The 280,419-nt window shown below is 45.7% G+C and overlaps 3 protein-coding genes and 1 long non-coding RNA gene across 6 annotated transcripts; 2 read left to right on the top strand and 2 right to left on the bottom strand.

The window, feature by feature from the left end:
- Positions 1 to 11,406: 11,406 nt before the first annotated feature.
- Positions 11,407 to 79,307, bottom strand: ZCCHC24 (zinc finger CCHC-type containing 24). Of its 2 annotated transcripts, XM_007539401.3 has the most exons (4): positions 78,869 to 79,307; positions 64,577 to 64,777; positions 21,880 to 22,044; positions 11,407 to 12,663 (listed from the first exon to the last, which is right to left on the bottom strand). In XM_007539401.3, the coding sequence occupies exons 1-4, from the start codon at positions 79,112 to 79,114 to the stop codon at positions 12,550 to 12,552; spliced, it is 726 nt and encodes a 241-aa protein (XP_007539463.1). In that variant the 5' UTR covers positions 79,115 to 79,307; the 3' UTR covers positions 11,407 to 12,549. The 2 variants fall into 2 exon arrangements, with proteins under 2 accessions (XP_007539463.1, XP_060061057.1); XM_060205074.1 differs by lacking the exons at positions 11,407 to 12,663; positions 21,880 to 22,044 and adding an exon at positions 42,885 to 43,097.
- Positions 79,308 to 108,553: 29,246 nt separating this feature from the next.
- LOC132542387 (uncharacterized) lies at positions 108,554 to 199,645 on the top strand. Of its 2 annotated transcripts, XR_009553445.1 has the most exons (5): positions 108,554 to 108,733; positions 135,532 to 135,665; positions 138,535 to 138,636; positions 143,940 to 144,126; positions 198,189 to 199,645. It is a non-coding gene; the product is annotated as an uncharacterized LOC132542387 (long non-coding RNA). The 2 variants fall into 2 exon arrangements; XR_009553444.1 differs by lacking the exon at positions 198,189 to 199,645 and having other exon boundaries at positions 143,940 to 145,745.
- A 1,773-nt stretch (positions 199,646 to 201,418) lies between these two features.
- Positions 201,419 to 253,459, top strand: ANXA11 (annexin A11). Its single transcript, XM_007539402.3, has 15 exons — positions 201,419 to 201,575; positions 231,919 to 231,981; positions 232,571 to 232,683; positions 233,848 to 234,240; positions 235,491 to 235,578; positions 235,838 to 235,932; positions 236,698 to 236,811; positions 240,293 to 240,383; positions 240,831 to 240,910; positions 241,048 to 241,104; positions 246,156 to 246,249; positions 248,750 to 248,845; positions 250,084 to 250,142; positions 250,322 to 250,444; positions 252,702 to 253,459. The coding sequence occupies exons 2-15, from the start codon at positions 231,927 to 231,929 to the stop codon at positions 252,759 to 252,761; spliced, it is 1,518 nt and encodes a 505-aa protein (XP_007539464.1). The 5' UTR covers positions 201,419 to 201,575; positions 231,919 to 231,926; the 3' UTR covers positions 252,762 to 253,459.
- A 514-nt stretch (positions 253,460 to 253,973) lies between these two features.
- On the bottom strand, positions 253,974 to 271,093 carry PLAC9 (placenta associated 9). Its single transcript, XM_016195325.2, has 4 exons — positions 270,879 to 271,093; positions 257,030 to 257,115; positions 254,840 to 254,976; positions 253,974 to 254,539 (listed from the first exon to the last, which is right to left on the bottom strand). The coding sequence occupies exons 1-4, from the start codon at positions 270,940 to 270,942 to the stop codon at positions 254,494 to 254,496; spliced, it is 333 nt and encodes a 110-aa protein (XP_016050811.1). The 5' UTR covers positions 270,943 to 271,093; the 3' UTR covers positions 253,974 to 254,493.
- Positions 271,094 to 280,419: the final 9,326 nt, after the last annotated feature.

Here is a 280,419-nt window from a genome sequence, read left to right as displayed (position 1 = left end):
GGTATTGTTTGGAAATATACCACTCTTATCCTATAGTCATGTCAATATTTCCATTTTATAAAGTAAAAAAAAAAAAAAGAAAGAAAGAAAGAAAGAAAGAAAAGAATTCCTAGCATCCCTTAGATAGTTTGAAAACAATCACCTTTGCTTACACTGGAGGCTTCACATATGCAAAACCCATGCTTTACCAACTGATCCACTTCCCTAGCAACTGTTAGCCCTCTTACCTTTTCATTCATTTTAACTTCTTTGACCAGAAGAACTCCTGTCTTTAAACTTCTAAGTTTTACTCGTGTCTTGATATATATATTTAAAATTTTTTATTTATAAAAAGGAAACACTGACAAAAACCATAGGATAAGAAGCCCCACTAGGGACCGAGAGAGACAGGATGGGAGTATGGATCGTCTCTTGATATTTAAGGTTGTGTCTTATAAATGATTGGACCCAGTTTATCATTTAATTTTTAAAAAATATTTATTTACTTATTTTCCCTTTCATTGCCCTTGTTTTTTATTGTTGTTGTAGTTATTATTGTTGTTGTTGATGTTGTCATTGTTAGATAGGACAGAGAGAAATGGAGAGGGGAGGGGAAGACAGAGGGGGAGAAAAAAAGAGACCTGCTTCACAACTTGCGAAGTGATTCCCCTTAAGGTGGGGAGCTGGGGACTCGAACCGAGATCCTTCCGCCGGTCCTTGCGCTTTGCGCCAGCTGCGTTTAACCCGCTGCGCTACCACCTGACTCCCCCAGTTTATCATTTTTAAATGATAAAACATACTAAACCAGCCGAAGCTTTATATTGTGTTTTTCCTTTCTGTTCTTGTTTCTTTCAATATATATATTAAGTAAATATTAGTATTCTAATATATCACTAAATAATAAATTAATATACACACATATTTATTTATTTTTGGTTATAACTGGGGCTCCACGTTGGCTGTACAAATCCATCACTCCTGGTGGCCATATTTTTCCTTCCCCTCCCTCCTGCTTTCTATTTTATTTAATAGGATAGAGAGAAACTGAGAGAGAAGGGGAGATTGAGAGGGAAAGAGAAAGAGACCTCCTTCACCATTTGTGAGACAACCTCCCTGTCGGTGGGAAGTGGCGGTTTGAACCTAGGTCCTTGTACGTGGTACTGTGTGCGCTCAACTGGGTGCGCCACCGTCTGGTAAAGAGACGGTGGAAGGTTACAGCTCTGCCTTGACGATGGAATTTCTGGAGGTGATTGGGTTAAAGAGAATATGCACCTCCTATTTTTCTGAGTTGCTTTTATTTCATATTGCACATCATTCTTATTTTTATTTATTTATTTATTTATTTATTTATTTATTTATTGCCTTCAGGGTTATCACTGGGGCTCGGTGCCTGCACTACAAATCCACTGCTCCTGGAGGCTGTTTTTTTTCCTTTTGTTGCCCTCGTTTATTGTTGTTGTTATTGTTGTTGTTATCACTGTCGTCGTTGTTGGATAGGCCAGAGAGAAATCGAGAGAGGAGGGGAAGGCAGAAGGGGAAAGATAGACACCTGCAGACCTGCGTGATTCACCGCTTGTGAAGCGACCCCCCTGCACATGGGGAGCTCCGGCTTGACCAGGATCCTCACGCCGGTTCTTGTGCTTACATGATAATTTTTTATTAGCGACTCACCAACTTATAATAGGGGTATAATTCCACACCACTCCCACAACCAAAATTCTGTGCCCTGCTCCCCTAATGCTAACCATTATGAGCTGACTTTTTTTTTTTTTTTCTTTTCCCTGAAGTTCTTTGGTTCAGTTCTCTAGATTCCATATATGACCGAAACCATCCTGGATTTGTCCTTCACTTCCTTACTTCACTGAGCATAACCTCCAGTGCCATCAGTTTTGTCCCACAGGACGTGATTTATCCTTCTTAACTGCTGAGTAGTTCTCCATTGAGTACATGTCCTATAGCTTCTTTATCCAGTCAGTGGGCATTTAGGTTGCTTCCACTCTTTGGCTATTTTGTATATGCAGCTATGAACATGGAGTGCACAGCATTGTTTTTATAATAAACAGCAGGGACAGATATCACAGCTTTACTCAAGCACAGGTGCTGAGCTGGGGAAGCCTGGGACACAGAGTGGGGGTTCCCTTTGGTTCCGCGCCCAGGTGTTTTGTCAACAGGAAGTTGCAGTTCTTAGTTTCAGCCACATGGGGGCAGCAGAAGACCATCCAATGCCTGTAAACTGGGCAAGGAAGGGAAGGATGAGTCAGTATTCAGAGAAAAGCATGGATGGGTGCCTGGTCTCCTTCATTTCTGGGGCCTGTGGAGGCAGGAACAGGCTCCCTGGGAACTCTGCAAAGACAAAGGTGGAGGGCAGGTGGGGCTTTGTGAGAGATCTGGGCCTGGATTCTGGCACCCACATAGGCCTGCACTCAACACCAGGGGGCCTAAACTAGCTGGTTATGTGCTCTAAGCCACTGTAGACAGGCTAGCAGGTGGGGCTGGGCAAGTGTGAGGACCAGGACAGGCTGGCCCAAGCTCCTGGCTCTGGGGCAGGGCAACGTGGCCTCAGGAAACAGAGATTGGACTCTGCCCCTCATCTACCCCTGGGCATTGCAAGGCAAACTGAGAAGTGACTGGGTGGGGGGGCAGACAAGGAGGCTCTGTTTTTACTCGCTGTGTGCTGTGTCACAAGTCACTCAGACCCTGTGAACTTTAGCTTCCTCATCTGTAAAATGGAACTCAGGCTAGTTCTTATCCTCCTCAGGTCATTACAAGGATCAAAAATAAGGACATGCAGCTGGAGAAATGGTTCAGTGGGCAGAGCACAGGACTTGCATGAGTGAAGCTCCAAGATCAATTCCCACCTTAAAGGTTTTTTGTTTGTTTTTTAACCAAAGAAATACTCAACTCTGGCTTATGGTGGTGCAGGGGACTGAACCTGGGACTTTGGAGCCTCAGGCACAAGAGTCTCTTTGCATAACCATTATGCTATCTATCCCCACATCAAGATTGAGTCCTAGGACTGCATAGGCTAGAGCTCTGTTCTCTTTCATGAAATAAATAAAGTCTTGTTTCTAATCAGGCTGCATGTAAGTCACAGAGCATGTAGCATTGGCATGGGGGGCTTGGTGGATGTGTCAAGCCAGATTTTAAAATATATATATTTTATTTATTTATGAGAAAGATAGGAGGCGAGAGAAAGAACCAGACGTCACTCTGGCACATGTGCTGCTAGGGATCGAACTCGGGACCTCATGCTTGAGAGTCCAAAGCTTCACCACTGCACCACCTCCCAGACCACTGTCAGCCAGATCTTAATAACTGATTCCACACTTACCCTGCCACATGCCAGGCCACACTGGCACTGAAGATGCAGAAATAAAGTCGGAACAGTGTAGGGGTGCTGGGTATGAGTCAGCATGTCTGGGGGACCCCCCACTTTGTTCTGCTGTACTTCTTTGCCATGATGCTCCTTGAGGCTAATATGCTACTCAGGAGGGAAACATTAAAAAGGCAGATTCTGACATCCTCTCATCCTGCTTATCCTCCATCTTGTCAGTCCCCCAGGCCCTCAGATTCTGGACTATTAGAAAACAAAGTACAGGTGTGGTCTCATTTTTGCCTATAAACACTGCAGTGTCTAATAGAGGAGGGTACTTTTAATATGACCTCAATGCTATTGCCAGACCTGACGAAACACGAATTCTGCGAACTGTTTGAGGTATAAGTGAAGACTTACACTCACTGGGTGGGGCATGGCTGGGGGTGTGGCTTCTCGTGCCCAGCTCAGGGTTCTGGGATCTGGGCTCCGTTTGTGGTGATGGACTCGTGGGGAATGCAAGTGGCAGGTTTACCAGAACTCCACTACCCACAGAGCCAGTGTTTCCCTCTTCCTAAAAGTAAACTTTGCCATGGGGACACTGACTGCAGTAGCACTATTCTACCTGAAGAGGGCACCCAAGGACTCCTCTCCACAGCGGGACTCTGAAGGGGCTGCAGCCCTGGGCTGTGTGTGGGTACATGGGTGACGTACATGTGTGAACGAACATGTGTAGGATTGAGTATGCTGTGTGTGAATGTTGACAAGTGAGCGTGCTAGGTGTGGGGGCACATTTTAATCTGTTCAAATGTGTATAAGAAGGTGAGCGAACTGCGTATGTGCATGTGTGTGCCCCACTGAATGTGCTGGGGAGGAGGGGCAGAGCAAGTGTGGGGCCTTTAACACCCCCAGAGAAGTAGTGGGTGCTGTTTAGAGGAGCCATTGTGCAGGGGACAGGCTGTTCCTGGCTCCTGCCAGAACTCTGGGAACAACTAATGCCTGACTGGGGAGGGAGGGAGGAAGGGAGGGAGAACTCTCCCCCACCTCATGTCCCCTCCCTTTCAGCACCTCCCAACTGGACTGGCCTCCCCTAAAATGCCCTGGGGAGCCTGAGAACATTTAGATTGCTGTCTGGGCATCAGAGCTGGAACTTCTTAGGCTGAAAGGAACTGGGGTCAGAGCATCTAAAGGTCAAGAAGGGACCTGATGTTCCATCTCATGGTGGGCTCAGCCCCCACCCCCCAGCATGGAAACCACCTTAGTGGGCCACTGATCACCACACAGGCTGGCATAAATCCACTTGGAGTCTCTTTTCAGGACCAGAAACAGGACAAACTGTGGGGGCTGGGGGTGGGCTTGGAGAACCCTACAGTTCGTCTTGGGCATCCCTTTCTCCTATGGCCGTATTAGCATAGCAGTCCCAGCTCTGGCTCCTACCAAGCACACAAGAGGCCACTGAGCCAGGAAGACTGGAGTCAATGCCCAAAACCCACCTCACAAGGCCTCACAGCCTGGGCCAGCCATGTGAGGTGGCTCAGCACTGGGCGGGGAGAGGTGCTGGTCAGAAGAGAAGCAGCCAGCTCTGAGTTTCTGCTGCCTCAGGATCTGCCCCCACGAGGGTATGGAGGTTCCGTGTCACACCTTCTGGAGAAGCAGATGGCCGCAGGAATCTTGTCCCGGTCCCACCACTGGCCCTCAGCTCCCAGAAATAATGCACCTGAGGCTGGTTGACTGACTTACTACTGAGGGACTCAGTGGACACAGAGGGGATGACTGACGCCAAGGCCTTGCTGGGTTGGAGTGACTGATCTCCAGAAACGATCTCAGCTCCCAAGGCCTTCAGTTCTTGCCCCACCTTTGAAACTTTGGGCATAGATGGGTCTTAAGAGCCCCCCTGCACTGGGAGGTAAGGACTCCTCTTGCCTCCTTGCAAATTCTGACTCTGCCACCTGCTCATTGAGTGACCTCGGTGAGCCCATGCCCTCCCATAGTCTCATACTGGCCCAGAAAATAATGGGGGCCAGCAGGCCTAGGCATCTGCTTGGAAGGGAAGCAGGGGCGGGCCCAAAGCAGGTCATCCTTTCTGAGTCCTGTGACACCCCTTCCCATGGTGGGTGGACTCTGGTCTCTCCCAGCCCTCAGTGGCCTCAGGACATGGACATTAAGTCTAACCGGAAATCCTTCCTGTCCAAGGGAATTACTGGTTTCCACAGCTTTGGGAGATGTCGCAATGCAGGCTGTGTTTGCCTTGGGTTTGTTTTCTCTCCACACAAAACAAAAAACAAGCAGACTCAGGCACAGTGACCCAGAAGGGCTGATGATGGGCTGTCAGCCTTGAGGCCTCAGCCTCAGCACATAGTAGGTGCTCTGTGGGTGCCCACCAGGCAAGAAAGTGACTCTCCTTTCATGTCTCTGATCTGTGGCACTTTCTCCGGAGCCACAGACAATAGGAACAAGAGCCCACACCCCCTAGCTCCCCAGGCGCCAAGCTCTGGCCAGTGGCACTTGGGATATTACGATAGTCACCTACTACCATACGAAGCCCAGAGCTGGGCGGGGCATAGTCCCAGGGGAGGCAAGGCTGGCCTGGAAGTAGCGGTGCTGTGTGGGTACTTTTAAACATTTTTAAAATTTTATTTATTATTATTGGGTAGAGACAGAAACTGAGAGGGGAGGAGAAAACAGAGAGAGACAGATACCAACAGCTTTCCCCCTGCAGGTGGGGACTTGCACCTGGGTCCTTGTGCACTGTGATGTGTGCGCTTAACCAGGTGCGCCACCTGGCTCTGGGGTGCTCTGAGTGGGGAGTAGGGCTATTATTAGACAGACTTGGTGTTGGGTTTGACTTTAGACCTATCTGGGTAGGGCAACTCCCCTTCCTGGTCTGCTGGCTGGAGGGCCTGCCTGGAGTGGGACCCCCACCCCTCACCCCATCACTAATCCTACCTCTGTCGATCCTTTCTGGACTGGAGCCCTCTCCTCACCTGCCTCGGGCCCTGCTTGCAATCATACAGTACCCAGAGGATGGGCACCGGAGATGGAGTCTGTCTGAGCGTCAATCACAAGGCAAGGGCCTGGTGGGCTCAGAGTCATTGCACCCCCAGGGCAACAAGAGCAGGGGTCCTGCCGATGGCTGGGGGTCTCTTTTCCTGTCTGCCCTGCCTCTTCCCCATCTGTGGTTCCTGGTCTCAAGCAGTCACGTTTTGCTTTCTCCATCTTAGAGGCAGAGATCGGGAGGCAGGGCCTGCTCCACAGACATCTAACATCCAGGTAGAGCTACAAACTCTTTGTAAGCCTGGTGGTCAAGGATGTAGCTCAGCAGGTAGAGCACAGGACTTGCACTGTGAGGTCCTAGGTGCCAATATGCTGGAGCACCTAATATGCTGGAGCATATGTCCTCTCTCTCAATAAGCACGTGTTGTTGTTTTTTTAAATAATAATGCACATAGAACTATACTTTGTAATCTTATAATCTTGTAAACGAAAAGAGTTAAGTCACTTGATTCAAGAAAAAAAAAGTAGTATGGGGGGGCGGGTGGTGGCACACCTGGTTGAACGCACGTGTTACAATGCACAAGGACCCAGGTTCAAGCCCCCAGTCCCCACTTGCAGGGTTGGGGGATGCTTCACAAGTGGTGAAGCGCCCAAGGAGGCAAGTCTCTCTTTTTCCCTCCCTCTCAATTTCTGGTTGTCTCTATCCAATAAATAAAGATGTAAAAAAGGGGCTGAGTGGTGGTGCATCTGGTTGAACGCACAAGTTATAGTATGCAAGGACCCGGGTTCGAGCCCCCAGTCCCCACCTGCAGGGGGAAAGCTTTGCAAGTGGTGAAGCAGGACTGCAGGTGTCTCTCTGTCTCTCTCCCTCTCTATCTCCCCCTTTCCTCTTGATTTCTGGCTGTGTCTATCCAACAAATAAGTAAAGATATAATAAAAAAATAAAGATGATAATAAAAATATTTTTAAAAGATTTAAAAATATATCATATTTATTTCTTTATTTATGATAAAGACAGAGAGAGACTGAGAGGGGGTGAGGAGATAGAGAGGGAGAGAGACAGAAAGACACCTAAAGCGTTGCTTCACCACTCGTGAAGCTTTCCCCCGCAGGTGGGGACCAGGGGCTTGGACCTGGGTCCTTGTACACTGTAATGTGAGCACTTAACCTGGTGCGCCACCACCTGGTCCCTTGAAGATTTTTTTGAAAAGGTTAAAAATCAAAAGTTATACAAATATAGCAAATGGACCACCAAAATCTTAAAGAATTAGCGAAATACACAGAACATTTTGACTTCCTAGTTTTTGACCCCCTCCCCACAGCATATTCAGAGCTGGCAACAACTGCCTGACCTGAGGGTGGGATGCTTCTCTGCTGGGGCTAGACCCCCTCCTCCTGGTCCACCCCCCCCCCCAGCTCCCTCATTGGCATCACCAGCAGTCCCACCGGACTACAGAGGACTGTTTCAAAGGCTGGTGCTCCTCAGCTTTGCACATCAAGCTGATGTGGGGGCTTTAAAAGCCCAAGGTCACACACAGGTCACCCTCCCAAGTGTCTCTGGCACCAGGCCTTTGGCATATTTGGTGACCTGGTGAGCTGCAAGCTTGGGGAACACTATAGCCCGGGGCTCTTCGTGCAAGCTGCTTCCCTGTGGGTCCCAGTCTGTGGTCCTCAGTAAGAGCCCTGGCCACAGCCCAGCTCAGTGGTTCGAGAAGGAGCCCCCTGGTCCCTTTCCTGGGACTTCCCAGAAGGCCCTGGGCACTTCCATCTGCTCACAGTGCAATGCCCAGTGTCGGAGGTCGAAACCCTGATCTTGGCAAGAGAACCAAGAGAGAGCAGCATCCATGAGGCCCAGGGTTGTGGTTCCAGGGAAGATTCACTCCTATATATGGTCACCCAGGAGTGCCACTGCTGAGCTCATTTGTGACCTCATGTACTGACAATCCTGCCAGTCTGCGGCCCAACTTGGGGAGGGCCCTCTCCTGTCCCCTTTGGAGAGGGCGTCCGCTTGGGGGTGAGTGGCTGGGAGGAGGTAAATCAGTGGCATAGAGACAGGTGCAGGACATGATGACCCGGACACAGGAGATGCAGAAGGCAGCCCAAGTCCTTCCCATCGTCCTGGGCTCACGTATCTGCAGACACAGTCCAGCTCCTGACAGATGCTCCGTGTAAACAAGCCACACCGTGAGCCTCCCTTGCTTTTAAAAGTCCTTTTAATACAGCATGAAAAGGCTATATTTCTATAGGCAAGCCGCATACAGATTTTCCAGGAATAAGGCACACAACGGAATGCCATCCCAGGGGCCGCTCTCTGGAAGGCTGGAAACTTCTCCATGCTCCTCTGAGCTGGGCCCAAGGGTTCTGTTTGTCTTTTTAGCTGAAAACACACACACACACACACACACACACACACACATACACACACACATTAACAGACACAGAGTCAGCACAGGGCAGTAGAGGAGGTTAAACAGTGAGGCTGGCAGCAGAGAATGGGAGTCTGATGCCCCCAGTCTTCCCTTAGGCAGGGTTGAGGGGGACTGCTTGGCCACCTTCCCCCAAGGCCAGAACACATCCCAGATTTCAGGGTTAGTTGTTGCACTGGGCTACAATGTAGTAACATTGAGTTCATTATTCTTTTAGAATAGATTCAAGTCTATTAGAAGTTGGAAGGCAGGTGGAAGGAAGGGTGCTGATGGATAAATCCAAGTTCAAAGGCATGGGGCCCCGAGGCATGGCTCAGATGGCAAAGCTTTAGAGGGGTGTGAAGTCTGTCTCCTGCTTCATTGCCTCCGTGGGCCCTGCTGACAGGCATCCTCGATGGCCAAGGAGCTCACTTTTGGAGCAGGCAGACCCTGGAGGGCTAGTGACATGTCTCCTAAGTCCCCTGGTCCACTCCCTGCCTCCTACAAAATCAATAACCAAAATAATAACAAGAGGATAATAAGGTGCAAGAGAATGGATTACACTGCTGTGGTTGTTATTCTCAACTGAAGAGGCTCAAAGGGGTCCCCATTCCCTTTTCTCCCCCTATCTAACAATAGCTTCCCTTAAAAAAGGCAATATTTTCCAAAATGCACATACATATAAATACAGATTAAGAACATATTAATAAGTCTAAGCACTTGAATAATATGCTGCCTACTTAATACTGATATTTTCATCCAAGGAAAACAACACAGAACAACAACAATATGGCTTAAAGAATTGCAAAGGTTTTTTTTTTTCTCATCAGAATTATGTACCAACTTCATATAATATTCTATGTAGACACTATTTCCTTCTTAGTGTAGTTCAGTTGCATACTTTTTACAGACCAAAGTAAAAAAAAAAAATCAAACCAACAAAAAGTCAACAACAGGAAAAAGAAAAAAGTTCTCATCATAAATATTTTCTTACAGCTTAATCAGAAGGGCTACAAAATGCTTCCAGAAATCTTTGTTTAATATTTTACTGCCCTCCTGAAAACTCTGAAGTTTTAAAAATGCCTCTTTGTGTTTATTTTTATTATTTCAAAAAAGCAAGAGATTCTATTTTTCTTTTCTTTTTCTCTTTTTTAAAAAAGGCCCTCAAATATATACAGACAAAGATCACCATGAAGATTTTGGAGGAGGAGGGTGGGGGGGGGGGGTGGCACAGACGATAACAAATTCAGTGTTGTGAGAAAAATTGGTAACCACGCAGAAATTTTAACATCTATGAAAGATTATTTCCAAAATACACACATAGTCTTTTTTCTTTAAAAAAAAAAAAAGGAAGTTTGTATCAAGTATAACTCAAAATAAATACAAATTCACAAGCAGAACTACTGAATACTTCATATGGGGTAAACACTGTCATCTCCCACCTAAATAACCAGTCCTACTAACTGCAAACGATTGTCCCTTTTAACATACCAAAACCACATGCTTTCTTGTCCCCTGGGCTCTCAGGCCCTCTGAGCACTTCTCACAGCACCTGACTGGGGCAGCTGTGGCTTTTGCTGACCATAGAGAGCTCCCAAACCCCAGAGCAGGGCAGGAGCCAGGGGACACTGGGCAGGGGGCTGCCTCCGACAGGAGGGCCCGCCCGTGGTGACCAGCTCTGCACAGAGGACAGGGTAGCTGCCAGCCAGACAAGCCCACTGAGATGTCACTCTGGGGGTAACATGCCATTCCTGTTGGCCCGTGGAAGGCTCAGACCTCCAGCAGCTCCAGTTTGGCTTCTTTCCAGGTATGGGCTTTCCCTACTTCTGCTGCACCGTTGGCAGGCCTGGGGTATCTTGAGGCCTCCAGTGAGGCCAGGCTCCTGGAAGGATTGAGACCTGGTCTTCACAGCAAAGACAAGTGCACTGCCCGCTGAGGTGAACTGGATCCTCAGCAGTGGTGAGGGTGACTGACTGTGGCAGCTGCTTCCAGGGGACAGAGAGCCATGAGCCAGGCAACTCCAGAGACTCACTCACTTGGTGGAGGGGAGGGAGCAGCTGGGCAGATTCCTCAGTGGTGGCCTTGGTGGTTGGCAGTGGGGCCCCACAGTAGGGCTCAGGCTGGAGCAAATCCACTCTAAGTGCTCAGAGGGCGTGGACCCCTCACATCTACACCTGCAGCCTCTGGCTGCAGCTCACACACTCACTGTCTGTCTCTTTGCCTCACTCCCTAGGACTCCTGGATAACACTTCACTGTAACTCCTCAGTTGTACAAAGCATTTTCATTTGAAAACAAAAGGCCACCAGGCACCACTGGTATCCTGGAGCCACAGTAAACACTGAATTTCAGGCCCATTTCCTGGTCTGATTTTTTTTTTCCCACAGAGGCAATAATACTGGGGCATAGTGAGCGACCCGGCCCTGACAGCTGGCGCTCCCTCACTTCCCCCGAAGAAAGCAAGAGCAACAGGACCACAGATGCTGAGCTTCTCACTGCGGAGAGAGGAGAGAGGAGAAGGACTCTTCACCCCCGCCAGGACAAGGGGTTCCCTGATGGGTCAGGTGTCAGGGGGCCTCCCTGCCCCACTAGGAAGGTAATAATTCGTTGTCTCTACCCTACAAATGTGAGGTTCGCTAGCTTGTTTGGGGGTGCCCCAGGTGAGGAACAGGCCTGCCTCCTTCATTTTTGTGGGAATAGGAGGACAGACAACAGGTGGGGCAGGGGTTGCAGGGAGAAACTCCCCCCTCCCCACACATACACACAGACACCAGCCTCAGCTTACCCAGTGGGAAAACACTGGGGAGGGAACAGGGTTGCAATTCAGGACCTGGTGAAACTCTCCAAGGACAGTCTCCCTCTCCAGGGGGAAGCAGCCAGACAGACTGAGTCACAGAACTGCTGAATCCAAACGGGCCTTGCTGCTGTCTAGTGTCATTCTCTCACCCAGCTAAGTGAAGAAAGCAAGGCTGGCCCGGGAGTGGGTGGGGTGGGGGCGCATCATTCTTGGGGTTTATGTAGTGTGTCAGTGGCAGGGCCAGCATTTAACCCCAGGTCTTTAGACCACCAGCCCCATGTCTTTCCTACACCAGTGTGAGCGGAAGGTGGAAGAGAAAGTAGGGGAATGGGGTAGACAAAGCCCAAACAAGTGGGAAATGTGAGTGGGGTGGGGTGGGGAGGGCTTTGTCTGACGAGACATATACACTGGGACACTGTTCAGGGACTCTGTCCCTGACCTCTGAGTCTGTGGGGGGTGGGGGGGGTGGGAGGGTGTAATGCCACTGATATCAGAGGCGAGCGGGTTTGGGGCTCAAAGCAAGAAGGAGCAGGAATGCCCATTCCCTGGCAGCTGCTAGAACAGATGCCAGGTCCCCATGACAGCTGATTTGAAGAGAAAAGAAATACAGGGCTTTCAGAGAGGCTTTGCACCCAGGGCAGATTAAGAGGTTCTAGGTGAGAGAAGGCTGCCTGGCTGATCTTGGGGGAGATGGTCCCCTGCAAGCATTTGGGTTCACAGTAAATTTAGTGCACTTGTGGCCAATACAAGGCTGCTTACCCTGGAGGGAATCATCAGAGTTGAGCGTGTGGGGGACAGTGAGGGCTCTGTGGGGTCCTGTGCACTGATCCCTGCTCACGGCTGCTCTAATCACACAGACCCCAGAGACTCAGCCTTCTGTGAAGCAGTTATGTCAGCACACAAGAGGGACTAGAGCCCAAGAGCCTCCCCTGGCTGGCTAGACCTACAGGCCTGCTGGGGCACTCTCACGTGGATGGGGACACGCAGCGACACGGAGAAACGCAGGGGAGGCGTGTTGTCTGCTGTGGCCGCGGCAGGCTGGCTGGCACAGAGGGTGGGGCGGTCATTGCACACGGCGGCAGTAGTAGCCCAGGACTTTGCACTTCTCACATAGGTGCTGGGGGTGCTCCTTGCTCTGGTCCGACACGTCCAAGCCATCAGGCTTCTCCAGGGGTCTCTGCAGAGAATAAGGAAGAAAACAGGCCGGGGTTGGGGGGGCATGTTAGAGAAAGAAAGACCGAGAGGCAGATGCAGAGATACACTGGAGAAAAGTGATAACACAGGAGGAGAGCCCAGACACGAGGTGGGGTGCCTGCTATCACAGAGTCTGCCATCTGAGGTGCCCGCATTCTTCCTGCCTCTGGCCTATGCATAGGGCTGAGTCCCTGAAAGCCATGGGGAGGCTCAGGGCAGGCTCAGGGATATGTGAGGGGATGGAGATACCATTTGAGCAGCCATAGCCTGAAGGCACCCAAAAGCTAAGAGAGGCGGGCCTGGGACTGGAAGACAGTAGCCACAAGAGGAAACCGAAGCCCAAAGCATCCCTGCTCAGCATTTTTCTCTCTCATTTATTTATTTGTTTGTTTGTTTGTTTGTTTATTTTCCCTTTTGTAGCCCTTGTTTTTTTATTGTTGTAGTTATTATTGCTGTTGTTGTCTATTGTTGTAGTTATTATTGCTGTTGTTGTCATCGTTGGATAGGACAGAGTTAGAAATAGAGAGAGGAGAGGAAGACAGAGAGGAGGAGAGAAAGATAGACACCTGCAGACCTGCTTCACCACTTGTGAAGCGACTCCCCTGCAAGTGGGGAGCCAGGGGCTCGAACTGGGATCCTTATGCTGGTCCTTGCGCTTTGCGCCATGTGCGCTTAACCTACTGCGCTACCGCCCAACTCACTCCTGCTCAGCATTTCTACCATGATCACCTGTCACCCTGTGCCTGCTCCTCGACCTCACGACATTGACCCTGGACGCAGTCATGGCCCCTCAGGTCTGGGGTGAGCTGCCACTAGCTCTGTGGGGATTGCAGTTGGTGCCGGGTGCATCCTTCACCCTCAGGGGCCAGACAGCACCTGTGTCATTCAGTAAGTGGCTAGATGAGCAGAATGTCAGTTTCCTAACAGGGAAACTGGGGTCTCAGCAGAGCAGTGGCTTTTCAGACCTCTGGGGCACTGTCACAGTGTGACCACACAGAGCCTCAGTGGGCTGTAGTGGTGACAGGCATTCACTTGCCACTGGGAGAGGTCACCAGTTGTCCAGAGATTGTGACCTGAGCGCTACCAGGTGTGTCCAGGCACACTTGTGCAGTGTGTTGCCTCCCCAGTCTCTGGCTCCCTTTGCTCCTGGCTTCCAAAGCCAGTCAAGGCTAGATTCTCTGGGAAATTCATGGAGTCCATTAGGCACACCTTTCAAGCTAGCCGTTCCGGGTGCCTACAGATCGGTCCCCTGCATGGAAATGAGAGGACACAAAGGAAGCTGAGTGAGGCCAGGGGGAACCGCATGCTGAGGAGAGGAAGCAGGGACTACAGGTCCGTGTGGGGCAAGGGCGGTTCAGTGCTGTGACCATGGTGGCCCTGGAGGGCTGCTGGACATTGCCCAGAAGCATCAAGAGGACTTTGCTCTCAGTCATGCAGAGCCTGTCTCCACGGTGACACTCAGCAGTTTAGGCAAGGAAGAATCAGAGGGCTCTGGAAGGTGTGTAGAGGGGTAACGGGGGTGGGGGGCTGGTTCTGATGCACGGTTATGAACTTCATTCCTGTGCTTCAGGTCTGAAGCCACAGTGGGAAGGGCTGGAAAGGACAGTAGTTCCACCCATGGAATACTGCTCTGCAATCACGAAAGGTGACATTGTGTTCTTTGGGACAAAATGGATGGAATCAGAGGTGATGACGCTTAGCACAATAAGTAAAGAGGTAAAAGACAACTACCAGATGGTTTCACTCATGTGTGGATTCTCGAGATCTGATTTGATTCTTGAGATTTATCTGAACTTGTCCCCCACCCCCCAAAAAAAAAAAAACTCCAAACAAAACAAAAACAAAATGTAAGACCTGTAAGAACTTTGGTGTGTGTGTGTGTGGGGGGGGTTGGGCAGTTAGAGCAGCAGGTTAAGTGCACATGGTGCAAAGTGCAAGGACCAGCATTAAGGATCCCAGTTCCAGTCCCCAGCTCCCCACCTGTTGGGGGGTTGGTTCACAGGCAGTGAAACAGGTCTGCAGGTGTCTGTCTCTCCCCCTCTCTATCTTTTCCTCCTCTCTCAATTTCTCTCTGTCCTATCCAACAATAACAACAATAACAAAATGGAGAAAATGGCCTCCAGGAACAGTGGAGTCATAGTGAAGGCACTGAGCCTCAGCAATAACTGTGGAGGCCAAAAAATAAAACCAACTATGGTGTTTATCTTTGGGAGGTGACGTGAAAGGGTGGGGGACAGAACTTTGACAGTGGGTGTGATGTATGCATTGTAATCGTACAATCTTGTAACATGCTATTAATAACATAAAATTATTTTCAAAAACAAGGACAGTAGCTTCAGGCTAGAGAGGTAGCCCATTGGGTAGAGCATGCACCTTGCCATGTCTGTGGCCCAGGTTCAAGCCCCAGCACTACATGGGAGGTGCTATGGCACCAAAGAGGGCTTTGGTGTTATGGTATCTCTCCACTGTCTCTATTTGAATGAAAACAAGGTCTGGGGAGATAGCATAATGGTTTATGGAAAAAGACCTTCATGCTTGAGGTTCCCAGGTTTAATCCTCAATGCCACCATAAGCCAGAGCTGAGCAGTGCTCTGGAAAAAGAAAGAAAGAGGGAGAGAGGGAGAACAAAAGAAGGAAGGAGAGAGAAAGGGAAGAAAGAAGAAGGAAAGGAAGGAAGGAAGGGAGGAAGGAAAGAAAGAAGAGAGAGAGGGAGGGAGGGGAGGGAGGGAGGGAGGGAGGGATGGAGGGATGGAGAAAGGAAGAAATCTGGTGTCATTAAGGATGCACAAGGCCTGAAAAAAGAAAACCAACAGGAGCCTCAATCTTTTTTCAAAGGGCTTTCTGATGACCAGCTTTCCTGGCTCGGGGAGAAAAGATAGTTTGTCTTCATATCAGATCTGGGCTCAAAGGCTTCTTAGGACTGGTAGTGGCTCACCTGGAAGGGTGTGTTTGCTATCATTTGAGAAGGTCTGCAAAAAAAAAAAAAAAAGAAGGTCTGCGTTGAGGCCCCCCAGCCCCACCTGCGGGGAGAAGCGTCACAAGCAGTGGAGCAGTGTTGCAAGTCTTTCTCCTTCCTATTAAAAAAGGTTTTAAAGAAATGGCTGCCAGGAGTGGTGGAGTGGTCACGTAGGCACTGAGACCCAGCAATATCTCTAGTGGCAACAAAACAAAGCAAAACATCAACAAAAAAAGGAAAGAAAATTAACTCAGTCACCTATGGGTTATGTGACCTTGGGCAAGACACCTGACCTCTGACTCTCCATTTCTACATCTATAGGGAGTGTTGGTTCCATTTTTTTTTTCATGAGGTTGTTGTCACAACTCAATAAAAATCACAAAGAGAAAGAGTACAGCATATAGAAGCCACTGGAGATCACAACTCTTAGGACTGACACTGATCAGAGGGGAAGACCAGCACATGGAAAATTGAAATTGAACTGTATATATTGTAATCTTACAATCTTCTAACCTATGATTAGTCACACACAAAAAAATTAAAAACAGAATTGTTATGCCACCTTCAGTTTCATCTCTCTGGGCCTCAGCTTTCTCCTCAGAGAATATGGGAGAGTGCTTCCAAGGTGAAGCTGTTTTGATGAGCGAAGCTAAGTTAATCAAATGCAAAGCTATTAGCACAGTGCCTGGCCAAGAGTCGGCCACTATTAATCTCCTGTATCATCCCTATGATCATTATGCAAGGCTAGGGGCAGGCTGGGAATGAAGAAGCCAGCTGAGTCCCCCTGGAAACATCCCAGCAATATAACCCTACCATCCCCCCTTCCTTGGCTTATCTATGCCACACCCCCTCCTGGCTGGACCTTGCTGCTGCCCCTTCCCTCCCTAGGTCCCGGCTCAGTGCTGGGGGAAGCTGTCAAGAAGACTCCCCTCTGTGTAAGGAAAACATTCAGCAGCTGGGATTGATTGGCCCAGAGCCACGTCCCCTCCTCCCCTCTCCAGCAGTGAGGCAAAAAGCCCATTAGAGTTTTCTTCTCCTGGGGGGGGGGGGGCACACCAGGGGAGGAGGCCACAGCTGGAGCCTGACAGGAAACAGATGTGGCAGGGGAGGGAGGAGGGGGAGAGGAGAAGGGTTCTCAGGAGATGGATGGGGCACAGGTCAGAGCACAGGGGGCAGGAGAAACAAACCAGTCCCTTTCCACCATGGAGGTTGGGGGTGCCAAGAGCATCCGATCAACTCTTCAAAGGCTGCTGGGGAGACAGGCAGGGCACCACCTCTTCAACCCCCTGTGCACCCCCAGTCTGGTCTGTGACCTCCCTGAGGAAGAAGGGCAGTGTGAAAGAAGCCCAGGAGCCCAGGACTGGAGATTAGGGGTTGGGGGGGGGGAGCAGGAGACTTGGGTCTTAGGTCCCCATGACCCTGGCTGGCAGAGTGGCCTTGCTCAAATCCCACTTCCTCCTCCTCCTCCTCCTCCTCCTCCTCCTCCTCCTCCTCCTCCCTGACTCTCAGTCTCCCTGCTGCACATAGCAGACACTCAGTGAACAAGGGCTGAGTGAATGGGAGGAAGAAAAGCAGAGTCAAGAGCTTGAGCACTGGTCCTGGGAGGTGGGAACAGGCTAGGTGAGGAGGTTGTATGTGGAGAGGGTTTGGCAGAATGGAGATGAAAAGGCAGATGAGGCCATGGTCAGCCTGGGGGTGGTGACACAATCCAGGAACCACCATCCTGGCATTGTAGAAGGTGCACAGCAAGAGGCCCCACCCTGTGGATGCCAGTGCAATGTAGTGGGCAGGGCTGAGGAAGCTGGAGCCACCGGGCAGCCCATCGGCCCCCAACGTGGACCAGGCCCTGCCTCTCTGCACAGGCCAGAGGGTGTCAGGCCCCAGCAGATGCCCCAGCGTTCAGCTCCCTTTATTGACTGCTCTCCCAACCTGCAAGTGTGATCTCCCTTCTCTTATCCCCTTCTCCCCTGCCTGGCCACCCACACAACTGCCACTCAAGCCTCCGCACCTGACCTGTGTGTTCACGAAGCCTAGCCTCTCCACTGACCTCAGGCAAGTCACTTCCACCCCTTGCCCCAGTAGCTTCTCTAACCTGGGAAAACAACCAGGCTGACCTCATGAGGTGGCTGGAAGAGCAACAAGGATGAAATGGAACCTCCACATGCTGCTGTCTTCATTTGTCTAGCTGTCTAGCTCCTGCCCTCTCTGTCACTAAGACCCACTGGTCTGCAGGGAGCCCTATGTGGCCTCAGGGCGGGCCTCTAAGCAGGTGCAAGTCCTGCCCCAAGCTGCCACTCCCACCGTGGGAAGCCATGTGATTCATCAGCTCTGTGCCCCCACTTGGGAGAATGGACATGAAGAGAACACCCTGTTGGAGGGCAGAGGATGGGACAAGGATGTGGAGGGGCTCAGTGACACCCAGAGAGTGATCACACCTGTGACTGGGGTCAGGGGCTCCCTGACTGAGAACCAACTATACCCTCCTTGGCCTTCCTGGCTCCATATTTTCTCTCTGGCCACAGGATGCTGGGACGGGGTCGGGGGGAGCTCCCCTCTGCACTCTGTCTACACTCTGCTGGCAGTCTCACTGGTTTCTGTCTCTGGCTGAGGGGCACCTGGAAGGCTTTGCAGACCCTGACCTTTGTCTTCCTTTAGTGCCTGCACACGGAGGGCCTGAGAGCCCTCCCAGTCATGTGTGTCCACTTGTTCTGAATGATACCAGCATCCCCTCCACTGAGACCCACCAAGGCCAACTGTGTGGGTGACAGGAGCTGTGCAAACCCTCAGGAGCAGGGGTGGAGAGAGCCTATTCACAGCAGAGGAGGGAAGGCAGCACTACGGTCACACATACAAAATCTCTCAGCCTCAAGAGTCCTCTGGGATCCTTCCCATTCACTCCTGGTAGGATAGAGACTAAAATTCCCTGCCATGGCCCAAGTCAGTCTGACAGCCCAGCCTTTTCCTCCATACCTGCACCCCTTCCACCCTATGCTCTTCAGTGCCCAGCCCTCCCTCCCCATGTTTCACATTCTGTTTTTGCTGGAGGTGCACCCTCATCTCCCCATCCCAGCTTTTTTTGTCTACAGGCCCTCCGCTCCCTCACCAGAGCTGGGGTTTGCATCCCTGTCTCAGAAACTCCCCCAATGCACCACCCCACCCTGCCTCATCTCCCTTTCTCTCCCTACACCCCCCTGCCACCTTGCTCCTGCCACCTTCTTGGGGGTGCAGCTTCAGCGAGAACAGGACACCCCCACTCAGTCCTCACTCTGGGCCTTCAGAGTCTTCAATCCTTGGTTGTCATTTGGAAAGTTCCCCATGTGAGGTCCCAGGACACTGGGGAACCACCTCCTAGTACCAAACCTCAAGGTCACCTCTCCATGGCCAGTGAACCTGAATTCTTAGAACCAACTGTTGGTATGCATGAGACCCCTTCTCTTTCATTTGTTTTAAATCCCCCCTGCTTAACACTATTCTATTTACATAACCACTGCATTCTATCTACATAACCACTGTTAACAAGCACCACCCTCCCTCCAGGGCATTGGTGGTTCAGTGATAGGATTCTCGACTGCTCCGCCCCCTCCTTGTCACACCCTGATCCTCTCCTTGTCACACTCTGATTGTCACCAGTCACTTTTCTCTCCACCCTCTCTATGTCACATCCTGTTTCCACCCTACTTGGCAAGTATATATAAAGACAGCATTGTGAGTTTTACAGTACCTTGAGTTTAGCTTAGCTCGTCTTAGATTGTGCTGCGTCCTGCATGAATAAAGAGATACTGCGTACAACCCAGCCATGAGTCCCTGGTCGTCTGTTACCCGCCCGTGAAGCCAGCCCGGTGAAAACAACAACCAACTACACCCTCCTTGGCCTTCCTGCTTCCCCGTCTCTTCCTGGCTCCATATTTTCTCTCTGGCCACAGGATGCTGGGACGGGGTGGGGGTGGGGGAGGTCCCCTCTGCACTCTGTCTACACTCTGCTGGCAGTCTCACTGGTTTCTGAAGTCAGCAGGCCAATGATACCAAGGATGTAGAAGACCCTTTCACTTTTCCTGTGACCTTCAGAAGTCCATTCACTGCCTTTCTGACATCTCAGTGTGGATTGATGGGAATATCTCAAATGTAATGTGGCTCAGAGAATTCCATGCCCCTCCTTGCCCTGCCCTCACCAACGTTCACCTCCATTTCCTTCCATCTTTCCTTTCTTCTTTCCTTCCTCCCTGCCTCCCTTCCTTCACTCTTTCTTTCTTTTTAAAATTTATTATTTATTATTATTTAAATTCATTATTATTATTTTAATATTTATTTTCCCTTTTGTTTCCCTTGTTGTTTTTCATTATTGTTGTAGTTATTATTGTTGTTACTGATGTCATTGTTGTTAGATAGGACAGAGAGACATGGAAAGAGGAGGGGAAGACAGAGAGGGGGAGAGAAAGACAGACACCTGCAGACCTGCTTCACCACCTGTGAAGTGACTCCCCTGCAGGTGGAGAGCTGGGGGCTCAAACCAGGATCCTTACGCTGGTCCTTGCACTTTGCACCATGTGCACTTAACCCGCTGCACTACCGCCCGACTCCCATCATTATTATTTTTACCAGAACACTGCTTAGCTCTGGCTTATGGTGTGCAGGGGATTGAACCTGGGACTTCGGAGCCTCACGCATGAGAGTCTCTTTACATAACCATTATGCTATCTCCCCTTCATTCTCTTTCTTTCCTCCCCCCCCTTCCCTTTTACCAGAGTACTGCTCAGCTCTGGCTAATGCTGGTGTGAAGGATTAAACCAGGGACTTAAGAGCCTCAAGCATGAGGGTCTCTTGGCATAACCATTATGCTGTCTCCTCTGCTCACCTCCATCTAATTCTGCAGCCACCAGGGCATTCAAGTACAGAGTGTGTGTCTGTTCTGGTTTCCCTGACTTCCACAAACAATCCAGTGACATTTTGTGTGAGACTCCATCCAGCACCAAGTACCTCAGAATGGACCTCTTTCCAGTTCACTAAGACTGTGGCCAGAACCTTCCCACCAATCTTCTCACAACCTCCCAGCTCTTGAGATGAGACTCTTACACGTGACCAGAGTCAGCGCTTGCGAATGGAGCTGAGAGCTCTGTTGCTAAGGGATTCCTCTGCATGCCCCCTGAAGACTCTGGTGAGACCCCTTTTGCTTTTGTGCCTCTTCACTAGGCTTTGGACAGTGAGCACCCCAAGCCCTTATATCTCCAGGGGATTTGTACTTGCTCAGACTTCTCCTTAGCATGGTCATCCCTTCCAACTTGGTCAGGTCTAGTTTCCATCCTTCCTTCAGCTCCCAGAGTAGCTATGTCTTCTCTTTGCAGCCCGCAGTGAGTAGACACTCACTAATGAGCCACCTCAGCCCCTGTCCCACCGTGGCAGATGTTGGTCTGCTTCTAATTCTGCTTTTAAGACCTTCTGCTTTGATCATCACGTTAGGGTCGCTTGTATTGCTTAACGCTGTGGTCTATTTACATAATCATTGTTTTAATCCCCACTGGTTCATGCTCTTTTTCCACTCCGCCCCTTCTCCTATTCATACCCTATTTTCCACCATTTAATCCCCATTGGTTTACACTCTCTTTTCACTCCATCCTCTCTTCGTCACATTTACACCCTACCACTTCCTTCCTGGAGAGTATAAATGCAGATGAATAAAGCCAGCAGTGCATTGCATTGCATTGCATCCCAGCTCAGCCATGAGTCCCTGGTCGTCTCTCTCCCTTCCGCAAAGCTAGCCTGGCATCTGGCGTCTGAACAGGGACCGGCAGGCAGAGTCATACACCTTGGCCACCAGCACTGTATGTAACCTGGCACACAGAGGCAGCTGGATAAGTGAGCCAACAGAGGATGCTCATTCTGCAGCACGTTATGCCCTCCCGTCCCTCCATGCCTCACGACAGCTCCTCCAGTTCATGAACTTGAATGTCCACCTGGAGTCTGTGGTCTCAGGGCCTTGGCACACTTGCCTTATCCCCTCCTGCCCTCTCTGGGGAAAGGGTCTCACCTGCATCTTCTGGTGAAGATGGTGAAGAAATAGCCAAGTCTTGAATGAAATAGGATTCAGACGCTCTGCATTTTCCCCAGAGAGATCTGGGGTCTCCTTCCTCTCCTGCCCCATGAAGGGGTAAGAGAAGCCAGGTAAGGGGAAAAGCCACCCGCCCTGGGCTTCCAGGTGAGCCTCCCCTCACCCCCAGAGCTGCCCTGCCCCTCCCCACCCCAGCTCACCTGCTTGTGTGGGTACACATTGATGTGACACTTGATGCACTCCTGACCCATGTTGGCCCAGGAGTTCCCACTCATCCATTTTCTCTTGCACTTGGGACATTTGTATTCGCCGAAGCAGCGCTTTTTGCCCTGGTATGGGGTCAGCCCCTCGCCTTTGGGGCGCGCCTAGAAGACAGAAGGCAAACACAAGAAGTTGGAGCCCACCAGGCCAAAGTCCTGCCCCATGGGGTACCCATAGTCTCCTTCTGCAATCTCTATACTCCGTGACCCCTTGCACTGGGGACCTTTTGTCCCCCATCCAGAGAACATCAGAGTCAGACGCTGAGCACATACAGGGATCCTGAGATCCTGTGATACCTGCAGCCCCACAATGGAGGCAATATTGATTTCCTCCTTTTTAGCCCATCCCAAAGATAGGCTTGCATTGCAGATACATACAAAAAAGGAAAAAATATATATATATACACACACATTCTTCCTTTTACTCTCATATGGAAACCAATTATACATTTGGTTCTGCCCCTTCCCTTTTTATCTTGGACATATTGTTATTATAAGGTGCCTATAATAACACATCTTTGCCTATATGATAAGTCATCTGTGAATAACAGAATCACTGCATTCTGTTGAACAGCTGCATAGTCTACACTTCATGGCAGGTTTGCCAGTCTCAGTTACAGATTATCTAGCTGTATCAGTGTGGTAATATTTCTACATGCAGTTCCCCATTTTCAAATCTAAAGTCAACATATTTAATGCTATTTATAAATGGAACCAAAAGGTCTGCACAGCCACATCCCAGGATGAGCCTGGCTAGTGACAGCCCCCTACTCTCAAATCCGCCTTTCAATTAAGTTTCAATCCCTATCCTTGGTCTAAAATATAGATACCTTTTAGAATGGGGTCTTGGGAGGGCCAGGGAGATAGCATAATGGTTATGCAAAAAACTCATGCCTGAGTCTCTGAGGTCTCAGGTTCAATCCCCAGCACCACCATAGGCCAGGCTCACACACAGACTCACAGCAACACTGTTTCTAATAGCAAAAACAATTCAAATGCCTGTCATCTGACGATTGTCTAAAACAAGCATGACATGTCCATATGGTGGGATATGTTTGGCAGCATAAAACAATGAAGTACTAAAGCATGTGACAAATGGATGAAGTGTAAACATCAAACTGAAGTCAAGAAGCCAGATACAAGCGGGAAAACAATGCAGGTTCCACTTATATGAAAGAACCTAGAACAGGGAGAACTATAGAAGCAGCAAGAGGATTTGTGGTTTTACTTTGTGAAAAGGCAGGGTAAGGAGTGAGGGTAGGGTGGGAGTAACTCTTAGTAGATAGTTTCTTTTGGGAGGTGACAAAAACAGTCCAGAATTCAACTGTAGTGAGGCTTGTGTAAAGCCCTGGAGTTGTACACCTTATGTGATACAGCATAGGGGAAATGAAGAGTATATGAATCATATTTCAAAAAAAAAACCTTATCTGAAAAATAAAACATGCAGGAGAGGTATAGTCTCTTTAATATATAAAGCGCTGCAGTGTCCAGATCAATTCCAAAACCAAACAAGGAAAAAAAAAAAAAAAGTGACTACATACCAGCAGGTCACTAAAGAGTCACAAGTGATTCTTAGATGCCTGAGAACATTCTCTGGTGCTTGTATTACAAGATACAAAAGTCCAAAAAGTTCTACCTCATGGACTGGCAATGAAGAAAATGGATGGTGAGAGCACGCCCCGTCCCCGTAGCAGTGCTTCCCTGGAAGTAGCAGGGGGCATTGGAAAGTAGCGCATGATGCTCAAGGGCTCAGTAGCTCTGTGACCTTGGGCCAGTCACTTCACAAGGTTCATGGTGGCAACTAGCATCGAAGACCGTTGTGAGGGCTAAATGAGGCAACAGAGTGCCACACTTAGAGCCACGCCTGGCACATAAACATCAGGTGGGAGCAGTCGATACTGGTTACTTATTCGCATATAAAAGTAGTGGTGTGTCTATTATCAATTTCTTCCTTTGGTAATTGTGCCTCTACTTCCTAGGAGCCATTAGCGCCACTTGGTGACAGCTTACTCGTCATCTTCTCTTTTTCTTTTATTTCTTTCTTTTTTTTTTTTTTGTCACTTACTTACCCTTCTCACAAAACAGTTATAAAGATCTTTTTTTAATTAATTTTTAATTTTTTTATTGGGGAATTAATGTTTTACATTCAACAGTAAGTACAATAGTTTGTACATGCATAACACTCCCCAGTTTTCCATATAACAATACAAGCCCCACTAGGTCCTCTGAATCCTTCTTGGACCTGTATTCTCCCCACCCACCCACCCCAGAGTCTTTTACTTTGGTGCGATACACCAATTCCAGTTAAGGTTCTACTTGTGTTTTCTTTTCTGATCTTGTTTTTCAACTTCTGCCTGAGAGTGAGGTCATCTCATATTCATACTTGTGTTTCTGACTTACTTCACTCAACATGATTTTTTCAAGGTCCATCCAAGATCGGCTGAAAATGGTGAAGTCACCATTTTTAATAGCTGAGTAGTATTCCATTGTGTATATATACCATGACTTGCTCAGCCACTCATCTGTTGTTGGACACCTGGGTTGCTTCCAGGTTTTGGCTATTACAAATTGTGCTGCCAAGAACATATGTGTACACAGATCTTTTTGGATGGATATGTTGGGTTCCTTAGGATATATTCCCAGGAGAGGAATTGCAGGGTCATAGGGTAGGTCCATTTTTAGCCTTCTGAGAGTTCTCCAGACTGTTCTCCACAGAGGTTGGACCAATTGACATTCCCACCAGCAGTGTAGGAGGGTTCCTTTGACCCCACACCCTCTCCAGCATTTGCTGCTCTTACCTTTTCTGATGTATGACATTCTCACAGGAGTGAAGTGGTATCTCGTTGTTGTCTTTATCTACATTTCTCTGACAATCAGAGACTTGGAGCATTTTTTCATGTGTTTCTCAGCCTTTTGGATCTCTTCTGTGGTGAATATTCTGTCCATGTCCTCCCCCCATTTTTGGATGGGGTTATTTGTTGTCTTGTTGTTGAGTTTGGCAAGCTCTTTATATATGTTGGTTATTAAACTCTTGTCTGATGTATGGCATGTAAAGATCTTCTCCCATTCTGTGAGGTGTCTCTTGGTTTGGGTAGTGGTTTCTTTTGCTGTGAAGAAGCTTTTTAATTTGATGTAGTCCCATAGGTTTATACTTGCCTTAGTCTTCTTTGTAACTGGATTCATTTCACTGAAGATGTCTTTAAAATTTATGCGGAAAAGAGTTCTGCCAATATTTTCCTCTAAGTATCTGGTAGTTTCTGGTCTAACATCCAAGTCCTTGATCCACTTGGAACTTATTTTTGTATTTGGTGAAATACAGTAGTTCAGTTTCATTCTTCTGCATGTTTCAACCCATTGTTTCCAACACCATTTGTTGAAGAGACTCTGCTTTCCCCATGTAATAGTCTGGGCCCCTTTGTCAAAGATTAGATGTCCATAGGTGTGGGGCATCTTCTCTTTTTCTAAGCACAGGACTACAATGGGACACAGGTGAGTGACCTAAACTTAGCAAGTGGGGTCGGGCAGCGGGTTAAGCACACATGGCACAAAGCACAAGGACTGTGTAAGGATCCAGTTCGAACCCCCGGCTCCCCACCTGCAGGGGGGTCGCTTCACAAGCAATAAAGCAGGTCTGCAGGTGTCTGTCTTTCTCTCCCCCTCTCTGTCTTCCCCTCCTTTCTCGATCTCTCTGTCCTATCTAATAACAATGACCGCAATAACAACAATAATAATAACCACAACAATGATAAAACAACAAGGGCAATGGGGGGGGGCTTCCAAGAGCAGTGGATTCATGGTTCAGGCACCAAGCTCCAGCAATAACCCTGGAGTCAAAAAACAAACAAACAAGCAAACAAAAACATCAACTTAGCAAGTGAGGATATTTCCATTTTGGGCCCTCTGCCTAATATCTTGTGTATCTTCACTGACCTTCCTGACAGCTGGAATATCATGGGGAGAGCACAGTGTTCGCCCTGGGACTGGTCAGGTCTGTGAGAGGGACCATTATACAGAGGGGAACAGGGAGCATGCAGTCCAGGTCCAGGGCCCTGTCAGCTGCAGATGAAGGGTAAACTTTGGCCTTTGAAAGCACTTCCAGATCTGTTGGTTTCAAGTTAAACCAAGTCCATCCCGCCCCGGAGCCCCTTCCGATGTCACCTTTTCTACCTGGGGCTTGGTTCCCCCAGCTTCCAAGACCTTCCTTTTTCAGTAACCCCGAAGAAACCAGCTACTGGATGAACTCAGTCCCCATATCCCAGTTCTATTTTTATTTTCTTATTATTTTTCTCCAGTGCACTATTCAGGTTTGGCTTAGGGTGGATGAGAGTCATCTGCATAACCATTGTGCTATCTCTCCAGCTCTCCCAAGTCCCCATTCTAAAAGACATCTACATTTCAGACCACTGAAATAGAGTCTGGGCACGCTATCATTAGCCAGGCTCATCCTGGGATGTAGTTCTGCAGACCTCTTGCCTTAGAGAGCTGACAGGATCTGGCATCTGACTTCACACAGCTGGGTCAAAGGGCAGAGGTCAAGGCACCCCCAGGGAACTCAGTAGAGTAAAGGGGAGAAACTGAGACAGGACCACAAATTGGTTTCCAAAGAATCTCTGCTTCAGAAATGAGGCCTACACAAATTGAGGGGACAGAGTGTGGGTCACCAGAGTAAGGAGTGTGTGTGTGTGTGCGCGCGCGCACGCGCTGCAATGGGAAGTGTCATGCTAGTGTGTAATTAGGAAAGCAGCTGTTCTGGAGCTGTTCCTCAAGGAGTGTGAACTCCCGGGCAGGGCTTCAGTACTGGGGTGCCTGCATCCTGCAGGGTGGAAGGCCATAGCATGCCATTCCTATCCTGCCATCAGACCAGAGACTAGGGGGCGTCCAGCTTTAATTCCCCATAGTTCAGGACATGACTCAGATGGTGGACTCCAGGCCAGATGTCTGTGAGCATATTCTGCCTCTGTCTGTAACTAAAGAGGCCCCACACATCACTCAGCTTTTCTCTACAGCTTCTCCCTTCTTCCTGCCTCCGTATCCCCATTTGCAGAATCAGGGCTTTCAAGAGATCAGCTCAGTCATGCGTGCAGAGGTCAGAGCTCAGTGCCTGGGCATGGCAAACGCCTGTAACCATAGGATGCTTTCCTGGTGACACAGAAGCCAGGGACTGAGACCAATGGATATTGGAAAGTAACATGTGAGAAGCAGAGTCAGCGGGCAGGGTGGTGGCGCACCTGGTTGAGTGCACATGTTACAATAAGCAAGGACCCAGGTTCAAGCCCCCACTCCCCATTTACAGGGGGGAAGCTTCACGAGTAGTGATGCAGATCTGCAGGTGTCTCTCTGTCTCTTTTCCTCTCTATCTTCTCTCTTTCCTCTTGATTGCTGGATGTCTCTAGTCGATAAATAAATAAAGGTAATAAAAAATGTAAAACAAATGAAAAAACAAGCAGAGACAACAGGCTTTTTCAAAAAGCCACACTTGGCTTACTTTTTTCTGTCACCCCCAAGTGTGGCCCCAGAGTGAGGCTAGGTGGTAGCAGGAAGAAATACCCCAAAACCTGGTGCCTCCAATCATGCCAGTCCAGGGTCAGGTCTTGGTTTGCCCTCCTGCAGGTCAGAGGGCAGAAGCAGCCTGCTGTCAGGGGTGATCTGGCAATGGATGGCGCGAAGGCCAGTGTGTGTGGGGGGGTGGGCAGGGAGCCACTTCCTGGAAGGGCTCAGTCCCGCCATTGTTCATGCTAACAGACAGGGACAGGCCCAAAGGGATAAGGAATTTTTGACAGAACAAAGACATCTCTTCCCTCACTGTGCTCCACCCAGAAAGGGTCGGCCTCTTCTCATAAACTTGAGGGTGAAACAGGCAGTGACTGCAGGGGCAACCCGAAATGGAAGGCAGGCCTGCCCAGGCTGCCCTGACCCTGGTCTCTGCCACATAGCCCTCTGGGGAATCTTATCTGGCAGGAGCTGGGGCAAAGCTCACTGAGGCTAGAAGCCACTCCTTGCAGCACAGGTAGGGGACCAGAAAGGCAAGGGGACTTGCTCAAGGGCACACAGCACATCAGGTACAGAGTTGGGACAAGGGGTGGGACGCCTGACCTCCAGATCAGGGCCAGAAGTGGGAGGTGGTAACTGGCGGGAGGCCCTGTGCCAAGGAGCAGAGCTAGGCAGGGGAGTCAGAGTGGCTAGCCAGACAAATAGGTAGCTTGTGGGAGGGAAGCAGACGGTGGCAACACCATCTAGAAGCAACTTCAGAATGTTCAATGAGGTGCACCACCAGTTTGTAAGATTTTTTTTTTCTTTGTGGTTGATGGGGAGGTTGAGGGCTCCCTGTCACTTGAAGATGGAAACAGAGGCTGGGTGACTACTCTGTGACGCTGCCAATGAGCACCTTTAGCACTGCTCCACTGTGTGTGAAGCTTCTTCCTGAAAATGGGGCCTGGGCTTAGAGAGGTCCTCTGGGTGAGTCACCCCCACCCTACACACACACACACACACACACACACACATTTCTACAGTGCAGTTTGGCAATAAGTCATCACACTTATCAAAATAACAAAAATGGATATTCCCTCCTTTTGGAAAATCTATTTTTAGGCTTCGGTCCTAAAGACATTATCAGAGCTATGGAGGAGAAGCATGTTCAAGGTTGTTCACCATAGCTCTGTTACTGATCGTGAAAAGCTGGAAAAAGCCAAACATCTGACACCGATGCTCTGGTTCCTTGAAAGATGTCATGCTCGTGATGAGGCAATTAAAATATTCATAGGAGGTTGTCTTTTTTAAACATCTGTGAAAAGGCTTATAAAGAAAACAAGCTAGGCTGTTAAATGTAGACTGTTTCCAGTGTAAACATGCAGAAAACAGAAAGGAAAGGCAAGGAAAATGTGCAAGGGAAGGGCAAAGGAGCCTGGGGAGCTCCGAGGTGTCTGCTTTTTGTGTGTTGCTCTAACTAACCACCTTTCACATGAACAGATATGACATTGATGGAGGCGAAGATGGTGCTGGGTCATCGACCTGCTCCCCAGCCTGCAGGCCCTTCCTGCCCACAAGAGGGCACCATGTACTTCCCCAAGGTTTGGGGCACCCACTTTAGAAGGTGGTTCCATACCTGCGGGGGTTCCCTTTGTCCCTGAAGGTGAGTACATGGGGACTTGGGGACCCAGCACTAGCTGACCTCTGGCCACTGGTTCTGTTGGACCGTGTTCATGTCTACACTGCTGCCCTGACCCCCAGACACAGTGGATTTCTACCTCCCAGGTCCTATCTGTTCAGAGTCAGAAGTTTCCACACCTGTGTAAGACAAGTGGGCCTCCCTGCCTGGGCCTCCCTGCCTGGGCCTCTTGACGTCCTCTTAGTGTTACCCCTTAGAGTGAAGTTTGTCTCCTCCTAGCCCCTCTTAGATAGTGAGTGCCTTATGGTAGATGACATGGTGTGACCTTTGACAGAACTACCTTAGGAGACTAAGGCCTGGGGTGGGCTACTGGGGTGGAGAGCCATTCATATTGTGACTCCAAGACCCAGGGTGCATGGCCTCTGTTCCCCGGATGCAGGACTCCTGGCCATGCCACCTATGCCCTGCTGAGTTCTGGCAGGTAATGGCCACTCTAATGAGGTGTCTACTCAGGACTGAGTCCTCCATATTCTTTGTTTTTTAAAAATATTTATTTATTCCATTTTTTTGCCCTTGTTTTTATTGTTGTAGTTACTATTGTCATTGTTATTAATGTCGTCGATGTTGAATAGGACAGAGAGAAATGGAGAGAGGAGGGGAGACGGGGGTGGGGTGGGGAGAAAGAATAGATACCTGCAGACCTGCTTCACCGCTTGTGAAGCAACTCCTCTGCAGGTGGGGATCCCGGGGGTTGGTCCTTGCGCTTTGCTCCACGTGCGCTTAGCCTGTTGTGCTACTGCCCGACTCCCAGTCCTCCACAGCCTAACACTACCTAATTGTCAGCTCAGTATGACCCGCCCCAGTTGTGATGGTTCTGATGGTGACACTGAAGCAGAAGGAGGTGAAGGAACTTGCCCAAGGCTAGACCACCAGTGAGGGGAGAAGCCTAGCACAAGTCACTCATACCCTCCAGTGTGCCAGGGTCACTCAATGATGAGAAAGAAACCCACCAAGCCAGGATGCGACAGGCAAGGGTGTGGCTGCCGTGAGTCCTGACATGCTGGGTGGCCCTGGGGATGACCCTTGCCCTCCCTGGGCCTCAGCTGTCCCTTTTCAAGAATGAGGGTGGGACTGACCACCGGGCGTGATCACTTTTCTTCCTTGAAGCCCATAGCTCACGTGAGCTCATATCCACACAGCCCTGCGGCGGTGGGCTGCCCTGCAGTGTGTGCAGCCAAGTGGCCATGGTTGGAGACAGGGGAAGCAAGAGGAAATAAAGAGCAGATGGTCTCCCCGCCGGCCCTGACCTCCAGGTCTGTGGGCTGCTGGGGTGCTCCTGGCCTCAAGGAGAGAGAAGATGACCCCGGCATCTGAGGCATGAGGTGAAGACAGGGCAACTGAGGGGGGCAGGGGCAGCTGCTAGAGGGTCAGAGGGCTCACCTGCAGCCTCACAGCCCCAGCCTGGGACTCTGTCCATCTGGCTGGCCCTTCCTAGACAGCTCCAGGCTTTGGATGCCCTTCTTGGAGAGGGCAGTGCTCCCCTCCCATATGCCTCCTCTCCAGAGTTTCCTTCCTTGGGTCCCTGGGGGCTTCTTTGCTTTCTGTTGTCTCTTCTCAACCCAGGGCTCATGGGGAACAAAAGGGGGCTGACCTGGAGGATCTGTTATTTATTTTATTTGCAATTATTTGCTGAGAGACAGAAGAAAGAAGTCAGAGCATCGCTCTGGCATATATTTATGGTACTGCAGATTCAAGCTTGCAAGTCCAGCTCTCTACCACTGCACAACTTCCCAGGTTGAAATACTGATATTTAATGAATCACTTCAGGGCTCTTTCATTTCACAGGAGAGCAAACTAAGGACCAGAAAAGTCAAGTAACCTGTGTAGGCCCCTCAGCAGTGCAGCAAAAACTTGAACCCCCACCAACTGGCTCCAAAGCCATACCTCCTACCTCATACTCAACTGCCCCAAGAAATAGTTGTGGGGAGTCGGGCAGTAGCACAATGGATTAAGCGCATGTGGCACAAAGCACAAGGACCGGCTTAAGGATCCTGGTTCCAGCCCCCGGCTGGACTCCAGCTTCCCACTTGCAGGGGAGTCGCTACACAGGTGGTGAAGCAGGTCTGCAGGTGTCTATTTTTCTTCCCCTCTGTCTTCCCCTCTTCTCTCCATTTCTCTCTGTCCTAACAACAACATCAACAACAACAATAACTACAACAATAAAACAAGAGCGACAAAAGGGATAATAAATAAATAAATAAATATTAAAAAAATAAATAGTTGTGAAAAAAAGTGAAAAGTCAGAGACCAAGGACCCACCAGTGAGACAGCTCACCTGGGAAGGTGCCTGCTTTGCCATGCACACAGCCGGGGCTCGAGCCCAGCTTCTACACACTGGGGGAAGCTTTGGTGCTGTGTTGTCTTCCCCTCTCTCCTTTCCTCCCTCTGTCACCATCATCTTTTCTTTTTTTTTTAACTAGTTGTTTTTCATTACTTTGCATTTTAGAACTTCACTTTAAAAAAATTTACTTATTATTAGATAGAGACTGAGAGAAATCAAGAGGGGATAGGGAGATAGGGAGGGAAAGAGACAGAGACACCTACAGCCCTGCTTCACCACTCGTGAAGCTTCTAGCCTGAAGATGGGGACTAGAGGCTTGAACCTGGTACTTACGCACTGTAATGTGTGTGCTTAACCAGGTGCACCACCGCCCGCCCCCCCATCATGTTTTCTATCTGAAAAAGCCAGCACAGAGAACCTTGAAGATGATAAAAATAAATAACATCAGAGAAGAAGGCTGCTTCTTGGGATGTGACCCTACCTCTGACCTCTGACACCTGACCCCTGGCTACTGCCTTAATTTCATTCAGCTGACATTTACTGAGCACTTATTCTGCACTAGGCTCTGTGAAACCTTCCAGGAATATGAAATTAAATAAGACATTAAAGGAAGGCTCTCACAACCTAGAGTCTACCAATGGAGTCGCCCTGACAGGCCTTCCCCAACACCAGTCACACACTCTGAGCCACAGGCTTCCAGGCTCAAGTTCAAGCCAGATTCAAATCTACAGAAGCATCTGTGGACCCACACACTTAGGGAGAGGGCACCCTTTATCCAGGCCTTCTAGGCAGCAGGCCCAGGACCAGCAGCTGGCCTGTGAGACCCTCTCTAATGACTATAACAGCCCATGGCCTCCAGGCTCTTCACCCTAAGGTGGTGAGGAAAAACACAGCCTAGGACAGGACCAGTCAGTCACATGATTAACAGGTGATGGGGTTGAGATCTGAGCTCAAGTCTGTCCAATGGCTAAACCCATGTTTCCCCTTCTTCCAGACTCTGTGATACCCCCTCCCTCGCCACTCCCCATGTCCCCATTCATATGCCCATACTCAGAGACTCTAGAGCTGGTGGGAGGGCTGCCCCAGCCTCTGTGGCCTCCTCCAAGCAGCTGTAGGCTCCATGGAGACCTCAGAGGCAGCAGCAGCGACAGCAGCAGAGAGACAGGTGGGTTGGGCTGTGTGGTCAGCAGGCAGCTTGAGGGAGGGAGGACACAGCAAGAGGCCACCCTGGGCTTCCTCAGGAGCCTCAAGGGCCTCCTTGTCTGAGTCCTGCCTTCTCCCCAAGGCCCCCTCCTCTTTTCTGGGTTCCTGCCACAGCCCAGCATGGGCCCAGAAAGCCAGGCTTCCTCAGTACCCCTCCCTCTGTGTTCCCAGCCCCAAGCCACCACAAAAATGCCATCTTGATTCCACAACACTGGGGTTTGTCAGAGTACAGGGGAACAATGGAGGCTTTCACAGGGCCAGGAAAAGGTCTCAGGAAAACCCTGGGGAGGGGGCCCACAGTGGGGGCATGGAGATAGAGAGGAGAAGACGGGGGGAGACAGAGAGGCAGAGATATGGGGGACTAAGGATGGTGGCGGGTGGGGTTGGGGTGAGAGCCAAGAGTGTGAGTAAGATAGTGGAGTGAGGGTGGGGTGGGGGTGGCCATGAGGGGTTTGGTGAGAGGGAAGGTAGAGAAATAAACCAAAAGGGAAAGAGAAAACAGACACACAGGGATATGTCCTGTCAAGCCAAGGAGGCTTCTCTAGGATACAAGGGCTCCCCATCACCCCACATGCCCCCTGTGCCCCCAGTCCTGAGAAGTCCTGCACCTCCACTTACACCCCCAAAGCCCATTCCAAGGCCAGGCTATTCGAAGTGCTCTCAAGCAGAACTTTTTGGAAAGCGAGGACTTTTTAATCACATGAATAGCCACTCCCTGAGTTATCTGTTTCCTGCTTCTGGCTTTCCTCCACTAGCAAACCGCATGGAGCGGTGCTGAGGGGCGGGAAGGGAAGAGAAGGCCAGTCCAGAAGGGTGGAAAACATCCGAATCCGAGCGATTGCAAAAGACTCGGGTTTCCCTCCCCTCCTGTGACTGCAGAGATTGCGCCCTCCGCCCTAGAGGGGCTGGACGTCAGAGCTGCAACCACCCTGCGTTTCCGGCAGCTGGACGCCACTCTGAAGACCATGTGTGCTCCTGAGTGGGTTTCCAGGTCTCTCTCTCTCTCTCTGTCTGGGGGACCTATTTGATGAGCCAGCCTTTTCTTTTGCACCCTTTCTCCTGGCCCAGACAGGTAGGCTCTCCCCCCAGGTACTCAGATAGCCGCTGCTTTTAGGCTTGGGGGCCCCACCACCTGCAGGACTGAGACAAAACACTCAAGGCGTTTGGGGGTCCTTCCCTGTCTGGCCCAGCTGACCGTCTAGCCCCAGTTATAGCATTTCCTCCTGCACAGCTGACAATCAAGCAAACAAAATTCTATTTTCTACAAATGACACAATGACACATCCCCCCTCCACATACACATGCTCCTGCTCTTCCCTAGGCCCCAACCATTTCTCTACCTGGTGAATGCCCAAGACCAAGCTAAAAGACCTTTTGGCTGCCCCATCATGGCCAGGGTTGGCTGCTCTCCTGGGGAGCTCACTCCACAGGCTGAGTCCCAGGCGAGCAGGCTTGTAGAGAGGCCTCCTCCAGGGAAGGGCTGGGCTCCTAGGGAACCTTGTGGTCTGCACCAATCGCTTGGCTCTGGGTCATGTCCTGCCCTGACCCAGCCCTCCAGCACGCCAGAGATGGGACCTGAATTTAAAGAACCTTTGAAAACAACCACGTCTACGTTCCTTTTCCCACTAGCCATGAAATGGGCTGTAGTCTGGGGCTCATCCATGCCGATGTCTTTCCTGGGAACCCCATTATGAGCTGGGGCTTAGAACACACCGAGATGGGGACAAGGTGCATGGACAGGATCCAGGCCATGCAGGCAGGGTGGCAGTGCCCAAACTCGTCCTGGTATGGTGTTTGATGCCACCCTGGTTGCCCCTCCTGATCTGTGTTGGCCCCTCCAGAGACCCATTTTCACAGGTGGGCTGCCTGGCTTTGCATCTGTGGCTGCAACCAGTGGGGGCCAGCCAGACCTGACCTGCCTAGAAACTGCCCTGGGCAGCCCAGCTCCACCTAGCTGGAAGGAAGGGTCACACTAATCCCGGGGACAGGGCAAGAGCAGGACTGTGCTGGGGCAAGAGGTGCTGGCTTCAGCCTGGAGTGAAGCTCTGGGTGTGAGGGCCATGGCTCTGGGAGGAGGGGACAATGGGGGAGCTGGGCTGAAAATAGCTATGGGGGAAGGGTGGGAGTGCCAGACAAGAAATCTGATCTGTTCTGGCCTGTGAGATGTTGAAGTCAGCAGTTTGGGCCTTGAGACTAGGGCTCTCATGGCTCCCTGGTAAGAAGCTGCAGGCCCTGCTTCCAACGGCCTTGGCTGTCTTTCCATCAATTCCTCCTTTCTCCAGGTCTGGATCTGCTTATCTGAAAACTCCAGAGGCAGAAAGAGAAGCCAGCTTCTCAGTCTCTCAGGTCTCTAACCAAGAAAGTGTTGGGGCCCAAAGTGTTCAGAAAGAGCAGACTGTGCTGTGTCCACTGGTGGACTGGAACCAGCCGTGTACCTGATGAGGGGGAACAGCTCTGTGTCCGTCTCCAGATGAGGCCTAGTGAGGCTAAGTCATCTATCCAGGGTCACAGAGCAAGCAAGTGGCAGTTCTTGAAGCCCAATCTTTTTTTCCTATTGTCCAAAACTCCCTATTGTCGAGGCCACAGTGGGTTTAAGATCACTGAGGCCATGGCAAAAATGACTAAAGTCATGGGCCACATGGAACTTACCTAAAATACACTCCCTAGCTCCTTTTCACATAAAGACCCCTAGTTACATTTGCTCTACTCCTACCTTTGGATTCCTGTTTATTGAACAGTTTGTTTTATGTCTTACCACCTTTCAGCCACCAAGTTGCAGATACTACCATGATGCCATCCTGATTTCCCTGGGTAGACAACCTCACCAGTGTGTCCTGAAGTATTACTTCTCCAGAGCTCTAGCCCACTAGGGAAAGATAGAAATTCTGGTGGTGGAAACTGTTATCTTACAGTCTTGTTAATCTTTATTAAATCACTAATAAAAAATTTAAAAAATAAATTAATATTAAATTTTAAAAAAATCACCGTGGCTGTAATAATTGGGCAGGGCTGGGTATAACAGGCTCCCAGGGGGGAAGCCTGGGCCTCTGCCAACTCTTACCATAGTCCCATGGCATTGATGGTGTTAGAAATCTGGGGATGGCCACGGGGAGGAGAGCATGTACTTGTGAATGCATGTCAGTGTGTTCACAAGTGTGTGTAGGCCCCTCGTGGTCACTGAAGGGCCTCAGACATTGGCACAGAGCTCCAGATACTCTCCTTCAGAGTAGGAGACTAGCAGCAAGAGAGCTTCTGTGTATGATTTCTTCTCCAGGGTTACAGGGAGGAAGAAGCCTGCCATTTCCCACCCACAGCTCAGGATGCAGCTGATCTTGCTTCTCCCCCTAGGGGCTGGACAAGTCTGCACCATCAACCAATTCCCATCATCCTCCAGGGGCAGGGTGCTCGGGCCCAGTGCAGTGTGGCTCTGCAGGGAGCAGGGTGATGGAACTGTGCTGTGTGCCTCAGATACCCCACTCCCCTCTCTGGGCCCCAGGTTCCCATTCTCCTAACCAGGAGACTAAGGCTCAATTCCAAAGTCACACAGAGCTCCTAGGTATGTATTCTACCTTTCTGATGCTTGAGATGCCCAAGCTGTTAACCTAGAGCATACGCTGGTTCTCACACTTGAGCACACCACAGAACCATCTGGGCCACACCTCTGAACACAAGCTGTTGGTCCCCTCCATGAAGGTTCTGAATCAATAGGTTTGGGGTGGGGCTGAGAATCAAGAGCTCTAAAGGCTAAGAGATTCCCAGGCCATGCTGACACTCTAGACACATTTGGGAAACTACTGCTCTGAATAATACTGGTAACAGTCTGATAAAGGAGGGCTGTCAATGAGACCTACCCGCCCCCCTCACTGTGCCTCTATATATCCATGCTCTGGCCCAGGAAACAGAAGCACAGAAAAGGCAAATGACCAGCCCCAGCCAGAGAGGAAGCAAGGGTAGAAGTGGGAACAAATCCACACAGCTCCTTTCCCAGCATAACAGACCACCTGCAGTGGGAGGAAGGGCATCTCCTTGGCAAACATAGGGCTTAGTGGTGGAGGTGGCCGCAGGGTGCTGGGGGAGGGTTGGCTCAGCTCTCCTGGCCCAGCCCCAAACCTGTGTGTGACTCTGCAACATCTGGAAACCATCACAAAGAACAATGAAGGAGCAGGGGGCCTGGCTGCTGGGGGTGGGGGTTCTCTGGCCTCTCTGTCCAGGAGAGCAAAGGAACTCAGGGCCTGCAAGCATGCCTGGAAATGCCCACCACTGCTATTGGCCTTGGCGTGGGTACACACAGTGCACCAGGGGCCCAGATAGCCCTGGGGGCATTTGGGGATTATTGGCCATATTGGGTGCTCTGCAGTCTAACCAGTCAGAAGAACCCAGCCAGCTCAGATCCCTGTTCCTGGTTCACAACTGAGGCTCCCTGGGCCTCAATTTCCCCAAAGGAAGCTCAGGCACAAACACACTCTCTCCTCCTCCTTCTCCCTCTCTCTCTCTCTCTCTCTCTCTCTCTCTCCTGGGCTGACTGTTGACCATGAGCTGGCACATATGTGGCCAGTTTCTGCTATAGCCCAAGCTGCCCCCAGGGGTACCACTTGTTCTCTGAAGGCGTGTGTGTGTGTGTGTGTGTGTGTGTGTGTGTGTGTGTTTGGGGGCAGCTGGGGTTCAGGGGGTGACAATTAGCTGTAAAGCAGGGAAAGGACAGAGTAGCATTCACCGGAACCGAGCAAGACTGAGCGTACACATTACCATGTGCAAGGACCTGAGTTTAAGCCACCAGTCCTCACCTGCAAGGGGGAAGCTTCATGAGCTCTGAAGCAGGTCTACAAATACCTCTCATTGTTCCTGTCTGTCTCCCCCTTCCTTCTCGATTCCTCTGTCTCTACATAAACAAATAAATAAAATATTTAAAAAGAAGAAGAAGAAGCATAGTCACCACAGATACTCCAGGCCCTCATGCCCTCAATATATTTACACTGAGTTCCTGCTGTCTGGGTACTGGAGCAGGGTGGTTCATCAGACAGACATCACCTGGTCCCCATGAACTCACAGTCAGGTGGAAAGGAAAGAAAACAGGCATCTCATTCCAATAGTTGAAGTTGGGCTAGGAGCTATGAAGGAAGAGGGTGTGACAACAACACCACTGGAATCCCTTCTTCAGAGTGGGACAAAGCCACTGGCAGGGTCTGCCCCAGCTTCTTAAGTTTCACAGCCTGAACTGATTTCAGGTGGCTGTCACTTAGCACTACTGCCCTGCCCCTGCCCCAAGCCCAGATACACTGCAGCCAACACAGATGCTCTGTGCTCTGGGGCACATTCTTCCCTGTCTTGCTCTCGGTTTTCCTGTCTGTCAGCAAGGGGATGGCACAGAGCCAGTTACTTCATCTCCTGTGTCCACTCCAATCACTTGTCACTCGAGCACCTTGCTAAAGACTCTGCAGCTCCATCTTGGCTCAGCAGGCAACAGGGGAGTGATTTAGGTGATGTCCACCTCGCCACGGCTATGGGTTATTGTTGCTGGTGGTGTTGGGAGTGATGGCAGGCACACATGACTCACTTTGGTATTTCTGGCCTACGTGAAACCTAAAAATCTTTGTGGTACAAGCATTCCGCAGGTCATCAGCACACAGAGAAGCCTGCGTCCTAGCAATGGCTCCAGCTTGCCCTGAGACAGGTCGCTCACTGCTTCCTACCCCCAGGCCTATAACAGACACCAGCCTTGCCCTGCTGGTGCCACATGGCGGTTGTGTCTGCAAGACATGACCCTGGCTGCAGAAGCACTTCAGAGCTGTGAGTCTTCCTCCAGGAAGTCTTCCCAGCCATCCCTCCCAGGAGACACAGACCCACCCCCAAGCTCCTTGTCCTTTGCACATCCCTGTAGGTGGCACTTAGACAGTGTCCCCAACCTCTTTCCATGGGATAGAGGCCATATAGGATTTCTCTTTCATCCTCGGGTCCAGTTTGGGTCTGGCATAGAGTGGGGAGCCGCAGGGAGGAAGGCAAAGACAAAGTGACCACTGGGGCTATGCCTATGGTCCAACAAGCCAGGAGCTAGAGCAAGTCGGGGGATGGGGGTGGGGAGGGCAGCAGCCTGGAGACTTCCTGGACAAGCAGGCCTGTGATGTTCCTGGTCCTCTGTGTGGCTATTGTCCCTACCAATGCAGAGAGGACTCTCAATAGGGCCTCTGTCCCCCTCTGGGCAGGCTGGCCGCCTCAGTAGCATCCACCCCGGGCAGCTGGGAGGCGAGCACCAACACTTCCTGTCCCCACTGTGTGTGCTGGAGGGCGAGGGAGGGGGCCCTCCAGACAAGTGTCCATCTATGTCCCCCAGAGGAGGGCTGCACAGCTGGGGGAGGCGGAAAGTCCAACTTAGAAACAGTCAGGCCATATCAATTCATGCCCCCAAGGAAGGTCCAAAGCTTTCCCATTGTTCTTGGAGAGGTGACAGGTCTATAGAGTGGGCAGGGCTGAGCTGGCATCCAGAGGGGAAGGTGGCCAGGCCTAGATAGTCAGCCCAGACCACACAGCCTGAGACAGGGCAGAGCTCAGGCCTCCTGCATGTAAAGCCGACAAGGAGAGGAAGGAGGGCCCAGGACACTCCCAACAGCTCTCCCAGCTCCTCCAGGAGTCATCAGTGCCTGGGAGGGGCTTCTCATCCCAGTGACTCCACCATATTCCCTGAGGGAGTCTATCAAGCCCATGGGATGGACATCAAGCCACAGAAGAGGGCATATAGCTGGAGGGCACATCCTCCTCTTCAGCACCAACACTGAGGCAGTACTTGGTCCTGGGCAAAAACACAAGTCTCTTTTGGCTCTGAAGACATTTTCATAGTTCCTGAAGACAACCTTTCCCCCAACCCCTGACACACATAGTTCTTGCCTCTCCTGGAAGCCAAGACTCTCAGGAAAGGACGGAACTGACTACCTGGGAGATCCTGGCATGTGCACATGTACACACCCTGCAACAAAGCCTTGCTGCTCTACCCATAAAGAGGCACTGGGCCTAGGCACTGAGCTGGGCCTGGAGAGAATGGCCATTGACCTGCACATGCGCACACCTACCCATACACACTCTGGGAACAAACAGCTTAGCCAGATGGGGCAGTAAGTGGTCAGGAAGGCAGCAGCAGCTTTAGACCCAGCCTGGAGCCCCAGGGGAGGCAGGCTTGCCAAGCTTCCTTGCAGCCTCCCCAGAGTCTTAGTAGCAGTTTGGAGCAGCAGAGCCTCAATTGTGCAGAGCCCTCTGTCCTCTGCTGATTGCCACAAGCTTTGGTGGTGGTGGTGGTGGTGTGGGAGGTGGGGGGGGGGGCAGATCCAGAACTGATGAGCCATACACAGCTCTGGATTTCTCTAGTGGGTAAGGGTAGCCATGTGGGAAATGGGAAGACTAGATCTAGAGGAAGGGAAAATTGCAATCACTCCTCTCTTCTGGAAAATGTCTTTGTACTCCCGAGCTGTGTGAGGAGGTGACTGTCACTAATAACCTGAATCCTTAGTCTGCCAAATGCAGAACTGACAGAGAACTCTGGGGCAGCAAGATACCTTGCCTGGATAGTGGGCCTGCTTTGCCACATGTAGACCCAGGTTGGAGCCTGGCCCCCCACTGCACTGGAGGAATCTTTGGTGCTGTGTTCTCTTCCCTCACCCTCACTCCCATCTCTATTCCTATCTGAAAAGAAAAGAAAAGAAGAGAAGAGAAAAGAAAAGAAGAGAAGGTAAAAGGAAAGAAAAGAAAAGGAAGGAAAAGGAAAGGAAAGGGAAGGGAAGGGAAGGGAAGGGAAGGGAAGGGAAGGGAAGGGAAGGGAAGGGAAGGGAAGGAAAGGAAAGGAAAGGAAAGGAAAGGAAAGGAAAGGAAAGGAAAGGAAAGGAAAGGAAAGGAAAGGAAAGGAAAGGAAAGTCCACTTGGAGCAGTGAAGCCCCAGTAACAAATGAAACAGGGAAGGAAGGAGGGAGAGAGGGAGCTCTGGTTTTATGGCTCTAGGCCTGGGTTCGAATCCTCACTGCCCATCACCAGCAGCAAGAGCTTAGGGAAGTGTGGGAACCTTTCAAAGCCTCGGTGTCCCCGTCACTCAGGTGGGAACAATAATATCAACTGGGTGAGAATGAGACGGCTAAGCAAGCTCACAAAGGCAAGAGTGCTTGGTGCACAGCTGGGACTCAGTACTAAGTAGGCATCATGGCAAACACACCTAAAAGCTCAGCTAGCCAAGGCCTCCAAGTCTCTTTTCTTCTTTCCTTGCCAATCTTTAAAAATCCCAGAAGCCTCTGAAATCCAAAATTCCACTGTCTGAGGATAGAAGTAAGCTAACTCAGTTTCCTTCAACAAACTGGAGGAGGTGCTGGCGCAGCAGGGTTTCTGGGTGTCTGGAGCTTTATGGGGGTGAGGACAACCTGTCTCCATTCTCTGACATGGGGGGCTTCCCTCCCCTCCCAAACACACACACTCCTCTCTTCCTCATGGGGCCCTGTGAGTGCAGATCCACCAGCACCCAGCTCACAGAGGGACTGAACAGCTCAGAGAGAAGCTCTAAGCCTACACCCAACTGTGCCTCCTGGTGTCTGAGCATGATGGGCATTGGTGCGTGGCAGCATGGCTCCTGGGAAAGTGAAGCAGAAGATGGTGTGGCCTGTAGTTAGGAAATGGACAGGGGAGGTCACTTGGGGGCAAGTAGAGGGTCTCCATGGCCTGGGGAGACCCTGCAGGCTATAGGCTGTAAGTAAATACTGAGTCACTGCTGGTCCCTTTCACTTCAGGGAGCAGCCAAAAGTCAACTGGGTCTAGAGAAGGTGGTTACAGGCAAAAAGCAAAGCCTGAGAAGGATGGAGTGGAAGGTACTGGGCAGTTGCTGGATAGAAGTAGCAGGGGCCAGTCACTTCCTCCTGTGCTTGTCTTCCCACCTGGAGGGAGGGAGGGAGAGAGAGAGAGAGAGAGAGAGAGAGAGAGACTGTGTGTGGTTAGGGAAGGTGATTTGGTTGCAGTAGATCTAATCTGGGGACTGACAACTCTGCTGTGAGACAGGCTCTGGGGGTGTAGTTTCACACCTACATATGTAAATGAGCAACTCACCACACTCAATACCACCGCAGTCCCTATAGCCCCCACCCCATTCCCTAGAATAACAAGCACGCTGAGTATGACAGACACATTCAACCTGGTGCCTCCCTACTCAGGTCAAACGTGGCCCTCACATCCAGTCCACCTTTCTCTCTTCTATTGCCAGCGACACAGCGAGAGCCAGAGCCTGAGCACAGCGAGTTCTGTGGGGGTCTCTGCTTCCCATCCCCACTTCATCCCCTGAAGAGAGACTGTTCAGGCCAAGCAGGGGAGGGGGCACACATCCAAGCTTACACAATCACCAGCTTGTCCCAGGGAGACAAAGGCCAGGCTCTGGGCCTTGGTGGCCAACTGCCTGGATAGAATGACAGATCACAGGTGGCTGGGTTTAGAATTCTAAAAAAATGTGAGCACCACAATAGCTTGAAGTTCTAGGCCCTCTAAAGTTCAAAATAATGATGCAGTCAGATCATAGTGGTAAGGAATCTGCATCTCAGAGAATGAAAGTAACAGCACATTGAAATACAGAAAAATAGAGTTCAGGTTCATACTGTTCAGAAAAGGAAAAACCTCAGATGCATAAGAGGCTCAAATTCAGAACTGTTAAGCATCTGGAACATTCAGTGTCAGAACCTCAGCTTCCCAGGATACTAACACTTTGTAATCACACAACCTGGGACATCTGGAATGAAACACCTTTCTATTTTTTGTCTTTTATTATTAGTGAGTTAACATTGGTTTACAGGATTGTAAGATTTCAGAGTTTTGTTCCACACCTATATATGTGAGTGGATAACTCACTGCACACCCAGAACCATCAGAGTAACCTGTAACTACCTAATGCCTTGCATAACCATAATTCTCAGTCTAACAGACAGCTTGGTTACTACTTCGTTTGCTTGCTTTAGTTATATACATACATGTTGCTTCCAGGGTTCTTGCTGGGACTCTGTGCCAGCACTAGGAATCCTCTGCTCCTGGTGGCCTTTTTTTTTTTTTTTTTTAAGTTGGGAAAGACAGAGTAAAATGGAGAGAGGAGGGGGGGATAGAGAGGGAGAAACACAGACACCTGCAGACCTGTTTTGCCACTGACGAAGCGCCCCCTCTGCAGGTGGGGAGTCAGGAGCTCAAACCTGGTTTCTTGAGCAGATTCCTGCACTTCGTACTATGTGCACTTAACTGAGTGGACCACCACCCAGCCCCCAGCTGTCTATATTTCACATGAGTGAGACCATCTGGTAGTTATCTTCCGCCTCAGCTCATTTCACTTGGTATCATCACTGCTGGTCCATGGGCTCTTTCCTTTCCTTTCTTCTTTTTCTTTTCTTTTCTCTTCTTTTCTTTCCTTTTTGTCATCTCAGAGTCTTTACTACTCTGGGATGACTTTTTTTCAAACAGAATGAGAGAGATACCACGAAGCTCCCTCCGGTGCAGTGGGGGCTGGGTCTGAGTCTAAGGGAGAAAATCGAAGTGAATTTTCCTGCAGCCCATGACAACCATCTCAATGCTGTTAGAGGCCCCCGCTCCCCCATACCCATTTCTCCTGGGGCCTTGTAATCTTGCCTTCCCAGGACTTGGGAGACAGTAGCAGTTGGGCTCACCTACTGAGGTCCTCCCCACAGCTGGTGAGTGCATACCACTTCAAACCTGGGCAGAGGATGCTCAGGCCTGGCTACACAACAGAATCCCCTACAGAGCTGAAAAAAATATATATATATACATATACATATACATATACATACCAGGGCCAGACCCACTCCAGATTTGCTGAATTAGAACTTTCAACACAAACTTAAAAAAAAATTTTTTTTCTGCTGCTACTTTTCACTTGAAGCTCAAGTTGAGAATCACTGTCCTGGTAAACCTTTCTTCCTACTAACAGATGAATAGACAGACAGCCTGCCAGTTACTAGCTCCAAGATACATGTGTTTGTAGCCCCTCCACCTAGGTTAGGTCCTCTTCCTCCTCTTGGACCTTTTTGGTTCTAGAGGCCCTGTTTGGGGACCAGGCGGTAGCTCAGTGGGTTAAGTGCACATGGCGAGGCTCTGTTCCCAACGTACTCCACTGGCCTCAGAGCCTCCTTGATCCATGGGTGCTCCTTGGGTCCTTGGGGTCCCAAGAACAGAACAGAGTGAAAATCTGGAGGGTCACAAAGCCAGTCCCTCCATGGCCCTCCTCCCTACAAAGCACTCCAGGTGATTTCAGAGAGGAGGAGGGGTAGGAGAAAGTCATCAAGGTTAATTCCCAGCCTCCTAGGAGGCCCACGATGAACACTGTCCTGGCCTGAGTCACAGGGGACTCTCTGTGTAGCCTTTGATAAAATCACCTGGGCCTCATTGGGGAGTCCTGAGATTCCCAAACAGATTTGATGGGCCTAGACCTCGAATAAATCCCTCTCTCCATTGTTACCAGTCATCTCTATCAGGAACAACAAATAGACCCCTTTGTGGGCCCCCATAGGACCTTGCCCTCAACTTGGATCAACAATGGTAGAGAATGTTCCATCCTCCGAAGGGAGGCCGGACTATATACTCTATGCTACACCTGAGGAAGATATTGGGGCAGCATAGAATGTTCCTACTCATGACCACAGAATGTGAGCTCAGATCTAGAGGGATGCAGAGATCACATAGGCTCCTAAGCTGATTATGGGCCCCAGATCACATCAAATCGATGGGGGTTATAGTCAACAATATTTATACCCATTTCCCATATTAGAAAGCTACTCTTTTCCCTGATCCAGCTTTCTAGTCCTTTTTCCATCTATGACATCATCTCCCCAGACAATAACTTGGATCCACCGGCATATTAGATTTCAGGCTCAGGGGCAAAAAGAAAAAGGACAAAAAACAAAAACAACAACAAAAAACTAGCATAGCCACAGGTCCTTTGGAATTTAACTAAAATATGGTTACTAGCTATCTACAAAATGGAGGACCCCCCAACTCTTCATCTGCACTATTCCATCCCTTAGGTTCATGATTGGTCAACAATTTGTTTGGCTTGCATGTTAACTGTCTTGTCAACCACCAGGTTCCAGATGCCAGCATGATGCCAACCAGACTCCCCTGGACAGACAACCCCACCAATGTGTCCTGGAGCTGTGCTTCCCCAGAGCCCTGCCCCACTAAGGAAAGTGAGAGACAGGCTGGGAGTATGGACCGACCAGTCAATGCCCATGTTCAGCAGGGAAGCAATTACAGAAGCCAGACCTTCCACCTTCTGCATCCCACAATGACTTTGGGTCTATACTCCCAGAGGGTAAAGAATAGGGAGGGGACAGGATACAGAGTTCTGGTGGTGGGAATTGTGCGAAGTTGTACCCCTTTTATCCTATGGTTTTGTCAATGTTTCCTTTTTATAAATAAAAAAAAATCACCTGGACCTCTTGAGATCAAACTGATCTCATGGCATAAACTGGACAGAAACAGAACCTCAGGGAAACCATTTCAGCTCTGCCTCTTGACCTCACACAATATGGTACACATTTTCTTTTTCTTTTTTTTAAAATTTATTTATTTATTTTAAAAAGGAGACATTAACAAAACAGTAGGATAGAAGGGGTACAACTCCACACAATTCCCACCACCAGGTCTCTATAACCCATCCCCTCCCCGGATAGCTTTCCTATTCTTTATCCCTCTGGGAGTATGGACCCAAGGTCTTTGTGGGTTGCAGAAGGTGGGAGGTCTGGCTTCTGTAATTGCTTCCCCAATGAACATGGGCGTTGACTGGTCGGTCCATATACTCCCAGTCTGCCTCTCTCTTTCCCTAGTAGGGTGGGTCTCTGGGGAATATGAGCTCCAGGACACATTGGTGGGGTTGTCTGTCCCGGGAAGTCTGGTCGGCATCATGCTGGCATCTGGAACCTGGTGGCTGAAAAGAGAGTTAACATACAAAGCCAAACAAATTGTTGAACATGGTACACATTTTCTTATCCTTTTTAAAGAAGATGTATTTGTTTATACAGGAGTGAGAGAGAGGATATTTAAGAATCACTTCAGCACATTACGTGCTAGCAAGAGAACTCAGGCATTCATGCTTGTTACTTTCAATACTCTAGCCACTGCACCACCTCCTAGGCTGCAAGTTTTCTTTTCTTGACATTTTATTTATTTTGTTTTGAGGCAACCTTGGCCTGCTGGATTACGAAATGTATTACGAAAAGAACAATCTCATAACACAGCACACACAATATGGTTCACTGTCCCCCAGGTAAGTGACATTGAAAGTTCTCCTTCTTCCTCTTCTGCTGCTGTTGCTATAGTCATTTTAGATCTATTTTAAGCAGGGGAAGACAGATAAAGACCAGAGCATTCCTCAGCTCTGGTTTACAGTGGTACTTGAGATCAAACTTGGGACCTCTTGGGTTTCAGGCATGAGAATCTGATGCACAAGCAGTGTGCTATCTCCCTGGCCTGGAGGTTCCTTTTGCGTCTAGCCTGCAACATTCCAACTGCAGTTCCAGCCCTTTGCCTTCCTGTGTGAAGACAGATTGCTGGGCTGGGGCACAAAGGTTCTTTTCTCTCTCTTTTTTTAATTAATTAATTAATTTCCTTTTGTTGCCCTTGTTATTTTATTGTTGTAGTTATTATTGATGTTGTTGTTGTTGGATAGGACAGAGAGAAATGGAGAGAAGAGGGGAAGACAGAGACGGGGAGAGAAAGATAGACACCTGCAGACCTGCTTCACCGCCTGTGAAGCGAGTCCCCTGCAGGTCTGGGGAGCCAGAGGCTTGAACCAGGATCCTTATGCTGGTCCTTGTGCTTAGTGCCACCTGCGCTTAACCTGATGCGCTTAACCCGCTGCGCTACCGCCCAACTCCCCCGACACAAAGGTTCTTTACTTGCTTTGGGGTGTTCCTAGCCTTCTTGTATTCTGCCCCAGGATGCCTCTGCACCCCTAGTTGTGTTGAAGATCTGGCTTGTCTTTGGTGAGATCTGCAGTTCCAAACAGTTGGGGATGGCCTCATCAGAAGCTGCCAGAGTGACCAAGACCTCAGAGCTCTGCTCCACGCCAGTTTCAATCTGACTGTGTTCATACATGCTAACCTGAGCAGTTCAGCACGGCAGGGTTCCCCTGTGCTTCCTCAAAAAGATGGGAATTTCTGGCCAAAGAGCCCCCAAGCAGGCTGTGGAAAGAAGGCCCAAGAAGCAGCCTCCAGGAATGGGGAAGTGAAAGCCCAGAGACTCCTATATCCAGTGTTTCCCTCATTCCGTTGTGCTCAGATCCCCTGGGGAACTGGTGAAAATGCCCATTCTGACTTAGCAGGTGGGACCCAAGTGTGTGCACTTCTAATAAATCCCTGCTGGTGGTGTAGGCGCAACTGGTCTCTAGACCACACAGAGAAACAAGGCTTTAGATGCATACAAATAAGGCTGTTTCAGCTCTAGGAACTCCATCACCATCACCATCATTATTATTTTTTTGCCATGAAGATTATCCCTGGGACTCTGTAAACCCACCACTCTGGGGAATATATATATATATATATATATATATATATATATAAAATATATTTATATATATTATATATTTATATGTATTATATATTTATATATTATATATAAATTATTATATATATTATATATTTCCCTTTTTTGATAGAAACAGAAGATGAGAGGGAAAGGGTAGAGGAAGAGAGAAACACATATCTGCAACACTGACTGTGAAGCTTCATTTTTGTAGGAGTGGAGCTTGAACCTGGGTCCTTGCACATGGTGACATGTGTGCTCTACCAGATGTGTCACCCACAATGATGGTGATTATTTTATTATTATTATTATTATTATTATTATTTTCCAGCTTGGCTTACAATTCATTCCCTGCTCTGCTGGCTCATGTAATTCACACAGGAACTCCAAGGAGCAGACAGGATGCATATTGCTGGGTCCAGGAAGGGGCAACTGAGATGTTTGCAGCAAGGTTCAAGGCCGCCCATCTGTCCACACCCCTTTCTCTAAACTCTTCCTCTGGCTGGTTAGCACCATACCCCTCAGCAATGAATGGCCTCCCCACACTCAGCAATGCCCTCTCCTGCCTGGAGGAAGGGGTGCTGTGGAGAAAGGCCAGCTCCTCTGCTGGGCCCTCCTATGGGCTCCAGGAGGCCTCACTAGATTGTGCTGGCTGCTGGTCTAACTCCCAGGGGGCTGAGTTGGTGGGCTGGAGAGTTAAAAAGCAGAGCCTGGGAGGCTGGGGAGACAGCATAATGGTTATGCAAAAGACTTTCATATCTGCGGTTCTGAGGTCACAGGTTCAGTTCCCAGCACCACCATAAGCCATCGCTGAGCAGTGTTCTGATGTCTCTGTCTCTCTCTCATCAAAAAGTAACAAAGTATGTAAAAAGAATAAGAATCTGGCTCATCAGACTCAAATCCCAGCTGTTGCCTGGGCTGCTATGTGACTACAGGGGAATTCCTTGCAGGACAAAGACTCAGCACCACCCCAGTATACTGAGGGAACTCAGTCAGTGTTAGCTCCCTGCCTTCTTTCCCTTCCCCACATCCCAATGGAACCTTGTTTATTTCTACTTGCCTCATAAGATCATGACAGCATGGCCTCTCAAAGAAAGATTGCCTGGGATTGGATCTGAGCTGTGTGGTCTTGGATAAGTCACTTGCCCTCTCTGTGCCTCATTGTCCTCCTTGGTGCAATGGGGATAGGAAGAGAGCACAGAGGGCTATGATGAGGCTTACAGGAGTCCACATAGGGGAAGTACTCAGAGCATTGCCTGGGACACAGCACTGCTACAAGCACCAGCTACCCTGACCACCAGCTACCCTGACGGCAACAGTACCTCCCTTTGCTGGCCCACCTGTGGGGGGTGTCATGCAGGCCCTGGGGTGCAGTCCTGAGAAGCAGCTGTGGCTCACACTTGCAGAGCACTGATTATGTGCCAGGTGTTTCGCTAGTGATTCTGTGGCCCCAAGCCACTCCCACTCCCAGATCACAGGCAACAGGGACGATGGAAATACTATGCTGGGGCATGGAGATAGCTCGTCCCATAGTGTGCATGCCTCGTTGTGCAGGAGAGCCTGGGTTCAAGTCCTGACACCACCTGGGAATGTATGAACAGCACAGGGAGAGCTCTGTGTGGGGATGGTGCCACAGTTGCTCTCCCTCTATCTCTGTTTCACCCTCTCTCAGTAAAATAAAATAAAAATAAAATAAAATAAAATAAAGTAAAATAATGGAAAACTGGACTACAGCAGTCACTCAGCAATGTCACACATGCACGAAGCCCTGCCTTCATTCCCCAGTGTAACATAAGAACAAAATTCGAGGATGGGAGAGATAGCATAATGGTTACACAAACAGACTCTAATGCCTGAAGTTCTGAGGTTCTAGGTTTGATCCCCCATACCACCAAAAGTTAGAACGGAGCAGTTAATTCTCTAGTAGAAAAGGAAGGGGGGAAAAAGCAAAAAAAAAAAAAAAAAAGAAAGAAAGAAAGAAAAAGAAGAAGAAGAACAAGAAAACACTTAAGTTGGCTGTGTGAGGATTCTTTGGGAACACAGAGGAGGAAGTGATGGATAGACGGGAACAGCTCAAAAAAGCCTGTGAGAAGAAGGTACTCATGGCCTGCTTGAGCCTCACAGTCCCCAGCAAGAATCAGAGGCGAGCAGGCACCTATGGGCGTTTACTAGCATGGAGGACCTCATTCACAGACTTGGGGAGCCTGGACATTCGAAGGCAGGGTCTGCTTGCCCGAAGCTGAGCCGCTACTGAGCAGCAGACCTGGGTAAGAGCTCTGGTCTTCTGATCCCCAATCCGATGTCCTCTGGCCAGCCAAGCAAACACAGCCCTGTCTGGGACAGACCCTCAGGGTGCAGGAGACAGGGTTCTACCAGATCAGCCACTGCCATGAGGGCTGGGCAAGACAGGTCAGGAGCAAGTCTGGAAGCACAGAGGTGCACGGGGAGATGGACTGGACTCATACAAGGCCTGTGCTTAGGGGAACTGATGGATAAAGAGAGCTATGAATCACCAGCCACAGCATAACAAAAGTCTGGGAATGTGAGAAGACTCAGCGGAACACAAAGGGCAAACAGCTGGGACCACCTCCTGGGAGCTAGACTGGGGTCACAGCCAGAGCCAGGGCAGGGCAGAGCTGCAGAGGGGGAGGAGTGACCATGTCCTCCAGAGAGTGGAGGAGGAAGCAGGGCAGGTGACAAGGTACTCAAGGCTATGAGGCAAGTCCTGGGATGGGTGCAGCTGATGAAAAGCTGGGCTCAGAGAGGGGGAACCTAAGGGTCTGGGATGACTAGGGATGATGCCATGGGGGACAGTCTTTTTTTAAAATTGCCACCAGGGTTATATTGCCAGGGCTCGTTCTATGCGCAATGAATCCACCACAGCTACTAGTGGCCTTTTTGTTGTTGTTTGTTTGTTTCTTTTGTTTGGTAGTACCAAGAGACATTAAAAGTAGAGGGGGAGCCAGAAATTGAGAAAGAGAGATACCTGCAACCCTGCTTCACCACTTGTGAAGCAACCCTCCTGCAGGTGGGGACCAGGGGTTGAGCCTGGGTTCCTGTGCACTGTAACGTGTGCACTCAACCAAGTGCACCACTGCCCGGTCCAGGGAGCAGGGTTTTAAACTGAGCTCTGAAAGGAGGTTTGGAGAAAATAGATTCAGGTTTCAGGAAGGGGAACAGCATGAGCAAGGGCACAGAGGGTGGAGATCGGAGAAGGGAGAGGAGAGGTGGGGAGGGGAGAGGGCAGCCTGGTAGGTGCATGTAGCACCTGGGCATGTGGTTAAGCAGTCTGGCTGGGGTGGAGCAAGGGAAAGGGAAGAGGAGGAGGACTGGTGGCAGCCCAGGTAGCTTCTCATCTATCTTCACCAAGCCCGCAAAGCCAAGCTTAGGAGCCTGTTTACAAATGAGGGCAGATAAGGCTCCTGGAGGCTCAGCAGGCTGGAGTATTAACAAGAGCTGCCTTTGGCCAAGTGCTTGTGAAGGGCCCAGCACTGGCTCTGTCACTCCATCCACACATTTTCCATAAATGGCTGATACGGTAAGTGAGCCCAGTTTACAGCTGTCTGGGTGAAGCTGTGTAATGTGCGCAAAGACACAGTCAGGAAGGAGCAGAACCAAGCCTGAATCTAACTTGTTGAGATTCTGCTGCCTTATACCTTCCTGTCCATAATGAGGTTGTGGAGAGTCTCAGCTAGAAGCTTCCTTAGGACCTGCAGAACTACCCTGAGCTACTCCAAGAGGAAAGCAAGAAGCAGAAGAGGTGTAGCACACAGAAGGCCCCAGGCAGGCAAGGAATCTATGTACAAGTAACTGACTGAATACTTCCTACCAGTGTTCAGAACAAGGCAAGCTCCAGTGAGCTTTAAGAACAGGGAAAATCAACGAAGGCTGCCTCGAGTAGGTGGCACTGGGGGAATTCTGCAGCCTAAGGATACAACTGCTCCTCTCACCTCTCCATCCATCGGGTCTTGCAAATGGTTCAATGACTAGAGACTGGTCCTGTCCCTTGGGTCCAGAAGATGGAGACAGGGTGAGATTCCTGGGGATTCCAAGCCACTATCTGTGGTCCCTTTAAAAAGAGAACTGGCAGCTGAGGATGTGAAACTGGCTCTCTCACACTCTTTCCTGCCAGGCTCACAGCAGCAGGAAGGATATAAAAGTGGCTGTTCCCTAAGCCTCACACCCTGTGCCCCGCCCTCCGCACCCCTGCAGCTGCTCCCACTCATCTGTGTCAGGGTGAGCACTTGGCAGGGCCACACCTCTGTCTGGCCAGCGGGGGACTGACGGCCTGCAGGTGGTATGGCTTTGTGCACCTTCCAGCCACATCCTCTTATGCCTCCTGGAGTGCCCTCACCATCACCGTGAGCAGAGTGGAGGCTCTGGGACCCAGGCCTTCCCTTCTTGCCTTTTGAGCCAACAGGAGTGAAAGTCATCAAGCCAGCCCCCTGCCCTGGGCTCCTGAGGAGGCAGTCTCCTGGGATGGTCATCTCAAAATCACTCTGATACACCCCCTGTGTCCCCCCCAAATACCTCCTCAGATCTCGGGGACTTCTGGTCCAATTGGTTTGGAAAGCTGAGCTGAGGAGCAGCAATTCCCAGAGTCCTAACAGCTAATACCTACAGCAACCAGGAAGCGCCAGGCTTTCTGTTAAGTACTTCAGATAAAATAACTTGTTACGCATGTACAAACTATTGTATTTACTGTCGACTGTAAAACATTAATCCCCCAATAAAGAAATTTTAAAAATTTAAAAATACACTACAATAGGAAAAATAAAAAACTCACTGATACTCTTAATAGCTCATGGATATTATCATCACTTTACAGAGAAGGAAACCAAGGCCAAAGAGCTAAATTAATTTCCCCAAAGGTACTGAGGACTTTGTTCTTTCACAGTAGTTACACAGTCAGACTTTCACACCTGAGGCTCCGAGGTCCCAGGTTCAATCCCAGAATGACCATAAGCCAGAAGTAAGCAATGTTTTGATAAAGGGGGGGGGGATGAAAGAGTGCAAGAAAGAAAAGAAATCATGTGAACAATTTCCCCAAAGGCATGCTTGGTAAGAGGCAGTAATACTCCCAGGTGGACTAACTTGGACTAATCCTTGTGTTTGGATCCACCGCGTGCAAGGACTTGGAGAAGAGGGAGGAAGACCCAAGGCCACATAGCACTGAGTACGGAAGGGAGAATTCCCCAACATTAGCACCTACCCACACTGCAGGCACCACACAACCCATCGATTCCCATCCCAGCAGACAATCTCTCCGTGCTAAAGAAATTTGGGGGTGCCATACCAAGCACTGGAGCATCAAAACCTGAGCCCCAAGGATACCTGGTCAGCCCATGGTCTAGAAAACCAGGCCTAGTGAGGGGGTCAGGGCCAGAATGTGGTGGGGGTGGAGGGGGTACAAACCCCAGGCAGGCGTCCAACATGGGCCCATGGCCTTAACCCTCCCTGAAGGCCTTGGATGTCCCACAGGGACCAGCCTGCTTGGGCCTGGGCCAGGCTCTGCTTTTCCCCTTGTCTCCTGCCCCTCCCCCTACATCCCGCCTCTAAGGTTTCAGCTGCTTTAGGCTTGATTCTTTCCCTGCTTTATTTTTCTTGTTCTTTTGCAATCTCCAAGAAACCGGAGCTGCCAGAAGGGTGGGGGTGATGATTGTTTTCTGTCTGACATCTGGATTTCATTAGCTGCCTCAGCATGCTGACTCAGGCATGGCAGCTCCCCTGGACTCAGGCCCTCCTCAGGCCCCTCACAGAGAGGGACAAAGAAGGCACAGGTAATGACACCCCTCAGGCTGTCCTCAGAGGAGGAACCAGTCCCCCAAGAATGTCCTAGGAGTGGTGAGGACTGCTGAGGCCTTGGAGCCCTTCTGATACTAGTGTATCTGATGAGTAGGTGTCGGCCAGGCAGAGCTTGGCTGGGCCTGACTGCTGTACAGGGGGGCAGAGGGCTCAGGAAAGGATGCACTGCCCCTTCAGCACCTCAGTCACCAATCCTAGAGGTGCTAGGGTGGGTCCTCAAGGCAGGGAGCCCTGTACCAGTCCAATATTGGAGACAGACTTGGAGATGAGAAAGAGATGGTCCAGAGAGGTTAAGTGATGTGTCCAAGGCTGCACAGTTGCTGGGTGGGAAAGTTACAACTTGAACTCTAGGGAAGTTGGGCAGTAGCGCAGCGGGTTAAGTGGTGTGAAGCACAAGGACGGGCATAAGGATCCCAGTTCAATCCCCTGGCTCCCCACCTGCAGGGGAGTCCCTTCACAAGCAGTGAAGCAAGTCTACAGGTGTCTATCTTTCTATCCCCGTTTTCCCCTCCTCTCTCTATTTCTCACTGTCCTATCTAACATCAGTAACAACAACAATAATAACTACAACAACAATGAAAAACAAGGGCAACAAAAGGGAAAATAAATAAATAAACAACTTGAACTCTCGGTTTAATAAGAGTTCCTTCACTAATGCCAGGGTCCCTGGAGGCATATGGACATAAGTCCTATCTAAGCTCCAAGGAAAGGGAGTGCTGGGAGTTTTGGCGCCCTATCATTAGAAAGTGTTGCTGCAACCACCCAATCCACAGCAGCCCCCAGACACTCCCAGGGCCACCGTGTGACTTCGGTGGGCCTCTCCCTCCACTAACAGACATTATTAAAATGATCTTTTAGGACTGTACTAATATAGAGACAAGTGCTATTCCGGCTGGGCCCATTATTACAAAGTGAACGTCATTAATATTAATTTTCATTTTCTATTAAATTTCATTTTCAGCACACCCAGCTGAGCATACACATTGAGGCATACAAGGACTTGGGTTCAAGCCCCTGGGGCCCCACCTGCAGGGGGAAGCTTCACGAGTGGAGAGATAGTGTTGCAGGTGTCTCTTTTTCTCTCCCTATTGCTTCCTCCCCTGTCAATTTCTCTCTATCAAATAAATAAATACTATAGAGATTAATTATAAAAATAAATCAACAAGAGGGTTGGAGAAATAGTTCACTTGAATAGTGCGTTGCTTTGCGCCTAGCCCCCAGGGCACTAAAGGAAACTTCAGTGCTGTACTCTCTTTCACTGTATTTCAATCTAAAAACAAAGAAGTGTGAAAGAATGTGGGTGCATAAAGGAATCAGGGCTCCTGTTCCCCCTGGAGCAATCAGCCTGGTTATCTTTTTTTTTTTTTTTAAGAAGTTCACAGCTGGTCACAGAGTAAGGCATTTGTCTCTCCTACTCTGCCTCCTCTCAATTTTTTATTTTATTTAATTACTTAATTTTTAATATTTTATTTATTTATTTTCCCTTTTGTTGCCCTTGTTGTTTTTTATTGTTGTTGTAGCTATTATTGTTGTTATTGATGTCGTCATTGTTAGATAGGACAGAAAGAAATGGGGAGAGGAGGGGAAGGCAGAGAGGGGGAGAAAAGATAGACATCTGCAGACCTGCTTTACTGACTGTGAAGCAACTCCCCTGCAGGTGGGGAGCCAGGGTCTTGAACTGGGATTCTTACGCCAGTCCTTGCTTTGCACCACCTGCGCTTTACCTGCTGCGCTACCACCCCACCCCGCTTGGCTTGGCTTTTTATCAAAGCGTCCTCACCTTCTTAGAGTACTTCTTGCTATCTAAGATGGCCTGATTTCCTTACTAATTTAGGCTTATTGTCTCACTTCAGTGGCAAAACATGATTTCTTAAAAAAAAAAAAAAAAGAGAGAGAGAGACAGAGAGAGTTTCACATGAAACAGAGAGAAAGAGAGAGAAGTCAGAGCACCACTCTGGTACACTGAGGATTGAACCAGGAGCCTCGGGCATGCATGTCCAATGTCCAACCATTTGAGCCATTTCCTTTGCCTCGAAACATAAGTTCTAAACCATGCTGGTGTTCTCAAATGACTACTAAACGCTTGGCACATAGGAGGCATCCAGAGAGGAGTTCCTGAATGAGTAAATGAAGGGAAGCCCATCCTTTTCAAGCAAGTAGGTTTGTGTTCCATGCCGTGACAGACATTCTTACCTGGATGGCCACCTCAACCATTCAGTCACCTTCATGTCCCTTTCCTTCCCTGTCTGCTGACAGGCCCCAAAGCTGCTGCTTTCTCATACTGTTCTGAAGTTTTCCCTTCCCTCCACTGTTGGCCAGCCTGAGTCCTGTATCTGTCCTCATCTCTCCGTGTTCCTAGACTGCTTTCTTTCAGAGTCTTGCTTGCCTCCTCTAGCCCAGCCTGCAACCTGCCACCACAATGATCATTTAAAACAACAATCCCCTTTTTGGATGTCTTCTCCCCATCATTCAGATGACATCCAACTTTGTGCAGCCTGGCACATGTGCCCTTCACCACCTGCTTCTCCCTGCGGGTGCCCAGAGCACTACTATTGCCAAGGCTCGTGGTTCCCGGAAAGCCTACTCCTGTTATTTACATGGGTTCTTGGAAGTCCTCCCCATCCCATGGCCAGACTCCTCCTCTCTGAGGCTTCCCATGAAGCCCCAGGCAGAGCTCACCCTCACTGAAAACCTCAATTGTAGTCCTGGTCACCCCTACAGTGTTCTATCTACCCCACTGAGGAGGAAGGGCTTGTCTAGCACAGACTTGGCACACAGTGGGGGCTTGGTGATTCCAGTGTGTCTTGGGCCTGTTCTGTCCTGCACAGACATCCTGGACACAAATGTGAGTGGCACCAAAACAAGACCCCACTACAAATGCGCACATGCATGCAGGCTAGTGCAGCCAGCTCACAAGATGCTGCTGCCACTTGGGTCTTTCCCGTCCTGTTACAGTGAGTGTGCAGAGGCTGACATGAGATGCCCAGGTGACTCTAGCCAGATGCCTTCCCTAAAATCAGCTGTGTTTAGAGTCCACAGCCCAAAATCCTTTTTTTTTTTTTTTTTTTTTTTACCAGAGTACTGCTCAGCTCTGGTTTATGGTAGTGCAGGGAACTGAATCTGGGCTTTGTGGAGTCTCAGGCATGACAGTCTCTTAGCATAACCATTATGCTATCTACTCTCTACCCCAATAGCCCAAACTCTTCACTGGCTTTTCTGACTGCACTGGGCAGCAGACCATCAGGCAGTGGACTTTACCAGACACACTGACTCTGCCTGACCAGGGTGGGAATGGGTTCTGCCTATATGATCCTTGTTCTTTATTTCCAGCAAACCATCCTTTACAAGTAGCCCAGCCTTTAAAGAATAACAGTAGACATCAAAACCTGGATGCTAAAGTGTGTAGTAGAATCAAATGTATTTGGTTTTAGGTAAACTTTGGGACTTACCACTCCCAGCTGACTTATTTGCATAGGAGAATGAGAGAGGAAGAGAAAAAGAGACTAACAGCACTGAAATTTCCTTCAGTGTGTGGAGGGCTGGGCTTATGCCTGAGTTGTGTACATGACAAAGCAGTACACTCTCCAAGTGGGTTATTTTGCCAGCCCAGTAGAATCCATTTTTTAAACACACAGGCTCTGGAATCAAGAAGGCCTGAGTTCCATCTCCTGCTTTGCTGTTCACTAGCTGTGTGATCTTAATTTAATTTTAACTTCTCTGAACTTCAGTTTTGCCATATCGTAGCTGATCTGATAGCTTGTTGGAGAGACTTAAATATTACCTATTATACATTAAACTCGAGAGTAAATTGAGTGCTTATGGAATATTTTTACTATTGTTAAAAGAAATGTTACCCTTGAACTGCAGATCTAACACACTCTGTGAAGACAGTAGTAGAAGCAAGGTTTTTTTTAAATATTTTATTTATTTATTCCCTTTTGCTGTCTTTGTTGCTTTATTGTTGTAGTTATTATTGTTGTTGTTACTGCTATTGTTGTTAGGACAGAGAGAAATGGAAACAAGAGGGGAAGACAGAGGGGAGAGAGAAAGATAGACACCTGCAGACCTGCTTCACCACCTGTGAAGCGACTCTGCTGCAGGTGGGGAGCTGGGTGCTTGAACCGGGATCCTTACACCAGTCCTTGCGCTTTGCACCACCTGTGTTAACCCATTGTGCTACCACCCGACTCCCAGAAGCAAGGTTTTTAAGAACAGAATGATAAACATTCTTGACTCCTACACCTTCTTGGGCCTATGCTGACACTAACTGGCAACTAAACCTGACCCAGACTCAACCTCATTCTCAGAGAGACTGAGCACTAAAAAGCACTAAAAATGGGTTTCTAAAACCTTCTACTTCTGCTTTGGGGGTTCCCTAAAGTTCCAAATCTGCCTCTTACTGTACCTGGGGCTGGCTGAGATGCCCCAAAAATGTAAAGAGCTACTTCTGGACACATCTACCCTGCCCTATTTCCACCCCCTGGCTCCTAGCAGCGAACAGCTTACTTTTACTGCTCCATCTTCTGAACCTGAGACTCCACACACAGCCTACAGAGCATGGGAATGCCTGGCCTAGAGTTTTCACATTCCACCTCTATTGGTCTTGAAAAAAAAAATTTATGATTTTACTTTATTTTTTAAATTATTTTTTTATATTTCAAATATACTACTTACTTATTTAGTGGATAAAAAGTTAAATCAAGAAGGAAGGAGAAGAGAGAGAGACCAGCAGCACTCTTCATCATTCACAAAGCTTTCCCTCTGCAGGTGGCATTTAAGTTTCTTTTTGAAATGTAGACTATTTAAAAATCATTTCTCAGAAATAGAGGAAAGAAAGGAGCAGAAAAAAACATTTAAATAAATAATTGCTGTAAGCTTTCCAAGTCTGAAGAAAAACTTTAATCAATATACCCAACAGCCCCCAAGTAAGATAAACACAAAGACATGCATGAGTAAATGTATCATACTAGAACTGATGAATGTACAATAAAGAGAACATCTTGAAAGCAGCAAGAGAAAAATGACACGTCATTTATAATAAAATTTCCACAATATTAACAGTTGACTTTTCACCAGAAATGATGCAAGCCAGAGGGCAACATGTTTAAAGGAAATAAAAATTTGTGAGATGAGAATTCTATAGCCAGTAAAGGTATCTTTGAAAAATTAAATGTAATGAAGCCATCCCCAGATAAACAAACACAGAGAATTCATTGCTAGCAAATCAATATTTTAAGAAATAGTAAGGAAAGTTCTTCAGGCTAAAAGCAAGTGACTCCAGACAGCAATGCAAATATGCATGAACAAAATAAGGAACACTGGTCAGGTGGTCATGCAATAAAAAAATATAGTACGTATGTATATTTCCCTTTTCTTCTATTGGCTGATTATTTCCTATGTCATGCAATACTTATAAAGCAATAATATATAACTATATGCATGTAACTGTATTATTTGCCTTTTACCATATAGAAACACATACCAATAATAGAATGAAAGAGGATAAAATATGTCTTGAGCTAGGAAAATGACTCCAGTGGGAGATTTGAATCCATAAGAACAAAGAGATCAAAAATGGAAAATATGAAGGCTAGTATAACAAAAGTGATGAACTTATAATTGCTTTGCTTTATTCTTTTAACTTCTGTGCAACACAAGAAACTATAAAATTACCGCAGCCATCACTAAATTTGTAGTGTGTGTGTGTGTGTGTGTGTGTGTGTGTGTGTGTGTATTCATAAAAAAGGGACAAGAGTTACATAGGAGTAACATTCTTATAGCTCACTGGAGTGAAGTTAGTATAAATAAAAGTAGAATCTGGGGAGTAGGGTGGTAGTGCCCAGGTTAAGCGCAGGTGGCACAAAGTGCAAGGACCAGCAGTAAGGATCCCAGTTCAAGCCCCTGGCTCCCCACCTGCAGGGGAGTCGCTTCACAAGCAGTGAAGCAGGTCTGCATGTGTCTATCTTTCTCTCGCCCTCTCTGTCTTCCATTCTCTCTCCGTTTCTCTCTGTCTTATCCAATAATAACAACAATAATAACTACAACAATAAAATAACAAGGGCAACAAAAGGGAATAAATAAATAAATAAATGTTTAAAAAAATAAAAATAAAAGTGGAATCTGATAAATTAAGATATACAAACTAGTCCCATATATGACTACTAAGGAAACAACTAAAATATACTGGAAAAGTCATTAAAGAAATTAAAATGTCACATTAGAATATTATCACTTAATACAAAAGGAAGCAGTAAAGGATGAAAAGAGGAACAAAAAGATATGGGTAGTTTACAAAACAAACACTAAAACTGTATTCCTAAATGCAACTATATCAATAACAGTATACACCCAAATAACATCAATAACAGCATTATCAATAAGCAAGCAGAGTGAGCATTCCAAGCAAAAGGTAGGTATTTACAAATTGAATAATAAGAGTAAACCAAGGCCAAACTACGTGCTACAGTATCAAAGCTATGAACAGGTTAGGAGTAAAAGGCTGGGGCAATTATCTATCATATAGGCAACAGTTATAACAAAGAGAGATATCTTAACACCTGGGAAAATAAACTTTAACCCCAAAAGCATAACTAGAGATAAAAGGGGATGCTTAGTAATAACAAAAGATCAATCCACCAAGAATGATACAATTATCAGCATAGAGTTCTATGCTAATGACAGAATACCAAATAGATGCAGCAAAAATTAATGGATGTGAGGGGAAAAGATAGACAATTCACAATAACAGCTGAAGATTTAACACCCCTACTTACAAGAACAGATAGAAGGTAGAACATCAACAACAGAACAGAGGACACGAACCAGTTAGACATCTATAGAAAATTCCACCCAACAACTGAAAAGCCCAGCCTACTCAAGGACACATGAAACATTCTTCTGATAGCCCGAATGCTAGACTATAAAACAAAGCACAATAAATTTAGAAGCCCTGAAATAATACAAACTATATTCTCTAACTACAATAGATTAAATTAGAAATCATATATATGTATATAATGATCATTATACTATCTTCCCTGAAGAATATTTCCTTTGATAAATAAAAATGAATATGCAATATACTCAAATTTAGTCAAATGTAGTTCAGAGAGAAATGTACAGCTATGAACATCTACATTAAAAAAAAATGAAGTTGTAGTATACACTTTACCATGAATAAGGACCCAGGTTTGAGGTCCCAGTCACCATATGGGGACATCACACAAAGAGGAAGTTTCAAGAGTGGTGGAACAGTGCTATAGTGCATCTCCTCTCTTTCTGTCTCTCATCATCTATGGGGTGGTGGGGAATAGTTTACCAGGAACAGGGGCACTGCATAGCAAAGCCTTATTGAAGCCTTGAAAGCAATATATATATATATATATATATATATCCATCATCCCAACTTCACCAATGTATCCTAGAACCTCATCTCTCCACAGCCCTACCCCACTACAGAAAGACAGAAACAGGCTAGAGATATGGATTGACCTGCCAACATTCATGTCCAGAGGAGAAGCAATTACAGAAGACAGACCTTCCACCTTCTGCACCTCATAAGGAATTTTGGTTTATACTCCCATTAGGAGAGAAATGTTAGGAGAAGATGACCAAAGGGCTCTGCACTCCAACTCCATCAGGAACAAGAGAGAGAAGAAGAAAAAGGGAGGGACATTTGGATGTAGTAATAGGTGTATGTGTGACTTGGAAAGGAAGAGAAGACAGGACCATGGGGAAAAAAAATGGGCAAATATATAATACAAACATAGATCGTTGTAGAAATAGTAGCCAGCCCATATCTGCAACATTGGGAGAACAACTGTAGCTTTCAGTGGAAAGGATTGGGGATCCAGAATTCTGGTGGTGGGAACGGTGTGGAATTATACCCCTGGTATCTTGTAATTTTGTAAATCAATATTAAATCACTAATAAAATTTAAAAAATAATAAAAAGTAAAATCCATCATCCTAGCTTTCACCCCAAGAAACCAGAAAAAGAAGAGTAAATTAAGACTAAAGCAAGTCAGAAAGATTAAAATGAAGAACTTAAATCAAGGGTTCAAACAGATATACAAACATATTCCTCGCAGCATTATTCACAGTGGTCAAAACATGGAGAAACAGTCCAGTGCTCTACTGATGAATAAACAGATAAACAAGATGTGGTATTTGCAATGGAATTTAGCTTTTTATAAAAAAAAGGAAGGGGGGGATTCTGATAGAAGCTACATGGATAGACCTTGAAGATATTATACTAAGTGAAGTAAATCAGTTACAAAAGGACAAATACTGTAGGATTCCACTGATAAGAGGTAATAAGAAGTGAAATTCATAGACAGAAAATTGAATGGCAGTTGCCAGAGGCTGGAAGAAGGAAAGAGAGGGAGTCATTGCTTTTGGTGGTGGTTGCTGTACAAGGCATTTGATGACTTTGAAGATTTTTTCTTTTGAGTTTATTTATTTATATATGTATTTATTTCCAGAGCACTGCTCATCTATGGCTTATGGCAGTGCAAGGAATTGAACCTGGAATTGGAGCCTCTGGCATGAGAGTCTCTTTACATAGCTGTTATGCTATCTACCCTTCATTTAATGCCTTTGAAGTGAGCAATTAAAGATAGTTAAAATGGTAAATTTTTGGTAATTTGTATCATACCACAATTTTTAAAAACATAAAAAAGTAGTGAGATAAAGAATAGAAAAACAACAACAACAACAACAACAATAAAAACTAAACTATTTCTATGAAAAGTTCTGTGAATCTAACAAATTTTTAGCTAGGTTGAACAAAAAAAAAAGAAAAAAAAGAAAGAAAAAGAAAAACAGGAGAGAGAGAGACATAGAGACATAAAACTCAAGTTACAAAAAAAAGAGAGAATATTATGAACAACTATATAGTAATATATTCATAACACAGATAAAGCAAATTCTACAATACACACATTATAAAAACTGACTGGAGAATATAGATCTGAATAGAACTATAATGAGTGGAATGACTGAATTAGTTATATAAAAAAATCTACCCACAAAAGAAAGCCCAAGCTCAGATGTTTTCACAGGCCATTTAATTAATTCAAAGAAAAAGTAATATTACTTCTTCACAAACTCTTCCAAAAGGTACATCAGAATAGAGCATTTTCCAAATCACAGATACTGGTAAATGCAGGTACATGAAGCTTGAAAACAATACATGAACCAAAAATTTAGCCTCGAAAGACTATATATTAAATGATTTCACGATTTCACATACATGAAATACACAGAATGGGCAAATCTACAGAGATAGAAAGTAGATTAGAAGTTGTTAAGGGATGGGAGATCAACCTGCCAACCCTACTCAAGTCTTTTTTTGTTTTGGTTTTTGCAAGCTTTCTCAGGCTGTCATTTCAACAACACACCTCCTAGGAGCTTAGAGAAAGTATCTGTCACCTGTCTTCCAGGGTTAAATCCCAGCTCCTCCCCTCACTGTGTGCATGATCTTGTGTGAGTTCCCGATCCACACAAAGTAGCACATAAAAGAGACTAGTAGAGGCACTTCACACATAAGCAGCCAATGAGGTGGCGCACCTGGTCAAGTGCAAATGATACAATGTGCAAGGACCCAGGTTCAAATCCTTCGTCCCCACCTGTAGGGGTAAGGCTGTGAGTAGTGAAGCAGTGTTGCAGGTATCTCTCTGTCACCATCCCTCTATATCACCCCCCTCCCACTCAATTTATGGCAATCTCTACCCAATAAATAAAGATAATAATTTTTTTAAAAAAGAGAGTTTGCAATAAGCAGCCAATGAAAGTACTTAGTTCAGTGCCTGCCTTCTCCTTAAATGAGTGGGCAGACTAGGGGGTCTTTCTTTTACATGCTGTAGGCCGGACTTGGGGAAGTGTGAGTGGCAGCTCTGGCAGCTCCTGTGTTGGGAGCTCAGCTGGGGAGGGTACAGGCACTGCTGACTGGGTGGTCTGTGGGCTCAGCCTTGAGGACCAAGCAGATCCTTGGCTGATACTTTGTCCCTTATCCTAATCAGAGATTCTGTGTCGGTAAGTGTGTCACCCTTTGCTGAGAGTCTCTTATGCCAAGAGCCCCTAGTTTCATGCACAAATTGAGGGGATTCAGGGCCCACGGAAAATGTGGCTCCAGAAGACTATCTCCAGTAGGCTGGCTCTGGGGTAGGGTCCAGTAGGCTGAGGTCACTGGTATATGACTCTCCAGGGATCTTCCTGAAATACAGGTGCACCTGAGAGTCTGTGTTTGTGACAAGCTCCTAGCTCCCAGCTAACGCGTCATCACTCAGGTAGCAGAGCATAGTGTGGCCATTTCTGGTTCAGAGTTTTTTAACTTTTATTTTATTTTATTTTATTTTATTTTATTTTATTTTATTTTATTCTTCCCAGAACACTGCTCAACTCTGGCTTATGGTGGTGCTGGGTATTAAACCTGGGAGCTCAGAGCCTCAGTCATGAAAGTCAAGTCATTTGCATAACCATTCCCATATCTCCCCAGCCCTACTTGGCCTTTTCTAAGAATAGCAGTGAGCTTCAGGTGATGAGGCGGCCTGGTAGTTCCACCTTCTGCACCCTACAGTGATCCTGAGTCCACATTCCCAGAGGGATAATGAATAGGGAAGCTATCAAGGAAGAGGATTGGATATGGAGCTGGGGAGGGGGCATTGTGTGGAAATGTACCCCTCTTATCCTATAGTCTTGTTAACTTTTCCATTTTATAAATAAAAATAATAATAATAAAAAGAATAGCAGTGAGCAATCAGCACATTCAGATCTCCCATGGATCCTGGGCAGTATCCTGGCCACACCCTTGCTCCTTATACCTAGAAGGTAAGACAACATGGATTTTCTGAGTTCCCAGGATTTCATTCCCACTACACATGCGAAATAAAACAAGTGTCACATTGTTAAAGCACTGGAAAATATGGAAACGGGGAAAGCGATCATGGATACTTTCAATGGGACCAGCAACAATGATGAATGCTCTCCCTAGGCCTACCAAGCCTCAGCTGTTAGAGTCAAGGGTCATCTCGTGGTGCCCCAACAACCCTGCCTTGTTACAAGGAGCCAGACCTCAGCTCTCCTTCCTACCTCAAGGGATTCATACCTCATTCTGAGAAGCTGGAGGCTTTCAGGTGGACATGCCCCAGGGGCACCAGTCCACAGAAGGATCCTCTTGCCTGCTTCCTTGAGGGCAGAAGGCTGAGAAGGCCACACTATACTGTGCAGAAGGCAGAGGTGGAATCTAGGGGAGAGGGAGCACATCTGGATTCCTGGCTCAGAGCCCACATTCCTTCCATGTGAGTGTGAGGAGATGGGGTCTCAGGAGAGTTATGAGGAGGCCTGGCTCCCGTCCTACCCCACTATAGCAGGACCCATCTTGGCAAGAAGACTAGGTGGGGATTTGAAAGCTCAGAAATCCATTCTGGCGCCTCCCTCCCCTGACTGCTGACTAAACAGTTAAGGGGCAAAGCTGAGCCTCTGTCCTATCCACACCAGCCAGTCTGGTCTCATCAATACCACAGGGGAGAAAAAAAGTAGGGACCCGAGGACTATGGATCTCCCTGTTCATGGGAGAGGTGCTTATGGGGGTCCTGGGCCTCCCCAACTTAAAAACTGGCTAGCAGGAAGCCTCAGACGCAGATGCCTTACCTGGGGGCAGTCTTTGATGTAGTGTCCTTTGTTGAAGCACAGGTGGCACAGGTAGTTGGGTGGGGGCCGCTTGCTGGGCTTTCGGGTCTCAGAGGTGAGGGTTAGGTCAGAGAAGTGCTCAGTCAGGGAGCTGAGGCCATCGGCGATGTTGTTGAGGGAGCCATAGGGAGAGGTGCTCTTGTACACACTGCTGCTCAGTGCCTGTGGGGGACAGAGGCTATGAGAGCAGACCCGGGGGGGGGGGGGGAGATGCCCATAGGCCCTGACACATGCCCACATACTCACACACCACAGGGAATTCCAACTGACCCTTCAGCTGCTCAGATGCTAAATCTTCTGGGTAAGTCAGTCAGTGAAGCACCCTGAGTTTCAGTGGCCCCTCTGGAAAAGGGGATAACCGCTACTTCCTAGGGTTCCCACAGGGTTAGCATAAAGTCACAGATGGAAAGGACCATCTCTCCTTTCTAGTACTTGGCAACCAGCTGGAAACAATGATGCTGATCCTCATCAAGTTCTTTACATACTGCCCCAAGATGAGTAGGCATAACAGAAAGCAACCGACCTGTTAGACCTACTAAGGGAGGGATTTGAGGCAAGTCACTTATCCCTGAGCTGTCTCAGTTTCTCCACCTGGTAGGGCTGACTCAGTTTCTCCACCCAGTAAGCTCACAGCCACGCAGTCTGCAGGGCACACAAGGAAAGACTGAAGCTGGGTGCTCTGGCTGCGCTCCTGCATCACAAAGCCCCATCCACTCTGTCCAGGGAGCTCCCAGCTCAGGCCTAGCCGCATTCCAGGAGCCGGGAGGAAGTGGCCCACCTCTCCCACCTCTAGTTGACAGGAACCAGATGTCTCGCCTAGCTTCAAAGCAGACTGGGCCCAGGCCCCCTCCTGGTGGATACAGCCTCTATTTATAGGAGTCACAGGCTCCAGGCCGTCAGGCACGATGGAATTTAGTGAAGGTGGGGCCTGAGATGAGGATGGCTGGGAAGGGCTTCAGACCCCCTTTCCTAGGGCCAGGGCAAGGCTGGAAAGAGGCAGCTGCCTCAGAAGGCCAGTGACAAACCTGGAACAGAATGTGGGCATCCCCTGGCCCCAGTCAGGTGGTATAAAACTCCACAGTTTCTGACTATGAACCACAAACTTTTTCTAAATTGAAGGATGATGGCAATCTGCATAAAGCAAGTCTATGGGTGCCATTTTTCCAACAGCTCAGATGATGGCTAACATTTAGAGGGACAATCGAGTACTTAAAAATCAACGTATGTGGGAAACAGGGCGGTGGTACACACAGTACCATGTGCAAGGATCCCCCGGTTCAAACTCTCAGTCTCCCCCTGTATGGGGTAAGCTTCATGAGTGATGAAGAAATGCTGCAGGTGTCTCTCTTTCTCTCTCCCGCTCTATTCCCCCTTCCCTTTTATTTTCTCTCTGTTTTTACCCGAGGTGGGGGGAGAAAGGGAGAAAAAAGGAAAATAAATGTCTGCTGGGAGTGATGGATTAATTGTGCTGTCACTGAGCACAGTGATAACCTTGGTAGCAAAAACAAACAAACAAACATACTGAGTGGTGGTGCACCTAGTTGAGTACACATGTTACCATGCACAAGGACCCAAGTTCAAGCCCCTGGTCGCCACCTGCAGGGGGGAAGATTCACAAGAGGTGAAGTAGTGCTGCAAGTGTCTCTCTCCCTTCCATTTCAGTTTCTCTCTGTCTCTACCTAATGAGTGAATAAAATATTAAGATTAATTAATTAAAAAGAAATAAGTATCTATGTATGTATATTTTTAGACACAGTGCAACTTCACACTTCACAGACTACACTCCAGCGCAACATAAACTTGCATAAGCACTGGGAAACCAAATAATTCAGATAGCACACTGCCTTGCTGTGTCTGTCTGACACTGAACCCACAGTACCTCTGAGGGGTGCTGAGCAGTAAGTGCAGACACTAGATGCCTTTTTTCCCCTATCACAGCAGCTAACTAACACTGCCATAACCTATGGGCATGTTACCATTTCAAAGGGAGGGCTAGTGTATCCAGATCTGCATTGAATGACTTAACAAATACACTTCTCTGGACTCCACCCCAAACCCACTATGCTGTCAGTCACCTGGAATCAAGGGCCTTGAATCTGCAGTATGATTGTAACAAATCATGCCTGATACAAAATCTAACAGTTATAGATCAAATCACTGTTTGGGTTTAGTTATAGGTCTCATTTCAAGCTTACACAGTTTTAAACATATACAGCAGCATTCGAGCATTCACAGCGCTATGTAATCACACCATCATCTACCTCCAAAAGGTGCTCCCCGCCCCCAACACCAGGGTTATCGCTGGGGCTCAATGTATACAAGATGAATCCATGGCTCCTTTCTTTAACTTTCCTTCCTGCCTCACTTCCTTCATTTCTCTTTTCTTTTATTTGATAAAGACAGAAGTTGAGGGGGGAGAGGGCATCAGAAAGGGAGAGAGACACCTGCAGCACTGCTCCACTGCTTGTGAAGATTCTCTTTTACAGGTGGGGGCTGGAGACTGGAACCCAGATCCTTGTTTGTGCAGGGAGATAGCTGCACTCTGTAGGGTGCACCACTGCCCAGCCTTCCTCCAGAACCTTTTTCATCATCACGAACTGAAACTGTGCAGCCATTAAACACTAACTCTCCCCCCCCAGCCATCACCTAAAATTTCAAGATTTATTTTACAAACACACCACAAACATACCACAAACACACCACACACACACACACACACACACACACACACACACACACACACACACACACTACTGAGTTACTGAGTTACCTCTTTAGTGGCCTGGGATCTGCATTTTCAAAGTTCCTTCAGACATGTCAGCTACAGCCAGCCCAGCCCCACCTGGCCTTAGGGAGCACCTGGACCTTCCAAGCTATCTAAGTTGCACCTTAATTTGACTTCCCTTCCAAGCTGGCATCAGGGAGAGCAGCATGGCACAGCCTCCCAGGGAAAAGTTCACCCAAACAAGAAACTCGAAGCTCCAAATGCTATGACTCACCCTCATGGCTGGGAAATGCAATTTCACAAATAACAACCCTCTGTCCCCTCCCTTCCTTCCCTCTTTATTTCTTTTTCTTTTTCCTTTCTTCTCTTTATTCCTTCCCTGACTAGGATTTAAACAAGTCTACAGGAATCAATACCGTTTTGGCAACAAATTGTCAAGAGGAAGGGGAAGTTTGGTGGGTGCCAGAGAGTGCACTAATTACACCCTGAAAAACCTCTCCCCCATCTTGTGGCCACTCTCCCCTGCCCATGGGCGGCCCCGAGGTATCCTGGGGCAGCCAGAGTCTTCTAAGAAGGCTGCCCTCTCCCTGATGGCCTGATACCCCACCCATGACCACACAGGCCACTCCAGGGCACAGCAGTGGGCTAGAGCTCTGTCTTCACCTCTGTCCCACCTCTAGGGTAGTCTAGCCTGTCCTTCACACACTTTCCACAAGTGGATGCCCCCTCAGAGCTGAAAACACAAGGATGGCCAGCTCCCCCACACTCTCTCTCACCTCACAGAGGACAGGCTGAGGCCCAGGGACATAGGGCAGGCACACAGCCACCTAAGGACCAGGACTCCTGCCTGTAGGCAGGGCAGGAGCTGCTTCCTCTCTGCAGCTCCAAGGAGCTCTGGCCAGGGAGGGGAAAGGTGAGGCCACGTCCATATGGGAACCAGACTCTGAAGACCAGGACATGCAGAGCTGCTATCCTACTGATTCCCAAAGAGTGGGCTCTCCACACGGAAATCAGAATGTGGAGAGAAAAAAGGTCAACCTGATGATTCCTGCCGCCCGGCTGAAAGTCCAGGCACCCAGGCCCAGAGTGAGAGCCCCCAGAGCCCAGTCTGGACTGGGTGGGTGCTTTATCAACCCAGTACCCAATGTTCTGAGTATGTGATCTGACTCTGATGGGCATGGAAAGGCAGAGCTTCCTCCCACCGCTGCCCCTAATCCTGCAGCCATCAAGCTGCTCCCTTCCGCAGCCTTCAGCTCCACTGCTTTTCTCCCTCCAGTTCTGGCACAAGCTGTCCCCCTTGAGGGGTGGGGGGGGGAGCTTTCTGTGTCCATCCAAACCTTCTTCAGGCCTGGTTGCTGGTCTGGTTCTCAAACAAGTGGTATGTGTGGGCTTAAACCGCACTCCTTCCTCTTCCCCCAGTTCTCAGCCACCCAGGACAGTGTGGCAGGCACCAAATCAGTTGTTCACAAGGTCCAGTTGGTCAAGTGCCCCCTGACTCCTCCAGGGGCCTCCCAGACCTCGCTGTGGTAGCCCTGCCCCTTGGTGCTACAGGCTAGGGTAGGGACAACCCCAGGCTCCCTTGCTCTGGTCTCACGAAGCTCCGTCTCTGTCTGGTCTCTTTATACAGTGACACCTTCTCACCTTGTCCCAGAGCCCAGACTGCTTCTGCTACTCCCATGGCTGTGCTGTCCTGGGTACAGAGGATCACAGGCAAAGGAGAGCCTGGGAACCCCGCTGGACAGATGAAACAGGGGATACCCTAACACCCTGCGATTAGGCTGCGATCTCCTAGCTCCCATGGACTGAACTCAGCTCAGATTAAGCTGCTTTAAGCAGCTGAGTTGAGGGGTGTCCCACTTGTATGGTGTGTGATCCTCTCAGGGCCCCAATCACCCAAGGACAAGCAACCACCTCTCCTTCCTCTCTGGGTCAGTGACCCTAGCAGCTAGCAGAGAGCATGTGACCCTCACACCACATCTGGAGGACAGAGTCAGATTCCCGTTTGTTGGTGGAACTTCTCCAAGGTTCTGGCAATACTACTGGGGAAAGTCAGGTGGGAGGACACTACAATTTATTCCAGTTCTCCTCATGTCATGCACTTGACTGAGCCTTTTTCCTTTCTTAGTTCTATTATGCTTGGCAACAGCACTATTCAGTAGGCATTATCCGGTTCCATTTTAGAGAATTCAAAACTGAAGCTCGGGGGCCAGTGGTGGCTCACCTAGTAGATTGCACACATTATCATGCCTAAGGACCCAGGTTCAAGCCCCCAACCCTCATCTGCAGAGAGAAACTTCATAAGCAGCGGAACAATATTGTAAGTCTCTCTCTCTCTCAGCCTGGAACTATGTTGTAAGTCAGTCTCTCTCTACCACCCTCCCTCCAGAGTTAATCACTGGGGCCTGCACTACAAATCCACCACTTCTGGCAGCCATTATTTTTTCCTTTTTTCCCCCTTGTCACTCCATAGGACAAAGAGAAATTGAGAGGGGAGGGGAGATAGAGAGGGAGAAAGATAAGACACCTGCAGACCTGCTTCACCACTCATGAAATGTCCCTGCTGCAGGTGGGGAGCAGGGGCTCAAACCCAGAACCTTACACAGGTACTTGCGCTTAGTACTCTGTGTACTCAACTGGGTGTGCCACCACCCAGACCGCTCTTTTTCTCTCTACCTCTCTATCTTTGTCTCTCATCCTCTTAAAAAAAAAAATAGTTGCTGGGAACTATGGAGTTGTCATGGGGGCACTAACCACCAGAAATAATCTCGATTGTGGTATGGGGGAAGGCAACCCTGAGGCTCAGAGACTCTGAATAACTTACTCAAAGACAGTACAACAGGCACAAGGGAAGATTCAGACATAGATCTGATGGTGTGTTAGAATCAGGAAAGGAGAACCTGAGGAAAATACCAGGTGTGGACCACTCGCTCTGCTTAGCATAGATGTCTTGTGATGTCATATTGATGAGTCCCTCAGCCCTAGCAAGAGGAGGTATCTGCTTCTCTGGGCTGGATGATGGGTTTGGATGCCAGGGTTAATGAGTCGACTGAAGAATTTAGAGCAAAGAAGCAGAGATTTCCAGGGCTGATTCAACCCTGTAGACTGTACCTCTCTCCTCTCCATGCACCCAGGAGTGTGAGGAGGGCTGAGGGCAGGCAGGCGAGCAGAGAGGAGGATCACCAGGCTCAGAGGGGAGCAGCAGCCCAGGAAGGACAAGGCAGAGCAGGGGCAAGAAGGGCAGCGTCAGAGGAGGCCTGAACTAAGCAAACGCTGAGTGCTGCCCATCTCCACCTGTGCTCCCACCCAAGACTCAGATGGTTCCGGGAAAGGGGGGTGCTCAGGGCTCTCTTTCTGATTCCTCCTTCTGATTCTAGCCCTCAACTCTGTGGGGGTTCCCACAGCAGCTGAACAACTGCTTTCTTTTCCCTATAAAGACATCCCTAGACTGTCCCACCCACCCATTTCTTTTTTAATTTTTTCTTAATAGAGACAGAGAGAAACGGAAAGGGAAAGTGGATAGAGGAGAGAGACACTTATAGCACTGCTTGACCACTCATGAAGCTTCTCACCCTGCAGGTGTATCCTTGTACTTGGTAACATGTGTGCTCAGCTGAGTACACCAACACCCAGCCCTACCTACCCACTTCTGTTTGGGGCAGGAAATTATTCCTCTCACAATGACTCCACTCCTTCTCCAAGGACCTCTTCCATTTCCCCCCTGAGGTCTACCTGCAACTGTGGCATTAAATACATACACACCTTACACACACATGCAAAAGCAAATGTGGGCTGAGGTCAGGGAGAGAAGAAGGAAATAGGCTGTGAGGGAAAGAAGTTGACTAAAGCAAAAACAAAGCCACATCCAGACTGAGGACTTCCCTTGTCAAGACCAAAACTGATCTCTGGACCAGGAAGGTGGCAGAGTTGGCAGCTCTTCACCCAGACTCTGTAATGGCACCGTCATCTCCTGGAAGTCTATTCACCCAGGACAAACAGAACACAACCCCCTGTACACAGTCGGGGAAGTGATGCTCATTGAAATAAGTCCAGTTCCTTTTGGTAGAGGGAGTGGGAACAGCGAGGTGGGAAAGGGTTGGAAGAAGGGCACCAGGGCAGCAGTGAAGGCATTGAGGAGACTCCCTACCCACACAGCTCCTTCTGTTCCTGTCCAGGTCACCACTTATCTGCTAGGTACTCACAGGGCACAGCTTTATGCCCACTGCCCAATGGGAGCACAGGTACTGGGAATGGTCTGCCTCTTACTTCTAGAATGCATTTGGTGAATGAAACAGAAAGCATGAACCTAAGAAGCAGGACTAGAAAACCACTCATATTTAGCCAGTCTGGGTGACACAGAGGTTTGCAGCCTCTATAACACAGGACCTGGATTTGGGGGTCCAATGTCAGCACATGGATGCCATGGCCCCCTTGAAATCCTGTGGCAACAGGAGTGTCTGCCTGTGCACATGTCCTGCTCTGTGCAAGGTGCTGAAGAGAGGAAGCCTAGCTGTCTCAGATTCTCTCTTTCTTTCTCTCTTTTCTTAACTTTATTTATTTTATTTGATAGGACCGAGAGAGATTTAGAGAGAAAAGGGATAGTGAGGGAGAGAAACAGAGAGACACCTGCAACACTGCTTCACCAATTACGAGGCTTTCCCCTTGCAGGTGGGGGTTGGAGGCTTGAACCTACATCCTTGTGCACTGTGATGTATGCACTTAACCAGGTGTGCCACCACCCAGCCCTTGCTGTCTCAGCTTCTCAAAAGAGGTTCATAACCAAAGAACTGCACACACACGCAAGCTTTTGCTGCAACAACTCTAGGAGACAGAGGTCTACTCTCTCCTGAGACACCTCATTCCAATTTACCAGGCAACCCATGAGTATTTCTTCTGTGAGCTGAAGAAAGAAGCACAAGTCTGGGGAAGAAAGAGAGGAGGAGAGGGTTCAAATCCTCTTTCTACTCATCCATCTAAAATATCAAGGGGGAACCCAGAATGCCCCAGGCACAGATGAAGCCTTCGATGCTAGGACTATGAAGTGGAAAAGGATAAACTTTCTCCTTCGAGCCAACAACACAGGTCAAGACAGAGAGTGCATACTCCACAGGAATGCCCAGTGCTGAGACATGCTTGAGTACAAACACACACAGCTCATCCATCAGGAGACACGGATGCCGGTGAGGACGCATACACACCTGTGACACCCAGTGTGCCTCTCAGAGAAGGGGCTTTCACTGTGGCACAAAGAAGAAAGCTGTCAACTGTGCAAAGGCAGGGAACCTCATTTTAGGTAGAAACAAGAGCAAACTCTCAGTGGTGTGGGACTGTTCGGTATTTTCAGTGGTGGCCTTTCAAGTAGTGATTCTAACAATATCACCTCAGTCTCCCCATCTGGACAATGGGGGTGCCACATCGAAGCTGTGATGAGGGACATGCCAGGAAGTGCTCAGTGTCCAACTCATCTGCCTATCTCAAACCTGGTCACCCTTGGACTTACAACCCAAGGTTCCTCATGCTGAATTTCTGGAGAACAGGTTGGAGCAGGCGCATGGAAGGGAAACCAATGTCCACGGCCAATGCCCACCTCAAAAAGCTTGGGGTCAGGACAAAATGTCAGAGACACTGAGGCTTGAAGAATGCTCTTGGCTATCACCTGCCTTGAGGTACAGAGAACAGTCCAGGTGAAAGGCCACATGAAGAGCAGCAGGGTGAGCCACAGAAACAACCAGAGAAGACTACAGAGTTCTAGATCTCACTCTGTCACAGACTGGGTGGCCTGCTAGACTTCTATTTTCTGCAAAAGGGGAGTGATGAGGAAAGGGACGTCAGGAATGCAGCACCAAGCTGAGGAAGGGGCTGCTTTTCAAGGGCCAGTCTTCTTTGCAAGGCCTCCTCTTGGTGTTGACAATGTCTGGCACTCCCCACCCCACAATTACTAATTACTAATGCTGCTGGCTGCTCTCCTCCCTCCCACCTGACTCACAAGGCCCACAAGGTGTGGTCTCCCCTCTGTGCCTTGTCAGCTTCATTTAACAGAGGGAGGGAGGGGCAGGCCACCTCAGCCAACAGGCCCTCGAATGACAGTCCTCCTTGCCTGAATCAGAGCTCAGCTTCTCTGGGGTGGCCCAGGGAACCACCAGGCATCCTCCCAAGCTCCTGGCTGGGCTGCAATGGCCCTTCTTCCCAGGACCGGGGCTGCCTCCCACTACCCATCCTGCACAGACCACAAAGGCTGCTGGCAACTAACTGCAGCTCTAGATGCCCTTTGCCAGTCCCACCCAGGCAGACAAGCACACAAGCTCACACAGATAATGCGACTGTTCTACTGTCCAGGGAGCCCACTGGCACATCAACACCTGTGGAAGACACAGGTGACACATCAAAACCTTCTAAGACTGGAGACCTTTCAAAGCAGAAAATCCCCACTGCTCCTCTAAGGCCTCTGATAGCCTGTGCAAAAAGGCTGAAAGCCCTGACACTTCTCAAATCTCCAGTGGATGCTGAAGAGGAGTGGGGTTTTGGTGCTATAAAAGCTACTGCTGGGAGTCCGGCGGTAGCGCAGCGGGTTAAGTGCATGTGGCGCAATGTGCAAGGATCGGCGTAAGGATCCCGGTTCGAGCCCCCGGCTTCCCAACCTGCAGGGGAGTCGCTTCACAGGTGGTGAAGCAGGTCTGCAGGTGTCTGTCTTTCTCTCCCCCTCTCTGTCTTCCCCTCCTCTCTCCATTTCTCTCTGTCCTATCCAACAACAACGACATCAATAACAACAATAACTACAACAATAATAAACAACAAGGGCAACAAAAGGGAATAAATAAATAAATATTTTTTTTAAAAGCTACTGCTATGATAAAAACAAACAGCTCCAAAGAGTCTACTAGGGGTTGGAATAATCCAAAAAGGGAAAGGTCTATACGAGGAACCATCCCTTGGGCCTGAAGATGTTCTAAACACTGGGAGGTATCCTGTGCCCCAAACACACTCTAGTCAAACAGGTATAGCAAAAGTTGCACTGAAGAAATGGTGATAGGTTTAGAACTTCCCAGACACATTACTGTGCTAAAAAGAATTGCCTGTCTCCAAGGGAAGGATTTATACTACGCTTTCCAAATGTGTCTACCCCCAAGCCTTTCCCCAAATCCCCACAAAGCATCTTTGAACCACAAGACTCTGTTCCTAGTAAACTGACCTGGAGCAAAACAGCCATATCTCTCTTGAAGGGATACGGGAACTACTCACGAGGGAGCTGGGCATCCTTAGTTCTGAAGGGCCCAAGCACTGCTGTCCAACCAAGGAGATAACTCTACTTTTTAATTTTTATTTTATTATTGGATAGAGACAGAAAGAAGTTGAGAGGGGAGGAAGAAGTAGAGAGGGAAGAGCCACAGAGAAACTCGCAGGGGATTAGATGGTGGCATGCCCAGTTAAGTAAACTAAATTAAGTATACCAAGCACAAGGATTTGGGCTCGAACCCCTACCACCACACTTGCATGAGGGATACTTCATAAGCAGTGAAGCAGGTCTGCAGGTGTCTCTCTTTCTCCCCCTTCTCTATCTCCCTCTCCCATCTCAATTTCTCTCTGTCCTATCCAACAATACAGGAAAAATGGCCTCTAGGAACAGTGAATTTATAGTGCCAACCAACACTGAGCCCAGCAATAACCCTGGAAGCAAAAAAAAAAAAAAAAAGAGAGACATGCAGCCCTGTTTCACCATTCATGAAGCTCCCTCCCCTAACCCCTCAACCCTGCAGAGGTGGGGACCAGGGGCTTGAACCTGGGTTCTTGCACACTATATTGTATGCACTTAGCTAGGTGCACCACCTCCTGGCCCCAGATAACTCTACTTTTGTGAACATGGAGTCCCACAGCTCCACTCACTGCTATAAATCTTAACTCCAAACAAAACATGAGAGGGAAGACCCCCCCCCAACCAACCCAGGTCACCCATTTTGGACTCCCTTTAAGAATTGTCTTCTTATAATCCTAGACAAAGAAGAACAACTCAGCCAAGGACCTCTGAAGTCTCTCTTCAGTGATATGAAACTGTTATTACAGATCAGGGCTAAAAATGGGTCCATATACGGCCTAACTTCTCCACTTAGAGATTTTAAACACACACACACACACACACACACACACACACACACACACACACACACACACTCCAGGAGGTGACAAAGTGGGTAGTGCTTTGAACTTAAAATGTGGGGTTCCGAATTCAATTCTCAGCATCACACGTACCTGAGTTATACTTTGGTTGGTTCTCTCTTTTGCTCATGCCAATAAATAAATCTTTAAACACACACACACACACACACACACACACACACACACACACACACACTGCTGGAGCATGCTTTGGTCTAGCCCCCTTAACATAAAATGAGAAGCTGGGGGCCCCTTCCCCACCCCCAAGCATCCAAGCTCCCTCCTGGTGCTTGCCCTACACTTGTACTTGAACTCGACCACATCCCTCTCAGTTCCCAGGGCCAGTGTTCCACTCAGAACCCTTGGCTTATCTTCAGCTTCCAGCGCTGAGGTTCCAGGGGTACAATGGGCTTCTGTGCCCCCATGTCCTCAACCTCCCCGCCCCAATCCCAGCTGCATTCATGGTGTTTTGCTTATTGTGGTGGGAGCAGCCTGGGGGTGGTGCAGGAGGGGGTGGGCTCTTGGCACAGGAACTGATGCAGACAAGCCGTGGTCAGTGGTCAGCATGCAAGTCACATCCACAGGCACTGCCACTGGGCCTGCCAGGCCTTGCGCAGAATGGCGATGCTCCTGGGGCTGAGGGCCCTTCACAGAGGGCCCTCCAATCTACACCAACTTGCTTCCTCTCCAACCAGCACCTTGGAGGCATTCAGATGTTGGGGGGCAGGGGGTAGTTTTTTTTCTGGTCTTCTCAGCCAGTTGCTGTTTTGGAGCCATATTAGGTCACTGGCTAAGCCCTGAAAGTAGGAAAGGCCTGTCCCCAGGAGCACAGCTGGGGCTCTAAGAGGGTTTAGGAGAGGGGTAAAGAGAGAGAAAGGGAGGGAGGGAGGGTGGGAGGGAGAGAGAAAGAGAGAGCATGAGAGTGAGTGAGAGAGAGAGAAACACTGAGCCAGGAGCCAAAGCAACCTTCTAGAAGTCAGCAAGCATAGCCCTGCAGCCCCTCCAAGAAGCGAGTGGCCTGAGGATATGGGAGAAGCCCCTAGCACACCCCCTAATCCAGATGGTCAGCAGGACACTCACTCCTATTGGTGTCACTTTCAGTTTCACCATGGGGTCTAAAGACTATGCCACATCACCCTGAACAAGCCTGACTGCAAATCCCCTATGTAGTAAATGATTCAATAGATGGGTAAACTGAGGCCCAGGCAGAAAGAGTCATCAGAGCCTCTTCTCTACCACTGCTGAGGGTCACCTTCACCAGCTCCTTCTCCCACTGATGCCCGTGGAGGGCTGAGGTAAGAGGCAATGAAGTGATAGAAGGAGGCAGGTCTCACAGAGACAGAGCTAGGCCCTGGATGTCAGAACTTCTAAGAAGAAGCACATTCTACTACCATGGAGGAGGAAGCCAGGCCCTTCGGTGCTCTCTCAGTGGAGATACACATTCAGGGAATAAGGTCACCAGAGGCAGATTAGCAGAGTTTACAGGGACCCCTATGTGACCCAGGTGTCATGTATGATCACTGTCCTCTTTGAGCTCCCAAAAGCCTCTCACCCCACCATTCATTCATACTGTAGCAACTGTTCTGTCCTCTAATCTATGTCCCACACCCCACCAGCCTGTTACTGAATTCCCAGGGAACTGCTAGGAGTTCAACAATGTTTGGTAAGACAAGTGACTGAAAAGACTAAGGAGAGGAGTCAGGTAGTGGTGCATCTGGTTGAGCACACACATTACAGTGTACAAGGGACCAGATTCAAGCCCCAGATTCCCACCTGTGGCAGGGAAGCTTCGTAAGTAGTGAAATAGTACTGCAGGTGTCTCTCTCTCTCTCTCTCTCTCTCTCTCTCTCTCCCTTTTTCCCTTCCTATCTCCCTCTTCCTTCTCAACTTCTCTGTCCCTATCCAAAATAAATAAATAAATAAATAAAAATGTTTAAAGACTAGGGAGAGCCCCTCCACCCCCCCAAAAAAAAAACCTACCCTTCACAGTCACAGCTCACTAAACCCAGTTCCCTGAAGAGGAGGTGAAACCTCCAGCAAGAAAGCTTCTTAGCCAAGAACAATTCCATAAGTGGAGCGAGTGCTTTATGGTTTACAAAGAGCACTGACATACCAATAATTTTGCCTGGCCGCAAAGAGGGCCCTTCCAGACTCATTTACAACTGGACCTCAGCTGCTCAACACCAGTTCTAGTCACACAGGTGAACTAGACCTTCCCCAGGCTCACCTTGGGTGGACCCACCTGTAGCCCTCCAAACAGAGCTCTCCCATGTCTCCCATTCTCCACCACTCCCATGCACACAGGCCTCCTCCTTTAACCCATCCAGGTCTGCCCTTCCTAAAACTAAGCCCATGTGCCTGGGGCCAGAAAGACAGGGATCTTCATTATCCTCTCTTCCCCGCCCCGGCCCCCCTGTCCCTGCACTTTTGCAGAGAGAGCTGCCAGATGGGTATGGAGTGAAGGCCACAGAAAAGTATCTGCAGTCCCCAAATGCAGTGGGAGAAAGTGTGAGTTGAGGAGTAGGAGTCCAGCTGAAAGGAAAAATGAGTGGTATCCAGGAAGGCTCTGGACAAGACCCCTCAGAGGCAGAAAGGAGGTCCTGGCACCATGTATTTACTTATCTGGGGAAAGATGTACTGTGTAACTGAATCCCCCAACACAGCCGGCCCAGGCTTCTGGAGACAGCAACTGGGCAGCTGGAACTTCTCGCTCCCTATCTAGCCCCCCTCCCAAGAGCTCAAGAGGATTTCCCTTTCATTTCCTTCCAAGCTGGGAGGGCGGGGGACAGCTCAGTCTGTGGGGTCAAGCCCTCGAAACCACTTCCCATGCGTGGCTGGGGGAGGGTGAGCAGCTGGAGGATGTATCTGGGGTCCCAGTGCGAAAGCGGCAGAAAAAGCCCAGTGGTCGGTCGAGTCACTTTTCTGGGAGGTGCCCTTCGGTTCAGAGACCTCCAAGGTGGGAGGAGAAAAGGCATTAAGGCCCCTCCGGAGGGGCTTGGAGCCGAATCCGCACTCTCGGTCTGGGCCGAGGGTGGCCAAGAGAGGGACGGGGCTGGGCATGAGAAGGACACTTGGAAGCAGCTCCGGCCCCGGCCGCGCCCGGGCTGTGTGGAGACAATCTGGAGGCCCCCCCACCCCCGGCTCAGCCGCCCCCTCCTCCTGTCCCCCCGGAGCTCGCAGTCGGCCGATCTCAGCCTGGAGGTGACGCGCTCCCGGCGCCCTGGGGACTTGGGGAGGCGAGTTTGGCAGAGTTGAGCGAAGCAAAGCCAAGCAGGGCCGGGCAATACGGAGCCCGGCAGGGTCAGGCCAGGAAGCGCGGGACCGAGAGGGGAAGGCCCCGCGCCGTGGGGCGGAGGGAGGGGGGCACGCGGGGCACCCACCTCTCCGCGCTGCAGCTGAAAGAAGCTGTTGAGATAGTTGGAGTGCAGGGGCGAGCCCAGCTGCTCCGGGCGGCCCTTGCCAAAGGCCAGCTCTGGGGGCGCGGCGCCGGTGGGCTGCTCGGGCCGGAAGGCATCGAAGGCGCTCGCCTGGTGCGTGTCCTGCAGCGACAGGTAGACCCAGTTGAGCAGCTGGGCCGGCTGGTACACCGACGCGGCGCTCGTGTCGATGGCCGACAGCAGGCTCATTTTGCAGCGGCGGTGCCGGCCCCTCCCCGGCCGCCCGCGAGCGCCTCCACAACTCCAGCGGAGGGGCGGGCACCGGGGAGCCTGCGCCCACTCCCCGCCGCCCGAGCCCCGACGGCGATCGCCCGGTGCCCAGCGCCCGAGCACAGCCCGCAGCAGCCCGCAGCTGCCGCCGCCTCCCCAGGACTCCGGCCGCAGCGCGCGCAGGCGGAGGACGAGGCGGCGAAAGTTGGGGAGGAAACTTTAGTCCCCGCCCCTCGGCGCCGTCCGCCCCGCCCCCGGCCCGCTATCTGCCTCAGTGCTGACCCCTTCGGCGGCCGCTCCCCAATGGGGTCCTCGGAGGCCCCGCCCCCGGACCCCGTCCTCGACCTCCATTGGCTGGCTCGCCGAATATGGAGGCGCGGGGGCCAGGGAGCTCAGGGAGCACGCAGCTCTGCAGCGGGAGCTTGGAGCGGGGCCTCCCTGGGGCTGTCCCCTTGGGTCCCACCAGCCCTCCACGCGCCCAGCCCGCGTCCCAGGCTCCCCGAGACCCAAACTAATCACTTTCTGCAGCCGGGGCTTTCTGTCCTCCCCTCCTTCTAAATCCCCCCCCCCAGTATTGCACTTCCACTCATGTCTTCCTTCCTTTCCCATATTTTCTCCTCGCTCAGACAGACAGATCGCTCCAGTGTCCTGCATCCCTCTGTGTGTCTCTGATTTTGTCATCTTTTCTATTTCCGTCTAGCCTGCCCCCCACACACACACACACACACAACCTCCCCCTCCTCTCCATATCACAGAAAAACCCTCCCCCTCCCAATTAATTCCTTCCATCTGCAGAATCGCTTCGCAGGCCGGCTCCGCCAAGGGGGGTTCGGGTTCCAGCCCCTGAAAGGACTGCCCGCCCCCTTCCATTGCCAACGCCCATCCCCATCCTCCTCTCCGGTCTCCAGTTTCCGCTCTGACAGTGCCTGGCTGCTAGCCCCTTCTGCAGAGATTGCCAGGCCCGACCCATCCTGGTGCCTCTGAAGGACTCCAGGACCCCAGCAGATGGGATTGAGGAGTTAGAGAAGGCAACTGTCACCGACTCCCACCTCACCCTGGGACCCTTCAGCTAGTCCAGGTGTCCCTGGTGAGAGCCCGGTGCCTCCTACACATTTTGAACACCCGCCATCATACCATCACAGTCGCCGCCACCACCCACCCCCTCCCACCCTCTCTTTCTGGTAGTTCTTGGACACCTGCTATGCTCCAGCGCCAGAGACCTCTTCCACTTCAAACCTGGCGCTGGTGCCAGTTCTCCAGGCGCTCAGGTACCAGCTAACTGATCTTAGTGAGCCACCTGATTCTAGGAGCAAGTCTGCCTTTCTGTAAAATGAGGATTCATCATCCGCTACCTCTGGGGCAGGTTGCGGAGTTTACCTGTTTGAGATTGGTAATCAGAAAATATGGCACAACCGTGTCCCCTCCAGGAGACTTTGTCCTGCCTCCTGTACTGACCGACATCTGCGGCCACTTGGACCCAAAGGATTTCAATAGCCACAATGGCCTTTCCTACCATGTCACCAACAACAAACCTCATCGTTTTTGTTTGTTTGTTTTTCCTCAGCGCCCATGTTTTCGGTTTTTGTCTATCAAAAAGCATGCAGTGCTGTGTGTAACTATCAGAGCTGACTATTTTTACCCTCCTTGTGTAAAGAAGGCACACACTTGTTAGGAATGAATGTGGTAACCACTTTACTCTTGGAAACATTCAGGATCATCTATGGAACTCTACAACTGAGGCTCCAGAACAGAGGAGAAAAGGATTGGGAGTCACTGCTTTTGAACTTCAGTAGATTTTAAAGAGAGGATTGCTGTTCAGAGAGGGGGTGTCTTCCAGATATACAATTAAGCAGCTGGAGACCCTAGAGGGGAGCCTGAGACCCAGCCCAGAGGTCTGTCTCTACAGGGGAGCTGGTGTCAGGGGAGTCCTGTTACTTGCCACTGCTAGCATTTCCCCTACTATGATTTGCATGTTTAAATTGTTTTAGGGATTGGGCAGTAAACAGGTAATGAAATAATGAGACTTGTGGAGAACTAAAATGCTGGTTTATACCAAACCCCTCTCTCATGGTGTTCAGATTGTAGCCCAGGAGTCTGATGCCTGCTTTTGAGTTGCCATGTCTCAGGTTCCCTGTCCCTCAGAATGATTTGATACTGTGAAGGTGCTTGTTATATCCAGTGACCACACTGGTGGCCTCTGTCCCTTTTACCTCACCCCTACCAACTATCTCATAGTTCCTACACAGGATGACCCAGCAATGTTTACTAGGTTCATGACTGTGTGGAAAAAAGGAGTGAAAGTTGGACAAATACTGCTCTTTTTTGAAGCCTGAAAAATGGCTTCTTTGGTTTGACACTTTCTTCTTTCCCATGGGCCACAGAACACCTGCTCAACACATGGATGCTTTACCTAGTAGGTGATCACTTCATTTGAGCAACTGCCACCCAGCTTTTTTGGATAACAGCTGAAGGTGCTGTGATCATACACTTAGTTGGCCCTCCAGACGCCTCTGAGGGAGCATCTCTTGTGGAATAGGTGGTTCTGGGTGAGTGATCAGATGGGTGTCAGAGGCTGGGCTACCAATCTCTTAAGAATTGGCCTCCCCACTCCCATGATGTGCACATTAAGAAGCTTGGCACTGAAAATGTCAGAGGTCCTAGCCCAAGTCTTTGCTTGACAGAGGAGGACATACCACAGCCCGGAGAGGAAAGGGAAGTCTGGTGGCTAATCTCCCTGCTCTTACTCTGACTTCATATGCCAGCTCTCCCCTCACTGATCATACCTCTCTGTGTGATGGCTCTGACCACATATGCTCTGTTCTCAGAACTACAGTTGATGGGGAACTCCCATGTGACACTCAGGGGCATGCTCCCTAACTTATCTGGTAACTTCATCTTTCTCATGATTTACAGAATGGATCAATAGATAGTGGGCAGAATTTGGAAATAAGAAAGCCAGATAAGTAGTTCAGGAGGTGGAACAGTGATAAAGTGTTGAGGTCCTGAGTTCAGTTCTGAGCATCACAGGTGCCAGAGTGATGCTCTTCTCTCCTTTCATTACTAAATAAATCTGTTAAAAGAAATAAGAGAAACGAAGGAAGGAAAAGATAAGAGAAGAAGAAAGAAAGAAAGCCAGGTAAGTGACCTTGGGCAGATCTCTGCCCTCTCTGTAAACTTTGGTTTTCTCAGTTAGAAAGTGTCAGGGTCCACCTACATATTAGCTGTTGGGCTCAGACAAAAACTAGTAAAGTCATGGGCCCCTCGGGATAGCCCTAAAATAGACCTACTAGTATTTTCCAAAACGGAGACTCCAGGTCTTCATCTGCAATATTCCTGCCTTTATGCTCATGATTAGTCTATAGTTTGTTCTGCTTTACATCTTTACTGTTTTCCAGCCACCAGGTTCTAGATGCTACCATGATGCCAACCTGACTTCCCTGGGCAGATAGACCCCACCAATGTGTCCTGGAGCCCAGCCTCCCCAAAGCCCTATCCCACTAGGGAAAGAGAGAGACAGTCTGGGAGTATGGATTGACCTGTCAATAGTCATGTTCGGCGGGGAAGCAATTACAGAAGCCAGACCTTCCACTTTCTACACCCCCCAATGACCCTGGGTCCATACTCCCTGAGGGATAAAGAATAGGGAAGCTATCAAGGTAGGGGATTGGCTATGGAGTTCTGGGGGTGGGAATTGTATGGAATTGTACCCCTCCTATTCTATAGTCTTGTCAATATTTTCATTTAATAAATAAAATTTTAAAAAGCAAGTGTCAGTGTGAGGTGCAGATACAAATAGGAAGGTGCTTTGCTAGCTAAAGCAGCCACATGGGACAGAAGTTGCAATATTCATAGTTTCAAGAAGAGCAATATTTTATTCATCTGGAATGGTTGGGAGGTGGAGGGAGCTTGTGGGGAAGTGTGTGCCCTTAGTGTTGCCCAGGCAACAGGTCTCATAGGTGTTTGATGGAATTTCAAACCAAGATCTTTGAGCTCCAAGGAGCAGAGAGACTTTGGAAAGTGCAATTATGCATCCTTATGGGGGAATCAGCCTTCTTTTGGTCTTGAAATCTAGGCAAAAAATAGAGGAAGAAGAGAGAGCTTCAATGTCCTGTGCAAACTGAAGTTGCTTGTTTCTCCAAGGAAAACAAAACCCAAAAAACGCATGTGGTGATTTATAATACAAAGGAACCTCTTACCCTTTAGAAACTGCCCCTGTGCAATATCTCCGGAAAAGCAGCAAAGTACACACTGGGAAGACCAAGGATTGCCTCCCCTCTGGGCCCAGGCATTAGGTTCCTTTGGGTTGTGTGTTGAAACAGAAGGTGTCAGATTACTAGAGATAGCAAAATGGCCAACATTCTCCTGTTCCCCCCACCCCCACCCCCAGCCCCCCACTACCTAGGACAGAAATCACTGAGGACAGTGCTCCCCAGACATGACTTTGGATTGTTTTTAAAATAAAAGATATACTTACTTAGCTTGAGAGAAAGATACAGAGAGAAGGCAGAGTACTGCTCTGATATGTGCCCTGCAGGGGATAGAACCAGGAGCCTCATGCATGCGAGGCCAGGGTTCCAGTCATTGTTACAGTCCTCCTGCCAAGTGCACTTGTGATTCAGTACTTCATGCAGTGACCAGGGATGTTGCTGACCCAGAGGAGGAAAACTAATTGCCAGACCAGCTTATAGCCGCCCTCCCAGGTCACTTTCTAACCTATGTTAGAGTTTCTAATTCTGACTTTGTATAGAATTAGAAAAGAGACCGATTCGACCCCAGTGGGCTCAAATCTTGTTTAGATAGTATCTTGCTCTCTGTCGCTTGCATGCACACACACAATATACCTCCTCTTCCCATAGATGCAAGCTCACACATCTAACTTAGCAAGAGCCAGTTGCAGAGAGATTTGTTGGGTTGTTGAAGAAATTATGACACTTTTTTTGCATAGAAAAATACTCATGACTTTTCTTTCTGTATTGTTGTTCTCTTATTTATTTTATTGGTGATTTAATAGTGATTTACAAAATTATGAAATAATAGTATACAGAAGCCAGGACGCCCACATTCTGTACCCCCAAAATAATTTTGTTCCATACATGCTCCCAGTGGGGGAGAGATAATAGGGGGAAGATGAGCAGAGGGCTCTGAACTCCAACTCCATCAGGACCTAGAGAGAGAAGAGGGAAAAAGGAGGGACATTTGGATGTAGTAATAGGTGTAGGTGTGACTTGGAAGGAAGTGAATATAGGACCATAAGCGAATAAAGGGGGCGGCAAATGTATACAAATATAGACAGATGTAGAAATAATAGTTAAGCCATATCTGCAACTGTAGGAGAACTGCTGTAGCTTACAATGGAGGGATTGGGAATTCAGAACTCTGGTGGAGGAAATGGTGCAGAGTTGTACCCCTGTTATCTTGTAATTTTGTAAATCAATAATAAATCACTAAATAATAGGAGTATGATTCACACCATTCCCACCATCAACACCATGACTTTTTCAATAGCCCAATATACAATGTTTGGACCACTTCAGGTGTCACTCACAGATTCTCTTTTTCTCTCTCTGTCTCTTCCTTTTTTTTATGGATTTAGTAATGATCAACAAAACCATAGGATAAGAGGGGTAGAATTCCCACCACTAGAGTTCTGTATCCCACCCCCTCCTCCATTGGAAGCTTTCCTATTCTTTATCCCTCTGGGCGCATGGGTCCAAGATCATTATGGGATGCAGAAGGTGGAAGGTCTGGCTTCTATAATTGCTTCTCCACTGGACATGGTCTTAGCAGAGCGATCCATGCTCCCAGCCACTCACAGACTCTCTTGACCATAAGAGAACCAAAAAATGTGAACCTGAAATTCAGCTGGCTACTCCATGGAGGCTGCCTTATGGAAGGGCCCGAAGCCTGTGCAAACTGTCCTCCTAGCTGTGACATTGGCAAACTGAATATCCTCCTTTGGATACACTTAAATGATTTATTCTTTATGAGTGAGCTAGAAGGGAATGAAAGAGAAGAGACCAGAGCTCTGTTCAGCTCATGTCTGGCATATGTGGTGCCATGATTCAAGTCTCCTCTTCAAGTTTGCAGTCCTGTGCTTGATCTTGCATTTCCCTGGATTGCTTATTTCTACATGTGTCAAGATTTTCCCACTGTGGCTTGAATTCCAGATTATAGGAAGGCATCAGACGCTCTGATGGTCCTGGCTTCTGGAAGGTTCTCAGAGAGGACTTGCTTAGTTTCAAGGCTGGACAGTGAGGTGAGCATGGAGGCAGGCTGGCATGGAGATTGAGGGCTGAGAGTTCTCAGCACAACCCTTAGTGGGGCCTGGGCTGACTGGCAGAAGCACTTGAATCTTTGATTTCTAGGAGTTATAGAGGCAGGCCTAGTATGTGCCCTACTCCCTGGGAATCAGTCCTCAGAAAGGTGGTGTATGTGTGACAAAGAGATAGTTCACTGGGTAGACTGAGCTCACCATACACATGGCCTAGACTGGAGTCCAAGAACAATGCTGTGGTGCTCTAGAACACAAGGGAAGCTATTTTCTTTCTCACTTTCTCTCAATAAAAAAAAAGTCAATCTGATCTTCACCAAGGAAGGGACCCAGAGACCAACAGACATGAACAAATGCTCAAAGTCACTGATTATGAGAGAAATGCAAATAAAGCCCCTATAGGACCTTGCCCTCAATGTGGATCAACAAATGGTAGAGAATGTTCCATCCTCCGAAGGGGGGTTGGATAACATACTCTATCTACCATCTGAAGAAGATGGGTCCTGAAACTGGTGTAACTCAGAATGTTCCTACTGATGACCAGAGAATGCAAGTTTGGACCTACAGGATATAGAGGTTACATAGGCTCCTGTGCTGAATATGGGCCCCAGATCAAATCGATGGGGTTTATAGTCAATCATATTTATACACTTTTCCTATATTTGGGAGCTACTCTCTTTCCTGATCCAGCTTTCTATCCCTTTTTCCATCCATGACATCATATCCTCAGACAATAACGGGTCCACCTGCATATCAGATGTCAGGTTCAGGCAAAAAATAATAAAGTCATGGGCCCTTTGGAATATACCTAAAATAGACCTACTAGCTATTTCCAAAATGGAGACCCCAAATCTTCATCTGCAATATTCCAGCCTTTAGGTTCATGATTAATCAACAATTTGTACTTATAATGTATACATTAACTTTTTTTTTTCCAGCCACCAGGTTTCAGATACCAACTGGACTTCCCTGGACAGACAACCCCATCAATGTGTCCTGGAACTCCACTTCCTAAGAGCCCTGCCCCACTAGGAAAAGAGAGAGACAGGCTGGGAGTATGGACCGATCTGTCAACACCCATGTTCAGTAGGGAAGCAATTACAGAAGCCAGACCTTCCACCTTCTGCACCCCATAATGACCCTGGATCCATACTCGCAGGGGGTTAAAGAATAGGAAAGCTATCAGGGGAGGGGATGGGATACGGAGCTCTGGTGGTAGGGATTGTACCCCTCTTATCCTATGGTTTAGTCAGTGTTTCCACTTTGTAAATAAATAAATAAAAATTAAAATATATTTATATTATACACCCCCAAAAAAGAAGTGCAAATAAAGACAATGAGATACCACTCTATACCTGTGAGAATGTCATACACCAGAAAGAATAGAAACAGCAAGTGTTGTTGAGGATGCACAGAAAAACGGAGCCATCTGTACTGCTGGTAGGAATATAAATTGGTCCAGTCCTGTGGAAAACAGTCTGGAGATTTCTCAGAACTCTAGAGATGAACCTATGTTGTTGTAGCGGTCAGGTGTCGGGCTGCACCGAGGAGAAGAGAGTGGATGTCCAGAGCAAAGGGGTACACAAATCTTTATTATAGGATGGGGGGGTGGCTCAGGCCACATGGAGTCAGCCGACAATGGCCGTCCCCACTACCTGACCACGGGGCGAGAGAAGAGGGCGAGATCTGAGAGATGGGGGAGCTGAGAGCCCAGAGAGAGGGGGGGGGTGAGGGGGCTTTTTATTGGGCGACAACCAGGGGTGATGTGTGGGGCCAGGATTGGTTGAAGGGGGCACTGCTAGGATTTCGCGGAGCGTGGTAAAACCTGGGGGCAGAGACTGCATCAGAATAATTCCTCAGCAACAAATCTACTCTATGACTTGGAAATTTCTCTCTAGCAGGTTTATCCAAAGAAAATAAAGACACTGGGGTCAGATGGTGGTGCCCTAGGTTAAGCACACACATTACAGTGTGCAAGGACCTGCGTTCAAACCCTTGGTCCCCACCTACAGGGGGAAAGCTTCACAAGTGGTGAAGCAGGGTTGCAGGGTTCTCTCTGCCTCTCTTTCTCTCTATCTCCCCCTCCCCTCACAATATCTCTCTGTCTCTATCCAATAATAAATAAATAAATAATATTTTTAAAAGGAGACAGGAATTAAGACACCTATCCAAAGAGATCTATGTATGCCTATGATCAATATCAATCATAGTAGTATGATTCATAATAGCCCAAACTTGGAAGCAATCCAGATGCCCAATGAATAGCTAAGAAAATTGTGGTATATATGCACAACAGAATACTACTCACCTGTTAAAAACAATGAAACCATCTCTTTTGCCTTGTTTTGGATGAGACTCGAAGGAATCGTATTAAATGAGATGAGCCAAAAAGAGGACAAATACTGGATGATCTCACTATAAGTGGAACTTAATAAACAAGGACAGAAAGGGAAGACACAAAGTGAAACTTGGACTGCATGTAGTGTCCTACATCAAAGCAAAGGACTCTGAGGAGTGAGGGGGAAAGGAGAGGGTGGAGAGGGCATTGGTGTTGTGGTACATGATGGTGTAGACAGATACAAGTTGGTGCTGAGAGTGTTTTGCAGATATTATCACAAGTAATGACAAATTGTACCCATGTGTCAACAACTGTGCTGTAAACCATTAGCCCTCCAATAAAATGACAAGAATAAATAAAAGAGGGGGAGGGAAATAGTTTCACTCAGCAGTGGTGAAGTCACACATGCACAAGGTTCTCACTCTGCGGAGAATGAATGAAGAAGGGGGGGAAGGGAGAGGGAGAGAGAGAGAGGGAGGGAGAGAGAAAAGAAAGAAAGAAAGAAAGAAAGAAAGAAAGAAAGAAAGAAAGAAAGAAAGAAAGAGAGAGAGAGAGATGTGATGGGGCAGAATCATATCCTACCTTACACAGGGGCTATAAGCAGCAATCCCCCCTTGCTCCAATTTTGTATTTATTTTTCCACCAATAACCAGATAGCAAAGCTCAGCTAGTAGAGAGACCCTTGGTCTCTGGAGCTGGAAAGAAGATGCTTCATCCCTTAGGCCCAGTGATCACAACGTGTGTGTGGGGGGGTGGTTGGAGGGGGGAACAACTTCTGTCTCTTGATTGCCCTGCTACCCCAAGTGCCTGTACAACCTACCCCAACCCCTATACCACATGGTATACCACAAGAGACAGAAGTTGAAGGGACCATGAATGTCATGTCCATCAGGTGTTCGGATTTCATCAGTGAACAGCCATGGAAACACCCTAAGGTGACAAGGAAGGCCCAGAGGTGACTGGAGGAGACCCAGACCTTCCCAAAATCCCCCACTATCGGCTCCCCTTTCATTCTTGTGGACAAGACTTCTTCTAAAACAAAGTCAAGAGTTTTGCACAATCAACTTGAAGGTGAATGCCTTAATCTCCACCTTCTGCCTCACAAATCTAAATAAATGAAAATTCCAGAGCTGTTCCCCCCTCCAAACCCCCCCCCCCCACACACACACACACGTTGTAATCACTGGGCCTGAGGGATGAAACATCTTCTTTCCAGCTCCAGAGACCAAGGGTCTCTCTACTAGCTGAGCTTTGCTATCTGGTTATTGGTGGAAAAATAAATACAAAATTGGAGCAAGGGGGGATTGCTGCTTATAGCCCCTGTGTAAGGTAGGATATGATTCTGCCCCATCATCTCTCTCTCTCTCTTTCTCTCTCTCTCTCTTTCTTTCTTTCTTTCTTTCTTATTTCTTTTCTCTCTCTCTCTTTCTTTCTTTTCTCTCTCTCTCTCTCTCTCTCTCCCTCCCTCCCTCTCCCTCTCCCTCTCCCTTTCCATCTCCCTCTCCCCCACTTCTTCATTCATTCTCCGCAGAGTGAGAACCTTGTGCATGTGTGACTTCACCACTGCTGTTTTCCTGCCAGAAAGACCCTCTTGTTTTAGTTTTCCTGATAATCTGCTTCCAACTTTCAAGACTAAGAGAACTGACTTTCTTTTTTAAAAAAAAAAGATTTTATTTACTTATTAATGAGAAACATAGGAGGAGAGAGAAAGAACCAGGCACCACCCTGGTACATGTGCTGCCGGTGATTGAACTCAGGACCTCATGCTTGAGAGTCCAATGCTTTATCCACTGCACCACCTCCCAGACCACGAGAAATGACTTTCAAAGAAACCTTTTATGGTCACACACACGCGAGCAGGCATGTGCGCGCACACACACACACATACACACACACACACACCCCTATTCTCATGGTGTTGGGATGCTTATAAAATGGTTGGTCCTTTCTTCCAACCGCTTGCCACCCAGCACCACCTCTTGACCCTGAGCTGTTTCTCCTGATTCTGTGTTGGCTTAAGGAAACAGGAGGAAACTAAGAAAGCCTTCGTGGTCTGTAGACGCTGATTTAGAAGACTGTCAAATCTGTTCTGGAACAACTCAGAGAACTGCAAAAATATGCCTCTTTGGAGGGAGTCACTGTTTGTTGCACATAAGTGTCTTCATTATTTTCCAGCCTTCCTTGCTGTTGGGCTGGGGCCATGGAATTCCTTCTGGATGACAAGAAGTTTGGTAGAAGCAGTGTGTCTCTCTCTAGTGTGGCAGCAAGAGTGGCTATGGATTCTCCCCACGCTCTTCCCCTCTGTCATTCTTGAAGTGGGAGAAGAGTTCTACAATCAGCACTGGAGGGTCAGCAAAATAGCTCACTAGCTAGTGCACCTGTTTGCCATATTCATGACTGAGTTTGGAAACTAACCCCCACAGCACGGGAGACACCTTTATCTTAGCTCCCTCTCTCTGTCTCTCTTTTTACTTCCTTTTTCCTATGTTTTTAAATTTTTTTATTGCCTCCCTGGTTTTTGCTGGAGCTTGGTGCCAGCACTATGAATCCACCAACTCCTTGGCAGACATTTTTTCCTTTTTTTTTCTTCCTCTTCCTAAATTATTATTATTTTTTTAGGTAGAACAGAGAGAAACTGAGAGAGGATGGGGATAAGAGAAGAGGGAGAAAAGATAGACACCTGCAGACCTGCTTCACTGCTCGTGAAGCGGATCCCCTGCAGGTGGAGAGCGGGAGATTGAACCGAGTGTTCTTGTGCTTGGTGATAATGTGTGCTTAACTGGGCGCACACCACTCAGCCCCCTCTCTTTCTACTTTCTATCTGAAGAAGTCAGTTCAGAGCAGTCAAGTCCCAGTGATGGAAAAAAAAAAATCAGCCTTGCAGGAGATCTGTAGGGAAGACGTCTAGGACTACAGTATAAGCCACATGCTAACCTGGCAATCAGCCATGGGGGTGAGGCGAGGGAACTTATTCTTCTTCTAGCATTTGCCCTTCTTCCATAGCCAGTCAACAGCGTCAGGTTGAGCTTATTTAATGTTTCAGCAGCAGAGTTTGTTCTAGCTCGGCTAATAGAGCAGATGCCATTGCATTAATAGCTTAAGATGATCCTGTTCAAAAACCTCTTTTTTAAAAAATATTTTTATTTTATTTATTTATTCCCTTTTGTTGCCCTTGTTGTTTTATTGTTGTAGTTATTATTGTTGTTGTTGTCGTCGTTGTTGGATAGGACAGAGAGAAACGGAGAGAGGAGGGGAAGACAGAGAGGGGGAGAGAAAGACAGACACCTGCAGACCTGCTTCACCGCCTGTGAAGCGACTCCCCTGCAGGTGGGGAGCCGGGGTTCGAACCGGGATCCTTATGCCGGTCCTTGTGCTTTGCGCCACTTGCGCTTAACCCGCTGCGCTACAGCCCGACTCCCCAAAAACCTCTTTTTATCTGTATGAAAACCATTGTTTAGAAGAGGAAAATCACGTGGTTTCTGATTCTGTGATTTTGAGTTGACATGAAAAACTCAGTGTGAGCTGTCAAATCTTGATTCACTGCTTCTTTCCTTTCTCCCATTTTTTTCCTTCCTCCTTTCTCCCATCTCCCTAGAGCCTCACACCTGCACAATTCCACGACTCTTGGAAGACTTTTTTTCTTCTTCCCCTTCTTCTTCTCCTTCTTCTCCTCCTACTCCTTCTGCTTCCTAGCTAGTGGGGGTGGGAAGACAGAGAAAGGGAAAGAGAGACATCACAATGCTCCTTAAACTTATGAAACTTCTCCTTTTTTATTATTGTTTATCTTATTTTGGATAAAGATGGAGAGCAAGTGAGAGAAGGAGATTATAAGAGAGGGAGAGAGACAGAAACACCTGTAACCCTACTTCACCAATTGTGAAGCTTCCCCACTGTATGGATGGGAGGGGAACCAGGGTCTTGAACCAGGGTCCTTGCACAGTGTCATGTTCATATTCAATCAGGTGTATTACCACCACCTGACCCCCAAACTTCTCCTTTGTATCATGCTCCCATGTGGTGACTGTGGTCTCAGATCTGGGTCTTCACAAATGGCCAAGTGTGTGGTCTGCTGGGTAAGCTATCTCCCTGCCCATGGCCTGATGTCTGATGTTGTCAGCTTTCCTCTGAGTTGTGTGTGAAGCAAGCACACAGAAGAACATAAACAGAATTCTCACTTCAGAACATTTTCCAAGGTTATTAGGCGCATAATAAGCGCTTATGAACAAACCAGTCAAGTATGAAAACTGGGGCCTTGGCCATCACCTATCACCTCCCTGGACCTCAGCTTCCAGATCTACTGAAAGGAAGTGATATTCTCTGCACCACATGAAATGAAGATGACGTGGAGAATGGGGGTGCCCATACAAGGCACAGGAAGACAGGGAGCAGGTGGGTAGTATCCAGGACCTGGCAGGTTACTTCCTCGGAGAAGAGGAAGCTGAGGTGCAGTGCTGTGTGACCAGCATGTGGGATAACGGAGAACAAGCAGGCAGGATGGGAGCACTCAGCACCAGCACCAGGAAAACAGTTCAGGCCCACCCAGCTTGGCCAGCTCATCTTAGATCACTGCATGGGGAGTTTTCCTGTTGGCTCACATAATTGTTTGTCCTGGTCTCTGCTATTGATAAGACCAAGAAAAACAGCTCCCAAGATAGTACTGATGTTGCCAGCCCTTCCTTCCCCCTTGCTTTCCTGGTTAGGGTCTCTACATTCTTCCCTAGACCATGATTCAGGCCTGAATATTCTTTGGGATTGAGGACCAACTCAATTTCCACTGGCTTCAGCCCTCCAACCTGTCACTGTCAAAAGCAGTGGTGTGCTGTGTCACTGTCAAAAAGCAGTGTCACTGTCAAAAGTAGTGGTGTGCTTCTTCTTCTAGCGTTTGCCCTTCTTCCGTAGCCAGTCAACAGCGTCAGGTTGAGCCTGATGTAAAGTTTCGAGACCTCCTTTGAATCTGGAGAGGTGGCAGTCGTTGACTATGTGGGTCATAGTCTGTCTGGAGCCGCAGGGGCAGTTCGGGTCATCTCTGGCTCCCCAGTGGTGGAACATAGCGGCGCACCAGCCATGGCCTGTTCGATAGCAATTGAGGAGGGCCCAATCATAACGTGCTAGGTCAAAGCCGGGTTGACGCTTGCAGGGGTCTGTGATGAGGTGTTTGTTCTTTACCTCAGCTGACTGCCAACTCTGTTTCCAAGAGTCTGGAACAGAGAAGTTCAGTGTAGGCGTAGGGGACCAGATTGAGTGGTGAGACGTCAAGCGTTGGACAGGGTGGGCGAAGATATCCGCGTATATTGGCAGATCGGGTCGAGCGTAGACGTGGGAAATGAACTTAGATGATGCTGCATCCTGACGAATATCTGGCGGGGCGATGTTGCTAAGAACTGGCAGCCATGGAACCGGGGTGGAACGGATGGTTCCAGAAATTATCCTCATGGAGGAATATAATTTGGAATCGACCAAGTGGACATGGGGCTACGGAACCATACTGGGGCACAGGATTCTGCAGTGGAATAGCATAATGCCAGAGATGATGATCGTAGTGTGGAAGCGCTCGCGACCCATGAGGAGCTGGCCAGTCTTGCAATGATGTTATTCCTCGCGCCCACCTTTGCTGCAGTTTTTATGAGATGTTCGTGAAATGACAGAGTGCGATCGAGAGTAACGCCAAGATAGACTGGCTGGGCTTCATGCCGGATTCTCGTACCGCCAAGCTGCACATTAAGCTCACGCGAGGCCGAGGCATGGTGTAGATGGAAAACAGATGATACCGTTTTTGCAGTGCTAGGGATTAGTCGCCATTTTTTACAGTAATCAGATATCAGAGACATGTCTTTCGTGAGTGTTTCCTCGAGGATGTCAAACTTGGATGCCTGAGTTGCACAGCAGATGTCATCGGCGTAGATGAACTTCCTTGAAGAAGTTTCTGGGAAGTCATTGATGTAAATATTAAATAGCGTAGGAGCCAGAACAGAGCCCTGGGGGAGGCCACTTGAGACAAGTCTCCATCTGCTAGACTTGTCACCCAGATGCACCCGGAATCTTCTGTTTTGGAGAAGAAACGATATAGTCTTGGCCACCCATGGAGGCAGACATCTTGAGATCTTGACTAGGAGACCACGGTGCCAGACCGTGTCATAGGCTGCTGTGAGATCAACAAAGACAGCACCCGTCTTTAAATTCTTCTGGAATCCATTTTCAATGTAAGTTGAGAGAGCCAGGGCTTGTTCGCAGGTAGATCTTCCTGGGCGGAAACCAGCTTGGGCGGGTGATAGGAATTTCTCTGTAAGATGAGAAATACGTGACAGAAGCAGCCTCTCAAGGAGTTTGTAACACACGGATAGGAGAGAAATTGGTCTATAGCTGGCGGCCAGTGTTGGCCAGTGCTGGGCCAGTGGTGTGCTGAAGTGCACCGTTAACAGCACTAGGGTCACTTGCTAGCGTTTCAGGGATTGCTATAAGGTAAGCACACCACTGCTTTTGACAGTGACAGGTTGGAGGGCTGAAGCCAGTGGAAATTGAGTTGGTCCTCAATCCCAAAGAATATTTAAGTTGTTAACCACAAACATTGCTATAAGCTAAATTATAAGAGGCTGGGGGCAGCTCACCCTGTAGGTCATAGGCCTCACCATGCACACAACCCAGTTTCAAGCCCTGGCATCATGTATGAGTGCTGTGATGCTGAGGAGAAGCTCTGCTGTTGTGGGACTCCTCTCCTCAAAAATTATTTTTTCCATGTATATATGGAAAACTTCACCTGGGAGCAATGAAATTATATGTGCGCAAGACCTTGACACCGCACACACACAAAAAAACCCCACCTTTTTTAAATTGGATTATATAAGATTACAGAGACCCAGGGAGTGGTGCAGTGGTGAGAGTATTGAACTTAAAAGTCTGATCCCAAGTTTGACTTGTCTGGAATCACATGTGTGAGAGTGATGCTCCTGTTCTCTCCCTCTCATTTTGATAAATAAATGTTTTTTATCTTTATTTATTGGATAGAGACAGCCAGAAATTAAGAGGGAAGGAGGTGATAGGGAGAGAGAGAGAGATCTGCAGCCCTGCTTTACTACTTGCAAATTTCCCCCCCTGCAGTTGGGGACCAGGGTCTCAAACTTGGGTCCTTGTGCATTGTAACATATGTGCTCAACCAGGTATGCCACCACCCGGCCCCTAATAAATAAATCTTTAAAAAAGATTAAAATTACATAAGTTATTATGAAAAGAAGAGTTTCAGATATCCAAGCTATGCCATATCCTAATCACTCTTCTCTTCTGCTGCTATCCACACAGGATGGTTTATGTACTTTGTTGTCAGGGAGAAAATGCTCTATAATGGCTTACTGCTCTGTGTCCTTTCCCAATCTGTACTTGCCACGGAAATACAGTCAATGACACTAGTATATGCGTTTGTAGCACGGGAATCAGTGAATGCTACAGATCAAGCAAGGGCTTTTGTTTTATCTTCAGGGACAGTTGTTAAACATTAACCAGGAGGGACCGGGTGGTGGCGCACCTGATTGAGCGCACATGTTAGAGTGCACAAGGACCCAGGTTCTAGCCCCTGGTCCCAACCAGCAAGGGGAAAGTTTCACAAGTGGTAAAGCAGGACTGCAGGTGTCTCTCTCTCCTCCCCCGCTCTGTCGCCCACTTCCCTCTCCATTTCTGGCTGTCTCTATCTAATAAATAAAGATTAAAAAAAAAAAAAAACAACCAGGATGCCACTGTCTCTAAGCACTTTCCCTCAAGATCCTTGGGATGAGTCTATGGTCCACAGGCAGCTATAGATTTGCTTTATTTCTGCCACAGGCAGCCCCAAGGTGAAAAGCCAGGTCTTCTCAGGACTGTGTCACAGCACATTGTAGTACTTTCCTATGCACTCCTGTATCATATGTGCTGCTGACACAGAATTCTGTCTTCTCACGACGTTGGTGGTTCAGTGATAGGATTCTTGCCTGCTAAAAAACAACCTCCTTTCTTTCTTTCCTTTTTTTTTATATATATATTTATTTTTATTCATTCCTTTTGTTGCCCTTGTTGTTTTGTTGTTGTAGTTATTATTGATGTCATTGTTGTTGGATAGGACAGAGAGAAATGGAGAGAGGAGGGGAAGACAGAGAGGGGGAGAGAAAGACAGACACCTGCAGACCTGCTTCACCGCCTGTGAAGTGACTCCCCTGCAGGTGGGGAGCCGAGGGCTCGAACCGGGATCCTTCCATTGGTCCTTGTGCTTAGCGCCACCTGCGCTTAACCCGCTGCACTACCGCCCAACTCCCTCCTTTTTTTTTTACATTCTTTTTTTTCTAAAAAAATTTTGTATTATTTTTATTTATGGGATAGAGACAGTCAGAAATCAAGAGGGAAGGAGAAGGTAAGGAGAGAGACAGAGAGACACCTGCAGCACTGCTTCACCATCACAAAGCTTTCCCTCTGCAGGTGGGGACTGGAGGTTCAAACCTGGGTCCTTGTGCATTATAACATGTGTGCTCAACCAGGTGCACCACCATCTGGTGACACAATATTTTTTCTTTCCTATTTTTAAAAAGAAAATTTAATAATGGATGCATAGTATCACTGTAAAAAATTTAAACTACCTGTGGTCCAGGAGGTGGCACAATGGATAAAGCATCAGACTCTCAAGCATGATGTCCTGAGTTCAATCCCCGGCAGCACATGTACCAGAGTGATGTCTGGTTCTTTCTCTCTCTCCTCCTATCTTTCTCATTAATAAATAAAAAATAAAATCTTAAAAAAAAATGTAGAACTCTTTAAAAAATAAATTAAAATTAAAAAAATTAAACCACCTGTAATCCCACCAGTCAGTTATGACCAGTATTAATTTTGTGATATGTAGTGTTCTACTCTTTCCTATGCATAAATCCACCATATTTACAGTAAAATCAGATTAATAACTGCATGTACCATTTATGCTATGAATCCCACTTTGATGTTTCAACCTTCAACACAAAGGGAATATCTATCTATGTCAAGATTCATCCCTCAAGGGTTGAGTATCTCGTCTCTTTGACAGAGCTCCCTTTTCAATCATGTAAACCTGGTTAGATCTCAGCTCTGGTGTGTATTTGAGGGCAAGGAGAGAAGCCTTTCTGTGCTTCCTCCAGAAGATACAAAGAATAACAACACCCTTTCCTTTGTGTTATCCTCAGAATGAAATGAATTAGTGTAGTGCTCTTAACACTGTCTTACTCAGTAGGAGTCCTGGGTGATTTTTTTTCCCTGCTTGGGGTCAGGGCCTCACATACACATGATTTCATCACTCCAGGCCACTTTTCTCATTCAGACAAACAGAGACAGAAATAGAGACAAACACCACAGCACTGAAGCTGCCTCCATTGCAATAGTACCTCTCATGTGGTGCTGGGGCTTGAACCTGGGTATCAGGAATGCCAGTGTAGGCCCCCTGGCCCTCAATATGCAGTCTTTAAATCCGCTTTTGAAACATCTCTCAGGTGCTAGTTCACTTCTACTCAAAACTCTTCAATAGCTACTGCCACCCTTGCCTGGTCCGCAGGCCCTGCAGAGCCCACCTTCCCTTCAAGCTCATCCACATTCCCTGCCCCTTTTTCTTTCTAGTCATTGGCCTTCTCTCTCTCTCTCTTTTAATTTATTTTTTCTTTTATTGGGGGATTAATGTTTTACAGTCGCCAGTAAATACAATAGTTTGTACATACATAACATTTCTCAGTTTTCCACATAACAATACAACCCCCACTAGGTCCTCTGTCCTCCTTTTTCAGGACCTGTACTTTCCCCTACCCCCACCCTCCCCAGAGTCTTTTACTTTGGTGCAATACACCAACTCCAGTCCAGGTTCTGCTTAGTCTTTTCTCTTCTGGTCTTGTTTTTCAACTTCTGCCTGTGAATGAGCTCATCTCATATTCATCCTTCTGTTTCTGACTTATTTCACTTAACACAGTTTCTTTTTTTTAAATATGTGTTGTTTTATTGTTACAGTTATTATTGTTGTTGTAATTGTTGTAGTTATTATTGTTGTGATTGACATCGTTGTTGTTGTTTAGGACAGAAAGAAATGGAGAAAGGAGGGAAAGACAGAGGGGGGAAAGAAAGATAGACACCTGCAGACCTGCTTCACTGCCTGTGAAATGACCCCCCTGCAGGTGGGGAGCTAAGGGCTTGAACCAGGTTCCTTATGCCAGTCCTTGTGCTTTGTGCCACCTACACTTAACCCGATGCACTAATGCCCGACTCCCCACTTAACACAGTTTCTTCAAGCTCCATCCAAGATGGGCTGAAAATGGTGAAACCACCATTTTTAATAGCTGAGTAGTATTCCATTATGTATATAGACCACAACTTGCCCAGCCTCTCATCTGTTGTTGGACATATGGGTTGCTTCCAGGTTTTGCATTGGCCTTCTCTTTGTTCCTCTAGCACCTTCAGCTTAATTGCCTCTTGACTTTGTACTGGCCACCCCCACTGCCTGTACTGTTCAGTCTCAGATATTTATTTGCCTGGCTGTATTCATCATTAAAACCTGGCCACTCCTGCTCATTCATGTGTTTATTGACTTAGTATTTAACTTCCCCTTGCCCCCAGCACCCCAGAAAGCAAACCTCAAGAAGACAGGGGCCTTGTCTGCCTTGCCCAGCTGCTTGGGCCCCATTCATGTTGGTGCACCAATGTGCTGAACCCAGACCTGGAGTTTGGTGTCTCTTCACAGTGGGAAACTAGCTTGAAGCTCTCTCGGAGTCCCTCTGTAGATCCTAGCCTGTGAAATGCTATCAAGCTCACTGCCGTGTTTTAGAGAAGAGGACAGTGAGGCCCAAAGGGTGAAGAGATGCTATCAGGTCACCTAGGAGTGAGCAGAGTAAAGGGTATACAGTCTGGTGGCCTGATGCCACTGTCTCTTTCTACCCTGGGACACCCTGTCTATAGCCAGAGCTTTGCCCTTGAACTTCCCTCAGTTCCCAGTTCCTAGCTCTCTTGGACCTTTATTCAGTGGCCTTGTAGCTCATTTTATTTGTTTTACCACCCTGCCCTCTCAGTTACTCTGACTCTCTCATCTCCCCATACTGCTCCAGGCCACACTTGGACCACTGCCACTCAGAACCACCCCCACCCCTCACAGGTAGCTTTGTATTTGCTATGTCTTTTCTCATTTTATGATTTGAGATTCAAAGCCCACATGTCTGAGCAAAGGCTAATGATTGACTAGCTGATCCTGAGCTTTGGTCATTGTCATCTTCCTCCCTCCCTAGTGCTGACTGAGTCAGGCACCCTGTCCCTCCATACTGAGAGGAGGGGTACCAGGCTCCCCAGGACATGATGGGTGTCAGTTGGCTGCTTATTTATTTATTTAGACATTGTTTTGTTGTGGCTCTGAACCTTGGGCATATGTAATTTCATTGCTCCTGCCTGAGAGTTTCATTCAGAGAGAAAGGGAGAGACCATAGCACTGGAGCTTCCCACGGTGCTCTGGCACTGCCCTGTGGTGTCAGGACCCAAGTCTAGGCCCTATGCGTGGAAAAGGACAGGCCCTATTGAATGAGCTATCTCTGTAACCTAGGGCTTCACATTTTGATATAGCTCCTTTACTCACCTTACACAGGGAGGTGTCCTCCCCTACAAAACCTGTCTTTGTGGGGTCCCTCTGCCTAGGCTCAGCTAAACCTCCCCCAGTCCTCAGCTTGGGCTTCAGGGTCTGTGCTGTGGCTTCTGTCCAAGGCTGAGAAGCTCCAGTGAGCACAGACACCTGAGTGCTCTGGGATGCTCCCTGCCTCTACCTAGTTGTGAGCAAGTGTATGCAGCCATGAGTGGAGAGTCAGTGTTACTTCTCCTTTGACATTCCATCCACAGACTAACTTTGCTGTGCTTCAGATCTTCCTCATATAGTTTTGAATTTTCTCCCTCCATACTGGCCACCCTCCTCAAGGGAACACACTCTCATCAATGTTCTGATGTGGCCCTTCCCCACCAAACTGCTGGGTTGCCAACAAGTTCTCTGATTCACACAACTGCTACTCTGGTCTAATGCCTTTTCTCCTCCTCCTCCTCCTGCTCCTCCTCCTCCTTCTCCTCCTCCTCCTCCTCCTCCTTCTCCTCCTCCTCCTCCTGCTCCTCCTCCTCCTCCTCCTCCTCCTTCTCCTCCTCCCTTCCTTCTCCTCCCTCCCTCCTCCTTCCCTCCTTCTCCTCCTCTCTCTTCCCTTCCTCCTCCTTCCCTCTTTTCCCCCTCCTCCTCCTCCTGATCCTCCTTCTTTTTCAGAGCACTGCTCTGGCTTATGTTGGTGCTGGAAGTTGCACTTGGGACCTTGGAGCCTCAGGCATGAAAGTCTTTTGCATAACCATCATCCTTATCTCCCCAGCTCACCCTCTCCTTCCTGGTTGCCAGATTTAGAAGTGCAAATCCCAAGCAGGCAAACAAAAGCAGAAAACCACCCAGATAAATCTGAATTTCAAATAGGCCATAAATACTAGTGTAAGTTTGCCAGGGGCAGTATCAAGGACATACCTACACTAAAATGCTGCTGCTCATCTGAAATTCACATTAAACCAGGTGCCCTGTATTTTTATCTGGCAAGCTTACTTCAGGGGTTTCCTTAAGCTTTCTCTCAGTTCAATCATCTAAAATTACACCAAGATTTGGTTTCACTTTCTGAAGATGAAGCACAATAGATAGCTCAAAAAGTTATGCAGCTGAGGGAGAAATGTTTGGGAAGGCACAAAAAACAAAAAACAAAAAAACCTGTGACATATGCACCAAGTTGGTCAAATCTCATTCTCCCACTTAACCTCCACCAGGTCCGGGGGTGGAGCCTGCCTCTTCCTCAATACTCCCTGGTAAAGCTTCCTACCAGTGCTCCTCCCCACTCACCTAGGTGAGCCTTTTCAGATTAGCCATGTGCTCAGCTCCTGCAAATACCATCAATCCCTAATGACTTTATTATGACTACACCAGAGCACTACCTAGCCTGAGGTCTGCCATTGGCTAAGTGCTGGAACCACCTCTAAGTTCTCTCAAGACATCCAGGCTCACTCCTGTAGTTCTGGTGTGGACTGAATTTAAAATGCTTTTTGTCACTTTCTGAAGTGGAAGATTAATTTTATGATGACCCATTAGTACCCAGTCCTCTTGGTTTCTTGACTGCCTGCTCTCCATGGACCACCACTTCCTCACACACCCCCTGACCACAATCTGGATCATGTCAGAACCACCCCATCTCTGACATGGAAAATGCAAACATCTCTCTTTCACTTTCACCGTCACCACTCTATCCCTCCAGCTCTGTCACAGAGGTCTCTTACAACTGTGTTTTCTTATTCATTACCTTTGTGTGTGCAGGCAATGATGTTGGTCCTAGAGATGGAACAGTCAACAAAACCCATACCAGTGCCCTCAGAAAAAAAAAAAAAACCCATTCCCTCAGAAAACTTACATTTTAGTGAAGGGCTTTAGTCAAGAGGATTTGGGCTCTTTAAAAACACAACCAATATGAGAGACCATTTCTAGAGAGATGTTTGCTATGAGGGGCTAGCTCACATACTCATGGAAACTAAGAAGTCCTAAGATCTCCAGTTGACAAGCTGAAGATCCAAGAGCATTGTTGGCTTAGTTCTGGTTCAAAATCTAAGGCTTAAGAAGCAGTTCCAGATTCAGGCTGAATCTGATGGTAGGAGATCAGTGTCCCGACTTTAAGACTGATGGAGAAAATGATTTGCCCTGCCCCGCCCCGCCCCTCCCCTCCCCCTCCTTCCCTTCCCTTCCTTCTTCTTTCCATTTCTGTCTTCCTTCCTTCTTATTTATTTATTTGTAGTGGCAGGGTCTCATGCAAGCCCAGCTGTTCTGCTCCCAAGGCTGACTTTTTTTTTTCAAAGAGAGAGATAGAGCAAGGAGAGATCACAGCGCTGTTTCACCACACATGCAACTTCCTCTAGTGCCATTCATGCTGGTTTATGTGGTGCTATGGCTCTGTCCTCAATCCTGACACATGGTAAGGTATGTGCTCTACCAAGTGAACTAACTCCCTGGCCTAGTAATTTGTTCTCACTCAGTCTTCTTTTCTTTTATTTTTTTAATATTTATTTATTTATTTCCTTTTGTTGCCCTAGTTTTTTTTTTTAATTATTGTTGTTGTCGTCATTGTTGGATATGCCAGAGAGAAATGGAGAGAGGAGGGGAAGACAGAGAGGGGGAGAGAAAGACTGGCACCTACAGACCTGCTTCACCGCTTGTGAAGCGACTCCCCTGTAGGTGGGGAGCCAGGGGCTCGAACCCGGATTCTTAGGCTAGTGAACCCGGATCCTTAGGCTAGTCCTTGCACTTGGAGCCACGTGCGCTTAACCCGCTGTGCTACCAACCAACTCCCCTTACTCAGTCTTCTGTTCTATCTAGGCTTCCAAGGAATTGAGTGAGGCTCATACACATTAGGGAGGGCCATCTGCTTTGCTTATTTGAACAAGCGTTAATGATTCAAGTGTTAATCTGTTCCCAAAAGTCATCACAGATATACCCAGAATAATGTTTAGCTAGTTATCTGGACACCCAATAAACTGACACACAAAATTAACTATCATCAGTCAATAAGTAAAATAAATAACATGCTAAAAAGTGATAAGCACTAAGGAGAAAAAAAATAGACAAGGAGATAAGAGTCAGTAGCTGCTATTTAAAAAGAGATGGTTAGGGCAAGCCTCTCTGAGGACGTGACAAGTAAGGACCTGAATGAAATAAGGGAGGACAGCCTTGAGGATGTCAGGAGGAAGAGCAATCCAGGGAGAGGAAGCACAAAGCTTCAATGTGTCAAAGTGGGATTAAATTGGTGTGTCCAAGGGACATAGCATAGTACCTAGGTGAGCAGGAGGGAGAAATGGAAGGCAGTAAGGTTTAGAAAGGAAACAGTCGGTTAGGTGGTGGCACACTTGGTTGAGTGCACACATTGCCATACACAAGAACCCAGGTTCAAGCTCCCAGTCCCTCACACAGAGGGGAAGCTTCATGAGCAGTGAAACAGTGCTAGAACGTTTCATTCTCTATCGCACCCTCATCCTGTCCCACCAGAGCGACTTAGGTCCCCAAGCTCTCCTTAGTGCTTCTACCTTCCTTTTCTAAGTCCCTATGTCAGATGTAACAGTTCATTGAGGATTCCCCTTTCATTGTACTTTGCTTTGTTTCTTAGATTCCATCTGTGATCACTCACTCAGTATTCAGTCTTCTGGCTTACCTTGTTCTGATGTCAACCATGTTGCAGCTAAGAAGACTATTCATCACTTCTTTTTGTAATATTTATTTATTTATTTTCCCTTTTGTTGCCCTTGTTGTTTTATTGTTGTTGTTGCTATTAATGTCATTGTTGGATAGGACAGAGAAAAATGGAGAGGGATGGGGAAGACAGAGAGGGGGAAAGAAAGACATCAGCAGACCTGCTTCACTGCCTGTGAAGGGACTCCCTTGCAGGTAGGGAGCTGGGGACTCGAACCAGGATCCTTATGCTGGTCCTTGCACTTTGTGCCATATGCGCTTAACCCACTGTGCCACCGCCCGACCCCCTATCCATCACTTCTTGTAGCTGTGTCATATTCCACTGTGTACATATGTACCACAACTTTTCTAACCATTCATGGATTATTGGACACTCAAGTCATTTCCAAATGTTGGTTATTCCAACTAGCACTACCAGGCACATGGGTGTGCATAGATCTTCTTGGATAAGTGTTACTGTGTTTTTTGGATAGATGCTTAGGAAAGGAATTGCTGGGTCATATGGTAGATTCATCTTTAATGTTTTCAGGAATTTCCAAACTATCACAGCTTCTTATTTACTCACCTACTGATGGGTATTTCAGTTGCCTTTAGTTTGGTATAGAATGAATTTCATGTAACTGAAATATATATATATATATATATATATGTCTTTTATCTTTCTCTTTTTAACATATTATTATTTAATTTTATTTATTATTGGATAGAGATAGAGAGAAAGTGAGAGAGGAGGGGGAGATAGAGAGGAAGAGAGACAGAGAGACACCTGCAGCCCTGCCTCATCACTCATGAAGCTTTTTTTTTTTTTTTGCAGGTGGGGAGCAAGGGCTTGAACCTAGGCCCTTAAGCACTGTTAAGCACTGTTATATGAGTGCTTAACCAGGTGCATCACTGCCTGGCCCCCTGAATTATGTATTTTTTGAAGGTTGCATGTAATGGAAAAATGCTTCACTTCACTTATCATTAGAGAACTGCAAATTAAAACTACACTGAGATTCCACCTCACACCTGTGAGAATGGCTACATCAACAAACCAGGAAATGACAGGTGTTGGAGAGGTTGTGGAGAAAAAAGGATTCTGTTATACTGTTGGTAGGATTGCAAACTGATGCAGTCCTTTTGGAAGATTGTATAGAGAGACCTTAAAAAATAAAATTTTAAGTGCCTTATGATCCAGCAATACCACTCTTAGGCACTTATCCAAAGGACATGCAAACACTAGTGCAAGGCATATATGTACCCTTATGTTCATAGCTGCATTATTCACAATAGCCGAAGTAGAGAGGCAGCCTACATGCCCATCAGCAGATGACTGGCTAAAGAAATTGTGGGGTATGTGGTCTGGGAGGCAGCGCAGTAGATAAAGCAATGGACACTCCAACATGAACTCCTGAGTTCGGTCCCCAGCAGCACACATACCAGAGTGATGTCTGCTTCCTTCTCTCTCTCTCTCCTTCACTCTTTCTCATAAATAGATAAAATCTTAAAAAATATTATCAAAAAAAGAAATTATGGGGTATATGGGACCAAATAGATGGAACTGGAGGTGATTATGCTTAGTGAAATAAGTGATGAAAGAAACCACCTTATGCTTTCACTCATATGTGAAAACTCAAAAACTCATATGTGGAATCTAGAGAAAACACACGATTTTGCAAAAACCAAAAAGGAAGCAAACAAACTGTCTCTAAGATTTTGTGAGAACTATGGTGAGGAGGGTCCCGGAGCTTAGGTGGTGGGTGTGGAGAGGAACTATACCCTATAATCTTACACACTTGTAACTCACTATTAATCACAAGTAAAAATGGCTTGAAAAAAAAGTTTACATAAAAACTTCTAGATCACATAAGAGAACATTTACCACCATTCCTTCTGGATGATGACAGATTTGCTTCTTGCTTCCATCTTGTCTGTGTTAAAGGATTAGGACAGCAAGGGGCACAGAACAGGAGCCTTCTCAGAGTAGCTGGAGTGAAGAGGAAGATTTACTAGATTGATAAATTAGCTCACAGTGCCTGAAGGCAGGTGGTTCAAGACTTCCAAAAGACTAAAAGCACGAAGAGAGAGTCACCAAAAACCAAGGCAGCCCCTCTCCCAGCCTCCCTTTTGTTGCTGTTCAGCATCCCTCCGGCTCTGGGAGCTACTCTTCTCTACCATAACAGCTCTTGAAGGCTCCATCTATTAACCTCAAGAGCTCAGCACTAAGCTAATATATGACCTTGACACTCTGTGACTTAATGCTTGATTTGCTTGACCAGTAACATCTGGGCAGATTGCCTTGAGTACAATGTCTACCCAGAATCCCATCAGCTGAACCTGTAGCCTAGTTGTTCAGGAGTGTTTCCATGATAGAAGATTTACCATTTGGTGCCTTTGAAATTGCAAGATTATAAAAACATGGAATTAGCGACTGTTTCAATAGGCTCTGTTAGTCAGGCCAGCACCAGTGAAAGTCTTCACTAATCCATCACTAAAAATAGCAGCCCAGGAGGTGACCAGTGGTAGAGCACAGGACTTGCAAGCATGAGGGTCCAAGTTGGATCCCAGCCAGAATGATTGTTCTGGTTCACTCTCATTCTCTTGCAAATAAATAAATTTTTCTTCTTGAGAACATTTGAAATTTAATTTTTCCCTTCTGATAACACACGTACACACACACACACACACACACACACACACACACACACACTTTTTTTTTTAACATGAAAGAGGAAACATCCACATTAGGAATATATTCCATAGGAAGAATCCGCAGAATTGTCTTTCTGGTCTCTGCTTTTGAAAGATGTCCTTCTGGCTTTCACTGAACTCTGTGAATAATGAAGAAATTCCTCATGATCGAGTTCCACTCCTCTGAGGAGAGATAGCACTGGAGAACCAGCCAATAAATAAACGAATCTTAAAACACACATACACACACACACACACACACACACACACACACACACACACACACACACACACTCACACCCCAAAATATACACACCTGATAAGAACCTAGCATATCCTTGGTACTTTCATAGTCCCTAAGAGTCTGCAGATGAGTTCTCCCTGTTTTCCAGATCTGGCTTTTACAGGAGGAGTTAGATCAGATTCTTTCCATTGTCATGTGCTGCCTCCCCCTTCGCAGACCTTTAAGGTGGTGGTGGGGAGGGGAGGGGCTGTGACTGGGTGTGGGTCATCAATGTGTGTGGTCAGATGGAACCCTCTACCATCCCCTTGGCACTTTGGAATTCTTGTGGGAGCTGCTGGGGTGGGAGGCAGGCAGAGTGTTTGTATGTCTGGGAAGTCACATCCTCCAAATAAACACATCCCTGAGGGAGCTGAGGCTCCTCCCTGTGACTGAAACCATTTGTTTCAAAGCAGTAAACTATGGTTGACCTGGAGTATGACCTATGCTTCCAGGGAAGAAGCACGGATAATGCCTTTCCCAGTGTCCTGCTGTGGATGTTGGGGCCCCTCTGTGGCTAACATCTCTGAAGAGACAGGCCTAGCAGTGAGAAGTTAGAGAAATCTTGGGGAAAGTGGAATTAATCATGGAAGAATGCAGACTTAAAGCAAAAGAAAGATGATCTTGGAAACCCACAAACACTCAAAGGAAGATTCCAGACCAATGTGACAAGAGGTTTCCTTTCAGTGGTTAAAGATGCCTCTGGCACAAGTATGAGTCACTCTGTGAGTTAGTGAGCTCCTTCTCCTTGGAGGTAGAGACAGAGCAGAGGTTGCCTATTACCTTGAGGGACTGATGAAGAGGAGACTGCAGCAGTGCCACTGGATTAGTCTATGTGATATTTAAAGTCTTCTCCCAGCTCTGGGCTTCCAGGTTTCAGCATTCTTCCTCTTCCAAGAAGTACTGCCTTTGTCTCATTGCCACATTGCCCCATTGCCTTTTGTTTTAGGGAGAATTTACACAACAAACATTGCTACCTGCTTCATGGCATCTTCCCCATATCTGCTTTAGTCAGTCAGCCTGACCTACCTCTCATCACAGGATGGAAAGTAACTGAAGATTAAGGCAATCAGGGTCAAGTATTCACATGACACAGGTTGAGAGTGTGGACATGGGGCCCTGGCAGAAACTAGAGTGTTTCCCAGGACTATTATGGGATCATGGGATAGATGTGGGAGAGATTACCCTTATCCCAATGGACACTACTGAACACAGACATGCTGGGTGTAAGAGATGCACTTGATGCCCGGTGGTCATATCCCCTGTCCCATTTCCAATGACTTCCTCCTCTTCTATTTTTCCTCCACCTTCCTTCCTTCCTCCTTCTTTCCCTCCCTCCCTCCCTTCCTCCCTTCCTCCCTTCCTCCCTTCCTTCCTTCCTTCCTTCCTTCCTTCCTTCCTTCCTTCCTTCCTTCCTTCCTTCTTTTTCCCTTCTTCCTCCTTTCTCCCTTTCCTTCCTCTCTTTCATTCCTTTTCTTTTCATCCTTTTATCCTTTCTCTTTACCTCTCTCTCCCTTTATTCTTTCCTGTCTACTTCTCTTTCTTTCTTCCTTCCTTTATCTAGAGCTATGGATAACATTCCTTTTTTATTGGTTATTTAATAGTGATTAACAAGATTGTACAATAACAAGGGTACAATTCCACACAGTTCCCAGCACCAGAGTTCTGTGTCCTATCTCCGTCCATTGGAAACTTACTTATTCTTTGTCCCTCTGGGAGTATGGACCAAAATTATTATTTATTTATTGCCTCTAGGGTTATTGCTGGGGCTTATTGCCTGCACTACAAATCCACTGCTCCTGGTGGCCATTTTTTCTATTTTATTAAATAGGACAGAAAGACAATGAGAGAGGAGGGGGACATAGGGTGAAAGTGAAGTGAAGCTACCCCTCTACAGGTGAGAAACCGGGAACTTGAGCCCAGGTCCTTGTGTGTGTCCTTGCACTTCATATTATGTGCACTTAACCCGCTGGGCTACCATGGATGCCCTCCTCCCTGATTCTTTATGGGTTGCAGAAGGCGGGGGGTCTGGCTTCTGTAATTGCTTCTCCACTGGACATGGACACTGGCAGGTCTATCCATACCCCCAGCCTGTTTCTATTTTTCCCTAGTGGAGTAGGGCTCTAGAGAGGTGAGGTTCTGGGACGCACTGGTGAGGTGGTCTGCCCAGGGAAGTCAGGATGGAATCATAGTGGCACTTGCAACTTGGTGGCACTTAGCAACCTCTGTCCTTTTCAGCACCCTTTTACCAATTCACAAATGGGTTGTAATTTTCCACTGTGATTTCTCTTTGTCCCCTCCTCTGTAGACTCTCTCCTACTCACTTGAAAATCCTGCTTCCATTTAGAATTGCCAGAATCTGAAGAGATTTTTTTGAGGAGTGTTAGCCTAGGTGATGTCTTCCCTTTCCTTTCTTTTGTATTTTTTTTTTTTTTTTGGTCTGGATCTTTTTTTCTAGTCACTTGAATCTATTGCATCTTCTTGGGCAGAGCAAAAGAACAAGGGCTACTTCCTAAGATAATTATGACACATAGTTCTACTGTTTCTCAAGTCTTTCTCAAAAGACTTCCAGAGGCGGGGCTACGAGCAGCAGCAGATCTGTTTCTCTCCTCTCCCCTCCTCTCCTCTCCTCTCCTCTCCTCTCCTCTCCTCTCCTCTCCTCTCCTCTCCTCTCCTCTCCTCTCCTCTCCTCTTCTCTCCTCTCCTCTCTTTTCCCGGATCAACTAGGAATACCAAAGGAGACCATCTGGTATTGAAACAAGACAGGACTAGAGCAACTCCAGGAACCCACCAAATCACCGGTGAGTACAAACACATGTGGCTGGTGGACAGAGAGGATCCTAGGGAGAGATTAAGTGGCTGGTAACAGTCTGGCACTTTATCAGTTGAGACACCACCTCCAGCCTGTTCCACCAACAAGGGGACCGCTGAAGGGAGGAGAGGACTCCCCTGAGACTCACCAAGTGCAACTCTGAGTCTCCATTGCTACTGCCCTCAGAATCTGGAGGGGACAGAGAACTAACCGATCTTGTGTGGACCTTGAAAAATTCATGTTGAGTGAAATAAGTCAGAAACAGAAGGATGAATGTGGGATGATCTCACTCTCAGGCAGAAGTTGAAAAACAAGATCAGAAAAGAAAACACAAGTAGAACCTGAACTGGAATTGGTATATTGCACCAAAGTAAAAGACTCTGGGGTGTGTGGGTGGAGAGAATACAGATCCAAGAAGGATGACAGAGGACCTAGTGGGGGTTGTATTGTTATATGGAAAACTGGGAAATGTTATGCATGTACAAACTATTGTATTTACTGTTGAATGTAAAATATTATTTCCCCCCAAAATAAATTAAATAAAAAGAAAAAAGGGGAATAAATAAATATTAAAATTAAAAAAAAATTTCTCAGTGGGTTTGTACTCTAGTTTCCTGAAGGGGGGTTTCTAGATAACCATTCTACATCTGCTTCCCTTCTCTACCTCAATTCCCTACTTATTCTGTGATCATTTCCCAAAGAGATGCCATTCTCACATCTCTGTCTCAGGATCTAAAAGGAATCTAACCTGGCACCTGAACTGATGCTGAAACATCCTGAGGCCACATGGAATCCAGTTTGAGGAAGATACCAGGACCATAGCAGAAGGCAGGGCAATGAAAAGAGACCATGGAAAAGTGGGTCCTTGGGGACACTGATGAGGTGCTGGATCCAACTTCACTCAAGATCTGTATTTTTTTCTTTCACACACACACACACACACACACACACACACACACACACACACACGAAAGAGAGAGAGAGGGAGAGGGAGAGGGAGAGGGAGAGGGAGAGGGAGAGGCTGAGCTACTTTTATAAACAATTTCTTTTTCTAGTGCTAGCCAGCTTGGGTTGGATTTTCTATTACCTGCAGCAAGAAGTATTGTGAATAGTGTCACTCACTCCATGAAGAACTCCAGCACAGCCAGGAAGACTGGGGTAGTGGAGAGTGGCTGTTTGATAACAAGACAGTGGGAGAGGGAGTAAGGAGACCACAGTTGAGTGCACAACTCCACCATTTAACAATTAAGTGACTTGGTGCTACTTGGGCCACTTGCTTATCCTCCCTGAAGCCTAGAGTTTCTTTGTCTATAAAACTGGAGACTTCCAGGTTATTGTGCAGTTTGGAAAAATAACATTTGAAAAGTAACTAGCATGTACCAAATGTTCAATGAATGATTATAATCATTGTTAAGAGGAGGAGGAAGAGAGAGAGATGAAAAAGAAGGAAGAAGGGAATATGATCTGTACCCTTGAAGACTCCAGTGAGCAGATGTCCAGAGATGGGGAGGAGGACAGGGAGTGCTCCCCTCTGGCTGGGGAGGAAGGTCTATCTCTGAGAGAGGTAAGGATACTTGCTCCTAGCAATGGAGCACTTTCAGGGCACTGAGCTCTGTTTTGAGTCCTTTTCATCTATGAAGTCACTTAATCTTCACAAATACTCTGTGAGGCGCATTCTGACTACTGCCAGCACTCACCACTTTACAGAGAAAGAAATGAGGCACAGAGAGATTAAGTAACCTGCCAAAGGCCTCCCGGCAAGTACACAGCAGAGTCAGATAGGAAGCCAGATGCTCTAGCTACCGAGGCCATATGCCTGTCCTGTATCTCTACCAAGTCTTAGCAGCTCTGAGATAAGGGCAAAGCTGTAGCTGCCGAGTGGCTTTGTAATTATAGTGTGAGGTGTTTGTGTTCTACCCCATAGACAGGACAGGTCTACTAGCACAGGCCTGGGGACACAGGGGACACTGCATCAACTCCTGGTAATTGACTAAATAGCCATCCCAGAAGTCAGCTTTCCATCCCATACTTCCCATGGGAACAAAACTTGCAGTGTAGTTTCCAAAGGAGAAACCAGAGTTGGGTAGCTGTTCTTAACCCTACTGATGAACTAATGGTGTAGGGGAAGAAGAAAAAGTTAAGACCAACCTTAAAAAAACCTCTTTAAAAAAAGAAAGATCCGTGAATGTTCACTAGATCCTAAACCATGCTCTCCTACAAGACTGGGAATCACCTTTTACGAAAGAAGGAAGGCAAATTTTCACTTATTTTCAGGTAGTTTGGGTGTTAGAGGTATACCATGAGGCACTTCAAAAATGAAGTGCAAGAAAGGGTGGACATATTCTTACAGCTTTTGAGTCACATAGCTGATTTACTTTCCCACCTCTACCTAGGGGCTTAGACATCTCTGACAAAATTATTTAAATGCTGACAGATACATCAGAGTCTCAGAAACAAAGGGATCTCTAAATGAAACATAAATGTGGAGGAATCCCTCAAAACAGATGAGACTGATCTGAGCAGGAAAGCTTGATGTATACAGAATGGTTCCAACATCTGTGGTCCAGCCAGAACATTTGTGGTCCAGCCAGGGCTAACCAGCCCTACTCAGCTAGAGTGCAGAAAGGAAAATAAGTAGAAACGTAACCTGGGAGTCCTTGGTATCCAGGCCCAGAGTGAAGGCAGTGAGCAAGGGGACATATTGGGCAATGGAAGGAGATAAGAGCAAAAGATACTAGGGGATGGGTAGAACAAGGTGATTTTAAGTGACCATTTCCTCTTTTCTCTTTAAAAATTTTTTAAAATAAATATTTAATTTGTCTTATTTTTGTGAAGGGGAGGAAGAGATACCAGAGTACTGATCAGCCCTGCTTATGTTGGTGTATGGGACAGAACCTGGGACTTTGGAGCCTCAGATATGAAAGTCTTTTTGCATAGCCATTATGCTGTCTTCTCTGTACATATTTTTGCTTTTGTCTTTTTGTCACCAGAATTATCTTTGGGAATCAGTACCTGCACTGCACTACTCCATCATTTCTGGTGGCCATTTTAGGGACTGAAAGAGAGAGTCAGAGACATGGGGGAACATTTGCAGCACTGCTCCACCTCTTGTGAAGCTTCCCCTTTTAGGCAGGCTTGAACCTGGGTCCTCATGTACAGTAGTATGAACACTCTATAAGGTGTGCCACCACCTGGTCTTTCTTGATTCTAACCCTAGACAGAGACGTTTCTGTCATTTCCTCAGAAAGTTTATTGCAAAGCACCGAGTGTTAAGAAGATGACATTGGGTGGGTTAAACAGAAACTAGAAAAATGCTGAGCATCTGAAATTTACTGATGAGGTTCTTGCTCTTTCAACCCCTGTCCTCTGCCCACCCCCATTTGTGCTATTCCCCAGCTAAGCCACACACAGGTGTGACCTTGACCTGAGATCTCCAGCTCTAAATGTCTAGCCAATTCCTTTCTCAACAACTTTAGGCCTTCAAAGCCTGAAGGGTAACATCATCAAGGCAGCGGGTTAGGAATGAAGCCCTAACTAGGACGGGAGTGGACTGAGAGTGGAGGGTCTTCTCCTATGACTGGGCTCACAGCATCTGGTGCTTGCTGAGTACACCTGGGTCAGCCCTAGAGACATGAAGTTTCAACTTCTGCAGAAGAAAGGAAGGTAATTCTTCTAGTGGAAGCTGGCAGGTTTAACTTTGACATTGACTTCTACATGATGTTAATAAATTACAGAAAATTTTTAAGAAAGATACATAAATTCATAGAAATAATGGGAACAGGACAAGGAATCAGGCAACATAATGTTCTGAAGATCTGATTGAATATTTTAGCTGACTTGGCAAACCAGAAAAAAGCTGAATCACAAACATGGAGTAGAAAAAAAAATTTTTTTTTTAATTTAAGAAAGGAGACATTAACAAAACCATAGGATAAGAGGGATATAGTTCCACACAATTCCCACTACCGGATCTCCATATCCCATCCCCTCCCCTGATAGCTTTCCCTTTCTCTATCCCTCTGGGAGCATGGTCCCAGGGTCGTTGTGGGTTACAGAAGGTGGAAGGTCTGGCTTCTGTAATTGCTTCCCTGCTGAACATGGGCGTTGACTGGTCGGTCCATACTCCCAGTCTGCCTCTCTCTTTCCCTAGTAGGGTGGGTCTCTGGGGAAGTGGAGCTCCAGTACACATTGGTGGGGTCGTCTGTCCACGGAAGTCTGGTCAGCATAGTGCTGGCATCTGGAACCTGGTGGCTGAAAAGAGAGTTAACATACAAAGACAAGCAAATTGTTGAACAGCCATGGACCTAAAGCCTGGAATAGTGCAGATGAAGTGTTGGGGGGTATTCCCTGCAGGCTCTTGTGTACTTCTGCTTTCAGGTATATATTTTTCCCTAGTTTATGGGCACGTGTGAACATATGCTCTATCTCAGGGGACCTGGACTATACCTAGGTTTGGGGACTTTATTGGGGAGTGGAACACCTGGAATGGAATTAGAGAATACTATGAAAGGAAAGGTCTCACCCGAGTGATGAAGCTGAAGGGTTGTCATTCCACACCTGAAGTCTCTGGACACAGTCTGAAGTGAAGCATGCTGGGGTGGCACTTGTTGCGTTGATTGGGTTGCAATCCACGGATGCAATATTATTTGATTTGAATTGAGAGAAGCATGCAGGAAAGTGGGCCCCACCCTAAGGTTACAGGACTGGGGAAAATATAGGCTCTATTGTGGAAATATGAGGTTCCTGCTGTCTTAGGGTTCAAGAAGACAATGGATAGTTATTGTTATCATCACATTATTTGGTGATTGAGTTAACTTTGAAAAGTCCCTTTGTTAGGGTTTGGGGTATAATACCCAGCATCTTGTATATAGCTGTGCTATCGGTTGCTTCTGTTCTCCCTGGTCTAGGCTTTTGAGAGAGTCAACATATCAAAGACAGCCTATGTATTAAAAAGAAGCCAGAAACCATATGATTATCTCAATAGATGCGGAGTAGAAATTAATGAAGCAAGTTGGTTTACTTAGTGGAATCTCTAAAAGACCTAGACACAAGCAGTATTTCTTTCCTACTGAAATAGGTGTAAAGGGGAAGCCAAACAAAAAGTATGGTTATTTAAAATCTGTTCAATGATCCAAATGACTTGAAAACTTATGCCCACACAAAAATCTCTGTGTAAATATTTATAACAGCTTTATCCGTAACTGACAAAGACTGGAAGCAACCAAGATGTCCTTCAATGGATGAATGAATAAGCAGACTGTAGTACATTCATACAGCTGAATATTAGTTAATGATAGAAAAAGGAAATAAATGGGAGGCCTGGTGCTGGTGCACCTGGTGAACAGCACATGTTCAAGGACCTGGGTTCGAGCCCCTGGTCCCCACCTGTAGGGAGAAAGCTTTACAAGTGGTGAAGCAGTGTTGCAGGTGTCTCTATGTCTCTTTTCCTCTCTATCATTCCCTTCCCTCTTGACTTCTGGCTATCTATATCCAATAAATAAGTAAAAATATAAATAAATTTGAAGAAAAAGAAATGAGAGTTCCCGGCAATGGCACACCTGGTTAAGCACACATAGTATGGAGCTCAGGGACCCTACTAGGATCCTGGTTTGAGGCCCTGGGTTCCTTCACAAGTGGTGAAGCAGGTCTGCAGATGTCTAGTTTCCTCTCCCCTCTCAATTTCTCTCTGTACTGTCCAATAAGATTAAAAAAAAAAAAAAAAGGCTGCTAGGAGCAGAGGATTTGTAGTACCAACACTGAGCCCCAGCAACAATCCTGAAGGGAGAAAAAAGAAAAAAGTGAATGAATGAATGAGTGAGTGAGTGAATTATAAGTTGTAAAAGAGTATGAATAAACCTTAAATGCTTATTTGTAGGGCTGGGAAATATTTCACTTGAATAGTGTGCACTGTTTTACCATGCATGTGACCCAGTTAGGAAGGAGGCTTCAATGCTGTGGCTTTTTTAACTATCTATCTATCTATCATCATCATCATCTTAATAATATTATGAAAAATAAATAAATGCTTATTGCTTAGTGAAAAATCAATTTGAAAAGACTACAGCCTATAATATTCCAAATAGATGTGACTATGTCAACAACTGTCATATAAAGCATTATTTCCCCCAATAAAATGATTTAAGATGTGTGAGAGTAGATGCTAATAAGATTTTGGTTGAGGACAGCTGGGGCCCTATTCCGGAAGTCCTGAGATTCCCAAACAGACTCGATGGGCCTAGTACTCGAATAAATCCCTCTCTCCATTGTTACCGGTCATTTCTATCAGGAACAACAAAATAGACCCCTTTGTGGGTTCCCATAGGACCTTGCCTTCAACTTGGATCAACAATGGTAGAGAATGTTCCATCCTCCGAAGGGAGAATGGACAACATACTCTATGCTACACTTGAGGAAGATGGGTTGATACTGGGGCGGCATGGAATGTTCCTATTCATGACCACAGAATGTGAGCTCAGATCTAGAGGGATGCAGAGGTCACACAGGCTCCTAAGCTAATTATGGGCCCCAGATCACATCAAATCGATGGGGTTTACAGTCAACAATATTTATACCCCTTCCCCATATTAGGGAGCTACTCTCTTCCCTGATCCAGATTTCTGGTCCTTTTCCAGCCATGACATCATCTCCCCAGACAATAATTAGGATCCTCCTGCATATCAGATTTCAGGATCAGGTAAAAACAAACAAATAAACAAAAAACACTAGTATAGCTATAGGCCCTTTGAAATATATGCCTACTAGCTATCTACAAAATGGAGGACACCACCTACCCCCCAACACTTCATTTGCACTATTCCAGCCTTTAGGTTCATGATGTTCAACAATTTGTTTGGCTTTGTATGTTAACTCTCTTTTCAGCCACCAGGTTCCAGATGCTAGCAGGATGCAACCAGACTTCCCTGGACAGACAACCCCTCTAATGTCCCTTGGAGCTCAGCCTCCCCAGAGCCCTTCCCCACTAGGGAAAGAGAGAGACAGGCTGGGAGTATGGATCAACCTGTCACCACCCATGTTCAGCAGGGAAGCAATTACAGAAACCAGACCTTCAACCTTCTGCGTCCCACAATGACCTTGGGTCCATACTCCCAGAGGATTAAAGAATAGGAAAGCTATCAGAGGAGGGGATGGTATATGGTGGTCTGATGGTGGGAATTGCGTGAAGTTGTAGCCCTCTTATCCTATGGTTTTGTCAATGTTTCCTTTTTATAAATAAAAAATTTAAAAGAAAAAGAAAACAAAATCATTGAAATAAAAGATTTTGGTTGAGGAAACTAATGACTAAATTGTTACATTATATACTTAATATTTATATAGAACATACCAAAAATACTTAACTCAGGGTAGGTGATTATGACAATGAGCTGCCAGCTCCTAACTCTTCTTATTTGCCTTTGTCTATGAAACATATTCTTGAGATCTATATATGAACATGTCTCTCTCTCTTTCTCTCTCTCTGTCTCTCTCTCCCTCTCTCTCCCTCTATCTCTCCTATTGTAAATAATAATGTAATAATGACCAAATCTACTGGAAGACTCAACATATTTGGTGTTGAAACTTCTAAGCATTTTCTATACTCAGTGGGCTTAAAATAAAATGTGAAGAATAGTTTTTCTCAATCAAATTCCAGAGACAATTAAGTGGAAACATCTTCCAGAAGCTCGTGACTGTGTTGTGCAAGGTATAAAAGCAAATTGCACAGAGTAGCATTAGCATGTAGTCATTGTGGTAAATATAGTGTGATGTGTACAAGAATTACTGACAAATAGTCTAAAAAAGAGATTTATACTGAGTGCTCACTCATTATATGATGAAGAGAAGTGAAAGGAAGCACCACCTTCATAGCTGACTTTCATCTCTCAGAGAACACTAGGGGAAACGAATTAGCACTTGCCAGAAGAGCCAGTGCAGTAAACTAGTGGTAGAGGTGTTGTTTAGCAAGCTGGAAGCCTTGGGTTCAAATCCTGCAAGAGAGGAGGAAACAATTTTTAATTTTTTTTATTTTTGATTAACAGTAGGTTGCAAGATTATAAAATTATAGGGCGTGTAGTTCCACATTGAGCCCACCACCAAAGTTCTATGTACCAATCCTCCCAACCACCAGTGATAACCACCACACTTCTCATAAACAATTTGTTCACTTCTGTATTTTGTTTGTTTTGAAAGTTCATGTGTATCAGTTCTCTAGATTCCACATCTGAGTGAAACCATCTGGTAGTTGTCTTTCATCTCTTTACTTAGTTCACTAAGCATGATCACCTCTACTTCCATCTACTTGGTTCCAAAGGACACAAAAATCGACTTTTTTGATTCCATGGAGTATATATCCTGTAACTTTTTAAAAATCCCATAACATTTTTAATCCAGAAATCTGTCAATGGTCATTTAGGCTGCTTCTACTCTTTGGTTATTGTGAATAATACAGCTATGAACATAAGAGTGCATATGTCCCTTGAATTAGTGTTTGAGCATCCTTTGAATAAAGGTCATTTCATTTTTATTTATTTTATTTATTTGGTTTTTGCCACTAGGGTTATCACTGGGGGGGGGGGTCAGTGTAGGCACTACAAATCCACCGCTCCCAGTGGCTGTGTTTTTTTTTTTTCTTTTTGACACAAGAGGGTGAAATGGAGGGGGGGGGGTAGAGAGGGAGAGAAAGCAGCAGAGCTAGCATAATGGTTACACAACAAGACTTTCATTTTTCATTTTTCATTTTTCATTTTTTTATTTATATAAAGGAAACATTGACAAAACCATAGGATAAGAGGGCTACAACTTCACGCAATTCCCACCATCAGACCTCCATATACCATCCCCTCCTCTGATAGCTTTCCTATTCTTTAATCCTCTGGGAGTATGGACCCAAGGTCATTGTGGGACGCAGAAGGTTGAAGGTCTGGTTTCTGTAATTGCTTCCCTGCTGAACATGGGTGGTGACAGGTTGATCCATACTCCCAGCCTGTCTCTCTCTTTCCCTAGTGGGGAAGGGCTCTGGGGAGGCTGAGCTCCAAGGGACATTAGAGGGGTTGTCTGTCCAGGGAAGTCTGGTTGCATCCTGCTAGCATCTGGAACCTGGTGGCTGAAAAGAGAGTTAACATACAAAGCCAAACAAATTGTTGAACATCATGAACCTAAAGGCTGGAATAGTGCAGATGAAGTGTTGGGGGGGGGCGTGTCCTCCATTTTGTAGATAGCTAGTAGGCATATTTTAGTTATATTTCAAAGGGCCTATAGCTATACTAGTGTTTTTTGTTTGTTTGTTTGTTTTTACCTGATCCTGAAATCTGATATGCAGGAGGATCCTAATTATTGTCTGGGGAGATGATGTCATGGCTGGAAAAGGACCAGAAACCTGGATCAGGGAAGAGAGTAGCTCCCTAATACGGGAAAGGGTATAAATATTGTACAACAAGACTTTCATGTTTGAGATTCGTATGTCTCAGGCTCAATCCCCAGAACCACCATGAACCAGAGCTGAACAGTGCACTGATAAAAAGGAAAAAAAAAAAAGAAAAGAAAGAAAGAGAGGGGGTCGGGTGTTGGCTCACCTGGTTAAGTACATGTATTACAATGCGCAAGGACCCTGGTTAGAGCTCCTGGTCCCCACCTGCAGGGGGAAAGCTTTACAAGTGGTTAACCAGGGCTGCAGGTGTCTCTCTGTCTCTCTCCCTCTTTATCACCCCCTTCCCTCTTGATTTCTGGCTGTCTCCATCTAATAAATAAAGACAATTTAAAAAATTTAAAAAAGAAAGAAAGAGTAAGAGAGGGAGAGAGAAAGACAGACACAGGCAAACCTGTTTTACCACTTGTGAAACATCCCCCTGCAGGTGGTGAGTGAGGGCTCAATCCCAGTCTTTGTATATATATATGTTTGTGTGTGGACCAGAACAGGTGCACCATTGCCCACCCCACCTGCCAATTTTTCTTTGTTTAAGGACTCTCCATACAATCTCCCCAAAGGGCTGTGTCAGTTTTCATCCCTACCAGCAGTACAGCAGAGACCCTTTTTCTCCACAACCTCAACAACACCTGTGATTTCCTGTTTTGTTGATGTAAGCCATTTTCTCAGGTGGGAAATGGAATCTTAGTGTAGCTTTAATTTACATTTCTCTAATAAGTAAAGTGGAATATTTCTTCACATGTCCATGGGCCATGAGTATCTCTACTTTAGAAAAGTGTCTGTGTAGTTCTTTGGCCAACCTTTTTATCGAGGTATTACTATCTTTTCTTTTGTAGAGCTATACCATTTCTTTACAGATGCTTGATATCAGTCATCTGTCAAATGTGTAACATGCAAATATGTTCTCCTGTTTACTGGCTTGCCTGGTTATCCTTGCATAGTTTGCTTTCGATGTGTAGAAGCTTTTTAGTTTCATGTAGTCCCATTTATGTGCCCTTGTTTTCATTTCCCATGTCCATACTGATATGTCAAGAGGAGGGAAACTCTGATAGCTATAAATGTTTTAAACACATGTATAAGTTATATAGTGAAGTTTTAAAATCAAATTCAGAAGGACACTGTGTATAGTTTTTTTTTTAAAGATTATAAAAATATTTATTCCCTTTTGTTGCCATTGTTGTTTTATTGTTGTGGTTATTATTGTTGTTGTTGATGTCATCATTGTTGGATAGGACAGAGAGAAATGGAGAGAGGACGGGAAGACAGAGAGGGGGAGAGAAAGATAGACACCTGCAGACCTGCTTCACCGCTTGTGAAGTGACTCCCTTGTAGGTGGGGAGGCAAGGGCTCGAACCAGGATCCTTACATTGGTCCTTGTGCTTTGTGCCACATGCGCTTAACCCGCTGCACTACTATCCAACTCCCACTATATATAGTTTTTAAGCTAAGTTCACTCCAAGTGTCCCCATATATAAGTGGCTTCACTTTGAAGCATTTTCTGTAGCTGACTGCATTGAGAGTCAGTCTGAAGCATTATTTTCCAAGTGAAATTATAAATACAATCAAGTTAAAGTGGAAATAAGTTCCAAAATATTTGAGTGTCTTGAGTAAGGTATCAAAGCTTACCAGTCAATGTGTTATGAGTGTTTATGAGTATCTGACTTACTGACACATGGAACTGCAGTGAGGTAGACCCAGCTGTCTCTCAAAGACTGGTATGGATGTGAAGAATACAGGTGATAAAAATAAGGGAAGTCTGAAAAAGTGACATAGCCAAGAGGCACCGGAGAAAACATGGATACTCTATAGAAAGCTTATTTTTTAAATCTCTGAAACTAATAAATGCTAAATAACGTTAGCCAGAATCCCAAATGCCTTGAACAATCCATGCAATTAAGACATACAGAAATAATTTCTGATAAGAGTGCCTTGTTCGAATTCATTCACTATGAGTACATATTGAGGGCAACAAAGCAGAGCTTTTGGATGAACAAATAACAGAAAAGTTCAAATTTTAGAAAATCCTTATCTTACTATGACAGAAAAGTGCCATCCTATTTTTATTGAAAAAACATTATAAATTAATGTAAAGTACATTACATGTATAGTATCATCACATCTGATTTAAAATTTGCTCCAAAAATCCATTGGTGTTATTCTCCTAGAATATTAAAATCCCGGAGGAGAACAACATTTTCTCTGTGTAACAAACTCATTATATTATGCTCCCCAAAATTCTGAGAAGAGTTTGACCCCTAGGTTCATCCCTTCACTATGTAGGTGTCCTCCACCTCAGTAGGTGCCTGAAGCTTCATTACCTGGAGAGGACAAAGCAGGTTTATTCAAACAGGAAGACAGACACCAGGCATAGATTAATGGGAAAACACTGACAAGTGGGATTAAATGAAAAATTCACCAATTAGATTATAAACTACTAACAACCAGGCTTCTAAGGCCCAGGCAAGAATTATGTAGGAGTCGGGTGGTAGCGCAGCGGGTTAAGCACAGGTGGCACAAAGTGCAAGGACCCTCATAAGGGTCTGGGTTCAAGCCTCCAGGCTCCAGCCCTGGCTTCCCACCTGCAGGGGAGTCTCTTCACAAGCGGCGAAGCAGGTCTGCAGGTGTCTTATGGCAGTTGGATGGTAGCTCAGCAGGTTAAACGCATGTGACACAAAGCTCAAGGACCTGCATAAGGATCCTGGTTCAAGCCCCCGGCTCCCCACCTGCAGGGGAGTCACTTCACAAGCGGTGAAGCAGGTTTGCAGGTGTCTATCTTTCTCTCCCCCTTTCTGTCTTCCCCTCCTCTCTCCATTTCTCTCTGTCCTATCCAACAAGGATGACATCAATAACAACAATAACTACAATAATAAAAAAAACCAAGGTCAACAAAAAGGGAATAAATAAATAAATATTTTTTTAAAAAGAATTATGTAGACAGGCTTCCTAACAGAATGCCCTGCCTGACTACCCTAGAGAGAAGCTCAGTCACTTAGCACCTTTGCTTTCCAATATATATCCAGAGCATCTAGCAAGATTTGTGGGGTCTCCTTGCACACGAAGACAGCCAAGAATCCCCTATGTTATGAAGAAAGCCTTTTCTAAGAAAGAGAAGCAGCTTGGAAGAAACAAAGAGTAAGACTATATAAGAAGAGGAAAACCTCAGGAAAAATCATTATTGACATTTTTCAGACAGATGACAAGAACTGTCATCATATAATTGTCAAATAAAACAAAAACTAAGGAACTTTAATGAGTACCTAGAGAACAACGTTAGAAATTAAAATACAGGGGCTGGGGAGATAGCATAATGGGTATGCAAAAAGACTTCCATGCCTAAGACACTAGAGGTCCCAGGTTCAGTCCCCAGCACCACCATACTGTGCAGTAATGTGGAAAAAAAAATTAAGAGAAATTAAAATATAAAATTCCTTGTAGACACATGAATAACATAGGTGCCAAATATTGGGTGAAAACACAAGATATATCTTCAATAAAATTCTGATATCTAAAATAAACAACAACAAACTTTAATTTTTAATTTTTTTTTTAATTGCCACCAGGCTTATTGCTGAGTCTCGGTAACTGCACTACAAATGCAGGTGGAGTGGGGGTTTGAAGCCGGGTCTTTGCTCAGGTCCTTGGGAATAGTACTATATGGGCTTAAAGGGGTCTGCCACCACCAGGTTCCCCATTCAACTTTTCTGTAAATCTAAAACTGCTCCAAAATGAAGTCTGTTAATTTTTAGAACAAAGACCATTTTAAAGTAAATAATTCCTCAGTAGAAATAAAAATGATTGTGATTTCCCTCAGAAATAAGAGGGAGACAGTATAGACATGGAAATCAGGAAAGATGAAGAAAATCAGAGGACTGAAGAGCATTATGTCGTAGATCAAAAAGTCTCGGTGAGTGTCCTGCACATGGGAAAAAAATAGATCCACACCAAGAACATAACATGATAAAATGACAGACTTTTTGGAGAAGAAAGAAGATGCTGAAATGTTACAGAGATAAAATTTCAATTATGTTCAGAGCGTCAGTCGTCAGAAAGACATTAGAGTTCATTGCAAGTGTCTAGTAAATTAGAAGGCAATGCAAGAATGTCTCCAATATTTTATAGGAAAATTATTTTCCAGCTGGAATTCTCACCCTGCAAAACTACCAGTCAAATGTGAGGATAAAATAACAATATTTTCAGATTTTTGTCTCACATGCTGCATTTTCCAGAAAACTACTAGAGGATATGCTCCTCCAAAAATGAGAATGTAAACCAAGAAAGAGAAAAATGGGATCCAGAAGACAGGGGATCCAAGACAAGAGAGGTAAGTGTCAAAGGCGAAGAAGACTCCTGTTGGCAGTTGTGTAGTGAACTCAGAAATTTGCCCGGCTGGACCTGGCCAGAGAGGTCCAGGAGAAAGTTCTTCAGCAAGATGGAAGGGACAGATTGCCACACAAAAGCAAATATTAAAAGGACATGTACACAACTGAGCTAGTGTTTTGGTGGAAATAGAAATACTTTTATTTTTCAAAGATTTGTTTAGGTTCATGAATGAAGAGAGGAAAGCCAGAGCACTGCTTAGATCTGTCATATGGGGGTCGCCAGTGACTGAACCTCGAATCTCTGGGACATTACTCATGAGAAAGACTTTGGTGCACAATCACTGGCGCCTTTTCCCTGGTCCTAAACAACTATTTTTAAACTATTAGAATGCAGTGATTGTTATGAGTTCCAGAGGGAGAAAATAGTGCTCAGAACAGAAAAAGTTACTGGTATAACTTAGTCATATATTGATTCTTTTGGTTATACAATCAAAAGAAATGTAAGCTCTGAAAATGGTTCCCTCTGTTATACTACAGTCACAATGGGAAGATGGGGACCAGCCCCAGAAGTATGTGTGTGCGTGTTTGGGGCACAGGTGGTGGTGGTGTGAGGATGGGGAGAAGTATGCTTCAAACACGCCAGGTCCTCCATTTCCTTAGTAAGAATTTAGCTGGTAAAGCTTAAAATGGAAAAATGTTTCAATATAAGCAAGTTATTCTGAAATAGTGAAATACATTAAAAATTTTGTTAAAATAGTTATAAGTGGCTGCCTCTGAGGAAAAATGAAGTGAGAATGAGGTGGGAACCAGTCTTTGCCATAGCAAAAAACCAATTTGTCTCTTTGACTATGTCTATATACAACTGTGATAAAAATAAAAATGAAAACAGAGAGAAAAAGAAAGAACTAGAAAGAAAGGAAGGTTCACACATAAACTGAGCAGTCACCCTAAGGCAACACTGTTCCAGACACCATCTCATCTTTTTTTTTTTTTAAAAATTATTTGTTACTAATAGTTTGTTATAAGATTGTAAGATTCCAATGTATAGTTCCACAACACACCCACCACCAAATTTCTGTATCTGAACCCTCCCACCTCACAAAGATAACCACCATAGTTCATAAAAGTCTTACAGTTTGCTCATTTGCTTCTGTTGTATTTGGATCTTTTTTGGGCAAGTTTATGTAAATCAAATCTTTAGATTCTGCATATGAGTGAAACAGCATCTGGCTGTTGTCTTTCATCTCTTTACTTAGTTGGCTAAGCATAATCATCTCCACTTCCATCCATTTTGTCCCAAAGAACACAATATCCTCTTCTATGATTGCAGAGTAGTATTCTATGGAATCCATGACCCATAACTTTGTTAGCCAGTCATCTGATGACGGGCATCTAGGCTGCTTCCACTCTTTGGCTATTGTGAATAACACAGCTATGAACATAGGGGATATGTCCCTTCAGATTAGTGCTTGAGTGTCCACTGGATAAATGCCTAAGAGTGGTATTGCTGGGTCACAAGGTAGTTCCATTTTATTTTTTTTTAAGACTATCCATACAGTCTTTCAAAGGGGCTGTACCAGTTTGCATTCCCACCAGCAGTGTAGCAGAGTTCCCTTTTCTCCACAACCTCTTCCACACCTGTCATTTCCTGGTTTGCTGATGTAAGCCATTCTCTCAAGTGTGAGACGATATCGTAGTGTAGTTTTAATTTGCATTTCTCTCTAAACTGTCTCACCTTCTGTCTCCATTATGTCCCACCACAAAGCATGTATGTATTATCTCTCTTAATATCCAGGTGAGAAAAGTGAGACAGAGACTGTGAGCTGACAAACTATTCAGGTCCAGTGAGAGCTGCTCCATCATCCATCTTCCTGCTTCCACTCCTCTACACACCCTGTACTGACATGTTGTTTTTCTTTTTGAGTTAGTTCCCCTAAGAAAAAGGTCTGGTTCCTTTCCTCCAAAGCCTTTCTCCGGCCCCTGCTGACTTGGGACATAATTCTGTCAGGGATTTAATTCAATCCAGATGGAAGGTTCCACTTGGCTCATAAAGTTTGCCTTTGAGGAGCGCTGAGATGAGCAGATATGCCTGGGGATATGGGAGAACAAGCAAACAGGAGGGTGACCGAGTAAGAAGGCTGAGGGTAGAGAGTCTTTTCAGGATGGAATCTGAGCTCATGATGGAACAGCTTCCTCCACAGCTTTCAGGCTTGTGACCTCAGCCTCCAGCCCAGAATCTTAAGTGTCAGAGATATACATATTCCAACCAACTGCAGATCCCCTGAATGATTTTGAACACTCTTAGGCCTTGCGGTAGTAACTGGGTTATGGTGTTGAATCGCGCACATAACAAGGATTCACACACAGCCCAGCAAACAACACAACAAGATGGACAAATAAGTGGATCATAAACATTACTATACAGAGTACAGGGGGTAAAAGAGAGTTACTGACATTTGTCTGGTTCATGAAAATTAAATAGGCATATGCAAGGACACTCAAGCAAATAAAAGGACTCTCTATCCCCAGGACACTCAAACAGATGAGAGAGAGAGAGAGAGAGGGAAGAGAGAGGAGAGGAGAGAGAGGTTGATTGCATTGTCTTAAAAAAACAACAACAAAAAATGTTATATGCATGTGTATAATGAAAAAAAAAATCATGTCTCTGCTCCTATCCCTGACTCACTTTTCTTTCTTTCTTTTTTTAATTGAGGAATTAATGTTTTACATTCAACAGTAAATACAATAGTTTGTACATACATAACATTCTCCAGTTTCCCATTTGACAATCCAACCCACTATGTCATTTATCATCCTTTATGGACCTGTATTCTCCCCACCCACCCACCCCAGAGTCTTTTACTTTGGTGCAATATGCCAATTGCATTTCAGGTTCTACTTGTGTTTTCTTTTCTGATCTTGTTTTTCAACTTCTGCCTGAGAATGAGATCATCCCATATTCATCTTTCTGTTTCTGACTTATTTCACTCAACATGATCTTTTCAAGGTCCATCCAAGATCGGCTGAAAATGGTGAAGTCACCATTTTTTACAGCTGAGTAGTATTCCATTGTGTATATAGACCACAACTTGCTCAGCCACTCATCTGTTGTTGGACACCTGGGTTGCTTCCAGGTTTTGGCTATTACAAATTGTGCTGCCAAGTACATATGTGTACACATATCTTTTTGGATGGATGTGTTGGGTTCCTTAGGATATATCCCCAGGAGAGGAATTGCAGGGTCATAGGGTACGTCCATTTCTAGCCTTCTGAGAGTTCTTCAGACTGTTCTCTGCAGAGGTTGGACCAATTGATATTCCCACCAGCAGTGTAGGAGGGTTCCTTTGACCTCACACTCTCTCCAGCATTTGCTGCTGTTACCTTTTCTGATGTATGACATTCTCACAGGAGTGAAGTGATATCTCATTGTTGTCTTTATTAGCATTTCTCTGACAATCAGAGACTTGGAGCATTTTTTCATGTGTTTCTCAGCCTTTTGGATCTCTTCTGTGGTAAATATTTTGTCCATGTCCTCCTCCCATTTTGGATGGGGTTATTTGTTGTCTTGTTGTTGAGTCTGGCAAGCTCTTTATATATGTTGGTTATTAAACTCTTATCTGATATATGGCATGTAAAGATCTTCTCCCATTCTGTGAGGTGTCTCTTGGTTTGGGTAGTGGTTTCTTTTGCTGTAAAGAAGCTTTTTAATTTGATGTAGTCCCGTAGGTATATACTTGCCTTAGTCTTCTTTGTAATTGGAATTGTTTCATTGAAGATGTCTTTAAAATTTATGCGGAAAAGCATTCTGCCAATATTTTCCTCTAAGTATCTGATAGTTTCTGGTCTAACATCCAAGTCCTTGATCCACTTAGAATTTACTTTTGTATTTGGTGAAATACAGTGATTCAGTTTCATTCTTCTGCATGTTTCAACCCATTGTTTCCAACACCATTTGTTGAAGAGACTCTGCTTTCCCCATTTAATAGTCTGGGCACCTTTGTCAATGATTAGATGCCCATAGGTGTGGGGCCTCATTTCTGGGCTCTAAATTCTATTCCACTGGTCAGTGTGTCTATTCATGTTCCAGTACCAAGCAGCTTTGATGACAATGGCCCTATAATACAATTTGAAAACTGGGAGTGTGATGCCTCCAGTTCTGTTCTTTTTTCTCAAGATTGTTTTGGCAATTCTAGGTCTTTTCTGGTTCCAGATAAACATTTGTAGCATTTTTTCTATTCTCCTGAAAAATGTGGTTGGGATCTTGATGGGGATAGCATTAAATCTGTAGATGGCTCTGGGTAATATATTCATTTTGATGATGTTAATTCTTCCAACCCATGAAACATGGAATATCTTTCCACTTCTTAGTGTCTTTTTCAATTTCTTTGAGTAGTGACTCATAATTTTCAGTATACAAGTCTTTCACTTCTTTGGCTAGATTTACTCCTAGATATTTTATTGTTTTTGTTGCTATAGTAAAAGAAATTGATTTCTGGATTTCAACTTCTTCTAACTTATTGTTTGCATAGAGGAATGCCACTGACTTTTGAATGTTAATTTTATAGCCTGACACATTACTGTATTGCCTGATGATTTCCAAAAGCTTCTTGCTGGATTCCTTAGGTTTTTCCATGTATACTATCATGTCATCTGCAAATAAGGAGAGTTTGACTTCTTCTCTTCCAATCTGTATCCCTTGAATTCCTTGCTCCTGCCTGATTGCTATGGCAAGAACTTCCAACACTATGTTGAATAGTAATGGTGATAGTGGGCAGCCCTGTCTCATACCTGATCTGAGGGGAAATGCTTCCAGTTTTTCCCCATTGAGTATGATGTTGGCTGTAGGTTTGCTATATATAGACTTCACTGTCTTCAGGAATTTTCCATCTATTCCCATTTTTTGTAGTGTTTTGATCATAAAGGGATGTTGGATTTTGTCAAAGGCTTTCTCTGCATCTATTGATATGACCATGTGGTTTTTGGTCTTGCTTTTGTTGATGTGGTGGATCACATTGATTGATTTACGTATATTAAACCAACCTTGCATGCCTGGGATAAACCCCACTTGGTCATGATGAACAATCTTTTTGATATACTGCTGTATCTGGTTGGCTAGAATTTTGTTCAATACTTTCGCATCTATGTTCATCAAAAATATTGGTCTGTAGTTTTCTTTTTCGGTTGTGTCCCTGTCTGCTTTTGGTATCAGAGTGATGTTGGCTTCATAGAAGCTGGCAGGGAGTATTCCAGTGTCTTCAATCTTCTGGAAGACTTTTAAAAGGAGAGGTATTAGTTCTTCTTTGAAGGTTTTGTAGAATTCATTTGTAAAACCATCTGGTCCAGGACTTTTATTTTTGGGGAGATTTTTGATAACTTTCAATTTCATTAACTGTGATGGGCCTGTTCATGTTATTCACTTCCTCTTTACTTAGTTTTGGAAGTTGGTAGGTATCTAGGAAATCATTCATTTCTTCCAGGTTCTCTAGCTTGGTGGCATATAGTTGTTCATAGAAGCCTTGTATGATATGTTGAATTTCTGCAGTGTCTGTTGTGACATCTCCTCTTTCATTTACTATCTGGTTTATTTGGGTCTTCTGCCTTTTTTGTTTTGTGAGTCTGGCTAAAGCTTTGTCGATTTTGTTTACTCTTTCGAAGAACCAACATTTACTTTTATTGATCTTTTGTATGGTTTTCTTATTCTCAATGTTATTGATTTCTGCCCTAACTTTAGTGATTTCTGTCCTTCTGGTTGCTTTAGGGTTCCTTTGTTCTTCTTCTTCTAGGTCTTTAAGATGTGCAATCAGGCTGTTTATTTGTGCTTTTTCTTGTTTCCTAATGTGTGCTTGTATAGCTATGAACTTCCCTCTTAGTACTGCTTTAGCTGTGTCCCAAATATTTTGATAGCTTGTGTCTTCATTTTCCTTGAAGTCTCAAAACATTTTGATTTCTTCCTTGATTTCCTCTTTGACCCAGAAGTTGTTAAGAAGTGTACTGTTGAGCTTCCACATTTTGAAACTGTTACTAATCTTTTGTTGATTCTTAAGTGTTAGTTTCATTCCACTGTGGCCTGAGAAGATGCTTGGGATGATTTCAATGCTCTTGAATTGGCTGATGCTGTCTTTGTGGCCTAATATATGGTCTATCCTTGAGAATGACCCATGTGGATTTGAGTAAAATGTGTATTCCAGTTTCTTGGGATGAATGACTCTGAAAATGTCCAATATTCCTAGTTTATCTATCTCTTCATTTATCTCCCTTATGTATTTATTGATTTTCGGCCTGGATGATCTGTCAAGTTGAGAGAGTGGGGTGTTGAAGTCCCCTACTATGATTGTGTTGCTGTTAATATATTGCTGTAGCTCTTTCAGTAGAAGTTTGATGTATTTAGATGGCTTCTCATTGGGTGCATAGATGTTAATAATTGTTAAGTCCTCTTGATTGACTGATCCTCTGAGCATTAAGTAGTGTCCACTCCTATATTTTCTAATCTTATCTATTTTAAAGTCTATCGTGTCAGATATGAGAATTGCCCTTTTTGTGGGCCATTGGCTTGTATGAGAGTTTTCCATCCTTTCACTTTAAGTCTATGTTTGTCTTGTTGAGTTAGGTGGGTTTCCTGTAGACAGCATATTGTTGGGTTGTGTTTTCTGATCCATCTTCCTACTCTGTGTCTTTTAATAGGTGAATTCAGGCATCATTGACATTTACTGATATCAAAGATTGAAGATATTTTAACGCCATTCTTGTAGAGTTTTACAGTGTTTTGATATATGTCCTATTTGTGGTGGTCTGATTGTTTATAGGAGACCTTTCAGAACTTTTTTCAGTGTAGGCTTGGTGATAGTTGATTCCTTCAACTGTTGCTTGTCTGAGAAGGTTTTGATGCCTCCATCTAGTCTGATTGATATTCTAGCAGGATATAGTATTCTTGGTTGAAAGCCTTTCTCATTGAGCACTCAATAGATATCTTGCCATTCTCTTCTGGCCTATAGTGTTTGTATGGAGAAATCTGCTGCTAATCTTATGGGTTTTCCTTTGGAGGTGACTCTTTGTTTTTCTCTTGCAGCCTTCAGGATCCTTTCTTTATCCTTATTCCTTTCCATTCTAAGTATGATATGTCTTGGTGTCTTTAGGTCTGGGTTAATTCTGTTTGGGACCCTCTGGGCTTCTTGAATCTTTATGTCTTTGATGTTGTCTAGACTAGAGAAGTTTTCAGCTATTATGTCCTGGAAAATGCTTTCCTCCTCTCCTTCTCTTTCTTCCTCTGGTATGCCAATAATGCATATGGTGTTTCTTTTGAAGTCATCCCATAGGACTCTGTTGTTGTTTTCAGCATCTATTAATCTCTTTTTGAGATCTCTTACTTCTTTTTTAGTTGTCTCTAATTCATCCTCAATCTTGCTAATTCTGTCTTAAGCCTCATTGACTCTATTCTCTCTGCCCTCTACTGTTTTCTGGAGTTCATCTATTTTGTTGCCCTGTTCTGATAATGTTTTAGCTTGTTCAGCTAGTTGCGTTCTTAGTTCAGTGATTTCAGATTTCAGCTCTCTAATAACCATGAGATAATTAGTATTTTCTTCCATAGTCTCATTTGTTGTTTCTGTATTTCTGTATTTCTGATTTTTCTAATTCTTTACTCACTCCTGTTATTATTTCCTTAGCTAATGTTTGGATGTTGAACTCATTATTTTGTGCTTCACCCTCTGGAGGACTTTTAGCTGGACTCTTGTCCTGGTTTGATTCTCCAATATTTCTTCTTGTTGTTTTAACCATTTTATATATTATGTTATGAGTTCCCTTTATCAGTACTTTTCAAATTACTGATCACTACTGCCTGGATTGACTTGTGTCTAAGTAAGTTAATTAAAGGGTTCACAGTGGTGGAAGTTAACAGTTGTTTCAATAGTATTTTAATCCCTGAGTTGGAGCTCAGTGGTTTAAAAACTCCTCTTTTTTTTTTTTCTTCCCTGTAGGCTATGGGAGCCTGAGGGCTTTTAAACTATCAATAGGCTTCTTAGCTTAATCACTGACTCCTGACCAAGAGATAAAACAGGGTGTGGCAGAGATAATCCAGTGGTTATGCAAAGAGACTTTCACAGCCCCTCAGCTATGCCACTGAGGTATAGGTCTTCTTCTGAGTTTCCTGGTTAGATCTCTGTCCCCTGGTGTTCCTCCCTGTCTCTGCTCCAGATTCTGAGGGCAGTAGCAATGGAGACTCAGAGTTGCACTTGGTGAGTCTCTGGGGAGTCCTCTCCTCCCTTAAGCTGTCCCCTTGTTGGTGGAGCAGACTGGAGGTGGTGTCTCAACTGATAAACTTCTGGACTGTTAGCAGTCACTTAATCTCTCCTTAGGCCCCTCTCTCCTCTCTGTCACCAGCCACGCGTGTTTGTACTCACGGGTGATTTACTGGGTTCCTGTGGTCATTCTAGTCCTGTCTTGTTTTGGTCCGGGTGGTCTCCTTTGGTATTCCTAGTTGATCCAGGAGAGGAGAGGAGAGAAAAGGAGAGGAGAGGAGAGGAGAGGAGAGGAGAGGAGAGGAGAGGAGAGGAGAGGAGAGGAGAGGAGAGAAAGGGATCTGCTGCTAGTCATAGCTCCGCCCTGACTCACTTTTCTAAGGCATCCTCATTTAACCACTTGTATCCTTAGGTTATTAGCCTCTGTGAGCTCAAATAGAAGTGCTTATGGACACATTTCTTGATTGATAAAAGCAGGTACAAAGACACAGAGAATTGAATGTCTGGTGAATCAGATGCAGTAAGAGTTTATTGCTTATGTATTAATGGGGGGGATTGAACATAGAACCTCATGTCCAATGTTTTACCCACCGCATCACTTCCTGGGCCACTCTGAGGGTTTTTTAGAGCAGCCCTTTATTGCTCTAAAGAGCTGGTATGAGCTGTGGTATCATTCCTGGTCCTTCCTCTTAGTGTTGTTACCAAAAGAAAAACATATCACCTATCTGAACCTCAATTTTGTCATATATTTAATGTGAAAAGTAGGTTTCCAGAAAGAAAGTAGGGCATGGGAAATAGCATAAGTAGTTATTCACAGAAACTCTCATGAGGCTCCAAAGTCCCAGGTTCAGTCTTCTGTACTATCACCATAAGCCAGAGCTCTGGGAGAGAGAGAGAGAGAGATTGAATTGTCTTTAAAAAATGTTATATGCATGTGTATAATGAAAAAATCATATCTCTGCCACTATCCTTGACTCACTTTTCCAAGGCAGACTCATTTAACCATTTGTATATTTGTTCCCTTAGGTTATTAGCCTTTGTGAGTCCAAATAAAAGTGGTTATGGACCCATTTCTTGATTCTCTGACTTTAGATAATCAATTGACTTCATAGTATGAAAAATGAACAATTAGCCCACATCAATGCCCTCCTTTTTCATTTCCTTTTAAAAAATCTATCTAATTTATCTTCCACCATATCCTCTATTGGTATATTTAGACCATGTGCTTATACTTTTATTATTTGTTTTATCAATTCTAGTATTTTAGCCATCCTCTGTGAAAATTAGACTACTAAGTCCTCTACTTTTTATTCATTTCCCCCAGCTTAAGTACTCCATTGGCATTTCTTTTATAATGGTTTCATTTTTTAAAATCTTTTTTTTCTTTTTTAAATATTTATTTATTCCCTTTTGTTGTCCTTGTTGTCTTACTGTTGTAGTTGTTATTGTTGTTGATGTAATTGTTTTTGGATAGGACAGAGAGAAATGGAGAGAGATGGGGAAGATAGAGAGGGGGAAAGAAAGATAGACACCTGCAGACCTGCTTCACTACTTGTGAAGTGACTCCCATGTAGGTAGAGAGCTGGGGGCTCGAACCAGGATCCTTGCATTGGTCCTTGTGTTTTGCGCCAGCTGTGATTAACCCACTGCACTACCACCCAACTCCCTATTGTTTCATATTTTTGAGATTATCAATGATCACATCTTGTCTTTAATTATCATCAAGGTTTTAAGCTTTGTGTCTAAAATTCAAAAAAGTTTATATCATCATGACAACATAAATGTCACTTCCTGTGTAATCAGTACTATGCTACAATTACTTGGTCTTCCGTGTATTAATCTGTTCTACTCTATCTCTAGGTTCTTCAGTACCTCAAGGACAACATAACAACTGTGAAATTTCTAAATTATAAACTCCACCAGGACATAAGAAAGATGCTTCAATAAGTTTCTTTAGATCATAAAGTTACTCAAACTCTACATGTGTGACACAGGGAGTTTTCATTGATAGTTACTGAGTTTGAACATTGTTCTTTCTCTCTTTCACTTGTCTCTGACTATATCATTTGGTAGCTTTTATCTTTACCCAGAGCAGAGGTTTGTTTGTTTTCTTTCGGTTTCTGTTTTTGATAATTTTAAATTTGTATTTATTTATTTATTCTACCAGGGCATTGCTCAACTCTGGCTTATAGTAGCACTAAGACTGGAACATGAAAAATCAGAGCCTCAGGCATGAAAGATGCTTATACTGTCTTCCCGTCCCCAAAGCAGAGACTTGAAAGGCAGCTGTTTTCCTCACTGCTATGTGTTCGTAGTCTGCCATCTTGAAAAGGAAAACACATTCATTTTTATTTACCTCTCTAGACTATTTTAAAACTCAGCCGCCCCCCCAAAAAACTTATTAAAGGTCAAATACTATAAATATGAAATCATTTTCTATCTCATTTTCTTTCTTCTTTTCATTTCAATGTAATAGTAGTCATTGCTATCACTTTCCTGCCTTAATGGCTCTTCAACTTCTGTATGTAGTTATAAGAAGTTTACTTTCTATATTTAGACATCTTTGATTTCTGGAACTTCTTAATGAAGCTTAAATTTGCCTTCTGGCCACTGGTCTTAGCTCCTCCTTCTAGAGTCTTGGAGTCTTGGAGTGTCAGGCAGCTTACTCTCTCCTGGGCCATTCTTTCAAAGGAGAAGTCTTAATCTTGGGGTTCATCATCATCATCATCATCATCATCATCATCATCATCATCATCACCATCATTACCAGAGTACTGCTCAGCTCTGGCTTATGGTGGTGTGGGGGAATTGAACCAGAGGCCTGGGAGCCTCAGGCATGAGAGTCTGCATGACCATTATGCTATCTCCCCCCACCCTGGGGTTCATCTTCTATAGAAGGTATTTGCAGCTTCTCCCTCCCCTTGCCCTCAAGTCGATTCTCATACCTCACCACACTGATCTGTTGTCTAAAGGGCAATTCCTACAACTGTCCGTAGACTCTAGGCCTATCTCAACCCTCATATTAAACACTAGGTGTGCAATTGTATCAGTTACTTGAACTCTCAATTGTTCGAACAGCCTGGAGACCAAAGAAAGATAATAATGGCAGCCATATCCCCTTTTTGTTTGAAATTTCAGGTCCTGGTAGTGCATGAAAAATGTATTGAAATTTGAGCAGTGACACTTTGCTTAGTATCTGCAATCATGACAAAGTCCTGAATGTAGAGCTGAGCTCAAAACTGGTGCTCAAATCCACTGACTTCTCAACTCCTGGTTCAAGCCACAAGCTAGTTCATAGTAAATATATTTTCACTTATTTCTGCAAAATAGAAAAATTTAAGAACAGCATAATGAACACTGCGGGAGGCATTGCTTGCAACTCATTAAAATCCAAAAAACTGGGAACCATTAGGCTAAAGGAATGGAAAATAGAAATCTTGGTGATCTCTGGTTGTAGATACAGTGACTATAGGTTCTCTCCAGTGAGGCAGTGACAACTAAGCCAGTGGCCTGCACTTAGGCAGCAAGGACTGGTGAGCCAGGAAGGAACCAGGGCCAACTTGCTGAGCAACTTGCTGAGAGGCAGAGGCTCAGGCTAAGGAACAGGTTGTCCTTGTGGGAAGTTGGAATGAATCCTGTTGCCTTCTACTCTCTGGCCAATGTTCTCCAGAAGGGCCTGGACCTGGATCTCTCAAGAATGAAGAAAAGGGGGAGGTTTTTTTTTATACTAAATTAGTTAGAGCAGAGCCTCCAGCAGTTGTCAAGAAATGGGCTGGGGAGATAGCATAATGGTTATGTAAACAACTTTCATGCCTGAGGCTCCAAGCTCCCCAATTCAATCTCTAGCTCCACCATAAGACAGAGCTGAGCAGTGCTCTGGTGTTTCTTTCTGTGTCTTTCTCACTGTATCTTTCATTAAAATAAAACAAACAACCCCATAGTGATCCTGGGTTCATACTCCCAAAGGGATAAAGGATAGGAAAGCTTCTGATGGAGGTGATGGGATGCAGAAGTCTGGTGGTGGGAATTGTGTGGAATTGTACCCCTTTTATCCGATGGTCTTGTCAATCATTATCGAATCAATAAAATAAAATAAAAAACAAGCAAAATGTGAGGGAGGGTTATTGAGATTAGACTGGGTGTGCTATAGACATGTGGGAAACCTTCTGGGGCTGAGTGGTGGTGGTGGTGGTGGTGGTGGGTTGGGGCAAACTTAGGGGTATTCAGGTAAAGGGTTTGATGTTTATATGTACCTGGAGGGAACAACTGGGCCAGGACTGCAGTAGGTAGGGGGTGGTCTTTCCTAAGGTGTGCTACATATATAAGTAGGCATTAACCATAGGCTTCCTGCCAGTCAATTTCGGAGAGGCTGTGATTCATAATGCCACCACACTTATTTTATGATAAGCTTTTTAACATGGTGGTATGAATTGAGGATCTCCAGGAATCAGATATCCCACGTTTCCCCGATTATAGAGGAATCATTAACCCAGAGGCCACAATAGAAAAGAGAGTTGAAAAGGCTAAGAGGCTGAATAGGATTAAGATCATGGAAAGTCTTGAATCGAATGTTTTGTCTTTCCTACGTATGAGAGAGGACTGTAAACCCTATCGATTTGATCTGGGGACCATAGTCAGCATAGGAACCTATGTAACCTCTACATCCTTGTAGGTCTGAACTCATATTTTGTGGTCATGAGTAGCAACATTCTGAGTTGCACCAATTTCAGGACCCATCTTCTTGTGGTGGTAGGTAGAGTATGTTATCCAACCCCCCTTTGGAGGATGGAACATTCTCCACCATTGCTTCTTTCAGTTCATACCAACTGATACTGCATCTGCTGATCCCAACCTACTCAATGCATTGAGTATTACCTCGGCATGCTTCACTTCGGAATGTGTCCAGAGACGTCAGGTATGGAATGTCAACCCTTCAGCCTCATTACTCAGGTAAGACCTTTCCTTTCTCATAGGACTTCTTAATTCAATTTTGGGTGGTCCACTTCCTAACAAAGCCTCAAAACCTAGCTATAGACCAGGTCCCACGAGATAGGGCAGATGTACATATGTATCCATAAACTATGGCAAAATATATACCTGAGCTGAAAGAAAAAGGGCACAACAGTTTGCAGTGAGTCAATAAATGAAGCAAGCAAATAGAAAGACCTAAAAAGACACCATAAAGTCCATAATGAAATAGTGTCTACTTAGACCTAGATACCCTCCTCAACTACTTCCTATTACATTTCCCTCAGTCACTCCAAAGCTAACCTTATCAAAGTAAGGACTACAAAAGCTGAATAAAGGCAAAAGACTGGCATACTTTAATAATGACTTTTTTTTTAGATTTTTTTAAATTTATTGATGAGAAAGATAGGAGGAGTGAGAAAGAACCAGACATCACTCTGGCACATGTGCTGCCGGGGATCGAACCCGGGACCTCATGCTTGAGAGTCCAAAGCTTTATCACTGCCCCACCTCCCGGACCACAATGATGACTCTTGAGTCACTATCAGGACACTCCATCAGTTGGAGCAGTAGTCAGGGAGTCCTGGAATTCCCACACAGACACGATGAGCCTAGACCTCGAATAGATCCCTCTCACTGCTATCACTGGTCATCTCCATCAGGAACAACATAATGGACCCCTTTGGGGCCCCCCCCATAGGAAACTACATTTAGACAACACTCAGGACTTTGAGTAGACAGACCACTAAGAGCCTAAAGTCAATGCTTCCTCCCTCTACTCATGGGACTAGGGCAGGGCAGCTGAGTTCTATTAAACGAGCTGAGGCAGTCCCAGCAAAGTCTTCCCCCTGGTGTATGAAACTAGGTACTGCAGGACTATAAAGACAGCAGGCTGACCACCCTGTGCTCACCCTGCCTCTACTTCCTTCTCCTCCCTTAGCTCCTGCAGCACTTGGGTCTAAGACCCACCACGGCATTTTACTACACCTCCTCCTGATGTCTCTAACACGGTCATTCTATGGAAACACTGACAGCTTTGTGTCAGAGTACATGGAGTACGGGGGCTGGGCGGTAATGCAGCAGGTTAAGCATACATGGTGGGAAGCACAAGGACCCACTCAAGGATCCCAGTTCAAGCCCCCCCCCCCCCCCCCCCCCGACCCCGGCTCCCTACCTGCACAGGGGTTGCTTCACAAGGGGTCTGCAGGTGTCTATCTTTCTTTCTCCTTCTCTGTCTCCACTCCTTTCTCAATTTCTCTCTGTCCTATCCAATATAAATAAATAAATAAATAAATAAATAAATAAATAAATAAATAAATAAATAAATGGGAAAATGGCCTCCAGGATCAGTGGATTCATTGTGCTGCAGGCACCCAGCCCCAGTGATAACCCTAGAGGCAGAGAGAGAGAGAGAAAGAGAGAAAGAGAATATGGAGCTCAGGGATACTGTGCACAGCTCAGGTATGTATATATGAATGAGTGTTACCAAAAGCACAACCAAGGAACAAATGGTAGTGGTGTACCAGATACCTGGTATAGCTGGACAGGGAGGGAGCACTGAGAGAAAGAGGGATCTTTATTTAATGTAGCCAAACTTGAATAAAGACGCTAAATCAAGAAACAGCAGAAGGATTACTAGGGTGGTGGCACACTGGATTAAGCACACTTTGTAAGAAGCTCAAGGAACCACACAAGGATCCACTCTGAGCTACTGGTTCCCCACCTGCTCCCCAGTATCCTTCACCAAGCGGTGAAGCAGGTCTGCAAGTGTCTGTCTATCTCTCCCCCTCTCTATCTCCCCTTCTCCTCTTAATTTCTCTCTGTCCTATCCAATAATAATGAAAAATGGTTGTCAGGAGCAGTGGATTTGTAATGCAGGCACCCAGCCCCAGCAATAACCCTGGAGGCAAAAAATAAAGGTTACTTACTAAGAGGCCCCACTTCTATGACACTGTGAAAGAGACATACCTTACACCAGAGGTTGCCAGGGTGAACTGAAGAAGGGAATTGCTTTGCAGGCAGTCTTGTGATCAGGAGGAGGGGGAATAGACTAGGAAGAAGAGCAGATTAGACAGAAGACATGACTGCCATGTAACAATGTGACAGTCATGGGGGAAGACCAGTGTGCAAAACTCTCCCAACTCTCTCCTGGGTCACTGAGTAATATCTTAGGGGTGTGAGAGATCTGGGAAGGACTGCCACTAAGGATTCTGGGAGGGCTGTATCACTAGAATGGAAAGATCACAAGAGCAGCTGACCCATTAGAGTATCCCAGGTGCCAGACATGTACTTTGCATATTGCCTAATGTAGTCCTCACAACACTCCTATGAAGTTAGTATTATCCTCAGGTGATGAGGAAGAGAGGGCACTGGGAGTTGGCTCACTCTGGGAGAATGGGCCATACACTTTACCATGGGTAAGGATATGGGTTTAACCCCTTGGCCACCACATGGGAGCGCCTGCATGGGGGAAGTTTCATGAGTGGTGGAGCAGTGCTGAATTCTCTCTCTCTCTCTCTTCTCTCTTCCTCTCTCTCTCTCTCTCTCTCTCTCTTTATCTATCTATTATCTATCTCTGAAGTATCAAGTGAAGTCTGGGTAGTGTCATACACAGTTGAGCACACATAATACCATGTGCAAGAAACAGGGTTCAAGCCCCTGGGCCCCACCTGCAGGGGAGAAGTTTCATGATAGGTGAAGCAGTGCTACAGGTGTCTCTCTGTCTCTCTCTATCTCCCTATCCCCCTTTCCTCTCAATTTCTCTGTCTTATCAAATAAAAGTAATCTCTCTCTCTCTCTCTCTCTCTCTCTCTCTCTCTCTCTGTGTGTGTGTATAATTCTATCTAGGAAGAAGAGGTGGTTGAGGTGAAAGAGGAGGAGGTGGTAGAAGAGAAGAAAGCCATCTATCAGGAGCAGAGGAATCATGCAGGCATGGAGCTCCAATGAAAACCTGGTGATAAAAAGGAAAAAAGATGTGGGCTGAAGTGCATAGATATTAGACGGTCTACATGCCCTGACATGAGAATTGCGAGAGAAGGGAGACAAGACCTCTAGCTTCACTTTTGCCCTCAATTATCAGTGCCTTTACTGCCACTTGGGCTTCCTCCCATTATACCAGTAGTGAGTGAGGCTTCCACAGCTTTCTTGCAATGCACTCACCGTTTCTTGGCTTGTACACCTCTGTTGACAGATGTTCACTATTTCTCTGGGAAGATCATCCTTAAAAAGCATATAAAGTTGACTGTTTTTTGCTTATTTGTAGCTTGTGGTGGTTCTGGGATTTGAACCTGGGGCTTCAGAACTTCAGGCATGAAGTTCTAGGTTCAAATTCCTGGCTCCCCACCTTCAGGGGAGTCACTTCACAGGTAGTGAAGCAGGTCTGCAGGTGTCTATCTTTCTTTCCCCCTCTCTGTCTTCCCCATCTCTCTCCATTTCTCTCTGTCCTATCCAACAATGACAACAATAGTAAATACAACAACAAAACAAGGGAAACAAAAGGGAATAAATAAATAAATAAAAATCTTTAAAAAAAAAAGAGGGGTACAATTCCACACAGTTCCCACCACCAGGACTCCACATCACATTCCCTCCCTTGATAGCTTTCTTATTCTTTATCTCTCTGGGGTCATTATGGTGCAGAAGGTGGAAGGTCTGGCTTTTGTAATCACTTCTACACTGAACAGGTCTATCCATACTCCCCAGAGCCTGGGGAAGCAGGGCTCCAGGACACATGGGGTCATCTGCCCAGGGAAGTCAGGTTGGCATCATGGTAGCATCTGGAACCTAGTGGCTGAAAAAGAGTTAAGATAGAAAGCAGAGCAAATTGTTGACTAACCATGAACCTAAAGGCTGGAATATTATGGATGGAGATTTGGAGTCTCTGTTTTGGAAAAAGCTAGTAGGTCTATTTTAGGTATACTCCAAGGCATATGACCTAACTAGTTTTTGTCCGAGCCTGACATCTAATGTGCAAGTAAGTGGCTTAAGCGATTGTCTGGGGGGATGGTGTCATAGTTGGAGAAAGGACCAGAAAGCTAGATCAGGGAAGAGAATTGCTCCCAAATATGAGAAAAGTATATAGATATTGTTAACTGTAAGCCCTATTGATCTGTTCTGGGGCCTACAGTCAGCACAGGAGCCTATGTAACCTTTGTATCATTGTAGGTCTGAGCTCACATTCTGTGGTCACGGCTAGGAACATTCCAGGCTGCGCCAATTTCAGGACCCATCATCCTCAGGTGATAGGCAGAGTATGTTATCCAACCTCCCTTTGGAGAATGGAACATTCCCTACCATTGTTGATCCACATTGAGGGCCAGGTCCAATAGGGGCCCACAGAGGTGTCCATTATGTTGTTCCTGATTGAGATGATCAGTGACAGTGGTGAGAGTGATCTGTTAGAGGTCTAGGCCCATCATATCTGTCTGGAAACCCCAGGACTCCCTGACTACGGCCCCAGGTGATGGAGTAGCCGATAGTGACTAAAGAGTCATCATTAAAGGTTGCCAGTCTCTTGCCCTTATTCAGCTTTTGTAGTCCTTACTTTGTCTGACAAGGTTAGCTTTGGAGTGACTGAGGGATGTGCAATAGAAGGTAGGTGAGGAGGGTATCTAGGTCTAAGTAGAAACTGTTTCATTAGGTACTTCTGTTTATGAGTGGGATCATCCCATACTCATCTTTGTCTTTCTGACTAAGCTCACTTAACATAATTCCTTCTAGCTCCCTCCAGAATGAGTCAGAGAAGGCGGGTTCATTGTTCTTAATAGCTGCGTAGTATTCCATTGTGTAAATATACCACAGCTTTCTCAGCCGTTCATTTGTTGTTGGGCACTTGGTTTGCTTCCAGGTTTTAGTTATTACGAATTGTGCTGCTATGAACATCAGTGTACACATATCTTTTTGATTGGGTGTTATGGAGTCCTTAGGATATATGTCTAGGAGAGAAATTACTGGGTCATATAGGAAGTCTATTTCTAGCCTTGTGAGAGTTCCCCAGACTGTTCTCCACAGAGGTCAGACCAATTTACATTCCCACCAGCAGTGTAGGAGGGTTCCCACAGCCTCTCCAGCATTTGTTGCTGCTGTCCTTTTTGGTGTATGCCATTCTCACAGGAGTGAGGTGGTATCTCAGGGTTGTCTTTATTTGCATTTCTCTGACAATCAGTGACCTGGAGCAATTTTTCATGTTTGTTAGCCTTTTGGATCTCTTCTTTAGTGAATATTCTGTTTATTTCCTCTCCCCATTTTTGTATGGGGTCATTTGATTTTATTGTTGCTAATTTTGGTGAGTTCTTTATATATCTTGGTTATTAGCTTCTTATCTGACGTGTAAAGATCTTCTCCCACTCTGTGAGGGGTCTCTTTGTTTGGGTGATGGTTTCTTTTGCTGTGCAGAAGTTTTCCAATTTGATGTAGTCCCGCTGATTTGTTTTTGTTTTAGCATTCCTTGCAATTGGGTTTGTATCATCAAAGATATCCTTGAGGTTTAGGTGGGAAAGTGTTTCACCAATGTTTTCCTCTAAGTATTTGATAGTTTCTGGTGTAACATTCAGGTCTTTGACCCATTTGGAGTTGACTTTTGTTTCTGGTGAGATCAAGTGGTTCAGTTTCATTCTTCTGCATGTTTCAACCCAGTTTTCTCAGAACCATTTATTGAAGAGAGTCTCCTTCCTCCATTTAATACTTTGCACCCCCTTATCAAAAATTAGATGTCCATAGGTGTGGGGGCCCAGCTGATTTATTAATACAGTCACCCTTAGCTCTGATTACCTCGTTGGGACTGCAATAGTTAGTAGATCCACCTGTCAAATATTTCCATCTGCTTCTAGTTACTAGAAAAGACTGTACTTCCCATGTCCTTGTATTTCCTTTGGCCAGTGGAATTGACTAGAAACCTTCACATCCAGTGTGTAGTTCACCTCTTTGCTATACTGCGGTGTTTGCAGGAAGCTCATGGGTAGATAAAACTACTAATTTTTTATCCCTAAGGGGTAGCAAAACCTGCTCCTGGCCTGTGCTGAACATGTGATGTGAGTCAGCAGTAAGTCTTGACTGTGTAAACCACAGGGATGTGGAAATCTGTCACCAGTGTAGCAATATTTAGCGTGTTCTAGCTGAATTAATCCAACAGGACACATCATCTTCCCAGCACCACCAACCAGCCGCCCTAAATCTGCTCTGAGCTGAATAGCCCGTCTTTTCCAACTGACCTTTCCTGTGACTTACTAGTTGACTCTTTACCTGATCTCTTCTCCTTGATACATTGCAACGTGAAAACTGGACACAGTCTAGAGGCATTGGACCGAGTCCATTGGCTCTTCCCTCCTCCCCTGCGTTCTCTCTCAGATCAATTTCTCTAACCCTTAGGCAGGCAAACAAGGCTAACCTTACCTCTGGATTTTATTCTGAACTTCCTGGTCCTAATTCTTTGGGGTCCAGATAGAGTTAGGGGCTTACAGTTAAAGTAACCTGGCTGTTTATGTATTTGTTTGTCTTAAAACCCAGGCTCTTCTACTAACTTACTAGATCCCTATAGGCAAGTTGCTTAAACTCACTGAGCCTGTTTTCTGAGATGAAGGAGAAAAATACTAAGACAATCTTGAGAAAGTTTTCAGTGTCAAGTGAGGTCTGGATGGTGTCATACCCAGTTGAGCACACATAATACTATGTGCGAGAAGCAGGGTTCAAGCCCCCGGGCCCCACCAGCAGGGGAGAAGCTTTATGAGAGGTGAAGCAGTGCTCCAAGTGTCTCTCTTTATCTTTCTATTCCCCTTCCCTCTCAATTTCTCTGTCTTATCAAGTAAAAATAAATAATTCTTTAAAGTCTCAGGTGAAGTTCTTTCTCTTCTTTTACTCCTCCCATTTCCTTCAGACTCACAAGAAAGGTGAAGCAGAAGACATTTCTGGAATGAGGCCCCCAAGTTGTTTCTGCATCACTACTGCGTTTCTTCAAAGCCAGATGACAGATGTCTGCCCCCTCCCACCCCCAGCCCCTCCGTTGTAGGGATCTGCCCCATGGGTCTGGGAGAAAGGGAAGCAGATTCCAGGCTGCAGATATTCTGAGCTCAGAAAAGGTTAATCCTAGGACTGCTGAGGCTGCTGGCAAGGTTGAGCTGACATCTCAGAAGTAGACTTCCAAGAGCCACCCCCCCCACCCCCCGCCACGCCTGTGGTTGGGTTCAAATTTCTGAGCTCTCCCCACAAACCCCCATCTCAGGAACAAATACGTGACTTCTCCTCCCTTGTCTCCACTTTTTCTCGTCTCTTGCTCCTCCATGAGTCAAATAGACAGTATAGGTCAGGCGAGTCAGAGGTTTAGACAAATTTCAGAAGGTTCCCAGCTGCTCAACCCAGGTCTCTGAAGCCTCAGGGAACTCAGACACATGGGGTTTCTTGAACCTTTCAACTTAGAAACACATTTCCTGCTGCTTTTTATTGGACCAAAACCTCAGGCCCAGCTTGATGTCTGCATTCCTGTCTGTCCCTTTGCTCCCTGTTGGGCTGGGTTTCCTAAGGCACCTTCCACCAGCATGGTGGAGCAGGACAGACGTTGTGTGTGTGTGTGTGTGTGTGTGTGTGTGTGTGTGTGTGTGTGTGTGTGTGTGTGTGTGTAGCTTCTTGGTTCAGAGGCACTCTCACCCTACAAGGCTTCCCAACTTCGTTCCTGCTTTGATCCCTAAATGCCTCTCCCAGAGGCTTCCCAGAATGCTGGACCTGACCTCCCTATTCACGTCCTCATCAATACCCTCCAAGCATGCCTGTGCACGCACACGTGTGTGTGTGTGTGTGTGTGTGTGTGTGTGTGTGTGTGTACTCACTATTTCCTGAATGCTTGTTACAGTGAAACAGATTTTATTTTATCCTTGACTTGCTTTGTCTCATTGACAAATAAGGAAATGAAGAAGCAGAGAAGCTAGGGAAAATGACTCATTCAAAAACAGAAAAGAGCCAAACCAGAGGTCAGACCCAGTTCTGAAGTGGAATAACTTTTGAGCCATTTCTTCTCTACTCATCACCAAGCCCAGCAAAGGTCAGCCAGCCGCCTGCCCAGGAGCTACAGGGTTGCTGTGTAGGTGACCCCACCTGCATTCTAAGCACTACCTGAGTTGTGAGTGAATACATACATTTTCATCTGCACATGTTGCTTGAGTGTGAGAATTAGGAGAGGGTGGTTTGACTCATGTGGGAGAAGTCCCAATCCTGGGGTCCTCTGGAAGAAGAGTAAGACGGGAGGGTTGACGCCATCATTTTCGACAGGGTCCCCAGTCTCTGTGCTGGATCGGCTCCCCTGCATATGGAAGGACTATTCACATATGATCCTGAAACACAAGCTAGAGACGTTGGTGTCCACCAAAGAAACAGGGAGCTGAATTGAAGAAACACCTGCCCTCATGGTTGTATTCAGAGGAAGGATCCACCAGATGTTTACTAAGATGTTTTCAAGGTGATTTGGGCACTGCGCAATCTCTGCCTACACGTTTTCCCTTACTTCCAGGGAACTAGCCTCTGACAGTGGGGTTCCAGCACAGGGGCCTTCTGAGACCTTAGTCTCCGGAGTTACCTGTTATCACTCCACACCTGGGTTTGCTTTTTTTTTCCTTAAGGATTTATTTATTTATTGCCTCCAGGGTTATCATCGGGGCCTGCACTATGAATTCACTGATCCTGGAGGCATTTTTTTCCATTTTATTGGATAGGATAGAGAGAAATAGACAGTGGAGGGGGAGATAGAGAGGGAGGAGAGAAAGATAGATACCCACAGACCTATTTCACCACTTGTGAATCGACCTCCTTGCAGGTGGAGGGCAGGGCTCCAACCTGGATCCTTGTATAGGTCTTTGTGCTTTGTACTATTTGTGCTTAACCACTTTTTATTTATTTTATTTATTTTATTCGTGTACCACTGCCTGCCCCCCTATATATTTCATTTTAATAAAAGGGAAAGACATTGAGAAAGACCAGACTACTGCTCATCTCTGGTTAATGGTAGTGTTGGGAATTGAACCTAGAACTTTAGAGTCTCAGGCATGAAAATCTTTTGCATAACCACCTTTCTATTTCCCCAGCCCCTCATAGAGAATTTCAATGTAATGCAATGACAGAGTACTGTAGAGGAAAGAGAGCTTGGTCTCAACTTGGCTTGGTAGTGGGACCTCAGATAAATCGTATATACATCCCCTGGGTTGATTGACATACAGTAATAGATACCAGTCGTTGGACAAATAATTCAGAACCAATATTAGTGGTCTCTAGGGACTTTCTGGCCTAGGGAGGGTTCAGGACCTTGGCCCAGAGGATAATGCTGGGGCTCAGTGCCTGCACTACGAATCCAATGCTCCTGGAAGCCATTTTTTCCTTTTTTTTTTTTTTTTTATTGGATAGGACAGAGAGAAATTGAGAGAGCAGGGGAAGATAGAGAGGGAGAGAAAGATAGACACCTGCAGACCTACTTCACTGCCTGTGAAACAACCTCACTGCATGTGGAAAACAGGTAGCTCCAACGAGGATCCTTGCACTTTGGTGCACTACCCTCCCCTACCCCCGTGTCTTATTTCCTTTCTTTCTTTCTTTCTTTCTTTCTTTCTTTCTTTCTTTCTTCCTTTTTTTTACTATTTTATTTTATTTATTATTGGATAGAGACCACCAGAAATTGAGAGGGAATGGGGAGATAGAGAGGGAGAGAGTCAGAGTGACACCTGCAGATTTGCTTCACTACTTGTGAAGTTTTCCCTTTGCAGGTGGGGACCAGGGGCTCGAACTTGGGTCCTTGCACATTGTAATGTGAGTGTTTAACCAGGTGCACCACCGCCTGGCCCCCGTGTCTCATTTTTTAAGTGAGAGAAATCCCATTGTTGCCTGTCCATACACCCCCTGATCCATCCTTTCCCCAACATTTCTATGCCCCTTCCATGCCACTCTTGTGAAGCTCCATGTTGTAGCACTGTCCTACCCAGATCTATGTTTTTCTCTCTCTCTTCCTTTGTTCTTTCCTCCATTTCTTTCTTTCTTGCCTCTCCTCTCCTCTTCCTTTCTTTCTTTCTCTATTTCTCCTTGTTCTGCTCTTCCTCCTTTTTCTCATTCTCCTTCTTTCTTATAGCACCAAGACCACAGGCATATGTAATTTCACTACTCCTGGGACAATTCCATTTTTTAAAAAATATGTCTTCCAGGGGTCGGGCGGTGGCACAGCAGGTTAAGTGCATGTGGCGCAAAGCGCAAGGACTGGCATAAGAATCCTGGTTCCAGCCCCCGGCTCCACACCTGCAGAGAAGTCGCTTCACAGGTGGTGAAGCAGGTCTGCAGGTGTCTGTCTTTCTCTCCCCCTCTCTGTCTTCCCCTCCTCTCTCCGTTTCTCTCTGTCCTATCCAGCAACGAACAATATCAACAATGGCAATAATAATAACCACAACGAGGCTACAACAACAAGTGCAACAAAAGGGGGGAAATGTCCTCCAGGAGCGATGGATTCATGGTGCAGGCACCGAGCCCAGCAATAACCCTGGAGGAAAAAAATATATATATCTTCCTGACCTGATGGGACTTCATACTACATAGTTCCACCACTCCTGGAGGATTCTTTTAAATTTTCCTCTTAAGAGAGAAACAGAGATGGAGAGAGCCCATAGCAACTGCTATGCACAAAGCACCACGTGGGAGTTCAGACCTGGCTCCTCAGGCATGGTGAAGTGTGTGCTCTACCAGGTGAACTATCTCCCCACACTGCCATTCTTTTTAAAAAATCAGATGGAGAGAGAAAGAGGGAAAGAGGAAGATAAGTGTTGGAAAGGATGTGGAGAGAGAGGAACTCTATCTACTACATTGCTGGTGGAAATGTAAAGTGGTATGACCACTCTGGAGAACAATGTGGAGAATTCTTAAAGAAATACAAATGGAAAAGCATATGATCCAGCAATTCCACTCCTAGGCATCTACTCAAAAGATATAACATTGATTTGAAGGGATACATGCACCCCCATGTTTATAGTGGCTTATTCACAATAGCAAAAACCTGGAAATGCCAAAATGCCCTTCAACATATGACTGGATAAAAAAGTTATGGGGCATATACTCAACAGAGTATATTATGCAGCAATAAAAAAGAGATGATTTGTGTCCTTTGAAATAAAATGGATGGAACTGGAGAAAACTATGTTCAGTAAAGCAAGTAAGGAAGTAAAGGACAACTACAGAATGGTTTCACTCATGTACAGAATACATAGACTTGAATATATAAATGTGAAAAAGAATCAACCTATTTTCAAGACTGTGGGAAAACTATAGTCGTTATCTATGGGGGCGGGGATGGGGACGCAGGCCTTTGGTGAAAATAAATAAATAAGAAAGAGGGAAAGACACCACAGCACTACTAGGGAAAGAGAGAGGCAGGCTGGGAGTATGGATCGACCAGTCAATGCCCATGTTCAGCGGGGAAGCAATTTCAGAAGCCAGACCTTCCACCTTCTGCATCCCACAATGACCCTGGGTCCATGCTCCCAGAGGGATAGAGAATGAGAAAGCTATCAGGGGAGGGGATGGGATATAGAGATCTGGTGGTGGGAATTGTGTGGATTTGTACCCCTCCTATCCTATGGTTTTTTTAATGTCTCCTTTTTAAAATAAATAAATAATAAAAAACATTAATCCCCCAATAAAAAAATTTTAAAAAGACACCATAGCACTAGAGATTTCCCCAGTGCTGTGGCGCTCCCATATGGTATCTGTGCTCAAATCTGGACTATGCTTCATGGCAAGGTACAAGCCTTACCAGGTGAGCGATCTTCCAATCCCCCCAGGTCTACTTTTCAACTAAACCTCAGGTTTTGGTCCCCTTTAAACTCCCCCATAACCAAATAGGTGTCTTCTGAAAAATGTCTCCATATGCCTTCTTTCTCTGCTTCAAACATCCATGTTCCAACTGAAGTAACCACCAGTCCACTTGCCCTTCCAGAGCTGTGTGACCTTGGCCAGGTTGCTTCAGCTCGCTGAGCTCAACATTTGTGAAATAGGGCTGCAGTAATGACAGTAATCCAAGCATTGAACTATGTGTTGGGTGCTGACCAAGAGTCAGACTAAAAGCCAAGTAAGTCCTTACAAGCCAGCAAAAGGAGAACAGCTTGCTCTCCGATAAGGAACATGAAGTTCAGAGAGGTTAAGTAACTTGTGTAAAGTCACAGAGCCAGTAAGAAGAAAGCTGGGATAGAATCCAGGGATTGAAGCTGTAGAGGCTGCCTTGGGCCCTGACACCACAATGGAACCTCCGTGAAATCAAAATGTGATGACTGTACAAAGGGATCCTGTACTGTACCAAGTTAATTGTATCCATGAGCTCTTCCTGGTGGAGCTAGGAGAGAGTAATTGGTCATCTCTAAGCCCTGTGGATCCTATCTTAGAGGGAAGAGCAAAGTTCTGATTCTGGGGGCCAGACCTTCCCCAGAACATCCACCATTCTCAAGCCCAGGCCAAAGGTCAAAGGGTGCAGGCTGATAGACCGTGCCTCTAGGGTCATATGCATGGAGACAGTTAGGTGCAGGGGTTAGGGGCAAGGCAGAGGGAGGAGCTTGTACTGGAGAATCTGGGGTGCTGTCGGGGATGGAGAGTGGAAAGCCTCATGTGGCAGTGTAAGGGGCAGGGGTGTTGTGAGCCCACAGTACTGCCTGACCCAGTCCTGGTACACACACCCTTCTAGCTAAGGCCTGCTGGATTACATCTAATGGAAACCTGGGGGGAGTGATGGCACAACTGAAGAAGCCTCTGCCAGCCTCAGGGTTGGTCCAGAATTGAAGCAGGGTGAACTTCTGCTGAGGGGAGAGTGGGCCAAGGGCTGGGCTTAAGGGTGGGCTCTGGAGGCCACAGAGAGAGGTGCAGGGACTCTGGGACCAGTGTCTTAGGCCCATTCTTAAACCTGGAAATGAAATTTATACAACATAAAACTGAATCTATTTAGAGTTAGAATTTAGAGACGTAACAGGGGCCAGGTGGTAGTGCACCAGATTAAGCGCACATAGTGGGAAGTGCAAGGATCCCAGTTTGAGCCCCCAGTTCCCTACCCATGGGGGGGGGTCACTTCACAAGTAGTGACGCAGGTCTGGAGGTGTCTATTTTTCTCTCCCCCTCTCTGTCTCCTCCTCCTCTCTCAAATTCTTTCTGTCCTGAACAACAACGACAGCAGTAATAACAGCAGCAACATCAAGACCAACAACAACAATGGAAAAAAGATGGCCACCAGAAGTAGTGGATTCATAGTGCAGGCACGGAGTCCCAGCAATAACCCTGAAGGCAAAGAAAGAAAAAAAAAAGAGAAAGAAAAGAAAAGAATTTAGAGACATCTCATATATTCACAATGTTATATGACCACTATCTTTACCCAGTCATGACACATTTTTGTCAACCCTAAAAGAGATCCAGTCCTCATTAAACATTCATACACCCCATACCCGTCTCCTTATTCCTTGCCTTTCTGGATTTACCTTTTCTTGATATTTTGAACACATGAATTTAAACACCATTTGATGTTTTGGTGACTAGCTTCTTGCACTTAGCACAATGTTTTCAGACTTCACCCCTACATATATAGCATGACAGCTTTTGTGTTTTATAGCTGAATAACATTACTTTAGATAGATATGCCATGTCTAGTTTATCCAAACATTCATTGGCAGCCATGGAGTTTTGTTTTATTTAAAGAATATGTTATTTGAGTTGGAGGAGGTGGGGCTAAATAGCAGCAGCAGCTGTGTTTCTCTCCTCTCCTCTCCTCTCCCAAGTCAACTAGAAATACCAAAGGAGACCACCTGGGACTGCAAAAAGACAGGACTAGAATGACTTCAGGAACCCACCAAATCACCGGTGAGTGCAAACATCTGTGGCTCAAGGACAGAGAGGAGCCTAGGGAGAGATTAAGTGGCTGGTAACAGTACAACAGTTTACCAGTTGAGACACCACCTCCAGTCTGTTTCACCAACACGGGGACAGTTGAATCAAGGAAAGGACTCCCCTGAAGCTCATAAAATGCAACTGTGAGTCTCCATTGCTACTGCCCTCAGAATCTGGAGCAGTGGCAGGGAGGTCCTGTGCTGACACCAGGGGACAGAGAACTAACCAGGAAACTCAGGAGAACATCTATACTTTGGTGGTGGCCTAGAGGTGGTACTGTGAAAGTCTCTTTGCATAAACATTGGATTATCTCTGCCCCACCCTGCTTTATCTCTTGGTCAGGAGTCAGTGATTAAGCTAAGAAGCCTACTTATAGTTTAAAAGCCCTCAGGCTCCCATAGCCTATAGGGAAGACAAAAGAACAAAAGAGGCTTTTAAGCCACTGAGCTCCAACTCAGGAATTAAAATACTATTGAAACAACTGTCAGCTTCCACAACTGTGAACCTTTTAAGTACCTTACTTAGACACAAGTCAATCTAGGCAAGAGTGATCCGTAATTTGAAAAGTACTGAGGGAGTCCAGTGGTGGCGCAGCAAGTTAAGTACACATGGCACAAAGTGCAAGGACCGGCATAAGGATCCTGGTTCAAGCCCCCGGTTCCCCACCTGCAGGGGAGTTGCTTCACAAGTGGTGAAGCAGGTCTGCATGTGTCTATCTTTCTCTCCGCCTCTCTGTCTACCCCTCCTCTCTCCATTTATTTCTGTCCTATCCAACAACAATGACACCAATAACCACAATGTTAAACAACAAGGGTAACAAAATGGAAAATAAATTAAAAAAAAAATTTTAATTAAAAAAAGAAAAGTACTGAAAGAGGGACCTCATAACATACTATATAAAATGGTTAAATCAACAAGAAGAAATATTGGAGAAATGAACCAGGACAAGAGTCCAGCTAAAAGCCCCCAAAAGTTGAAGCACAAAATAATGAGGTCAACATCCAAACACTAGTTAAGGAAATAATCACAGGAGTCAGTAAAGAGTTTGAAAGAATTTTCCTCAGAAATACAGAAACAACAAATGAGGCTCTAGAAGAAAACACTAATTATCTCAAGGTGATTAGAGAGCTGAAAGCTGAAATAGCTGAGCTACGAACACAACTAGCTGAAAAAGCTAAAACAGTATTAGAAGAGGGTAACAAAAATAGATGAACTCCAGAAAACATTAGAGGGGAGAGAGAATAGAATCAGTGAGGCTGAAGACAGAATTAGCAAGATCGAGGACAAATTAGAGACAACTAAAAAGGAAGTAGATCTTAAAAAGAGATTAAGAGATACAACAGAAACCTATAGGATGACTTCAAAGAAATAATATACACATTATTGGCTTCCCAGAGGAAGAAAGAGGGGGAAGAGAAGAAAGCATTCTTCATGACATAATAGCTGAGAAGTTCTCTAGTCTAGACAACATCAAAGACATAAAGGTTCAAAAAGCCCAGAGGGTCCCAAACAGAATTAACCCAGTTAAAGACACCAAGACACATCATATTTAGAATGGAAAGGAATAAGGATAAAGAAAGGATCCTGAAGGCTGAAAGAGAAAAACAAAGAGTCACATACAGAGGAAAACTCATAAGATTAGCAACAGACTTCTACTGCTAATTTTAGAGAACACTGTAAAATTCTATTAAAATGGCATTAAAATATCTTCAATCTTTTATATCAATAAATGTCAGTGGCATGAATTTACCTATTAAAAGTCACAGAGTAGGAAGATGGATCAGAAAATACAACCCAACAATATGCTATCTATAGGAAACCCACCTAACTCAACAAGACAAACACAGACTCAGAGTGAAAGGATGGGAAACTATCATACAAGCCAATGGCCCACGAAAAAAGGGCAGGAATAGCTATTCTCATATCTGACACAATAGACTTTAAAATAAGTAAAATTTTAAAAGATAGGGATGGACACTACTTAATGCTCAGAGGAGGATCAGTCAACCAAGAGGACTTAACAATTATTGACATCTATACACCCAATGAGAAGCCATCTAAATATATCAAACATCTATTGAAAGAGCTACAGCAATATATTAACAGCAACACAGTCATAGTAGGGGACTTCAACACCCCACTCTCTCAACTTGACAGATCATCCAGGCAAAAAATCAATTAAAGACATGAGGGAGCTAAATGAAGAGATCGATAAACTAGAACTATTGGACATTTTCAGGGTCATTCATCCCAAGAAACTGGAATGCATAATCTACTTAAGTCCACATGGGTCATTCTCAAGGATAGACCATATGTTAGGCCACAAAGACAGCACCAACAAATTCAAGAGCATTGAAATCATCCCAAGCATCTTCTCAGACCACAGTGGAATTAAAGTAACACTTAACAATCAACAACAGATTAGTAATAGTCCCAAAATGAGGAAGCTCAACAGTACACTCCTTAACAACTACTGGGTCAAAGAGGCAATAAAGGAAAAAATCAAAATGTTTTGAGAGTTCAATGAAAATGAAGACACAAGCTATCAAAATATTTGGGACACAGCTAAGGCAGTACTGATAGGGAAGTTCATAGCCATACAAGCACACATTAGGAAACAAGAAAAAGCACAAATAGCCTGATTGCACACCTTAAAGACCTAGAAGAAAAAGAAGAAAGGAACCATAAAGCAACCATAAGGACAGAAATCACTACAGTTAGGGCAGAAATAAATTACATTGAAAATAATAAAACCATACAAAAGATCAACAAAAGTAAATGTTGGTTCTTCGAAAGAGTGAACAAAATCAGCAAACCTTTAGCCAGACTCACAAAACGAAGAAGTGAAGAACCAAATATATCGGATCATAAATGAAAGAGGAGATATCACAACAGACACTGCAGAAATTCAACATATCATGTGAGACTTCTATGAATAACTATATTCCACCAAGCTAGAGAGTCTGGAAGAAATGGATGATTTCCTAGATACCTACGAACTTCCAAAACTAAGTAAAGAAGAACTAGATAACATGAACAGGCCCATCACAGCTAATGAAATTGAAACAGTTATCAAAAACCTTCCCAAAAATAAAAGTCCTGGACCAAATGGTTTTACAAATGAACTCTACAAAACCTTCAAAGAAGAACTAATACCTCTCCTTTTAAAAGTCTTCCAGAAGATTGAAGATACTGGAATACTCCCTGCCAGCTTCTATGAAGCCAACATCACTCTGATACCAAAAGCACACAGGGACAGAGCCAAAAAAGAAAACTACAGACCAATATCTCTGATGAACATAGATGCTAAAATATTGAACACAATTCTAGCCAACGGGATACAACAGCATATTAAAAAGATTGTTCATCATGACCAGATGGGGTTTATTCCAGGCATGCAAGGTTGGTTTAATATACGTAAATCAATCAACGTGATCCACCACATCAACAAAAGCAAGACCAAAAACCACATGGTCATATCAATAGAGGCAGAGAAAGCCTTTGACAAAATCCAACATCCCTTTATGATCAAAACACTACAAAAAATGGGAATAGATGGAAAATTCTTAAAGATACTGGCATCTATACAACTAACAAGCCTACAACTAACATCATACTCAATGGTGAAAAACTGGAAGCATTTCCACTCAGATCAGGGACTAGATAGGGCTGCCCACTATCACCATTACTATTCAACATAGTGTTGGAAGTTCTTGCCATAGCAATCAGGCAGGAGCAAGGAATTAAAGGGATACAGATTGGAAGAAAAGAAGTCAAATTCTCCCTATTTGCAGATGACATGATAGTATACATAGAAAAACCTAAGTAGGGGGTAGATAGTATAATAGTTATGCAAACAGACTGTCATGCCTGAGGCTCTGAAGTCACAGGTTCAATCCCCCGCACCACCATAAGCCGGAGCTGATCAGTGCTCTGGTTAAAAAAAAAGAAAGAAAGAAAAACCTAAGGAATCCAGCAAGAAGCTTTTGGAAATCATCAGGCAATACAGTAAACTGTCAGGTTACAAAATTAACATTCAAAAGTCAGTGTCATTCCTCTATGCAAACACTAAGTTAGAAGAAGTTGAAATCCAGAAATCAATTCCTTTTACTATAGCAACAATAAGATATCTAGGAATAAACCTAGCCAAAGAAGTGAAAGACTTGTATGCTAAAAATTATGAGTAACTACTCAAGGAAAACGAAAAGACGCAAAGAAGTGGAAAGATATTCCATGTTCATGGCTTGGAAGAATTAACATCATCAAAATGAATATACTACTCAGAGCCATCTACAAATTTAATGCTGTCCCCATAAAGATCCCAAACACATGTTTTAGGAGAATAGAACAAATGCTACAAGTGTTTATCTGGAACCAGAAAAGACCTAGAATTGCCAAAACAATCTTGAGAAGAATGAACAGAACCAGAGGCATCACACTCCCGGATCTCAAGTTGTATTATAGGGCCATTGTCATCAAAACTGCTTGGTACTGGAACATGAATAGACACACTGACCCGTGGAATAGAGTTGAGATCCCAAAAGTAAGCCCTCATACCTATGGAAATCTAATCTTTGACAAAGGTGCCCAGACTATTAAGTGGGGAAAGCAGAGTCTCTTCAACCAATGGTGTTGGAAAAAATGGGTTGAAACATGCAGAAGAATGAAACTGAACCACTATATTTTACCAAATACAAAAGTAAATTCCAAGTCAATCAAGGATTTGGATGTTAGGCCAGAAACTATCAAATACTTAGAGGAAAATATTGGCAGAACTCTTTTCCACATAAATTTTAAAGACAGCTTCAATGAAACAAATCCAATTACAAACAAGACTAAGGCAAGCATAAACCTATGGGACTACATCAAATTAAAAAGCTTCTGCACAGCTAAAGAAACTACTACCCAAACCAAGAGACCCCTCACAGAATGGGAGAAGATTTTTACATGCCATATATCAGACAAGAGGCTAATAAGCAGAATATATAAAGAACTTGCAAATGTCAACAACAAGAAAACAAATGACCCCATCCAAAATGGGGGGGAGGACATGGACAGAATATTCACCACAGAAGAGATCCAAAAGGCCGAGAAACACATGAAAAAATGTTCCAAGTCTCTGATTGTCAGAGAAATGCAAATAAAGACAACGATGAGATATCACTTCACTCCTGTGAGAATGTCATACATCAGAAAACATAACAGCAGCAAATACTGGAGAGGGTGTGGGGTCAAAGGAACCCTCCTACACTGCTGGTGGGAATGTCAATTGGTCCAACCTCTGTGGGGAACAGTCTGGAGAACACTCACACGGCTAGAAATGGACCTACCCTATGATCGTGCAATTCCTCTCCTGGGGATATATCCTGCCAGGCTAGCGTGAGGGTGTTTCTTCCTGGGCACGTGCTCTCTGGGTTGGAGAGAACTCAACCAGTGCTAACCTGGGCTGCTGCTTACTCAGTGAAGCGGGAGAGTAACCAGGAACTCACGGCGGAGCGGGAATACAATGCAATGCCTTTATCGATCAGAGACAACACTTTTTATATCTTAGAAACCAGAAGTGGCAAATCAGATAAGGAAATGGCTAGAAGAGGGCGTGGAGAAAAGAGCTCCAAGGTAGAAAGCTTCCATAGCAGCTGTTGCGAAGGTTCTAACCAGTGGCATTAACCAATACTCTGCAGGCAGGGCAGGTCTCAGGCAAAACAATGATTACGTAAATAAACCATACATCAGCAATGCAGCATGGAGCAGGTGGGTTGCCCAACAATATCCTAAGGAACCCATCACACCCATCCAAAAAGATCTGTGTACACATATGTTCTTGGCAGCACAATTTGTAATAGCCAAAACCTGGAAGCAACCCAGGTGTCCAACAACAGATGAGTGGCTGAGCAAGTTGTGGTCTTTATATACAATGGAATACTACTCGGCTATAAAAAAGGCGACTTCACCATTTTCAGCCAATCTTGGATGGACCTTGAAAAATTCATGTTAAGTGAAATAAGTCAGAAACAGAAGGATGAATATGGGGTGATCTCTCAGGCAGAAGTGGAAAAACAAGATCAGAAAAGAAAACACAAGTAGAACCTGAACTGGAGTTGGCGTATTGCACCAAAGTAAAAGATTCCGGGGTGGGTGGGTGGGGAGAAGACAGATCCAAGAAGGATGACAGAGGACCTAGTGGGGGTTGTATTGTTATATGGAAAACTGGGAAATGTTATGCATGACAAACTATTATATTTACTGTTGACTGTAAAACATTAATTGCCCAATAAAGAAATTAAATAAAAAGAAAAAAAAAGGCGACAGCTGTGGCACTGCTTCACTACTCAAGATGCTGCCCCACCCACCAACCCCCACGCAGGTGGGGACTGGAGGCTTGACCCCGGGTCTTTGCACATTGTAATGTGTGTACCCTACCAGGCGTGCCTCTGTTTGCTGTCTTCTGTTTATTTGTTAAGAACTTTTAGTTTTTCAATTGGGCAAACGCTAGAAGAAGAAGAAGTTTTTCAAGTGGTGTTGTGCTTGATTGAGCTCACATGTTGCATTGCAAAAGAACCTGGGTTCAAGCCTCTGATTTCCACTTGCAGTTGGGGAAGCTTCACAAGTGTTGAAATTGGGCCACAGATATTTATTTCTCTTTCTCTGTCCCCTATCACCTCGCCCAGTTTCTCTCTGTTGCTATCAAATCAATTTTTAAAAAATAAATAAATAAATAAAAAGAGTTCAGTACAGTGGGTGGGTAAGGGTAGAGGTGGGTTATACTCTGAGATTAGAACTTCTGAGTGCAACTCCCAAAGGAGGTGACAGCTGCCCTTCCTTCCCTTTTTGCCCCCCAGGATTGAAGTGTTCAGAGTGCAGGTGTCAGGCACTAGTCCTGGACTTTTGTCAGGGTGGAGAGGCAGCACTGTTGACACTGCTATTCTGGGTCAGGCTAGTGGAAGGCTCCTCCCCATTCTGGAACTTATTCTGTGGCTTGACTTTCTGCTGGCACTGGAGCAGCTGGTGGCTGGTGTGGCCTGGAGGGGAGCTGTGGTCAGGGCTGAAACCTGTGTGAAATCCTATCCTGTGCCAAGTGTTTGGTCCTTGCTGAAAACAAGACACCCCAGTTAACACAAGGAAACAGGTCTCAGCTATGCATGGGGAGCCAGGCAGTAACATTGGGCCAACACTTCTCAAGGCAACACAGTGCTGCTACAGGCATCGGTGTCCTCTCTCAGCCCATTGGTTCCAGAACTGCACTGCAGTTCATCCACCAGGCACAAAACCATCTTCCCCTCACGCCCCCCACACTAAGACATGTGAATGCCACATAACACAGAATCAATGCACATGTGTTTACACAATAAACCAGACAGACCCACAATGTACCACACACATTGCAAACTAAGGAACACACACATTCACACAGATACATAAACACCACAGACACAATCATTTTTTTTCAACTACCAGCACATCCCTACTCTACAGGCCACTTACCTCCCACACTGTCATAAAGCATAGGCCTTTATTTCTTTTTCAGGGAAGAGGAAACGGGGGAAAGTTTTCTAATTTTCTTTTTTTTAAGTATTTATTTATTTTCCTTTTTGTTGCCCTTGTTATTTTTATTGTTGTTGTAGTTGTTGTTGTTGATGTCATTGTTGTTGAATAGGATAGAGAGAAATGGAGAGAGGAGGGGAAGACAGAGGGGGAGAGAAAGATAGACACCTGTAGACCTGTTTCACCGCCTGTGAAGAGACTCCACTGCAGGTGGGGAGCTGGGGGCTCAAACTGGGATCCTTCTGCCGGTCCTTGCGCTTTGTGCCACGTGCGCTTAACCCGCTGTGCTACCGCCCAACTCCCTGGTTTTCTAATTTTCTAAATGTCACTTTGTAAAATATTCATTTTGGGAGGGAAGTTTAAAAGATCTTTATGACATCATGTATCACTTTATTGAGGGGATGTTAACGTGCAGAATTACTGTTGTCATGAGGGAACATTTTGAGAAGAGGGGTTTTTCCATAGCCACATGGAACTCTCTGGGACAAGAGGAACACCTTTTGGCACTAAGATTAGAAAACTGAAAGTGTTTTAACTTGTGTCTGTGCCGTTACCCTTCATTCTCTTCATTTGAGAAATGGGATGAAAATGGTTCTCTCCACTTGAAGAAGTCTAAGGATGGGGGCCAGGTGATGATGTACCTGATTAAGGACACACATTACAGTGCACAAGGTCCTAGGTTCAAGCCCCTGGTCCCCACCTGCAGGGGGGTAGTTGTGAAGCAGGGTTGCTGATCTCTCTAGCGCTCCCTTCTCTCTCAATTTTTTTCTCTCTTTATCCAATAATAAATAAATAAATATTTTAAAAATCTAAAGGTGAAGCAAAAGTCTATGTGAATTTGTGAATTGTTTTCTTTCTTTCTTTTTTTTCTTTTCTTTTTCTTTTTTAAACTTCTGGGGTTTTTGCTGGGGCTCAGTGCTATCACTATGAATCCACTGCTCTTGGTGGCCATTTTTTCCATCTTATTGGATAGGACAGAGAGAAATTGAAAGAGGAGGGGAAGATAGAGAGGGAGAGAGGAAGAGAGACACCTGCAAACCTGCTTCGCCACTTGTGAAATTTCCCCCTGAAGGTGGGGAGCAGGGGCTCGAACCTAGATCCTTCTGCAGGTCCTTGCACTTTTTTTTACTATTATTTTTTCCTTTATTGGAGGATTAATGTTTTACAGTCGCCAGTAAATACAATAGTTTGTACATACATAAATTTTCTCAGTTTTCCACGTAACAATACAACCCCCACTAGGTCCTCTGCCATCCTTCTCTAGGTCCTTACACTTTGTACCATGTGCACTTAACCCAGGGTGCCACTGCCTGGCCCTCTGGATTTCTTTTCTTTTCTTTTCTTTTTTAACTTTTATTATCTTTATTTATTTATTGGATAGAGACAGCAAGAAACTGAGAGGGAGGGAGAGAGGCAGAGAACAGACAAACACCTGCAGCACTGCTTTACCGCTTACGAAGTTTCCTCCCTGCACGTGGGGACCAGGAGCTTGAACCCGGGCCCTTTTGTACTATAATGTGAGTACTTACCCAGGTGTGCCAACACCCAGCCCCCTGAATTTGCTTTCTAACCTGAAGAAATATAAATACTGCATATTCCTCTTTGTGCCTCCCAACTTCTACCTGCTGTCAGAATCAGGACATCCTAGACTCCTTGGGATGTGAGCAGGGCCCACTTCTGCTTTGAGAGGGAAATTTAACGGCGATGCATAAGGAGGTGCAGTGGTGCTGGATATAACGGCGATGCATAAGGAGGTGCAGTGGTGCTGGATGCCTGCCAGGGCACCTCTCCTCACCTACGGGCCCCAGCAGAGGTAAACCTTTGCAGTAACTGCCTCCCTACTGGGTTGTGGAAGAAGTTCTCTTGAGAGAACACCAGTGAGGCATAGAGCAGAGCTGGGAAGGGGAGAAAGCAGTTGGCCCCACCCTGTCTGGGGCTAATCCCAGCACTGTGCCCTGGAAGGATCTCTGTGCTGCAGGGCAGTGCTCTGAGCAAGGTTTCCGCTACTCTCAGCAATCACAGCCCCCAGGAGGCCTAGGAAAGGTTGCTGGACACCTGTGGAACCCTGTGAAAACAAAGTTTGTTATTGTTTTCCCAGAGCACTGCTCAGCTCTGGATAATGGTGCTGCTGGTGAATGAACCTGGGACAGTTAGTGCCTCAAGCATGAAAGTCTCTTTTACATAACCATTCTGCTATCTTCTCAGATGGAAGTAAATTATATTTTAAAAGTTGGAGGCTCGGGTGTCAGGTGGTAGCCCAGCAGGTTAAACGCACGTGGCGCAAAGTGCAAGGACTGGCATAGAACTCTGGTTCAAGCCCCCGGCTCCCCACCTGCAGAGGAGTCGCTTCACAGGTGGTGAAGCAGGTCTACAGGTGTCTCTCTCTCTCCCTCTCTGTCTTCCCCCCTCCTCTCTCCATTTCTCTCTATCCTATCCAACAACGATGACATCAACAACAACAATAATAGCTACAACAACAATAAAAAAGGGCAACAAAAGGGAAAATAAATAAATATTAAGAAATGAAAAAATAAAAAGTTGGAGGCTCCCTTCTTCCCGGATTCCACAGAATGTGTGGACACTCCGGTGGACAGCTCTGACCCACTTTTGCTCTAGGTCTCTCCCATGCAGCCACCCAAATGGCAGCCATCAGGGGCTGGCGTGGTGGTTCTGTGACTTTGGGGACCCAGATCATCCAGTTTCTCTGGCCTGTTGGGGGTTTTGCCCTTATCTTCACAGCCTGAATAGTCTGTTGATGTATCTGTGTCCCAGGCAGCAGGATACCTATCACAAGGCAGCCTGTGATCTATGTCACAAATGGCAGATGAAAAACCCTTTAGTTTGGCTCTTCTCTCCGCCATCTTTACCTCACTGTCATCAGTTTCTCTGCCCTGTACTCAGACTGGCTCCTTTGCCTCTGGCTCACCTTAGCTAACCACGGGAGGCACAGCAGGGCTCTAGAGGGCAGGAGGAGGGGCCCCAGGGGTTATTTTTCTCTACTCACACCCTTTTCACCAGTATGACTGCAGAAATGGCCTCCAAGGTCACAGCTCCCTCAGAAATGTGCTTCTCTGTGTCTCCAGCACTCAAGGAGTCCAGAGCACACTTCCTCTCTAACCTCTTCAGTGTGCAGCTGGGAGAGGCCTCCCACCATCTCCCAGGATCTGGGTGCCTCTCTATTTCCTTCCTGTCTGCCCCGTCAGCCACTCCACACTTCTGTCAGTGGATGCTCTACTGCAATAGCTTCAGGGGAGTCATCTGGGGGGGGGGGGTGATCCTATGTCCTACAGAGACACGATGGTACAGCCCTCATTGAAAAATGATGTGTAAGCATCTGACCGGAGTAGGGTATTCTTGACTCTTGGAGTCAAAGGCCTGGATCTTCAACAGGAACCCTTCATCCTCCTCTCTCCTTGCATACTCTGCCTTATATTATTATGTTTCTTCCTAGACATGCCTGCCATGTGCCACCCAAGCCTTGGACTAAAATACAAGTGTTAACATCATTTATGAAATGAAAAATAACTATATCAGTGACTAAATGAAATGAGTGAATGTGAAGATCCAAGGAGGATGACTCTATCTTTCTCAATCATAATAAAAACTCAGGAGTCCTGTGGTAGCGCAGAGGGTTAAGCGCATGTGGTGCAAAGTGCAAGGCCCGGTTTGAGCCCCCGGATCCCCACCTGCAGGGGAGTCATATCACTGTCGGTGAAGCAGGTCTGCAGGTGTCTATCTTTCTCTCCCCCTTGTCTGTCTTCCCCTCCTCTCTCTATCTCTCTTTGTCCTGTCCAAGAACGACGACATCAATAACTTAAAAAAAGGCAACAAAATGGGAAAATAAGTAAATACATATAAAAGTAAATAAATAAAAAATAAAAAGCTCACTGGGAGGTATCATACAGTAGGAAAAGGTCTGGTGTTGTGGTGTCTGTCCCTTCAAATAACCAGTTTATTTTGCATATACATTTTTTCTCCCCAACCCTTCCATCTGACCACAGTGAGTATATGTCCTATTAAAGCATTACACACACATACCTAAAATCAAGCAAAGAGTGAAGAGCCATCTTTTTAAATCAAGTGATTAACTAATTAATTTTCCTTTATTGGGGGATTAATGTTTTACTGTCGACAGTAAGGACAACAATTTGTACATACATAATATTTCTCAGTTTTCCACACAATAATATCACCCCCACTAGGTCCTCTGCCATTCTTTCCCAGGACCTGTACTTTCCCCCCTCCCCACCCCAGAGTCTTTGACTTTGGTGCAATACGCCAACTCCAGTTCAGGTTCTACTTGTATTTTATCTTCTGACCTTGTTTTTCATCTTCTGCCTGAGAATGAGATCATCCCATAGTCATCCTTCTGTTTCTGACATATTTCACTTAACATGATTTCTTTAAGCTCCATCCAAGATGGGCTGAAAATGGTGAAGTAACCATTTTTTACAGCTGAGTAGTATTCCATTGTGTATATAGACCACAACTTGCTCAGCCACTCATCTGTTGTTGGACACCTGGGTTGCTTCCAGGTTTTGGCTATTACAAATTGTGCTGCCAAGAACATATGTGTACACAGATCTTTTTGGATGGGTGTGTTGGGTTCCTTAGGATATATCCCCAGGAGAGGAATTGCAGGATCATAGGGTAGGTCATGGGATGCATTGGATCAACCTTCTCGTGGTGCGTCCCATGAATACCCATTCATTGGGGAAACTGACGATCCTTCCTAGCCGACTGAATCCACATGGATCCCAGTCACTTTCAAAGCCAGCAACAAGCAGCTCCTGACAGTTTTCAACCTGACGCTGTTGACTGGCTACGGAAGAAGGGCAAACGCTAGAAGAAGAGAAGAAGAAGGGTAGGTCCATTTCTAGCCATCTGAGAGTTTTCCAGACTGTTCTCCACAGAGGCTGGACCAACTGATATTCCCACCAGCAGTGTAGGAGGGTTCCTTTGACCCCACACCCTCTCCAGCATTTGCGGCTGTTACCTTTTCTGATGTATGACATTCTCACAGGAGTGAAGTGATATCTCATTGTTGTCTTGATTTGCATTTCTATGACAATCAGAGACTTGGAGCATTTTTTCATGTGTTTCTCAGCCTTTTGGATCTCTTACATATTGAATATTCTGTCCATGTCCTCCCTCCATTTTTGGATGTGGTTATTTGTTTTCTTGTTGTTGAGTTTGGCAAGCTCTTTATATATTCTGGTTATTAGTCTCTTGTCTGATATATGGCATGTAAAAATCTTCTCCCCTTCTGTGAGGGGTCTCTTGGTTTGGGTAGTGGTTTCTTTTGCTGTGCAGAAGATTTTCAATTTGATGTAGTCCTATAGGTTTATGCTTGCCTTAGTCTTCTTTGCAATTGGATTCGTCTCATTGAAGCTGTCTTTAAAATTTATGTGGAAAAGAGTTCTACCAATATTTTCCTCTAAGTATTTGATAGTTTCTGGTCTAACATCTAAGTCCTTGATGGACTTGGAATTTACTTTTGTGTTTGGCAAAATACTGCAGTTCAGTTCATTCTTCAGCATGTTTCAACCCATTGTTTCCAACACCATTTGTTGAAGAGACTCTGCTTTCCCCATTTAATAGTCTGGGCACCTTTGTCAAATATTAGATGTTCATATGTGTGGGGGCTTACTTCTGGGCTCCCAGTTCTATTCCACTGGTCAGTGTGTCTATTCATGTTCCAATACCAGTTTTTATTACAATAGTCCTATAATACAATTTAAGTTATGAAAGTGTGATGCCTCCAATTCTGTTATTTCTTCTCAAGAATAGTTTGGCAATTCTAGGTCTTTTCTGGTTCCAGATAAACATTTGTAGCATTTTCTTTTTTCATTGTGATTATTAACCAGTTTCAAACTTTAAAAAAAGATTAATTTTAATATATATATATATACATATATATATATATATATATATATATATATATATATATATATATATATATATATATATATATGGAGAGAGAGAGCGAGAGAGAGAAAACCAGAGTATCACTCTGGTACATACAATGCCAGTGATTAAACTTAAGACCTCAGGCTTGAGAGTCTAATGCTATGCATTCTACCTTATCCCAGGCCAATCTTTTTTTTTAAATTTTTTATTTATAAAAAGGAAACATTGACAAAACCATAGGATAAGAGAGGTACAACTTCTCACAATTCCCATCACCAGAACTCCATATCCCATCCCATCACTTGACAGCTTTTCTTTTCTTTAATCCTCTGGGAATATGGACTCAAGGGCACTGTGGAATGCAGAAGGTTAAAGGTCTGGCTTCTGTAATTGCTTCCCCGCTGAACATGGGCATTGATAGGTCGATCCATACTCCCAACCTGTCTCTCTCTTTCTCTAGTGGGGAAGGGTTCTGGGGAAGTGGAGCTCAAGGACACATTGGTGGCATTGTCTGTTCAGGGAAGTCTGGTCGTATCCTGCTAGTATCTGGAACCTGGTGGCTAAAAAGAGAGTTAACATACAAAGCCAAACAAACTGTTCAACAATCATGGGCCTAAAGGCTGGAATAGTGCAAATGAAGTGTTTGGGGGGGGGGTGTGTCCTCCATTTTGTAGATAGCTAGTAGGCATATTTTGGTTATATTCCAAAGGGCCTGTAGCTATACTAGTGTTTGTTTGTTTGTTTGTTTGTTTGCCTGAGTCTGAAATCTGATATACCGGTGGATCCAAGTTATTGTCTGGGGAGATGATGTCATGGCTGGAAAAAGGACCAGAAAACTGGATCAGGGAAGAGAGTAGCTCCCTAATATGGGAAAAGGGTATAAATATTGTTAACTGTAAACCCCATCGATTTGATGTGATCTGGGGCCCATAATTAGCTTAGGAGCCTGTGTGAGCTCTGCATCCCTGTAGATCGGAGCTCCCATTCTGTGGTCATGAGTAGGAACATTCCAGGCTGCCCCAGTATCGCCCCATCTTCCTCAGGTGGAGCATAGAGTGTGCTGTCCATCCGGAGGAAGGGCGGACAACATGCGCTATGCTTCACCTTCCTTCCTTCTCTAACACTGTTGACCCAGGTTGAGGGCAAGGTCCTGTGGGGCCCACACAGGGGTCTAGTGTGTTGCTCCTGATAGAGATGACAGGTAACAATGGAGAGAGGGATTTATCCGAGTTCTAGGCCCATTGAGTCTGTTTGGGAATCTCAGGACTCCCCTATTAAGGCCCCAGCTTGATCCAGCTTTCTGTCCCTTTTCCAGCCATGACATCATCTCCCCAGACAATAACTTGGATCCACCTGCATATCAGATTTCAGGCTGCAGGGGAAAAAAAAAAAAACAACAACTAATATAGCCACAGGCCCTTTGAAATATAACTAAAACATGCCTACTAGCTATCTACTCCCCCCCCCCCCAAACTCTTCATCTGCACTATTCTAGACTTTAGGTCCATGATTGTTAAACAGTTTGTTTGGTTTTGTATGTTAACTCTCTTTTCAGCCACCAGGCTCCAGATACTAGCAGGATGCGACCAGACTTCCCTGGACATACAACCCCACCAATGTATCCTGGAGCTCCGCTTCCCCAGAGCCCCACCCTACTAGGGAAAGAGAGAGGCAGGCTAGAAGTATGGATCGACCTGTCAATGCCCATGTTCAGCTGGGAAGCAATTACAGAAGTCAGACCCTCCACCTTCTGCATTCCACAATGCCCTTGGGTCCACACTCCCAGAGGGATAAAGAATAGGAAAGCTATCAGGGAAGAGTATGGGATATGGAGAGTTGGTGGTGGGAATTGTGTGGAGTTGTACCCCTCTTATCCTATGGTTTTGTCAATGTCTCCTTTTGACAAATAAATTTTAAAAAAAAGTCAGCTTGTCCCCCAACTTGTCCCTATTTCACTGACAAAGTATTTTGATCATTGTTGCTTGGTAGCAAGATTTGAAATTGGAAAGTGGGGATCATTTTTCTGTTTTATTTTGTTTTCTTTTATTTTAGGCAGAGGCAGAGAAAGTATGATTAAAAGAAACCACAGCACTGAAGCTTCCTTCAGTGTGGTGAAGGTCAGGCTCAAACCTGGGCAGTGTCCATGGCAAAGAAGCCCACTAATCAAGTAAGCCATTATGCCACCCCAAAATGAAATTTTGTTTGTGCTTGAATTTCTAAAGAAAGGCTTATGGGGGGCTGGGTGGTGATGCACCTGGTTAAGTGCACATGTTAACATGCACAAAGACCTGGGTTCAAGCCCCCTAGTTACCACCTGTAGGGTGAAGCTTCATGAGTGGCAAAGCAGGGCTGCAGGTGTCTCTATCTCTTCCTCTCTATCTTCTCCCTCCCTTCTCAATTTCTGACTTTCTATCAAACCAATAAAGATAATTTAAAAAAAATTTTAAAGGAAATCTTATGGAACTTTGGGAGTGATTACACTGAATTTATAGATTACTTAAGAACCATTGTTGTCTTATTAATATTGTCTTACAGATTATGAGCACAGTTGTCTTTCTTTTTTAAATTTAATTAATTAATTTATTTTCCCTTTTGTGGCCCTTGTTATTTTTATTGTTGTAGTTATTGTTGTTGTCGTCGTTGTTAGATAGGACAGAGAGAAATGGAGAGAGGAGGGGAAGACAGAGAGGGGGAGAGAAAGACTGACACATGCAGAATTGCTTCACTGCCTGTGTAGGGACTCCCCTGCTTTTGGGGAGCGGGGGCTTGAACCGGGATCCTTACACTGGTCCTTGCACTTCACACCACATGCACTTAACCCACTGTGTTATCGCCCAACTCCCCCCTTTTTTTCTTTTATCTCACAATTATCTTTATAATTATTTAGGTCTTCTTTAGTTTTGGGGGGTTTTCTTTGCCTCCCAGGTCATTGCTGGGGCTCAGTGCCTGCACTACAAAACCACTGCTCCTGGAGGTCATTTTCCCCACTTTGTTGCCCTTGTTGTTATTATTGCCATTGTTGTTGTTGTTGTTGGATAGGACAGAGAGAAATCAATAGGAGAGGAAGACAGACAGGGGAGAGAAAGACAGACACCTGCAGACCTGCTTCACCGCCTGGGAAGCGACCCCCCTGCAGGTGGGGAGCCATCTTCTTTAATTTCTTTCAGGGATGTCCTGTCACTTTCAGAGTGTAAATTCCGTTTGTTATATGCCATCCTAATGATTTTTATTTTTATTTTATTACAAGAAATAGATTCCTGATTCTAAAGTGTGTGTATGTGCATGTGTGCTTGAATTCATGTATAAGTACACACAACTGATTACTGAAACCGCCTTCATCCTGGTAATAAGCTCACAAAGAGCTGGAGGTGGTGGCGTAGGTAGGTGGGGTGTCTGGTGACCACGTCAGAGGCGAATGGGGACCAGAACCTCTGAATTATTTGCTTGAGACATTCAGAGGCTTAGAATGATAGACTGAAGTCTAAAGCACTACTTATATATTTTATGTTTTTTGATACTATAGTAAATAGAAGTTTCACCTTTTTTCATTTGAAAAAAATGTTCCATTGTGGATAATTTCAAACATGTAGAGAATTGAGAAGATAGTATTCTTCTTCTTCTAGCGTTTGCCCTTCTTCCGTAGCCAGTCAACAGCGTCAGGTTGAGCCTGATGTAAAGTTTCGAGACCTCCTTTGAATCTGGAGAGGTGGCAGTCGTTGACTATGTGGGTCATAGTCTGTCTGGAGCCGCAGGGGCAGTTCAGGTCGTCTCTGGCTCCCCAGCGATGGAACATAGTGGCGCACCGGCCATGGCCTGTTCGATAGCGATTGAGGAGGGCCCAATCATAACGTGCTAGGTCAAAGCCGGGTTGACGCTTGCAGGGGTCTGTGATGAGGTGTTTGTTCTTTACCTCAGCTGACTGCCAACTCTGTTTCCAAGAGTCTGGAACAGAGAAGTTCAGTGTAAAGAATCTTTATGTACACTAGATGCAAAAATCATATTTGAGCTAAGTCCTAGACATCATATTACATGGAATTTTTAAGGTTCATTTTTGAGATTGCTAGTTGCTGGTACATAGAGTTTCATCCTTGTTGGTTATTACAGCCCCTGCACTGCTTAACATTGTGGTCTATTTACATAATCATTGTTTTGTCTGAGACCCACCCTGCCTGCAGGGCATTGGTTTAATCCCCACTGGTTAGATGAAAGTGTTGCTACCTTCTAGCTCTTTTTCCACTCAGCCTCCTCTCCTAGTCATTTCCTTTTTTCTGACCTGCCACTTCCATCTCAGAAGGTATAAAGGCAGATTCTTTTCTGATCAATAAAGCATTCCATTGTGTTTCTGCTCAGCCACGAGAGTTCCTGGTTCCTCTCCCATGTCGCTGAGTAAGCAGCAGCCTAGGTTGGCTCAGGCAGAATTCTCTCCAACCCAGAAAGCATGTACCTGGGAAGAAACACCCTCTAGCTAGCCTGGCACATCCTTTTAAAAATATTTATTTTTATGAGAGAGAAGAGAGTGAGAGAGACCGGCACCCTGTTCAGCACTGGTATGTGTAGTGCTAGGGACTGAACTTGGGCCTCAGGCTTACAGGTCTTCACTCCACTGCTCAGAAACCTCCCTGGCCTCCAGAATGCCTTCTTAGTTTTTTTTTTATTATTGCCACCAGAGTTATTGCTGTGACTCAGTGCCTGCACAACAAATCTACCATTCCTGGCAGCCATTTTTATTTTTCTCTCCTCCCCCTCCCCCGTTCTCTTTCAACAGAGAGAAATTGAGAGGGAAGAGAAGATAGAGAGGTAAAGAGAGAGACACCTTCAGAACTACTTCACTGCTTATTAAGTGTCTCCTCTGCAGGTAGGAAACGAGGACTTGAAACATGTCCTTGTACATTGTAACATGTGTACTCTACTGGCTGCACCACTGCTCATTCCCAGAAACCTTCCTTTTAAGATATGAAAAGTAAATATAAATACAGTGGAGAAGAATATTCTGAGAGCATAGTTTTGTATTAAGGAGAAGCATAGCTGGTGAGCTAAGTAGTAATCATATATACAAGCTATATTTGCACATAGTCCTGTCAGTGAAGCAAGGGCTAGGGAGAAAAGACTGCTTACTGTGAGCTGCTAACTGCTTACTGTTAGTCTGGGAATAACTCAAGCATACCCCTGTGTCCTCATGAAATTCCATGTTTCCTGGAACACAGCCCTGTTCTCCTTGCCAGTGAATGTCTTACAAATACCTCCTTGAAAAATAATTCATTTCATTCATAGATAATAGTCAAGGAGGAATGCAACATCTATAAAAACATAAAATAAGGAAATAATAGAAAGTTTTTAGATGAAATAAAGAACAGTATAACAAATCACTACATAACTATTTAAAACCTGTTCCAAGGGCAGGGGAGATAACACAATGCTTGTGCAAAAAAGACTTTAATGCTTGAGGCTTCAAAGTCCCAGGTTCAGTACCCTGTATCACCATAAGCCAGAGCTGAGCAGTGCTCTAGTAAAACAAGTAAATTAAAAAAAATTTAGAGGACTTCCGGAGGCGGAGCTACGAGCAGCAGATCGCTTTCTCTCCTCTCCTCTCCTCTCCCGGATCAACTAGGAATACCAAAGGAGACCACCTGGACCAAAAACAAGACAGGACTATAATGACCACAGGAACCCAGTAAATCACCCGTGAGTACAAACACACGTGGCTGGTGATAGAGAGGAGAGAGGGGCCTAAGGAGAGATTAAGTGACTGCTAACAGTTCAACAGTTTGTCAGTGGAGACACCACCTCCAGTCTGCTCCACCAACAAGGGGACAGCTGAAGGGAGGAAAGGACTCCCCAGAGACTCACCAAGTACAACTCTGAGTCTCCATTGCTACTACCCTCAGAATCTGGAGCAGCAACAGGGAGGGACACCAGGGCACAGAGATCTAACCGAGAAACTCAGGAGAAGACCTATACCTCAGTGGCATAGCTGAGGGGCTGTGAAAGTCTCTTTGCATAACCACTAGATTATCTCTGCCACACCCTGCTTTATCTCTTGGTCAGGAGTCATTGATTAAGCCAAGAAGCCTATTGATAGTTTAAAAGCCCTCAGGCTACCATAGCCTACAGGGGAAAAAAAAAAAAAAGGCTTTTACACCACTGAACTCCAACTCAGGGATTGAAAAACCTCTTAACTTATATAAAATGGTTAAAACAACAAGAAAAAATAATGGAGACTCGAACCAGGACAAGAGTCCAGCTAAAAGTCCTCCAGAGGGCGAAGCACAAAACAACGAGTTCAACATCCAAACATTAGCTAAGGAAATAATAACAGGAGTGAGTAAAGAATTTGAAAAAATTGTAATCAGAACTGCAGGAACAACAAATGAGAATATGGAAGAAAATTCTAATAATCTCATGGTTATTAGAGAGCTGAAAGCTGAAATTGCTGAGCTAAGAAGGCAACTAGCTGAACAAGCTAAAACAGTATCAGAGCAGGGCAACAAAATAGATGAACTCCAGAAAGCAGTAGAGGGCAGAGAGAATAGAATCAATGAGGCTGAAGACAGAATTAGCAAGATTGAGGATGAATTAGAGACAACTAAAAAAGAAGTAAGAGGTCTCAAAAAGAGATTAAGAGATGCTGAAAACAACAACAGAGTCCTATGGGATGACTTCAAAAGAAACAATATATGCATTATTGGCTTACCAGAGGAAGAAAGAGAAGGGGAGGAAGAAAGCGTTCTCCAGGCCATAATAGCTGAAAATTTCTCTAGTCTAGACAACACCAAAGACATAAAGATTCAAGAAGCCCAGAGGGTCCCAAACAGAATTAACCCAGACCTAAAGACACCAAGACATGTCATACTTAGATTGGAAAGGAATAAGGATAAAGAAAGGATCCTCAAGGCTGCAAGAGAAAAACAAAGAGTCACCTACAAAGGAAAACCCATAAGATTAGCAGCAGACTTCTCCATACAAACACTACAGGCCAGAAGAGAATGGCAAGATATCTATCGAGTGCTCAATGAGAAAGGCTTTCAGCCAAGAATACTATATCCTGCTAGATTGTCATTCAGACTAGATGGAAGCATCAAAACCTTCTCAGACAAGCAACAGTTGAAGGAAGCAACCATCACCAAGCCTGCCTTGAAAGAAGTTCTGAAAGGTTTCCTATAAACAACCAGACCACCACAAATAGAACATATATCAAAACACGCTAAAACTCTACAAGAATGGCGTTAAAATATCTTCAATCTTTGATATGAATAAATGTGAATGGCCTGAATTCACCTATTAAAAGACACAGAGTAGGAAGATGGATCAGAAAACACAACCCAACAATATGTTGTCTACAGGAAACTCACCTAACGCAACAAGACAAACACAGACTTAAAGTGAAAGGATGGAAAACTATCATTCAAGCCAATGGCCCACAAAAAAGGGCAGGAACAGCTATTCTCATATCTGACATGATAGACTTTAAAATACATAAGATTAAAAAAGATAGGAATGGACACTACTTAATGCTCAGAGGATCAGTCAATCAAGAGGACTTAACAATTATTAATATCTATGCACCCAATGAGAAGCCATCTAAATACATCCAACTTCTACTGAAAGAGCTACAGCAATATATTAACAGTAACACAATCATAGTAGGGGACTTCAACACCCCACTATCTCAACTTGACAGATCATCCAGGAAGAAAATCAGTAAAGACATAAGGGAGCTAAATGAAGAGATAGATAAACTAGAACTATTGGACATTTTCAGAGTCATTCATCCCAAGAAACTGGAATACACATTTTACTCAAATCCACATGGATCATTCTCAAGGATAGACCATATGTTAGGCCACAAAGACAGCATCAGCCTATTCAAGAGCACTGAAATCATCCCAAGCATCTTCTCAGACCACAGTGGAATTAAACTAACACTTAACAATCAACAAAAGATTAGTAACAGTGCCAAAATGTGGAAGCTCAACAGTACACTTCTTAACAACTTCTGGGTCAAAGAGGAAATCAAAGAAGAAATCAAAATGTTTCGAGAGTTCAATGAAAATGAAGACACAAGCTATCAAAATATTTGGGACACAGCTAAAGCAGTCCTAAGAGGGAAGTTCATAGCTATACAAGCACACATTAGGAAACAAGAAAAGGCACAAATAAACAGCCTGATTGCACATCTTAAAGACCTAGAAGAAGAACAACAAAGGAACCCTAAAGCAACCAGAAGGACAGAAATTACTAAAGTTAGGGCAGAAATAAATAACATTGAGAATAGGAAAACCATACAAAAGATCAATGAAAGTAAATGTTGGTTCTTCGAAAGAGTAAACAAAATCGACAAACCTTTAGCCAGACTCACAAAACAAAAAAGGGAGAAGACCCAAATAAATCGGATAGTAAATGAAAGAGGAGATATCACAACAGACATTGCAGAAATTCAACATATCCTGCGAGGCTTCTATGAACAACTATATGCCACCAAGTTAGAGAACCTGGAAGAAATGAATGATTTCCTAGATACCTACCAAGTTCCAAAACTAAGTAAAGAGGAAGTGGATAACATGAACAGGCCCATCACAGCTAATGAAATTGAAACAGTTATCAAAAATCTTCCCAAAAATAAAAGTCCTGGACCAGATGGTTTTACAAATGAATTCTACAAAACTTTCAAAGAAGAACTAATACCTCTACTTTTAAAAGTCTTCCAGAAGATTGAAGACACTGGAATACTCCCTGCCAGCTTCTATGAAGCCAACATCACCCTGATACCAAAAGCAGACAGGGACACAACCAAAAAAGAAAACCAATATCTCTGATGAACATAGATGCAAATATATTGAACAAAATTCTAGCCAACCGGATACAGCAGTATATCAAAAAGATTGTTCATCATGACCAAGTGGGGTTTATCCCAGGCATGCAAGGTTGGTTTAATATACGAAAATCAATCAATGTGATCCACCACATCAACAAAAGCAAGACCAAAAACCACATGGTCATATCAATAGATGCAGAGAAAGCCTTTGACAAAATACAACATCCCTTTATGATCAAAACACTACAAAAAATAGGAATAGATGGAAAATTCCTGAAGATAGTGGAGTCTATATATAGCAAACCTACAGCCAACATCATACTCAATGGTGAAAAACTGGAAGCATTTTCCCTCAGATCAGGTACTAGACAGGGCTGCCCACTATCACCATTACTATTCAACATAGTGTTGGAAGTTCTTGCCATAGCAATCAGGCAGGAGCAAGGAATTAAAGGCATACAGATTGGAAGAGAAGAAGTCAAACTCTCCTTATTTGCAGATGACATGATAGTATACATGGAAAAACCTAAGGAATCTAGCAAGAAGCTTTTGGAAATCATCAGGCAATACAGTAATGTGTCAGGCTATAAAATTAACATTCAAAAGCCAGTGGCATTCCTCTATGCAAACACTAAGTTAGAAGAAATTGAAATCCAGAAATCAGTTCCTTTTTCTATAGCAACAAAAACAATAAAATATCTAGGAATAAACCTAACCAAAGAAGTGAAAGACTTGTATACTGAAAATTATGAGTCACTACTCAAAGAAATTGAAAAAGACACAAAGAAGTGGAAAGATATTCCATGCTCATGGGTTGGAAGAATTAACATCATCAAAATGAATATATTACCCAGAGCCATCTACAAATTTAATGCTATCCCCATCAACATCCCAAGCACATTTTTTTAGGAGAATAGAACAAATGCTACAAATGTTTATCTGGAACCAGAAAAGACCTAGAATTGCCAAAACAATCTTGAGAAAAAAGAACAGAACTGGAGGCATCACACTGCCAGATCTCAAACTATATTATAGGGCCATTGTCATCAAAACTGCTTGGTACTGGAACATGAACAGACACACTGACCAGTGGAATAGAATTGAGAGCCCAGAAATGAGGCCCCACACCTATGGGCATCTAATCTTTGACAAAGGGGCCCAGACTATTACATGGGGAAAGCAGAGTCTCTTCAACAAATGGTGTTGGAAACAATGGGTTGAAACATGCAGAAGAATGAAGCTGAATCACTGTATTTCACCAAATACAAAAGTAAATTCCAAGTGGATCAAGGACTTGGATGTTAGACCAGAAACTATCAGATACTTAGAGGAAAATATTGGAAGAACTTTTTTCCGCATAAATTTTAAAGACATTTTCAATGAAACGAATCCAATTACAAGGAAGACTAAGGCAAGTATAAACCTATGGGACTACATCAAATTAAAAAGCTTCTTCACAGCAAAAGAAACCACTACCCAAATCAAGAGACCCCTCACAGAATGGGAGAAGATCTTTACATGCCATACATCAGATAAGAGTTTAATAACCAACATATATAAAGAGCTTACCAGACTCAACAACAAGACAACAAATAACCCCATCCAAAAATGGGGGGAGGAATTGGACAGAATATTCACCACAGAAGAGATCCAAAAGGCCGAGAGACACATGAAAAAATGCTCCAAGTCTCTGATTGTCAGAGAAATGCAAATCAAGACAACAATGAGATATCACTTCACTCCTGTGAGAATGTCACACATCAGAAAAGGTAACAGCAGCAAATGCTGGAGAGGATGTGGGGTCAAAGGAACCCTCCTGCACTGCTGGTGGGAATGTCAATTGGTCCAACCTCTGTGGAGAACAGTCTGGAGAACTCTCAGAAGGCTAGAAATGGACCTACCCTATGACCCTGCAATTCCCCTCCTGGGGATATATCCTAAGGAACCCAACACATCCATCCAAAAAGATCTGTGTACACATATGTTCTTGGCAGCACAATTTGTAATAGCCAAAACCTGGAAGCAACCCAGGTGTCCAACAACAGATGAGTGGCTGAGCAAGTTGTGGTCTATATACACAATGGAATACTACTCAGCTGTAAAAAATGGTGACTTCACCGTTTTCAGCCGATCTTGGATGGACCTTGAAAAAATCATGTTGACTGAAATAAGTCAGAAACAGAAGGATGAATATGGGATGATCTCACTCTCAGGCCGAAGTTGAAAAACAAGATTAGAAAAGAAAACACAAGTCGAACCTGAAATGGAATTGGAGTATTACACCAAAGTAAAAGACTCTGGGGTGGGTGGGTGGGTGGGGAGAATACAGGTCCATGAAAAATGATGAATGAAATAGTGGGGGTTGTATTGCTAAATGGGAATCTGGGGAACGTTATGCATGTAAAAAAAAAAAAAAGTAGAAACGCAAAGCAGAAAATGACTGAGTTTGAAAAAAAAAATTTAAATGTGTTCAAATGAATTTTATAAGTATAATAAAACCAATTATTGTATTAAGCAAAAAAATTCTAAGCAGATACTAGAGAGCTCAGAGAAGATCATATGAGACAACAGAGGAATAAAGATAGAAGCTGAAGGGCCAGGCATTGTCACACCTGGCTAAGTGCTCACATTACAGTGCACAAGGACCCAGGTTCAAGCCCCTTGTCCCCTCCTGCAGGAGGAAAGCTTCACAAGTTGTGAAGCAGATGTCTCTCTGTCTCTCTTCCTCTATATTTCCCCTTCCCTCTCAATTTCTCTGTCTCTATCCACTAATAAGTAACCAATATATTTTTAAAGAAAGAAATGTGACAAAATTGAAAAAAAAAAACAAAAGACAGGGACCAGGAAAAATACCTTACCCCACTCAGCAAGTGTCTCACCACTCATGAAATCCTGAGGTTGAATCCTAGTACCACATGGGGGCACCATAGCACTAGGGAAAAGTCAATGAATGGTAGACTGGTACTGTGGTCTCCTTCCTTTCCCCTTTCATTTTTTTCTCCCTCTGAAATTTAAAAAAGAATGAAAAAGCTAAGCCATCCATGATGAAATCACAAGATCCTAGCATAGAAGGGGAGTTAGACAGAAGGTGGCAAAGAACCTGAAAATAGTGAAGAGTTAAGAAAAATTTCAAATATGACTAGTATGCCCGGAAATAGGGAGAGGGGAGCAGACGTTGTTCACCTCCAAGGGGGAAGCATCATGAGTGGTGAAACAACAGTGATGCAGGTGTCTCTCTTTCTTGATCCCTCTTCCCCCTCTCTTGTTTCTGTATGTCTCTATCAGAGAGAGAGAGAAAAAAAAAAAGAAAAGAAAAGAAAGAAAAAGGCTTCCAGGCCTCTGGGGTGGGGCTCACTTTCCTGCATGCTAATGCAAGGAGTCCCACCTCAGCAGGCTTCACTTCAGACTGTGTACAGAGACATCAGGCATGGATTGCCAACCCTTCACCCTCATTACTCAGGTGAGACCTTTCCTTTCATGGCATTCTCAAATTCCATTCCAAGAGGTTCACTTCCTAACAAAGTCCCAAAACCTAGATATAGACCAGGTCCTGTGAGATACAGCATATGTTCACACATATCCATAAGTTAGGGCAAAATATATACCTGAAAGCAAAAATACACAATAGTCTGTAGTGAGTTAGTATCAAGTTCATAATGAAATAGTGTCTACTTAGACTTAGATAACCTCCTCACCTACTTTCTATTACAGTTCTCTCACTCAATCCAAAGCTAACCTTATCAAAGCAAGGACTGCAAAAGCCGAATAAGGGCAAGAGACTGGCATACTTTAACAATGACTCTTTAGTTACTATCAGGCCACCCCATCAGCTGGAGCCCTATATGGGGAGTCCTGAGATTCCCAAACAGACTCATGGGCCTAGACCTCGAATAAATCCCTCTCTCCATTGTTACTGGTCATCTCTATCAGAAACAACAAAATAGACCCCTTTGTGGGCCCCCATAGGACCTTGCCCTCAACTTGGATCAACAATGGTAGAGAATGTTCCATCCTCCAAAGGGAGAATGGACAACATACTCTATGCTACACCTGAGGAAGGTGGATAAATATTGGGGCAGCCTGGAATGTTCCTACTCATGACCACAGAATGTGAGCTCAGATCTAGAGGGACGCAGAGGTCACATAGGCTCCTAAGCTAATTATGGGCCCCCAGACCAAATCAAATCGATGGGGTTTACTGTCAACAATATTTATACCCCTTTCCCATATTAGGGAGCTACTTTGTTCCCTGATCCAGCTTTCTGGTCCTTTTTCCAGCCATGACATCATCTCCCCAGACAACAATTTGGATCCACTGGCATATCAGATTTCAGACTCAGGGGCAAAAAGAAAAAGAAAGAAAAAAAAAAAACTAGTATAGCCACAGGCCCTTTGGAATTTAACAAAATATGCCTACTAGCTATCTACAAAATGGAGGGATCCCCCCCGCCAACTCTTCACTGCACTATTCCAGCCCTTAGGTCCATGATTGGCCAACAATTTGTTTGGCTTTGTATGTTAACTCTCTTGTCAACCACCAAGTTCCAGATGCTAGCATGATGCCAGCCAGACTTCCCTGGACAGACAACCCCACCAATGTGTCCTGAAGCTCTGATTCCCCAGAACCCCAGCCCACTAGGGAAAGAGAGAGGCAGGCTGGGAGTATGGATCGACCTGTCAACACCCATGTTCAGCGGGGAAGCAATTACAGAAGCCAGACCTTTAACCTTCTGCATCCCACAGTGCCCTTGGGTCCATACTCCAGGAGGGATAAAGAATAGGAAAGCTGTCAGGGGAAGGGAGGGGATACTGAGTTGGGCCGTGGGAATTGTGTGAAGTTGTACCCCTCTTATCCTATGGTTTTGTCAATGTTTCCTTTTTATAAATAAAAATTTTTTAAAAGGCATACTTAAAAAAAAGTAATGGAACTCTAACAAAAAAGAAAGAAAGAAAGAGAGAAAGAGAAAGAAAGAAAGAAAGAAAGAAAGAAAGAAAGAAAGAAGGGAGGAAGGAAGGAAGGAAGGAAGGAAGGAAGGAAGGAAGGAAGGAAAGAAAAAGGCTTCCAGGGATGGTAGATGGTACTATGCGCACTTAACCAGGTGTGTCATCACACGACCCCTTGCCCCCTTGTAGAGTTGTCATGTAGGCACTTAGCCCCAGAGGGATAACCTTAGTGGGAAAAAGGGTGGGGGGAGCAGACACTAAAAAAAATGCAAAAAAAGATAGAGAATTTCTCAACCTTTTTTGCCAACCATCTCTATCTCTTTTTGCATTTTTTTTTTTTAGTGTCTGTTAAGTATGTGAAACAGTTTTAAAGGTTAGAGGAAATTATATAGATGTGGAAGTCTGATGAAGAAGAGCCAGTCTTGACAAAATATACCCCTAAGACATAACGGAAGTTAAAAGAACCTAAAAAAAAGTATTTAAAGATGTGACCTAACAGTTCAAGCCCCTGGTCCCCCGATGCTAGGGGGAAGCTTCACAAGCAATGGAGCAATGCTGCAGATGTCTCTCCTCTCTCATGCCTATCAAAAAGAAAAAGATAGAAAGTAGGGGGGGCAGGAGTAGATAGTATAATGGTTATGCAAATAAACTGTCATGCCTGAGGCTCCCAAATCCCAGGTTCAATCCCCTGCACCACCATAAACCAGAGCTGAGCAGTGCTCTTGTTAATTAATTAAAAACAAAACAAAACAAAACAAAACAAAAAAACAAGAAAATGGGGGGGGAGTAACTACTGGAAACAGTGGAGCTGCGCTCCAGAGATAACCCTAGTGATCGAAATTAAGCCTACAGGGTGAGTGGGGAGGGCCCCACAGGTAGCGTGGAAGACATGTGTGTGAGGTCTCAGCTTGATCCCCAGCATCATAGATTCCAAAGTGAACTGGTATTCTAACCTCTCCACCCCCTCGCTCCCTCATAAAAAAATTAACAAATAAATAGTTCTTTTTAAACTAAATAAAAACCCCATAGGTCCACAAGAACATGAGAATGAAGGAAGAGGCAGCAGCAGAGAAGAGATATCAATCACATTTTGCAGGGGGTCAGGCAGGGGCACACCCTACTGAGTGCACACATTATGTGCAAGAAACCAGATTCAAGCCCCCCCCCCCAGTAGTGAAGCAGTGAAGTAAGTCTTTAGGTGTCTTTCTTTCTCTTTTTTTGTATCTCCTATTAGCCTCTCATTCCTCTCTATCCTAAGGGGGAGAAAAAAAAAAAAAGCCATCAGGAGCAGTGGATTTATCATGCAGGCACCAAGCCCCATTGAGAATCCTGGTGGTAACAGAAAATTTAAAAAGAAAATTTTGAAAACAAACAAACAAAAAAAAACAAACGAGTAGTAACTGATCCAACAGACAGGAAAAAGAACACGGGAGTGCTAAGCAGGGAGGAGGTGGCGGGGAATCTAACACTGGCACAGCTAAATCCTGGACAGAATTTTGAACTGGAGGCACCAAGGAGGGTGTGGCAGAGACAGCTAGATGAGTCACAGAGTCTGCCCTTTTTCCAGAGCAATAAAATCAAGCAGAAAGGTGATCTGCCCATATTCTCTATTCTAATTGATTTCTATTTGTTTGTTGTTACCAAGGATTCACCACTCCCAGCTGACTTTTTCACATAAAGAGAAAGAGAGAAAGTGAGAGGAAGAGAGAGATCTTAGCACTGAAGTTGCATCCAATACAGTAGGCTTAAACCTGATCCATGCTCATGGCAAAGCAGGCACACTACCTAGGTGAGCTATTTTGCCGATCCCATCTGCTCATATTCTTACTGCATGACAAAAAAGAAATTCTATGCTCTGCTCTCTCACAGGTCTCACAGACACCATCCATATTCCCTACACTCTGTCATATACCTGGTCTGCCACTTCACTAAAAATAACCAGGCATGTTAAAAGACAGAATCAAATAGTGGAAAATCAAGAGACAAAAAAAAAAAAAAAAAAAAAGGCAACAGACCCACAGATGGTCCAGGTTATCAGACACAATTTTTATTAGTGATTTAATACTGATTTACAAAATTATGAGGGAACTCAAGGAAGAAATCCATTTACAATTGGATCCAAAAAGATAAAATGCCTAGGAATGAACCTAACACAGGAGGTGAAGCATCTTTTCAATGAAAGCTATAAGACATTGTTAAAAGAAAGAGGATGACAAAGAAATGGAAGAACATCCCCTGTTCATAAACTGGAAAAATGAAATTAGACTACCACCTAACACCATGCACCAAAATTAACTGAAAATAGTTCAAAGAGGGAGTTGGGCTGTAGCACAACGGGTTAAGCGCAGGTGGTGCTAAGCTCAAGGACCGGCGTAAGGATCCCAGTTCGAGCCCCCGGCTCCCCACCTGCAGGCAGGTCCCTTCACAGGCAGTGAAGCAGGTCTGCAGGTGTCTGTCTTTCTCTCCCCCTCTCTGTCTTCCCCTCCTCTTTCCATTTCTCTCTGTCCTATCCAACAACAATGACATCAATAATAACTACAACAATAAAACAACAAGGGCAACAAAAGGGAATAAATAAATAAAATAAAATATAAAAAAAATAGTTCAAAGATCTGGATATTAGACTTGAAACTATAAAATACATAGAAGAATACATTGGTGAAACATTTCAGGACCTTAACATTAAAGGCATACTGGGAGACTCCACCCCATGGGCAAGGGAAACAAAACCAAAAGTGAACATATGGGACCATAGCAAATTGTAAAGCATCTGCACATCAAAAGAAAATTCCATAAGAATAAACACGAAAGCCAGCCAATGGTAAAAGATTTTTTTCACAATATGATTCAGATAAGCAGATGATGTCAAACATGTATAAAGAACTCCTACAGCTCAACAAAAAGAAAAACCCAATAAAAAATGGGCAGAAGATGTGAATAAACAGTTCTATAAAAAAAGAGATACACAGGGTCCACAGACTTATGTGGAAATGCTCCAATTCACTCATCCTTAGAGAAATGCAAATTAAACCACATAAGATTCCACCTCACACCTGTGAAAATGGGCTACATCAATAAAACAAGAGAAGATAAGTGTTGGAGAGGATGTGGAGAGAGAAAAATAAAAATTAAAAAAAAAAAGACTGGTTAAGCACAATTTGTAATAGCCAAAACCTGGAAGCAACCCAGGTGTCCAACAACAGATGAGTGGCTGAGCAAGTTGTGGTATATATACACAATGGAATACTACTCAGCTGTAAAAAAAATGGTGACTTCACCGTTTTCAGCCGATCTTGGATGGACCTTGAGAAATTCATGTTATGTGAAATAAGTCAGAAACAGAAGGATGAATATGGGATGATCTCACTCTCAGGCAGAAGTTGAAAAACAAGATCAGAAACGAAATGCCTTGTCTTGATGCTGAATGCAAGCAACTACTAAAGCAGTATGATGAGTTGGGCGACCCAGATGTGGCCGACCATCTCATTGCCTCCCTGGATGCAGCACGCCAAGCCCGCTGGCAACAACTCACGGAAAGTCTGAACTTCACCCACTCAAGTAGGAAGGCCTGGAAGCTTCTTCATAGTCTGGGTGCCAGTAGTCAACCCTCTCCCGTCTCCCATCCTCCCGTATCTCCAAACTCAGTGGGCAGTCACCTAACTCAAGTTGGACGTGCTAAGATCGACCCAGTCTAGAAAAAGAAATTTCCCATGAGTGGTCATCCCACTTCCGTTTATCTTGTCCATCTCCAAAACTCTCTCCCTTTACACTGTCTGAACTGGAAGACACTTTGAAGAGGGTTAAACCGGGAACAGCTGCTGGATATGATAACATTACCCCAGAACTCATTCTTAACCTGGGCCCCGCGGCAAAGAAGTGGCTCACTACATTCCTGTCCCATATCTTGAAATCCGAATCTATGCCCAAAATTTGGCATCGTGCAAAGATAATAGCAGTTTTGAAACCAAAAAAAGACCCAACACTGGCCGCCAGCAATAGACCAATTTCTCTCCTCTCCATGTGTTACAAACTCCTTGAGAGGCTGCTTCTGTCACGAATTTCTCCTCTTACAGAGAAATTCCTATCACCCGCCCAAGCTGGTTTCCGCCCAGGAAGATCTACCTGCGAACAAGTCCTGGCCCTCTCAACTTACATTGAAAATGGATTCCAGAAGAATTTAAAGACGGGTGCTGTCTTTGTTGATCTCACAGCAGCCTATGACACGGTCTGGCATCGTGGTCTCCTAGTCAAGATCTCAAGATGCCTGCCTCCATGGGTGGCCAAGACTATATCGTTTCTTCTCCAAAACAGAAGATTCCGGGTGCATCTGGGTGACAAGTCTAGCAGATGGAGATTTGTCTCAAGTGGCCTCCCCCAGGGCTCTGTTCTGGCTCCTACGCTATTTAATATTTACATCAATGACTTCCCAGAAACTTCTTCAAGGAAGTTCATCTACGCCGATGACATCTGCTGTGCAACTCAGGCATCCAAGTTTGACATCCTCGAGGAAACACTCACGAAAGACATGTCTCTGATATCTGATTACTGTAAAAAATGGCGACTAATCCCTAGCACTGCAAAAACGGTATCATCTGTTTTCCATCTACACCATGCCTCGGCCTCGCGTGAGCTTAATGTGCAGCTTGGTGATACGAGAATCCGGCATGAAGCCCAGCCAGTCTATCTTGGTGTTAGTCTCAGTCGCACTCTGTCATTTCACGAACATCTCATAAAAACTGCAGCAAAGGTGGGCGCGAGGAATAACATCATTGCAAGACTGGCCAGCTCCTCATGGGGCGCGAGCGCTTCCACACTGCGATCATCATCTCTGGCATTATGCTATTCCACTGCAGAATACTGTGCCCCAGTATGGTTCCGTAGCCCCCATGTCCACTTGGTCGATTCCAAATTATATTCCTCCATGAGGATAATTTCTGGAACCATCCGTTCCACCCCGGTTCCATGGCTGCCAGTTCTTAGCAACATCGCCCCGCCAGATATTCGTCGGGATGCAGCATCATCTAAGTTCATTTCCCACGTCTACGCTCGACCCGACCTGCCAATATACGTGGATATCTTCGCCCACCCTGCCCAACGCTTGACGTCTCGTCATCCAATCTGGTCCCCTACGCCTACACTGAACTTCTCTGTTCCAGACTCTTAGAAACAGAGTTGGCAGTCAGCTGAGGTAAAGAACAAACACCTCATCACAGACCCCTGCAAGCCTCAACCCGGCTTTGACCTAGCACGTTATGATTGGGCCCTCCTCAATCGCTATTGAACAGGCCGTGGCCAGTGTGCAGCTATGTTCCACCACTGGGGAGCCAGAGACGACCCGAACTGCCCCTGCGGCTACAGACAGACTATGACCCACATAGTCAACGACTGCCACCTTTCCAGATTCAAAGGAGGTCTCGAAACTTTACATCAGGCTCAACCTGACGCTGTTAATTGGCTACGGAAGAAGGGCAAACGCTAGAAGAAGAAGAAGAAGAAGAAGAAGAAGAAGAAGAAGAAGAAGAAGAAGAAGAAGAAGAAGAAGAAGAAGAAGAAGAAGAAGAAGAAGCCGATCTTGGATGGACCTTGAAAAATTCATGTTATGTGAAATAAGTCAGAAACAGAAGGATGAATATGGGATGATCTCACTCTCAGGCAGAAGTTGAAAAACAAGATCAGAAATGAAAACATAAGTAGAACCTGAAATGTAATTGGCATATCGCACCAAAGTAAAAGACTCTGGGGTGGGTGGGTGGGGAGACTACAGATCCATGAGGATGACAAATGACAGTGGGGGTTGTATTGTTAAATGGGAAACTGGGGAATGTTATGCATGTACAAACTATTGTATTTACTGTTGAATGTAAAACATTAATTCCCCAATAAAGAAATAAATTTTTTAAAAAAGACTGGTTACATAGTAAAGCAGTTATACAGAAAGACCCTTACACCTGAGGCATCAGAGGTTCCAGGTTCAAAGCTCAGTCCCACCAGAAGCCAGAGGAAGGTTCAATAGCTGCTCTGGGAAAACTAGAAAAAGTTTCATTTGATAGGTCAGAGAGAAATGGAGAGGAAAGGAAGACGTAGAAAGAGAGAAGAGACGCACTTCCAACACTGCTTTACCACTCTTGAAGTTCCCCTGCCTCTCACAGGTGGAGTGCAGGACCTTGAACTGGGCCTTTGAGCACGTAGAACACTCTACCAGATGTGCCACTGTCCAAGCCCCAGACACGATTTTCTAAAGACCATGATTAATAGGCATAAGGAACAGATGAGAATATGGAAAACTTTACCCAAATACCGGGATTTTTTTTTACCTACCACCTTTTTTCATACTACCACCTCCATACTGTGTCCCTCTTTCTAGCCTCTCCTTCTCTGTTAATCTTAATTTTGTTGTCCATGCCCACTTGTCTGTTATTTTGCTTTGTTTTATCTGCTCAATTTTATTTTCTGGCACTACACACATGGATAGACTCACCCAATAAATATTTTTATCTTCTGCATCCATTTTACTTGAGTGAATGGCACAATTTTATTCTTGGCTATGGGGGAGATAGCTAAACACATTGGAGCACAGGAATTATTCACCTGAGGACCCAGATTCTGTCCCTGGTACTACCGTATGCCTGCCATAGTCCATCAGTTTTCTGTACATTCTCATAAAAATAAATAAATCTTTACATTTTAAAATCTTTTTATAGCTAAGGAGTATTTCACTGTTTAAATTGTATGATGCTTTCTTTACCCAGCCATCTATCATTGGACACTTTCACTGCTTCCATATTTTAGTTACTATAAATAACAGTGGAATTAGCATTGGGGTGGGTATAACTTTTTGCATTAATATTTTCATATTCTTTGAATAGATACACAAGTGTGGGGTAGCTGGACCATATGAAAGTCCTATTTTTAGCTTCTTGAGGAAACTCTATCCTGGCTTCCAAATGGTTGCATGAATTTACCTTCCCACCAACAGTGCACCAAGTATTTCTTTTCCTCCACATCTCCCCATATACATGGTTTGTGTCTTTCTATCTCTTAATGTCTTGTTCTACAGATTTTATAGCATCTTGTAATTTTATTACAGCATCCTTTTACCTCCTTTGTTAAATTTATTCCCAAGTGTTTAATTCTTTGGGATGCAATTGTAAATGGGGTTGCTTCCTTAATTTCATCTTCTCCATTGCTATTAGCATATAAGAATGGAACAAAATTTTACATAGTCAGTTTGTTTCATTCATTGCTTCTAATAGCTTATTAATATAGTCTTAAGGAGTGTTCTGTAAGTTATCAAAACATTTACAAATAATGACAACTTCACTTCTTTTCCAATCAGGATCTCTTCTACTTCTTATTTAAATTCTCTAACACCTCTAGTTCTAAGTTAAATAGAATTGGTGAGAGTTGGCAGATGTGAATGCATCTATTTTCAGGATATGTACAAGGCCTTGAGGTTAAGTGACCTTGAGGCTGAGATATGGGAGTTAAAGGATATTTGCTTAAGACTTAAACACCCTAAGCAATCTGCAGTCAGTCCCAAAACCGCTGCCTCCGGAGACACGTGTGTTGTTAAAATTCGGAGGCTCCAGCTGGCCGGGCTAGCTTCACAGGCGAGTAACAGAGACGACCAGAGACATACGGCTGGGCAGGGAAGCTGTATTTCTTTATTTAAGAACAACGATTTATAAACTAAACCAAACTAATCACCAAACAGAAGTCTGCTGCCTCTTTCTCCCATGGCGGCGCCAAGAACTCTCAAACTCTGGAACTCTCCAACTCTGGAACTCTGGAACTCTCTCGGGGTTCCTTGGGGTGGGGACAAGTGGGCCTGCGAAACTAGCAGGACTTAACCAATTTTCTTGGCAGGGGGAGAGCTAGAACAACCCAATGTAAAGCATACAACAATTCTCCCTTTTTTTTTTTTAACTAAATGACCACAGTATCAGGGGTGTGGGGTGAACAGAAACCTATATCATACAGGCATTTTTAAAAAAGAAACTGGCACAAACATGGAGAAACATGTAAGCAAATAACAAGAACCAGTGTACTGCCAAGGGAAGGCCTGCGGGGGCCATCTTTTTGCCTCTGTGGGCAAAACTTTATCAGCTTAAAAAAAACATTTCTTGCCTCTGGGGGGCGTACTTGTCTCGACAGGCATTTGCATGGGGATGGGGAACGGCCTAGAGTCCCAAAGGCAGCTGGCTGCAATTTACTTACTATGAAACAAAACTTGTTATTAGCATAACCACAGCACAATCTAAAATTTCTAATAGAGAAGGAATTTGAGACTTTTACATATCAACAACGTCTTTTTAACCTTTTGTTACACCCATTCAAGATGGAGACACACCCTAGGTGTGCACAGGAAAGGAAACCTCAGGCATGAGAATAATTAGCATAGCCATTGTGCGATCTACCATTTCTAATAGAGAAAGTAATCGAGAGTTTTACATATCAACAAGTCTATTTAACCTTTTGTTATACCCATTCAAGATGGAGACACACCCTAGGTGTGCGCAGGAAAGGAAACCTCAGGCATGAGAATAATTAGCATAGCCATTGTGCGATCTACCATTTCTAATAGAGAAGGTAATCAAGAGTTTTACATATCAACAAGTCTATTTAACCTTTTGTTATACCCATTCCAGATGGAGACACACCCTAGGTGTGCGCAGGTCTTTAGATCAACTTAGTTAAAATATATTGATTGTTAACTAATTTTTACCTCAGACTTTAAATGTAAGTTAATTTTATCTTTATGAGAATTACGTTGAAAACCTTTTTCATTTAACTTTGACTAGTAAGAATTTAGCCTTAAAGTTACTGCTTACCAAACTTTAAACATACACATAAACATGGTCATTAATACACAAGGAGAGAAACCTTTGTTACGAAGACATGTCATTTTAAACACGAATTTAGATATGTACTGTCTTAGTTGTTGGGGGGGGTCACCATCTAGAGGTGGCTTCCCGCACAGCTCCACTTCAAGGAATTTCCGGATTGCGATCTCTGCACGAATCTATGCGTACTCCAGCTTGTCTGCCTTCAGACCGGAGCTGAGGATCTCTGCCAGTGTGTCCAGTTTTGGCAGGGGGCCCGGGGGGTCCGGGAGGTCCGGGATCGTTCCAGAATTCATAGCACGAGGGCGGGCGGGCCAGCCTTGTAGAAGGCGCGGGCCTTGGTGCCCAGGGGTGGCGGCCATGATAGGCCGCCGCGGCCCTGCCCCATGGCCTTGTCATATCTGCTGCCCTGCTCGCAGTGGCTGAGCAGTGTGGAGGGATCACGCGTCCAGTGTCCTGCGCCATGTGGTGGAGAGCCGGCTCCTGTGGGCTGGCCTGCGTACTGGCATTGGGCTCCTGCGTGCTGGCATCGGGCTCCTGCATGTTGGCATCAGGCTCTAGCGTGCTGGCGTCGGCCTCCTGTGGGCTGCGGGGCTGCAGGGCTGCGGGCGCAGTGCGCGGGGTTGTCCGGGCGCAGCCGGCTGGCTGGCTGTTCCACCAGGTGGAAAAGGCAGCTCCGCACCTTGCCTCTTGCCCGCTGACTCTTCCCAACTCCTCTGGCTGTTTTGAGTGTGCCCGAGTGTGTGGAAACCACAGAGTGGTCAAGAGATAAATGTTCCAGAAACAGCAAAACAGTCTCGTGAAGAAAAAGCAGAGGCCTTTGGAGATCTCTTCACAAACAGAAGAGAAGGCCATAGTGCATAGGTAGCCAAATTGTCTTCACTTATCTGAGAGATGCACAGGTCAGGTCCACGTGGGTGCCATTTGTTGTTAAAATTCGGAGGCTCTAGCTGGCCGGGCTAGCTTCACGGGCGGGTAACAGAGACGACCAGAGACATATGGCTGGGCAGGGAAGCTGTATTTCTTTACTTAGGATGAACGATTTATAAACTAAACCAAACTAATCACCAAACAGAACTCTCCTGCCTCCTTCCCCCGCAGCGGCGCCAAGCACTCTCAAACTCTGCAACTCTCCAGCTCTGGAACTCTGGAACTCTCTCGGGGTTCCTTGGGGCGGGGACAAGTGGGCCCACAAAACTAGCAGGACTGAACCAATTTTCTTGGCAGGGGGAGAGCTAGAACAACCCAATGTAAAGCATACAACACACGTGTTCGGTTTCTCCTGTGGCAGCTTCCGCTTCCACGACCCCTCCCCCCACTGTCCCCCCCAAGACACGTGTTCAGCCGCTCCTTTGACCCCTCCCCCAGCTGTCCCCACAGACACGTGTTCGGCTCCTTCTGCTTCTCTGGCCCCGCCCCCTGCTTCCCCTCCTCTCTCCATTTCTCTCTGTTCTATCCAACGACCACAATATCAGTAATAACAACAATATAATTACATACAATAATAAAACAACTAGGGCAACAAAGGTAAGATACAAAAAAAAGGGGGGGAGATAAGATAGTTCCCACTTCCCTACACCTTAGAGTCTTTGTTAAAAGATAAGTTCTTTTTCCCCTTGAATCACCCAGGACCTTCCAAATAACGGCTGACTACCATGACAAATAATATAAAACATAATCATAAATGAATAGGAAAGATACATCCCCCAATACTCAGTTGGTCAAGGCACCAAACCTCTTTTTCTATAAAGCATTCAAATCAGATGCCCTTCTAACCACGAGAAGCAGATTGTTTGTGTTTCTTCCACAAGAATCCTAGAAAAAAACATCTGGACCCCTGCACACCCTGACATCACCCACTAGATGGCACGACTACAGTGGCACACCCCCTAAAACCCTACGCGATCTGAAGAATCTGATTCACAGACTCCAAGGACAGAACCTTTTTACTGCCTGTCTGCCTTTCCTGCTTTTGCTTTGACCTGTCACATTTTGGTGGTTCCAGCTCACTTTCTACAGAAAAGAAGAATTCCAGAGGCTGACCTTCCTCATGCAGCATTTCATCCCCTGCCATTTCTCCCCCTAGTCGCCTACTTTGGACTGAGACTTTTATCGGACTTGCTGGTATACCCTTTGGACACTTTAGACAATTTTACAGCAGCTTTCTTCCCTTCACGTTGCTGGTTTTTCATAGTCTGACCCTGAGTAGTTCACAGACTTTACACACTGTTGCCCTGGCCATTAGATAAAAGGAAAGGGGGAGATGCTGGGAAATTGTGCAGATGCATTCGCATCTGCCATGTTGTCCCCTCAGGTTACTGCTAGTTCCCGTGAGAGTTGGGATATTCTCGGAGTGCCTGTTCAACCATGTTGTGCCCTCAGGGCACATTGTCTATATCCCTGCGATATCTGGAGTGCTTTGGTTACTCCTCCCCCCTCCCATTCTCACGAGAGTTATTATCCTATCCTGGAGTGCTATGGTTACTCCTCCCCCTTCCCATTCTCGTGAAAGCTACTCCTATAAAAACCCTTCATTTTCCGCACCTCGCTCTCTTGCCAGCGCTTCACTCCAGTGTTCAGACGCAAGAAAGGTTACTGCGTGAGGCGGCCATTTTCGCTACCTCCACATGGCCCAACCTGCTTCTCTAGCACCCAACTCTGAGGTGCCAGCGCGAATAAAGATTTGTGTTTCCTCTTCGCTCCGGACCCCGTCTGTCTCATCTCCACGGCCCGTGCACAACAACATCTGGCTCAACAACAGAGAGTGAGCAGCCTTCTCATATTGCTGATTCTAAAGAAAAGGTTTTCTACTTTTCACCAGTGAGTTCATACTATATGGCCTTTATTATGTTGAAATATATACCGTTTGTTCCCATTTTATTGAGGGAAGTTGTCATAAATACGTGTCAGATACTTTCTCAACATATACCAAAATGATTATAATTTGTCCCTTCCTTTTGTTGTGGTAGTGTATCATGTTTATTGATTTGTTTAATGTCTCCCAGTGCAGGCCGAGGACCAACAACCAAAGCACAAAACATTAAGTATAATTCTCCAATAAGTTATTGATGTAGTGCCAAGATTCATGACTGTACTTGAATGCACAAAGAGACAATGAAATAAGTCCACTGATAAAATAACTGGGAGGACTTTAGGTTTATTGCAGCAAGTATGGTAGAAGAGTGCAGTAGACGAGAGAGAGAGAGAGAGAGAGAGAGGAAACACAGACTGTTCTCTGCTTATACATTCTTCAATTAAAATTGTGTTCTGTTGGAAAAACAGAGAAGAGTGTGCAGTTGGCCACCCTGGCATCAGAGGCAAGGTTTTTATCCTGTTCAGTTCCCAGGTGTGGAGGCTTATCTTTTGATACTCCCTCATTCAGAATGCTTAGACGCTGACTGCTAGTTTTTGCACTTGTCTTAAGCCTGGGCGGTGTTAATGGTCTAACTCTAATCTGTTGCTACTCTGTTGTCCTGGCAAAAAGTCTTATTTATGATTTTGTGCCATCGGAGGCATAGGAGGCAATAAAGCACATGACTATTGCAGTGGCCAAATTGGAAATATATTTTTAAGTCCACAATCAAATGATTGACTCTAGAATGCATACTTTGCAGGTTCACACACTCATTTCTCCCAGTCAAGTATTTTTCAAAACTACATGTGGCTATGAGGTTCAGATACTACCTGGAGTGTGAATACTTTCCATGATCAGTTAAGAAAGGCATGTTAGCTATCAGGCTCAGGCAAAAGTTATTAAAGTCATGGGCTCCTTGGAATATACCTAAAATAGACTGTAGCTTCTTCCCACATGAAGACCCTTAGTTTCATCTTCTTTATTCTTGCATTTAGGTTCCTATTTATTAAACAATTTGTCCTGCTTTATACCTTATGGCCTTTCAGCCTCTAAGTTGCAGACGTTAGCATGATGCCATCCTGACTTCCCTGGACAACAACCTCATCAATGTGTCCCGAAGTCTCACCTCTCCAGAGCTCTACCTCACTAGAGAAAGATAGAAACAGGCTGGGGGTATGGATCGACCTGCCAACACCCATGTTCAGTAAAGAAGCAATTACAGAAGTCAGACCTTCTACATTCTACATGCCTTAAAGAATTTTGGTCCATACTCCCAGAGAAGGATAAAGAATAGGGAAGCTTCCAATGGAGAGGATGGGATATGGAACTCTGGTGGTGGGAATTGTACCCGTTATCCTACAATCTTGTTACTCATTATTAAATCACTAATAAGAGAGAGAGAGAGAGAGAGAGAGAGAGAGAGAGAGAGAGAGAGGGAAAAAAGAACTGTGGCCCAGGAGGTGGCACAGTGGATAAAGCATTGGACCCTCAAGCATGAGGTCCTGAGTTCAATCACGACAACACGTGTTCCAGACTGATGCCTGGTTCTTTCTCTTTCCTCCTATCTTTCTCATAAATAAATAAAGAAATCTGAGGAGGGGGGTGCGGAGGGAGATGGAGAGAAAAGAACCATATGTCCTTATAATAAACTCAGATGGATTTTGATGTGATTCTCTTCTGAAAACTTGGGCACTAGAAGTGTGACTTCCTAAAGAGCAAGTCAACCCCATAACACCTCCCAAGCTCATTCTGCTGGCAGAACCCAAATATGTTTTAGAAGAACTTGGATAAATCTCCAACAATGTAATTGGGTAGCTGGCCCCACAGTTCCATCTCATACTGTGCAGTAGCAATAAAAGCCAGCCTAGAGAAACTGAAAGGCAGTTGTGTAACCATATACTCTACGTGGCCACACAGGCAAAAATCTATAGCAAGTCCCATTTTTGAGGAGTAGGCCCTGCTAATTAAACTGGTTGTGAAAAGTACTCCTGCAAGTAATTCACTGAGGTGACTTACTGTTTCTAATTAGTTCCTTTGATAAATTTCCCTAAAGTGAAAACCTATTAAAATATTTATGTCATATCCAGAACTGATTGTCCCTGTTTCTGTAGGTAGTTAGGTAACATTCTAATAACCTCAGTTGCCTATTTAAGACCATTCCTGGTCCATGGCAACAAAAACAAGTGATTCAAATTTCAGAAAATGCTTAGCTTTCTGTCGTCTCGTGCAGCGAAGAGCGGCAGTGGGGGTGGGGGACACCATATTAAATAATCTGCTTTGCACAGACATTGGCCCTTCACAGCTGGCTCTGGCTGATGCACTATATTGAGACAAACAGAAAAACACACCTGCAGTCTGTCCAAAAGTGAGTTCATGTGATTAAAGATCAAGCTAAAATTAAAAGAAGCCAGAACACATCTTTGTTTTACCCAGCCCCATAATTACAAAGAGTTTAGTCTACAGCAAAAGTTTTCAAAAACAAGTGACTCTGGCATTTAACTCTAGAAAAAGCACACAAAGCAAGTCCAAAGAAACAAGGCGTAGGGCCAGCAAGATAGTTCACCTTGGGAGAGTGCACGATCTTACTTGCTATATTTAAAGTGAATTGCTTTCTTCCGATGTTCTTCCCATGTCACCTAGCGCAGGGCAGGGCACATTAGCTACACTCAGCCACTGCCTACTGAATAGCTCAATGTAATTAGATAGAAGACCCAGGTAGATATCAGTAGGTATATGTCCCAAGGTCCCAAGCAAATGCCTGTGTGGAAACTATTTTGAGTCAAAGACCTCCATCCCATCTTGTTTCTTTTTTTTTATTATTTTTTATTTTTTTATTAAAGAAAGGATTAATTAACAAAACCATAGGGTAGGAGGGGTACAACTCCACACAATTCCCACCGCCCAATCTCCATATCCCACCCCCTCCCCCGATAGCTTTCCCATTCTCTATCCCTCTGGGAGCATGGACCCAGGGTCATTGAGGGTTGCAGAAGGTAGAAGGTCTGGCTTCTGTAATTGCTTCCTCGCTGAACATGGGTGTTGACTGGTCAGTCCATACTCCCAGTCTGCCTCTCTCTTTCCCTAGTAGGATGGGTCTCTGGGGAAGCTGAGCTCCAGGACACATTGGTGGTGTCTTCAATCCAGGGAAGTCTGGCCGGCATCCTGATGACACCTGGAACCTGGTGACTGAAAAGAGAGTTAACATACAAAGCCAAACAAATTGTTGAGCAATCCTGGTCCCAAAGCTTGGAAAAGTGGAGAGGAAGTATTAGGGAGGTACTCACTGCAAACTCTAGTGTACTTCTGCTTTCTTACTTTGGTGCCATACTCCAAACTCGGTCAATTTCTGCTTTGCGTTTCTACTTCTTTTTTTTTTTTTACATGCATAACATTCCCCAGATTCCCATTCAACAATACAACCCCCACTATTTCATTCATCATTTTTCATGGACCTGTATTCTCCCCACCCACCCACCCACCCACCCCAGAGTCTTTTACTTTGGTGTAATACTCCAATTCCATTTCAGGTTTGACTTGTGTTTTCTTTTCTAATCTTGTTTTTCAACTTCGGCCTGAGAGTGAGATCATCCCATATTCATCCTTCTGTTTCTGACTTATTTCACTCAACATGATTTTTTCAAGGTCCATCCAAGATTGGCTGAAAACAGTGAAGTCACCATTTTTTACAGCTGAGTAGTATTCCATTGTGTATATATACCACAACTTGCTCAGCCACTCATCTGTTGTTGGACACCTGGGTTGCTTCCAGGTTTTGACTATTACAAATTGTGCTGCCAAGAACATATGTGTACACAGATTTTTTTTGGATAGATATGTTGTATTCCTTAGGATATATCCCCAGGAGAGGAATTGCAGGATCATAGGGTAGTCTATCATGTCAGATATGAGAATAGCTGTTCCTGCCCTTTTTTGTGGGCCATTGGCTTGAATGATAGTTTTCCATCCTTTCACTTTAAGTCTGTGTTTGTCTTGTTGCGTTAGGTGAGTTTCCTGTAGACAACATATTGTTGGGTTGTGTTTTCTGATCCATCTTCCTACTCTGTGTCTTTTAATAGGTGAATTCAGGCCATTGACATTTATTGATATCAAAGATTGAAGATATTTTAACACCATTCTTGTAGAGTTTTAGAGTGTTTTGATATGTGTTCTATTTGTGGTGGTCTGGTTGTTTATAGGAAACCTTTCAGAACTTCTTTCAAGGCAGGCTTGGTGATGGTTGCTTCCTTCAACTGTTGCTTGTCTGAGAAGGTTTTGATGCTTCCATCTAGTCTGAATGACAATCTAGCAGGATATAGTATTCTTGGCTGAAAGCCTTTCTCATTGAGCACTCGATAGATATCTTGCCATTCTCTTCTGGCCTGTAGTGTTTGTATGGAGAAGTCTGCTGCTAATCTTATGGGTTTTCCTTTGTAGGTGACTCTTTGTTTTTCTCTTGCAGCCTTGAGGATCCTTTCTTTATCCTTATTCCTTTCCAATCTAAGTATGACATGTCTTGGTGTCTTTAGGTCTGGGTTAATTCTGTTTGGGACCCTCTGGGCTTCTTGAATCTTTATGTCTTTGATGTTGTCTAGACTAGAGAAATTTTCAGCTATTATGGCCTGGAGAACGCTTTCTTCCTCCCCTTCTCTTTCTTCCTCTGGTAAGCCAATAATGCGTATATTGTTTCTTTTGAAGTCATCCCATAGGACTCTGTTGTTGTTTTCAGCATCTCTTAATCTCTTTTTGAGACCTCTTACTTCTTCTTTAGTTGTCTCTAATTCATCCTCAATCTTGCTAATTCTGTCTTCAGCCTCATTGATTCTATTCTCTCTGCCCTCTACTGCTTTCTGGAGTTCATCTATTTTGTTGCCCTGCTCTGATACTGTTTTAGCTTGTTCAGCTAGTTGCCTTCTTAGCTCAGCAATTTCAGCTTTCAGCTCTCTAATAACCATGAGATTATTAGAATTTTCTTCCATATTCTCATTTGTTGTTCCTGCAGTTCTGATTACAATTTTTTCAAATTCTTTACTCACTCCTGTTATTATTTCCTTAGCTAATGTTTGGATGTTGAACTCGTTGTTTTGTGCTTCGCCCTCTGGAGGACTTTTAGCTGGACTCTTGTCCTGGTTCGAGTCTCCATTATTTTTTCTTGTTGTTTTAACCATTTTATATAAGTTAACAGTTTTTTCAATCCCTGAGTTGGAGTTCAGTGGTGTAAAAGCCTTTTTTTTTTTCCCCTGTAGGCTATGGTAGCCTGAGGGCTTTTAAACTATCAATAGGCTTCTTGGCTTAATCAATGACTCCTGACCAAGAGATAAAGCAGGGTGTGGCAGAGATAATCCAGTGGTTATGCAAAGAGACTTTCACAGCCCTTCAGCTATGCCACCGAGGTATAGGTCTTCTCCTGAGTTTCTCGGTTAGATCTCTGTGCCCTGGTGTCCCTCCCTGTTGCTGCTCCAGATTCTGAGGGTAGTAGCAATGGAGACTCAGAGTTGTACTTGGTGAGTCTCTGGGGAGTCCTTTCCTCCCTTCAACTGTCCCCTTGTTGGTGGAGCAGACTGGAGGTGGTGTCTCCACTGACAGACTGTCGAACTGTTAGCAGTCACTTAATCTCTCCTTAGGCCCCTCTCTCCTCTCTGTCACCAGCCACGCGTGTTTGTACTCACGGGCGATTTACTGGGTTTCTGTGGTCATTCTAGTCCTGTCTTGTTTCGGTCCGGGTGGTCTCCTTTGGTATTCCTAGTTGATCCCCCCATCTTGTTTCTAACCACTTTTAGAGACTTCTAAATGAAAGGCTAGCAGCTTGAAACTGCAGCCTGATTCAACTCTCCATTTTCTTTTTTTTTAAATATATTTTTAAAAATATTTATTTAATTTATTTATTCCCTTTTGTTGCCCTTGTTGTTTTATTGTTGTAGTTATTATTGTTGTTGTCGTTGTTGGATAGGACAGAGAGAAATGGAGAGAGGAGGGGAAGACAGAGAGGAGGAGAGAAAGATAGACACCTGCAGACCTGCTTCACCACCTGTGAAGCGACTCCCCTGCAGGTGGGAAGCCAGGGTTCAAACCAGGATCCTTATGCCAGTCCTTGTGCTTTGTGCCACCTACGCTTAACCCACTGCGCTACAGCCTGACTCCCTCAACTCTCCATCTTTTTCTAATAAGCAGCCATCAAAGAATAACAGACAACTCACTGAATCTGCTTTATTGGTCACTATGAAAAGAATGGCAACTCCCTGTCCTCTCTCTACTGATGACTAGGAAAGAAACAAGGGACAAACTGCTAATGGTTACAGAAGTTCCCACACTGCAACTTTCTCCACCCTGGTCAACCAACCAGAGAGCCTTTCAACAAGCCACCAAAATTGAGAGCATTTCCCTGGCATATGGTGGATTGAACCTGCAACCTCTGGGGCCTCAGGGGTCTAAGTTCAGTGCATCTCCACTATGCTACTGCCACTGCACTGTCCTCAACCTATGCTAAAATGTATATGTTCAGGACAGTAATAAATGAACAACAGGGGTGGGGTGGGGTGGCAGCGGCACATCCGGTGGAGTACACATGTTATCATGCACAAGGATCCAGTTTCAAGCCCCCAGTATTCACCTGCAGAGGGTAAGGGTCATGAGTACTGAGTACTGCATATGTTTCTCTGTTTCTTTCCCCTGCTCTATCTCCCCTTCCTTCATTTCTCTGTCGTTATCCAAAATAATTAAATTAAATTAAAAATAAAAAAGAAATAAATAATAATACTAGAATAGAATAATTATAACAGTGTACTATAATAAAACTTTGTGAATATAGCCTCTCTCTATCAAAATATCTTATTCCATGAAATCTTTTCAAGACTGCCTTAGGAGCTTTCCTCAAAGCACATGACTTCTCATTGTGGGATAGTCCTTGTGGGTGCCATCTAACTGACCTGGGTCACCAAAGCTGGGCAGGAACAGCTGGCGGGGACAGTGTGTCTGTAACTCAGAGGTGAGACAAGCTGTTCCATCAACCCCAATGTGAGAATCCCAGAGTACTGTGGCACAAAATGTTTATATAAATAAAAGTTTTGCCAGGCTAACTTGATAGTAACAGTTCAGAGGTAGGACAGTGAAAAATCCCTGAGGCTTAAGACATTTACAAATCATCATCTGCACTATTTAGGTTCATGATTAGTCAACAATTTCTTTGGCTTTATATGTTAATTCTTCTTTCAGCCACCAGGTTCCAGATGCTACCATGATGCCAACTGGACTTCTCTGGGCAGATGACTCCACCAATGTGTCCTGGAGACCTGCTTCCCCAGAGCCCTGCCTCACTAGGGAAAGAGAGAGGCAGGCTGGGAGTATGGATCGACCTGTCAACGCCCATGTTCAGCGGGGAAGCAATTACAGAAACCAGACCTTCCACCTTCTGCATCCCACAATGACCTTGTGTCCATACTCCCAGAGGGTTAAAGAATAGGAAAGCTATCAGGGGAGGGGATGGGATACGAAGTTCTGGTGGTAGAAATTTTGTGGAGTTGTACCCCTCTTATCCTATGTTTTTTGTCAGTGTTTCCTTTTTATAAATAATTTTAAAAAAGACATTTACAAGTGAAAAAAACAGCAGTCACCTTTTAGTCATTCTGAATATCAAAAGTTTGAATAGGACAGAATTCTGCCCCTGATGCCAGGGTGGCTAGCATAAACTCTGTCACCCTGTTTACCCACACAAGCCAATTTCCATTGAAAAGCTTATAGCCAGTGCACTTCTGCTTAGCAGAAAGCATTTAGTTCTCTCATTGCTGACATACCTCTCTATGTCTCAGTCTGGAGGCATATGGCTCCTTTTCATTGTCTGGCTCTCTTTCAGTGACTATTTCTTAGCTTGTTTATGCCAATAAACTCCCCATAGGCTTTTGCTGCATGCTGCCTTATTCTCTCCTAAATCCCCTGTACATCACCAGAAGAAGGCCAAATAAGTCTTTATTTGGTGGCCCTGTACAGCAGCCGGTTCACGGACGCTTCCCTGGGCTTCTATCGTGCCTGTTCTATACTTTCAGCTCTAGTTTTCTCTGATACAAGTTTGCCTGAGTTGCTGCTGATCAGCTACTGATCTGAACCTGATCTACTGAGACCTGCTTTCCATAAATCATCCTGTCAGAGAGGAGGAGAGACAATCTGGCAATTTAAATTATACACAGCTAGCTCATTATTGTGCGTCTTATTCAATTTCACTGTGCTTTATCTAAGTGTAAGGTAAACTGTCCTTTCTCTCCATAAACAAGTGCTTCTCCTTTAAAACATGCTCCCTGATCCAGCTTTCTAGTTCTATTTCCAACTTTGATTCCATCTCCCTAGATAATACCTTTGGTCCACCTGCATGCTAGCTGTCAGGTTCAGGCAAAAATTAGTAAAGTCATGGGCTCCTTGGAATATGCCTAAAATAGACCTACTAGCTTTTTCCAAAATGGAGACCTCAAATCTCATCTACTCTATTCTTGCTTTTAGGTTCCTGATTATTAGACAATTTGTTCTGCTTTATACCTTAATGCTTTTTCATCCACCAAGTTGCAGATGCTACTATGAGTCTATCCTGAATTTCCCGGGTAGACAACCTTACATATGAGTCCTGGAATCTCACCTTTCCAGAGCCCTACCTCAAGAGGGAAAGGTAGAAACAGGCTGGGAGTATGGATTGACTTGCCAATGCCCATGTCCAGAGGAGAAGCAATTACAGAATCCAGAACTCCCACCTTTTGTAACCCATGATGACCCTGGGTCCATACTCCCAAAAGGATAAAGAATAGGAAGGCTTTCTTTTTTCTTTTCTTCTCTCTCTCTCTTTTTTAAATGTATGCATTGAGTTGTTAGAAAAGTCATGATTCATTTTCACCAAGAAAAACAGAAAAATATGACATGGCTTTTCCAACAATCCAATATTTATTTTGACAAGCCACTTTTTAAATTTATGATTAATAGTGGTTTATAAGATTGTAATATTACCAGGTTTAGTTTCACATTGGACCCACCTACAAAGTTCTGAGCCCCCACCCTTCCAAGGATAACCACCATAGCTGTCATGAAGGGAAGGCTTTCAATGTAAGGGATGGGGTATGGAACTCTGGTGGTGGGAATTGTGTGGAATTGTACCCCTCTTATCCTATGGTCTTGTCAATATTTTTATTTTATTTTTAAAATTTATTTATTTATACCCTTTTGTTGCCCTTGTTGTAGTTATTTTATTGTTGAAGTTATTATTGATGTTGTCACTGTTGGATAGGACAGAGAGAAATGGAGAGAGGAGGGGAAGATAAAGAGGGGGAGAGAAAGACACCTGCAGGTGGGGAACCGGGGGTGCAGACACGGAGCTCCGGCAATAACCCTGGAGGAAAAAAAAGTGTCAACTTAGTTAAATAAGTACATTAATGTAAAGTTAACTTTTTAGGTTCCAATCTCTGTCTTCAGAGAAGAGAATTTTAAAGTAGTATTTGGTGGACCAAAAATACATCAAAGAACATCTCAGTGTCTGAAACAATATCTAAAAGGTGCTATATCTATATACCTGCTTATTAATAAGGATATTTCAGAATTCTATGAAGCTCGTTAACAGTCAAACATGTTGTGGTGGATCTTAAGTTGTCAAATATAAGTAAAGTCTTAAGTAACTTGGTTATAATATTAATACTTTAATTATGGTCACTTTAAGTTCCTTATTGGACTATTTTCTACAAACTTTTTCCTTTTCTCTTTAGAGCATCTGCTCCTCTCTTGCCTTGGAATAGCATGTCCTGAAATGGTGCTCTGGGACTTTGCTTTTGTGTCTCCTAATGTCACCTCAATCCCTTTTGCTGCTGCACCACCTCTGTTGGCCACAATTTGATTGTCAGTCCATGTGCCATCATGTCAAGCCATGCTGTCAATGCCTCCTGCTGCTGTCACCATGTCTCGGCTGTGCTGCCTTCCCTTTGCTAGTGAATTATTTCCCTGACACCAGGGGTGAGTTCAACTCCACTTTCATGTTCTCCAGATGCCTATTCTCTCCTTGATTCTCTGTGCATTGCCAGAAGACCAAACATGTCTTCACAGAGCGCCAGGGTGATGTCCCCACCTAGTGAAGTCAGAGTTAGAGGCTTGGAAGCAGCTCTGAAAATACGAAGCCCAGAATCTTTGTGTGGACCCCCATAATCTGAGACAGTTGATAAATTATCTTAGATTAACTGTTTTTTTCATGCTGAGATTGTAACTGAAACTTGTACAACTGAAACCTCAGGTTACGTGGGGACTAACGTTAACACTAGGTTATCCAGAACTCCAGGGCACATGACCTTTTTACAAGGCACTTATTTGCCTCATCAGATGTTTGCATTAGTCTGGAGCAGTAATTAAACAGGTTATTCTGGATTTTTATAGATCATTTTGAGGACTTTATAGGCTAGAAAAGCAATACTTGGAGAAAGTGCATCATCCTACAATTGTCTGTATCCGAACAAGAATTCAGATATTTGAACACCAAAACTAGTGTCTTTCCCCCATGGGGTGTTCTAGCCAAGTTGGAGGAAGAGGGGTTTCAACACGTTTCTGTTAAAAAAAATTACATTATTGAAAACCCTCAAAAATTATGTTAACACAGTCGCAGTTATTTATTTACCGTCCAGCTCTTGAAGAGCTCAGTGTTGAAGCAGAAAAATATGTGCTATATACAGAAAGAATCCCACCTTCAATGAGTTGTTATTATTTTTTGCCTCCAGGGTTATTGCTGGGGTTCAGTGCCTGCATTAGACTACATTTCCCCTAGAGGCCATTTTTCCCATTTTGTTGTTACCATTGCTGTATATGACAGAGAGAAATCGAGAGAGGAGGGGAGGACGGAGAGGGGGAGAGAAATATAGACACCTGCAGAACTGCTTCACCAGGCGTGAAGTGACCCCCCATGCAGGTGGCAAGCCGGGGGCTCAAACCGGGATCCTTACTCCTGACCTCGCGCGGGTCCTTGCACTTCACGCTATGTGCGCTTAACCTGAAGTGCTACCGCCCAGCCCCCAATGAGTTATGTCTTAACAAGGTATTTAGAGACATTTGCTCAGTCAAGCGGGAAAAAATGTGAGCTTTTCAAAGAACCTAGAAGGCACAGGCACAAGGCGTCGAAGCAGAGGGGCAGAGTGAGTGCTAGGTGATTTTTAGTCACTAGTCCCCAGCCTAGAGAGGGGGTGTCCAGCTATAGAAGGAAGCTTAGCTTCTATGAGGGTAGATAGCATCATGGTTATGCAAACAGACTCATGCCTGAGGCTCCAAAGTCCCAGGTTCAATCGCCTGCTGAGCAGTGCTCTGGTTAAAAAAGAAGGAGGAGGAGGAGGAGGAGGAGGACAGAGGGGCGATTGCTTCTGAGCTTACGCCAGCCCCCCACTAACCCCCCCACCACCAGTAAGAACCAACTTCAGCAGAGACTCCACGTGACTCTGACACCCCCACCCCCACCCCCCAGCTAGTGTTCTGCTCTGGGAGTCTCACTGGAGCCTTTGGCCTAAAGCCACACTCACCCGCTCACTCAACTCCAAAAAATGCCTTCCTTCCCAGTAAAAAAGCCGCGCCTTGGTGGTGATGGGGGCGGGGGGGGCGGGGCGGGGAGGGAGCTGCTGGAGATGCCACGGTTAACAGTGGGGTCCCCAGGGTCCCGCACCTCTGCCCCCACAGCAGAGCGGAGCTCCTAGCCTCCCCCTCCCGCAGACCGCAGGTTCTTTTCGCTCCCAGCGCTGCAAAATTACAAATCGCAGCTAACAGCCCTAGAAGGACAGCAGTCCTTCAGTGAGGATCTAGGGAACCAAGAGTGCAGATTTAAACCATAGAGCACACTGCAAAGTTCTTTGGGAAACGTCAGGCTGATCCAGGAGCGCTTGAATAGAAAAATCCTCCCATCCTGGCATTTCTCTCTCTTTCTTTTTCTTCTCATGATCGTGGTTCCGACTTTTCGGGAAAGAAGACTAAAGTGTGCATCCTGCCACTGTGGATGTGTCACTCTAGGTGGTGATCTTGGTACTTAACAGAGATAGTTTGCTGAGTTTCTCCACTGTATGGGCCAGGCGGTGGTGCACCTGGTTAAGTATACACATGACAGTGTGCAGGAACTCAGGTTCAAGTCCCGGGGCTCCACCTGCACGTGGAAAGCTTCACAAATGATGAAGCAGGGCTGCAGGTGTCTCTCTGACTTCATTCTCTATTCCTCCTCCTCTTTCTCTGTCTTTATCCAATAACAATAATAATAATAATAATAATACCAAAAAAGCTTTCCCACTGTAAAGTTACTCTCCCTACCACCTTGCCTCCATTCACATGATGGTGTGTGATTCTCGTTTTTTTCTTTTCTAATTTTTAAAAATTTTAAATTTTATTATTCATTTTTAAAACAAAGTGGGGGGCGGGGAATGCTTACAATCTCATGTGTATCCCTTTCCAATTCCGTTACTGCTTTACATAATGACAATAGTTTTTTTCCCCCCCTTTTATCGTTGTATGGGGGGAGGGCCGGTGGTTTTCAATTGTTGTCACATGGGCACAATTTCTCATTTCTCTGTGGTAGATGTCTGCAAAAACAGTTACAGACAGAGTATTTACCAAAGATGATGGTGTGACCTTTCTAAGGAAAAAAATAAGTTTTCTTTACTTACAACATAATCTAAGGAGGATTGGTGGGAGCCCCTTCCCATCAGAGTGCAGGGAATGGGAGGAAGGGCTTCGCATTAGCCTCCAGGCTCCCGCTGGTGTCCTCTGGCCAGGCGGGAAGCATCGGGCTGCAGATCCTCTAGCCAGGTTTAGAGGTTTGGCGGCAGCAGCACCCGCCCAGGCTCCCCCGCCGCCCTCACCTGGGGGTGGGGCTGCGCTCAGGCCCCGCCCACCCCCTCCCCGCCCCGCCCCGCCCCTGCGGGAGCCGGTCAACCCCGGGGCGCGTCCGGGAAGTTTTCCGTTCAGGGGGCTCCTCCTCCCGCCCCGCCCTGACGGCTGCGGAGCCCAGAGTTTCCTGCGCCCCCGAGCGCACCGAGAGCCGGAACCTGCAGCTGCGAGAGGCTTCGCGCCCCAGCCGCCCGCACAGAGAGCCGCCAGTGCCGGTTCGCTCCCTCCACCCCCCACCCGGGGTTTGTGAGCAGGTGAGTGAAGGTCCCGGGCCGCCCGGGTCACCACAGGGGGGGTCGGGGGCCCGCCTTTGAGGCCAGACAGTGCCCCGCGCCTCCTCCGGGCTCGGCCCTGTAGCTTCCTGGTCGCCCTGCACCGAGGGGGGGCGGTGGTGGCGGCTGGTTGCGGAAGAGCTGTGTGCGGCTGGCTGCCCTGCTCCAACAGCAGTTGGGGGCAGGGGCATTGCCCCCGTGTGTGTTGGGGGGAGAGGGGGTCACAGGTCGCCCTGACACACACCCCTCTTGATCAGGACCACGTGGTAGTGCTGCGTGACCGGGGTCCCGGGCTCTTCCCTGGTCCTGCCCCGGGGCCCTGCCTGGCAGGTCCGGGGTGGTGGTGGGGGGGTGACACTGGCGCTGGCCTCTCTGACCCAGCCGAGAGTGTGCCTGTGTTCTTCTGGGAATGGCTTGTGAGCTCTAGAAGGGAAGGTGCCTTTCAGGAATTTTCGTCGGGAACTAGGGGGGCTCAAATGACTGGCAGCCGCTACCCTTTTGAGGGGGATTATGAAACACTCTAAATGGGGAGAATACCGGATCCATCCATCCAGCAGGTGCTGTGTGAGCCGCCTTGCTTTTCCCTTCCATTCCTCAGACCTTGAATTAGTTTCAAGAAGGAGTTCTGGAACTTCTGACTCCTCCTGACCTTACTCAACCCAGCCACCCTGACGGCTGAAAAAGGTTGAAATGGGTCTGTTTAATGGAGAATTATGAAGCCCCTTAATCTAGATATTTTAAAGAGGAGAAGTTGAGTTAGCCAGTGCTACCCCGAGCGAGGTCAGTCTGCCCAGGATAATTCTGGCCCCTGAAATCAGTGTAATCAGTTTCTGTGGAGATTGGTTGCTCTGGGACAGGCCCTGTGTCTTGATTGGAAGCCAGCCACCCTTGTCCTTCTCTCTGGGCCTTCAGTTTGCTCCCGGTCTTCCTGGCCTGGGCATGGAATAGATCTGTAAGGGGTTTATAAACCTCGCTCTACCTACACACCAGAATTAAGTTCGCAGGGTTGGGCCAGGCTGAGTCCAGGAGCTGGTCTGGCAGGGTGTGTTGTCTTGTTCACCCACAACTAGCTCTCATTCTATTCCTTCATTCTTTGCTTGCTTCAGTTGTTGAGATTCCAGAAGGATTAACAAGGCCTCTTTTCTTCAAAGCACTCTCTGTGCTCCCAGGTGTCCTTTGACAAGACCCTGGCCTTGGGTGCTGACCACCTTGGACTGCTGTATCCCTCCCCAATCTCTCACTGTCGTCTCAGTGCCTTGGTTCCCTCATCTGTTAAATTCTCTAAACAGGGATAGTATCAACCCCACAGGGTTATTGTGAAGATTACCTGAGTTAAAGCACTTAATGATCATATAGCTGTAGGCACTAACTTAACAGGTGAAGGAAGGTTGGCACTTACTATCTGTATATCTAATTGGACGCCATCCAAGTTGGACATAAGGCTTACAACAGGGTCTGGTTCATAAGTAGCCATCTGTGTTAACCGCAGTAATAAAATAATAGTTCTTACTGCCTTCATGCAATTGAACAGTAGAATTGAACTGCTCTTTTCCTGGCTTGTCCCTGGACTGTTGTGTCGTTCCACCCTCCTGGAACATCAGCCTCCCCTCTTCCCAGGAACCATTTAGCTGCCTTCACCTGGCAGGAAGGAAGGATCCAGATTGCTGTGAGCTCCTGCGTGGCTTGTTCCCTACTCCTTTGTCACTGACACACTTGTCAGAACTTACTTTATGCTGTAGCTTGCCCATGTTTCTTATCCCTGTCCAATCAATTAGGGCTTATCCCTTATCAACAGGGGCTCCCCCCCCCCCCATCTCTTGGTTTCTTACATCCACTGGGATGGGCCTTGTCTGTTGTCAAGTTCAGTGAGTGTTAGTTAAGTGAAAGAGGAGGCTCAGGTCCTAGGCTCAAGCCCTGGCAACACCATCAGCCAGAACTGATAGCCACAGCTCCCAAGATAAAATTTATAGTTTTAAAACTCTCAGAGAAATTTCGGAGAAATAGCACAGACTTTCATACCTGAGGCACCAGAGGTGTCAGGTTTAATCTTTGGCAACACTATAAGCCAGACCTAAGAAAATAATAATAATTTTAAGATGTAACGTTCATAGGCAAAACTGGGTGATATATTATTCATCATTAAAAATCCGGGCATTGACGCATCTGGTTAAGTGCACACATTACAGTGCTCAAGGACCTGGGTTCAAGTTCCTGGTCCCTACCTGCAGGGGAAAAGCTTCATGAGAGGTGAACAGGGCTGCAGGTGTCTCTCTGTCTCTCCCCCCTTTCCTTCTCAATTTCTCTCTGTCTCTATCTAAATTAATAAATAAATTTAAATTTTTTCTAAGAAAAATCTTCAGTATACATCTAAATATAAACTTAAATAGTTATAAAATAAAAACACCAAAATTTTACCAAAATGAATAAAGGAATATATAATCACTGAAAATAAGGAAAGAAGGAAGGAGCAAACAGAGAAAGACTGAGTATGGGACACCTAATTGAATCCACACATTACGGTGCACAAGAACCTGAATTCAAACCCCTGGTCCCCATCTGTAGGCAAGAAGTTTCACCGATGGTGAAGCAGTGCTGCAGGTATCTCTCTTTCTCCCTCTCTATCACTGTCTGCCCCCCTTGATTTCTCTGTCTCTATCAAATGAATAAGTAAATGTTAAATAAGACAAGAAAGAAAAAAGAAAATCCTTGCTGAGATCTGGGTATTCAGAGGGCCCAGGGCCTATCTGGATACTCCCCCCCCCCCACTTCCTTCTTCTGCCCCTTCCTCTCTTTTCTTAGCTATGTTGTTCTCCCATTAAGCCTGATACAGTTCCTAGCACTTGACCCTGTAGAGGTTACTGAACAGGTGAGTGAGTGTCTGTGTGGGAGGGTGTGCTTCCCAGTCAAATCCAAGCAGACTGACTTAGATTTTTCTGAGTTTTTCTCAACAATAGCCACTGATCCATCCCATTGTCCCCAGAATATCTGAAATTTAAGTTAATACCTAGGTAGAGAAGATCTTAAGGAAAATGAAGAAACCAGGGCCTCTTTGATAGAAACATGCATTTAAAGAAAGGAGTTCTTAAAATTCAGCAATGCTTTATTATTGTTGTTATTATTATTGTTGTTACTTTATTTATTTTTGTTGTTACCAGAGCACTGCTCTGCTCCGAAATACGGTAATGCTAGGGATTGAACCTGGGGCCCTTGGTACCTTAGGCATGAAAGTCTTTTTACATAACCATTATTCTGTCTCCCCAGCCCTCATAAAACATTCAATGACACTGGAACCACACTATGTTAGGCTTACTGACTCTGATCTCTGTTACCTGTGAAATAGCAGTTTGATGGGTACCTGATGTTTGCATGTGAGAAGGTCCTAACAGTACAATCTGAGCAGTGACTGAATCACTGCGGGCCTCACCGCACTGATGTGAAGAAGCTGTGAGTCTGGGAAACCCCAGAGTCTGGAGGCAGCTCTCATCCAGTCCATGGTTCCCAGAGTTCTCACTGGTAAACTGCCTACCTCAAATGGTGGTTTAAAGAATCTACTGAGAAGAGATTTAAGGGACTTGACATCACTTAGGGAGTAGTAGAAGTGTTGATGTCCTCTAAGTGAGCAAGTGGTGGTGGAGTGTGCAGGCACTTGGTGTCTAGCTCTCAGTGTCAGATGTCTCACAGGCTTCCTTTTCTCTCTCTCTCTCTCTCTCTCTTTTTCTTTTTTTTAATTTTTATTTACTTACTTATTTATTCCCTTTTGTTGTTCTTGTTGTTTTATTGTAGTTATTATTATTGTTGTTCTTGATGTCATTGTTGGATAGGACAGAGAGAAATGGAGAGAGGAGGGGAAGACAGAGAAGGGGAGAGAAAGACAGACACCTGCAGACCTGCTTCACCGCCTGTGAAGCGACTCCCCTGCAGGTGGGGAGCCGGGGCTCGAACCGGGATCCTTATGCCTGTCCTTGTGCTTTGCGCCACCTGCGCTTAACCCGCTGTGCTACAGCCCGACTCCCCAGTCCATGTTTTACTTTGTGGTCTGCGCCCCCCACCCCCATCCCTATTTATTAAGTCCCACTAATAAGTAAGATCATTTGATATTTGTCCTTTTTTTGGCTTATCTCACTCAACATAATGTCCCCAATTTCATCCAATCAGATGCAAAGAAGACAACTTCATCATTTAAAAAAAATTTTTTTTTGTTTTCCCTTTTGTTGCCCTTGTTGTCTTTTTTATTATTATTGTTGTAGTTGTTGTTGTTGTTACTGATGTCGTCGTTGTTAGATAGGACAGAAATGGAGAGAGGAGGGGAAGACAGAGAAGGGGAGAGAAAGACAGACACCTGCAGACCTGCTTCACCACCTGTGAAGCGACTCCCCTGCAGATAGGGAGCCGGGGGTTCAAACCAGGATCCTTACCTGGTCCTTGCGCTTTGCGCCACGTGTGCTTAACCCACTGTGCTACCTCCCAGCTCCCTCTCTCTCTCTTTTTCTTTGCCTCTAGGGTTATCACTAGGGCTCGGTGCCTGCACTACAAATCCACTGCTCCTGGAGGCCATTTTTTTCCATTTTGTTGCCCTTGTTGTTTATCGTTGTTATTATTGTTGTTGTTATTGCTGTCATTGTTGTTGGATAAGACAGAGAGAAATTGAGAGAGGAAGGGAAGACAGAGGGGGGAGAGAAAGATAGACACTGCAGACCTCCTTCACCTCCTGCAGGTGGGGAGCCAGGGGCTCGAACCAGCATCCTTGAGCTGGTCCTTGTGCTTTGCACTATGTGCACTTAACCCACTGCACTACCACCTGACCCCCCCAGGCTTCCATCTCTAATGGTGTACCATGTTAGCAGGGAAAAGGGGGGGGGGGTCACTTGTGCAAGTGAAAGGGATTTCAGGTGCTCCCAGACTCTTAGGCCTGTCACATCAGGAGAGGTATGCTTAGAAGACTGTAAGATGAGAAGATCTGAGTGAGGGTAGAGAGGCTGTTAGCAGGGAAGCAGAAGGAAGTATACGTGGGATTAACCCCAGTGATGGCATCTTTAGGGCAGAGAGTATGCATGGGGTGGGGGTGATGTGACTTTGTTGTATCCACCTGAAAGGTCACAGCTATTCTTAGGAGTGGGGGGCCAAGGCATACTTTTGCCAGTACTGTTTGCTTAGCCCTGTACATGAGCACAAAAGCAGAAGCCACTTCCACCCAACTTAGGTTGTTCCTGGACTCCCCTGAGACACAGGACACTGTATGACAAACAGGTCTTGAAAGGTAGAGACGATCGTGGATTCAATTTGAAACATAATGTGTTTGAAGCATCTTTGAGATAACTAACCCCTCTGCCCAGGTCTACACAGAGTACCACTTAGAATGAGAACACAGGGGGAGTCTGGCTGTAGCGCAGCGGATTAAGCGCAGGTGGCACAAAGTGCAAGGACCAGTGTAAGGATCCCAGTTCGAGCCCTGGCTCCCCACCTACAGGGGAGTCACTTCACAAGGGGTGAAGCAGGTCTGCAGGTGTCTGTCTTTCTCTCCTTATCTCTGTCTTCCCCTATCCAGCAATGATGACAACAATAATAATTAAAAAAAAAAAAAAGAATGAGGACACAGAGGAAATCACCCACCCCAACAAGGACAAAAGCCTTGGGGGGGAATAAACAACAACAAACAAACAAATAACCAAAAAAAAAAAAAAACACCTCCGAATATGACATAGCTACGTAGACTTCCTAGGATATTCACAGAAACAAACAGGTCTGTGAATAAGAACGTCAACAAAGATCAGCCAAAAAACAAACAAACAAACAAAAAAACCAACCACAAATAGATAAAGACTACAGTAAATAAACTAAAAATTCTTCTAGCATATTCAGTGTTGGGGATTGAATTTATGACCTCACCCATGGAAGTCCTCAACAGAAACTATAAAAGGCCAGAAGGGAATGGTATGATATCTTCAAAGTATTGAATGAAAAAGATCTTTAACCAAGAATAACCCTTCCAGCTTGGTTATCACTCAAATTTGAAGGATTGGGAAAGAACTTTCAGACAAACAACATTTAAAGGAATTTATAGTGCTTAACTGCTTTTACAAGAAAAATACTAAAGGAACTTAGGGAAAATTAGGGGCCAGAGGGTGGTGCTCATGGCTAAATGCACACATTACAGTGCACAAGGACTGCATTCAAGCTCCTGGTCCCCACCTGCAGGGGGAAAGCTTCACGAGTGGTGAAGTAGGGCTGCAACGGTCTCTCTTGTCTCTTTCCCTCTCTGCCTCCCCCTCTCAGTTTCTCTCTGTCTCTATACAATAATAAAGTAAATAAATTTAAAAGAAAAGGAATGAGTTCACTCGTGTCTGATAAATAAAGAAGCAAAGCAATCGAACAAAGTCAAATGAAAACAACCCTTGGGTTTTGCAGAACTGAGGTTACCGAAAGAGAAGACTAGTGGGCTAAATGGATGTAGAGGGTCCAGTAGACTGTGGTGGAGAGATATTGCCACTTTGATAGTGGATGTGTAATTTTGAAACACATACAGACTTGTAAACCAACATTATCTCACAGTAAAAAGAATAAATAATGATAGCCATCAAATCACACATACAGGAAACTCACCAAACAGGATAAATACCAAAGACCCTGCACCTTAACGTATCTCATTCAAAATGCAGAAAACTCGAAACAAGGAGAACATCTTGGGGCTAGGGGACCCATATTAAAAACTACCATACCTGCAGGGGAACAAATTTAAGAATTACATTGCACTTCTTGTGAGTAAGCATACAAGCCAGAAGGAAGCAGAGTGTCATATTTAGACTGGTGTAAGAAAAAAACCACCAGCCCCAAATCATTGCTTATACCCCGAAATATTATCCTTCAAAAATGGAGAGATGGGGGTCTGGGCAGTGGCACACAAGGACCTGGGTTCAAGCCCACCATTCTCCACCTACATAGGGGACACTTCACAAGTGGTGAAGCAGGTCTGCAGGTGCCTTTCTCTCTCCCTCTCTGTCTCCCTCTTCCCTCTCAATTTCTCTGTCTTATCAAATAAAAAAAAAAAAAGGAAAAAGATGGTCATTGGATTTGTAGTGCTGGCACCAAGCTCTAGTAATAACCCTGGTGGCATTAAAAAAAAATAAATAAAAATGAAGAGATGGCTGCACAGCGTCATGAGTCTTATTGTACCCTTCCAATGGTTAGTCTCTGTCATGTCAGTTTTACCTCAAAAGGTGGGGGGGGGGAGGTGGTGGCACAGCTAAGCACAAGGTCTGGCATAAGGATCTCAGTTCAAGCCCCTGGCTCCCACCTGCAGGGGGGTTGCTTCACAAGCGGTGAAGCAGGTCTGCAGGTGTCTATCTTTCTCTCCCCTTCGTTGTCTTCTCCTCCCCTCTCCTTTACTCTCTGTCCTGTCCAACAACAATGACAACAAAAATAATAACAATAACAACAAGGGCAACAAAAGAGAAAAAATGGCCTCCAGGAGCAGTGGATTCATAGTGTAGGCACCGAGCCCCAGTGATAACCCTGGAGGCAAAGGGGGGCGGGAAGTTATGTTTAGTGAGTATAATCACCAGAACTTCCATCAGGCTGAATTAAGATCTCTGTTTGTGCTATCGTGTGCTATTGTTATATTGAAAGGTTCTGTGAGCATGAGAGAAGATTGATCTCTGTGGGACACAAGCTTTAGATGTATCTTGTAGATTGAACATGTCCTCTATATCTCTGCTTCTTCATATGTTACATTCTAAGAAGTGGACCAGAAACTCACTTTTTTTACTCTTCTTTTTTTTTAATCTTTTATTATTAAATTTTATTTATTTATTTATTTAGTATGGAAAGAGACAGAGAAATTGAGAGGGGAGTGGGAGGTAGAGAGGGAGAGAAACAGAGAAACACCTGCAGCCCTGCTTCACCACTTGTGAAGCTTTCCCCCTGCAGCACCAGGGATTTGAACCTAGATCCTTGCGCACTGTAATGTGTGCGCTTAACCAGGTGCACCAAAACCTGGCCCCCCCACTCTTATTTCCTTTAAGTCAAGCTCTGATTTGTTCTAGTTTGAGGATCCTGCCATTCATGTTTGTTATATACAGGTTTGCTAAGCTTATCTTTGTGGATTGTACTTTGCGTCATTTCTTGCTTCTTGAATGCTCTTGACTTCGGTCCTTAAAGCCTGTATTATCTGCATTGTAGGAAAACATATCATTAAGGATCTGGGTGAATCCCATCTTTTCAGTCCTAAAATTAATAAATAAGCATATGCTATAAGACAGTAAGAGAAAGGTTCAGAAATTTTGGTAAGAGGTCAGAGGGGATTAAGTCATGCCTCTTGTTTCAGGCTCATGAGGAGTTGGACCAAGGATTAAGGGTTCTCCTGCATGCGTCCTTCAGTTATATATAAATATATAATTTAAAGAAAGAGAAGATAGGAGAGGAGGAGAAAGACACTACGGCACTGCTTCACTACTTATGAGCTTCCCAACTACAGGTGCGGACCAGGGGCTCGAACCCTGGTCCTTGTGCACTGTAGTGTGTACACTCAACCGGATGCACCACTGCCTGGCTTCTCCTGCCTGCTTTATAACTCTCCCTTTATTGTTTCCCCCCCCCCCCCCCCCTCACCCTGTTGAGCATTCCTTGATAGCAGACTTTAGGAGGAATGAATAGAATGAGATTTGCCTGCAAATCCCAGGGACAGACTTAGGCAGCTCCTGTCTTCCTAGAAGGCTCCTGCCTTCTTCCTTTAGGTCCAAGAAGATGGAAACCTAGGAGTTGGGCGATAGCGCAGCAGGTTAAGCACAGGTGGCGCAAAGCACAAGAACTGGTGTAAGAATCCCGGTTCGAGCCCCCAGCTCCCCACCTGCAGGGGAGTCCCTTCACAGGCGGTGAAGCAGGTCTGCAGGTGTCTTTCTGTCCCCCTCTCTGTCTTCCCCTCCTCTCTCCATTTCTCTCTGTCCTATCCAACAACAACGACATCTATAACAACAACAATAATAACTACAACAATAAAACAACAAGGGCAACAAAAGGGAATAAAAATCTTAAAAAGAAGGAGGAGGAGGAGGAAACCTCTGTCTTGTAAATGCATGTTTCCTTCCTCGTTTATGGCAGCAAGGCAGACTTTGTCCCCCAAAGAACAAGACAAAACAACGAGTACATAGAGATGTCCCAGGGTCAGATATCATTTATGAAGACTCAGATCACCACATCTACAAATTTCTCTGCTTCTGTTTTAAGTCACATGAACTATTTCAAACTATTAGAATGGCCTAAGACTTTTCATACTATGAAATCCTAGTATCTTCCCAGTCCTGTGTTTCCAGGTAAAGCAAATGGCAGTTAAAATGTCCAGAAAGCCCTTCGCTCTTCTGGGACAGAATTACTGAAAAGTTCTCACACTTTTTTTTTTAATTGCCACTAGGGCGATGGCCATGGCTTGGTGCCTGCATAACGAATCCTCTGCTCTCAGTCAGCATTTCCTGCCTCCCTCCTGTTTTCTTTTTTGATAGGGACAGAGAAAAATTGAGAGGGAAGAGGGTGAGAGACTCATGCAGCACTGCCTCACTGCTCAAGACCTTTCCCTCCTGCATATGTAGGGACTGGAGGTTTGAACCACTGCTGCCCAGCCCCTCTGACTGTATTTTTAGTGTTAATATTTACACTTAATTTGTCTTTGTGTTTACCTCTGCCCATCTCTTATTTTTTTCTTTTTCACTTAAATGTAATCAATACATGGAGAAAATTATAGTAATGGGAGCCAGGCAGTGGTGCACCTGATTAAGTACACATATAACAGTGCATAAGACCTGGGTTCAAGCCCCTGGTCCCTACCTGAAGGGGGAGAGATTCACAGGTGGTGAAGTAAGGCTGCAGGTGTCTCTCTGTCTCTTTCCCTCTCTATTTCCCCCTCCTTTCTCAGTTTCTCTCTATATATCTAGTAATAAATAAAGATATTTTAAAAGTGGCGTCACAAACCAGTTTTGGTAATTTGTCTTTGTTAATGAATTCAGATTGTCTACTTAGCATTTAGATATTCTTGAGTCCAGCCCTTGAATCTCATTTTCTGTTCACCTACTATACTTGAATGTTTCTTAATTTCTGCTATTTTGGCTAAGTATCTTCTCACTACTCTTTCCTATCCCACCAGCATTATTAGAACTAATGAATTGGTTATGAATTGTGAGGAAGAGTTCATCTTTCACTTCAGAAATTGAGAGTCCAGGGTTAATTAGTGTCTGTTCCATGAGGTTGTCCTGAACTGCTGTCCTAAGGTACACTTGCTCCCAGCATTCCATAAGGCTGTGGTGCTCAAACTTGAGCATGCGTATCAGGTAACCTGGAAGGTTTTTTTTTTTTTTTTTTTGAGTTCCTAATGGAACCACTTTACAACCACACACCCATCCTCCTACAGTTCTTGCTTCCTCTGAATGTGGGTAAGGACTCTGGAAAGTCCTGAGACTAGCAACTTGACTTGTCTCAGTAACCCTGCCTCTTTCCCCCTTCAAGAATCGGATTCTTCTTCCTCTTCCTCTTCCTCTTCCTCTTCCTCCAGCACATAGCTCCTTGTGCGCAGCTCCAGTGTGGTTTGGTTAATTGAAGCTTCCTTGTCCACATGTGCCAATATATCTACATTCGGGGACCACCGAGGTGCAGGCTGTGCAGAGGGCTCCCGTCCTCTCTCGCAGAATTGATCATGGCTTGGAGGCCATCTGGTCAACCTGAGCTGGTTCAGCTGGTCATGCAGTGTCCTCCTCCTTGCGCAGCTCCTGCAGCCAGCTCAGCATAGCGCCCCTCCCCCAACAAGGGTTTTTAATACACATAATTCCCAGCCTCCCTTAAAGGTTCTTGTTTAAGATATATGTGGCTAGTGCTTGAGAGTTTTTACTTCATTTGTTTTTACTGAGAAAGAGAGCTAAGGGAGACTGAGACTAGAGCACTGCTTTATTGGCCCACATAGGCAAAGCCTGTGCTATCCTGCTAAGCCACCTCCTCAACCTGAGAATTTTCATTTCTGCCAGATACCCAGGCTGTGCCAATACTGCCTGTCGGGACCACATTATGGTTTTGCTGTTCTAGATACAGACTTTCACATCCACCTGACACTTGACTCAGAAACCTAGTTATTATCTGCTACTGCCATGTTCTAGGCTGTACTTAGTGTTTAGCTATGGAAACCAGAAGGGGCAGATGGTAGAGGGGGACAACCAGACATTTCTGGAACATCACCCACTATTGTTTTTAATTTGAAAATAGTACTGTTCCTGTCACTCTTGCCATTGGCAAGTCTTCCTCAGATTAGGGAGTGGGAACAGTCCCTCACACACACACACCCAGCAGTGGCAGACAAGGAGGCAGTGCAAGTGATAAGTCAGCAAGCTGTTGTTTCTGTGATGCTGCTGCAGAGTGACGCTCTCACACCGTCCCCAGTGACAGCCACACTTTCTACCACTTTCTACCTCCTGATCTAACAGGCCCCATGGGACTGGGATGGCCTCTCTAAGACCCAACTTCAGGATGGGAAAGTGATCTACCATCTAGCCCCCCCGACTTGACTTTTTCCAGGAGAGTATAGAAGAGGCCATTTGAACCCCCAGCTGATGTAAGACTAATGAGTCAGTGCAATTCCTAACACCCCAAGGAGATGAGAGGTGGCTGCCAAACCTTCCTCTCTGCCATTGTCAGCTGGTAGGAAGTTGAAATCATGGAGAGAAACGAAGTCACAGAGGCTGTCTGGAGCAGATGGTGTGGAGTGACTTGCTTATACAGGGAGTTATGTGTGAGCTAGCAGAGTCATTTTCTCATTTTCTTCCCCAGGAAAGGGAGCCTAGAGTGTGCTGGCTGGCAGGAGCCAGTCTAGGCTATTATCATTCTGGAAAGTGAGAAATGTGGTTTTGTTCCTCATCCTGCCTCCCCACTCAGTCCTGAGACCTCAGGCAGGCCATGCTGCTCCCTGGGCTTCTGCTCCCAGCTCAGCAAAGTCAGCTGACTGGACCAAATGACCATGAAGACCCCTTACAACTCCATTGCATAGAATTCCTGTAATCCAAATGCCAGTGCACTGGGAATTGGCCCTCCCTTCCTTCCTTCCTTCCTTCCTTCCTTCCTTCCTTCCTTCCTTCCTTCCTTTCTTGACTCCAGGATTATTGCTGGGCCTCAGTGCTGGCACTACAAACCTACTGCAGACATTTGTGTGTGTGTGTGTGTGTGTGTGTGTGTGTGTGTGTGTGTGAGTGTGTGTCCATTTTATTGGATAGGACAGAGAGAAATTGAGGGGAGGGAGAGATAGGCAAAGAAAAAGATAGACCTGCAGACCTGCATCACCACTAGTGAAATATCCCCCCCTGCAGGTGGGGAGCCAGGAGGGGGGGTGTCGAACCTGCATCCTTGCACAGGTCCTTGTACTTAATGTGCATTTAACCAGATGCATCATCTCCTGGCCCCCTCCTTTCCATTCCTTTCCTTCCTTCCTCCCTTTCTTCCCTTCTTCCCTTCTTCCACTTCTTTCCTTGTTTCTTCATTTTTAGGAAGTAGTCTTTCAAATTTGTTTACCCAAACTGAGGCCCATGGTAAGGCCTCAACAATGCCCTCCATTTATTTCTTTCCCCAGCCTGCTTTGCCTAGAACTTCTCTGGGCTGGGCAGCCGTAAGTGCAAACCCTAGGAAGGCAGGGCCCAAGAGCTGCCTGGCTAATGATTAAGTAGGGCCCAACTAGTCTTAATTTATGGTGTGTGGGTAGGTAGTTGAATGTTTTCCAGCACCTCCTGTAGGTTTTTTGTTCACTGACTGAGAACAGACGGGTTGGTAGAGTGCTGCCCTGTGGCTCCCTGCCTTTCTTCTGTGGCTTATTTGCATCAGGGATCCATACCTCAGAGGCAAGGGAGCACTCCAAGAGGGCAGGGTATTGGGACTCTGCAGCCCCCTCATAGGATAGAGTTGTCTCTCCCATCCCAACAGAGTTAGTTTAGGAGTGGTCATAGACCACTGTGAATCACTGTAGGTCCTGGTATAGGAGTGAGGGGGAGTGTTCTAGATGTGTCATCTATTTCCCAGGATTTCTGGAACCTAGGTCAGAGGCTCTGACCAAAGAGACCATTGGTGTCATCCAGGGTATGGAAGAAATGAGTCTGGATTCACTGGTGTCCTGTGGTTGTGCGGGGAGCCCTTGCGGTGTTCAGCCCCGTTTCTCACCAGTGGCAGGGAGCCGGTCCTGCATTCTCTCACTCAACCTAAGAAGGTTTTACTGCTCCAGGCACTTGCTTGTTAAGAAACATCTCTGGGGAGTCGGGTGGTGGCGCAGCGGGTTAAGCGCACGTGGCGCAAAGTGAAGGACCGGCATAAGGATACTGGTTAGAGCCCCCGCTCCCCACCTGCAAGGGGGTTGCTTCACAGGCGTCTGTCTTTCTCTCCCCCTCTCTGTCTTCCCCTCCTGTCTCCATTTCTCTCTGACCTATCTAACAATGACAACATCAATAACAATAATAACTATAACAACAATGAAAAACAACAAGGATAACAAAAGAGAAAATAAATAAATAAATTTTTTTTAAAAAAAAGAATCATCTCTGATGAAAGACAACTTCCAGATGGTTTTACTCATATGTGGCATCTAGAGATCTCTTAAGAAGAGAAAAGAAAAGAAAAGAAAAGAGAAAAAGGAAGCAAGCCAACTGTTTCTAAGACTTGAGAAAACTAGTTATCTTTGGAGGTTGGGAGGATGTGTGTGGTGTGGAACTACATACACTGTAACCTTTCAATCTTGTGACCTAGTATTCATCACACATAATTTAAAAAGAGAATTATCTCTGAGCCTTAGTTCCCTTGAGCTGCTGCTGCTGTCTTGTGGCCTAACTGTGAAGGTTAGTAAGGTGAGAGGGGATAAGGTAGTGGATGTGTCTATTCTAAGTACTCGGAAGAGGGCACTATTATTAGAACAGGAGAGGACACAGAACACATCTTGTGTCAAGTGCTGGTAGTTTCAAGAAGAGTAACCATTGCCGGTGGTGGTGAGAGGGAAGGTAGGGGCTTTCTGAATCATGTGGGACCCCATCTGGCATGAAAGAAGGCCAGATTTGAAAAAGGTCTAAGGGAGAGTCAGGAGACAGCAGGCTAGACTGAACAAAAGTTCCAAAGATGGATAGCGCCAAGATGGATAATGACTAGAATGAACAGCAGTCATGCATTTCCTGTGATTCTGTCCATCATACACAGTCCTCTGAGAACCTTCCATTTTCTTCCCATGGTGCAGTGCAACTCTTAGCCCAGTGTCCTTTGAGCTAGGACCCCCTCCAGCTCAGGAGTCAGTCTGAGTCCTGAGATCTGAAAACAGTTCTCTCTTGTGCGATCTGTAAACTCTGCTGGGGTTTCTTTTCAGCTTCCAGCCAGATAAGATGGACTGGGGACTTTGGCACCATTAGCTCAGCCGTTGCTAAGTGCTATTTGAAGAAAAGGTTTCCTGGGACTCCTAAGCAGACTGGTGGTGCCTAGACATTTGGAATTGGAACAGATACTCTCACTGGTCTCCTAAGTTTGAAAGAACTGAGTCTTTCCAAACTGCTTGATCTGGCCCTGGAGACTGGGCAGTGGGCATGCCATGGAATTTCTGTTGCCTTAGATCTTTGGTCTTTTTCTTTTTCTTTTTTTTAATTGAATAGGCACAAATCAAGAGGAAGAGGGGAGAGAAGAGAGAGGAACAGAGATACCTGTAGCACTGCTTCACCACTTGTGAAGCTTCTCCCCCTACAGGTGGGGGGGCTTGAGTCTAGGTCCTTGCACATTGTAACATGGATGGGGACAGTGGGCACCTGAAGCAGGCACACCTGGCTGGAGGGAGCAGCTATTGTGACCCTAACTATGTGCCACCACTTGGAAAGGTAGAACCCTTGCTGCGAGGTCTCCTATTTCCCTTTCTCTTTTTCTTTTTTTTCCACATATTTTTTTTCTTTATTGGGGAATTAATGTTTTACATTCAACAGTACTATTTCCCTTTCTCTTTTCTTCCTTTTGAAATTCCAACTGAGGCTATCACTGGGGCTTGTTGCCTACAGATTCCACCACCATTTCCAGCTGTCATCCTGCCCCTCCCTGTTTTGTTTTGTTTTGTTTTGTTTTGTTTTGATAGAGGGTAAGAGACAGAGGGGAAAAAAATAACGAGAGAAAGGAAGACACTCGTAGCACTTCTCCACCACTCATGAAGCTTCCTCCCTACAGATGGGAAATGGGGGCTTGGACCCTGGTCCTGGAGCATGGTAACCATGTGTGTGTGCCACCACCCAGCCCCCCATTTTTCTACTTAGAAACAGTATAAGTGATGCCCAGAAGGTGTCACATTAAATGAAGTGTTGGACTCAAGCATGAGTTCTTGAGTTCAATCCCTAGCATTATATGTGCCAGAGTGATGCTTTGGTTTATTCTCTAACTCACTCACTCTCTCTCTCTCTCTCTCTCTCCTATAAATAAATCTTTAAAAGGAAATCATTGTAGATTGTAGTTGCTTTGCCATGCATGTAACCAGGGCTCCAACTACATTGGAGGAAATCTTAGAGGGCCTCTAAAATTATATAAACTCCAGGCCCCACAAGACTCAACCCTACCTACAGATGCAGGGAAAAGCCCATTATCTGTTGCCCTGCCTTTCTGGACTTAAAGGGGAGACATGGGGAGAGGGGCAAGGTCCTGTGTCCCCTCTGTTAGGAACTTGTCCTGTCACCTTGTTAGCGTGTCGTTCCCCCTCTCAGGCTGTCAGATTCCCTATTTCTGAGGCAGCAGTGTGATAGGTGGGAATGAACTGAGTCTTCTCAGTTCTCAGGTTGAGTGACCTCTTGCATCCCAGTTGCAAGATCCTGGCCTACTAGGTGGGGATTGCTACACCCACACAGATCACATTGCAACCTTTTTCCTTCCTCAAGCATTTGCATTGCTGGTTGGGTGTGTCTGGCTTGACCACACAGAGCCCACTCAAAAGCTGACGTCTCCCCATGGTGATTCATGTTGACTGAGAATACAAGTAAGCAAAGCGACATTGGGCTCTCCCCTCCGCCCCCTCCACCCCCATCCCCACCTCACCCCCTCCCTGCTGGCAAGGCACACACCTGCTCTCTGTTTGCTTGATTGGAATGTTTTCTTGTTTTGTTTTGTTTTTGTTTTGTGGTTTTGGTATACTGATTCCCTTGTCAAAGAAAGCTTCCCGGCTTAGGTAAACTTAGGAGAGGATCTCTCATGTAGAGAGCAGAGGCCTTTTCAAAGAGGACAGTGTGCAGGTTCTGTTTGAAAGGAGGACAGACTCTCGTCACTGTACCTATTAGTTTTCTATTGCTATTCTCACAAATGACTACAGTGACTTAAAGCCACACGCTTCTGTGATAGAAATGACCATATTAACCATGTGTAGGTGTTCGGGCCATTGACATTGCCTGCATGCCCATTATTACGTCGCCATCAGGACCATTTCTTCTTCCCTTCCTCCCAGCTGCTAGCAACCACAATTCTGCTTTCTAACTATGAATCTGACTGCTCTCAGTAGAGGTGCGTCTCTGACATCTTGGGAACTAAGTTTCAGAGCACCACAGCAAAGTGAGTAGCACACAAAAGGGTCACCCAGATTTTTTAATTCTCGACTACATGAAAACCATGTTGTCTATTAAGTGTGCAAGAACATTATGTGTAGGATAAACAATGTGCATTCTTTCATTAAGAAAATACCTTGGGAGTCGGGAGGTAGCGCAGCGGGTTAAGCACACACGTCGCAAAGTGCAAGGACCGGTAAGGATCCCGGTTTGAGCCCGCGGCTCCCCACCTGCAGGGGAGTCGCTTCACAGGCAGTGAAGCAGGTTTGCAGGTGTCTATTTTTCTCTCCCCCTCTCTGTCTTCCCTTCCTCCCTCCATTTCTCTCTGTCCTAACAACAATAATAACTACAACAACAATAAAAAAACAAGGGCAACAAAAGGGAAAATAAATAAATAAAAATTTAAAGAAAATACCTTATTGCAGCGTCCAGGGAGAGGTAGCTCAGCGAGTAGGGCACAGGGCTTGCATGAATGAGGCTCTGGACTTTCTTCCTGCGCTATATTTGCTTTAGCAGTGCTCTGGCTTCATAAAAATAAGGTAAATCAAGTTTTTTTTTATTTAAAAAATCCTTTATTGTCAAACACTGCTGGCCATCATCTGAGACGCTGGCAAATTAATGGTCTTTCTGTTGGTAAAGGACCTTATTTAAAGAAAAAAAAAGTATCTGTCAAGCACAGTAAGGTGAAACAGTAAAAACAACATGTCTAATATCATCTAAGTGGGATACACAGTATTTGTTTTCTTGTGACTGGCTTATCGCACTTAGCCTAGCATCTTCCAGATTCATCCACGTTGTAGCATGTGTGTGAGTTTTATTCCTTTATAAGGCTGAAAGACATATTGTGAAGGTGTTTTTGTTTGTTTTCATTTGTTGATAGACAGTCAGGTTGTTTCTGTCTTTTTTTTTTTTTTTTTTATGTAGTGCCGGATCTCATACATGCATGATTTCATGGCTCAGGGCCAATTTTTTTATTCTTTTTTAAATTTTTAAGTGTGTTTTTTTTTTTTGGCCTCCAGGGTTATTGCTCGGGCTCAGTGCCTGCACTATGAATCCACTGCTCCTGGAGGCCACTTTCCCCATTTTTTTGTTGCCCTTGTTGTTACCCGTGTTGTTGTCATTATTGTTGCCATTGTTAGGACAGAGAGAAATTGAGAGAGGAGAGGAGACAGAGAGGGGAAGAGAAAGACAGACACCTGCAGACCTGCTTCACCGCTTGTGACGCGACCCCCCTCCCCATATAGGTGGGGAGTCAGGGGCTCGAACCAGGATCCTTATGCCAGTCCTTAGCGCTTGGTGCCACGTGCACTTAAACCACTGTGCTACCACCTGACCCCCAATTTTTTAATTCTTTATTTGAGAGACAGAATGAGAGAGGCAGAAAAAGAGACCAGGGTAGGGGTAGATAGCATAATGGTTTTTGCAAAAAGGCTCTCATGCCTGAGGTTCCAGCCCCAGGTTCATTCCCCCACACCACCATAAGGCAGAGCTGAGCAGTGCTCTGGTAAAAAATAAAAAACAAAGTTTAAAAAATTAAAGAGAAAGAGGGAGAGACCATAGCACTGCTCTGCCATCCTGGGAGCTTCTCTTGTGCCATTCATGGCATCCCTGTTTTGTCTGCTCTCGAATCCAAGATCTTGTGTGTGATAAGATGTACCTTCTATCAAGTGAACTGTCTCTCAGCCTCCCTCTACCCATTTCCACTTTTTGACTATTATGAATAATACTGCTGTTCACATTGATGTACAAAGATGTTTGAAACTCCACTTTCAGTTTTTTGGGGGTTATATCTCCAGACGTAGAATTGCTGGACCATACGTTTAGCTTTTTGGGGAACCGTTGTACTGCTTGCCACAGCAGCTGCACCATTTCCCCATCACTCCGTACAGTTCAGTGTCACAGGTCACGTGCTGCTTTTTGGCAGGGTTGTGTCTTCTGTGGAGGCTCTAGAGGATCATCTGTTTCCTCTACCTTCTAGAGATGATCTGCATTTCTTAACTCATGGCTTTTCTTCCATGAGCAGAATCCCCTCATGCTTTTAAATTTCTCCTCCTCATTCTTTCTTTTCATCCTTAACCCAGCTAGGGAAAGACACCTGCTTTTCAGAATGTGTGCAATTTAATTGTGTACATTTGGATAAGCTAGGATTCAGTCTCTCTCTCTCAAGACCGGTAGTCCTAATCATATCTGCAAAGTCCCCTTTGTCATGAAAGGTAGCATATTTACAAGTTCTGAGTATCAGGACATAGACTGTCTGGGAGATGAATGATCAAAGTTGATGGTGCCTGAATCTCGGCCCTTTTTCTTAAAGACATACATATTTTTAAAATCTTTTATTTACTGGAGAGAGACATCCAGACAACTAGAGTGAAGAGGGCAGTAGGGAAAGAGACAGAGATACCTGCAACACTGCTTGACCACTCTCACAGCTTTCCCCCTGCGAGTAGGTACCAGGGGCTTGAACCCGAGTCTTCGCATGCACATTGTAACGTGTGCCCAACTAGGTACACTACCACCCAGCCCAGAACCTCAGCCTTTAAGACCATCCCCTCCCTTTTACCAGCATTTTCCTGAGGCATATACCCTGTTCTACCCTGACCTCAATGAGTGATTAGGAACCTCCCTCACTGTATGGCTTTGACACCTGCTAGGAAGGTACCAAACACTAAACAAGTCTGAGTGCATGTCCAGGACCTCTGATGACCTTTTTTTTTTTTCCTCTTCAGATATCACCACCTATATTTTTTGATGACTTGAAAGAGACCACAGAATGATCACAACCATCCCATACTTTACAAAGTCCTTTTCTGTTCTTGCTTCATTTAATCCTCACAAAAACTTCAAGGTGGGTAGGCAGGTCATATCTTTGCAGGCTCCTTGGGAGTTCAGAGAGGTTAAGTCACTGGGGAAGGCCACACAGCGAGTAGTGGAGTTAGGCCCCAGACTCTAGCTCTCAGGCTAATGCATCTTCAGCAAGTCGTTTACAGTGAACTAAGGAGCTTCAGTGAGGTGAAAGCTACATAGAGGATGATAGCTTTATAGTCACGTCATAAGATGGATATATTTTCCCCGATTTTACAGGTGAGGAGAAAGATTCAGGAGGCCAAGCACCATGCTCAAAGAAGCACAGCCAACAAATCACAGAGCTGGAATTGGGACCGTTGTCATTGTATGGCCTTACTTCCCCAGCAGCAACATTAGAATATGGGATCAGTGCTGTGTCAACAGTAAAAAGTCTCTCATGACTATCCTGTGATGTTTGACTCTTGCTAGGAGGAGTGTGTGCTGCGCAGAAGCGGGGGAGCTGGTTTACTGTGTGGGAGACAGTGGCACTGGGGGAACTAGAGAACCTACAGATATTCTGGACTTCAGTGTTGTGAAACCCAGAGCTTGTGATACTTATGCTTTGTGACCAGGGATAAGCCACTCAGCCGCCCCTCTCCCCACATATGGCAGGTAAGGGTTTAGAGAAGCTCTCTGAACTCCCCCTCTGACCTAGCCACGGACAGACTATGCTGTACAGATGGTCAGTACTGGAGGGCTTGGTGGAGTGTGGCGTTCCCACCCCTCTGGGCTGAGGTGAGCATGTTGATGTTACTTAGGTTGGACTTTGCAGGAAAGGTTGAGTGGAAGAGTTCAGACTCTTCTGGGACCTGTGTGTGATTAACATGGTCCCTCCCACTGTGCTTCTCATTTGATCCTTGGAGGAACTCCTTCTGTTCCTACTGGTGGTGACAGAGCAGCTTCGCCTGTGCAGAAGTGCTTCCCTAGCTTGAACTAAATTTAGAAACACACAGCTTCCCTTTGTGAGGGCGCGTGTGCGTGTGTGTGTGTTTCCTTACGTCCTGGCCACTTTGGAGTGAGGATTTGGTGGAAGTCTTTTTCTTTGTCTGTCTGTCACAAGAATCTTGATGTCTTGGGCTGAGCTCTGTAGATAAAGTCACATACTAGGCTGGTGTCTGCCAGCTATTGACACATAGTGTCACCTTGCTCACTTTGCTCTGTGGTTCACTTTCTGCTTCTCAGAATCTCAACTTGGGGGGTGGCAGTTGACTAAGTATTGTGCGCACACACACACACACCTGCTCTGTCCCAAAAGCATGCCTGAAAAGAAAGCTGAGAGGAGAGAAAGATAGTTTCTGTCAGGTTGGAGACCCAAAGTGGAAGTACTGACCATAGGCTACTGGCTGTCCACAGGGTTAGGCTTGTATAGATAAGAATCTGCTTCTGTGGGGCCCACCCCTCAAGCAGGATGATGCTATTCTGTCAACTAGTGGTTGTTTTTTTTTTTTCTTCATTTGTTTTAGGTGTCAGTTCTTGAAATACTAGTTTCTGAGGCCAGTGGGCTTTTGAGGAAGCATAGCAGAGGGGTAAAAGTCTTGGGCTAAGGGGCCTGACTACAACTCTTGTGGAACACAGTATGTTCCTTCTCAGCAGCTGAGTGCTTACGGTGTTTGGAAATAACTGAGTGAATGAAAGTGGGATCGATACACCCTTTAGAACATCTGCAACCCAAAAGGATGAGGAAGCCTACAGAACTAAGGGCCTGACTCTGTGGGAGATACTGGAATTGAACTACCTTACATAGATGCTTCTGACTTGCATTAGGCTCCATCTGCAGCCTTGCCTGGGCTGTTTTCATGCTCTTCAGTCCAGCCAGTTGGGGAGGAATGCCCAGTGCTTCCGGGGTGGTTTGTGGAGGCCAAGAGCTGCTCAGACCAGCTGAGGCCTGGCCAACTCTTTGTCTTCTCCAAATATTACCAGAAACTGCACTAGGTAGGAATGTGCATGATTCATTATGTGAGAGGCTGCATGAACCCAGCTTTGTCTAGGAGCCAAGTAAGTTTACAGAGAAGCAAATAAATTCTTTCTTGTTTTATTCAATATTTATACAGGTGAACACATGTAATGTGCATGTGTATGTATACATTTTTATGTGTATATGCAGAATTTTTTTTTCAGCATTCAACTAATGTGAGAAACAGTTCAGTGGTGAACTTAGGGTTGGGGGTAACGGGGAGGGTGGCTTGCTTTTTACTTTGTTCCTTTCTGCTCATTTGAATTTCTGTACAGTAGGTTTATATCCTTTTATTTATTTTTGGGGTTGTACATCCCATGGCTTTTGACGCAGGTACCCTCCAGCTTAGTATGCATCTGCCGTCTACAACAATTCTAGTCCTCTGTATTCGTCTCTCCAGCTCCTGACAGCCAACATTCTCTACCGCCTCCAAAGTGTCAGCTTTTCCAGAGTGGCACATGGTTGCAGTTGTACAGCACAGAACCTTTAAAACTGGCATTTTATACTTCCTCATGTTTTTTCAGGACTTGAAGGTTCTCTCTCACACTGGCTAAAATTCTGTCATCTCAGTCTGCCACAGTTCATCCATTTTACCTAGTGAAAGCTACCCTTCTGAGTTTTGCCATTTCAGAATAAAGCAGCTATAAATACCTGTGAACAGGGTTTTGTGTAGAAATGTGTTTTCACCTCCTTTGGGTAAATACCAGGGGTTGTGATGGTTGGAGCATAGGGTAAGGAACATGTTTAGACTTGCATGAAACTGTCAAATTGTCTTCCAAAGGGTCTGTACCATTTTCCACTCCCCGCCCCCATCAATGAACGATGAGTTCTGTTGCCTAAATCAGCTTTCTTCACTAGTTATTCACATAGGTAGGTATTATCTCAGCATTTTCATTTACAGCTCCCTGGTGGTGCGGGATGAATAGCTTACTGTGTGTCGTGGTCATTTCCACTAGGGTTATTGGGGGGGCTCAATGCCTGCAGAACAGTCTCACCGTTCCCAGCAGCATTTTTCTATTCTTTTTTCTTTCTCTCTGATAATGAGAGACAGAGAGAAATAGAGAGGGAGAGAGGTACCTGCAGCAGTGCCCCTCCGATCATGAAGCTTCCCCTCGGTAGCTGAGGCCAGGGCCTGGAGCCTGGGTCCTTGCACTGGTAGCATATGCACTCTACTAGGTGACCTAAAGGCTGACTCCTTTATGATGTAGCTGTTTGCTGGTTACATGGCTTCAGGTTGTTTGCTTTGTTATCATTAAGTTTCTGTTTTGACCAGTGGGCTTTAATTAGATATGTTTCTTGTAAACATTTTCCTCTAATTTTTTACTTCTCTAATCATATTTACTTATTTTATTTATTTATTTTTTGCTAAGGGTCATTTTAGGAAATCTGTTTGGTAGGGTATCAGTGTCTTTGTCTAATCTCATTTTTTAAAAATGTCATATATACACTGCTCCCCGGACACTGACCAAAAAAAGAAGAAAAGACAATATATCAGTGACATTATCTGACTCTAGATTTAAATTTTTTGCATAAAAACAGCCTGAGGGTTTAATTCCTAAAAACTTAGTATACAAATGAGGCCAGCAAGATAGCTCACTTGGGTAGTGCGCCTGCTTTGTTTTGCACAGGACCAGAGTCATACACACACTGGGGGAGGCTTCAGTGCTGTGGTATCTTTCCCTCTCTGTCTGTCACTGTCTGAAAAAAAATGGACCTTAGAGCAGTAAAAGCTCAGGGATGACAAAAATAACAATAACACCTAATATCCTATTATGTACAAATAAATACTCCAGCCCCAGGCTCAGGAACTTCACAGGAAAGGCTATGCCAGGAAAGTGTCTATCCTAGACTGGGCCGGTGTATTGCAGTGCCGATGGGTTGAGAGGTGAAAGGGCTCCCTGATGTGTGCCTTCTGGTCCAGGGGTGATGTTTCTGGGTCTCTTTTCAGTGTTGGCCTGCTGTGAGCCATCCCTTCCTCAGCCACACGCTCGGAGGCAGGTGCTGCAGTAGCCTTGTTTCAACCACTGCCAGCACCCTTCCTCCCTTCCCTGTGTCTGGAAGCCCAGCAGAATGTGCACAGTGCTTGGCCTAGGCCATACCACTACGTCCCTGTGCTGTGGCAAGGGAACAGACTGTCTTATGTTAGGGGGTGCCTTGGAGTGGATAAGGTTTTTGTTCTGGGCAGTTTTTGCTTTTTTCCCAACACAGCATGTCTGGAATCCTGCATTTGGGGACTCATGCCTAGTGCCCTTGGGTAACCTCTTCAATGTAACCATGTGCTGGTACACATTTGCACAGCTTGGGGGACAGGTTCTGAGAAGGTCCCCCATGTAACTATGGTATTCTCTCAACATTTACCCAGTGCTCTGGGGTCTGGGGATGCCCAGGTTTGGGTGCTTGTCTTTATAGCTTACTGCTTACCACTGGGAATTCATTATAAACTAGAAAGCCTCCCCATGTCAGAATGCCAGGATCAGAGCCGATGTAGACCAGGGATATGTCACAAGTACACCAGCAATGTGAACATTCCCACCCAGGCACCTTTTTCTTTGCTAAAGGACAGAATTGGCAAAAGGCATGTCATCAGCAAGGGAGGCGTGGTGCTCATACATGGCAAAGGGAGCCCTCTGTGTTCTCTTCTGCCAGAGAGAGAGAGAGAGCTTGGATAGAAGGGGAGAGGGAGAGGCCCCCTTGAAGCCCTGTCTGAGGTTCCCTCCTAGCAATATTAGTCAGAGTCAGAATTACCCAAAGACTGTACAATGAGTAGATGTCTTATTAATTTTCAGAAAAAGAAGGTGTGTGTGTGTGTGTGTGTGTGTGTGTGTGTGTGTGTGTGTGTGTGTGTAGGGAGGGGGGTAGATGTTGCCGTGGGGATCCCTGCAACCTCCTGGAAGATGGGACAGTTGGGGAGGAAGAGAGAGGTCCTGGGGGCCAGAGTGGTACATACCATGGCTATCCAGCTGTGTTTGCTTGTGTCCTGAAATGATTAGGCAGATAAACTGGAGGAGATGTGTTAGAGAAACATGGGAACTGTGTTCAAACCCTCATCTGGTGGAGGCCCTCTGTGTATTATAAACGGAAGAACTGGGGAAGTTGGGTGGCCCAATAGCTGGCTGAGTGCCTGGCCTGTGGTGGTCCACAGTGGGCTGATGTCAAGCTGGCGAGGGGTCGGCAGCAACCATTCAGGAGTGTCTATTGCTGGCCCTTTCTGCGTCAGCCACTCAGAACGCAAATGCCAGACTTACCAAATTGGTAGATCTAAAACAAAGCTGAGAGAGAAAAAGAGAGCCCTCAGATGCCTACTGTTGGTTAGAATCTCCGTGGGCTGAGTTACAGGCAGAAGGAAGGGAGAAATTTAATGGGACCTGAGTGAACCCTTGTAGTTCAGAACACCCAAGTGTACAAACCCAGGGAGGCAGGATCTGTGGCCAGGGGAGGAGGGAGCAATGGTCCTGCCTTGTGTGCTTCAGACCACACTGGGGCCAGTGGGGTTGGAGTGGGGGGTTCTAAAGAGAACTCAGGAAGACAAGGGTATGGGGAACATATGTGAGACTGTTTCCAGCAAGAGGTATGGAGGGATGAAACTTCTTTTGGGAGAGGAAGACTGGAGGTGGTCTTCCTTGGAGATGAGGAATGCTGCTTAGATAAGTAACTAGACCAGCCTATGGGCCACTCCAGATTAAACCCCATTGCCAGGGAACAGTCTTTGACTCTCACCAGGAACTCTGTAATCCTCACCCCCATCCACACACACATGGGAAGGAGCACCCTTGTATGTGGTCTGAGACTGGGCTGCCGGTCCTGCCCAGAGCAGGGATAATTAGCAGTCCCCTGGGATATTTATATATTAGTGCTAACCCCAGGCCCAGAGCCCAACTGCCTGGGACTGAATGGACCCTGTGTGAATTATTTGACTTTTGGAAGAACTACCACAGCCTCTAGTGAGCTCAGAAATCCCCACCTGAATTGGCTCTATTTAAAATTTTTTTAAAAAAAGCAATACATGAATGTGGAAAAAAAATAAATAGCAAATATAAGCTGTAAACTTTATTTCGGCCCATTTTCTTCTCCAGAAGTGACCAGTACTGACTGGCTTCTTGTTTATCATTCCAGGCATGGTCTCGATGTGGACACACTACTGCATTTGTGTGTTTGCTTTCACTTCTTTCTTTCAAGTGAGTCTAGAGGCTTTTCATATTTTGATAGAGTTGACTGAATCTGAATTTGGCAACACAGTGACCATTGCATGAATCTCTTGGGATCCATGATCCATTTACTCAACCTTATATAGATGGATATTTGGGGCGTTCACCTCGTGTAATTCCATGGTAAAATTCATATCAGTTGGTCTAGTAAAATCCAGATGTGTGTCTGGAAAATAGTAGCATTTGGGGGTCAAAGCGTATCATTTTTAATTTTGATGTTTCTGTTTTAGTTGAAAAATTTCAGCCCATTAGTGAGGGTAAACATCTTTAGGCCCTTTTTTTATATATATATAAATAACGGTTCATAAGATTTAAGTAGTTATTAGTCCTTTCTGTATGGTAAGTAATTTTTCCCTAAATCTGACATTTTTCTTTATGTAATATTTATTTCCACTCCATATTGCTGTTGTGAAAAGCTTCAATTTATGTTTTTGGGTTCTTTATTTTCTTTGGGGTTCTCTTTGGCTACTTTCAATCTTCGGTCTTTCTGCAGTTTATTTTGATGTGTGGAACAGAGTGAGAGCCAACTTTTGTTTTGATTTTTTTTTTCTCCCCCAATCTGGTTGTGTATGGAATCTTTTGGGCCTCACTTCTCTGGAAAGACATGAGACATGAATAAGGGCGTTTGGTGTCCAAAGTTTCTATTTGGAAGTCTTCAGACAGTGCTATTAGGAACACAACTGCTGCTCACTCTAGTTTATAGACAGTTTCTCTCTTCCTTGTCCCCATCCCCGTGCCCCCCCCCCAAGGTCCCTGAACCACCTATCTTTCCAGTCTTCAGGCTCCTCACCAGTGAGATCTCAGGGTTCTAGCAGATGGGGTAGACCAGAGGCAAGACCTAGAAGGGCTTTGTGCTAATGGCCTCCTAGCCAGAGGGAAATGAGTCAGACTGAGAGCAGCACCCTGAGGTCCATGACCAAGGCAACATGCCTTTGACCATGATGGTGGGAGCCAGTTCTACCTCTCTCCCTCCAAGGTCATGAGGCCATCACCTGGCCTTCCTTACTCTGCCTGCTGTCACCACTGGGTCTCCTGACCAAATCACATTACCATGCCCATCAGTCTGAGAAAAAGACCACCTTGTAGGGGCCACTGATGCCTGAAGACCAGTTCTACTTCTTGAGAACAACATCCACTGTAGCTGTGAAAGGGTGTTCAGCTCTTACAGGTGGATAGTGGAGTTCAGAATAATAGTTCTCAAAGTGGGGTCTTCAGGACAGGGGCATTGCCAGTAAGAAGGCGCAGCTCTTGGTTCTGCTGACTCAGAACTTTGCAGATGGAGAAACAGCAGTGTGTCAAACAAGTCCTCCAGATGTCCTGATGCAAAGTGTAGCTTGAAAGCCAGTGGTCAAGGGGAGCTTGGGTGGTGGCACATCCAGTTAAGTGCATACATTACAGTGTGCAAGGGCATAGGTTCCAGCCCCTGGTCCCCACTTGAAGGGGGACAGCTTCACAAGCAGTGCTGCAGGTATCTCTCCCCCTCTCTCCCTCTCTGTTCCTCTCAATTTCTCTCTGTCCCATCAAAGTAAATGGAAGTCAAAAGAAAGAAGGAAGGAAGGAAGATGAGAGAGCTAGAGAGAGAAATAAGTCTGTGCATATTTGTAGCCTTCCAAGCAACAATTGGCAGCCCAGCTGGGGTCAAGTGTTGTGGTTGCTAAGGGAGCCACCAACCGTTTTCCTCCCCCACACTCTTGTCATCAGGTGCCTCGGCAAATGACGCAACTGCTAATTAACACACAGAGGCAGCCTCTGAGTGGCCTGGGCCAGATTTCTGTCCGTCTCTCTCTCTCTCTCTCTCTCGTACTTTAATTGGCATGGGGCATAGCAGAGGGACTTGGTAAGAGCAAGTATTCCATCAACACCACCAGAGAGAACCCTGGGTGCCAAGTCCTCTTTCCTTACTGCTAACCTGCACTGTTGGTATTCTTCATGTTGGTTTGGCCGCCTTCCCCCGACCTCTGAGAGAAATGGTTTGGCCCTTGCTAGTTTCGCGCCCCTTTCTCCCTGCCCCGTATGCTAAGGACGTGCAGAGTCCCAGCAGCAGCGGCAGAGGGAGAATGATGGAGAAGCACATGGTGTGGTGATTTGCCCGTTCGTGAATAAAGATTAAACTGCAGCTTCTCAGCCCAGCTGTGTGTCCTCGAGTCTCTCTCTACCGCCGCGACGCTAGCCCGGCCTGCTGGCGCCCCCGAATTTAACAACAAATGGCGCCCACGTGGACCTGACCTGCGCATCTCTCAGATAAGTGAAGACAATCTGGCTACCTATGTACTATGGCCTTCTCTTCTGCTTGTGAAGAGATCTCCAAAGGCCTCTGCCCTTTCTTCACGAGACTGTTTCGCTGTTTCTGGAACATTTATCTCTGAACCACTCTGGTTTCTGCCCAACACCAGCCCACATGAGCCGGCTTTCCGCCGTGTGGCGCGGGGCTTTGGGCGCTGGCTCCCTCCACGCTGCTTGGCCGACATGGCAGGGCCATGGGGCAGGGCCGCGGCAGCCTATCCTGGCCGCCACCCTGTGGCACCTCGGCCCGCACCTTCTGCACAGCTGGCCCGCCCGCCCTCGTGCTATGAAGTCTGGACAGATCCCGGACCACCCGGAGACTGCGGGCTCCCTGTCAAAACTGGGCCCCCTGGCCGAGATCCTCAGCTCGGGTCTGAAGGCAGACAAGCTAGAATACGCAGAGATTCATGCAGAGATCGCAACCTGCAATTCCTAGAAGTGAAGCTGCCCGAGAGGCCACCGCTGGACAACGCACTCCCCAAATGGCTAAGACAGTAGAGATCTGAATTCATGTTTGAAATGACATGTCTTCGTAACAAAAGTTTCTCTTCTTGTGTATTAAAGACCATGTTTACGTGTGTGTTTAAAGTTTGGTAACATTAACTTTAAGATTAAAAATGTAACTTTAAGGCTAAATTCTTACCAGACAAAGTTAAATGAAAAAGGTTTTCAACATAATTCTCATAAAGATAAAATTAACTTACATTTAAAGTCTGAGGTAAAAATTAGTTAACAATCAATATATTTTAACTAAGTTGGTCTTAAAAAAAACCTGTGCACACCTAGGGTGTGTCTCCATCTTGAATGGGTGTAACAAAAGGTTAAAAAGACGTTGTTGATATGTAAAACTCTCAAATTCTTTCTCTATTAGAAACATTAGATTGCGCTATGGTTATGCTAATAATTCTGATGCCTGAGGCCTTTTTCTTTCAATGGTTCATGTTTGCCTTTCCACATTTTATTGTTTAAACTTTAAATAGCCTTAGAATCGTGCTGGAAGAGACTTCCAATTGTGATAGAGTTATCAGTGGTGGTAAACTTCTAACCTGCTACAAGTCTTGTTTCATAAGTAAGTGAGTTGCAGCTGTCAAGTTCTCTACAGAAAAGCAGAATTCCGATGGCTGACATTCCCCATCGAGACAGACGTACAACAATTCACCCCTTGCCAATTCTTCGGTGGACATCTGTTTTGGACTTCTATCGGACTCACTGGTACACCTCGGACACTTTGCACAAAACTAGCAGCTTCCCTTATGCTGCTGGGTTTCTCAAAGACTGACTGCAGCCATGCCTTGGGACTCTAGGCCTCACCCTCCCCCCATGCTAGAAAATGCCCGTCGAGGCAAGTACGCCCCCCAGAGGCAGGAAATGTTTTTTTTTAAGCTGATAAAGTTTTGCCCACAGAGGCAAAAAAATGGCCCCCTCAGGCCTTCCCTTGGCAGCACACTGGTTCTTGTTGCCCGCTTACATGTTTCTCCATGTTTGTGCCAGTTTCTTTTTTGAAAATGCCTGTACGATATAGGTTTCTGTTCACCCCACACCCCTGACACTGTGGTCATTTAGTTAAAAAGAAAAGGGGGAATATGCTGGTATTCTTCGTGTTGGTTTGGCCCCCTTCCCCCTATCTCTGAGAGAAATGGTTTGGCCCCTGCTAGTTTCGTGCCCCTCTTTCTCCCCGCCCAATATGCTAAGGGCGTGCAGAGTCCCAGCAACAGCGGCAGAGAGAGAATGATGGAGAAGCACATGGTGTGGTGATTTGCCCGTTCGTGAATAAAGATTAAATTGCAGCTTCTCAGCCCAGCCGTGTGTCCTCGAGTCTCTCTCTACCGCCGCAATGCTAGCCCGGCCTGCTGGCGCCCCCGAATTTAACGACACTGCACAGTGCTTCCCCTTTCTGCGCACAAGCTGCCTCACTTTCCTATGTCCAGATCCTGGGTCAGATTAGATACAGGAACAACATAATTCCATAACCCAGTTTCATCACCTGGTGCACCAGATATCCATTGTGGGCACTTCAGTGGATAATGGGGGAGTCCATAGGTAGGACACAGAGAGACGGGGGCTCTGATTAACCTGTTGCTGGCTGGGTGATGATAAGAACATAGAAAATAGAGCCCTGGAGCCCTGGGGATGAGACAGCATGCGCTAGCATGCTCTAGGCTTGGAGAACAGCCTCCATAAACATGCAGCATCTCCTGTCATCAAAGGTGGGAGTGACAGCTGGGTGCACGGGCCTCTCAAGGAAACCCTTTGCCCCTTAGGCAGTGAATCCTATAGTGGTGGGCTGTGGACCTGTTCCTGTGGACGACTCTGCCCCTGTTGCTGTTCCTGGCTGATGGCCCTAGCAGATGAAGAGCAGCTGGGTTGCACAAGCTAGGCCTGATGCAAGTTCTTTTCCTGCAGGGAAGCCCTGGCTTGTGGTGGTTGCTGTTCTCCTGAGAGAAGCTGCTTGGAGGCTGGTGGGAGTCTAACCACACTTTCTTCTTCCCTTCCAGATCCCACTATGAGCTACCCAGGTTATCCCCCGCCCACAGGCGGCTACCCGCCAGGTGCACCAGGTAGGAGGATCCCAGCTGGGTGGGGCGGGTGGAGAGGGAATTCCTAGTATCCAGGAGGGGAGAAAGCAGAAGTAACTGCCTTCCAACTCTTTCTTTACTTCCATCTTTACCCCACAATGCAACCTTCCAGAGTAAGGGGCTAGAGAGGAGTGTATACCCTGCATACACATGCGTACCTGCCCCTTTGCATCTCTCGTGGAGTCGGAGCTTCCGAGCTCATGCTACCACAGGCTCAGCAGTGTCCCAAAGCAGCCTGTTCTTGGGCCTGCTCTCCTGCTCCATGATGATGAACCAGGAGGGCAGGAGCTGCCTTGACCCTCCTGTCTCCTCCCAGAGGGTCTCAGGTGCATTTACTGAGCCCTGTCTTCCTCCTTGAAAGGAAGGGAGACTCCGTTCCCTCTTCTCTTCCTGTGGCAGCAGGGTTAGCTTAGACTTCTCGTGCCTTTTCATTTCTGTGTGGTCTCTACTGTTGTCCCCCAGGCTCTGCTGTCCCCACTCCTAATTCTCTAGGAGCTTGATAGCTCTTCCTTCCTCTGTTTAGGGGGAGGGGAGAACCAGCAAGGCCTAAAGGGCTTGGTGTTGCTTTCAGGTGGTGGTGCCTGGGGAGGTGCTAGCTACCTTCCACCCAACATGCCCCCCATCGGGCTGGATAATGTGGCCAACTACGCAGGCCAGTTCAACCAGGACTACCTCTCAGGAATGGTGAGTCCAGCTCTCATGTTCAGGCTGCCCCTGAGGGGCCACATCAGTGTGGCCAGAGGGATTAAGGCTACTGTTTCCATGACTTCAGAGGTGTGCGTGTGTGTTGAGCTGCATGCTAGGGCAGAAGAGCTTTTATCAGGGCTCTCGCCTCCTTAACGCCCCTCCATGCTTTTTGATGTTGCATCTGTGAGACAGAAGAGTGCACTGGGCTGCACTCCCATGGGCTGGGGGGGTTGGACAGGGCAATGCCTTCATGGAACGCGTATTGAGCACCTTCTATGTGACTGTAGCTTAGGGGCAAGAGGGAGGGGAGGGTGTAGGCACTCACGTTTCAGTGGTGTGTGAGTGTGTGTGTGTGTGTGTGTGTGTGTGTGTGTGCGCGCGCGCGCGCATATATGGACAATACTATTGTTGGGCTTGGGGGCATGTCCCTAGTACCATGAGCAGACTTAACTACTTGTATTTGTTGATTTGCTATTATTTTTCTGAAGATCTGTTTATTTTTCATTTATTTTATTTGAGATACAGGAGAGAGAGGGAGGAAGGGAGAGAGAGAGAGAGAGAGAGAGCATGAGAATGAGAGAAAAGCCAGAGCACTATGCGCTGTGCGCTATGCTAGGATGTACCAGGCTGGAGAGCAAACCAGAAAGGAGCCCGAGGCGTGCAGATTCTGTGGTGACCAGTGGAATCAATTCCCTGACTACCCATTTGGTTTGAAAATAATAAGCTTCATAATCTGAAAACAAAAGTGTGCTCACTATAAAACAGTGCAACCCATACATAGTCTGAACGTGCCAGACGTGTTCTAGACACTGGGAACACATGAGTAAAACAGACAAAAATCCCAGCCCCAGAGAACTCGTTGTCTCTGAGAAGAGACAGACAGACAGCAGACAGAAGTAAGCCAGATGACGGGAGAGCACGGAGGGTGCTCTGAACATGAGAGGAGGGCATGGAGTCAGGAGTGTCAGTGGAGGGAGCGGGGTGAGGGACATGGTTTAAGCTGGGTGGGCAGGGCTGGTCTTGCTGAGAAGGCTGTGGTGCTTGCTTGGTGTCTGCTTGAGCTGACTGTGGCTCTTAGGCTTGAGTCAGGGCAGGACAGATGGACTGAGCTAGATTATAGCCCATGGGGACCATGCCAGGCCCTTCTTTCTGGTCTTTCAGGCAAGCAGCATGGCTGGGACCTTCGGAGGAGCCAATGTCCCGAACATGTACCCTGGAGCCCCCAGTGGTGCCTACCCTCCGGTCCCCTCTGGAGGTTTTGGGCAGCCTCCTTCTACACAGCAGCCTGTTCCTCCTTTTGGAATGTACCCACCCCCTGGAGGAAACCCACCCTCTGGGATGCCTGCTTATCCACCATACCCAGGAGCACCTATGCCAGGCCAGCCTATGCCATCCCCTGGGCAGCAGCCCCCAGGAGCCTACCCTGGGCAGGCACCAATGCCCTACCCTGGGCAGACACCAATGCCACCTCCAGCACAGCAGCAGCAGCCGATGCCAAGCTACCCAGGATACTCAGGATCTGGGACCGTCACTCCCGCCGTGGCCCCGACCCAGGTGAGTGCTGCCCTGTGTATTCCTCAGCCCAGGCCTGTGTCCCTCTGCCGGCAAGGTCTGGGAGGGTGGGGCCATCAAGGAGGGCTCAGTCATACAGTTAGAAATTCTTGTTATAACAAAGAACTTAACTTTCTTACAAACTCCCTCCCCCAGTTTATTAACCATACAACTCAAGAGACTATGTCTGAACACCCCAAAAGTACTCTTTATTCCTGCTGTTTAATACCTGCTGGACTTGGTGCTTTATAAGAATAATTCGAGCTCCTACACCCAGCCATTTAGATCAGGTCACTGAACTGCTCCGCATCTCCACACCACCCTGCCTCAAGCTAACTTCAGAGGATTCTTAGGAGTATGGGTAGAGAAGCCTGTTGGCTGTTCCTTCTGGGCTGATCTGGCTTGTTTTGGAGAGTGTTCACATTTTTAGGATCCAGAATTCATTGCCATGGTTACATGGCCAAACCAGCTAGAGATACGTACTTTTCTATTTTTAGACAGAGGGTCCCTTCTTCCTGCCCCCACATTCACAAGTTCCCCAGCTCCTGCTTGACATCCCCTTCTTTCTCCCTGTCTTCATCTTGTTTTTCTTCTGAACTTATTTCCTGAACTCTGCTATAACTAGATAATACACCAGAAGGTGGTGTAAGTAGGAAAATTCAGGTTTGCTGGGGAGTACAGCTGTCAGTAAAAGGAAAAAGTGCTGTAGGCCAGCAGTTCGTAGTCTAGAACCTGGTGCCAGTGCTATGGAGGGAACATGGCCGTGAGTATCATTATGAAGATACATCGAGGGACGTGGGAGCACTGGGCATACTTGCATACCTGGTAGAGTACACAGGTTACCATTATTATGAAGGTGAATATCTACCACCACCCCCAACACACACACAGAGGTCACATCTTTTTCTGATTTGCACAGTTAGTCTGGAAACTGGCCAACTCATATGAAGAAGACCCTGTGATGTGGTCACATGCACTAGGGTAGTGACACATGAAGCCCTACCTGGGTATAGGGAAGACTTTCAAGATCAGGAGTCAGTTGCAGGAGAACTTCTAGCCATGGGAGCCACACAGAGACTTCAGTTCCAAAACATGAGGACAGGCAAGTGGTCAAGCTGGACCTGCTCAGTGCAGAGTCCTCTGCTCTGTTGGTTACAGGCTCTTCCCATCTTTCAGAGTTTCTGTAATCTCCAGTGAGGCAATCTGGTGTGTGGGTTGTGCGGCATCTTACCAAACTCTGTCTGTTTGAACAGTTTGGAAATCGAGGCACCATCACAGACGCTTCCGGCTTTGACGCCTTGAGAGATGCTGAGGTCCTTCGGAAAGCTATGAAAGGATTCGGTGAGAGACCCTGGGTAGCTCCGATCTGAATTCTTCCTTCCCTTCTCACACCCTGCATCCCTCAGGAAGTTCCACAATGGCTCCATCTCCATGGACTGGAGTGGCTGAGTGGAGGCAACATGTCAGGGGCAGTAGAAGAGAAAGGGAGCATGGGTGCAGGGGGGATGCCTAGGAGAGTTGGAGACCTAGTCCAGGACTCTAGCTGCAAAGCAGCCACACCACCTGCAGCCCTGCCCACTCCTACCTCTTCTGCCTGCAGGGACTGATGAGCAGGCCATCATCGACTGCCTGGGGAGTCGTTCCAACAAGCAGCGGCAGCAGATCCTCCTGGCCTTCAAGACAGCGTATGGGAAGGTGAGGGAATGAATGGGCAGGGCGCAGGGAGGCCTGGGGCCTCCTGAACCAAGTCACAGCTCTACTCTCCTCTGCTACTGTTTTGAGCCAGTGGAGCCTAGATCTCCTGATTGGACAGTAAAACTCATTGGGGTATTTCTTGTCTACCTAGCCAGAGACCTGACCTTTCAACTGGTGACATCTTATCTGATGACAGCTTCTACAGATGCAGGATGGGCTGAGGGAGAATTCCAGAGTCCATGGGATACTGAGGCTTAGAGAAAGTTGTCTGGAGATCTGAGTCCTAACTCTGGCTCTGCCAGGACTCAGTGAAACCATGGACAGGTTATTCCTGTTCCTCTCCCTCCTGGCCTGTCTGCCCTCCTGGGAATCCAGGCTGCTGATTTCTGCCCAGCCTATGAAGTGTAACTGATGGAAGAGCTTTGAAAGGAAGACTTTTAAGAACTGAACAGTTGTAGGGGTGGTGTATTTTGGACTTTATGGCTTTTGAATCTTAGAAAGGTAAAACTTGGGTTAAGTGGGCTAGTGCTCTAGTTCAGTGCTTCTCCACATTTATTGTGCCAGGTGTCCTGGGGATCTGATTAAAAAGCAGGCTTCAATTCTGGCTCTCAACTGGGCTCTGAGATATGGCTTTTCTACTAGACTCTAGCTAATGTCGATACTGCTGATCCTCTAGTATGGTGGACTGTCCCTTATTAGTCAACCTTTTGTTGATTCTCAAAATGAGCTTTGTTTGTATGTCTGTTTGTTTGAATCTCCAATCAGGATTTGATCAAAGATCTGAAATCTGAACTGTCAGGCAACTTTGAGAAGGCAATCTTGGCTCTCATGAAGACTCCAGTCCTTTTTGATGTCTATGAGATAAAAGAAGCCATCAAGGTAAGTGTGTGTGTGTGTGTGTGTGTGTGTGTGTGTGTGTGTGTGTGTGTGTGTTTTCATTCATACATGTGGACAAATGGTCCAGATGACCTGGACTCTGTGTCGTAGCTATGATGTCACTGTGGCTTCTGCACCTTCCCAGGTTAGAGTTGAATAGCCTGGAAAACTTCTGGCAAATTCCCGCAACAAGCAGTTGAGGGAACATTCATCACCAGGGAGCATGCAAATCTCAATCCATCTATCTTAGAAACATGGTGGGAGCTGTGGTTGAAGGAGAAGGTAGTGATACAGAGATAAGAAGGGGTATGAAGCGAGGGAGGGGAACCACCCTCTGTCCATTGGAGCTCTGTAATTAGCAGATAACACACACTCTTTTTTTTTTAACTTTTACTTATAAAGTGGAAATATTGACAAGACCATAGGATAAGAGGGGTTCAATTCCACACAATTCCCGCCACCAGAACTCTGCATCCAATCCCCTCCCTTGATAGTTTTCCTATTCTTTATCCCTCTGGGAGTATGGGCCCAGGATCATTATGGGGTGCAGAAGGTGGAAGGACTGGCTTCTGTAATTGATTCTCTGCTGAACATGGGCATTGGCAGGTCAATCCATACTCCCAGCCTGTCTCTCTCTTTCCCTAGTAGGGAAGGGATCTGGGGAGGTGGGGCTCCAGGACACATTGGTGGGGTTGTCTGTCCAGGGAAGTCAGGTTGGCATCATGGTATCATGTGAAACTGGGTGGCTGAAAAAAAAGTTAAGATAGAAAGCAGAACAAATTGTTGACTAGTCATGAACCTAAAGGCAAGAATATTGCAGATGAAGATTTGGGGTCTCCATTTTGGAAAAAGGTAGTAGGTCTATTTTAGGTATATTCCAAGGGGCCCATGACCCAACTAGCCTTTGCCTGAGCCTGACAGCTAACATGCAGGTGGACCCAAGTTATTGTCTGGGAGGATGCTGTCATAGTTGGAAAGAACACTAGAAAGCTGGATCATGGAAGAGAGTAGCTCCCAAATATGGGAAAAGTATATAAATATTATTAATTGTATTAATAATCAAATTGTATTAATTGTATTAATCGATTTGATCTGGGGCCCATATTCAGCACAGGAGCCTATGTAACCTCTGCATCCCTGTAGGTCTGAGCTCACATTCTGTGGTCACGGCTAGGAACATTCCAGGCTGACAACACATTCTTTTTTTTTTTTTTTTGACAACACACTCTTAAGGAACTTAAGTCTTTTTTTTTTTTTCCCTCCAGGGTTATTGCTGGGCCTCGGTGCCTGCACCATGAATCCACTGCTCCTGGAGGCCTTTTTATTTCCCCTTTTGTTGCCCTTGTTGTAGCCTTGTTGTAGTTATTATTGTTGTTATTGATGTCATTCGTTGTTGGATAGGACAGAGAGAAATGGAGAGAGGAGGGGAAGACAGAGAGGGGGAGAGAAAGATAGACACCTGCAGACCTGCTTCACCGCCTGTGAAGTGACTTCCCTGCAGGTGGGGAGCCAGGGGCTCGAACCAGGATCCTTACTCCAGTCCTTGCGCTTTGCACCACGTGCGCTTAACCCACTGCGCTACCTCCCAGCTCCTGGAACTTAAGTCTTTATGAGTATAAAGATGAATAGCTTAATATGGTGAGGGCCAGGGCCAAGAGGTGGAGAAGGCATAGCCCTGGGCAGGATTTTCCTGTCAACTCATCTTCAGTTCTCTCTCAGTGGTCCAGACATAGAAAAGACCAGCTGTCCCTCAGCCCAGATTTCATGTAGGGGACACATTCTGGTTGCTTTGTTTTGGGTTCACTGGTTCCCGTAATTGATTAGGCAGACCCAGAGAGGCTCCTGTGTATTCTGCATGGGACTGCAGTTTGCCAGACCTTCAGCAGATATTCTGTGGGTGGGAAAGAGGCAGCCTCTCCTGAGGGGGAGACCTTGTAAAAGTAGTAGGGAATTCTGAAGGACTGACCTTATTCAGAGGACTGACCAGCACAGTGACTTTTCTTGCCCCGAAGAGGGAAGGCAGAGAACTCTGGGGCTGGAAGGAGTAAGGACTCCTCTGGACACATATATGTGCTTACTGCTGGTTCGGGGGGGGGGGGGGTTGTTGGGGGAAGGCCATGGCCTGAAGCCCTGGGGTACAGCCCCACTGCCTGTCAGTTTCAGGAGGTAGTGGTGGTTGTGGGATGTTACAAATGACACAGCTCTCACTGACTGACTTTGAGCATCTGCAAAATGGGAGTTTAAATGCTCTGTCTAATCTTATTCGTGTGGTAAGCACTGAGCAAGGTGGCCAACAGAGGCACTTGTAAACTGAGTGGTCCAGTAGTAGTGATAACCATAAAAATAGGTCACTTCATGTTTTTCTTGCTTGAAGACACACTGTTCCAGGTACTTTTTGCCTGCTAGCTCATGAAGTCGTCATAACTTCACCTTGAGATGGGAGATAGTGCCACTCCAGTTTTTAACCTTTTATTTACTTATTTATGTATTTACTTTAGACAGAGAGAGAATTTGGGTCTATGGCCATACCACCCTGAGCATGCCCAGTCGCATGTGATCTCGGAAGCTAAGCAGGGTTGGGCCTAGGTAGTGCTTAGATGGGAGAGAGAGCTTGAGAGAGAAGGGAGAGATAGAGAGTAAGAGACAGAGACACCTGAAACATTGCTTTGCGGATCCTAAAATTTCCTCCTTGTAGTTAGTGGCAGCACTAATAATAATTGTTTTTTTAAATAATCATTTATTTATTTTCATGGCAACGAGACCAGAGCCTTGTTCAACACTGGCATATGGTAACATTGGAGATTAGGCCTGGGATCTGTGGGAATCTCTGGGATCTCAGGGATCTCAGGCATACAAACCTAGTGTATTGCTGCTCTGTTATCTTCCTGGCCCAGAACCAACCAAGTCAGACCAACTTGGAAGCCAGGCTACTGGCCTCTTCTCTCCCTCCTCACCAGCCCTGACCTGCTCATCTCTTTTTTCCTTGTTACTGGTTCCAAAAGCTCTGCAGTCCCTCTAGAACTCATATTTTCCACATGCCCACTCCCTGGCTCTAAACCATATTCTCAGTTGTTTCTTATCTCCTTCCAGGACTGAACTTAAAATAAACATATCTGGGTCCACATATTCACCTGCTGTTCACTTTGTAGCCTCAGAGAAGTCATTGCAGCTCTCTGATTTGTAACACCTGGAAAGAGGGAGGGTAACAGGGATGGGGGGGTAACTCTCCATGTCATCACTATTCATCTCAGACGTGTTGCTGTCATTATATGGTACTTTCCTGGGCCGGGGCTGTGGAGGGCACCTCGGTTCCCTTGGGTCCAGGCTGCAGCAGCACCTTGGCCATGTTCTGTGATAGTAGCTTCTGTTGCTGGGACCTGCTCCCTGGGGAAGAGGGCAGATGCATGGCACCTGCTCTCTTTGCCAGGAGCCATTGAGGCAGCTTTAACAAGCTTGTGCTTTGCTGTCTTCTCTGCCACCACAGGGTGCTGGCACAGATGAAGCCTGCCTGATTGAGATCCTCGCCTCCCGTAGCAACGCACACATCCGGGAGCTGACTACAGCCTACAAAGCAGGTTAGGCCGCCCCAGGGCCTCTGCCCTCAGAAATCCCTGGGTTTCCCAGGCCTGCCACACCCTCTCCTAGGGCCTCTTGTTCCTTCTAGCCTTTCTGTCACCTCTTCCTCCTGTTATACTCAATCCACTGGGCTTCCAGCCAAGCCCCAGCCCTCCTGCTATTTACACTCAGGCATGTGGCTCCTATAAGGAAGAAGTAAGGGAAGTCAGTTGGGTCTGGCCTGGGCCAAGGTCAGCCAACAGACCAGGACAGCCTGGAAGTCTAAGCCCCTCTGGGTCTCTGAGTGAGTATGTGTCCCTGGAGGACATGGAGATCCGCATGGACTACTCCTCTGGTGACCAAGACATCCAGACTTTTCTCTAGCCAGTGCCCACTAGCGATTGGTTGCAATGGGCAGCTTTGTCCATGGGGTTACAGGGTGGACTCTCCCCATGTCTCCCTTTCAGAATTCAAAAAGACCTTGGAGGAGGCCATTCGGAGCGACACATCAGGGCATTTCCAGCGGCTTCTCATCTCTCTCTGTCAGGTACCTTTCTCACCATGAACAGAGCTGGGGCTCAGAGCCAAGAGAGGTGGGTCTCTGAGCAATGAAGGAAAGAAATTAGAAGGGAGGGGTGTATGACTCCGTGGAGTAGGACTGACCATGCAGATTCTCACTTTCAGGGAAACCGGAATGAAAGCACAAACGTGGACATGTCACTCGTCCAGAGAGATGTCCAAGTGAGTATGATGGCCCCTGTCTTTGTGCTTAATAGGCGCATTCCAATGTGGGCAAGGAGAAGGCGTTCCTGATGATGTGTGTGAGTCAGAGACAACTTCTGTTGCTTATTAACTATGTGGCCCGGCCTTGGTCATCCAACCAATCTGGGTTTCAGTGTCCTCATGTGTAAGAGTGAGTACAGGAGCCAGACTGTGGTGCTCCCAGTTGAGTGTACACATTACAATGTGCTGTGCAAGGATCTGGTTTTAAGCCCCTGGTCCCCACCTGCAAGGGGGAAGCTTCATGAGTGGTGGAGCAGGTCTGCAAGTGTATTTCTTTCTCCCTCTCTTCTCTCTCCCTTCCCTCTCAATTTCTCCCTGTCTTGTCAAATAAATGAAAAAGAAAGAAAGAAAAAGGATTTTAAAAAGTTATACTATTACTAAGGAATATACAATCAATTAGCAATGTAAGATTAATTAGCAGATCAAATGTATATAAGTATACAGTAAATTTTGTATTTATTTTACATTTTCACTTTTCTTCATTGTGACTAGTGCTATATGTAAAGTTTTATAATTTTAAGTTGCTTATATCCTCTTAGCTGGCAAAGTAGAGAAACCGTTTACCTCATCAGCTTTGGCTCCTGAGTTTGGGACCCATCATTGCATGTATGAGCCTGATTCTGTGGTTTCAACTCTGTTATAATTACTAAATAAAATAAATCAGAAGGAAAACAAAAAAAAGAGTTATGAATATGTGAGATGATAAATATGACAGTAATTGATACATCCATTATGCATGTGAGATATCATATGACTTGATGGTTACCCTGTGTTTCTCTTTTTAGTTTAAAGAATTATTATTTTTTTAAATTTCTTTTTTTTTAATATTTATTTTATTTATTCCCTTTTGTTGCCCTTGTTGTTTTATTGTTGTAGTTTTTATTGTTGTTGTCGTTGTTGGATAGGACAGAGAGAAATGGAGAGAGGAGGGGAAGACAGAGAGGAGGAGAGAAAGATAGACACCTGCAGACCTGCTTCACCGCCTGTGAAGCGAATCCCCTGCAGGTGGGGAGCCGGGGTTCGAACCGGGATCCTTATGCCGATCCTTGTGCTTTGCGCCACCTGCACTTAACCCGCTGCGCTACAGCCCGACTCCCCTTAAATTTCTTTTAATATTTATTTATTTTCCCTTTTGTTGCCCTTGTTTTTTATCATTGTTGTGGTTATTACTGTTGTTGTTATTGATGTCATCATCGTTGTTGGATAGGACAGAGAGAAATAGAGAGAGGAGGGGAAGACAGAGGGAGAGAGAAAGATAGACACCTGCAGACCTGCTTCACCGCTTGTGAAGCAACTCCCCTGCAGGTGGGGAGCCAGGTGGCTCGAACCGGGATCCTTACGCTGGTCCTGTGCTTTGCATCACCTGCGCTTAACCTACTGCGCTATCGCCGACTCCCTTTAAAGAATTATTTTATGAGACCAGAATACTGCTCTGGCATATATGGTACTTGGGATCAAATCCAGGGTCTCATACATGCAAGTACTGCTCCCTACGCAGGCCTAGTCACCTCCCAGGCCACTCCCTGGTTTTAATTGCATGTATCTTTATGTTTACGTAGGGGCATTATTTTGCACTTGCCTGTTAAACTTTTTCAGGTCTGAGCCTAGAAACCAGTTGTTACCTTGCTTGCATACCCTTAGAATTATTCTGCTCTTGTCGCCAGCCTCTGTAAATTGTTGACAGAGGGGAGAGCTGTTTTTTTCCATGTATTTAGGCTTCTGAACAACCTTCCTAGAGGAGACTGAATTTTCAATTTCCAATGAATTCAGACCGTCACATCCTAGCTAGAGAGAACCCCAACTTCCCTGAGAGAGGGAACTGATCATCCTCTTTCTTCTTTCATTGCTCCTGAAAGTTTATTTCTGCCATCTGTCAGGCTGAAGAGGATCTCTGTGTGGATCCTGGGTACAGCTGAAAGAGTGCTGCTGTTCTGGCCTGGCTCATTTGTCTTTCCAGATGAGGAACCTGGCCCAGAAAGCTTGAGAATTGTGCCCAGAGAAACCTAGTGGCAGACCTTAGAGCCGAATCCAGATTTGTAACTTTATTGTCTGTGCCCAGGCCACTTCTGCTTCTGCTTTGATCAAGGTTCCTTTCCACAAGGTCGCAGGGTCTATCTGAATGACTCCATTGAGTCACCCATAGTTGACATCCATTTCCATTGCTGGAATCAGAGCTAGAGTTCCCAAGTCTCCTGTCTTAAACCACTGGGATCTTTCCTTCACTTTTTTTCCCTATTGGCCATATTTCCTACCTGAGCGGGAAGTTGCCTCCAATTTACAGGTTTGGTATCTTCTGCTGAGCTTTCTTAGAGCTGGATTTGTTCCTAGGACTTCTGAACACCTGCTCACCACTTTCTGACCTTAGGTATCAGTGTACCTTCAGATCCAAGAGCTGCTATCTCAGACCTAGAAAATACATTGAGGTCATCCATGAAAGGATGCAAATTGGAAACTCTTTGGATTCACACTTCCAAAAGCTTATTGGGTAGACGCAAATTCTGCCTCTTTGCAGATATGCATGTGGTTGCACCATGCCAAAGCGAAGTGAAGAGCCTAGTCACGTGAGATCCCACCTCCATAAATGATATGGCACTCCTTGCCATTTATTGTCTCAGGGAACTTTTGGGGAGATTCTCCAGGGCTTCACTGCTCTGAATCAACTTTTTCAGATATAAAGAGACAGAGACACAGGAAAAGATATTACAGTGTCACAGGTAAAGCATGTAAGGGGGTCAGGAGTCTTGGGGTCCCCCCTTGGAACTCTGATGGTGGGATCATAGATTAATATCAAAGTGAAGAATCACAGATTCCAGTAGTGCAGCGGGTTTAGCACAGGTGGTGCAAAGCGCAAGGACTGGCTAAGAATCCTGGTTCGAGCCCCCAGCTCCCCACCTGCAGGGGAGTCGCTTCAAGGCAGTGAAGCAGGTCTGCAGGTGTCTGTCTTTCTCTCCCCCTCTCTGTCTTCGCCTCCTCTCTCCATTTCTCTCTGTCCTATCCAACAACAATAGTAACTACAACAATAAAACAAGGGCAGCAAAAGGAAATATTTAAAAAAATCAGATTCTTTTGAAAAATCACAGAAACTCCATGAGATTCCAGAGAGGATGGGTATTTATTGAAGCAGGTATGGTGATGGAAGAGAGATACATGCACAGATATGTGGAGAGAGACAGATGGGGGGGTAGATAGCAGAATAGTTATGCAAAGAAACTCTCATGCCTGAGGGTCTAAAGTTCTAGGTTTAATCCCATATACACCATAAGTCAGAGCTGAGCAGTGCTCTGATAAAAAAAAAAGAGAGAGAGAAAGAAAGAAAGAAGGGAAGAATAAAAAGAAAAGTGGGGGTCTGGAGACAGTCTTTTTTTATAACAGTGGTTATACAAAAAGAATTTCAGGCCTGAAGCTCTGAGTTCTAAGGTTCAGTCCCCAGCACCATTAACCAGAGCTCATCAGTGCTCTGGTCTTGATCAGTGTTCTTTCTCTCTGAATCTCTCTCATTAAAATAAATAAATAAAATGTTAGAAAAAAAGAGAGATCAACCTTCCAATGCCCAATCCAGCAGAGAAGCAATTACATAAGCCAGAACTCTTACCTACTGTACCTTAAAAACAATTTTGATCTATACTCCCAATGGGAGGAGTGATAGGAAGAAGAGGATAAGAGGGCTCTGAACTCCAGCCCCATCAGGTCCCAGAGAAAGGGGATGAAAAGGAGAGAGATGTGGATGTAGTAATAGGACTATGTGTGGCTTGGAGGGAAAGAGAGGACTGGACCTGGAAGAAAGAGGGCAATTCTGTACAAATGTGGACAGCTAGTTGTAGAGGTGACAGTTACCCCATGTCTGCAACCGTGGGAGAACCACAGTGGGTTACAGTGGAGAGACTTGGGAGTCAGAACCCTGGTGGTGGGACAGTGTGGAATTATAGCCCTGTTGACATGTGATTTTGTAAATCAATATTGAATCTCTAATCAAATAAAATAATAGAGACATTGAGAGCCTGAGTTTCTCAGTGTTGAGGCATACTGGTTTCTCAGACCCCGACACCCCCCTCTCCCCATCCATGATGCTACCTACACCTTTAGTCATTGTGCTCTGGTGTGCAGGCCAGCATTTTATGGCCTCAGATAGAAGGAGGAGAGACTGGTGCCACTCTAAGGCAGCCTGGTATCTGGACGCTCATCCATGCTGTGATGAATTTGTAGGGAAGGGTGGTATGGGGAATTGCTTGGCTAGTTCAGCCTGCTCCAAGTCCCTGGTATGTCTTCTAATGGCCTTCCATCTAATGGCCTTCAGGGCCATTCTTGTGTGGCGGGGGGAGTTCCCTTAACTGTCCCTAACAACAGTGCCAAATGAAGCTTTCCCAAGCTCGTGGAGACCCAGCTCGAACCTGGTTTGTGCATCTGACAAAGCTAGCTCACTATCCAAGCGAGCCATCTTGCTGGCCTGGGAAGCTACTTTAAAGACAGGGAACTCTCCCCCTAGAAATCTGCATTTCTAACTTCTTGTGACAAGTGGATCGGGTGGCTGAGTCTGTGTCCCTGCATCATATCCTCATCTGGTGCTGGAGAGTAATTGCCCCACTGTGTACTTAACCATGATCCTAATCCTTCTCTGACCAGAAAGCTGACCTGCTTTTTCCATTTAAATTACTCCAGTTAGTCCCTTTGGGCCTTCGGTTTTATGACTCCCAAGTCCTAATTTGCGTTGTAGAGTTGAGGGGTAAGGTGGCCACAAGAAGCAGTAGCAGAGCAAGTAGGTTGGGTCAGAGCTGCTGCCTGCTCGTCATAGAGCCCGGCTGGCCTCTTATCTCTAAGTCCTCCGTCCCTCCCTCCTCTCTGTTGTCCAGGGAAGGCATATGTGGCTCTGCTCAGTGAAAAGAGCATGGGTAGAGGCTTGCTTTCATTTCCATGCTTGAGGGCCCAAAGGACCCAGCTCTCTTAGGTGACCTGGGGCCTGGGATCCATCTGCATGAGGCCTGCATTTCATGTGCATCTTCCTGTCTGTCCAGGAGCTGTATGCTGCTGGGGAGAACCGCCTGGGGACAGATGAGTCCAAATTCAATGCAGTTCTGTGCTCCCGGAGCCGGGCCCACCTGGTGGCAGGTAAGGTGGTCCTGGCTTCCTACAACCAGGAATCTAAAGGCAAGCTTGTTATAGTGAGTGGGTGTGGAAATAGCTTGCAGGAATACTTAGCAGTTGAGCCTGCGTGGGGCTTTCACTGCTTTAGAAGAGCCCCCTGGTGGTGATCTCACAGTTGCTACCAGCAGACAGAGAAATGAGAGCCTCCTGCAGACTGGTACATCTATACACCAGAATGTGGATTCTCAGGACTGAGAGCCTTCAAGAAGACCTAGCCCAGTGTTTTCCAAAGTGTGGCATCAAAGATAAACTCAGCACTGTGTAACGCTAGATAACATTTATTTACTGACTCATTCATTCAGCTATTGTGAATTGAACTCCCGCTGAGTCAGGGCCCAGGTATGGGGGAAGCAGTAGGGACAGGGCACTGACCATTGACCTCAGAAGGAAAGAGACATCTCGGAGGCCAGCTGTGACAGCAGCCAGCAGGTGAGGGCAGTTGAGGACTGAAAATCATGACCAGACTTAGCATCAAGCACCACTCTGTGTGTATGCAGAGTCTTATAATGCATGCAGGTAGGTGCTGTTGGTTTCCTCGTTGTACTTACAGAGGGGGAAGCGGGTATCAGGCAGCTAGGAGTTAGGTCACTTCACTGGTGTTACAGCAGAGCTCAGACTTGCACTTGGGCCCTCTGGTTCCAGAGCACACTTTTTAAAAAATATTTATTTATTCCCTTTTGTTGCCCTTGTTGTTTTATTATTGTAGTTATTATTGCTGTTGTTGTTGATGTCGTCATTGTTGGATAGGACAGAGAGAAATAGAGAGAGAAGGGGAAGACGGGGGAGAGAAAGATAGACACCTACAGGTCTGCTTCACCGCCTGTGAAGTGACTCCCCTGCAGGTGGAGAGCCGGGGGCTTGAACCGGGATCCTTATGCTGGTGGTCCTTGAGCTTTGCACCACCTGTGCTTAACCCACTTTAATACCACCCAAGTCCCCCAGAGCACACTTTTAATTAACCTTTGTACTATACTACCATGGAATTTGAGTGAACATGCATACTCTTTAAACATTTTGCATTTTATTAAATAATAGAATATGCAAATAACCTATCATATCCTGATTCCACAAACTTTAAAAAAAAACTTTTAAATCTTTATTTATTGGATAGAGAGGGAAGATAGATCAAGAGGGAAGGGGTGATAGAGAGGGAGAGAGGAAGAGAGACACCTGCAGCCCTCCTTCATCACTTCCTCCTGCAGGGGGGGACCAGGGGCTCGAACCCGGGTCCTTGCACATTGTAACACATGCACTCAACCAGGTGCGCCACCACTCGGCCCCAGTCCACAGACATCATTACTTAGGATAAAGAAACTGATCTGATACAAACACTAACTAATCAAGACAGGTACAAGTGGAGCAGAAATCACAGCACTGATAGAAACTATGACCCAGGCTGGAGAAGAGAGGGTTTATATCCAAGGTCAGAGCTAGAATTAGGACCTGGATCTTCTATTTCCTGTGTACGTTTAGCTAATCTTGTGATAGGCTAGGAGTGCTGAATGGGCGTAGTTAGAGAGAGGCTAGACTGAAATTACAGACCAGAAGTGCAGGGATTTGAGGAGGAAACACTATACCAGTGTGTGTGTGTGTGTGTGTGTGTGTGTGTGTGTGTGTACACATGCACACGCGTGTGCACGATTTCTAGATGAGAGATTAAGGTACAATTTGAGAAAGCCACCTAGTGATGCACAGGCATGGAGGGGGGAGTAAAGGGACGGAGTGCCTTTGACTTGTGGAGTGAGGAAACTTGGTGATTTTGGGAGTAGAGCAGACTCAGGCAGTTGGGAGCAGAGCAGACAGAGTGGGCTCCATGAAGGTGCAGAGGCCTCCTCCCCATATGTCCTGTGTTGGTCTACTTGGGCTTCTACAACAAGCAACATGGCAGGTTGGGTAACTTAAACAGCAGGCATTTTGCTCATAGTTCTAGAAGCCAGAAGTTCAAAATCACAGTGCCAGGTTTGGTTTCTTTTTTTTAATTTTTATTTACTTATTTATTTATTGTTCATGAGAAAGGAGAAGAGACAGAAAGAACCAGACATCACTCTGGTACATGTGCTGCCGGGGCTTGCACTCGGGACCTCATGCTTGAGAGTCCAGTGCTTTACCCATCTTGCTACCTGACAAACCACATCCAGGTTTGATTTCTTTTGAGGCCTCTCCCCTGGGTTTGCAGGTGGCTGCCTTCTCGCTGTGCTCTACACAGTCTTCTACCCTTTGTGTGTGCATACCCTGACCTTTCCTTGTGTGTCTCAGTCTCTTCCTACAAGGACGTCAGGCAGACTGAATTAGGGCCCACGCAGAGGGCCTCAGTTAAATTTAATTACTTCTTCAAAGACTTAGTCTTCAGGTCCAGGTACATTCTGAAGTGCCAAGAGTGGAATTTAAGTGGAATACAGTGGAATTTAAGAACGAGGAGTGGAATCTGGTGTATGACGAATTCCTTCTGTCTCCCCTCTCCTAGTTTTCAATGAGTACCAGCGAATGACAGGCCGTGACATTGAGAAGAGCATCTGCCGGGAGATGTCTGGGGACCTTGAGCAGGGCATGCTGGCCGTGGGTAGGTGTCAGGGCTTGCCTTGCCCCCTGCGTGGTATGTAAGTTTTCATAGTGCTCACCCATCCTCTGAGGGGTAGTATAGTAAAAAAGTCACAAGGGTTGCAGCGATAGCTCACCTGGCAGGGCACCTGCCTTGTCATGTTCATGGCCCAGGTCCAAGCCCTGCACCACATGGGAGTGCCATGGCATCACTGGGGAAGCTCCAATGCTGTGGGATCTTATCTCTTTATCTCTTGGTCTTTAGCTGAATGAAAAAGTGGCCGAGGAGCAGTGAAACTGTGTGTACACCAGGCCCTGGCTCCACAGAAAGTCTGTATAAAATAAAAGCACCACAGGCTTCAAGATGGCTGAGTCCACTGTGCCCCATGGTGGGAAGTCACACTGCCTCCAGGACTGTGGCATAGTTAACTGTGCCCCAGGCTGTCCAGGGGGTGTCTGGTTGGTATTTCCAAAGCAGCTCTGAGGAGGGAGCTCAGTGTGGGTACAAGCAGGAGAGTAACCCAGTCCTCCCAGAGGAAAATGACTCACACACATCCTGCCAAGTTTCCTCTAAAAATAAATCCCACCAGGCAGTTGACAGATGTTTATGATGGAAACACATGGAAAGATTTTTACTTGCGACAGCAAAGCAGGCTCTTGCTAAGGAAAGCTGGCTTGGCTGCTGGACACTAGTGTGCTTTCTTGTGGTGCCTGTGTTCCGTGAAGCAGGGCCTCCCCCACCTACGAAGAGCTGGCCTCTTTGCTGGGAACCCCACTGTTCTGTGTACCTACTTTGGGAAGTCATGGTTTGTCGAGCTTGTGCTGTGTTTTTCTGAGCGTTTTCAGAGATTTTCATTTCCTGTGTGTCCCCCACAGTGTTGGGACTTGGTTACTCTGGGGAAAGGATATTCTGAGAACTCTAGGAGGACATTCATTCACTCGACACCAGCCAGCCCTTCACCATAAGGCTTATGGCATGTTCAGTCAACACCCCTCCCGCCTGGCCAGCAGCTCAGCCTCCTCACTGCCCTCACTTTTCCTTCACTGCACTCCTTGCCTGGAGAGAGGCTGGGTCAGCTCTTTGTAAGTTTCTGTTACAAAGAGCTGGAACTAGGACCTGGGGTCACTGAGCCTAGAAGATGAGGGAGAGGAAGGTGGTCACAGTGTTGGGTTTGACATTCAGAAAGGACTCGGGCTCCATGCCCACTCTCTAGAGCATGTTTTCTGCAGATGAAGTTACATGGTGTTTTTCTCTTTTAGTGAAATGCCTCAAAAATACCCCTGCCTTCTTTGCTGAAAGACTCAACAGGGCCATGAGGGTATGTATCTTTCGTGTGTCTCAGCCCCACCTGTGACTAGAGCTTTGCTCAGAGGAGAAGGCCAGAGGAGAGGGATGTGTCAGCCAAGGAGTTGTGGGAGTCCACGTGCAGGGAGGCGACTCTGGTGCTCGGGAAGGTGGAGGGGGCAATGTTCACGCTCTTGGATGGACTCTCCTCAGGGAGCAGGAACAAAGGACCGGACCCTGATTCGGATCATGGTGTCACGCAGTGAGATCGACCTCCTGGACATCAGAGCAGAGTACAAACGTCTGTATGGCAAGTCTCTGTACCATGACATCACGGTAAGGACCCTCCAGGGGCTGTGGGGGCTACCTGTGTATCTCACTTCCCTGTGGACCCACCTGTCACGCCCACTATCTACTTGACCCTCTTGGGCTTGACCTCCGCCATCCACAAACACTTAGCCTATGGAGCTCATAGGAGCCCTCTCCAACTTCCACTTGTCCATCTAGCCACCCCCAAACAGACTGTAAGTTCCTGAAGGCAGAGGGGGTGTTGACCTTGCTGTTGCCCCTGGCCCCCTGAACTCAGCCCATCAGCTCAGTGACTGGAGGGTGAAGTGGTCTAGACATCTGCATCAGGGAAGATGTAGGACACTCTCTTCCCCTGCTCCTCCCTCTCCTGGCCTACAGAATATTGGACACTGGTGATTCTGCGACCCACCAGGAAGAACCCTAGGTCTCCCTGGAACTAGACTCTGGGTCCAGACTTACCTTCACGGATGGGTCCCTTCTTTCCCTCTATGGCACAGGTGGTTCAGGAAGGTAGATTAGAGCAGGACACTGTGGAGTCACTCCATTTGCTCTGCTCACTATGTCATCTCGAGCAACTTCCTTAAGCCTCTGGACTCCCCATGCTGTCATCTTTAAGACCAGGGTAATGGTAGGGTCTAGGGGTCCGGAGACAATGCATTCAGCAGAGCCCACATTTTATCATGGATAAGCATCTGAGTTGAAGCCCCTGGCACTGGGTGTGAGCAACTGCACCAGGGGAGGCTTCATAAGCAGTGAAGTGGTGCTGTGGTACCTGTGTCCTCCACCCTGTCTCTGTCTCTCTCCCTCTGTCTGTATGTCTCTCCCTCTCTGTATCTGAAATTAGAAAGAGGGAAAGAAAAGAAAAAAAATTCCATCAGGAACAGTGAAATTATGCAGGTGTATAAGTCCCATGGGTGAAAACCAGAGTCACTTCTTTATCGTTGTGTGTCAGTCTTAACAAAATGTTTTCCGACATGAATAGTGAAACCAAAGCCAGTACTGGCTCTTGATTTCAGATTCACTGGCATTTGATATTGAGCATGTCACTGGAAGGAACAAATCTCTATATTCCAGGCTATAAAGTGATCTATTGAAGGGCCTATAACATAGCTCACTTGGATTGTGTTCTGCTTTGCCATGTGTGCAAGTTCCTCGCCCCCGCTGCACTGAAGGAAGCCTCAGTGCTGTGGTCTCTTTCACTCTTCTCTCAACCTCTCTATCTTGAACTAAAAACAATAATAAACTGAAATGACCTCTTGATAGAGAACAACTAATAACCCACAAAATATCTTTTTTTTCCTTGCCTCCAGGGTTATTGCTGGGGCTCGGTGCCAGCACTACAAATCCACTGCTCCACTGCTCCTGGAGGCCATTTTTCCCATTTGTTGCCCTTGTTATTACCCTTGTTGTTGTCATTGTTGTTGGCATTGCTGTTGTTGTTGTTGGATACAGCAGAGAGAAATTGAGAGAGGAAGGGAGACAGAAAGGGGGAGAGAAAGACAGACACCTGCAGACCTGCTTCATCGCCCGTGAAGCAGCCCCCCTACAGGTGGGGAGCTGGGGGGGCTTGAACTGGGATCCTTACGCCAATCTTTGCGCTTCGTGCCATGTGCGCTTAACCCACTGCCACTGTGCTACTGCCTGACCCTGCAAAATATCTTCTGTGTGCCAGTGAGCTATGCCCATCTGGAAGAATCTATAGGCCCAGCCCTCAAGGAAGTAAATGATTAGAAATTAGCAAAGCATGGTCTGTACTTCTAAAATAAGAGCAGTAGACTTAGGAGAGATTGGTAAGAACTGTCACGTCCAAATAGCAACAATACACCCACTGCACAGTTATCTCATGGCAGATTACACTCCCCAAGCCAAGTAAAATAGTGTGCAGTGGTTAATTAATTAATTAATCCCAAATTAATGTGACACTTGTGCACTGGGAACAAAAGCCACCTTTAGTTAGCCTTGAGTGGTATTTTCATGGGATGTTAAAAAAGTTGTTGGTTTTTGTTTGTTTTTTTGCCAAAGACTGCCTTTGATCACTGAGGTGAGTGCAGCTTTACTGTGTTTTAACACAGTGGGAAGCTGTTCAGGTGGGAAGCTGTTCAGGTCTGCCACCTGTGAAGCCACAGGTGTGAGCTTCTCACCTGGTCTGAGCACATTGCTGTGGGGAATTTGCCTCTGGAAGGTCACTTGAGGTAGAACATTGGGAGTCAGGAGGCTGAAGCTGGCTGTCTCTCCCCCCCCCCCCATCCCCACCTTCACTGATGTCTTCCTTGTTTCTCTTCAGGGAGACACTTCAGGGGATTACCGGAAGATTCTGCTGAAGATCTGTGGTGGCAATGACTGAGTGGTGACCGGTGGCTCACTTCTGCCCACCTTCTGGCAACAGTGATGCCAAAAGAATGTCCATCTATTTCTTACACAAACTAGCCCCCAAGATGTCCCAGTGCAGACCTTCTGCAGAGCCTTGACCCTGCACTCTGCCTGTCCCTCCTGATCCAACCGTCCTGCTCTTGTTGGAAGATCTGGGTCATCTTGAACTCACTCAGGATGCCTTTTCCTCTCTACCCCTCATCTCCTTTTGCTGCTGCAGTAGACATTTGATTTCCTGACTCCTACAGTCATCCCTTTTGCTTGTAGCTAAGACCTTTGGCTTTACTGTACTCATGTGATTTTTGTATTTTTATTGTGAGGCACTTTAGTCATTGCCAGACGGATGTATATGAATCTGTTTGCTGGATACACGTTTGGAGTGGGAGAGGTAGGGTGGGACAGCAGTATGTCCTCAGGAAGGGATGAAAGACTTTGAAGGGTAATCTGCATTTGGTGAAAATGTTTCATAAGCTTTGCTATGGCCAAACTCAACTTCTTTTTAGGAAATACATCAGAGTCATCTGCTCCTTCCTTGCAAACCACCACAACAGTGCCAGCTCCCTGCCAGTGACAGGATTCCTTGTCCTTTGGAACGTGCCTTAAATCTGAATGCCAATAGCCAAAAGCTTTTTCTAAATTAAAGCCAGCCAGCTCTGGAACATTCTGGAAGCATTGTCCTGGTGCCCACTTGTTTGTTTATGATGTTGCCCTATGACTCAAGGATTCTAGTCTTACTGGCCAGTAAATATTTAAAGGACTTTAAATAGAAATTTATTTAAAAAAATAAATAAATAGCCCGAGCCTAAGTCTTATGTGGGGACCTGTGTTCTAAGAACACAAGAGAAAGGAAGTTTGTAATCACTGAATGGATGTCAGTCATTATTGAGTGGACGTAAGTTATTAAGTGGAGTAAGATGGTCCATCCATATAGTGGAACATTATGTAGCTGTGAAATGTATGGAAGTACAGACACATACTACAACAAGAATGAAACTTCCAGAGATTGAGTGAAACACGGAAGTCTAGGAGAACATGATTCCACATATATGAAGTGCCCAGAATCAGCCAGTCCACACAGATGAGTAGTGGTTTCCAGGTGCCAGGGGAGGTGACTACTTATTAAGTACAGGGCTTCTTTTTTAGGGTGATGTGACTATTATGAATTAAGAGAGTGATGACTACACAATATTGTGAACATACAGAAAACCAACAATTTACTGTTTAAATGGTTAAGATGTGAAATTTACCTTAATAGATACAACTCAAGGAAACTTAATGTACACATACATCTTCTGGGGATCTCACTAAAACATTGGTTCTAGCCCAGGAGACCTGGATATGATCCCAAGTTTTGCATTTCTGACAAGCCCCCAGGTGTAGCTGCTGTCACTCTTCATAGCAGTAGTATGAAGACTGCTCTGCTGTGCCTGATAATTCTGGGCCTGGAATGCCTCGCCTCTGTCAACCACCCCATCCTGTCTACTTCTGTAAATGAAGAGAGCAGAAGCGCAGACTGGGGGCTGTCGGGCCTGAGTCCTGCAGGGGCTGGGGATAGATGGAGAAGGGACTGTGGCTACATGGGCCACTCTCGGCAGACACAGAAGAGGACCAAAGAGGTGACTTTTCTTGTGCATGAAGCAGAGGGAGGAAGGCTGGGATGTGCAGCTGTGTTCCCAGAGGGTAGCCATCCCACAGGTAGACCACCTTCAGCTGCTGGGCTCTTCACCTCTGCCCATGGTGCTCAGAAGAGATCTGCAAAAAAGGGTGGTGGTCTCAGTGTTAGCCAGCAGGGGGCGTGAGCACTCCCTGTTCGCCCCTCCCAGTCCCAGTACTCTTGTGTCAGGTGGTGTTGAGAGTGGAGCTCAGGTGGCTCCTCCAATAGCCCGGTTTTGTCACCAAGTGCAGCAATCTGGCTGGAGGGTGGGCATGGGGCAGAGAATATGGAGCAGGCCACGGGGTGCCTTCCCAGTTCTGTGCTGAGGGGGAGCAGAAGCTTATCCTGGCCGCACCTGTGCAGTGGAGCAACGCCCTGGTCCCGCCTGCCCACCATACCTGAGCCGTTCACTGTCTTCCAGGAAGTCAGGGGCTGGGCTGGAGGACCCTGGGGGCAGGTTCCAGGCCAGTTCCTCCAGCTGCCCCAGCAGGCCTTTCACTTCTGCTTCCAGGTGTTCCACAGTCTTCTCCACAGTCTATAACAGAGGCAGAGGGAGACAAGAGAGGCATACACGAGTAATGTCAAACGCGTGTAATCAGCCACATTCTAAGAAGCACATGTGGATCCCGCAGGGTATAGTGAGGAAGTAAGATGAGCACTGGTGTCAGGGGACCTAGTCTTCATTAAGTTTCTGCTCCTGCCTGCCTCTCAGTCCTCCAGATAACAAAATCCGAGGGGCTCGGTCCTGGCTCTGGCACTCAGTGATTTTACTCAGTCCCAGGTTGGGTGGGCGTGGAGTGATTCTGTTCGACATCACCAGAAGTTCTCACACCTGCTTAGCTCCTGGGGCAACCCTTCCAAACAACAGATTTAGAACTTGGAGATTTTCTTTATTCAGGGTTCTTGAATTTTTTTACGTATGCTAGGACCCCACTAACAGACTAGTTTATAGACACATTCTTAGAAAATTACTTTTAACTGTCAGGAGGTGGTGCAGTGGATAAAGTGTTGGCCTCTCAAACATGAGGTACCAAGTTCAAGCCCTGGCATTACATATGCTAGAATGATACTCTGGTTTTGTCTCTCTTACTCTCTTCTTCCCTCTCGCAGTAATAAATAAATAATAAATAGAGAAATATTTTGAAAAAGTTAAAGTCCCGAGGATACTAAGGCCATTAGGTATTTTTCAAATATTAAAGATAAGATTTTCCTAAGGACTCAGGTTTGATCCCTTGCACAGTATATGCCAAAACTGGTGTTCTTCTCTCAATTTCTCTCCTTTTTAAAATACTATTTATTCATTTATTCTTAGAGACAGAGAAATTGAGAGGGGAGGGGAAGATAGAGAAGGAGAGAGACACCTGCAGCCCCACTTCACCAGTCACGAAACTTACCCCCTGAAGGTGTGGACCATGGACTTGAACCCAGATCCTTGTGCACTATAACGTGCACTTAACCAGGTTTGCCACCACCTAGCCCCTCTCATTTTCTCTGTCTCATAAAAATGTATTGTTTTAGATTTTAAACTTTAAAATGTATTACACTAGTTAAGAACTTTTTTTAGTGTTTATTTTAATGAGACAGAGAATATGATAACAGGGCACTACTCAGCTCTGGTTTATGATGGTTCTGTGGATGAAATCTGGAACCTCAGAGCCTCAGGCAGGAGAGTCTTTTTGCATAACCATTATGCTACCTCTCCAGCCTCTAACATCAGCTCTAACAACTACTGTGATTTGGGCACACTGATGAGAATAGTGATATGTGGAGGTAATGACAACGATAGCATCCGCAATGGGGTGAAATTTCAGCTGTGACTTCTATTGACAAAGTCAAGGTGCTGCTGATACTACTCTGGCTTGTTTGTATGCAAAATGAATGAGGAGAGTGGAGGAGGCAACATGATGGTTATGCAAAGACTTTCAGGCCTTAGACACAAAAGTCACAGGTTCAAGGGGCTGGGTGTTGGCACACCTGGTTAAATGCACATGTTATAATGCACAGGACCTGGGTTCAAGCCCCTGGGCTCCACCTGGAGGGGGAAACCTTTGTGACTAGTGAAGCAGTATTGCAGATGTCTCTCTTGTCTCCCTCTCTATCACCCCTTCCCTCTTGATTTCTGGCTGTCTCTATCTAATAAATAAAGACAGTACAAAAAAAAAAAAATCATAGGTTCAGTCCCCCACACCACCATCAGCTTGAGCTGTGCGGTGTTCTGGCAAAAATAAGGAATGAATGAATGAAGTTACTAAATGCCAATTAAAGGTTTTAGAACTAAAATGTAATTCCCACACACACACATACAAGTTATGGGTCCCAAGTTACAACCTGTGTTAGTACAGCAGAAATCAGTGACTGAACTTCCGCCTTCTCCTCTGGCAGCTATGCTATCTCTGGCACTGTGAACAACGGTGATCAACCCAGCAGTCCAGGTAAGGCAGAGGGATATTTACCAAGGTGTCCGGGCAGCAGGACCAGCCCTAATTTTCCAAATTAAGGTTAGTCTGACCCATATAAAGGTTAGTCTGACCCACCAGCCTAACAGGTGGTTGAGAAGCTGCATTCCCTCCCAGGTGACCGTCACTTACTTCTCCTATGACATTCAGACGCTCCTGTGCAGCCATGTACCGGTCACACCCTCTGCTCCGAGCTGAGGGGCCGAAGGGTTCAGCAGCTGTGGGAAAACAAGATTTGTCACTCTGAAGCCCTCAGTTTCCTGGGAACATCAGAGACTTCTGGGAAGCAGTAGGCTTTGGGTCAGGGGGAAGAGGAGGAGAGTGTCAGCCAGAGAGAGTGAGGTGTGCAAAAGAGTAAGGGGCGTGAAATAAAAGGGACTCAGTGTATACACTTGTGGAGTTTGAAGCAGCTGGAAAGTACGGGCTTGGTGGGATATGAGAGCAGAGGTGCACTGTGAAAACAAAGTCAAGGATGTATAACTTCATCCCACAAGCCTAATGAACCAATCATGGAACTTGCTTTGAAATTTACTTTAGCAGAAGGTACAGTCATGCAGGAAAATTGTAAATAAATGGATTAGTGGCATTTGCCTTCTTGAAGGCAGGAGGTCTCTGCAATAATCAGGGTAAAGATGGAAGAAAAAAAAAAGAGGCTGCAGGGGAAATAGCATAGCAACAGACTTTTATGCCTGAGGCAGCAGAGGTTTTTAGGTTCCATCCTGAGTGCCACCATAATCTAGAGCTGAGCAGGGCTCTGGTTAAAAATAAAATTAAGGAGGTGGCAGGCAGCAACACAGCGAGTTAGGCACACCTGGAGCGAATGCAAGGACCTGCGTGAGGATCCCGGTTCAATCCCCAGGCTCCCCACCTGCAGGGGAGTCGTTTCACAGGCGGTGAAGCAGGTCTGCAGGTGTCTATCTTTCTCTCCCCTTCTCTGTCTTCCCCTCCTCTCTCCATTTCTCTCTGTCCTATCCAATAACATCAACAGTAATAACAACAAGGGCAACAAAATGGGAAAAAATGGTCATAGGTCATAGGAGCAGTGGATTCATAGTGCAGGCCCCAGCGATAACCCTGGAGGCAAAAAAAAAAAAAAAAAAGTAAAAAGGAGTGTCCTGTGGAGATAGTATAATCGTTATGCAAAAAGGGTCTCATGCCTAAGGCTCCAAGGTCCTAGGTTCAATCCCCAGCACCACCAGAAGCCAGCACTGAGAAGTGCTCTGATAGATAGATAGATGATAGATAGATATAGAGGTATATTTTAATGATATATGTTACTAAAATAAAAGTTTTTTCTTTTAAAAAAGAAATTACATACCATCTATTGAGATGTGCATGGCAGGTAAAAAGTTGTGAATGAATGACATAGACAACTCAGTGAGTTTGGGGATAAGTATATGCCAATGAAGCTATCACCATTATAGTGATTACCTCTCACAGTCGGTATTATGTTTGGTAAGACCACATGAAAAAATCTATTCCCTTAGAAAAGTTTAAGTATGTGATTTATTGTATTTACTGCATATATGTCATACACTGGGTATTAGACCTTCAGAATCTATTATGTATCTATCAAAACCTGTACCTTTTGACCATCTTTTGACCTTCTCACCTGCCAAGTCCTTCTAGCAACCACCTTTTTCTTACTGATTTTCTTAATGATTTAATACTGATTTAGAAAATTAGAAGATAAGGGGCCTAATCCCACACCATTCCCACCACCAGAGGTCTGTGTCTCCACTCCCTCCACTGGAAACTGCAGTGGTTCTCCCAAGGTCTCAGATATGGGTTGACTGTTATTTCTATAACTATCTGTATTTATAGACATTTGCCCATCTTTTTCCTATGGTCCTGCCTTCTCTTCCTTTCAAAGTCACACCTAAACTGTTACTACTTCCAAGTGTCCTTCCTTTTTTCTTCTTTCTCCAGTCCTGATGGAATTGGAGTTCAGAGCCCTCTGGTCATCTTCCCCTAACATTTCTTAGCCTCTGGGAGTATGGACCAAAATTATTTTGGGGGTGCAGAAAGTGAAAGGGCTGGCTTCTGTAATTGCTTCTCTGCAGATAGGCACATTGGCGGGTCAATCCATACCCCCCTGCCTGTTTCTATCTTTTCCTAGGCATAGCCTATAAAGAAGCAGGAATGTCTTTGCAAAATGAGGACTAAAGCAAAGTGTAAGGACCAGCGTAAGGATTCTGGATTGAGCCCCCAGCTCCCTACCTACGGGGGAGTTGCTTTACAGGCGGTGAAGCAGGTCTGCAGGTGTCTATCTTTCTCTCCCCCTCTCTGTCTTCCCCTCCTCTCTCCATTTCTCTCTGTCCTATCTAACAGTGATGGCATCAATAACAACAATAGTAACTACAACAACAATAAAAAAGGGCAACAGAAGGAAAAATAAATAAATATAAATAAATAAAATAAAAAGCAAACTAATCACTGCAAAATTCCACCACACACTTACAGTAGCATGGTGGAATCAAGATAAAGTTTATAATATAGGAAATTGGACTCTAGAAAACATTTTTTATAAAGGTTGGTTGTGAAGAAAGAATGATTCAACTACCAAGTCTAGAGATGTGCGTACTGTCATTTCTGGCTCTTTGATCATCATTGGAGAAGTACATTGGGACAAGGATGAGACAGAACAGCTGAAGGAGTGTATTCGCTGAAGAGGTAAAAAGCCATGAAATCCAGAAATGGTGGTAAGAGTAGGGGGCACACATGGAAGGGAGAGAGAAGGAATGCAGCAAAAATGGATAAAAAAAAAATAATAATAAATCAGCCTTGTGCTCATACCAGAAAGTCAAGTCAGTTCCCACCTGAGGACATCTGTTCACTTTATAATAGAAGAGGGGGGAGTGGTGTCACGCACATTAGTGTAGGCTTAGGATGAGCAGGGCTGACCATTAAATTCTCAGGGGTTCCGTGAGTGGTTGCTGTCACTAAAATGGGAGCCATGGTGAGGATGTTTACACCATGAAACTGGTAAATTCTGTATCTATTGTTGAAAGACTGTTTATCAGCACACCAGTGGAGATGGTGCTAGAATAAATAACAGGAATGAGGCAGGCAGTGTAGAAAGACCAAAAAAGAATGACCCAACATCAACGAGGGAGTTTAGAAACACCAGTCTTCTCCCCACCCGACCTCCCACTATGTATTGAGTAACAAAGACTTGTTGTTACAAGCTAAGAACTGCAAGTCCGAAGGATGAGTGTGGTGAGGAAGAAAGAAAAAAAAAGCAAAGGAATTGAGGAATTGACCAAACGGAATAGGTCTTTCAGCTGAAACAAAGGAGTCAAAATCACCATGACAGGCAGGAACAGGTCTAGTGGTGCCCATGGTCATTTTGACTTCTTTGTGTCAGCTGAAAGACCTGGTGTGCTCAACCCACAGAGGAAGGACTTCTAGGGGACAGGACAAGAAACTAAGTACACCCACAAGGAGGGCTTCAGGGAAGGAGGGGTCTGAACAGCAACACAGATGGCTATTCTCTCTCTCTCTCTTTCTCTCTCTGCAGACCCTGCCAAGGAGCCTTGAGTCATGTCTTTCCCAGAGTTACCAGGCCTGATCCCCTAAACTATTCCTGCTCAGGCCTCTTCCCAGCTTAGGCCAGGAGCAAGCAATAGGACCCTGCCAGGCGAGTGGAGGTCTGTCTGCCAGATTTGTAAGTCAGCAACAGCAGGAATCTGTGCCCCTTTGTTGTCCTGTAACATCCTGTTCTCTACGTGTCTATGAAGTCTAACTTGGCTCCACAACCCCTCCAGAGACAAGTTTGGGCTGAGAGGTTGCTCTCCACATCACCCGGTGCTAATCCCTCACATCTGGACAGAACTGCACCCCGGGATCTGCTGCACAGCTTCCATGAGCTCCGGCAGGCCTCTGACAAATTTATCCAAGAAAGAAAGCTCGGAGCTCAGTGGGCCAGGACCTCACACCCACTCTGCACCGCCTGCCCCTCCTGCACATTGCCCTGGCCATTGCACTGACTTCAACACAAGATGGAGGCCAGAGGTCCCGGCAGAGGAACTGTGCTAACTCTTGCAGTTAAAGAGCCATGGCTACTGGGTCTCTGTCCTCCTCCAGAGAAAGCAATACGCCTCCTCACACTTACAGGTAGAAGAGCCTTTTGTGTATGGGACACTAAGAAAGTGCCCACAACTCAAATGATTTCTGCCATGCTCGGTGGCAACACAGTGAGACTTAATTCTCATTCTGGCTCAGCCACCGAAGGCCTGTGTGAAGCCTTTCCCTCCTCTCTGAGCCTCAGAGGCCTTCTTTGTCACACTGATGTGCTCAGAAGTAGCTCACTGAGGATTCATTTATTTTTCAGAGCCTGCTGAGGCCTCAAAATTTAACTACAGGGGGCAAGGAAGATTGCATAATGGTTATGCAAAAGAACTTTTATGCCTGAGGCTCTGAAGTCCCAGGCTCAATCCCTGGTTCCACTATAAACTAGAACTAAGCAATGCTGTGGTAAAAAATGGCTTTTTTTTTAATTAACCACAAGTGCAGAACTAGTATGAGTCAAGGACAACTTGCTTCTTGGACCAGAAGCTCTAGTAAGATAAGACTTGTGCATCTTTCATTTCTCTCTTTCTCTCTCTCTTTCTTTTCTTTATTAGGGTGATTAATGGCTTACAGTCAACAGTAAAATACAGTAGTTTGTACATGTGTAACATTTTTCAGTTTCCGGGGGTCAGGTGGTGAAGCACCTAGTTGAGCACACATGTTACAATGAGCAAGAACCTGGTTTCAAGCCCCCAGGCCCCACCTCCAAGGGGAAAGCTTCACAAGTGGTGAAGCAGTGTTGTAGGAGTCTCTCTATCTCTCTTCCTATCATCCCCTTCCCTCTCAGTTTCTGGCTGCTTCAATCCAATGAATAAATAAAGATAATAAAAGTAAATAAACATTATATTTCTCAGTTTTCCGCATAACAGTATAACCAACCCCCTAGGTCCACCTCTTTCATCATGTTCCAAGACCTGAACACTTCCCCCCACCCCTAAGTCTTTTACTGTGGTGCAATACAGTCCAAGTTCTGCCTTGTGGCCTTTCTTTTCTTTGAATGTGCACACATACACAACTTCTCTCTCTCTCTCTCTCTCTCTCTCTCTCTCTCTCTCTCTCGTACTCCCCCCCACCCTTGGAGCTTTGGCCTCCCCCCAGTACAAAGGAATTCATGATAATGCCTGCTCCACGGGGCTTTTAAGAATCTCAAACAAGTTAAGGAGTGAGAAAAGCAAATGATGGCCATGATCAGCCTTGAGCAGCCAAGGCCAAGGCCGTGGCTCCACTGCCAGTGCTCTCCATTCCTTTCTTCACTCCCACCCCCTCTGCCCTGGCCAGTTGGGAAATGGACTTTCTTGGATGCTGGGTTGTTTTCTCTGGCCTGGTTCCCACTCAGGCCTATGTGCACCCTGGACTGTGGCCATGGGTGGAACTGTTATGCTGGTAAGAGCAAATGACTGGTGGAGCCAGAGGCCCAGACAGAAGTGCTAGGCGAACTCTCCCAGTTAAAGAAACATGGCCAATGAGTCTCCGTCCTCAGAGGCAGCAATACGCCTCCTCCCACTTAGAGACAACAGAACCCTTTGCATATGAGGCCTGAAACTAAGAAAGTGCCCACACTTCAAATGATTTCTGAGACACTAAGTGTTGGCAGATATTTCCTCAGTGGTGATCCTGGAAGGTGCCTCTGTGCTTTTTGAGTCATCAAACACATACTTTGCTTTTTGGCTGGACATCTGTCACCTGGGGGTTATACATCTAGCCACATTCAGTGTAATAGAATAAATTTCACCACATCAGTATTTGTGTTAAAATTGGTGATGCATTTACAGCATTCAGTGGTTTTGAATTTTTTTTTTTCTTTAAGCAGCTTTAACACTATTATTAAGAAATTTAACACTATTATTAAGAAACTTTGTGAGAACTCCAGTCCATGGAACTGCTCTGGCTGAGACCAGAAAGGGGACCTCAAGCCCCCTCAAAGACACAGTTTGAAGTATGAGGAACTATTTTGTCTTGAGAAAGACACATTCTATGTTAGCTTCTGGTCATCTTCCAGATTTAAATGTGAACTTGCTGATCACTCTGAGAGTTATACGACTGTCATTTTTTTATTAGTGATTTAATAATGATTGACATGATTATGGGATAAGTGGGGTACAATTCCCACCACCAGAGTTCCATATCCCATCCCCTCCACTGGAAGCTTTCCTATTCTTTATCCCTCTGGGAGTATGGACCAAAGATCTTTATGGGGAGCAGAAGGTTGGAGGTCTGGCTTCTATAACTGATTCTCTGCTGGACATGGATGTCGGCAGGTCCATCCATACCCCCAGCCTGTTTCTATCTTTTCCTAGTTGGGCAGGGCTCTGGAGAGGTGGGCTTCCTTCATGGTAACCTATGATACAAGCTAGGATGCTCAAACGAAAAGCCCCCTCCATTTCACGTGTGTTTATTCTCTCGTATCAGTTCAGAGGTAGATTGACTGTAGCCACTCAGTTCTGTTCCTTGAGGCCATATAGGAACTCAGATTCCTTTTTATGTATTTATTTATTTGTTTATTTATTTTGAATACTTTTTTCATTTATTTCATTTTGGCTTTCTTTTTTTAAGTTTTATTTATCTTATGAGAGAGAAGAACAGAGAGACCAGAGTACCACTCCAGCTTATGGAATATAAAGGATCAAACCTAGAGCCTCATGAATGTCAGGACTGCACTCTACCCGCTGGTCCACCTCAAAAGCTGCAAGGAATACTGTTGTTTAATCCACCAAGTTATCATGTACTAGAACAGTTCAAAATGCCACACTACTCAGAAAGTCCAGAAAGCCGGTTAGGCTAGAGCTACTTCCATGTTCTGTGACAAGAATGCCAGTTAGCAGCCCCACCTCTGCAGCTTACTGACTGCTCTTTGCCTCTCACTTGGCTTGCTGTGAGGAATTGATCTCTGCCCACTCCCTGCCCTATCTGTGTTGATCAAAGGGAACCCAACACTTGGAGGTGCCTTGTAACTATCAAGTGATGTGCAGGTGTATGGTGGGCTGAGCAAGGTGGTGAAAGCTTCCCAAAGCTCTGCATTTCCACCAGAGACAGTACTCTCCTCTGGATGTTCTCACCAAGTCTCCTTAAGATGGAGAGGCACAAGGGGGCTGGCTGGGCAGTAGCACACTTGTTTAAGTGCACATATTACCAAGCCCAAGGACCCAGGTTCAAGCCCCTGCTCCCCACCTATGGGGGTGGGGGGAACCCTTCACAAGCAGTGAAGCAGGTCTGCAGGTGTCTTTCTCTCCCTCTCTATCTCCCTGTTCTCTCTCAATTTTTCTCTGTCCTAGAAAGAAAAAATAAAGGCCACTGGGAATGGTAGATGCATAGTGCAGCACTGAGTCCCAACGACAACCCTGGTAGCAATTAAAAATAAATAAATAAAATAAAGATGGAGAGGCATTGGCTCTAGGATAGAACTCCTGCAGGAGTTTCAAGAGATGTTGGAGACTGGTCCCAGCAACAAGCACACAAACGTCTCGGTATTGACCTGGCTCTCTACGCCCTGTTACATGCTAGCTCTGTATTCTTAGCTCTCTCTTGGTTTCTTCACTTCCATGCCTTATCTTCACTTAGTGTGTGCAGATCTTCTTGTGGAGTGCTCGAGTGTCACTGCATTTAATTTTATGAGTTTAATACTCTTAGATGCCTTTTTTTCTTTTTGCAGATTAAAAAAGAAGAGATCAATGGAAGGGGGAGATAGCGTAATGGTTATACAAAGAGACTTTCATTTCTGATGCTCCAAAGACCAGGTTCAGTCCCCCAAATCACCACAAGTCAGGGCTGAACAATGCTCTGGTAAAAATAAATAAATAAATAAATAAATAAATAAAAAAGGTTGAGCAACATGCCCAAGAATACAGTTTTTAAATGTTGGGGACAGGATTTGCATCCTTCCTGCCTGACACTTTCTATACCTTCTCCAGGCAGGGGTGTGTTTTGGGGTGAGTTAGAAGCCTCCTGTCTAGGGTTTCAGATGCTTCTTGTGTAAAATGAGGACTGGACAGGTATGGAACAAAGGGACTAGAATACATAAACCTTGGCAGCTATCTTAAGACCCCACAAGGGTCCACATATATGCTTTGCTTGCATTTTCTTTGAGTAATTCACTTCCCACCATATCAGTTGTTGTAGGAAGAACTGCTGAAGTCCTTACCATAAGCCTTCAGCAGCTTCCTCTTTCAATCAAAGGAAAGGCAGAATGCCAACAGAAGACAGATATCCATGAGGACTTGGATGGTGGTAGACAGTGAGGCATCCCCAGAAGGCCCCAAGGTAGAGGTAAGAATGGTTAAACTTGGGAGTCGGGCTGTAGCACAACGGGTTAAGCGCACGTGGCACAAAGCACCAAGGACCGGCCTAAGGATCCTGGTTGGAGCCCTGACTCCCCACCTGCAGGGGAGTGGCTTCACAGGCGGTGAAGCAGGTCTGCAGGTGTCTATCTTTCTCTCCCCCTTTCTGTCTTCCCCTCCTCTCTCCATTTCTCTCTGTCCTACCCAACAATGACAACATCAATAACAACAACAACTACAACAACAATGAAAAACAACAGGGGCAACAAAAGGGAAAATATATAAAATTTAAAAATTCCAAATGGAATTATATTAAGCACCTAGATTTCACTGCCATCTAATGACAATACAGGGAAAGAGGAATATTTTAATGATATAATCAGCTAAAATATAAATGCAGAAGGCTTTTAAGGACAATCTAGTTTCTTTAACAAATAAATTTTAAGGAAAAAAGAAAAAGAGGGGAGCTGTGTGGTAGTGCACTGGATTAAGCGCACATAGTGTGAAGTACAAGGATAGGCTCTAGGATCCTGGTTCAAGCCCCTGGCTCCCCACCTGCAGGGAAGTCACTTCATAAGTGGTGAAGCAGGTCTGCAGTTGTTTATCTTTCTCTTCCACCTCTGTCTTCCCCTCCTCTCGAAATTCTCTCTGTCCTGTCTCACAACAATAACAGCAGCAACAAAACAATGGGAAAAATATGGCTACCAGGAGCAGTGGATTCGTAGTGCAGGCACTTAGCCCCAGAGATAACCCTGGAGGCAAAAAAAGAAAAAGAGAATTCATAGGAACTTAACAGATCAAAAAGTAAATGTACAGGGAGCTAAGCAGTGGTGCACCTGGTTGAGCACATCCATTACAGTGTGCAAGGACCAGGGTTCAAGCCCCCAATTCCCACCTACAGAGGGTAAGCTTAACAAGTGGGGAAGCATCTCTTCAGGAATCTCTCATGCCTGAGAATCCAATGCTTTAGCCACCTCCCAGACCACCAAGTATCTCTCTTCCTCTTCCTAGATCCACCTTCTCTCTCTCTCTCAATTTTTCTCTATCTCTATCCAAAATAAGTAAATAAATAAAATTAGTTTTTTAAAAAGTAAGTGTACACATCAAATGTAAAAATAATTTATCACCAGACACATTCAAACTCTCATTAGATATTTGATGATATTAAAGAATTACTGCCTCTTTATATTTATTTTAATAAGAGCAAGAGATACAAAAAGAAAGATAGAGACCAGAGCTCTCTCTGCTCTGGATTATGGTGGTGCTGGGGAGTGAACTTGGGATATCAGAGTCTCAAGCATAAAAGTTGTTGGTATGCTTCTAAAAACCCCTTCTGTTTCATTAGTTTAATCCCCCCTGCTTAACACTATTCTATTTACATAACCACTTCATTCTATTTACATAACTGCTGTTAACAAGCACCACCCTCCCTCCAGGGCATTGGTGGTGCAGTGGTAGAATTCTTGCCTGCTCTGCCCCCTCTCCTTGTCACACCCTGATTTTCACCAGTCACTTTTCTCTCCACCCTCTCTGCGTTGCATCCTGTTCCCACCCTACTGGGCTAGTATATTTATAAGGACAAGATTGTTTGTAGTTTTTAGTTTAGCTTAGCTTGGTATAGATTGAGCTGTGTCCTGCATGAATAAAGAGATACTGTGTACAACCAACCCAGCCATGAGTCCCGGGTCGTCTGTTACTTGCCCGTGAAGCCAGCCCAGCGAAAACAACAAAAAGTCTTTTGCATAATATTTATGCTGTCTTCTCAGCCAGGAATTACTTTATTTCTTAAAGTTATTATAATGATATTACAGTTATCTCTATTAAAGCATATATTAATTAGACATATAGTAAAATATGTACATTTTAAGGACACATAAATAATATTTTTGCAACACATAAATAGTATTCATTTGTGATTTGCAATATAAACATAATGCCTTGATTTCCTAACTTTTATTGTTTTAACCAGAGCACTGCACAGCTCTGACTTATGGTAGTACTAAGGACTGAACCTGGGACTTTGGAGACCCTGGGCAAGAACATCTTTTTTGGGGCCAGGTGGTGGCACACCTGGTTAGGTGCACATGTTACAATTCGCAAGGACCTAAGTTCGACCCCCCCCAGTCTCCACTAATAAGGGAAAAGCTTTGCAAGTGGTGAAGCAGTGCTGCATGTGTCTCTATGTCTCTCTCCCTCTCTATCACCCCCTACCCTCTAATTTCTGACTGTCTCTATCCAATAAAAAAATAATTATAATACAAAAAGAAAAAGAAAAAAAATCATTTGTATAATCATGATGTCTCTGATTTTCCTTTAAAATAATCCAAAAAAGGAGACTAGATGGAGGTTATAGATTAAACAAGATTGGCCATATATTAATCTTTGTTGACACAAGTGACAGGTCCATGGGGGCTCATAACATTATTCTGCGCTTGAAGCCAAAATATTCCAAAGCCAAAATTTAAGAAAAACAATAGTATATTGTCTGAAGTCTGAAAGGTTACACAGAAAAATGTGTGACTCACTGTGAAATAACATGAAGATGTTAGACTCTCTTCTTAATCTCTAGTGACAGGTATACACAACCAGAAAGAAAATAATCTTTAAAAACAGTTTTAAATATATGTACCAGTCTTGGCTAACTGGGCCACAAAAGCCACTTCTGAACTGCAGACCCTCTGAGGAAACACAGATTCTGCTTTGTTTCCTTAGCTCAGGGAGGCGGAGATTCCAGGACAGGAAGAGAAAGAAAAAAACGGAAGGCCGTGGGGATCCGGTGGTAGTGCAGCGGGTTAAGAGCTCTTGGCACTACTAGCTATCTACAGAACAGAGACCCCCCCCAATTCTTCATCTGCACTATTCCAGCCTTTAGGTTCATGATTAGTCAACAACTTGTTTGGCTTTATATATTAACTCTCTTTTCAGCCACCAGGTTCCAAATGCTAGCATGATGCCAACCAGACTTCCCTGGACAGACAACCCCACCAACGTGTCCTGGAGCTGTAATTCCCCAGAACCCGCCCCACTAGGGAAAGAGAGAGGCAGACTGGGAATATGGATCGACCAGTCAACACCCATGGGAACCAATTACATAAGCCAGACCTTCTACCTTCTGCATCCCACAACGACCTTGGGTCCATACTCCCAGAGGGTTAAAGAATAGGAAAGCTATCAAGGGAGGGGGTGGGATACCGAGTTCTGGTGGTGGGAATTGTGTGGAGTTGTACCACTCTTATCCTATGGTTCTGTCAGTGTTCCTTTTTATAAAAAAAAAAAAAATTAAAAAAAATAAAATAAAAACCTCCTGGCACAAAGCGCAAGGACTGATGTAAGGATCCCAGTTCGAGCCCCTGGCTCCCCATCTACAAGGGGGTCAATTCACAAGTGGTGAAGCAGGTCTGCTGGTGTCTATCTTTCTCTCCCCTTCTCTGCCTTCCCCTCCTCTCTTTATTTCTCTCTGCCCTATCCAACATCAATAACAACAATAATAATAAAAAACAACAATAAAACTACAAGGGCAAAAAAGGGGGGGGGGAAAGGAAGGCCTTGCACTAGGCTCTAAGCAGGCCTCTGTCAAAGATATTCCTTACACAGCCCGTGAGGAAGTAATGGTTTGGAGCTTCTTCACAGGTGGAGAAACCAAGGCTCAAAGAAATCAGTGCAGCTATCTGAGGGGATGAGAGGAGGAACCATCCTATGTTACCACAGTCCCTGAAAAACACTTCTCTTCTGTAATCCTCATTGCCACCTGTGCAGGTTGCGGAGCCATTTTACACAGAAGAAAACAGCCTCAACTAGGTGGAGTGACTTACCCAAGGCAACTTAGTCATCGGCTGCCCAGGATCATGTTTGGCTGCCATTCTTTCCCTGGGCACTCACTTTGACAGTCAGACAGAGCCCTGACATGGGCTGGGTTGGGGGGGCTACCATCTGAATGTAGGTTGTTTTGCCTGGGTGGTTCTACATGGTTTCAGGAGGGTGGAGGCACAGGTGTCAAGACAAGGCAATGACTGATGTGGGGAAAGGGCTGGGTATGTGGTAAGGCTCTGACTTGGGAGCATTGTGAGACCTTCTCCTGGCCATCACCAGAGAACAACTGGCATGAACCCCAGCTGATCTCTGTCTGAGCCTGTGAAAGTGGCTTATAAACTGTAAAGTGCTGTGCAGTGAGCAGTCTTGGGGTGGTGGAATGAGCTTGTGTGCATATGCCGAGAGCATGTCTGCTGCCTATTCACTTAACAGCCCTGAGCTTTGCCTGTGAAAAGCAACAGACCCAAGGAAAGACAGATGTCTTCTCCTTTCCTGAAGCTGACATTTTTCTGATGTCTCTGAAGAGGACAGGAATGTGGACTGTGGAGGCAAAGAACATGCCCCATGGACAAGAATACCAGTAAATGATGCTTCACCAGAGTAAACTCTGTGGCCTGTAAAACTTCCCTGAGAGACAAAGTAACTCATGGTCAACACATACTGCTGGGGCACCTTGCCTCTGAGCAGGACCACAGAGTCACATGCATAAAAAGCAAGATTCTTCCTTGTAAGTGTTAACTATCTTCCTGTAGTCTGAACACCAGGTATGTCTTATAGTAATCATTCGTTAATGTATGCCTGCCTCGTAGTCCCAGAAGAATATAAAAAGAGGGCTGTTAAATGGACCAGGGCCTTTCTTTCTCCCAGTGGACCTGCACGTGCCTATCTGTATCTTTTCCTAGCAGACTTTTCCTTGCTCACCTGAGACTTCCCTGTCTCTTTGTTTCTATAGTGCAACTTAGACAGGGAGCCTTCCTGTATACCAGCTCATTCCTCCGCTACAACACTAAGGCTACTGTCAGAGCAGAGAGAGCAAAGGAGCTCAGTGCAAGGCAAGACAGTAAAGTGTCCCGTAGCTGGTCTGCTTGAGCTTTCAAGGAAGAGCCTCCCTCAGTCTCAAAGCCCATTCAGGCTTCTTGGCAGGTAAGTTATGGGCCTTTCTCCTGCTCTGCCTGCCTGGCCCCTGACTGGCTGGGTTGTGCCAGGCCTGGGTCACTTGCCCGCTGGAGCTCAGCTTCCAAGGCTACGCCCCCTATACCCGGCCTGGGCACCTCTGCAGGCACTGTAGATGGGGCTAGCCTGGGGGGAGGGGGAACCCAACCTGTAGACCTGTAGTCTACACCCAGGATCTCTGTATATTCTCTCTCTCTCTCTCTCTCCCCTCCCTCCCTTCCCCCCTCCCCCCTTTCGTCTTCACTCTTTCTCATTTTATTAGCTCTGTTGTCTTCCTCTCCTTGTTTTCTTTTGTCTCTCAGACTAGCATAACTATCATCTGTTCCAAAGTCTCTTTCCTGCTTCAGTATCTCTTTTTTCTGTCCTTGGACTTCTCCTCCTCCTCCTCCTCCTCCTCCTCTTCCCTCTCCCTCTCCCCCTCTTCTTCTTCTTCTTCTTTTTCTTCTTCTTCTTCTAATTCTTCTTCTTCTTCTTCTTCTTCTTCTTCTTCTTCTTCTTCTTCTTCTTCTTCTTCTTCTTCTTCTTCTTCTTCTTCTTCTTCTTCTTCCTTTTTTCTTTCTCAGTTGTCTTTCACCACCTTTCTCTCTTTTCCTCCCTCCTTCCGTCTCTCTACTTGCCGGCCCCCTCCCGGATGGGCCCGCACCCCCACTCACCAGCGAAGGCTCCAGCGGCGCGGAGCAGGGCGAGCCCGGCCAGTGCGCAGAGCAGGGGGTGCATGGTGCCGCGGGAGCGAGCGCAGCCTTGCGTCTGCAGAAGGCCCCCTCCGCGGGATCAAGCCGGCCCGCCCGGGAGGAAATACTCCAGTTTGGGCCAAAATTCCTGGGCGGCTCCGCGTCTCTGGCTCCGGAGAACCCGCCCCCTCAAGAGGCCCGTCGGCACCCTGGGCTGGGCCGGGTTCAGAGACCCTGAGGGCAGGAGGACCTTTGTACCAGCCTGGGCGCCTCCCCCCCCCACATCAGCATCCCTCTGAATGTCCCACATCTCTGAGGACCCGGACACTGACCAGGGGAAAGAGAGCCACAGCCAGGAGGTTGGGGGTGGCGATGATGATACTAGCTGTGGCTTCAGACCCCCAGATAGCGGTTCTACAGATTGGAGCTTAGAGAGTAACGCCTTTCTTCTCGGCACACACACAGATATCTCAGGACCTCAATCTCTTGACTTCAGAGTGTGGGAGCTCATCTTTGTCCGTCTAAGTTAGAACACATAGAACAGTGTCTGGTTCTGAAAGAGGAGACTTGGAAGTGGTGTCTTCCTTAGATCAAAACTTCCCGATTTGGTAATGGAGTAATAGTAAAGTTAAAAGAAAGGGGGGGGGGGGGGTAAAGCTACGGTTCACACATCAAATAAGCATCTACTGAAGAGTTCATTTAAGTTATTATTGAGTAGGCCACCATAAGACTTTACAGCTGGAGGAGGGGGGTGATAGCATAATGGTTATGCAGACTTTCATGCCTTAGCCACTGAGGTCCAAGGTTCACTCTCAGCACCATCATGGGCGAGAACTGAGCAGTGCTCTAGTTAAAAAATAAAACAAACAAACAAACAAAGCACATTATGACTAGTACAAAGAGTAGAGTAGACTTGGGGTTTTGAAATGAATATGCAACTGGTTTCTTCCACAGAGCAGGTGAGGAGAGGTCATTAACCCCAAGGATGAATCTGTATCTGTAGGCAAGGGGTATTTTTGCATTGCTGTTTACAATCATACATGTGTGAAATGGTTTAAAGGTAGTGAAAGGCACAGAGCTCTCATAGCACCAACATCAGAATGCTTGGAAATGGTGTCTCCAAAGAAACAGGACTACTACTTGACATGGTCCTAGAGGAAGTGGACTGAGGTTTGATAAATTGGATTAGAAGGGCCGGGCAATGGTGTATCTGGTTGAGTGCACATGTTATAAATTGAACTAGAAAAAAAAAAAAAGATTCTCAACACCAGGCTCCTGTGAACTATTTTTCTTTCTTTTTTTAATATTTATTTATTCATTCTCTTTTGTTGCCCTTGTTGTAGTTATTATTGTTGTTATTGATGTCATCATTGTTGGATAGGACAGAGAGAAATGGAGAGAGGAGGGGAAGACAGACAGTGGGAAAGAAAGATAGATAACCACAGACCTGCTTCACCACTTCATGTGAAGCAACTCCCCTGCAGGTGGGGAGCCAGGGGCTTGAACTGGGATCCTTACACTTGTCCTTGTGCTTTGTGCCACATGCACTTAACCTGCTGCACTTAACCACCCAACTCCTCTATTTTCCTTTCTTTCTCTCTTTCTTTCCTTTTTTTAGAAGTTACTTTTTAATTTTTTTTATTATCTTTATTTATTTATTGGATAGAGACAGACAGAAATTGAGAGGAAGGGAGAGATAGGGAAAGACACGTGCAGCACTGCTTCACCACTTGTGAAGCTTTCCCACTGCAGGTGGGAACCGGGGGCTTGAACCGGGGTCCTTGAACTGTAACAAGTGTGTTCAACCAGGTGCGCCACCACCTGGCCCCAGAACTATTTTTCTTTTCTTATTAATTTTTATTTTTTATTAGATATGGCAGAAAGAAATTGAGAGGAGAGGTGAAGATAGAGTAAGAGAGAGAGAGACCCCCAGCCATTGCCTCACCACTTGTGAAGCTTCCTCCCTGCAGGAAGGAAGATGGGGGCTTGAACCTGGGTCCTTGTGGTGGTAACATGTGCACTCAAGCAGGTGCAACACTATTTCACCCCCCATGAACTACTTTTCAAGGAAATATTTAGTATTTTAAAACTGAATTTGTAAAAGAAACAATACTGATCATAAACTCATACCCCTTTTTATGCTTGTCATGCCCCATCAGCACTGTGAGAAGGATTAAAACCTGTTACATGTATGGTTTCAGGAGAAAATACAGGACAGTAAGTCATAAAAGAGGAGGCCAAGATCCAGGAGGACAGATTACCTTGATGGGGTCAGGTCAGGTCCCCATCTTGTTTGCCCTAGAGCCCACCTCCTGTTTTTCCAGCCCCTCCTTCTACCTGTGTGAATGTTGTATATATTTTGTGTAATAAAGATAATATTACAAAAGCTACAAAAATAATATAAAAGGAGGAGAGGTAGTGTGGTTCCTGCCTTTTAAGCCTTTTCCTTCTTCCTAATGCTAGTCGAACAGTGTTTGGTTTTATTTGGCACTGAGGTCCATGTTTCTCTTAGGTATTCTCTGCTGGAGGAAGGAAATGAAGCTATTTCACTTGTTATGTCTGCCCTCAAAGAATTCAGGTACTTGTAACCGCCATAGCATTGATAAACAGTAGCTAAGCTTCCACTGATTTACTTCTACTTATGCCACCTCTCTGATTTATTTGTTGCCATAACTCCACAAGGGGTACCTGTCCAGCCTGCAGATCAATAAAACTGAGGTGCGTGGGGTAGTGGCACATCTGGGTTCAAGTTCTCCCTCCTCACCTGCAGAGAGGAAGCTTGACAAAGTTGCAGGTGTCTCTCTTTCTCTCTCCCTTTCCATCTTCCCTTTCCTTCTCAATTACTCTCTGTCCAATCAAATACAGGAAAGGAAAAGAAAAAAAAAAAAAGCACTGGGTGTAGTAGATTTGGTTTTTGTTTGTTTATTGGCATAGTAGATTTGTCGTGTAGGTACCAAACCCCCACAAGAACTCTAGAAGAGAGAGAGAGAGAGATTGAGTGAGAAAGAGATTGAGAGAGAGAGAGAGAACATGAACTGGGACTTCTAGGTGTTAAGAATGGTATAATGTGTCATGGTCAGAATTTAAATGCAGAGCTGTTGACTCTGCAGCACAGTACTAAAATAATAATATACACTGTGTTTCCAGACGCCCCACTATCTTTCTACAGTTTAAGCAAACTCAGCGTACAACTGAATGGATTTTTCAGTGAACTTCAAATCATCCCCAGCTCTCTAATTTAGAACATAACTGAATCCTCAGCCACAGACATACCACCCAGCAAGTGCAAAGTCAAGTTTTGTGAAAACAAAAAGCCACAATCTTAACATCTGTACTGCAGAGTGACAAGTGCCTCTGATTTATTATTCCTTAAGTATCTCTCCTTTATCACCAGTCCAGGAAGAAAAAATACCTTTGCCCATCAAAGGTTCCTTGCAGAGCAAGATTGCCTCTACACAACTGTGGATAAGCAATAACGGTCTGAAGTCAGCCACTGCCCTAACTAATAATCTTTTCTTACTTCCTCCTCCGGAACAAGAAGACAACAGCTTCAGGCACAAGGATTCCGGTTCTGAGTTGTCAGATCTTGGACTGAGATGTGGATCTAAGTTTTTCAAAAACCTCTATGGAAGATTAGATGGCCAAATAAGCCAGTTCAGATTCAAGATTTATTCAGGTGTAGAGAAGCAAAAATGTGTCAAGCTATTTCCTGCCCCCCTATGTCTTTTGATTTCAGGAAAGGGGCTCCAAAAACTATGTCTAGGACCCTGTGGTGAGTTACTCAAAATTTCTGGGTATCTCACATGTGTATGAAGATATACAAGTTGCTAATAATTTTTTTCTTTATATTTTATTAATGTGCCTCATGTGTGTTTATTTGTTTGACAATCCTCAAGGGGATACATGATGAGTTCTTTCCACTCCAACACAGGAAGGTCGGGAATTTCATACACTTGGCAGTATGGCCTTTCCATGGTAGTTTAGCCAGGTGCAAAGTTGCCAAAGAAGTGCTAAACCCTGGGGGCCGGGTGGTGGCACACCCGGTTAAGCACACATGTTATAGTGTGCAAGGACCTGGGGTTCAAGCCCCTGGTCCCCACCTGAAGGAGAAACGCTTCACGAGTGGTTAAGCAGTGTTGCAGGTGTCTCTCTTGTCTCTCCCTCTCTATTACCCCCTTCCCTCTAAATTTCTGGCTGTCCCTATCCAATAAATAAAGTTAATTAAAAATTTTTTAAAAAAAGAAGTGCTAAACCCCGAGGAATTCTTGTAGCTCGTAATAAATAGAATACTTATGTTATAAATTTGTTATTAAAAATTCCACACATACACACTACCCTCTCTTTTTTAAATTTCTTTATTGGGGGATTAAATGGTTTACAGTCGACAGTAAAATACAATAGTTTGTACATACACAACATTTCCCAGTCTTCCATATAACAATACAACCCCCACTAGGTCCTCCTCCACCATCTTGTTCCATTCCAGGTCCTGACCCCCCCTCCCCAGGGGTCTTTTACTTTGGTGCAGTATACCAACTCCACTCCAAGTTCTGCTTAGCACTTTCCCTTCTGATCTTACTTACCAGCTTCTGCCTATGACACTGCTTGCTTATGCTAGTCACTCAGTAATGGAGAATAAGCAGTAACACATGAAACTCCTCCCTCTCTCTAACTCCCCTGCTCAGCAATTGTATCAATAGTTCAGGTCCTTTGCTTGATAGCTTCCAGTTCTGCCCATGTATATTCCCTACCTATGTAATATACTTTAGATATATACATATATTTCATCATATATAATGTTTTCTTAGAAAATCCAGTAGCACTAAAAGCACTACTTGATACACAAGTACTTGATACTTGATACTTAATACACAAACTGAATTGATTGAAACATTTGGAAATCTGTTTATTTTCACAACAGAAATCAGTTTAAATACATAAAGGACCATGTTTAGGCAAGATGATGATAAGGGCCCAGTGTGCACCCCAATGCTCTCTAGAAACAGCCAATGAAATGGTGAGTGCAGGGAATGGACATCAGCACCAGCAGTCAGGGAAATATATCAACAACATGTCAGGCTGCCAGAGCTAGCTTATGATTAGTTGGGCCTAGTAATAGGAAACATCATTATTTTCTCTTTTAAAAATATTTTAAATATCTTTATTTATTATTTGATAGTGACAGAAAGCAATTGGGGTAGAAATAGAAAGGGAAAGAGACAGAGAGACACACCTGTAGCCCAACTCCACTACCTTTGAAGCTTCCCCTCTGCAGGCAGGGAGCAGGGCGTGGGGGCTTGAACCCAGGTCCTTGCATGCTGTGTTGTGTGTGCTTAACCAGGTGTACCATCACCTGGCCTCCAGTATTTGCTCTTACCTATTTATTTGCTAAGCTTCTTTGAACCTGATTTTATGCTAAGGCTGTCTATGTGTTAACATATTTAATCCTTTCTCCAATAAATCTGTAATTTATAGGCCAGAGAGTAGCAGAACATTTGTTGGAAGCCAGGTAGATATGATTTTAAAAGCCATGTTCTCAAGCATCTTGACTTTCATGTCCATGAGTAACTAGATGGTGAGAGGATTTGGAAGGAGGTGGAAGTGAAAGACTGTTAGCAGTCCCAGCTCCTCTGTGTCCACAGAAGCAAACAGTTGTTTGGGAAGAAGTTTCCTGACTCTGTCTTCCTAGTCCTTTGTCTCAGTTCATTTTTTAAAAATTTTTTTTAAATATTTTATTTTATTTATTTATTCCCTTTTGTTGCCCCTGTTGTTTCATTGTTGTAGTTATTATTGTTGTTGTCATTGTTGGATAGGACAGAGAGAAATGGAGAGAGGAGGGGAAGACAGAGAGGAGGAGAGAAAGATAGACACCTGCAGACCTGCTTCACCGCCTGTGAAGCGACTCCCCTGCAGGTAGGGAGCCGGGGTTCGAACCGGGATCCTTATGCCGGTCCTTGTGCTTTGCGCCACCTGCGCTTAACCCGCTGCGCTACAGCCCAACTCCCATCTCAGTTCATTTTTATTAGAAATAGAGAAAGATGAGGCCAAGTTGTAATGCTCCTGGCAAAGTGTACACATTACCACACTCAAGGGCTCAGGTTCAAACCACCCCAAGTGAAGCAGGTCTGCAGGTATCTCTTTTTCTCTCCCTATCTCCTCTCCCCTCTGAATTTCTCACTGTCCTATCAAATAAAAAGAAGGAGGGGGGAGACTGCTCAGAGCAGGGGATTTCTTATGCAGGCACCAAGTTCCAGCAGTAACTCTGGTAGTAAAAATGAATAAATAAATAATAAATAAATAAAGCAGTTCAAGCCCCCAGTCTCCATCTGGAAAGGGAAACCTTCTGGTGAAGCAGGACTGCAGGAGTCCCTCTGTCTCTCTCTCTCTATGAGGATCCAGGTTCAAGCCCCTAGCTACCACATGGGCGCATCATGCAAAGGAGAAACTTCCTGAGTGGTGAGATAGTTATTATGGTGTCTCTTCTCTCTCTCTCTCTCTTTCTCTCTCTCTCCCCCTCCCTCCCTTTCTCTCTCTCCCTCTCTCTCTCTCTCTCTCTCTCTCTCTCCCTCTCTCTCAGAAAAAAAGAAGGAAAGAAAGAAAATGAGCTTAGGGGCTGGGTGGTGGTGCACCTAGTTGAGTGCACATGTACAATGCACAAGGACCCAGGTTCAAGCCCCCAATCTCCATCTGCAGGGGGAAAGCTTTGCAAGTGGTGAAGCAGTGTTGCAGGTGTCCGTCTGTCTCTCTCCCTCTCTATACCCCCTTTCGTGTCTATTTCTGGCTATCTCTACCCAATAAATAAATAAAACATAGTGGTCCGGGAGGTGGTGCAGTGGATAGGGCATTGGACTCTCAAGCATGAGGTCCTGAGTTCAGTCCCCAGCAGCACATGTACCAGAGTGATGTCTGGTTCTTTCTCTCTCCTCCTATGTTTCTCATTAATAAATAAATAAATAAAATATTTTAAAAAATAAATAAAACATAATAAAAATCAAAGAAAGGAAGGAAGGAAAGAAGAAAGAAAGAAACAAAGAAAGAAAGGAAGGATTTTCTGGGAGTGGTGGAATCGTGCCAGCATATAACCCCAGTGAAAAAGCCCTGGGGGCAAGAAAATAATAATAAAACTTAATTAAAATGGACTCTCCTGCTTGGTTACCAATTCTTATAAAGGTTTTGGAAACAAGCTAATGAGGTCTAATAAGATATCCCAGCTGCTCAGCCTTGAGACATTTTTGCAGATTCACATTGCTCGCTGTCAATTCAGTTCATTGTAAGATGGGATGCATTGGATCGACCTTCCCGTGGTGCATCTCGTGAGTCCCCATTCATTGGGGAAACTGACGATCCTTCCTAGCCGACTGAATCCACATGGATCCCAGTCACTTTCAAAGCCAGCAACAAGCAGCTCCTGACAGCTTTCAAGCTGTTGGTCCTGCTCTTCGAGTCCACCCTGTCCAACGTTTGATGTCTCGTCATCCAATCTGGTCCCCTACACCTACACTGAACTTCTCTGTTCCAGTCTCTTGGAAACAGAGCTGGCAGTCAGCTGAGGTAAAGAACAAACACCTCATCACAGACCCCTGCAAGCGTCAACCCGGCTTTGACCTGGCACGTTATGATTGGGCCCTCCTCAATCGCTATCGAACAGGCCATGGCCGGTGCGCCGCTATGTTCCATCGCTGGGGAGCCAGAGACGACCCGAACTGCCCCTGCAGCTCCAGACAATGACCCACATAGTCAACGACTGCCACCTCTCCAGATTCAAAGGAGGTCTCGAAACTTTACATCAGGCTCAACCTGATGCTGTTGACTGGCTACGGAAGAAGGGCAAACGCTAGAAGAAGAAGAAGAAAAATTGTAAGACTCCATCACTCATCTAGGATTCCAGGATCCTCTACAAGATTGGAAGGATGGAAAGCAGTTGGCATCTCCCCCAATTCTTTGAGAACCTTGCCTGCAGTGTTCTCTAGGGAGATGATCTCATTTTGCAATTTGAGGTTGGATTTGGGGTAAAATGTTCACTGTGTGAGGTCTGTCCTTAGCAGATTACTCAAAGCATTTCAGAGTTAGAACCCCTTGGTAGGGAAGGCAAGAAAATGAGTTCACTGACTCTGTCTTTATGACTGTCTAGTCTTAGGTAAAGGAGGCTGGGGAACACTTAATCTGAGGAACTTTTGTCCTGATTAAGGAGGGCTTTGAATGCCACTCTTGGGAGTGTATATTTTTCCCTATAAACAGAAATGCAGGGCCTGGGCAGTGGCGCACTGGGTTAGGTGCACATAGTACAAAGCACAAGGATCTGGTAAGACGATCAGGCTTCCCACCTGTAGGGGGGCTGCTTCACAAGCAGTGAAGCAGGTTTCCAGGTGTCTTTCTCTCTCCCTGTCTATCTCCCCCTCCCTTCTCTATTTCTCTCTGTCCTGGCCAATAGAGGAAAACGGCAAACAAGACAAAACAGAAACAGAAATGCTGGCAGGAGTTTTGGTTAAAAATAATAATAATAACACAGTTGCACCCAGTCCCTTCCTTTCCCTCATTTTCATCCCAATCTTCCACTCCTCACTGTTATCCTTTTCTTTGGCCTCTTTTATTTATTTATTTTAAAATCATTTTTATTGAGGAATCATGGGTTTACAGTGCAATAGTTCATACATTGGTACAGTTTCTCACATTCCCTCCTTTTTTTTTCAGAAAAGATGTGTGTGTGTGTGTGTGTGAGAGAGAGAGAGAGAGATGGAAAGAGGGAGGGGAAGGGAGAGGGGGAAGGGAAGGGGGAAGGGAAGGGGAGAGGGGCGGGAGAGAGAGAGGATGTCATTCTGGTATTAACCTCCAACATGTCTACTCTGACTCCTAGATTGTTTATTATTACTCTTCCATAGTTAGGATTCTTGATCCAGCTCCATCTGGTGGTGCAGGGTGGGAAGTGATTATTTTTAAACCACCCAATAAGAAAGTGGGGGTGGTGGGGTAGGTGTAGGGAAGCCAAGTGACTTACCTTAGGCTACCCTAGAGGCACGTGGGAGGCCAGGTTGGAGTTCCTGAAGGTTAGTATCAGCTAACAATCTTTTAACTACTGCTTTCCAGGTTTGCTCGACTAGGATTAAGGGGGAAGAATAAAACTCTGATGGTCAAGGCTTTTATTGTTTGCAATTAATTGTAATGTCATATGCATTAATAAAAGATACCTTTTAAAATAGGAAAATAGTGAAGAACGTATGGACAGGTTTTTATTTGTTTGTTTGTATGTTTACTAGAAGGCCACAACTCCTACTTCTGGCAAATTCCTCTTCCTCTTCCTTCCTCTTCCTTTCTCTTTCTTCCTCCTCTTCCTTCTCCAATACAACTACTTCTTTTTCTTCTCCTCTTCTCCTTCTTCCTCCTCCTCCTCCTCCTAGTCTTCTTCTTCTTTTTTTTCCCTTTTTAATTTTCAAAAAACGGGGGGCGAGGTGACAAAGAAGAATAGAGACACCGCAGCATAGCTCATGAAAATTTTCCTTGTGCCATGCACGGTGCTCCTGTGGGG

Source organism: Erinaceus europaeus, chromosome 1, assembly GCF_950295315.1.
Source record: "Erinaceus europaeus chromosome 1, mEriEur2.1, whole genome shotgun sequence".
Classification (NCBI taxonomy): Eukaryota; Metazoa; Chordata; class Mammalia; order Eulipotyphla; family Erinaceidae; genus Erinaceus; species Erinaceus europaeus.
This window is presented reverse-complemented; position numbering and strand designations above follow the sequence as displayed.

Excerpts from the sequence above, each read along its gene's own strand:
- PLAC9 (XM_016195325.2), bottom strand. The coding sequence starts at position 270,942 with ATGCACCCCCTGCTCTGCGCACTGGCCGGGCTCGCCCTGCTCCGCGCC. Across the intron at positions 257,116-270,878 it reads CGCCGCTGGAGCCTTCGCTG|CTGCTGAACCCTTCGGCCCC; the intron begins GTGAGTGGGGGT and ends GTTTTCCCACAG. Across the intron at positions 254,977-257,029 it reads GTCTGAATGTCATAGGAGAA|ACTGTGGAGAAGACTGTGGA; the intron begins GTAAGTGACGGT and ends CCTCTGTTATAG.
- ANXA11 (XM_007539402.3), top strand. The coding sequence starts at position 231,927 with ATGAGCTACCCAGGTTATCCCCCGCCCACAGGCGGCTACCCGCCAGGT. Across the intron at positions 231,982-232,570 it reads CTACCCGCCAGGTGCACCAG|GTGGTGGTGCCTGGGGAGGT; the intron begins GTAGGAGGATCC and ends TGTTGCTTTCAG. Across the intron at positions 241,105-246,155 it reads TCGTCCAGAGAGATGTCCAA|GAGCTGTATGCTGCTGGGGA; the intron begins GTGAGTATGATG and ends CTGTCTGTCCAG.
- ZCCHC24 (XM_007539401.3), bottom strand. The coding sequence starts at position 79,114 with ATGAGCCTGCTGTCGGCCATCGACACGAGCGCCGCGTCGGTGTACCAG. Across the intron at positions 64,778-78,868 it reads TTCAGCTGCAGCGCGGAGAG|GCACTGAGCAGCAGTGTGTA; the intron begins GTGGGTGCCCCG and ends TGTCCCCCACAG. Across the intron at positions 12,664-21,879 it reads ATGTGTACCCACACAAGCAG|AGACCCCTGGAGAAGCCTGA; the intron begins GTGAGCTGGGGT and ends TATTCTCTGCAG.